Raw genomic sequence first — 286,597 nt, forward strand, 5'->3', positions numbered from 1 at the left:
ACAGTCCAAAAATTGCCCATCAGGATCATAGGGCACAACCAGCCACTCCGGTGCTGTCCAGGCCCCTTCCTGCCACTGCTGACCCTTCAAGTATGCTCTTCCCCTTCAATCAGTGAGGACGCTGCCCCACAGAAGGGACCAAAGGGCTTGCCAAAGGTCACTTTTCTGGGAAGATGCAGAGCTAGGCTGGTTTCAAACACCCGGCCTTTGACTCCGTGCTTTGTCTCAGCTCCTTCTATGACACCCCAGCCTTCTGGTACCCCAGTTCTACCAGACTGCCCTCAGCTGTCCTGTTGCTAAGGTTCCTCGGCATGACGCTGAGTCCGAGTCCTTAGCAGCCCTGTTGACCCTGGATGATGGAAACTTTTTTTTTTTTTTTGAGACGGAGTTTCACTCTTGTCCCCCAGGCTGGAGTGGAATGGTGCAATCTCAGCTCACTGCAACTTCTGCCTCCCGGGTTCAAGCAATTCTGCCTCAGCCTCCTGACTAGCTGGGATTACAGGCGCTCCATGCCACGACCGGCTAATTTTTATATTTTTAGTAGAGATGGGGTTTCACCACGTTGGCCAGGCTGGTCTCGAACTCCTGACCTCAGTGATCTGCCCGCCTCGGCCTCCCAAAGTGCTGGGATTACAGGCTTGAGCCACTGCGCCCGGCCGATGGAAACTACTAAATGCAAGCGAACACATCGGAGTGAATGAACTCCATCTCTGTGCCTGTGTGCAGGGAGGTGAACCCGAAATCAACATGGGAACTGGCGAAGGCCAGCCCAGCTCCCTTCAGGCCCAGACGGCACGACTTGGAATGCAGAGGCAGGATTAGTTCCTGTATCAGCCTGAGCCCTGGTTCTTATTTCATGTTCCCTTTTTAATCAGACAGAAGAAGGGTGGCGCGGCTGGGTGTTTACGGCGGGCCAGACACAGCTGGGAGCCCTGCACTATTCCTGGCTGCCACTTGTCTTGCTGAGTGAGGCCGGGCTTGTCACTCAACCTCACATGCCTGAGTTTCCTAATCGTCAGGCCAGAGACACGCACACTTACCCTGTCCTCCCCGGTCTGGGGCCCAGCAAAGGCGTAGCAGTTGTGCTCCGTGTTAAACATGCAAATGGAGCCCCCAGAATAATCACACTGAGCACCAGGGCTTAGCTCAGAGACCAGGGACTCTTCTCTCTAAATACGGCTCAATTCTTCTGCAACATCTAGACCACAGGGGCCTGGCTTAGTGATGTGGGATTCTCAGCATCCATGACAAATGCAGACTGAATGCTGGTCAGACAGTCACACAAATGTATTAAAATGCTTTACCTCAGCTTTATTGGGATACAGTTCAGATACCACACAACTCACCTATTTAAAGTGTACGGTTCTGGCTGGGTGTGGTGGCTCCTGCCTGTAATCCCAGCACTTTGGGAGGCCAAGGCGGGCAGATCACCTGAAGTCAGGAGTTCAAGACCAGCCTGGCCAACATAGCGAAATCCTGTCTCTACTGAAAAAAATACAAAAATTAGCAGGGCATGGTGGCACACACCTGTAATCCCAGTTACTCAGGAGGCTGAGGCAGGTGAATCACTTGAACCTGAGAGGCAGAGGTTACAGTGAGATTGCACCACTGCACTCCAGCCTGGGTGACAAAGACTCCATTAAAAAAAAAAAAAAAAAGTGTACGTTTCTGGCCAGTGCAGTGGCTCCTGCCTGTAATCCCAGCACTCTGGGAGACCGAAGTGGGAGGATCTTGGGCTCAGGAGTTTGAGACCAGCCTGGGCAACATAGTGAGACCCCATCTCTACAAAAAAACTTAAAAATTAGCCAGGCATAGGCCAGACTCAGTGGCTCATGCCTGTAATCCCAGCACTCTGGGAGGCTGAGGCAGGTGGATCACAAGGTCAGGAGTTCAAGACCAGCTTGGCCAAGATGGAGAAACCCTGTCTCTACTAAAAATACAAAAATTAGCTGAGTGTGATGGCGGGCGCCTGTAATCCCAGCTACTCGGGAGGCTGAGTCAGAGAATTGCTTGAACCCGGGAGGCAGAGGTTGCAGTGAGCCGAGATTGCGCCACTGCACTCCAGCCTGGGTGACAGAGTGAGACTCCATCTCAAAAAGCTAACAACCACAACAAAAATTAGCTGGGCGCGGTGGCACATTCTCATCATCCCAGCTACTCAGGAGAATGAGGTGGGAGGTCGAGGCTGCAGCGAGCCCTGATCGTGCCACCGCACTCCAGCTGGGCGACAGTGAGTCCCTGTCTCACAAAATAAAAGCAAATAGAAAGTGTACGGTTCTATGGTTTTAGTATATTCACAGATACGTACAATCACCTTGGCCCAGTTGGGCTCTAGAATAAAGTAACCATAGACCGGATGCGTCATCAACCACAGAAACCAATCCTTCACAGTTCTGGAGGCTGGAAGTCCAAGATGAAGGCGCCCACAGTTTCTGCGTGGTGAGGGCCACCTCCCGGTTCACAGAAGCGCCTCCTCGCTGTGCGGTCATGTGACGGAGGCCGGAAGGCAGGTCCGACAGCCTCTGGGGAAGGAGAGCCCAGAGTAGCTGAGGAACTGGGGGGCCCACACCAGCCTGCTGGGGGGCTTCAAATGTTCTTTTAGGAGTGACGAGGGAATCGACCTGCCCAGCTCTGCAGCCCTGGGGGCCACAGAGGACCGGGGCACAGCCGGCGCCTCTGCTCGGGGCTCCGGCCTCCATCTCTGGGAGCGAGCACCCATGGATGCCTCACTCCATCCAGGGTCACTGTCGCGCAGCAGCCGCTTTCCAGAAGGCAGCCGGCCATTGACGAGTGACCAGGCGGAGACGGCGAAGGCCAGAAGCTCCGCCAGAGGCCGCATGCCAGCCCCTCGCCTGTGAGGGGGGCCTGGGTCTCCGGGCTCCCCAGGACGGTGCTTCCTCTTGCAGCTGGGCCTGGAGGCGGGAGAGGGTCATGTGAGCCCCCCTGGGCGGGCGGTGCCTCTGCGGCTGTGACCTTGAGCAAGTCCCCCTCCTCTCAGGTCTCGGTTTCCTAGGACATGGAGTGGGGACGGAGGTGGTTCCTCACCTCGCAAGATTGCGGAGGCACGTGAAGCCGATGCTCCTGAGCTTCTGGACAAGTGCCCAGCCCAGAGTAAGCGCTTAGCAAATCCGAGTGATTCGGCGGCACCACTGAGCCTCAGTTTCCTCATCTGCAAGACAGGGTTACGCTTTCCTCACAGGGAGGAGGGTTCCGGGGGGTCATCAGGCAAGGCCCTCAGCACAGAACCGCCAATAGCTAACACCTATTATTGACCTTGTTGTAACAGGATGATAAAATGGTTTTCTTGACTGGGCGCCGTGGCTCATGCCTGTAATCCCACCACTTTGGGAGGCTAAGGCAGGAGGATTACTTGAGCCCAGGAGTGGAGACCAGCCTGGGCAACATAGTAAGACCCTGGTCTCTACAAAAAATAGAAAAAATTAGCCCAGCGTGATGGGGCATGCCTGTAATCCCAGCTCCTCCGGAGGCTGAGTCAGGAGGATTGCTTGAGCCCAGGAATTCAAGGCTGCAGTGAGCTGTGATTGCACCACTGCACTCCAGCCTGGGTCACACAGCGAGACCCGATCCCTGCCCCACCCCCCACCGCCCAAAAAGCTTTTATTTGCTGCCCCAATTTTAGCTGAGACTTTGAGGGGACAAAACAATACAAGGGGTGAGGTCCCCCACCCCACAGGCCATCTTGCTGGACGTGCTTTGAGGCTGTGCAGCGCCGTGGCCGGCACCTGTCCAGTGCCCACTTGGTATAAATGAGGCAGATGGATGAGGTGGGTGGAAGAAAGGCCCCTGGCCGAGCTGCTCATGTGGACCACGTGTCCCTTGGAGGGTGGGCTGCCTCCTTCCTGGTTGCAGCCTGACCGAGGTGGGCAGCCAGTGCCTAAGGTTTGATCCGTGTTAACCGCAATCACTGTCATTGGACTCATCATCAAAAGCATAGGTGCGGCCGGGTGCGGTGGCTCACGCCTATAATCCCAGCACTTTGAAAGGCCGTGGTGGGTGGATCACCTGAAGTGAGGAGTTCGAGACCAGCCTGGCCAACATGGTGAAACTCCATCTCTACTAAAAATACAAAAATTAGCCAGGGTGGTGGCAGGCTCCTGTAATCTCAGCTACTCAGGAGGCTGAAGTAGGAGAATTGCTGGAACCCGGGAGGCGGAGGTTGCAGTGAGCCGAGATTGCGCCATTGCACTCCAGCCCAGGCAAAAACAGCGAGACTCTGTCCCAAAAAAAAAGCATAGGTACATGTGGCTCCTGGAGTCAGAACTGTGGCTGGCCGCCTGCCTCCTTGGCAGGCAGTCACCTTCCCGGAGCTGCAGAACTTTTTCATCCTACAAATCTGAAACTACACACATTAAAGGACAGTTCCCCCTTCTCCTCTCTTTCCAGCCCCTGGCAGCCAGCACTCCACTCTTAAGAGTTTGCCCTTTTGGCCAGGTGTGGTGGCTCACGCCTGTAATGCCAGCACTTTGGGAGGCTGAGGCGGGCGGATCACGAGGTCAGGAGATTGAGACCATCCTGGCTAACACGGTGAAACCCCGTCTCTACTAAAAATACAAAAAAATTAGCCGGGCATGGTGGCGGGCGCCTGTAGTCCCAGCTACTCAGGAGGCTGAGGCAGGAGAATGGCGTGAACCCAGGAGGCGGAGCTTGCAGTGAGCCGAGATCGTGCCACTGCACTCCAGCCTGGGTGACAGAGCGAGACTCCATCTCAAAAAAAAAAAAAAAAAAAAGAGTTTGCCCTTTTTTTTTTTTTTTTTTTGAGAAGTAGTCTCACTCTGTCGCCCAGGCTAGAGTAGAGTGGAGTTCAGTGGCGCTTCTCAGCTCACTGCAACCTCTGCCTCCCAGGTTCAAGTGATTCTCCTGACTCAGCTTCCTGAGTAGCTGAGATTACAGGTGCCTGCCACCACACCTGGCTAATTTTTGTATTTTTAGTAGAGACAGGGTTTCACCATGTTAGCCAGGCTGGTCTCGAACTCCTGACCTCAGGTGATCCACCCTCCTCGGCCTCACAAAGTGCTGGGATAACAGGCATGAGCCACCGTGCCTAGCCTTGAATTTCTCTTAAGTCTTAAGAGTAGGAGTAGGGGAGGTGATGTTGCTCAAACTCTTTTTTTAAAAAAACAGCTTTGTTTAGGTATAATTAACATATAATATGTAAAGTGAACAATTTTTTAGTTTTTAAGAGATAGGGTCTTGCTGTGTTGTCCTGGCTGGAGTGAAGTGGTATGATCGTAGCTCACTGTAGCCTCAACTTTCCAAGCTTAAGCCATCCTCCTGCCTCAGCCTCTGGAGTAGCTGGGACTATAGGCACAAGCTACCAAACCTGCTATTTTTTTTTTTTTAAGACAAAGTCTCACTCTGTTGCCCAGGTTGCTCACTACAACCTCCGTCTCCCAGGTTTAAGCAATTCTCCTGCTTCAGCCTCCTGAGTAGCTTAGATTACAGGCACCTGCCACCACGCCTGGGTAACTTTTTGTATTTTTAGTAGAGACGGGGTTTCACCATGTTGGCCAGGCTGGCCTTGAACTCCTGACCTCATGATCCACACGCCTCGGCCTCCCAAAGCACTGGGATTACAGGCGTGAGCCACCATGCCCAGACTAATTTTTGTATTTTTTGTAGAGATGGGGTTTCGCCATGTTGGCCAGGCCGGTCTCAAACACCTAAGTTCAGGCAGTCCTCCCACTTCGGCCTCCCAAAGTGCTGGGATTATAGGTAAGAGCCACTGCACCCAGCTATTAATACTTTCTTTTATGGATTATGCTTTTGGTCTAAGAAATCTTTGTTTAATCCAAGATTACGAAGATTTTCTCCTGTGTTTTCTTCAATAGTTGTAGATTTTACATTGATGTCTATGGTCCAATTTTGAGTCAGTTTTATATGTGCAGGGCAGGAGTCAAAGTTCTCATTTTGGCACATGGAGACCTAATCATCCCGGCAGCTTTTGTTGCAAAGCCTGTCCTTTCTCGCTGTGTTACCTTCCACCTTTGTCGAAAATCAAATGACCAGATACGTGTGGATCTATCTCTGGGTGTTCTATTCTGTACAATTAACCTATGTTTCTTTAAATCTTGACACCAGGACCACATGGTCTTGAATAATGTAGCTTTCTAATATGTCTTTTAAAATAATAGTTGTATATATTTTGGAAGTACATGTACTATTTTAATAATTTATATATATAAATTATATATATTATTATTATTATTATTTTTTTTTTTGAGATGGAGTCTCCATCCATCTCCCAGGCTGGAGTGCAATGGCACGAACTCGGCTCACTGCAACCTTCGCTTCCTAGGTTCAAGTGATTCTCCTATTTCAGCCTCCTGAGTAGCTGGGACTACAGGAGTGTGCCATCATGCCTAGCTATTTTTTGTATTTTTAGCAGAGACAGGGTTTCACCATGTTGGCCAGGCTGGTCTTGAGCTCCTGACCTCAAGTGATCCTCCCCCTTCATCCTCCCAAAGGGTTGGGATTACAGGCGTGAGCCACCGCACCTGGCCAAATTTTATAATGTCTTAAAGAAAAGAAGTGTAAGTCCTCAAACCTTGTTCTTCTTTTCCAAAATTTTATGAAATATTTATAGCTCCTTTGCATCTCCATATGAATTTTAGAATCAGCTACCAAAAAAAAAAAAAAAAAAGAAGTCTGTCGGGATTTTGATTTTGATTGGGACTACATTGAATCCATAGGTCAATTTGGAGAGAAGTGGCAACTTAACAATAGTGAATGTTCTGATTCATGACTGTGTGTCCCGTTTATTTAGGTGTTCTTTAATTTCAATCAGCGATGTTTTGTAGTTTTCGGTGTACAGTCTTGCACGTCTTTTTTTTTTTTTTTTTTTTTTGAGCTGAAGTCTCGCTCTGTCCCCCGGCCTGGGGGGCAGTGGCACGATCTCGGCTCACTGCAACCTCTGCTCCGGGGTTCATGCCATTCTCCTGCCTCGGCCTCCTGAGTAGCTGGGACTACAGGCGCCCACCACCACGCCTGGCTAATTTTTTTTGTATTTTTAGTAGAGATGGGGTTTCACCGTGTTAGCCAGGATGGTCTCCATCTCCTGACCTCGTGATCCGCCCACCTCAGCCTCCCCAAGTGCTGGGATCACAGGCGTGAGCCACCGCGCCCGGCCGCACATCTTTTGTTAGATTTATACTTAGGCAAATCATATTTTTGTTGCTATTGTAAATGATATTGGAATTTTGAATTCCAATTTCTGATTACTTATTGGTAGTATTCGGAAGGACAATTGTTTTCTGTTTATTGAGCTTGTATTCTGAAGCCTTCTTAAGTCACTTACTAGTTTTAATAGCTTTTTCTGGCCGAGCTTAGTGGCTTACGCCTGAAATTCCTGTACTTTGGGAGGGAGAGGCGGACGACTCGCAATCACTTGAGGTCAGGAGTTCCAGAACAGCCTGGCCATCTCTAGTAAAAATACAAAAATTACCTGGGCATGGTGATACGCGCCTGTAATCCCAGCTACTCAGGAGGCTGAGGCCCGAGAATTGCTTGAACCCAGGAAGTGGAGGTTACAGTCAGCGGAGATCCGAGCATTGCACTCCAGCCTGGGTGACAGAGTGAGACTGTCTCGAAAATAACTTTTTCCCTAGATTTCACGGGATTTTCTAAGTAGATGATTATGTTATCTGCATGTAAAGCCTGTTTTACATCTTTCTAACCTACATGCCTTTTGTTTCTTTTCCTTGCCTAAGTGCATTGGCTAGAACCTCCTGTGCAATGTGAATAGAAGTGGTGAGAGTGGATATTCTTGTCTCATTCCCTATCTTGGGGTGAAAGCACTCTATCTTCACCATTAAGGACGATGTTAACAGTAGGTTTATCTTAGATGCCTTTTATAAGGTGGAGGAAGTTCCCTTCAATATCTAGTTTGCTGAGAGTTTTTATCAAGAATGGACATTGGGTTTTATCAAATGCTTTTCCTGTATTTACTGAGATAATCATGGTTTTTTTTTTAAATTTTTTACTCTGTTAATATGGTGAATTACATGGATTGATTTTCAAATGTTGAATCAACCTTGAATTTCTGGAACAAACCCCACTTGGTCATCAAGTGTTATCTATTTTATAAATTATTGGATTTGATTGCTAAAAGCTTATTAAGAATTTTTCTGTTTGGCATCTTGTAGGAAGAAAAAACTTCTTAATAAAATAAAATAAGAGTTTTTCCATCAGTCTTGATGGGTATTTGTAGTTTTCTTTTCTTATATGTCTTTGTTAGGTTTTAGTGTCACAGTAATGCTAGTGTCACAGAATGAATTGGGAAGTATTCTCACTGCAACCTCCGCCTCCCAGATTCAAGTGAGTCTCCTGCCTCAGCCTCCCGAGTGGCTGGGATTACAGGCGCATGCACCACCACACCCAGCTAATTTTTGTATTTTTGGTAGAGACGGGGTTTCACCATGTTGGCCAGGCTGGTCTCAAACTCCTGACCTCGTAATCTGCCTGCCTCGGCCTCCCAAAGTGCTGGGATTACAGGCGTGAGCCACTGCGCCTGGCCAGTCTGTTTTTGTTTTTGTTTTCCGAGATGGCATCTTGCTCTGGCGCCCAGGCTGGAGGGCAGTGGTGCGATTTTGGTTCACCGCAACGTCCTCCTCCCGGGTTTAAGCGATCCTCCTGCCTCAGCCTCCTGAGTAGCTGGGATTACAGGCGCCTGCTGCCACGCCTGGCTAATTTTTGTATTTTTAGTAGAGATGAGGGTTCACCATCTTGGCCAATGCTGGTCTTGAACACCTGACCTCAGGTGATCCACCTGCCTCAGCTTCCAAAAGTTCTGGGATTACAGGCATGAGCCACTGTGCCCGGCAGGCCTCACTTAGTCTTCGGGGCAGCACGGCCCACACAGTCTGCCTAAAGATGTGGCTGGGGGCCTGGAAGTGGTGGGGGGCGCAGGATAGGTTGGCGTTCATCCACTTGCAGGGGAAGGGCAGGCACTTTCACTTGTTTCTGTAGAAATTGCCAGAAACGTTGATGCCCTTGCCACCCAGGACCACCACCTCTTGGTCCAGCAGTACCTGTTTGGCTGTGATAGCCACAGGTGGCCCAGGAGATGGCCTCAGCCACTGCGCACCAGGGCCCGGCCCTCTGCTACCTTTGACAGCTGCCCGTTACCGGGTGCTTTTGTATTCCTATGCGCTTCTTGGGCTTTGTTCTGGGCTCTTACTTGGAAATAGTTTGATTTGTTTGGGTCTTGCTTTTAAGCGTTGTTAGGTGAGATCCAAGTGGCATTCTGGGTAGGACTCATATTCTCCCAGCACCGAGACAAAACGTTTCTGAGCACTGTTTCCAATGCGAAGTGATTTATGAGGCTTTCCACTTCGGCCGGCAGGAAGAGGCACTATTCTTTGCCCTAGAGTTCTGAAGAGTTTGCCTCTAATCCTTTCATGTTGTTTTCCTTCTCTAGACCCGGGATTTCCTCACATGTACCAAGCTGAGCAGTACTCAGCTGAATACTCGAGAGGACCCTCCGCAAGGGTCCAGAGTTCTCTCTGTGTGAGGCCCTCTCCTCCCCAGTCCTCTGCTTTGTAAACTCCGGGAGACTGCCGGGCTCCTCTTGGGCTCTCCTTCCATGCACTGTGATCTGGACACACTCTCCAGGCGGTAACTGGGGCAATCACATGGCTCATTCATTAGTTTCTTGAATCTTGGGGATCACTGTCCTTCCTTGTCTGATGTCTACTGTCTTGATTTTTTTTTTTTTTTTGGCAGAGTCTCACTCTGTCACCCAGGCTGGACCTTTGCGGGTCCCCGAGCCCCATTCCTGAAGTGAGTGCTGCCGGTCAGCTGTGGGATCAGGGAAGACTTCGTGGGGCACTGGGGTCCGTCTGCTGGGGCCTGGGTCTCTCCCTGAGAAGGCAGGGAAGCCACCGTGAGCACCCCAGTGACTGTGCCAGGCGCTGCCCTGAGCCCCGTGCAAGCCCTGCCCTGTGAGGCACACGGCACCTGCCCCATTTTCACGGGGGGCAGATGGGACGACTTGCTCCAGCTGGTGTCTCCGAGGAAGGTCTCCTCCCCAGGGCCTCCTGCACGCAGTCCGCACTCCTCACCACTCACCTGGCTGCCCTGCCCTAGTGCGTTCCTGGGATGAGACCCAGAGGACCCCTGGGCAGGGTGGGGGAGCCCTGGCCTTGCTGTGTGCCTCTGGTGCCATTAGCTGGCCCTGTGCCCTTGAACTGTCTGAATACCCGCTACCCCTTGTCATCTCGGGCGGGGGTCTGGCTTTTGAACAAGTCTTGGCTTCTTTCTAGGAAGTCGTGCTGGGAGTCATTTATCAACAGTTCCTGACTCTTGCTCTGTCCTGGCACTGCCCTCACAGAGCTGCCCGTTGCTGGGACGGACTAGATAAATGAATGAAACCGACTACACGAGCAATTTCAATTGCGATGGAGGCCTCAAAATAGCAGTGCAGCAGGGCAGGAGCACACAAAGGGAGCCAGTGCCTGTGAGCGGGTCAGCCCACCAGGAAGGCTCTGCGGGGGGGAGGTGGCGCTTAAATGGAGACCTGCAGGATGAGCAGGAAGGGACAGAGGATGGAGCGGTCCTGTGGCGAGGAGAATGGGCCATTTGAGAAGCAGAGAAAGTGCAGAGGGGCCTGCAGAACCGCAGGGAGAGTTAGATGCGGAAGGGGGCAGGAGGGGGGAGGAGGGCCAGACAGGAGGGCCTGCGGGCACTGTGAGGGCTGCACGGCAGCCAAGCCCCCTTCTAGGCTTCCAGATGGAAAGGCACTAGGTGAGGTCGAGAAAGCCAACATCCGATGGGCCACAAAGCAAAGCTGCTTCTGTACCCTCACGGGCCAGGATGCCAGCAAGGAGAGGTCGCCTCTAGCCAGGGCCGGGCTCGGCTCTTGTCTCATATGCTGGGGCTCCCGCCTTCCATCCACAGCCCACTCGCTCCCCCCACCCCTGCCTGTGGCCTCTGCAGCTGGCAATCTAGGCCTGAAAACAATGCAGAGAATCTCCGGCCGGCCGGGGCTGCGGTATGGATGGGCTTCTATTTATAACAATGCAGCAACTGCCACCTCAGTGGGCCTGTGGCCTGACCTCTGGTGGGACTCTGGCAAGCCTCAAAGCCAGACCCCAGAGGAGACGGCAGAGGAAGGGCAGATGACACAGCTGAAGGGTATGGAGCCAGCTGCTCCCACCCTGGCGTCCTCGTCAGGACCCGCAAACCCGTCCATGTGCGGTTCACGCCAACGTAAGCTAGACAGGCCCGGCCTCTGCCCAGCCCCCGCCGGGCTGCCGTTGTAGACAGATCGTGATCACAGATACAAACAGGCAAGAGGCAGCAGAGGGGACAGGTAACTGCGTGGTGTCAGGGTTATTTGCTGTGACTGATGTCAAGGCCGGCTTGTTTTCACAGGGTGGTCTGCTGGTCAGTAAGGGCTTCAGCAGTGTTGCTGGCACCAGCAGGCAAGATTTCTTTGGAAATGAACAGGTATCTTGGAGAAGAATCAGGAGATCCAATGGTAGCCAGCCAGGGCCTGGCAGGAGCGGGAGGGAGACACTGCCCGGGCCCCAGTGCTGGCTCCGCCCCTCATTCTCTTGTGAGCCTTGGGCAAACCGCTTCCTGGCTCAGCCTCATTTTCTCATCTGAAAGCTGTGGGTTATAGTACGTGGCTCACAGGGTGAAATGTGAAAATGTCAGTGAAGGGCTTAGCATAGTCAGTGCTGGCATGCTGTAGCCATCCAGTGAATTGTTACTATTACAAAGCAACTTTTAAAAAGGAATGTGTGTTAGAAACACAACCAGCAGGAAGTGAGCTGCGCTTCCGTAGAGCAACATCAACGAGGCAGCGGTTCCCAGCCTGAGTGCCAACGACCCCAACTCCAAGGAGAAAGGTTCCAAGCAAACGTATTTGGGAAATGGCGGACTGTTTCCTCTTGTTGATTTACAAAACATATTTGCATATTAAAGGCTCAAAAAGGTCTTTTTTATAATAAAAAGATGTTAAATTTTGTTCCATCCACTCTTCCTAAACTTATTTGGCCATAGAGCCCCCCCCCCCACCTTTTTTTTTTTTTTAATAGAATACTAACTTCCCATAGGAGACATTTTGAAAACGGCAGAAGTTTGGGGGTTGATACACCCTCCATCCAATTGCTCCTCCTCCTTTCCCCAGGAGGAAAGTAGAGAGTGATGTTGAGACAGAGCAATGGGGGTGCACACGCAGGAATCCGATTGGCTGGCAGCCCAGGCTGGGAGATCCACTATCCCTGCCTTCCAGCCAGGGTGCTCCACGGACTTCCTCAGAGGAAGTTCAGGCAAGAAGCCCCATCTCTGGCATGAAACTGGGCCAGTTTCGTTGGCTAAAAATCAAATGCCGAGAAGTACTGGACAGGTCTTCTAAGAGAAATTACAAATGGGACCAGGTGCACTGGCTCATGCCTGTAATCCCAGCACTTTGGGAGCCAAGGAGGGCAGATGGCTTGAGCCCAGGAGTTCAGGACCATCCTGGCTAACATGGTAAAACCCCGTCTCTACTAAAAATACAAAAATTAGCCAGGCGTGGTGGTGCACGCCTGTAGTCCCAGCTACTTGGGAGGCTGAGGCAGGAGAATCCCTTGAACCTGGGAGGCGGAGGTTGCGCCACTGCACTCCAGCCTGGTGACAGAGCAAGACTCCATCTTAAAAAAAAAAAAAAAAAAAAAAAAAGAATAAACAACTAAGTGGCAGTCCAGAAGCCAAGCGGGGTGAGCTGCTGCAAGGCGGGATGAGGGCAAGGAAGGTCTTTCCTCCTCTGTTACAGGGACTCACAGAGGAGGGTTCAAAGTGTTTTGAATGGCAAGGAGGTGACTTGGCCCACTTGTACTTTTAGAGTTTTTCTTTTTTGAGCAGGTGCCAGAGCGGCTTAAATTTACACTTGTGTTTCTTATCAACAATTTCAGATAAAATCCCTTAGCCTGGATTAACTGCAAAATAAACATGTTCATGGGAGCTGGGTTCTGTTTTTCAGATGCCCCCTGGGTGGGTATTTATGGCTACTGTCCTTAGATTAAAGCAGAAGGCCCATGGGGTTCATGGACCATCTGTACAAGAATCACCCGCTTTAGGAAAAACACAGATTCAAGGGCCTAGCCTAGCCCTGATGAAAAATCTCCAGCGAAAGCCTGAGTGCCGCACTAGAGCCGCACCATTCCCCAGCAGCGGGGTCCTGTGTTTGATAAGGGGCCTGAAGGCCAGGCAGGAGATGTCCCCACCCCACAGACCAGATGAGGTCAAAGTGGGAACCAACTTGGGACCATTTAACCCAGATGTCAGGCCAGAGCCTGCGGGTGAGCGTCACAGCATCGCCAAGACTGGGAAGCAGCTTTGGGCCAGGTGCACCTCATTTAGTCCGAACCGCCGCCCTGCCAGACAGGTATTCGAATTCTACTTTACAACTGAGGGGAAAAACTCTCAAGACACAGAGGCCAAGTGCCTCATTCTGGTTACGGAGCTGGTGAGGGTAAGAGTGAGGGCAGCCTGCACAGTCCACTCCCTCTCTGTAATGCCAGAGACCTGACCTAGAAGCCTCTCTGGAGGCTGCCACAGAGAACGCAAAGCTGAAAGCAGGCACCAGGACACTCACAGGTGGGCAGGGCCATGTGGAGGGGACCACCGGCTCAGCCACGTCACCATGCCACAGGACTCATACTTTTGCCCAAACAAGAGGCCGGGATTGTGGGTGTCGTGTAACTGGGGTTCTACCTGTCCCTGAGGAGCTCAATTTGGCCTCTATCCCTGTGTTGCCATCTGAAGCACCAATTACCAGTGTGATATGTGTGTCTGGAAAAGCCAAGCAAAACACGGCCTAGCTCAGTCTGCCCCCGCTTTCCTGAGTTACGCGGAGCAGAAACATAAATGAAACCTCCTGTGCCTGCCGCTGCAGCACATGCCCCAGAAGGGCTGTGTGGGCATCCCTGGGGCCCCTTCTTGTCATCCAGGCTCTTTGCCTGCCCCGATTTGGAGATGGCTCAAGCCCCGCCATCTCCTCCCTGGGCAGGTGGGAGCGACTGTGCATTCCAGCCGGATATCCTGACAGTTCAGGCGTCAGGGGATGCAGGCTGAGCTGACCCCTGCCATCTACCACTGTAATCGCCCCCAAAAAAGGAACTTGGAGGGGCTCACATGCCAGTAGTACATTCCTCCAGGGCTGCTGCCTGACAGGGAGTGGGGGTGTTATCTGCCTGAGCACAGCTGATAGTGCCTTATGGAGAGATGTCACATGCCACCTCAATGGAGGATCAATGCAGAGAATTTGAGGTCAAGGGTTTAGGCCGAACCATTTCTATTTATAAAAAGGAGTGTCCAGGGGGAAGCAAAAGGGTAGGAGAAGACTGGCTCGGCCTGGGTGCCAGTCGGCAGGATGACAGCCAAGGGCAGAATGGAGCCTGCGGCGCTTCAGGTACATCTCTCCCTTTAAAGCTAAGCCCTCCGCCACGAGCCTCTCCTGTCAGAGCTTGAGTCCCTTTGTCTCTAGACTAGCACGAGCCCACATGGGAGAAACATGCCCTGTGACTGGTTGTGAATGTCATGGGGACTGTCCCCCCACTTCACCTGTGAACACAGGGTGGAGGTGACAGGCTCTTTAATTCTCAAGGACCAAAAAGAGCACACATTAAATTTATGGAGACCCCAGCTCTTTGCGAGAGGCAGAGCCCCTAGATAACGGACTGTACAGACAGCCCCTCCCTCTCCTAACTGCACAGAGCGCAGGGTGACAGTCATCCAGAGACACAACGGACCGTACAAACAGCCCCTCCCTCTCCTAACTGCACAGAGCGCAGGGTGACAGTCATCCAGAGACACCACGGACCGTACAAACAGCCCCTCCCTCTCCTAACTGCACAGAGCGCAGGGTGACAGTCATCCAGAGACACCACGGATCTAATTCCAGCTCTTGGCTCTGCTGGCATCTGGTTGAGGGAGGGATTTCTGAAACCCAACAGTGCTATACAATGAGATTCCTCTTCTCGTGAGCTTAAGAAATCACCAAACACAAAGCCAGGTGGGCGTCCAGCCTCTATCGGAGTCCTCTGGAGCCAGAGTCCCCAGGATGGAGGCTGGGAATGTGCACCTGACAAAGAACTCTGCAGGTGACCCTGGGGCACAGGCGAGATGGGGACCTTCAGACCAGGTGGTGACACAGTGGAGACCTCACCATGGTCTACTGTCCCCACATAAGCCATCAGAACCAAGGAGGTCACACTGTCTGCAACATGATGAATTAATGTCATGTCAAACTTTTATTAAAACATTAAAAAAATACAACCTGCCAATATGTAAAACTCTAAAAAAAAAAAATCTCTTCCCAACTCCCCGCTGCTCATGACCCAAGCCAAAGCAGTCAGATTCTGGGCCTGAAAGAGAAATTCTTACATCTGTTTTCAATGCGAGACGGTCCTTGTTTGATGGCAACTATCTAGGATGTTACAGGCCTCAAAGATACTGCATTAAAGATAAAGAAGCACTCTAATAAAACTGCAGTGATGAGCTCTGGGCCGTCCTAGCAAACACTGTTGTCAAATCCAGCATCGTTCTGCTAGTGTTGTCTGGCAACAGCAGTGTCTTCACACTTCCTGGGTCTACCCAAGGGCTATCTGCACTGTGGTTAGTAGACACTGGGTAGGTGTGGCTACCAATGTCACTGCCACATACAGAATATAAAGGCTGTCTTCTCAAGTAACTGGCCCCCTCCTCTCTGGAGTAGGACACACGGCACCCAAGAGCCACATGGAGATGAGGGGACAAGGCCGGCTAAGGCGCAGCACTGTCCTGCCTCATGCTGGCTACTATTGTACTGTACTGAAAAGCGCTATGGCTGCTTCTGAAACTCAACTGCTGCTGGCATGAGTGGCTTCCTCTGCCTCCACTCAATTGCAGAGTGCGTCCTTGGATGGTCCTGATACACAATGGCAAAAAGAACATGGAGAGGAGATAACCAAGTTTCGGCCTCAAAAAGATGACCCACCAGCATGCAACCTCTTCCCTATGTGGAGGGCGCTAGGTCCAAGTGAGACCACGGCACATTCGATGCTGTTTATCAACACCCGACGCTGGTGACTTCTGATGCCATCCTTGAAGACACAGTGTTCTGGCTGATGGAGGCTCTGCTGGCTTCTCAGAGCCACAGAAACGGGGCAATCTTCTTGGCTGTGATCTGAAAAAACCCACATATGTTCTGTACGGAAACAGACAGTTTAATAGTGGCAGGGAAAACCCAACATGAAATATAAAACAAGTAATCATGCGTCTCGTGAGTTTTGGTTTCTGTTGTTTCTTTCTGGGTGTGTTTTGGTTTCTGTTGTTTCTTTCTGGGTGTGTTTTGATGGCAACGTCGGTCTGAACAGCCTGCTCCAGCATTTCTCGGGGAAGAAGGTGAGGATGCGGTTGGTCCCAGGGATCGAAAGGCCTGCTGACATGCCCTCAGCTTCGCCAGCCACCAAAACCCTGGACAGACCTGCAAGGGAGCACAGGACAGTGGTGGAGTCAGCTGCTCTGTCACAGAGCAGTCACAGGCTCTGCTGCTCTGCCTGTGTGCAAAGGTCAGGACTCAGATTTTTTATTATTATTTTTTGATACAGAGTCTCACTCTATTGCCCAGGCTGGAGTGCAGTGGCGTGATCTCAGCTCACTGCAACCTCTGCCTCTCGGGCTCAAGTGCTGCTTCTGCCTCAGCCTCCCAAGTGGCTGGGATTACAGGCATGCACCACCACGCCTGGCTAATTCTTGTGTGTGTATCTATATATGTATATATATATATTTTTAGTAGAGATGGGGTTTCACCATGTTGGCCAGGCTGGTCTCGAACTCCTGACCTCAAGTATCTGCCCACCTTGGCCTGCCAAAGTGCTGGGATTACAGGTGTGAGCCACCGTGCTTGGCCAGTATTTTTTTTTTTTCTTTTGATATAGGGTCTGGCTGTCACCCAGGCTAGACTGTAGTGGTACCATCTTGGCTCACTGCAGCCTCGACCTCCCAGGCTCAAGTGATCCTCCCGCCTCAGCTTCTGGAGTAGCTGGGACCACAGGCATAAGCCAGCATGCACGGCTAATTTTTTTAATTTTTAGTAGAGATGGGATCTCACTCTGTTGCCCAGGCTGGTCTTGACTCCTGGGCTCAAGCAATCCTCCCACCTCAGCCTCCCAAAGTGCTGGGATTATAGGCGTGAACCACCCACCTGGCTAAGACCGAATTTTAACGCCATGAAATTTTACACAGAAGCACAGAGGGTGGATCAACACATGAGACCTGGTGATGGCCCAGAGCCCAGGGGTTAGCATGCAGCTTCTGAGAAACCTCCAGGGAAGTCAGGAGCAGCATCTCCTCAGCGCTGCCCTCAGGCCTGGCTCACTGGCAGGCGTGCTCTTTTCTCTTTTAACCATGCCTCTTAAGAAGGCGAGGCCTGGCACCTCCTGCCATATTGCTACAGAGAAGAGCAAGTCCACAAAACCCAAACCCTGCTGCTGAACCCCCACACTTACAGGACAAACTCTAAAAACAGGAAAAAACGAAAAGAAAATGCACAAATCCAGCAAGATCCACACACTTCCAACCTTATTTAATGCTTTTAATTAAGGTCAGACTCAAAAAGGGGGATACTTACGAGTTATTTGATCCAAAGCTGAATCCTGAAAAGCAGAATAAGAGTGAAGTTAAAGCACGCATCCACTCGAAAGACAAAGGTGGTCCCCATGCTAAGTGCCTGCCCTCCTCTGTGCTTCTCGTGGGAAGCCCTCTGTGCCTCCACCACCTACAGGAAGGCAGGAAAGGTACACACAGAAGCCCCTTTATTCTGAGTTTGTCCTCTGGAGCTACTCAGATCCCCCAGAAGGCAGAAAAACTCCTTTACTTTTTATGAGTTATCTTCTTGGTATTTTAGGGTTCTTCCTCCCTCCCCAGCCCCAGCTGTAGGCAGAGGGTCTCTGGCTTGGCCTCTCAGCTGTACTGGACCACATAGATCCATTCATTAGGAAAACCTTTTTTTTTTTTTTTTTTTTTTGCTGTTGTTGTTTTTCCATCCATTTGCTTCCTCTTCTTTTTGAGGGCCAGAGAAGCAAGATGGCTGGATAATAGGCCTGGTTCTACTGCTAACTGCTAACACTTAGTTCCTTGGAGTTTCTGTTTCTTCACGGGTACAATTGTAATGATACCTAAATTCTGTGCCTCGTCAGTTTACTGCAAGAACAAAATGGAAGACACGTATTCTGCCATCTGAAGAAGCAGAGTGTTAAACAAATGCAAGATGTTTTGTGAAGTTTCTATGCCCTTTTTTTTTTTTTTTTGAGTCTGCTGGCTTAGATTTTTAAACCAAGGCCTAGTAAGACCATTATTATTTTGGGCTTCTCAAATCCTGAGAGGAAATCAAGACAGTAATTTCTTTGGTAAGAAATGACACAGTGTTCTAAGTCTAACTAAAACCTAAAAAAAAAAAAAAAATATGCCAGGTGCGGTGGCTCACGCCTGTAATCCCAGCACTTTGGGAGGCCGAGGTGGGTGGATCATGAGGTCAGGAGATGGAGACCATCCTGGCTAACACAGTGAAACCCCATCTCTACTAAAAACACAAAAAATTAGCCGGGCCTGGTGGCGGGCGCCTGTAGTCCCAGCTATTCAAAGGCTGAGGCAGGAGAATGGCGTGAACCCGGGAGGTAGAGTTTATAGTGAGCCGAGATTGTGCCACTGCACTCCATCCTGGGCAACAGAGCGAGACTCCGTCTCAAAAAAAAAAAATTTTTTTTCAACCACTTTCAGTACGTTATGTATTTATTTATTTTGAGACAGGGTCTCATTCTGTCACCCAGGCTGAAGTGCAGTGGTGCAATCACAGCTCACTGCAGCCTCGACCTCTTGGGCTCAAGTGATCCTCCTGCTTCAGCCTCCCGAGTAGCTGGGACCACAGGTGTGTGCCACCATGTCTGGCGAATTTTAACATTTTTTGTAGAGAATGGAGTCTTGCCATGTTGCCCAGGCTAGTCTCAAACTCCTGGGCTCAAGTGATCCTCCCGCCTTGGTCTCCCAAAGTGCTGGGATTACAGGCATGAACCACGTGCCCAGTCAGCTTTTAAAATACTAAACAGACTGGTCAGGTAAAACATACTCATTTCTTTGGGGGAGAAGGCAAGAGGGACCCATTTTGCTTGTGAGGGGAGAACTTGTGGCAGCTTACCTCCTGTGCCTGATCCAAAACCAGAGAATCCGCTACTCTGGGTCCCAAAACCAGAAGTCTGTTGGGACAGTGATCCGAAAGTGGGGGCATTCTGACTCGCGAGCGTGCCGAAGGATGTGGTGTTGCTGCTGCTCCCAAACCTGCGCTCCAGTGAGAAACAGACTAAGGTCAGTGGGGCCTCTCACCACTTGCCCATCTGCAAGCCTCAGCCCCCTGCCGTAAGTCTCAATACACACGACACACATGATCCAGGGTGACAGGCTGGGCCTAACTAGCAGCCTTTCAGAGAGAATGAGCTATTGCCCAGGGCCAACTTTTATCTCTGCTCTAGGAAGAAAAATGGCAGGACTACAGTATGAAATCCAACCTGGCCAGTGTTTTAGTTTCCATCCCCCATCGGAACACCAGGGCATTTGGGAACTATGCAGTACACAGTTCCTGCTCTACCTCCAACAATCCTTAAGCTTTATTCTATCATTTTAGCATTTCTCACTTACCGACCATTCCCCCACACCCTGCTCCCATTTATTTATCTTCAGCTCCTCTTGGGATCTTGATTCTATTTACTTTTTCCAAGTCATTTCATTCAGGATTTTGTATTTGCTTCCTGAATCAGTAATTACTACCCAAACCAATGTAAAAGTGGCCACCATTTTCCTTCCCCTGCTCGCCCCACCTGGAGACAATTCCCTGTGCCCCCTCACTCAGTTCTCCCTCCAGATATGGTCCAGCACACAAGGTGGCACTGTGTGACCTATCAGAGCCCCTTGAATTGTTTGCAGAGGAATTCAGCTGGGTTGGGGAGAGCTTCTGGGGTCTGGAGGTGACTAGGTGAGGGAAATGGATCAGTGGTTTCTGGGAGAAGGGGTAGCACCTGGGGCAAGAATCAACCCCAAAGCAAGAAAAAGTATCTAAAACTCCGCCTTCCCAGCATTCTATTCACTTTTAATGGTGAGGTCAAGGCTCTTTCCATACAAAGGTGGCCAAGGGATCTGCTCTCATTGGACTTTCTCCCAGGAGCGGCCTGCTCCCTTCCTCCTCCTGCCTTGGGCCACATCAGCAACAGCCTGCCCTTCAGGGTCAGAGACAGGCTCATGGCCAGGGACCTGGAAGAAGGTAATGGGCTCTTATGGAGATTTAATAACTGACCTGGCATTAACCTTTTTTAGGACTGACTAACCAGCCAATCGGGATTTGTGTGAGAGCCGCCCCAAGGCAGAATATGATACTTTTCTACTAGTAAAGAAAACAGCTGGTTTCAAATAAATAAATCAATTCTCAAGATACCCAGTCAACCCAAACCTTCCACCAACTCTGTGGTACTGTGTGCTAGGTCATCACTGCAGAGAACAGCATCCATTAAGACCTCTGAGAATACCAGCCTAAGTGGGTCTCTAACTGTCCTTTCAAAGCTTTCCTTAACTTTAATTCTTGGGGTTTCCTGAGGGCAAACCTAAGGCATTAGTCTCCCGTGAAACAGGAGAAGCAGCACGCCAACCCTCTCACTCCTGCTGCTGCGCTCCAGCATCTTGCACGGAGGGGAAGGGTGTGACTAAGAACATACTATAGTTTATTTTCAAGATAAAGATGCTGTCATCTTGCCAAGACTCAGATCCCAAGTATCTCAACAATTCCCCTAGACAAAATCATCTCCCCTCCCCCAAACCTTCAGCTCATGCTGAGCCCAGTACCGCGGCGAGAGGCATTTTAGAACTCCTTTCAGGCATCGACACCTCCTTTGAACAAGAGACTTGGTAGTCATCCCGTGTACATTTTTAAAATTGGGATGTTGTGGTGTGGTGAAGGTTTTTTTCCCTTGGGGTTTTGGCAACCACACTGAAATTCTGCCCTTAAAAGCGACTCCCTAAAAATGGCCTTTTCCAGTGCAGACGCACACGAGGCAATGAGAGCAGCTTCGAAATCCCTGATCATCCAGGATCTTCCCACGGGAGGACCTGTGCAACTGAATACTCACTCTGGGGGGCTGCAGGGGAGCAGGGGACACAGGGAGTTGTTTGTTCAAGGACAACGGGTCTAACACAGAATAATCCCAAGAGGAAAGAATCTGGTGAAAACCATTCATTGAGGACTTCCTAACAGAAGCTCCACACCGGGGTGCCTCTTGGCTACAAAGCAGTAGCTAAGGCAGGGCTGGTGCCTTCCTTTAGCCCCAGCAGGAGAACAGGGGCTCTGATGACCAGCATTTCTCATACCAGGGAACAGCAACACAGCTGAGGTCCACCATGAATTCAACAAAGCCTGGCTTGAAAGAAATGAGTCTTACCCTGGAGAGGAACAGGAATCCTTGAGGGAGTTGTTCACAAATTTCAAGGGAGGGGCCTTCACCTCATGGTCAAATTTCTTGTCAGAGCAAGAGTACAGGCCCCTAGTGCTTTTTGGCTGGCATGTGGGTTCCCAAGGGCCCTCCCCAGGGGGCTTACCCGAATCCTCCTGCGCTGGCAGCCGCAGTGCCCTCTCCGAACACTTTGCCTCCCGTCGAGCCCAGAGGGCTTGTAAAGGCTGGAGCTGAACCGAATGCTGGCACCCCTCCAAACCCAGGGGATCCCCCAAAAGTAGGAGGGCTGCCAAACACTGGAGCAGCACCGAAGCCACCTGAGCAAAACAGAGGCAAACAAACAGAAATAATAGGGAGAAAGAAAGGAGGAGACAGGAAGAGAAGACATTGAGCAATGAGAAACCAAATCAAAATAGGAAGAAAAAAGGGAAAAGAGGATGTTAGCAATTCAAATGCAAGAACTAGAGTAAAGGGCAACCCCCCCCCCCCCCCCCCCACCGCCCTTCTATCAAGAAAATAGTAATGAAAACAACAAAACAAAAGCCCTCAAACCAAACCACTCCCCTCCATTCCTAGCAGAGGGCTCTGGGGTCCACTCAGGAGAGCTCCTGCAGACTCTGTGAAGTCACTGTGAAGCCGTGTCAACAGACCTCCAAGAGCCCACTCGGTGCACCTTCCACCCCTCCCAGGTCCTCTGAGCTGTTTGGAGTGAAAAACCATTCTCCAAAACTCCAATCCCTACCCAGCTGACAAAAGATGACAGACTATATTACTTATCAGTACACAGGCAAGACATCTAGCTTCATAGAAACCCAAATTATAAAATCAGAGGCTCAAAACCTCCTCTCAGGGAGAATCCCTGAATTGGGTCATAGCAGAGACAGAGACATGTATGCTGGCGCCCAGCCAGGTGCTTTTTATTTATTTACAGCCTGATGGCTCCTACATCTCTCATCAGAGTCTCCCTTTCTCTCGCTCAGTGGAGGTTTGTTTTTTTTTTTAAATGCTTTTTTCCTGCAGTCTGGAATTACTTCTCAATGAAAAAACACACCAAATTTCTTCTTTGGAGGCAGGCTGCTGCATAAATCTAATAAAATAATAAGTCAACAGTGAGGACAGCCCTAAGAGTTCAGATGCCTTCTGCAAGTTGCCAACACTGCTGCCCAGTGGGCTTAGGCTGCCAGAGGGCAGCACCACACAGGTGGCCACACAGACAAGGGTCAGGTCACGCACAGGGCACCCTACTCTGATTGCTGGTGCTGCCTGTCAGGCAGGAAGACAAAACATCCTCTCCTGAGCTATTCCTGATGCGGGTTCCCAAACTTCCAAGATACTGCTGAAATCATTCTAAAGTATTAGAATAGACACTCAGTGAGTGTCTTCTTGAATGAATGGAATAGAATGGCATAAGAAATGTGCTCTAACTGGGAGCACCCTCTAAAGGGAGTACTTCTTAAGGTGAGTGTGGCCTATGAACTGCGTGCTAGCGGGAGTAATGGTGGCCTAGCGACAAGCCTTTTCTCCCCTTTCAGAAAGTCAATCTGTTGTTAGAGGGATGAAATCCAGACTTCTTATTGTTTATGTAATCACAACACAAGCTTCTGCCCTCTGAATCAGGAAAGATCAAATCCTGGGTATGAAAAGTTGTCAGCTGAATCCCTCAGTTAACTGTTATTTTGTGATTCACTCATGTGCCTATTTGCCATTAACAGTGGTAGGCTGCACAACTGAGAAGATACTTTTTTGCTAAGGCTCGTGTTTGGGTTAACATTTCGCATTTTAAAACACTGAGTGAAATTCCAAGCCATGATAATGGAGACTGTTGGGTTATAAATGTAACAGACTGGAAAAAAAAAGTGCTAAAAAACCCTTACAGTTGAATTATTTAAGACTGATCACAGATCTAGTTACACTTTCTTCCTAGACATGCAGGGCTTTATCTAGTACCTTGTATCAATATTGCTTAGACTTCTTGGTGGAAGGTGAGTGAAAAATGGGAAGTCATGATGATACAGAAAATAAACTGGACAGGGGAGGGGTGGCGGTTAAATATACAGAGAGAAAAAGCCCCCAAACAACGCACCTGGGTCACAGCCAAATTAAACAGGAAGAAAACAGTCACTCTGGCTTAAACAGGCAACTCTCTCCTGATGGCAGGAGGGGTTTGATTTTATCAGTTGCCGTATTTTCATAAATTTCTTCTCCAGAAGAAACAAAAATTTTCTAATAATCAATGATGATAAACTTTCTGATTTATTGAGGGCCCACTATATGCCAGGTGCTTCACAGCAGTTTTCTTAAATCTTCCCAATAAGCCTGGGATCCTTACGAGACAGGGGAGGAAACTGAGACTTAGAGAATATGCCACTTGTCCAAACTTCAGCCAGCTGATGGGTGCTAGAGCTGGGACTGGAACAAGGTCTGTGCGACTCAAACGCCCACCTCTCATCTTTCCCATCATTCATCCCCTGCCTGCCTCCCTCCAAATCTAACACTTTAGCGAGAGAGCAGGGTGTAGACCACTGACCATGGTGGGCAGCAAGGCCATCTTCAGTCCATCCCACCTTCCTCCTGTCCTCTCCCCGGATGACCTCCAGCAGGATAATTTTATAATGCAATTTTACTAAAGGGAGGATAGATACTTCTGGAATTTTTCAAAGACCCATCCAAATCATCAACTTAAAATCTCTCTTAAAGCAAAAAGTGCCCTGATGCCTGGGCAGGAAGGCAGTTCCTCTATTCACAGCAGCCCTTCCTTCTGCTCGGAACTTCCAGTCCCCTCTTTCAACAGAAAAAGCTCTCCCAGAACCAATACGAGTTCCGCAGCAGAGAGATGAAGTCCTGAAACATGAGGGGGAGTGGCCTTTCCCCTGCCCTCACTTTGATGTTTATGGTTACTAGTTCACTCAACTTATGTATCTGAAAGATAGTTTTTCTCTATTTGAGTCCTCAATCTAAGTATCACAGTTTCATGGGGCAAATAAGTACTATGAAAAGTTGGGGCATACATTTTCTCTAAGACTGGACAAATAAAAGGGTCAGATTTTCTTTCTGTTTTTGAGACAGAGTCTTGCTTTGTTGCCCAGGATGAAGTGCAGTGGCATAATCTTGGCTCAGTGCAATCTCTGCCTCCCAGGCTCAATTGATCCTCCCACCTCAGTCTCCTGAGGAGCTGGGACTACAGGTGTGCACCAACGTGCCTGGCTTATTTTTGCATTATTTTTTTTTGTAGAGACGGGTTTTTGCCATGTTATCCAGGTTGGTTTCAAACTCCTGGACTCAAGTATCTGTCTTCCTTGGCCTCCCAAAGTGCTGGGATTACAGGCGTGAGCCACTGTACCCAGTGTCTGAATTAGGTGTGATTTTCCTTTTTTCTTTTAGAGATGGGGTCTCACTATGTCGCCCAGGTTGGTCTTGAACTTCTGGGCTCAAGTGATCCTCCCACCTCAGCCTCCCAAACTGCTGGGATTACAGGTGGAATTTTCAAAGGTCAGATTTCCAAATCAATGGGGACATAATCTCAGGATAAAGAACCATATATAGGAAAACCATAAGAGTCAAAGAAAACATTATCAGCCTCCTAAAAACATAAAAAGTCTTGATGATCGATGAACTAAAATTCCCCAGTTGAAATGTTCACGATGCACCTTTCTAACTGGGATAAAAGCCTTGTGGCCCTTTCATTTTTAAACAATGCACTGTGTGTGTAGCAAAAAGAAAGCTGTGAAGCCCATTTCAGAATATTCTGTTTTAATTTCTAGGAAAACAGTATTAACAACTAGCAACCAAAGACTAAGCTACCTGAGTCACAGTCTGAGGTAAGGTGCACAGTGGGTTTGGAAACCACAGCACTTTAGGCTCTAAATATGAGACTCCATGTATTAATTTGGGGCAGCCTTACTCCCAAGTCAGAGCCACTGATGCATCTAGTCCTGAGGTTAGATCCTTCCTCTGGAATTAGCATATTTCAGAGCATCCCCTACATACGAGGGCCAAGTGTCCTGGCCACTTACCCAGGGGGAGTTTGCTTTAAAAAGCTGCTTGCTCAAACAGCCCACCCTGGACCCCCTGTCTTAAAAAAAACTCTTTTCACACAATTTTCCATCAACAAGGACAGGAGTGCAGACTCTCCGCAGATCTCAGAGACGGAAACAGGGTGGAGAGGCAGATGACAGAAATGAAGTACATGTTTTCAGATCTAAACATACACTGTTCATTAAAAATTTTTAGTTATAAATACATCATACATGATTATAAAAAGGCATATAGTTTATATAAATATATACTTTAATAGTAATGCTGGGATAAAAAGTAGTCCTAGTAATGTTCCTTTTCCTTGGTTACATGGGTGTATTCCAACTGTGAAAATTAATTCAGCTGTGTACTTATGTGGATTGTGGATACACATATACTTCAATTAAAAATAAAGTGATTTGGGGGCTGGGCACGGTGGCTCACGCCTGTAATCCCAGCACTTTGGGAGGCCGAGGTGGGCAGATCACGAGGTCAGGAGATTGAGACCATCCTGGCTAACACGGTGAAACCCCATCTCTACTAAAAATACAAAAAATTAGCCGGGCGTGGTGGCGGGCGCCTGTAGTCCCAGCTACTCAGGAGGCTGACGCAGGAGAATGGTGTGAACCCGGGAGGCAGAGCTTGCAGTGAGCCGAGATTGCGCCACTGCACTCCAGCCTGGGCGACAGAGCGAGACTCTGTCTCAAAAAAATAAAAATAAATAAAAATTTAAAAAAATGAAGTGATTTGCGAAAGAGGGGAAAGTAACATACACATGAGAAATTAAACAGATAATCTGCTTTGACCCTCACAAATAATGGGCACCCCAACAAATCCATGACTCAGGATGCTTTCCTGCAGATACTTCAGTTATCATTTCCTTATGTGTTCCTTTATTTTGGTTGTTCTGCAACTGTCAAATATTTACAATGTTTTCTCCCCAAGAAGAATCTGGGTTCTCTTAAGAGTTGCATTACGGCCGGGCGCAGTGGCTCACGCCTGTAATCCCAGCACTTTGGGAGGCCGAGGTGGGCGGATCACAAGGTCAAGAGATGGAGACCAGACTGCCCAACATGGTGAAACCTCATCTCTCCTAAAAATACAAGAATTAGCTGGGCATGGTGGCACATGCCTGTAATCCCAGCTACTTGGGAGGCTGAGGCAGGAGAATCGCTTGAACCAGGGAGTTGGAGGTTGCTGTGAGCTGAGATCGCACCATTGCACTCCAGCCTGGCGACAGATTGAGACTCCCTCTCACAAAAAAAAAGAAAAAAAAAAAGGTTGCATTACTTGCGTTCTATGCTTTTAAACATGTTTTGGAAGACCTGGAATCATGTTAGGAATGTAGCAGATGCTCAGTAAATATAAAAATAATGCGGAGGAAACAGTTAACTTCTTTACTCCAATCCTACTCTCTTGAGATAACCACCCTAGAGATGTCTCCTTCCAGATATCTATGCATAAACAAATACATATATAAAGATAACCATAACAAATAGACATAGGAGTACCTGTTTTGTTTGGAGAGGAAAACCCAAAGCCTTGGGATGCCACACTTCCTCCTCCAGAGCTGAAAGTGCCAGTGGGTTTCTGCTCTCCAAACGACGAGCTGGCAAATCCACCAAATGTCTTGGCCCCACTGTTTCCAAATAGGTTAGAGGTATCTGAAGAGATGAAGATGTGAGGGAGGTCAGAGGGAGACAGATGTCCTTACCTGCTTCTCAGAACAGAGAAAAAGTCTCAGTTGGGTGTTTGGAAAGATGGGAGTGACAAGCCGCCTAGAAGCCAAGGGAGCGGAGCGACAGTGACAGTGACAGGTACTTTCTCTGATTTTCACGCACCTTGCTGGGAAGTTTTTAATCATTCTGGCACCCAGGCTCAGGATTTCCTGGCATGATTTTATAGGCACAAAATAAAGGAGCAGTGAGAGGTCCCAATGAAAAGGCTCCTTTGTAGAAGCTCACTGGGTGCTCCTGCAAGTGTCAAGACTGCCCAGCAATGGAGGCCATGGGCTCTGCCCCACAGGCTGCTTTCTTCTGGAAAACAGGGCTTACTTTGATTGGTCTCTTCACACAAGACCAACTTCAAATTTTGTCAAACTAGGGAAATTAAAGTTAGAACAAATCCAACCCAGGCATAATGGCTTCTAGCACTTACCTCCTGCTTTTATAGTCAAGTTCAGCATGCTTATGGCTGCCTGAGCTGCTCAGAGAATGGCAGTGAAATGAGAAAAATCACGGTGCTCCTGTCTTTGATCCAAGGGGATATAGGGATGGTGTGAAGAATGTTAAGGAGGCTAGCAAGACTTCCAGTCAGATTTCCTCTAAGAGGTTTAATGAAGCCCTTGACCTTTTAGATACTAATCTAGGGGGTCATCCCCCTCTCAACTATGCACTGAATTCACTCCAAGAATTAAAGGAAAAAAGGAAACTACTAAAAACCAAGATGGCTGAGAATTTTTTTTCACCTGTTACAAGAAATGCAAACCTGACAGATAATAATAGATAAACAGACAAAGTCCACATACACAGAAGCTGTCACTCAGATAATATAGCACAGGATATGTCAGAGTTTTCAAACTTTTTTGGGGGGGGGGGGTGGGCGTTGGTGGGAAGGGAAGGAATAACTCACGTTTCCTACCACGTCTAGATGGGTGTTTTATTGAATATATGCCCACAAGGCAGGGAGAAGCTATCCTGAAGTGGAGTGGATGCCCAAAGACACAAGGCATAAATGGGAGGCACAGCATATGCTCTGGGTAATCACTGGGTGGGTAATGAAGGACCAGTCTCTCCCTAAGCCAGTCAGGTGTTCACAAGCAAAGTGAAAGGAGAGGACTGGAGGAGGGGGAGCACTTAACATCATTTTCAAAGTTGAGCTGTTGGAAGAGGTGGCCCCCCCATTAACCTGTCACCTCCCCAGGTCTCTCAACTCATGCTGCTACCAACCAACTCTAATAGGAGAGCCAACATGGTTAATACGTCCAGATGCAATGCTCTTAATCCACAATCCAGGAAGTGAGTGGCCTCACTTTGGGACCCAGTCACCTCAAATTTCCAGGCACCAGTAATACAATATGACTTGGCCCATCACATCATGGTCACTGCCCTATAAAACCACTGCTGACAATTTGAGAGCCTGGTTAAGGACCCACATGTCAGGTATGTCAGGCACTGGCAGCTGGGTGGTTAAGAAATCCCTTTGTATCACCCTCATAACTCAGTACCACAGGATAATGTATCCCTTGACGGAGTCCCACAAAATGGCCTTCTGAGCAGTTTGACCTTCCCCTTATTGAGCTAGCCCAAAGTTACGTCTGATTCCTTCAATGGCAGTACATTTGACAATGGAGATGAAAACAGGCTTCTCAGCCATTCCGTTTACTTGGTATTTCAAGAAGAGATTTTTGCACTTTGTTAGTGCTAGCAATGCAAAACTCAAATAGCAAACAAATTCAAGGGCAAGACTGGGGTTGAATCTCCTCTTGGAGGAACCTGGTGCAACCACATGAAATGTGAGGTGAAATGATGTTATTGGGACAGTGGTGGGAAGTCAGAGATCATTTAGAAGTCTTTGGGCTTTTTAATCTTTTTCTCTCTTTAAGAACTCTTTGACTTTAAAATCTTTATGGCATATTATAGTGGAACAAGCAGTGAAGTTTGCAGTCAGACCCGGGTGAGATTACCTAATAGCTGTGTCACCCTGAGCAAGGACTTAACTATCCTAAGTCCCAGTTTCCCCACACACAGAACAGGACAGCAATTGTGACTCTGCAGGGATGCTGGGAAGATAACATGATGCACACAGGGCACTAGTGTGGTATGTTGTAGACTCTCGGAAAAGGCTGCTGCCCTTCTCTGTTCCTTCAACCTCTTCCTTCCACATCTCAATCACACTTCAGCTAGTAAGACACTGAGCAGGTCAGCAGGAGATAATCAAATCCTTTTCATTTTTAAAAGATCCCAAGAATGACACCATTAAAGCTGTAATCACTCTCGTTTACAGTCTCTCAAGGAGCTCTGCATGTTGAGACATTTTACCATTGATTTAAACTGCTCTGAAACAAAGTAGCATAAAACAATGACTGAGTCTCTGTTTCTAATGTCAACAATGTGTTTCTTGGTTTTCTCCTAATGGTTCCAAAATAACATAGTCTCTAGTTTTTGAAAATATGTTACCATATTCTCATATTACCATAAGAGAATATCTTGGCGGACCGAACAATATTTCACTGTAGATGATTCTTCTTGACTTGTAAATAAACTATCCAGTAAAAAAAACAAGTTTGTCTTTGCATAGCCATCTGTGACTGACACTTTAGGGGTGCCAAGTACAGGTAAAACTGGCATCTGCTCTGGGCTTCCACCCTGCTGGCAAAACATGGATCCTCTTTGGTCTTTTATTTGGCAAAAACACTAGCATCATCCAACATCAGGGCCTGACCCAATCTGAATTAAATTATACTTAATATAAACTGGATAGCAATTAAATCCGATACAGAGTATCAGACCAGGCCCCATATCATCCTGCAGGTCTAAAGTCATTGAACAAGAATTCAATGCACACTCCGAAAGGGTCTCTCAGGAAGCTCTTGCCCAGGATACTTTCCAAGATATTTTCTTAAAGAACAGTTGTAGAGGGACCCTGTAAACCCACAAGATCATCATCAAACGGCTTCTTCATCTTCTGATGAGACAAATATGTCTTTCAGGACCCTAAACAGAAAGAATGTGCTGGGAATGGCCCTACACAGTGTCCTCAGGACAATACTAAAGGAGGCAACAGGTCCTTATGGGTAACAATCCACAGTGGTGGTGGATTTTAGATGTCTCCATGGGTTCCCAGGTTTTCTTTAGTAGATTCTATGGGGATGACAGAGAGAAGAAGCCCTTCTTGCAAGCTTTGAGCTTCTGGATACAGAACACGCCAACTCCAAGTACTGGTGTTCTCAGCTTGTCTTTTGCGGTCATTGTTATAGTTCTCATGACTTCTCAGGGGTAAACTGGGCAGTTTCAGGGCAAAGCAGCCCGGGGCATAAATGTCACAAGGGAACTGCTCAAATAACTCTCTATAATGGGGTCTTTTCCATGCATAAATGTTGCCCAAAAAGGCGTACCTGGGAGACGTTCTGTAAACAAGGCCAATCAGAGCTCGGGAAACGCAGCTGGACTAAATCCTGGCTACGCCACTTAGTAGCTGTGCAACTTCTGCAGTATACATCTCCTCTTGGACCTGATTTTCCTATCAGTGAAATGGGGACAGCCACATCTAAAAGCACTGTTGTAAGAAGTGGTTAGCTCACGTGCATTGAGCTTCTGGCACACAGTAGGTGATTAATAAAGGCTGGTTTCCTTCTGCTTGATGGTTTGTGTAGTGATGAAATCCAAGGGCTGCAGGATTTCCAGAGAGGGAGCGATCATGGTGGGCCTGAATGACCCTCAGGCAAAGGTGCAGTGCACACAGAAACAGCCTTGCATTCATCCTTTAAAGAAGGACAGGCTCAGAAGGTGGGTGCAGGGTGCCAAGTGAACCTGGAGGAAGTGAGGGAGGGATGCTTGTGTGGACAGCAAGCAGACAAACTGACCAAACCAGAAGGAAAGTACTGGGGAACTGAGTACAGTCAGAAAGGTACTTTGGGGCCAGCTCAAGGAGGGCCCTGAATTCCAGTTTCAAGTTTATTTCATCTTTATCCTATAGTCAGTGGGAAGTTGCCCAAGGGTTTGAGTAGGAAAACCAGCAAAATAAATGCAGTCTTAAGACTCGGGTTTGGCATGGATTTTCAGACCACAATGGAAGAGCCAGGGGGAAGGGAGAAGAAGATTGTGATGAACAGATGACCACGGGGAATGCCCCATAGCAAAATGGGGCGGGGAGTGCGGGGGTTGGTGAGGGGAGGGAGAGAAGGTAGAGATAAGAAGAGAAGCAGAGGAGGAATTGTTTGAAAGGCAGAAGGAACCAGGAGAATCAGTTCATACAGTCCAGGAAAGAAGTGGTGCTCAAAGCATCAAATGATGCAGTCAATTAAGGAGAAAGAAGCTGTCACTGATGATTCTGCAGAAAGGATCCTGAGTACTGTGGTGAGGACAATGCCTTTCCCCAGACGACTCCCAGCTCTTCCTTCTCCACTGTTCCTTCCTTTTATTCTGTACTTGGTGGCCCTAAGAGTTAAAACAATTCCTGTCCCTTTCACTATCGAATCATACACCTAGTACCCCAAAAACTATTGAAATAAAATCATATAGTTTTTAAAATAATACAGTGTTAAGTGTTTCCTCTACTCCTTCAAAATCACTTAAACTTCCCTTAGGCACACATGTAAATTGTTGGTTTATAGTTAACAGCCAACATTTAGAAGATGAAGACTAACAGGTTATCTGGTATCAAGAATAGTTATGTGTTTACTTTAAACCAGAATTAAAAGAATCAGCCAGTAATGTTTGACAGGCTGGGGAGTCCTGGTTTGTAGGGTTTTCTGATTTCCATGATATAAATACTCCACAATGGCTCATTTCAGGCTACCCCACACGATGTCACCAAACGAACAATTGGGAAGATGTGCATGGCTGGCTCTCATGTGTCCGTGCAAACCAGCTGCAGCCAGCCACTGACAGAAGGCAACTCCTTGACAGTCAAGAGCCATGGCATTAGAGATGAGTAAACGAATGTTTATAGGGATATGACACATTTAACTTTTAACAAAATTGGCCAGTAACACAACCTCACAGATGATACCTTAGCTCTGGGATAAACCCAAATTTCTAACTCCAGTGGAGCATGTTATTAAGTGTCTATTCTGTGCCAGATTCTGTGTCTGGCATGTGACATATAGTCTAGCTGAGTTCTATATCTGTGACTTTCTGGCTCTGTGACCTCAGAATTCTGGGCTTGTTTCCTCAATGGAAAATGAAGAGCCATAAAAGGACGATGTTTTCAAAGTATGTGCTATGGAGCCTCACAGTCCTGTGGTGCCAGCCAGCTGTGTGTTTTGGAGTTCCTGACCCCTGCTTCAGCATGAACCTACTTTTGTTTTCCTTATCAGGATGCTACTTAAGAGTTCATTGGCAAAAACAGTTTTTGAAAACTACTAGACTTGATTTCTAAGATCCAGGATTCTAAATCCCTCCTGGCAGACTGAAACCTAAAGAACAAAAACTTCTGATTACATAATTTCACAAGGTAAAAGGTATGTGTCTCTTGACAATAATCTTTCCTTATGTATTAGTGGAGTGGACAGTGACATCAAAATAACTAGATTTTTGTTTGTTTGGTTTTTGAGATGGGGACTTGCTGTGTTGCCCAGGCTGAACTAAAAAAATGACTAGTTTTTGATTTAGGAGTTTAGAAGGGCAAATCAGGATAGAAAGTTTTGCTAACTGCATAGGCCTTAATATTAAGGAAACATCTGTCATGACTGCAGAACACTAGCTCATGATTCATGGAGATCTCACACAGCACAACAGATGAAAGAAACTTCATGTAGGGCACATTAAATGAGAGAAGCTGAGACAAACAGGACAGGCTCCCAACTTCTAATCTCAGCTTCCGTCTGAGCAGCAGGATAAAGATCTACACAAACAGATTTCGTTCATTTCCAACCATGAATACACAGGTCAACAAATAATTTTTAAGGCCGAGCACGGTGGCTCACGCCTATAATCCCAGCACTTTGGGAGGCTGAGGTGGGCGGATCACCTGAGGTCAGGGGTTCGAGATCAGCCTGGCCAACATGGTAAAACCCCGTCTCTACTAAAAATACAAAAACTAGCCAGGCTTGGTGGCAGGTGCCTGTAATCCCAGCTACTCGGGAAGCTGAGCTGGGAGAATTGCTTGAACCTGGGAGGTTGCAGTGAGCTGAGATTGCACCACTGCACTCCAGCCTGGGTGACAGAGCAACACTCCGTCTCAAAAACAAAGAAAAAAAAAGAAAAAGAAAAAAAAAAAAAGGCTGGGCGTGGTGGTTCACGCCTGTAATCCCAGCACTTTGGGAGGCCAAGGCAGGCGGATCATGAGGTCAGGAGATCGAGACCTCCTGGCTAACACGGTGAAACCCCGTCTGTACTAAAAAAAATACAAAAAATTAGCCGGGCTTGGTGGCCGGCACCTGTAATCCCAGCTATTCAGGACGCTGAGGCAGGACAATGGCGTGAACCCGGGAAGTGGAGCTTGCAGTGAGCCAAGATCACGCCACTGCACTCCAGCCTTGGTGACAGAGCAAGACTCTGTCTCAAAAAAAAAAAAAAGAATTTTTAAAATTAGCTAAAGAAGGCTGGGCATGGTGGCTCATACCTGTAATCCCAGCACTTTGGGAGGCTGAGGCGGGCGGAGAAGTTTGAGACCAGCCTGGTCAACATGGTGAAACCCTGTCTCTACTAAAAATATAAAAATCAGCCAGGCGTGGTAGCACGTGCCTGTAATCCCAGCTACCTGGGAGGCTAAGGCAGGAGAATCATTTGAACCTGGGAGGCGGAGGTTGTAGTGAGCTGAGATCACGCCATTGCACACCAGCCTGGGCAACAAGAGTGAAACTCTGTCTCAAAAAAAAAAAAAAAAAAAAAAGCTAAAGAAAGTACTGGCAGATACAGCTTCAGATGAAAATAAAACAAAAATGTAAGAGGTGAGAAATATTAAAGGCTTCAACTTTTGGGTGACATCTCCCTACAGGAGCTGAATTTTAAGGAAAATTTGGAGAGTACTATCCAAATGAAAGTCTGCATGCTCTCCTCCCAGCATCCTCGGCTTGCTCTGCTGCTGCTCATTTATGCTTGTCTGCTTGCATTCACTTCAAGTCACTCCAATACTAAGAAACAGAGCGACTTGGGCCTTGGGAGAGAAGAGGGGAGCAGCTCAATACACAGATCCTCTCCCTGCAGCTCTGATATCTTTTCATGATTATATAGGACATCTCATTAAAAAACCAAAAATAAAAAAGCAAAACAGATCACACTGCTTTGGGGAAGATATTTTAAATGAGCCTTCTAGATTTTTTTTTCTTTTTGTATTTGTCACTGAAGCTTTGATAACACTCTAAGAATGACAATGGCATTAGGGGACCAAGGGACTGGGAAAAGTCTTCTCAACTTACTTGAGGTAGCTGTGGATCCAAAGCCCCCACTGGCCGAGCTGAATGGGTTTTTGTTGGCTGCATCCTGACTGGGTTTTCCTCCAAGGCCACTGAAGAAACCTCCCCCTCTTCCAGTGTTTCCAGACCCAAACACGCTACCACTGGAAGAGGATGATTGCTAAAAAACAAAAGGGTCAGGAAGCAAGATAGGATGAGAGGTCATCGTGAAATGGCAGGCTGCATCCGTGGGCAGGAGGTGCTCACAGCTGGCACAAATGGAAAAAGCAAGATTAGTTCTGGTACAAATGCTCTAACCACCACAAAAGAAGCTAGACTCTGGACAGGGACTTCCTACCTATGAGAAGTTCTCAAGCTATTCCATGTTCACAGTTCTCTGAAAACATGATTTATGGTAGGTGGGAACTTTTAATGTTTATCTGCTACACTGCCCGCAGTGTCTGTTTGACACAATGCCAGGGTCAGGAAAACCAACCCCACAAGAGATCCACCAAATAAAAAGTTCGAAAACATTTACAAGCTATTACGGACACCACTTATTCTGATTCCTCCAGCGTTTGGCTGAACTCATTAGCAATGGATGATAAGTGATTTTCACTGTCTTTCTCTCAATTTGTGCACTTTTATTTCATAATGACTTTCCCAGTGCTGCAGAAGTAAGCTTAAATTAGCTTCATTGTTGAAATGATGACCAAAGCTGAATTCTGTCCAAGTTTGCAAATCTCGTGCTCAGAGGATGCTGCTAGCACAGGGGCAAATGCTGACTCGAGGCTGTGTCAGGTCCCAGACACTTAACTTCTCTGGAAGCTCGTTCTTAAAGAACAACTGGGCTACATTTGAGGGGCCATTCACCTTAGTTAAGTGTCATCTCTCCGTGGCTGAGAATGCAGAATAAGATGGACTTGAGAAAGGGGCCACTGTGCATAGAAACTTGCAAGAGCAGAGTGGTGCTATCGATCCCCTCCTGTAAAATGGTGGTAATAAACTACCCACCTCAACACAGTGGTGAGTGAATTACATGAGCCAAGAAATGTAACACACTTTAGAACAGAGCCTGAAACAGACTTATATGCTCAAAAAATGGTTGCTGTTCAGTGTTTTAACCACAATGAACCAAAAATCAAGCACTCTGTATGTGCTAGGCACATTCCTAAGTATCTTCTAAGTAATCATTTAATCTCTACTCGTCAAACCTCCAGTGGGCCACTTCTGAAATGCCCCCCACCCCCTAGGGTATCCCCTCCTTTCTACTCTGGTCTGAGCCACCTAACCCCAACCTTTTGCCCAGACTATGCAACAACTTAGCTGGTCTTTTGCTCCCACTACAGGCTATGTCCACACAGCAGCTGGAGCACTACTTGCAATGGCAGTCACATCATTTCACTCCTGTCTACCAATTCTAGAAGGCCCTACATGATCTGTCCCTTTTCCACCGCTCTGACATCATCTTTTATCATCCTCCCCCTCTCTCAGGACAGTCACACATATCTTCTGTGCCTCAAATACAACAAGCTAATTTCTGTCTTAGGGCAACATACTTAATGTACTTCCTAGTCTCTTTTTTTTTCCCCTTTAAGTTTCTTAACAACAACAACAACAACAACAACAACAACAACAACAGCACCAATTCACTACACCCATTTAATGGTGAGTCACAGCTTTTAAAAACTAGGAATCCAATTCAGTCCTAACAGCATTGGCCCTGATAACTAGTAAACTGCCATGGAAAGGTAGAAAACCTAACAATGAATGCATGCATGTGGAAGGTATTCAACTACTTAGCTGATGTCCATGCATCAGGCTGAAACACAGAAAATTGCCAGTATATGAGCATTTTGCCTGAAAAAGCTCAGAAACCTCAAATGGTTCAGCTTAATTTTTAAAATGTGATTTGACAGGCTGGGTGCAGCGGCTCATGCCCATAATGCCAGCACTTTGGGAGGCCGAGGCAGGTGGATCACCTGAGGTCGGGAGCTCAAGACCAGCCTGACCAACATGGAGAAACCCTGTCTCTACTAAAAATACAAAAGTAGCTGGGCGTGGTGGTGCATTCCTATAATCCCAGCTACCTGGGAGGCTGAGGCAGGAGAATCGCTTGAACCCGGGAGGCAGAGGTTGCAGTGAGCCAGTATAGTGCCATTGAACTTCAGTCTGGGCAACAAGAGCGAAACGCCGTCAAAAAAAAAAAAAAAAAAAAAAAAAAAAGTGATTTGATAAATAATGGCTTCCCATGAAAATGAAGTAGATCACTAACATACTTTACTGAAGTCAACATGAATTGATAGTTATTGCATCCTCATAAATGTGTGAGAGAGAATTCCATTCATTTTAATTAAGATAAATAACAGGCTTTAAAACATAAAATTATGGAAAATCTAAAAACTACAAAATTATGGAAAATCTAAAAACTACAAAAAGCAGACAGAAGAGTATAATGAACCCTCCAGACACCCATCAGCCAGATTCAACAATGCTCAACTCATGGCCTGTCAGATTTTGTCTTTACCCCCAAGTACTTCTCATCCTTTATTACAGTGGAGCAAATCTCAGACATATCATTTCATCCACTAATTTTCCTGTATAAATCTATAAAAAAAACCATCACTACATGACCATTATATCCGAAAATTTTAACAATAATGCCTTAATACAGTGTAAGGAGTAAGTGTTTAAGATCCAGACTTACAATATTGCCAAAAACAATTAACTTGACTCTCCTCAAGCCTCTAGACCCAACCACCACTGCAGAGGAAGTAACAGAGGGCCGAGGATGGCTATCAGGGAACCAGCCCCCAATATTTCAACATACGTTCTATTTTCCCTAAGTGTCGGCCAGTCTGAGAAATAAAGGGAAAGAATACAAAAGAGAGAAATTTTAAAGCTGGGTGTCCAGGGGAGACATCACATGTTGGCAGGTTCCGTGATGCCCCCAGAGCCACAAAACCAGTAAGTTATTATGGATTTCAAAAGGGGAGGGTTGTATGAATAGGGTGTGGGTCACAGAGATCACATGCTTCAAGGGCAATAAAATATCACAAGGCAAATGGGGCAGAGCGAGATCACAGGACCAGGGTGAAATCAGAATTCCTGATGAAGTTTCATGTCCCACTGGGCATGCATTATCATTGATAACATCTTATCAGGAGACAGGGTTTGAGAGCAGACAATCGGTCTGACTAAAATTTACTAGGCAGGAATTTCCCAATCCTAAGAGGCCTGGGGTGCCACAGGAGACTGGGGCTTATTTCATCCCTCATCTACAACCGTATAAGACAGACACTCCTAAAGTGGCCATTTTAGAGACCTCTCCCTAGGAATGCATTCTCTTTCTCAGGGCTGTTCCTTGCTGAGAAAAAGAATTCAGTGTTATTTCTCCTATTCGGTTTTGTAAGAAGAGAAATATGACTCTGTTCTGTCCAGCCTCTCAGGCAGTCAGGCCCAATGGTTATCTCCCTTGTTCCATGAAAATCGCAGCCATCCTGTTCCTTTTGGATGCCCAGATTTCATATTGTTCAAACACACATGCTCCACAATTTGTGCAGATAATGCAATCATCACAGGGTCCTGAGGCAACATACATCCTCAGCTTATGAAGATGATGGGATTAAGAGATTAAAGTAAAGACAGGCATAGGAAATCACAAGAGTACTGATCAGGGAAGTGATAAACGTCCATGACATTTTCATGATTTATGTTCAGAGATTGTAGTAAAGACAGGCGTAAGAAATTACAAAAGTATTAATTTGGGGAACTAATAAATGTCCATGAAATCTTCACAATTTATGTTCTTCTGTCACGGCTTCAGCAGGTCCCTCCATTTGGGGTCCCTGACTTCCCGCAACAGATGGCGTTCACTTGGAAGCCGTGCAGTCAGAAACCAGATCATGGGAAACGCCACAGGACAAATGACCAGCTTTGTTCAACAACTGAATTACCAGGAAAAATTCAAAAGCGAGATATGAAAGAGGAACCTATACATAAAGAGACTTAAGAGACATAGCAAGCAATCTCAATGTGTGGCCTTTATTTGGTCCTAATTCAAGAAAACAAAATGTAAAAGAAAAAGAGACATTTATGAGACTTTTTCAGAGAGGCATTTCCTGACCATCTAACCTAAACCATCTTCCCCAATTATCACATCATGCTTTATTTCATAGTACTTAACACTATCTGAAATTATACCATTTTATTAAAGAATGACTCCCTCCATCTAATGGAGGCTCCATGAACACAGCCACCTTTGCCTGTCCTACTCACCATGAATTCCTATATGAATGATTAAATTAATTTGAACAGACCTTGGTTTCAGTACTGGTTCTACAATTTACTAGCTAAGTATTCCATCTTAACAAAATGTTGAGTCTTCTGATCCATGAATATGGGATGTATTTTCATTTATTTAGGTTGTCATTAATTTCAACAATGTTTTATAGTATTCATTGTATAAGTTTTGCACTTCTTTTGTGAATTTATCCTACCTATTCTGTCTCCTACCCTTCTAGGACTCTGATTACACATATGTTGGACTGCCTGATATTGTTGCATAGATCGCAGAAATGCTCTATCCATTTTTTTCCATCTCTCTGACCTTCATTTTAGATAATTTCTATTGATATGTCTTCGAGTTCACTGTTCTTTTGTAGTATTCACTCTGCTGTTAAGCCTATTTTGTTTTTTTATTTCACGTACTAGATTTAAACTTCAAATACAGATAACGACTTCCGTTTTTTTTTTTTTTTTGAGATGGAGTCTCACTCTGTTTCCCAGGCTGGAGTGCAGTGGTGTGATCTCGGCTCACCACAACCTCTGCCTCCTGGGTTCAAGTGGTTCTCCTGCCTCAACCTCCCGAGTAGCTGGGACTACAGGGGCGTGCCACCATGCCAGCTAATTTTAGTATTTTTAGTAGAGATGGGGTTTCACTATGTTGGCCAGGCTGGTCTTGAACTCCTGACCTCGTGATCCGCCCGCCTTGGCCTCCCAAAGTGCTGGCATTACAGGCGTGAGCCACTGCGCCCGGCCTTTCCATTTGTTTTTTTAAGCTTCCATTTCTCTGCTGAGATTCCTTATTCAACCACTGTTTCAATTATTTTCCCATAAGCCCTATGAACATGACAGTTAAAGTCTGTCTCCAGTTCCAATATCTGAATCATCTATAGGTTGGTTTTTGCTGATTTTAAAAATTTAATTGTGGGTGTCACTCTCTTTTTTGGTTGCTCTGTATGTTTGTATTATGGAAGAACAGTGGTGACTGAAGAACATTAATGCTTTTCCTAGAGAGTGAGAGCTCCCATTTCGTCTGATTAAAGTGAGAAATTATTATTCAGATTTCACTAAGGGTTGATCTGGAACAGAGTCACAGATTTAAGAAGACTGAGCTCACCTCTGGTTAGCCCAACAGTCTCCACTTAGGTTTTAGGTTATTGGTCTGTAAGTATCTGAGGTGGGAGGCAAGAGGAAGTATCACCTTTCAAACAAGAGTTCCAGAAAACAGGAGAATGTAAGACCCTGTGAGTTCTTTCTACTTTTTAGTGCTGCTTTAGTTCCTTTTTCTTTGCAAAGTTGGGGAGGATTAGCGGGGGAGAGCTGGAGGATATGTATGCTGAATAAATTATTGTTGCACTTACAAGTCTTTCAGATCCCAATCTGAGTTTTTAATTTTTATATCTGACTGAGGCCAGGTGTAGTGGCTCACGCCTGTAATCCCAGCACTTTGGGAGGCCGAGGCAGGTGGATCACCTAAGGTGAGGAGTTCGAGACCAGCCTGGCCAACATGGTGAAACTCCAACTCTACTAAAAATACAAAAATTAGCCAGGTGTGACAGTGAACACCTGTAGTCCCAGCTACTACTTGAGAGGCTGAGGTGGAAGAATTGATTGAACCTGGGAGGCGGAGGTTGCAGTGAGCTGAGACTGCGCCACTGCACTCCAGCGTGGGTGACAGAGCAAGACTCCGTCTCTAAATAAATAAATAAATTTGACTGACTGAGACAGGGTTCTCACTTTGTCACCCAGGCAGGAGTGCAGTGATAGGAACACAGCTCACTGCAGCAGCCTTGACCTCCCGAGCTCAAGTGATCCTCCCACCTCAGCCTCCTTAGTAGTTGGGACTACAGGCATGCACTGCCACGCCCAGCCAACTTGTGGGTCTTTTTTTTTTGTAGAGATGGAGTTTTGCCATGTTGCCCAGGCTAGTCTCAAACTCCTGAGCTCAAGCAATCTGCCCATCCCAGCCTCCCAAAGTGCTGGGATCACAGGTGTGTGTGCCACTGCACCCAGCCTTAGCATATGGTTTTCAAAGTTTATCTATATGTAGCATGAATGAGAATTTTATTCCTTTTTATTATTTATTTTTTTGAGATGGAGTCTCACTCTGTCGCCCAGGCTGGAGTGCAGTGGCGTGATCTCGGCTCACTGCAACCTCCGCCTCCTGGGTTCAAGCGATTCTCCTGCCTCAGCCTCCCAAGTAGCTGGGACTACCGGCGTGCTTCACCATGCCCAGCTAATTTTTGTTTTTAGTAGAGATGGTGTGTCACCATGTTGGCCAGGATGGTCTCCATCTCTTGACTCATGATATGCCTGCCTCAGCCTCCCAAAATGCTGGGATTAAAGGTGTGAGCCACCGTGCCCAGCCGAGAACTTCATTCCTTTCGTTTTTGTTTTGTTTTGTTCTGAGACAGAGTCTCGCTCTGTCGCCCAGGCTGGAGTGCAGTGGCGCGATCTCGGCTCACTGCAAGCTCTGCCTCCTGGGTTCATGCCATTCTCCTGCCTCAGCCTCCCAAGTAGCTGGGACTACAGGCACCCGCCACCACGCCCGGCTAATTTTTTGTATTTTTAATAGAGACAGGGTTTCACTGTGTTAGCCAGGATGGCCTCGATCTCCTGACCTCGTGATCCGCCCGCCTCAGCCTCCGAAAGTGCTGGGATTACAGGCGTGAGCCACTGCACCCGGCCAAGAACTTCACTCCTTTTTATGGCTGAAAAATATCCCATGGAATGTATATACCACATTTTGTTTATCCATTCATCTGCTGTTTGACACTTGGGTTGTTTCCACCTTTTGGCTACTGTGAATAATGCTGCAATGAACATTGATGTACAAGTATTTGTTCGAATCCCTTTTTTTCAATTCCTTTGGGTATTCTACCCCAGAACAGAATTGCTGGGTCATGTGGTAGAAGTACTATATTTAGCTTTTTGAGAAACCACCAAACTATAGTAGCTGCACAATTTTGCATTCCTATCAGCAATGTATGAGGGTTCTAATTTCTTTGTATCATTGCTAACACTGGTTATTTTTATTTTTTACTTTTTAAATGATAGCCATCCTAGGGGGTGTGAAGTGGTATCTTATCTAATAGGGGTTTTGATTTTCATTTCCCTCATTAGTTTAATGCTACTTGATCACCTTTTCATGTAATTACTGGTCATTTATTTTGCTTGCCCCCATCACTGCCAACAGCTCCTTCTCCAGCCAGTACATTTTCTCAGTCTTTGGCAAGGCCTCTCTACTACCTGCTCAAACCCAGACCTGGCATCTGCCCCTAGCAGCTGCTGTGCCACAGTGCTCACACCTATGATGGGCTCCACCCTCTGGAAACCAGTTCAACAAGGCTTTCTGCCACTCTTCAATGGTCCCATTATGACAGATATTTTCCAAAGATGATCACAGCAATACTTCTAGTCACATATGCTCTTCTAGAGCAAGAGGTGGCCTCTGTATCTCCTCTTGAACCTGGATGGGACTTTGTGAGTGCCTTGATGAAGAGGATGCAGCCTAAGTGATATTCTGTGACTTCTGAGGATAGGTCATAAAAGGTTATACAGCTTCAGCATGGCTCTTCCTCTTTCTTGGAATGTTCCTCCTTGGAACCTAGCCACCACGTTGTGAGGAAGCCCAGGCTACATAGGCCAAATGTAGGTGTTCAGCTAACAGCTCCAGCTAAGGTCTGAGCCAACAGCCAAGCCAACCACTGACATCAGAGTGAGCCTTCAGATGACTCCTGCCTCCAGTCTTCCCTTCTTCCAGCTGAGATCACAGATACTGTGAAGACAAGCCATCCCTACTAAGTCCATCTGAAGTTATGACCTACAGAATCCAAGACTATAATAAATAAGTAGCTGTTGCAGGCTACTAGGTTTTGAGGCAATTTGTTATACAGCAGTAAATAATTCCAATACTGCCAGAGTAAGTGTGATTTCTACATCATCTGGATTTTTCTTGGTGTTATTATGGCAGTGAAGGTTTTCTATATTCTTTTACATCCTAGCCAGAATCTGCCTAGCATCTTTAGAGTTTTCTGAGGATACTTCTGCTACCTGAAAGTTCATTCATTTCCACAATGCCTATCATGTGCCAGACACAGTCCTAAGCATTGGAGATACAGCAATCAATAAAAACAATAAGGCCCCTGCCATCATAGAAAAAACCTTGATTTCAATCTTTGGCCCTTCCAATTGCATACATAATTTCCGTGGTGGAAGAATACGGAGTGGAAGGGGAAGTAACAATATGGAGTTTATCACAGTGATGTTTTCTATTTCTTTGGCTCAACATTGTGCTTGTTAGTTATACATGGAGCTGAAATCTGCTCCTTTTCATAGCTGGATAATATTCTACTATGAGACCAGGTATGGTGTCTCATGCCTGTAATCTCATCAGCACTTTGGGAGGTCCAGGTGGGAGGATCACTTGGGCCAGGAGTTACAGACCAGCCTAGACAATATGGTGAGACCCCATCTCTACAAAAAATTGAAAAAATTAGTTGGGCGTGGTGGTGCGCCTGTGGACCTAGCTATTCTGGAGAACTGACAGGAGGGCTGCTTGAGCCCAGGAGATCAAGGCTGCAGTTACCTGTGACTGTGCCACTGCACTCCACCCTGGGTGACAGAGCGAGATCCTGTCTCAAAAAAAAGAAAAGAGGGCTGGGCACAGTGGCTCATGTCTCTAATCTCAGCACTTTGGGAGGCCGAGGCAGGCAGATTGCTTAAGCCCAGGAGTTCAAGACCAGCCTGGGCAACATGTGAAACCCCGTCTCTACAAAAAAATACAAAAAATTAGCCAGGCACAGTGTGTGCACCTGTAGTCTCAGCTACTTGGGTAGCTAAGGCAGGAGAATCACTTGAGCCTGGGAGGCAAAGGTTGCAGTGAGTGGAGATCGCATCACTGTACTCCAGCCTTGACGACAGGAGTAAAACCCTGTCTCAAAAAAAAAAAAAAAAAAAAAAAAAAGAAAAAAGAAGAAAAATTCTATGTGGAATAATGTAAATTTACCTACCCATATGAATGCTGACAAACATTTGGGCTGCTTCTAGTTGTAAGCTATTATAACAATGTTGCTATGAATACACTTGTATCCTGATACATACGTGCACGAATTTCTTTAAAGAACAAATTTAGGCTGGGCATGGTGGCTCATGCCTGTAATCCCAGCACTTTGGGAAGTCGAGGTGGGCAGATCACCTGAGGTCAGGAGTTCAAGGCCAGCCTGGCCAACATGGCGAAACCCTGTCTCTACTAAAAATACAAAAATTAGCTGGGCGTGGTGGTGGGCACCTATAATCCTAGCTACTCGGGAGGCTGAGGTTGAATCCAGCAGGCAGAGGTTGCAGTGAGCCAAGACCATGCCACCGCACTCCAGCCTGGGCAACAGAGTAAGGCTCCGTCTCAAAAACAAAACAACAACAAAAAAACAAACCTAGGCCAGCTATAGGAGCAGTACATTTTATTTCTCTGTAGTATTTGGCTGTATGAATATACTACAATTTATTTATGCATTCTTTAGCTCATAAGCATTTGGGCTGTTTCCTGTGTTTAGCTATTAAGAATATTCTGCTGTGAACATTCTTATCAATATCTTTTGGTGAACAAAGGCACTCATTTCTGTTGGTTACATATTCAGGGTAGATTTGCTGGGCCAAGAGGGATTTTGTATATTAGTTTTGATACTGCCAAATGGTTTTCCAAAGTGGTTAATATGAATTTACACTCTCACTAGCAATATATGAGTTCCCAGTTGCTCTTCTTCCTCACCAATACTTGGTACTGTCAGCCTTTTAATTTAATTTGGGTATAGCTGTCTTTCTTTTTGAACTATAGGAAAGCTTTACATATTCTGAATACAATTACACTGTTGGTTACTTAGGCTACAATTTTCCTATTTAATGGCTTGTTTTACCCTAAAATTAAGAGGGCCATAATTTTAGTGAGGTCAAATTTTCCTTCTTTCCAAACAGTATCTCTTAGAATTTCTTTTGGTTTTTGAGATGGAGTCTTGCTCTGTCGCCCAGACTGGAGTCAGGTCTGCTAGACATAAATTATTTCAGTATTTGCTTATCTGAAAAAAAGTCTTGATTTCTCTTCATTCTTTAGATATTTTTTTGCTGGATTTAGAAATGCTAGGTGGCCAGTTCTGGCTTTCATGGTCATGAAAAGTCTGAAAAGTCTGAAAAGACTGAAAAGTCTGCTGTCAGTCTGCCTATGGCACCCTAGAAGATAATCTGTCTTTTTTCTCTAGTTGCTTTTAATATTTCATCTTTGGTGTTCTTCAGTATCACTAGGACAGGTCTTAGAATCAGTTTCCTTTTATGCATTCTTGTTTGGCACTTGTTGGGCTTCTGAATCTGTGGATTACTATTATCGATTAGTTTTGGAAGGTTCTGTCTTTCTCTCTTCTCCTTCTGGGACTCTGATTAAATGTGTGTTGGATTTTCTCCTACAGGATTTTTTCTCTTTTGTATCTTTCATTTCGCTCTCTGTGATGCATTCCAGATAACTCACCTTAACCTACCTTCTAGTTAGGTCAGCAAACTACAGCTCAGGGGCCAAATCCAGCTCACTGCCTGTTTTTGTAAACAAAGCTTTACTGAACACAATCATGCGCATTCGTTTACATATTGTCTACGGCTGCTTCTGCACTACAATGGCAGCGTTAAGTGCTTCTGACAGAGGCTATCGATAGCCCTCAAAGCTGGAAACGCTGACTACCACATTCTGTTCTACAGCACCACTGCTCCTTTCAGTGGGTCTAATCTGCTCCAAATACAGCCACTGAGTTTACACCTGAGTTTAATCATTACATTTTCCTAGAAATTCTATTTGGTTCTTCTTCAAATTTGCTATGACACTTCTTAAGATTTTATATTCCTTACTGGTATTTTCAAGTTTGTCTTTGATTTCTTCTAAACTCTGTAAGCCCCAGCTGATTTACAGTTTAGGTAGTCTGTGCAAAGGTGATTTCTGACGCTTATTCTGGCTCTTGCTCATAGTTCCTGGTTTCCTTGTGTGTCTCATTGAGGGACAGAAATTACTTGTAAGAGTAATTCGAAGGCTAAGTAAAGTTCCTTTCCTTCAGGGTGGGCCTGCGCTGCCTCTGCCAGACACCTGGAGGCAGCATCACTCTGGAACCATATCAGTCTAGTCAGGGGCTGAGACCTGTCAACATGGAGTCCCAGCTGAAGGGTCTCTTTTAGACTCCCCACTTTGTGCATATCTTAGTTGGTGATTTTTGTCCCTTTACCTTTGGGGTTATTAAATAGAAAATTCACATTTTCTCAGATTAGTAAATGCTGTCAGGGCACAACTGGCTTCTGGGCTCCACTTCTCGAGGTCTCCATTTTCCTTTTGGCTTGGTAAAATACCTTGTTAGTTTATTGGTGCTTTTAAAAACAGGGTTTTTATGTTTTATCTAGCATTTTTTAGTAGTTTACAGTAGGGAACTTGGTTCCCTTGAATGACTTAGTCCTTACCAGAAACTGGAAATCAGAAGTTTCACTTCTCTCTTAAGAAAGATCACTGACTAGGACAGAGCCTATCTTCAAAGGAAAACAGAGATGATAAAGAAAATTTCTTCCTGAAGATGTATAAGAAACATATATTATGCCTACCACTTTATTAACTGCCGGACTAATACAAATTCTACCTTCAGAAAGTCACAATCCTTTCTGATAAATTAGGGTATCTTTCTTCATAAGGGCTCCTTAGGAGGTTACTATGATCTAAATGATCTAAATGCAGCTGGTGTCTGATGTAACAGTCAATTTAACCTCTCTGGGCCTTCGGTGTCCTCATCTCTTAAATGGCGATAATAATCCCACCTATCTTATGGAGGTGCTGTGATGCTTACATGAGTTAATTTGTATAAAAGACTTAAAATTGGCTGGGCACAGTGGCTCACGCCTGTAATCCCAGCACTTTGGGAGGCTGAGGTGGGCGGATCACGAGGTCAGGAGATCAAGACCATCCTGGCTAACACAGCGAAACCCCGTCTCTACTAAAAATACAAAAAATTAGCTGGGTGCGGTGGTGGGCACCTGTAGTCCCAGCTACTCGGGAGGCTGAGGCAGGAGAATGGCATGAACCTGGGAGGCAGAGCTTGCAGTAAGCCAAGATAGCACCACTGCAGTCCGGCCTGGGCAAAAGAGCGACACTCGGTCTCAAAAAAAAAAAAAAGTAAATAAATAAATATAAATAAATAAAAGACTTAAAATTATGCCTGGCACATAGATAACTGCTAGCTACATAAAATCAAACAGCTCAGTTCACCAAAAGGAGTCTCTGGGCTACATATAGCTTAGCAGAGGGGACATATATGTTGCCAAATCTTCTTCCTCTTTTTTCTTTTTAAACAACCACTTAAAAATATAAAAACTGGCCAGGCACAGTGGCTCACGCCTGTAATCCCAGCACTTTGAGAGGCCAAGGCAGGCGGATCACCCTGAGCTCAGGAGTTAAGAGACCAGAACAGCCTGGGCAACGTGGCAAAACCCCGTCTCAACCAAAAATACAAAAAGAAAAAAAAAAAATAGCTGGGTGTGGTGGCACAAGCCTATAGTCCCAGCTACTTGGGAAACTGAGGTGGGAGGATGACTTGAGCCTGGGAGGCGGAGGTTGCAGTGAGCCAAGATTGCGCCATTGTCCTCCAGCCTGGGCAACAGAGTTAGACTCTGCCTCCAGAAACAAAAACAAACAAACAAACAAACAAAAATATATATATGTGTGTGTGTGTGTGTACACACATATATGTATACATATAGACACACACACACAAACACCATTCTTAGATTAAGAAGTTAAACAACAACAAACCCCAAAAAAGCCAAACGGTGTATTTAGCCCACAGACTGAAGTTTGTCAACCCTTGGCCTAACAGGCAGGGGACTGATAGAAATCATGCAATGTGGTCAGGCGTGGAGGATCGTTTGAGGCCAGGAGTTTGAGACCAGCCTGGACAACATAGCGAGACTGTGTCTCTACAAAATAAAAAATTAGCTGAGTGTTATGGTGCATGCCTATAATCCAAACTACTGGGGAGGCTGAGGCAGGAGGATTGCTTGAGCCCAGGAGTTTATGGCTAGAGTGAGCTGTGATTGTGCCACTGTACTACAGCCTGGGCCACAAAGCAAGATCCTGTATCTAAAGAAAAAAGGAATCAGGCAATGTGCTTTCAAAATACTTTCTCAGAAGACTGTGGAAGGAGGATCAAAATTCTAGTGATCCTCTTTAATCAGAGGCTGAGACTTCTGCACCTCCAAGGCAGCTGAAGGGAGTACAGCTTAAGAACCACACATGGCTATATTTGCTGGATTTAGATATACAACATGAACTGATTACATTACAGTGAAGAAAACTGAATGGGTTTGATACATGTTGACGTGAATGAAGACAAATGCATATTTACCTGGCCAAAGACTATTCCACCAGTACTGGCTGCTTGACCAAACACAGAACCAGTATTACTAGACCCAAAACCTGTAAAATACAAAGAAAACAAAAATTCAATTTGTATTGGATGAGTCTTTTACAACATTAAAGTTTTTTTTTTTTTTTTTTTTTTTTTTGAGGCAGAGTCTCGCTCTGTCACCAGGCTGGAGTGCAATGGTGGGATCTTGGCTCACTGCAACCTCTGCCTCCCGGGTTCAAGCGATTCTCCTGCCTCAGCCTCCTGAGTAGCTGGGACTACAAGTGTGTGCCACCATGCCCAGCTAATTTTTTTTTTTTTTTGAGACGGCGTCTTGCTCTGTCGCCCAGGCTGGAGTGCAGTGGCGCGATCTCGGCTTACTGCAAGCTCCGCCTCCCAACGCCCAGCTAATTTTTGTATTTTCAGTACAGACGGGGTTTCTCCATGTTGGCCAGGATGGTCTTGATCTCTTGACCTCATGATCCACCCACCTTGGCCTCCCAAAGTGCTGGGATTACAGGTGTGGGCCACCGCACCCGGCCTCAGTTTGTTTCTTTTTAAATGACATTCAGGTGTGCTAAGATAGCCCATAATAAATCAACTTATGAATAAAATGTTTCCTCATCTAGTATGGAGAAAAGTCTGAGCAAATACTTTAAAGACCATTTTTCATTGCTAACATTTTAAAATAGTGTAAGTTCTAAAGCCCTGGGGAATGAATCCTCTCCTACCAAACCCCACGTGGATGGGGGCTTAAGAGTAGTTTATCCTCACTTTCAGTGACCAGAAATTCTTTCTAATGACTTAATATTATGAATATTTCTACTCCTCGGTTTCTTCTGAATCTCAGATACCACATTCTTTTCAGGGTAGTTTATCTTTCTTCCAGATGGCATAACATGGTTGAAGTGCTGAGCTGAACAGGGTCTGGGAAGATGAGGCAGAACTATACAACAAAAGAGCTCCAGACAAGGAGTGAGAAGGCAGGAGTTCTACTCTCGTTTCTTTTCTTTTTTTAATGGAGATGGAGTCTCGCTCTATTGCCCAGGCTGGAGTGCAGTGGCACGATCTCGGCTCACTGCAACCTCCGCCTCCCAGGTTCAAGCGATTCTCCTGCCTCAGCCTCCCAAGTAGCTGGGACTACATGCGCCTGCCACCACGCCCAGCTAATTTTGTGTTTTTAGTAGAGATGGGGTGTCTCCATGTTGGTCAGGCTGGTCTCAAACTCCTGACCTCAGGTGATCCACCTGCCTCAGCCTCCCAAAGTGTTAGGATTACAGGCGTGAGCCACCAAGCCCGGCAATGTTTGTGTTTTTAGTAGAGATGGGGTTTTACCATGTTGGCCAGGCTGGTCTCAAACTCCTGACCTCAAGTGATTCCCCTGCCTCGGCCTCCCGAAGTGCTGGGATTACAGGCGTCAGTCGCCATGCCCAGCCTCTATTCTCATTTCTGTCACTGATTGGGTAGGTGAGCTTGGACAAGACTCAATTCCTCAACTAGGGCTGAAGTAGACAGCTCAGATACCTTTCCGCACAGATACTAAATGAAAGAAGATTCCTTCCTGGGTTCTGAATTTGTTGAAATAGTATGACCATGCCTGCGCATGAGGTCTTCTCAGGTTCTGACTGCAGAGCAAATGGTGCGGTAGTGATACGGACTGTGTTACACGTTCTCCTCTAAGACTCATAGGGCCTTCTCCTTGCCCATTTTCTGGACCAAGTCAGCACATTTCCCATCATTCAGCGGCCCTCTGGCCTCTTCACAGGGCATCGGGTAGGTCTCAAAACCATATCTGTCTTTTCAACACCGTGTCCTTATAGCTGAATTTAGGAGGAGTGTAACAAACATTTGTTGAAGAAAGGAAAATGTTTCCTTTCTAATAAATTATGAACCATTTTCAAGTTATCATTGAATAATGAATTAGCAGTTACTAGTAATCTTGCCCACCATGAAATCATTGATCCTTGCTTTTCTCCTAGAGTCTATTGCTGAAGAATTACCTTTCATAAGATAACTTTCAGAAAGCAAATCTCAGGACAGATTTTCAAACTGCCTTGCTTATTGATAACTTTTAGAAGTAAAAGTAGCTGCTAAAATGGAAAATGCAATAGTGAAGAATTAGGTTTCACTGTCAAAAACAGTAAACTGTAGTTTTTACAAAAAGTCACAACACTGAAAATAGAAAAGAACCCAAATCAAATGTCAGTGACTGCCATTACAGTAAGAAAGATGGTGTCAGAGGAGACAGAAAACACTGGCAGGGCGGTGGACTATGATGACACTTGGACTCTCCTGCTGGTTCCACTGGCACTATCCTGACATTAGAGCAGTCTCCTTGAGGCTTGACAGCTTTGGGTATAATGATCTCTACAGTGCCTTCCAAATTTGAAATTTCCTATTTATTGTTCATTAAATTACTTGGCAGGACCTCAACTAAAGATGCTTGATTTTTCCCCATGAAACACACTCTGGTGGCTTGCAGAGTGGACAATTTGCTAAGAAGCAAAACTGGAGCTGCATTAAGCTGTAACAGATCCAGCCAATTAGGCCAAACAAGTTCCTGAGACCACATGTGCTCCAAGCTGTCTTCTTTAACCTACAGATTATTTTTGGGTTTTGAGTCTCCCCTTTAATCACAAAAGTAATAGGGGTCTGTTGCTAATGTTTCAAATAGCAGAGAGGGAAACAAAGTAAAAAGCTTCCACAAATTCTTACCTGAAGCTTGACAAAAGCTGAACCCAGAGGTTGCTGCTGTTGTGGTGGCAGCTGAGGTACCACCAAAGACAGAGCCTCCCTGTCCGAAGCCAGGACTCTGCCCAAAAGCAGGAGCGTTGCTTTGGCCAAACAGCCCCCCTCCTGTGTTGGGAGAAGACTGTCCAAATGAGAAGGAACTGGAGCTACTGGTACTTGAGGCGGCACCAAAGACACTTCCACTGGTGGATGTGGGAGTGGAGGAAGCAGGCTGACCGAAGGCAGGCACGGAACTGAACCCAGGCTGACTGAAGGAAAAGCCACTTGTGGCACTGCTCGCCGACTGCCCAAAGACTGAGGCCTGCCCGAAGGTTGTCTGTCCAAAGACCCCTGGGGCTGTGGTACCAAAAGCCGGGCTGCTAAACCCTGAGCTGCTGACCTGTGGTGTGGCAGCTGCCGTGCTGGCTGTGCTACCAGTCTGCTGCCCAAACAGACTTGGTGCAGTGCTGGCTGCCACTTGCCCAAACACGGGCGTGGCAGAGGGGGCAGTGGCTGTGTTGTTGGTGAGCTGGTTGAAAGCTGAGCTAGAACTGGCAGCAGGAGGCTGAGCAAAGACTGATGAGCCAGAAGTGACGGTACCAAATGCTGCTGCCTCTGCAGATGGGCCGGGAGCAACAATGGACGTGGTGCTGGAGGCTATGGGGGCACTTGATGTTTCGACGGCCACAGGGCCTGCACTTGAGATAGCAGCTGCTGTGACAGCAGTCTGCCCAGGCACAGAAAAGGAGGAAGCAGGTGGTACTGCCTCCGTCCTGGCATCAGGGACCCCGGTGGTGGCTGGGGTAGCCTCTGCAGAAAGTGCTACAAGACTAGTACTAGATGCTGCAGTGCCAGAGTTGCTGACTGCAGGCTGGGCAAGAACAGGTTCTTTTTTAACAGAGTCAGAAGTTTGCGGAGGAGCCTGGGGAAGCTGGGCTGACTGTTGCTCCTCTAGAAGTGAGGCTGCTGATGCTGAGACCTCACTGTCACCTGGCTTCTCAGGCAAAGCGGATGAAGTGGCCTCTTCTGTGCTTCTGCCAGCGGACATAGGCAGGGAGGGGGTAGTTGCTGAACTCAGGAGGCTACCAAATGACAATGTGGGGAATGATGTTGGAAGGGGAGCGGCAGCTGTAGTTGGTGGTGGGGCAGATGGGGGCACTGTGCTATTGGTCTGTTGGCTTCCAAATGAAAAACTAGTCTTGCCAGCACTTAGAGATGTCCCACCAAAACTGATGACCCCAGAGGATCCTGCACTAGTGACTGGCAGACTGCCAAAAACACCAGTTGAGGAAGTGCTGGTGGCTGCTGGTGGTGCTACTGAGGTGGTGGTTGCAGAGGAGGTCACAGGGGGCTCCGTGTGCTTCCCTAACACCGGGGGGGCAGTAAAATTAAACCCTGAGGGCACGCCTGACGTCTTGGTTGGCTGGGTACTAGTTAGGCTTGTGGATGAAGCCTTATTGGTTGGTTTTGTAGAATCATCTGCTTGGCCAACCCGCAGTCCTGAAAAACTTCCCAGAGTCTCTCCAGCCAAAGAACTTGGAAACAGAAGCTCTCCCAGCTTGGACGGTGGGGTTTCCAGCTTACTAGAGGTGGTGGAAAGAGCAGTTCCAGAAGGTGCCACAGGTCTGCTGCTAGATGCGGCAGGTTCTCCTGGGGTGGTGTTTGATGCGGATGTGATTCCTGAGGGAGGTGAGCTTTCAGGAATGGCCTCATAAGAAGGTTTGCTTCCCCCACCAGATGAGAATGCGTCCGGCTGGCTTGACTCTTTAGTGGAGGGTGTTGCCCCTAGCAAGAAAAAGAAATTAGAAAATGGGTTGGATTTAGCAAAAGATGACCCATTACATTTCCACTGATTGTGTTTCTAAGCCAAAGTTTCTCTCCTCCCTCTACAGAGTCAGGGTGCCTTGTTCTCACAGCAGCTTTCTCTAAGGAGGTGGAATGAGTGCTTCTCCACACAAACATCAGCTCTGAGTCGTCTGAGGTGAAAAGGAAAAAATATTTTTTATGACCATTAAATCACAACAAATACAAAATATCTAGAATATGTGAAATTAACATATTATCCCAAAGAGAAATAAAAAAGCCTCTTCCCTTAATTTACCCTAGCTGTGTGCTTTCCTTAATAACATCCTCAGCACAGCAATGGCCTGTGGACCTCTTGATAGACCAGGACTTGATTCAAAATGGAAGTTCTTCCTTCATTTTTATGAGCAAATAAAGTGTCAGTCCACAGAAAATCATTTTTATGTACAATTAATGGCTACTTATTAGTGCTCTACTAAGTCAGCTATTTGACAGAGGCAGTACGGTCTGGTGGTCAAGGACATGGGCTCTGGAGCTATGCACTCTGCCACTCGCTGGTTGTGTGAATCTGGAAAGGTTGCTTTACCTCTCTGAGCCTCAATTCCCCCATTTGGAAAATCTAGATCATTACAATACCTACCTTCATTGTGCTGTTACAAAGATCGCAGGAAATATGGGTAAAGCACCCATAAGGCCTGGTCAAACAACAGTGGTTAATAAATAAAAGAGTAACGAGGACGGGCGTGGTGGCTCACACCTGTAATCCCAGCACTTTGGGAGGCCAAGGCACGTGGATCACGAGGTCAGGAGTTCAAGACCAGCCTGATCAACATGGTGAAACCCTGTCTCTACTAAAAATACAAAAATTAGCTGGATGTGGTGGTGGGCGCCTGTAATCCCAGCTACTAGGGAGGCTGAGGCAGGAGAATCGCTGGAACCCAGCAGGTGGGGGTTGCAGTGAACTGCAATTGCGCCATTACACTCCAGCCTGGATGACAACAGTGAGACTCCATCTCAAAATAAATAAATAAAATAAAAGACTTAATCATAAATGGATAACTGAAAGGCACTTAACAAATAGATCTGGTTTCTTTATAGGTCTTCAAATTCTTTTAAATGTTAAAAACATGCTATTGATGGATTTTTTGGGGGGGGGGGACAGAGTTTCACTCTTGTTGCCCAGGCTGGAGTGCAATGGCACAATCTTGGCTCACTGCAACCTTGCCTCCCAGGTTCAAGCAATTCTCCTGCCTCAGCCTCCTGAGTAGCTGGGATTACAAGTATGCGCCACCACGGCTGGCTAATTTTGTATTTTTAGTAGACACGGGGTTTCTCCATGTTGGTCAGGCTGGTCTTGAACTCCTGACCTCAGGTGATCCGCCTGCCTCGGCCTCCCAAAGTGCTGGGATTATAGGCGTGAGCCACCGCGCCCAGTCTATTGATGGATTTTTAACAACATGCATGGGATGAGTGTGTTTGCTGGTATGTTATCAAGGAAAAAAACGAGTTTGGTCTTTCATTTCTACAGTCTATCTATTACCATGTCTATCTTGCCCTACAGAATCACCCTATAAATTGAAGAAATTTTAAATTACAGACAAAAAATGGAGAAATTTTAATTCACATGTTAACATTTAAATGTTAAAGCACAGCCCTGATTTTCTAGAAGCAAATCCTTTCCTTGTCCTTAATTATAAAAATAGAAATCCTTCACATCAGTTTCTTAAATTAAGCATATTTCTAATGCACATTATCAACACTGAGCTTATTGCAGATACTGTAAGTAAGACTCAGGAACAAGTCAAATACTAACATGTGGGCAAAAATAACCTGTACTTATTTAGAGAAAACACATGAGTAATGCTACTGAACACAGAGTCTGTACCTTGTGCAGCAGTGAAATTAGAAGACGGTGTTGGTGTGATTATCCCAAAATTAAAGCCAGTCCTAACAAGTGGAAAAAGAGAAATTAAAAAGGAACAAACCAAGGCACAATATTGCCCTCTTAATATTCCATTTTATCATTCATTCATACAAACCGCCCTCAGGAATTTACAATCTAGAAGATAAATGACAACAGAGTCAAAGCACCTATCTCAGAAGCAGTAAGGCCACTCTATGATCTCTAAGCAGAGAAGCAGTTTGTGTGTGAGATACGACGGGGATAGCAGTTGAGAGCCCATTGGGGGATGGCTGGGCTTTCTGTAGCAGAAGTTTGAGTGGGGACTTCTTGCAAGATGAGCAAAGCTGCAGCAGTAGAGACACATGACAAATGTGCATGTGGGAATGGTGGCCGGAGCAGATGGTCTGTTAAGTGAGGGGACAGAAGGAAGGTCTGGTAAGACAGAAGCACTTAAGACTAGGGAGAGCCTCTCAGAACCCCTCCAAGACCAACAAGCATGTCAGAGAGCCCCACACTGCTAGGGAAAACAATGGATACAATGAAATAGAAGCCCTAACTCAGTCATTTTGACAGAACTGAGTTTTACGGCCAGGAAAATCTAGTTCAAAAACTTTGTGACTCCTTTCACCATCTCCTCTCTCCTTTTGTATGTTTTCTTTACACTGTAAGTGAAGACACCATAGCTAAGGAAGAAAATCCCACGCGAGTGTGAATCAGAACAGATTATTCACTGTGATAAAAACTCAGGCCAGGCATGGTGGCTCACATCCCAGCATTTTGAGAGGCTGAGGCAGGTTAATCCTTTGAGCCCAGGAGTTTGAGACCAGCCTAGGCAACATGGTGGAACCCTGTTTCTACAAAACAAAAACAAAAACCCAAAAACCAAACAAACAAAAACAACAAAAACCCCCAAAAACCAAAACCGAAAAATTAAAAAACAAAAATCAGCCAGGTGTGGTGGCGCGCACCTGTAGTCCCAGTTATTCGGGGGGCTAAGGCAGGAGGATCACTTCAGTCCTGGAGGCGGAGGTTGTAGTGAGCCATGACTGTACCACTGCACCTTTTTTTTTTTTTGAGACAGAATCTTGCTCTGTCACACACACACACACACACACGCAAAGTTCAAATTGCAGATTTCAAACTAGCTTTAAAATATAACGAACCAAGCACATCAAATATACTAAATAATGTAATAACTTAGACACCTTTGCCCATCATATTAAAAATAAAAAAAAAAACACAACCTTTCTTAGTGAAAAAATTTTATCTAATAGTGTCAAGCCATTGATTCAATGACCCCACCTTTTCTGGGTTATTTTAAAAATGGGAAGAGGGCCAGGTGCGGTGGCTCATGCTTACAATCCCAGCACTTTGGGAGGCTAAGGCGGGTGGATCACTTGAGGCCAGGAGTTCAAGGCCAGGAGTTCAAGACCAGCCTGGGCAACATGAAAAAACCCCATCTCTACTAAAATACAAAAATTAGCTGGGTGTGGTGGTGCACACCTGTGATCCCAGCTACTTGGGAGGCTAGGGCAAGAGAATCACTTGAACCCGGGAGGTGAAGATTGCAGTGAGCTGAGATCTCACCACTGCGCTCCAACCAGGGTGACGGAGTGATACTCTGCCTGAAAATCAAAAAAAAAAAAAAAAAAAAAAAAGAAAAGAAGAATATCATTTCACAGAAGACTGATTATTAGCCATCTGTAAAGGATGCAATAATTCTTGGCATTGACCTACTCTTTAAAATTTGCTGCAAATTACCTTTGGGAAGCATAAAACATAATGATTTATAATAAAGAAAAAATATATGTATTACTTTCCCCCTCAAATAATATTCTAATACCCTCTTTTCTCCTTAGGCTGAAGGACACTCAAAAAATATATTAAAATCAGGAAAAAGAGACTGGTTAATATGCTCCTAGTTACAAAAGCATAAACTGAAGAACTTAAGAGGCTTTTCTAAGGAACTGAATGCACAATGCTTCAATGGCAAAAAATCCTTTTGACACATTTTGATCTCAGTTCCACAGAGTCTAACCCCATCACTGCAGGGAAGAGAATGCTTCAGCAGCTCACACAGGTTTCAACATGAGTGCTCAGGGCACAGAGAACAGGCACCTTAACAAAGGCTCATCTTGAGATAAGGTATAGAAGATTCTTTCATTTTTAAAAACAACTCAACTTTACAAGTACAGCCATCATTATTATTATTATTTTTTAAAGAAACGGAAACAGATTCCTCCACATCTATATAAAACCTCAAATTTCAAATGCCTATTATCTTTCATTACATTCTCTAAGTTTAGTATACTGTACTCTCGATGCAGTAAGCCTTTTTTTTTTTTTTTTTTTTTTTTTGGAGATGGGGTTTCACTCTGTTGCCCAGGCTGGAGTACAATGGTGTGATCATAGCTCACTGTAACCTCGAACTCCCGGGCTCAAGGGATCCTCCCACCTCAGCCTCCCAAGTGGATGGGACTATAGAAGTGAACCAACGCACCTGGTTAATTTTTCAATTTTTTGTAGAGATGAGGTCTCACTATGTTGCCCAGGTCAGTCTCCAACTCCTGGCCTCAAGCAATCCCTCCCACCTTGGCCTCCCAAAGCACTAGGATTATAGGCATGAGCCACCATGTTTGTCCAGCAAAGTCAATTTGAATGTCACATCTAGCCCCCAAAATGGTGTCAGAATGGAAACATCTCAGTGTGACAAACTAGATGAACTACAGAATTTAGCAGACTCATTACCCAAAGAAAATGAGGCTTAGGCTAAAAAACAAAACAGATACACAAATATGTAACAAACAAGTATTAACTTGAATTGCAAAGGGAAAATCGATTTACATGAGAACATTAAACTACTGCCACTATCATCAGATGTATTACTGCCATGGTAAGAACTCTGGGTTCATACACATTTAATAAGTAAATAAATGTATCTATAATTGTAAGATTTGGGGAAGCTAATTGCTAGTAATTTGCCATAAAACTTAAGTTCATTACTGACCCTGATGGAGAAAATGAGAAAGGCTTGCTGAACTGCCCAGAAGCAGATGGGGTCGAAGTCACAGCTGTTTCTATCTTGGCTGTCCCTGAAATTATGAAAAAACAAAAAAAACAAAAAGAATATTACAAAAAGACAGAAACACTGTTCCAGTGTATAATTCCCTGTAGCTCAGCCTGTGAGGTGCTGCTTAGCACCGCATGTGCCTTCTGTGACACATCAGTGGCCATGGGGAGTGAGCACGTTGCCTCACTTGTGTTCGAGGTCTCTGAAATTGCTCCGTGGCTCTGTCAATGTTAATTCCAGTCTAAGGTGTGCCATCTTCTCCTTTATAGAAAATATATCAAAATAATTCTAGTATAGTTTAAATGTACAGTTTTAAAAGTATACTCTTATATATTTCAATGGTATGGGAAAATGCTTATAATGTGAGGCTAAGCCCCCTCCCCACAAAAGTAAATAAAACTATATATAATGTAGCTTTATAATTATTTGAAATTAATCTATGCTGAAGGACGAAAATCCAAAAGAGAAATAGGTTCATAAGCTAAATATTTCTGAGTAGTGACTTTAAGGCTGTTTACTTCTATGTACATTTCTGCATTTTCCATAGATTTTGTTGGCATTTAACAAATAATCGTGTTCTTTTTTTAAAATTACAGATGTAAAACATGATTGCTATAATATGGAGACATGCAAGAAGGTTAAAAGTGCAATCCATCATTCTCCCCATGTTCGATTTCACTCTAACTACTTACTTATAGTTTGGGTACAATCTTCAATCTTTTCCCTACTGCTCTACTTTATTTATTTATTTATTTATTTAGAGACAGAGTCTCGCTCTGTCGCCCAGGCTGGAGTGCAGTGGCGCAATCTTGACTCACTGCAATCTCTGCCTCCCAGGTTCAAGCGATTCTCCTGCCTCAGCCTCCCAAGCAGCTGGAACTATAGGCATGCACCACCATGCCCGGCTAATTTTTGTATTTTTTTTTTAGTAGAGACAGGGTTTCATCACGTTGGCCAGGCTGGTCTCGAATTCCTGACTTCAGGTGATCCACCTGCCTTGGCCTCCCAAAGTGCTAGGATTACAGACATGAGCCACCACGCCTGGCCTTGCTCCACTTCAAAAGGGGGAAAGGGAAGAGGAAAACTATTTAAAAAGCCCAAATCAAACGAAACTAAACCAAACAACAACAAGGAAAAAAAAAAAAAAAAACAACCTTCTAAAATAAACAAACACAGAGTAGATGGCAGTACAAATATTTTTAAAACTACTGGTATACAATGTAAAATGTACAGGATGAAAAGTCACAATCTAAATCATCAGCAGAGTACTAGTTAAGTTTAACAGGGTGTAACTACACAATGAGGTTGTAGACAGCTCTTAAAATGAGTAAGGTGGATCTGTATCAGACCTGCAGAGACCAAGACATTTATTGTAAGAGGGGGCAGAGAAGGGGAAATAAGTTACAAAATCAATATATATAGGATATGCAGTATATAGGATATTTTTCTTTAAAAAACAATGAAGTAACCTCAAGAGATATACATGAAATCATGATCTCTGGAATACAGAATCTATAGGGCAGCTTTCACATTCTACATTATATATCTCTACACCATAGACTTTTTCTGGGCATGTAATAGTTTTACAATCAGAAAAACAATGAAGGTATTTCCATTACTAATAAGAGAACTATTCTCTAGAGGTTTTAGAAATGCTCTTTTTCAAAAAGAAACTTTTTGCAAACTCTTAAGCAGCACCTTTCAGAGAAGTTTTCCTACCAAAAGAAAAAAGTTCTTTTCTAAACCTTGATTACCTGGCAAGTGAAAACAGAAGTGAACACCTCGTAACGAAAGAGAGGATTTCATGATCAGCAATGAATGGTGAATCTCGGAAATTTCTTGCAAGTCACACTACTTGCCCAGACATGCATAAAGCAAAGTTCCTTAGGTTTCTTTGATTCTAACTCCAAGAGTGACAAAAACCTCTCCAATGAAGTCCTTGAAAAAAGAGTATATGATCTTTCAAAACCTTTTTGTAAAATACTCAAGTCTTTGACAGTTCTACTATAAAATTTTCCTTTTAACATAAAGCTTTAGGCCCCGGTCGAGAAGTGCTAGATACCTCCTTCTCATGTGAGGCGTACATGATACCAACTGTGGTTCCATATCACTCCGAATTCTAGAATACAACTCTGGCTTATGCAATAATGGCTTCCTTCTGCAAGGAATAGCTACTAAAGATAAATCCAGTATCCAATCAGAAAGTTTGGGATTACAGAGAAAGTCAGAATGACTGTATGATTAAGATTATGAGACGCAGGCTGCTAATGTATGAAGTTCAATTTCTAACAGAATTTGCTTGAAGGCCCACTTAAGAGCATGATTGAAACAAACGCCAGAATCAACAGTGTTGTAAAAATTCAGTATTGCAGACAGCACAAGACCCTTGCAGCAGGAAGTAATACACGCCAAATTAGGTAGGCTATAATAAAGGAGCCAACAAAAGGGAACACTGAGGAAGACCCACATTCTGCATAAAGTTGGTTTGGGCAATGACACTTGGACAAAGTGTCTGGTCAAAACACTCATGGTTACTGTGAAAACTAAATTAAGAATAATTATGCTTGAGTGAGTGTAGGAGAAGTTACGTGAAGCCATAAAATCTCTTAATATCGACTCATTATATACTCTGAGATCTTACAAATCTGTTTCACTTTCTCTACCTTATAGGCTTTTGAACTGTCACTGTGGACCAACAGAATTTTTAATTCCTTTTAGTGGAAGAAATAGCGTTTAGCATTCTGATCCATTCCTCTCAACTGTGATCATCCAGCAAGGAAGAAAAAGATAATACTATTGCTCCATTTTAGGAAAATAATTTAAAGGGAGGTTTTTCTCCTATTGCTCTATCATTTTCAAACTAACCTAAAAATTTCAGAAGTCTACATAGCCATTGAAGGGCATACTAATTTTCTAGAAATTCTTCATTAGCTGACGGCTTTCAAATATGATCTCTTGTCTATGGTCATACTACCCTGAATGCTCCCGATCTCATCAAATGTGACTCCTGTTTCCTATGGCAACTGTCTCAGTGATCCAGAACAATAACCCCTATTGTGGAGTGCTTCTTTCACTTTTCAAGAAAACAAAAATGCAAACTGACCTGAAGCTTTGTCACCAGATGATAACTGACCGGATGCTGGTGTAGGCCCAGATGGCTTAAGGGAATTTATTAGAGACCCCTATAACAGAATGCAAGCAAAATGTTTATGTTAAACCACTAACCATTCTTTGTAACAAAGAAATATGTAAAATGTAAACACAAAAATATAATTTAAAATAAGCAAGGACAAACACTTTTAGATAAATTACCAAAAAGAAAAAGGAAACAAAAAAAAGGTCTCAATTTAAGTTAACCACATGTAAGATCATATTAAAGGATGAAAATAGAAATACTCTGCAAGCTCCAAGAAGGCAGTCACACTGGCCTAGTTCATGGCTATCTTCCCAGTGCCTAGCACAGTGCTTAGCACATCAAAAGCACTTGACTATTAGGTAGATGAATTAATGAAGGAGTAAATTAATAAAATGGTTCTAGCTCTCAAAGCATGTACAATAAGGTTAAAAGCAAAACTGACTTATCCATCTCCAGTCAATGTTCCTTCACTCGCCATGACTTATGCCTTATCATGTATTTTCCATGGTGAACACAAATACCTCCAGAAGAAAGATCGAATGCTAAATGCTTAAATGCCATTTTAAGTTATGGTAAACTAAGAAACAGAGGCAAGTTTGAGAACTTAAATAGGCAAGTCCTGATATCCAGTCTCAAATTCTGATCTCTAACACAAACTACTCATCTCAGAGACAGATGTAAGAGTAGTGAGAGAAACCAGAATTTCTTAGGAAGAGTTTCAGCACTAGCCTGACTGACCTCCCAACCATCCCGTATCACTTTTTTCTGGATTGTTTAACTGTTTGCAATATCACCTATTTTTCTAAGGGACAATGTTTATCAGGCAAAAGCCTGAAGCTAGACAAGCTAGACATAACATCATTAAAAATATGCAAACTCTGACAAACAGGGATTGCAGGAGAAAACCAGATAACCTATGCCCCAGACATTGATACTCAACTGTGTAGTGAAATGAGCAATGGACCGGAGGAAGTCAGAAGCCTTGGGTCCCAGCTCTGGTTCCACCATTTACTAATCGTGAGAGTTTGCGTTGGTCACTCAAGCCTAGGCTGCCTCACCAGTGAGACATATCTAAACACCTATCCTCCCACTGTACATGGCTGTTGTATGGGTTAACTGAGATAATGTGAAAGTAAACTGCAAAGCAAAATACCTCATATAAAAATGTATGGTATTAGAATTATGACCCCAAATTACTAGGTGCAGAATGTTAAATGGCCTATGAAGACAGTATCAGGTCCTGACTGACCTACCCTGATTAACAGCCATGTCAAGACTGGCATAAATTGTGGGGAAAGGATTATGGGCCTTTATCAGACTTATGGTTCATTTAAACAAAGTCAAGACTTAAAAACAGTATGGTCTTCACTTACAAAGACAGACACGGCATGAATGTTAAAAGTAAAACTCAGGCCGGGTACAGTGGCTCACACCTGTAATCCCAGCACTTTGGGAGGCCGAGGCAGATGGATCATCTGAGGTCAGGAGCTCAAGACTAGCCTGGCCAACGTGGTGAAACCGTGTCTCTACTAAAACTACAAAAATTGACTGGGCATGGTGGTGGGTGCCTGTAATCCCAGCTACTCAGGAGGCTGAGCCACGAGAATCACTTGAACCCAGGAGGCAGAGGTTGCGGTGAGCCAAGATCGCACCACTGCACTTGAGCCTGGGCGACAGAGTGAGACTCTGTCTCAAAAAAAAAAAAAAAAAAAAAAAAAGTAAAAATCAGTAAGTTACCTGCTTGGCTTGGTTAGCGGCCACTGGGGTCAACACTGGATGAGGTGTTTTGGCTGTGGAGTAGGGCACTGAAGAACTGAAAAACACACAAAGCATACACTCAGAGAAAGGCATGACTAGGTAAAAATCACATTCATTCTCAAGCCAACCTTCTGTCCAATATACAATACCAGTTTTGGGTAGGATACAGATGCATGGGACCCCAATCCAACTGATTTGACATTTTTTTTTGAAGGATAAATTTTAAAAATGAACTTTGGGTTTTTAGCATGAAAGTCAAAGCAGTGGCCTTATAACTTATTTCCTTTCTGCAATCTTAAGAAAAAAATTAGTAACCATTCAGAACTAGATCTTTTTGCTATCCAGAGTATAAGCCCTCCTCCTCCCTGGCCCTTCCCCCTGTTGTAGACCACGAGAAATTCCTGATTCTCTTACCCAAGCAGACTCTATGGGAAGCATTCTCACTGCCACCTATGCATCCAATTCGCTGCTACTGCAAAGGTGCTATCCAAAGAGATCTTAGCTTCTCACAGCAGCTATCTCCAGGGCTCACCACGTCAGCATCCAAGGGATTCAAATGTACCACTGTTCCATTCCCAACCTGCATCTTTGCTACAGCATGAAAAGTATACCCCTATTCGCAGAAAGAGCTCTCATCATCTTTTGTTAACTCTGAAGTAGGTGAATACTGTATGTGAGGAACTGTTATTTCAATAACTAGTGTTCACATATGGGAAAACTACCTGTTAGTGTAATCACACACAAAAGTTCTTGGCTCCTAGCGGCAATTTTTTCAATTTATCTGTTGTCAGCCCAGCGCTACTCTGACTGGTATATATAGCAGTAGTAGTTGTAGGACCTGGTTATTTTTCAAAACTCCCCTAGATTTAGGGAGGATTCATATTTTCCATCAAAAATGAACTTAGAAGATAAAAGATAGGCCTGTGCCTCACAGAAGAAAATTATCAAACAGCTTAACAAACCTTACAAGCACATTGAGATTCTCTGCTGGAATAACACGGGGACCTTCCTAAACAGACTTTATTAGATTGAGAGAGAAGAAAAAGTGAACTTATGTTCAATGAAACAAATCCCGTTTCATGCTTCTACTGAAGCCAGAAGCAGCTATAAATATGCATCTCTCTGCAGAAACACATCTCTGTTCCCCTGAGATAGTTTACCAAGCAGGCAATACAGACACAGTGTTCCCCCGTCACCTCCGCTGAATCTGTACCAGAGGAAAAGAATGTGTGAGTGAGACTGCTGGGCCCTGAGCAGTACCTGGACAGACACAGCAGACTTGCTTAGAGAAGAGGTTGGAGCTCACAAGGATTACAAAGGAAAGGAAACTCTTTCATGCTTTCTCAAAGACAAACAGAAATCAGAAATAAAAATAAAAGCAGCAATTTATCCAAATTTTAGAAAATTTTTTATAGCCAGAATTCAATTGTGACATGATAGTAAATTATGCATGAATAAGACTGAGTGTAATTATTATTCTATTTATTTGTGATAATTCTATGTATCTCCTGAGTATCCTAAATCCCCAAATACACAAAATTAGGATTCACAGTACCTACACACGACGTGACACCCCTGCAAAGAAATGCTGTTCAGTGCAATCAGCCAGTAAACCAATTAACAAATCAGATCCAATAAATCTCTATCAAGATCCAAGACAGCACACAGAAAAAACAGTATACTCTCAAACAAATATGTTCAAACGTTTTTGCATGAGCATGAACCAAAACAATGGAAATCAATAGCTAGAAATGATCAAGAGATAGAAAAGCCAAATTCAGAAGTATCCATATCTTAGGTGACTTTATTCCACTTTTTAGCAATATGGAGTTGAAAAATATCAGAAATTCATCTTGATATTTGTTCTAAGAAGAAAATGGTGCTATAACAGAGCCCCAAAGAGACATCTCTTTACTGAGTGAGTCTACAAATGACACTGACATTACCAGCAACACTAAAGTTCCTGCTTCAGAAATGAGCGACAGAGGCACAGATCACTAAGAGTCTGGAAACTCGGGTTCTTGGAGAAAAATAAAACACAGAAGAGTCATTTTTTTCTGTTTTTGGCCACACATTACCAGCACTACATGCCAACACAGGCAGACAAATGCACACATGTTCCATGGATGTGTACTCTACACACAATTATAAAATTGGGTTGTGAAGCATTAAAATGTCACCTAGGCCCTTTGCTATTGATCCTTTCAACTTTAATGAACTTCAACAAGGTAAATACTCAGCCCATTGTTGTAAAAAGCCTCAACTTCTTGTAACTTATTTCAGGATTTTAAAAAGCATAAAAAACAAGAGACCTGGTTATGTTTTATTTTGGTAAATCTTAATCACTATCACATGTATCTTTTCATACATACTCATATATGAGAGAGTGGAACTTATCAAGAGTAACTGAAGAAACAAAGAAATCAACAGGGAAAAAGAATGAAAATGATAGAAGATACTGAAAACAAACACTCTATATTCAATTCCTGGGCGTTTTTGACATCTGTCGATGGAAATATAACTGCCAACTACTTTCTCCATTGGTAAATTTAATGTCTTCAAAGACACATTCTTTAAAATAGTATCCAAAAGTCTGTTAAAGCAAATTGTATTTCCTGCATGAATGTTTAGATGCTAAGTAACTTAAATAATTAAGATGGAACTGCATTAGAGCTTTGAAAAAAATCCACATTAAATATGAAAAAATAGGCCAGGCGCCGGTGTCTCAGGCCTGTAATCCCAGCACTTTGGGAGGCCGAGGTGGGTGGATCACTTGAGGTCAGGAGTTCGAGACCAGCCTGGCCAACATGGTGAAACTCCATGTCTACTAAAAATACAAAAAAATTAGCCAGGTGTGGTGGCAGGTGCCTGTAGTCCCAGCTACTTGGGAGGCTGAAGCATGAGAATCGCTTGAACCCGGGAGACAGAGGTTGCAGTGAGCCAAGATTGTGCCACTGCACTCCAGCCTGAGTGACAGAGCGAGACTCCATCTCAAAAAAAAAAAAAAAAAAAAAAAAAAGAGAGAGGCCGGGTGCAGTGTCTCACGCCTGTAGTCCCAGCATTTGGGAGGCCAAGGTGGGTGGATCATCTGAGGTCAGGAATTCGAAATCAGCCGGGCCAACATGGTTAAACCCCGTCTCTACTAAAAATACAAAAATTAGCCGGCTGTGCTGGTGCACACCTGTAATCCCAGCTACTCAGGAGGCTGAGGCAGGAGAATCGCTTGAACCTGAGAGGCGGAGGTTGGAATGAGCTGAGATTGCGCCACTGCACTCCCGCCTGGGTGACAAAGCGAGACTCCATCTCAAAAAAAAAAAAAAAAAAGAAAAAAGAAAAAGAAAAGAAAAAATACGAATAGTTTAAGAATTTTTAATGACATGGAAAATGTAAACGATTACATTTCATGATTAAGCTGAAAAGGTTACAAATTTACAAAGCAGCATGCATCCAAATTTTTCTCTAACAAGAAATATTTTCATAAAATAAGGATGAAAAAATGTGTAAATAACAATCATACATTTGTGGTGGGAATAAAGGTGATTTTAAGTTTGTTCTTTTTAACTATCTTTTTTATATCTACAACAAACATTTGTAATTAGAAAAACAAAAGGATTAAAGTTCCTTTTAAGTTTCTGGTCATTACTAGAGTTATTATTTTTAAAGTAGAGGAACATCTTTAAATCAGTGAAAGAAAAAAACTGCCAATCTAGAATTCTTTACCCTGTGAAAATATCTTTCAAAAACAAAGGTGAAATAAAGACTTCTGCAGACATACAAAAGCTAAAAGAATTCAGATATGAACCTCAAGAAACATTAAAGGAAGTCCTTTGAGCAGAAGAAAAATTATACCAGATGGCAAGCTGGGACCAGACACAGGAATGAAGAACCCTGGAAATGGTAACTATATGTATAAACATGAAAACTTTTTTCTTCTTATTTAAATGTACTTAAAAGATAGTCAGCCGGGCGCGGTGGCTCAAGCCTGTAATCCCAGCACTTTGGGAGGCCGAGGCAGGCGGATCACCTGAGGTCAGGAGTTCGAGACCAGCCTGGCCAACATGGCGAAACCTGGTCTCTACCAGAAATATAAAAATTAGCCAGGTGTGATGGTGGGCACCTGTAATCCCAGCTACTAGGGAGGCTGAGGCAGGAAAATCACTTGAACCTGGGAGGCAGAGGTTGCAGTGAGCTGAGATCGCACCACTGCACTCCAGCCTTGGCGACAGAAGAAGAATCCATCTGGGGGGTAGTGGGGAGGAAAGATAGTCAACTGTTTATAACAATGTATCATGAGGTTTACAATACAGTGGAAGTAAAATGCACAATAGCATAAAGGTGGTGAAGGGAGAAAATAGAATACTGCTGTCAGATTCTTATACTATTCTTTAGTAATATAGTATCACTTGAAGACAGTCTGTGATAAGATGAAGATGTATACTATAAACCCTAATGTAAGCACTTAAATAACACCAAGTTATAGCCAATAAGTCAACAAAAAAGTTAAAATAGAGTCATAAAGACATTTAACCCAAAAAAAGGCAGAAAAACAAAAACTGAACAATAAACAGATGGGATAAATAGAAACAAATAGCTATATAACAGATTTAAACCGAAACATGTCAATAATTACACTTAAGGTAAACGATCTAATCACCCCAATTAAAAGTCACAGATGGTCGAGATTAAAAAAAAGCAAGCTAAGGCCCACTATATACTGTCTACAACTGTGGTCCCCAACCTTTTTGGCAGCAGGGACTGGTTTTGTGAAAGACAATTTTTTCCACAGACGGACAGCGGAGGGGGATGGTTTCAGGATGAAACTGTTTCACTTCAGATCATCAGGCTATAATTTTCTATTTTATTCAGTTAGATTATCATAAGGAGCATGCAACCTAGATCCTTTGCATGTGCAATTCACAATAGGGTTCATGCTCCTATGAGAATCCAAAGCTGCCGCTGATCTGACAGGAGGTGGAGCTCAGGTGGTAATGCTCACTTGCCTGCCGCTCACCTGCTGTGTGGCCCAGTTCCTAAGAGGCCACAGACCGGTACTGGTCTGCAGCCCAGGGCTGGGGACCCCTAATCTATAAGAAATCCATTTTATTTTTTTAAATTATTTTTGTTTATTGTGGTAAAATACACTTAACAAATCTGCCATCTTAAAAGTAACCATTTTTAAGTGCACATGTAGTTCAGTGATACTAAGTACATTCACATTGCTGTGCTACAAGAAACCCATTTTAAATATAAAGACAAACTAAGTTGAAATAAAAGGATGGAAAAGATATGTTGTGGTGCTGGGACAACTGGATATCCACCTTCAAAACAATGAAGTTGGGTCTCTACTTCACACCATTTACAAAAATTAACTCCAAATGGATCAGAGACCTAGATATAAGAGCTAAAACCACACAACTCTTCAAAGAAAACATCGGTGTAAATCTTTATGACCTTGGGTTAGGCAATGGTTTCTTACATGTGACACCTAAAGCACAAGCAACAAGAGAAAAAATAGATAAACTGGACTAAATTTTTGTGTCAAAGGACACAACAAGAAAGTGAAAAACAACTCAAAGAATGGGAGAAAATATTTGCAAATCATATGCCTGATGAGAGACTTGAATACAGATTATATAAAGAAACTTAGAGCTCAAAAATAAAAAGACAACCTAATTTTAAAATGGAGCAAAGGAACTAAATAGATATTTCTCCAAAGATACAACTGGCCAATAAGCACGTGAAAAGATGCTCAATATCACCAGCCATTAGGGAAATGCAAATCAAAACCACTGATAGTGTGAGATACCATTTTATACCACTAGGATGACTATAGCCAAAAAGATAGTCAATAATGAGTGTTGGTGAGGATGTGGAGAAGCTGGAACCCCCATACATTGCTGTTGGGAATAAAAAATGGTGCAGCACCTCTGTAAACCAGTTTGAGCTATGTGATCCAGCGATTCCACTCCTACACACATACCCAAAAGAACTGGAAGTAGGGACTCAAACAGACACTGTCCACCAACAGTCTTCCCTGACCTACTCCCCCAGCATTCTTCCTCTTGTTCCCTCTACTCTCATCACCAGAGGTCCCCCCTGGCTCGCTCTTCAACTTGTAGACACGCTCCTGCTACAGGCCCTGTGCTTGGAGCTTTCTTCCGAGATATTAATGAGACCTGCTGTGTGGCCTTTCTCTCTTCATTCAAAGGCCACCTTCCCGAGGAGGCCTTCCCTGGCCACCCTATTTAAAATTATAACCCATGTTCAGACAATACTCTCTAACCTTTCCCCCACTTTAATTTTCTCCATCACACCATATCACCATCTAATATATTACATATTTTACTTATTTATTTTGATTATTGTTTGTCTCTCCAAACAATCAGTCTGTTAGTTTTTTTGGTCTATTTTGTTAACAACAAAACAGGTAGTTTATCTCCAGCACCTAAGAATACTGTGTGGCATACGACAAATGCTCATTAAGTATTTGTTGAAAGAATGAATAAATGAATGAATGCACACCAAAATAAGTGTTTGTGTAATTGGCAGTTTCCCGGCTGTCTTCTTGTTTGGTTTGTCTTATTCAACTACCCTATCTCTAGTACCCAGGGCAGTATCATGCTCACAGCAGACGCTGTGTAAGAATCTGCTGAATCAAGCGATGGAGCACTGCAAAGGAATTTGAATAGCTGTGGGTTGGCGCCAGATAAACACTCTTCCAACGAACTGAATGGATGAGGCCAATGAACATAAAGTACACCAATGGCAGAAATATGTAAGCTCATCCTATGATAAATCTTCGGTAGATACCACTGAGAAAAAGCTAACTGCAAAATTAAATACTTAAAATACACTTAGGAAACTACTGTTTAAAAGAATCTGTTCCACGAGAGCTGGCTGAAAATAATTTAAAAAATAAAACATAAAAGAATCTGAAAGCAAGTCATTTTACAATGAACATATTCATCTTTCCTGGGGAGGGGTGGCAGTAAATACCAATTTTCACTTTTCAATTTATGTTTGGAGTAGAGTTTACCTATTATTCAATAAATGATTATTGAAAGGAATGCTTCTACATTTCAGGCACCATGCTGGGCATACACATGAAATAATTATACCAGAGTCCAATTCTGTGGAGAATGGAACAGAAAGTTTCTTCAAGATTTCTTAAGTTGTCTGAGATTTTTCTTGTCAGAAAGAGTAGACTCAAAATTACTCCTTGAACAAACCCTTCATCAAAGATCAGCTCAGATGAACCATTTAGGGAAATGAAGCTTGAGAGAAGGAGAAGTGGAATCTCCAAAAGGTGCTTCTCATACATGGTTAGCACCTAATATATCTCAGAAATACCAGACAATACTTCCTGTACCATACGCTGAATTTTCCCATCTTATGTAACATTCTGCCTTTCCGTGGCTTTTCCTTGCCTTCCCTATGCTGGGAATCTGGCTACAATTCCCAAACTCTAATGCATAGTTCTTTCCCTTGAAAAGCTTGCAACAACCACAAATACCGTCTTGGTCTAAACAGCATACCAAGGCTCCGAGGTCACTACAAAATAGTAATAGAGAAGGCTTGTTTTTTGGCTGTTAGTATAGCCCTGAGATAACTAAAAATTCCTCAAACAAGCAGTGTTGATAAACAGAACATGGAAAAAAAGAGGCCAGCGGACCAGTGAGGCAGGGCCACTTGAGAGAGGGAAAACAGAACCGTGGGCAGATCTGCTCTGTGCAATGGCAGAGGGTGGGCACGCTGTGGAGAACCACAAGGTCTATGGCTGCCCTTCTTGCTGCTAGACTAATCATGGGTACCAGACACTAACTCCCTGAAATCTGATACTAGTCCTCAAGATCCCCATGTTCCAAGTGAGGAAATGTCCCTCAACTCTTCCCTTTGCCACAGGGGATGGTGGTTGGTCTAAAGGGATCACAGTCACGAAATATGCAGGGCAAAGCAGGGCACAGGCATGTTCTGTGAACCTGCCCAGGGCAGCGGGAGGGAGTCAGCACCCTGAATTCTGAACACAGATGAGGACTAAAGAAAAATGAGCTAGGCTGGGCACAGTGGCTCCTGCCTATAATCACAGCACTTTGTGAGGATGAGGTGAGAGGATCACTTGAGCCCAGAAATTTGAGACCAGCCTGGGGTGACATGGCAAAAACTCCATCTCTGCAAAAAATTAAAAAATTAGCTGGGTGTGGTGTCATGTGCCTGTAGTCCCAGCAGCTACTTGGGAGGCAGATATGGGAGCATGGCTTGGGCCCAGAAGGTTAAGGCTACAGTGTGCCATGATCGTACCGCACTCTGCACTCCAGTCTGGGCAAGAGTGAGACCTTGTCTAAAAAAAAAAAAAAAAAAAAAAACAACAACAACAACAAAACCACCACCACCACCAAAAAAACAAGTGAGCTCCACCAGCAACAATCCACCCCTCAAACATGGCATGGCAGAGAAGCTAAAGTCTCCAAACAGAGCTGCTGTCTTTTATACAAAAGCAAAAGAAATGGGAAGAACAGAAATGCCTGGAGAAGGGAAGTGAGGGAGGAGAGTGTCACCCTTGAGATTACAGTTTCCAGAATCAAGTCTGCATGAGACCCAAAGCATCAACTCTGGAACCCCTAGGGCATTTAAAAAAAAAAAAATCAACCTGCACACCTAATGTGTACCACACAGAGACTTACACATGGCAAACAGAAACTGAGCATACAGCATCAAGACAAACTTTAAAAGTTTGTGAGGCAACTGTCACTGGCCAGTTAAAAAGGACAATCTCCTGAAAATGCATTGTGTAGGCAGGCTTAGCCGCCACCCCCCTTATAACCTAAGGTGGTGCAGGAAAACCAGACTGTGACAGTGGCACTGCTGCTCCCTGCAGGCAGTCCACCGCTACTACAGAAGCAGCCAGGGGCTGAAACACACTGCAGTCAGAACATACCCCATGGCTGTAGAAGGGGTTGCAGGGTTATTCTTCAATTCCTGCACATTTACCACTTGAGGGACATTCTTCAACGTTGATTCAGTCAAAGTGTTTACAGCTAATTTAAACAGAGAAGAGAGAACACCATATTAACTCCAGCAAAGGATAAAAAGTTCTAGCCACATATAAATGAAAAACCAAGACATGAGCCCAAGCAGATTAGAGCCTTATCATGTGAAGGAAATCTACTCTAGGTAGTTCTTGCAGCATTGTGTTCAAAGGAACACCTGGCCTACTCCATTAACACAGGTGATGGAACAAGGCTTCCTGTAACTGAATCGAATGTACTAGAGTAGGGGAAAAGAATTCTCTGGCCAGCTTTTCTACAACAGAGCTGAGACACCTGCCACACTGCTGGCTTGTCCTGGAAAAGGGCAGCTTGAGCCAGAGGATTAACAGCATCTAGACTCAGGATTTCTGCCACTCATTCACTGTCTTTCTTTAACATGGGCTTATTATGTGCCAGGCTCTGTGTTAGGGGCTGCGAATACAAAATGTATCTATAGTTTCTTCTCTAAAGAAACTCATGGCCTAGTGAGACAGACAGGCATAATGAATAAAATGTGGGAAATGGAGCTTGGACAATAATGGGAGAAGAGACTAAGAGGCATATATTTGACACCTCCTCATCAGCTTTTACTTTGTCTTATAATTTTAAATTGTATCCCAAAAGACTTAATGACATTCTATAATTAGCAATTAAGGAAGCCTGAGCAAAGCTTGTGGCTCATTACTAACTGCATTACTGGCCAAGGTGAAGGTGGTTATCACAAGCAGAATGACAGACCTGTAGTTAATTCTTTTATTCCCTCTTTCAAAGAAGTGACCAGAACATCTTGCCTACGACTGCACATCTTTCATATTTCATATTCAAAGGTGCCTATACCTTAGAAATTTTTGCATCCAACATGATAATACAGATCACACCACCTTCTGCTGAGTGGAACAATCCTCAATCCTAATAGATTTTAACGTTTTACAGATCATTGACTCGATCAACTTGATTTCAGGCCTGTTCAGCACAATGGCAAGATTCTGCTTGGTCCAAGTAATATTTAAAGAGATCAAAGAATTCTATTTTTAGAAAGCTCAAAGGTACCTTAAAAGTTATCTTTGTTTTGTTCTTCAATATATATGTTAGATGTCTTAATAAAGGTTTTAATATTTGAATTTTTCTTTACAATCTTTTGATTTATCACTGTTTAATGTTAGTTCTTTTTTCCTAAATCAAACTAGTATGTCTTTTTAGTCTTTAAAAAAAACTCTAAATTGATAAGTGTTGTAAGCAGTGATACATCTAAAAAATAATTCTACTCAGCTAAAATGAAAATATTTGGCTTATATCTGTTTCTTGACCCTGGCACTACTGACATTTTGGGGCTAGATAACCCTTTGTTGTGGGGGTGTCTTATGCATTTTAAAGATTTTTTTTTTTTGCAGCATTCCTGGCCTCTACCCACTAAATGCCAGCAACTCTGCCAACTGTTTCAGGGGTGGAGGAGAGGGAAGCGGGGGCAGCCTCTAGTTGAGAACTACTAGCTTATAAAACTGATAACTAGTGATAACTGAAGTCCTTGAGACCAACTACGCAGACTGTAAAATCCTAATGTACAATGTACATTAATGTAGAAAGTAGTAGAAAGTTTGGGATAATGACAAGCCACTGACGAAATGTTAAGTGCTAACTGGCTTATTAGTGCTTCCTTCTGTAAAAGTTAAATTTTACAATGTTAAAAAAAAAGCTTTGGTCAGGAGCAGTGGCTCATGCCTATAATCCCAGCACTTTGGGAGGTAGAGGCGGGTGGATCACTTGAGCCCCGGAGTTTGAGACCAGCTTGGATAACATGGTGAAATCCCGTCTCTACAAAATTTTTTAAAATATTTGCCTGGTGTAGTGGTGCATGCCTGTAGTCCTAGCTATCCAGGAGGCTGAGGTGGGAAGGTCACCTGGGTTCGGGAGATCACGGAGGCTGCAGCGAGCCGTGATCGCACCAGTGTCCTCCAGCCTAGGCAACATAGTGAGACCCTGTCTCAAAAGAAAAAAAAAAAAGCTTCATGCAAGATATAGTTGGAGAAGAAAAAATGCTCAACTGAAAAAGAGCAGAGGGTTAGAGTCTGGGTTCTGCTACTTATTGGTGGGATAACCTTCACCTCTCTGAACTTCAGATTACTCAAACACAAAATGGTCATTCTTTTTGTTTGTTTGTGTTTGTTCTGTTTTAGAGATGAGGTCTCACTATGTTGCCAAGGGTGGTCTCAAACTCCTGGCCTCAAGTGATCCTCCCACCTCAGCCTCCCAAAGTGCTGGGATTACAGGCATGAGTCACTATGCCCAGCCAAAATAGCCATTCAAATACCTACTTCTTGGGGTAGCTGCAATCTGTAAGATACTAAGAGATGACGCTAGTGTTATTCGATGATCGAATTTCAAAGGTTATAATTTTAGGGCTCTAAGCAGACATTATTCAAAAGTAGGATTAGCAATTTTGTTTAAAAAAAAAACAAACCCCACTGATTTCCACCTTAACTAAATGTGGCAGTTCTAATCCCTCCCCTTAAAAGCAAAGATTTTCAGACCTAGTCTCTGCTTTCTTAGAACTCTCTCCACAAAGGGGAGAGGACTGTCACATCAATCTTCTCTTCTGAAGGGCACCAAAGAGAGCCCACTGTTTCTTGCCACCTGCTGTCCTGGCCTGTGACTCAGACAGCTCATAATCAGCCTCTGTACAGGTATGGGGCTACAGCTTTTACCTGGTGCCTGACTGGCCATCTGCCGCCTGAGTGCTGCTGCGGCAGCTGCCTGCGGGGCTGAGATGGGGTGGGAAGGACTAGGTGCACCATGTTTCACGGTTTTCGTGGCAAGCATTGTGCTATCGGCCCCTTGAGGAATAATTTTGCTAGCAGATGTAGCCACTAAGAGGAAAAGAAAAATTAAGTGTGAGTGGGTGAGAGAACAGGAAAATACAAAAGGTTAAATTGGTAAATTCTTTATGTTCGACTGCAGGGAAAATGCTAAAATTAGCGTTAACATAGAAAAGTACCAGTAAACTAACAGGCTGGCATCTATATCTTTCAGTTATCGCATGAAATTTGCCTACCCACCTCTACTAAGATACATCATCATTTCCTGATACTGATTGAGATATAACTTTTATACCAACATAGACCAATTCCCTGATCCCCTCTCACAAATTCTCTTCATTCTAGTACCTAACACTGGTATTTTTCTCTGCTGGAAGTCACTTTGATGCAAAGCCCTGACACTGTACTGAAAGTGTGGGGGCACAACACCTGTCAGTACAGTGAGCCAATACTGACCACAAGCATCAGAGCTGGTGAGTTCTGAGGCAGAATATGCCACAAGTCAGGCTGAAATGAGCCAGGATTTAAAAGATGAGTGTGGATGTTGCTTTATAACTGAAGCAAACAGCCCCCTTTTACTTCTGAAAAAGACCTGTTTTAAAAAACAAGCTGGCTCAGCAGAAAAACTGTTATAGCGCATAAACTTGGAGAGCCATCTCCTTCCTCACAATGGCCTAGCAACTGCTTTCAAGGGGAACACACATCTTTTCAATCAGTCTTCTAATTTCTAGAATATAAGCAGAAGTGAGTTGAGCAGCCAGGTGCAGTGGCTCATGCCTGTAATCCTGCCACTCTGGGAGGCCAAGGCAGGTGGATCACCTGAGGTCAGGAGTTTGAGACCAGCCTGGCCAACACAACATGGTGAAACCCCGTCTCCACTAAAAATACAAAAATTAGCCAGGCGTGGTGGTGCACGCCTGTAATCCCAGCTACTTGGGAGGGTGAGGCAGGAGAATCATTTGAACCCGGGAGGTGGATGTTGCAGTGAGCCTAGATCGTGCCATTACACTCCAGCCTGGGCAACAGAGTGAGACTCCACCTCAAAAAAAAAAAAAAAAAAAAAAAAAAAAAAAGTGGGCTGGAGGCAACCACCATATTGGTGTGACAGTATAAGACCCAGTTACAATTCCTTCATTAGTTAGAAACATCATAGGGAAAAACAGTTTGCTTTCCCACTGTTTACTTACCTGAAGTTCCCATCACACCAGGTGAAGAACCATGAACCAGGTGAGATTTAGCAAATGGTGCTGCATGGGGCAAGAGACTGGGCTGGATGGAAGGAGTGCGAACCACGGGGGCGTGCCGAGGGGCCTGAACCACTGCCTCCTCATCTTTACAGGACGTCCGTGCATCTTCACTCTCCAGAGACTGGGAGACAGATGACGTTGAGCTGACTTCATCCAAGTCTTCATAATATCTCTGAGACAGAAAGGCTGATCGAGACAGGCTGGCTACAAAAGCCCCAAACAAAACACAATTTAGACAACTCAAAGCAAGCCCAAAAGCTAAGTAATTTTCACTGTTGATAAAAAAAAAATACTCAACTTGTAAAATGATTTAATTATTACTTATTTTAAGTGGGAGCAGGTATTGTCAAATGTGAACAAAAATGGTTTTGGGTCTTTGCTCAGATGGGGATTTGAGAAACTGCGGTGTGTGAACGAGAACATCTTGGGGCTGTTAAAAGAATGTGAAAAAGTAAGAGACAGAATTAATGCTGGTGTCAAAGTAGAAGCCTGGAGCCCTCACTAGTATAATAATAATATACTAGAAATGTAACAGGCAAGTTTCCATGGTAGGGTGAACAATCACACCATTACTGTCACCTTCCAATGATAAGCTTCTAAGAACAGGTCCAACGCAAAATGGAATAGAAAGAATGTCCTCGGTCCTGAGTGTCTCGAACATTTCCAGATAAATCTAATGATTCTTCTGATTCAGACAATTAGGTTTAAAAAAAAAAATACAAGAGACTGGGTGCAGTGGCTCAGGCCTATAATCCCAGCACTTTGGGAGATTGAGGAAGGAGGACTGCTTGAAGCCAGGAGTTCAAGACCAGCTTAGGCAACATAGTGAGACCCTGTCTCTACAAAAAATAGGGTAACAGAGTGAAACCCTGTCTCAAAAAAAAAAAAAAAAAAAAAAAAAAAGGCTGGGTGCAGTGGCTCAAGCCTGTAATCCCAGCACTTTGGGAGGCTGAGGTGGGCAGATCACCAGCTCAGGAGTTCAAGACCAGCCTGGCAAATATGGTGAAACCCCATCTCTACTAAAAAATACAAAAATTAGCCAGTCGTGGTGGTGCACACCTGTACTCCCAGCTACTCAGGAGGCTGAGGCAGGAGAATCGCTTGAACCCGGCAGGTGGAGGTTGCAGTGAGCCCAGATTGCACCACTGCACTGCAGCCTGGGCGACAGAGTGAGACGACTCCTCAAATAACAACAAGAAAAACCCAAAAGAGAAAATAGAATTGAATTGAACTGAATCCCGGCCTTCTGTTTAGACTTCGAAGAGTAAGGCTTTATGTCATGTTAACTTTCTATCATAAATTTCAGAATGCAAGTGAATACTTCCTGTATATTGGAAAAAACAAAAACCAAACAAAATAATCTAGCCCTTTTTCTTCCCTCCCCAAGTTATTTAACACGGCTCTGCAAATATTTATTGACTTTTGTGTCCCATGTGCACATGGCTCTGCAAGATTTTATTGTCATAATGTAAGTATAACATAAACAAATGCCACTAAAAACCAATGCTATGTGCTACGGCTGTCTTAGCCAATTTGGTAGCCAGTAGCCATATGTGGCTATTTAAATTTAAAGTAATCAAAAGCAAATTAATGAAAAATCAATTCCTCGATTGCACTATCCACATTTCATGTACTCTACAGCCACATGTGGCTAGTAGCTACCCTGTTGGACAGCAAAGATACAGAACATTTCCATCATCACAGAAAATCTTCCTGTGAGACAGCAAAAGAAACTACCATCAGAGTGAACAGGCAACCTACAAAATGGGAGAAAATTTTCACAACCTACTCATCTGACAAAGGGCTAATATCCAGAATCTACAATGAACTCAAACAAATTTACAAGAAAAAAACAAACAACCCCATCAAAAAGTGGGCAAAGGACATGAACAGACACTTCTCAAAAGAAGACATTTATGCAGCCAAAAAACACATGAAAAAATGCTCACCATCACTGGCCATCAGAGAAATGCAAATCAAAACCACAATGAGATACCATCTCACGCCAGTTAGAATGGCAATCATTAAAAAGTCAGGAAACAACAGGTGCTGGAGAGGATGTGGAGAAATAGGAACACTTTTACACTGTTGGTGGGACTGTAAACTAGTTCAACCATTGTGGAAGTCAGTGTGGCGATTCCTCAGGGATCTAGAACTAGAAATACCATTTGACCCAGCCATCCCATTACTGGGTATATACCCAAAGGACTATAAATCATGCTGCTATAAAGACACATGCACACGTATGTTTATTGTGGCATTATTCACAATAGCAAAGACTTGGAACCAACCCAAATGTCCAACAATGATAGACTGGTTTAAGAAAATGTGGCACATATACATCATGGAATACTATGCAGCCATAAAAAATGATGAGTTCATGTCCTTTGTAGGGACATGGATGAAACTGGAAATCATCATTCTCAGTAAACTATTGCAAGGACAAAAAACCAAACACCGCATGTTCTCACTCATAGGTGGGAATTGAACAATGAGAACACATGGACACAGGAAGGGGAATATCACACTCTGGGGACTGTTGTGGGGTGGGGGGAGGAGGGAGGGATAGCATTAGGAGATATACCTAAGGCTAAATGAAGAGTTAATGGGTGCAGCACACCAGCATGGCACATGTATACATATGTAACTAACCTGCACATTGTGCACATGTACCCTAAAACTTAAAGTATAACAAAAAAAAAAAAAAAAAGAAAATCTTCCTGTGAGATAACAACTAGGTACTGTTTTAAGCCGCTAGGTTTGTGATAATTTGTTACGGCATCCATAGGAAACTAATACAAACCCATGTTTTCTTGGGGCCAAATTTCTCTCCATAATTTCTCTAAAATCCTATTATAGTTCCTGATAGTAACAATAAAAGATGACTCAAATAATCACATCACCTTCAAGAACTAGACAGAAAGAGACACTGGAATAACTATGTAACCTCCAAGGTCCTATGTAACATGAGGGTACTCTTAGTTCCTTCCTTCACCTTTCTGAGGCAATTTACCATCAACTGAAAGATGCAATGGGCATGCTCATTCACAGAAGCATGGGGCATGGACTGCTCACTATGCCAATGGTGCTGCCTCCACCATTAATGGGTGCTGCTCTCTGCTGTGATCAAGGATGCAGCTAACTGCCTGGCATTAGAAAGAGGGTCCCACTGAAATTTAAAGAATCTTATTCCGTTTACACTCTACGTCAGATAAGGAAAGGTAGAAAGCTACATGACTGAGGGCAGGGAGGGTGGGGTGACAAAAGGATAGAAAGTCATATGATCATCTCAGTAGATGCAGCAAACCTCACATCTCAGGATGAACTACAGAAAGTGCTCCTTTTGAGATCAAGGATAGCTACACGACACTTTTACGCTGCACTGGAGGTTCTAGCCAGTGAAGTAAGGTAAAATAATAATAATAATAACAATAATGATAATAATAATAACAAAAGGACTGGAAAGGCAGAAACGTCACCATTAGTATCCATGGAGGATTTCATTGTTTCCATAGTTACAAGGCCAAGAAACAGCTACAGACGTGTTAGAATAAATGAATTCTGCCAGGTTGTTGGCTGTAAGTAAATATACATAAATCAACGGTATTTCTCTATACTACATCCAACATAAACCATAAAATTTAAGGAAAAAAAATCTACCATTATAAGAGCAACAAATTTTTGCAATTAAATTTTTAGCAATTAATCTAACGAAAGATGTGCATGTCTCCTATGCAGAAAACATTAAGAGAAATTAAAGAACACCCAAATATACAAATTGTACCCAGTTCAGGAACTGAGAGTTCACTACTGCACAAATGTCAATTCTCAAGTTGATCTAGAGACTCAATACAATTCCAATAAAAATCTCAACTTTCCTTTGAAGGCCGAGGAAGGCAAAATTCCTCTCCCAAGACTTTCTTTTTTTAAAGACGGAGTTTCGCTCTTGTTGCCCAAGCTGGAGTGCAACGGCATGATCTCGGCTCACTGCGACCTCTGCCTCCCGGGTTCAAGCGATTCTCCTGCCTCCCTTCTTTTTTATTTTTTTATTTTTTTATTGTGGTAAAATATACATAACATAAAATGCACCACAGTCACATTTTAAAGTGTACAGTTCCATGGTATAAATACATTCCTAATGTTGTATAACCGTGACTACCATCTATCTCCAGAACGTTTTCATCTTCCCAAACTGAAACTTCATCCCCATGAAACACTAACTCCCCATTTTCCCTCCTCCAGCTTCCGGCAGCCACCATTCTAGTTCTGTCTCTATGGTTTTGACTACTCTAGGTACAGGGAGGTAGAATTTAACAAGACAATTTTAAGGTTAATATGAAAACGTAAAACACCAAGAAAGCCAAAACATTCTAGAGCAGGGGTCAGAAAACTACAACCATAGACCAGCTGTCTCTTTGCAGAAATATAAAGTTTTGCTGAAACACAGACATGCCCCTCTCATCACATGGTCTGTGGCTGCTTTCCCATTACAACAGCAGAGTTAGGTAGGTGCAATGGAAACCACAGCACCTGCAAACCTCAACTATTCTCCAGCTGGCCCCTTACAGAAAAATCTGCCAACCCCTACTCTGAATTGTAGAACTTTCTGCAATGATGAAATGTTCTTCATACGTGTTTGCCATTACAGTAGCCATTAGTCACATGTGCCTACTGAGCACTTGAAATGTGGCTACTGGGATTGCAAAACTAAATTTTAAATGTTACTTATTTTTCTTTTTAAAATTTATATATTTATCTGAGACAGGGTCTCACCACTCCTTTCCCAGGCTGGTCTCGAACTCTTGGGCTCAAGTGATCCTCCTGCCTCAGCCTCCTCAAAACAGCTGGGATTACAGGCATGCACCACCTTGCCTTGCAATTTTATTTAATTTAAATGTAAGCAGAGGCTGGGCGTGGTGGCTCACACCTGTAATCCGAGCACTTTGGGAGTCCGAGGCAGGCGGATCACAAGGTCAGGAGATCGAGACCATCCTGGCCAACACGGTGAAACCCCCATCTCTACTAAAAATACAAAAAAATTAGCTGGGCATGGTGGCATGCAGCTGTAGTCCCAGCTACTTAAGAAGCTGAGGCAGGAGAATCGCTTGAACCCAGGAGGCAGAGGTTGCAGTGAGCTGAGATCGTGCCACTGCACTCCAGCCTGGCGACAGAGCGAGATTCTGTCTCCAAAAAAAAAAAAAAAAAAAAAAAAAAAAAAAAAAAAAAAAACAATGTAAGCAGAATACCATATTGGACAGAACACCTCTAGAATCTAGCAACAGTATTGAGACTTATTTGAGCACTAATTAAGGCAGTGTGGCAGTAGTGCTTTCTAATCAGTGTATGAGACCAACAAACATACATGTATACGGATAAACGATTTATAATAAAAGTGGCCCTGCTAAGCAGGGAGGAGAGTCTTTTCAATAAATAGTGTTAGGACAAGCAGATATCCAAACACAAAAAAATGACACGTGAGCCATACCTTATATCACACACAAAAATCAATTATTGATAGGGTGAACAAAATATAGATATACAGTGGAATACTGTTCAATGACAAAATGGAATGAACTAATGATACATGGTACATATCATGGGTGAACAACAAAAACATGCTAAGTGAAAGAACCTAAACCCAAACACTATCAGACTCCATAATATATGCAATTTCTTTAAAAAGGCAGATCCAAGAAGAAAGAAAGCAGATCAGTGGTTGCTTGGGTAGAACAAGAATTGACTGCAAACAAGCTTGGGGAAACTTTTTAAGTGATGGAAATGTTCTAGAACTGAAATGTGGTGATGGGTATACAATTCTGTAAACTTAGCAAAAAGCATCCAGCTACCAGCAGGTGAGTTTTATATGTAAATTATACCTCAATAAAGTTGATCCAATTGTGAAAGACAAACTTTAATGTTTCTGGAAGATAATAAAGGTACATACCTACTTTCATTACCTACAGATAGAGGATTTCTTTAACAGAACACAAAAAGTACTAACTATAAAAGAAAAGGCTGATAAATCTCACTATTTTACAATTAAGAACTTCTGCTCACCAGGCTGGGCACAGTTGCTCACACCTGTAATCCCAGCGCTTTGGGAAGCTGAGGCAGGAAGATCACGTAAGGCCAGGAGTTCAAGATCAGCCTGAGCAATACAGCAAGACCATGTTCCTACAAAAACTAAAAAAATTATCTGGGCATGGTGGCCTGGCCTGTGCCTATAGTCCCAGCTACTCAGGAGGCTGAGGCAGGAGGATCGCTTCAGCCAGGGAGGATGGGGCTGCAGTGAGCTATGACTGCACCACTACACTCCAGCCTGGGCAACAGAGCAAGAGTCTGTTTCTAAAAACAAAAACAAAAACGAACTTCTGTTCACCAAGACATAATTAAGAGGACAAAAAGGCAAAGTGAGTATCTGCAACTCACAAAACCAACAAAGGCTGGTCTCCAGAATTGATAAAAACATTTACAAATCAATAAGACAGAGTATTCAATAATAAATGAATGAGCAAAAGATTTAATTCGGTACTCCACAAAAGAAGATATCCAAATGGTTAAAACATTTTACAAAAGAGTCCTACCAGAATAGTTAAAAGAAAAAAGACCGACAATATCAAGTTTGGCAAAGATGTGGAACAACCGTAACACTCATTTACTGATGATAAAGTACAACCACTTAGTAAAACCGCCTGGCAGAGTCCATGAAAGCTGAGCATATGGACAGACTATGAGCCAACAATGCCACTCCTAGCTATGTAACCAAATGAAAAGTACACATGTGCTCCGAGAGACACACACAGGAATATTCAGAACCTTTTCTGTAATAGCTATAAACTGAAAGCAGCACATGTCCAACAGGAAAATGAATAAACAAATACAGCATATTCATACAATAGAATCCTATACAGAGCAACTAAAATAACAGCTAGAGGCAACAACACGGATGGATCTTACAAGCCTGATGTGGAACAAGAGAAGCCCATTCAGAGACTACGTGAATGGATTTATGTGGTATGCAAAAACAGGCAAAACCAAATTATAGTGTTTTGGGAGGTATGCTTACATAGTAAAGCTCTGAAGGAAAACAAAGAAAAGGCGACTAAAGAGAATGACAACTTACGCAATGCAGAATCCTGGATTGGATCCTAGATCCAATCAACGTGTAGGGGTAAGTGGGACAGCCAGCAAAATTTGAGTATCAACTGTATATGAGATAACTGTATACGTTAAATTTCCTGAACCTGCAAACTGTATTATGGTGTGTAAGAGAGCACCTTTGTTCTTGGGAGGACACATGCTGAAATATTTAGGAATAAGGGGCGTTGTCTTCAGCTTATTCTCAGATAGTTCAGCAACAATTGTGGCAAACAGTAGTAAACATATGGGTGAGGGGTAAGTGGGTGCTTACTGTACTCGCAATTGGAAGTTCCAATTTTTTCAAAATAATAAATTAAAAATAACAAAAAATGTCAAATTAAAAAAAAAGGCAAAGGCAAAACTCTCACATAAGCCCATATAATCGTGCCTTACGGGAGGAAGGAAAACTGGGGTATGCAAGAGGGCTTCTAAAAAACGGCAATATTCTGTTTCTTGACCTGGGTAGAGGCTACAGGGATATACGTTTTTGTTTTGTGCACTTAATGTGTGTTGTTTTTCACAATTTTAAAAATTCAAAGTGTTTACATGCTGAGTTATTCTTCCCAGCATGCATACTAACATTAAATGAGTATCATGTGCAGTTATCTGCTTAATGTCTGAATTCCTCCTCTTAAATGAAAAGCTTCATGTGGGCAGAGACCATGTTTCTCTTATTTACCACTGATTGGATCAAACTAGGCAATCGTATTTATTGAATGAATGAATAAGTAAATTACATAAATCTCACTTGTAAGGACTATCTAAATATATAATCTGATGTGGGCTAAAGATTTGTGAACAAAGACGTTCTGAGAAAATTTTGGTAACAAGATTAGCAACAGGCATTATGGCCTTCTAATACAAGGAAATATTGTGCTGTCTTTATAAGGCACGTGTTCAAAGAATATTTAAACACAGAAGGCAGAGGAAAAGGTTAAGATTTTAAGTTTAAATATTTTTTCCAATTTTTAAAATTTGGTAAAATGTAACATAAAATTTACCATCTTAAGTGTTTTAAAGTACACAGTTCACTGGTATTAAGTACATTCGCATTGTTGTGTAATCATCACCACCATCCATCTCCAGAACTATTTTCCCTGTGCAAAACTGAAACTCTATACCCATTAAATAATAACTCCCCATGACCCCCCACCTCAGTCCTTCAGGCAACCCCTATTCTTGTTTCCATCTCTATGAATTTGATGTCTCTAGATACTTCATATAAGTGGAATCATACAGTATTTGTCTATTTGAGGACACTTAGCACAATGTCCTCAAGGTTCACTTATATTGTAACATGTCAAAAATTCCTTTTTAAAGACTGAATAATATTCCATTGTATAGACAGACATTTTGTTTATCCATTCATTCATTAACAGACACACTGTTTCCACCTCTTGGCTATTACCAATAATGCTGTCATGAGCATGGATACAAAAGTATCTCTTTGAAACCTTATTTTCAATTATTTGGGGTATATACCCAGAAGTGAAATTGCTGGATCATCCAGTAATCACATTTTTAATTTTTTGAGGAACCACCAAACTGTTTTCTACAGTGGCTTTACCATTTCACATTCCCACCAATAGTGCACAAAGCTTCCATTTTTGCCATATCTTCACCACCAGCATTTATTTTGTTTTTTTTTTTTTTAATAGTAAGGGCTCATGAATTTTAAATTAGAAAAAAATCAAGACACAAAACTGTTATAATCTCAATTTCATTTTAAAATAAATCAGATTTACATATGCAAAGAAAAAACTTTGGAACTAAACCAAAATAACTAAGTGAGGCCATATCTGGGTTGAGAGAGAGTAATTTTTTAACTTTTTAATTTTTTTTAGAGATTCTGTTGCTCAGGCTGGAGTGCAGTGGCATGCCCATAGCTCACTGCAGCTGCAGGCTCAAGCAACCCTCCTGCCTCAGACACCTGAAGAGCTAAGATTACAGGTGCATGCCACCGCACTCAGCTAATATTTTTTATTCTCCTTTATACTTTCCATATTTTTCCCAATGACCTACCAAGAGAATGTATTCTTTAGGTAAAAAAAATTTATTTGAAAATTAACTTGTCTCTGACTATTATTTATCTAATTTAGCTCTATGTGAGTACAGAAAAATAAATCAGTAAGATTAAATTTCTTTCAGTTATTCTGATTACCAAAAGCATTTGTTATTGGCATAAAAAAATTTTAACTGAAAACAGAATCTCAAAGAAAAATTTGGATATGGATACTAAAACAAAGCAGTTATGCCTAAAATTGTTTGTCACACATTTTTCTTTAAATTGAAGTTATTATCTAGGTAATGTAATGGGAAAAAAATTTATGGCTTCTTTAATCAAGTATTTTTAAGCAAGTATTTTTAATCAACATTGCTTAATCTTATTTTTTTCTTCTTTTTTCATAAAAGAAGCCTTTTTCGGCAAGGCACAGTGGCTCATACCTGTAATCCCAGCACTCTGGGAGGCTGAGGCAGGAGGATAACTTGAACCCAGGAGTTTGAGAACAGCCTGGGCAACATGGGGAGACTCCGTCTTTTATTTTTTTCTATTATTTATTTATTTTTTTAAAAACCTTTTTCCCAGATGCAAACTTACTCAAAACCCAACACAAATCAGAAAAGTAAACCTTCTCTGGCTAAAGCAGAGGCTAGGATCCAGCTCAGCCTATCTCAAACCCTTGTGAATCAGTGCCATAAAACTTGAGGACTGCAGAAAACAGTGTAAAAGCCAAAACGACTACTTTGCTGCTTCATCAAGTATATATAAGCTGGTTCTTATTCCACTATTCAGATTAACAACAGATTCTGGAGACATTTTCTCTATCCCCTATTAAGAACCAACACACACACACTTACACACACATACACAGCACCCTAGCTCACACGTGCACACATGCATGTGCGCGCGCGCACACACACACCCTACCGCACCCTATCACTATGTACAGGCCCAGTTACTGGTTCTCTTTACCTGGAGCAGTGGATCTCACTGGTGGGGTCTTCCTCTTGGCCAAGAAGTTTCTCAGTTGTGCCTGTTTCATGGGGGACAGTTTGGCTGCAAGAAATCCATAAACCCATAAATGATTAAGACTCAGTTTTTAAGATATCAGTACTTGGAAGAGAATAAAGGGAGTTAAAAGACTGGGAAGGATGCAATTACCTGGTACTTTGGGCAAGGATTTGGTGTGAGATTCTACGGTGGTTTTCAACAAAGCATTGCACAGGCTTTCCAGGTCACTGTCAAAACTGAAACAGAACAGTGTTAGATACAGACCAACTAGGAGCTGAAAGATCTGAGGCTGTCGGGGGTACACTATCCTCTTAAATATAAATGCAAGACATGAGAATATCCTCAATATATAAACATGCCATCTGACCAACTGACGGAATTAATCTAAAAGAAGTGAGATCACAATCATATTATATACCATCTCCACCTCAAACACAACATGATGGTGCCTCAGTAGAAAAAGTAATTAAAATTTATACATTTGGCCTAAAAGCATAAACACAAAACCATTTTGGTAAACTCAAGGCAAACTGTCAATCTGCCAGGGTCTGAAAGTCCCCCCATTCAAGCAGAATGGCAAATCTGGGCTTCAGAAACAAGTCAGTCAACTTAATCCTATCAGCTGATTTTCAATCAAACCATGACACTGTTACTATGGTGTATCACTTGCTGTGATATATTCAGCACCCATTTCATCAGTGTAATATTTTACAGACTTAATTTAACTCTCCAACAATCCCACGAAGCAGGTATTGTCATCCTCATTTTTTAGGCAAAGAAACAAAGGATCAGAGAGGGTGGGACCCTGACCAGGATTACACAGGTGAGAGACACAGAGTCACTTGCAAACCCATATCTGAACCACTCTGAGACTCCCTAAATGTTCATGCATTCATTCACCCATATTTATTGAGTGCAAGTCCTCTCCACACCTGTGAATGCTGCTCTGGGAAGGAACAGCCGAGGACAGGCTCCACAGGGAAGTCTGGTTGTAAAGGCGGAGCTGCTGAAGACTATCCACCAGGTGATTCAGCCTCTTCCTCTGTTGGTTGATGATTTCCCGGTTGTTGGCTAGGGTGTTAAACAGTGTCTCTCGCTCTGGCACAAGCAGGTGCCTGTTGACAACAATGAGAAAAGAATTAAACATGAATGGTTCAAGTAAAGGAATCTCCCAGTAAAAAAACAAACAAGACTACAATGGTAACAGTGAAAATGATAAAATGGAGAACCAGCACTGGACAAGAACCATTAAGAAATTACTAGAAAATAAAAAGGAGATGAAAGCCTAATGAAGATAAAATGGAATGTGGAGAAAACAGCTGGAAACAGGCAGGCCAGTCCTGTAGCAAAGGACAGCATACATTAGGTGAAACCTGAGAGAGGCCCTGGGAAGAAAAGGGCAGGAGTGAGGTGCGAGTCAGGAACAGGGGAAAAGCCAGTCAGCTTTCTACTTAGAATTTATCTGTTTTTCTGAATGTAAATTATATTCAATTAAAAAAAAAAGGTTCACTGGAAGTCTATGGGAGTCAGTTAATTCTTCACACTATTGTCAAGAAATAGTGGGACAGCATAAGATTTAGCATCAGGAAGGTAACCTGTTCAAAAGAACTAAAACAAGACAGAGACAACAGTAGCTGCCTCTGGGAAGTAGGTCTGACTGTAGAGGGCGACAGGTCTATTTGCTTCCGCTTTTCAGTAGAAATCTTTAAGTAGCTTTGAAATTTTTTTCTGACTGCATTAATTTGCAGAGGGGATAGGAAAAATCATACATATAAAAACAAAAGGAATAATCCCACATCAGTTATAAACCAAATTTTCTTTGCTATGGTATGTCAATACAGTCATGTGCCACATAACGACATTTTGGTCAATGATGGACTGCATATACAACGATGATCCTATAAGATTACAGTAGAGCTGAATTCCTATTGCCTAGTGATTTGTGTTATAATTGTCTATAGTAGTCAGTACAAAACCATGCTGTACAGCAGGGGTGTCTAATCTTTTGCTTCCCTGGGCCACACTGGAGGAAAAATTGTCTTGGGCCACACATAAAATATACTAATGCTGGCTGATAAGCTTAAAAAAAAAATCACAAAAAATCTCAGAATGTTTTAAGAAAGTTTACGAATTTGTGTTGGATTGCATTCAAAGCTGTCCTGGGCCACATGAAGCCTGCAGGCCGTGGGTTGGACAAGCTTGCTGTATGGTACTGTGGTCTAGGAGCAACAGGCTATACACCATAAGCGCCTAGGTGTGCAATAGGCGATGTCATCTAGGTCATAAGTACACATAGTGTAAGTACATTCTATGATGATCATATAATGACAAAATCGCCTAACAATGAACTTCTCAGAACGCATGTTAAGCAACAAGTGACTCTATGTATATTTTGCCTCAACACAAATCATGGAACGAAAAATGCTTGCTAAACAGAAACCTCTGGATTTATTTCCCTTTTTCCCATTATCTCTTTGAGTTCAGGGCTGACTGAATGACTGCCTCTGGTAACAAGGTAGTTCAACATATAATTTTTAAAAGGCATTTCAGGCCAGGCGCGGTGGCTCACGCCTGTAATCCCAGCACTTTGGGAGGGCGAGGCAGGTGGATCACGAGGTCAGGAGTTGGAGACCAGCCTAACCAACATGGTGAAACCCCATCCCTACTAAAAATACAAAAATTAGCCAGGTGTGGTGGCACGCACCTGTAATCCCAGCTACTCAAGGAGGCTGAGGCAGGAGAATTGCTTGAACCCCGGAGGCGGAGGTTGCAGTGAGCCAAGATCGCGCCACTGCACTCCAATATGGGTGACACAGCGAGACTCAGTCTCAAAAAAAAAAAAAAGAAAAGGCATTTCAATAGGGTTCAAGGTAATATTCAGGGATGGCCCTAAAACAGAGAAGTGCTATCAAAATAGAAAATTGTACAGATTTAAGAATTTGAACTCTGCAGAAAGAGAACTCAGAAAAGCATAAGTAGTAAATCCACAGAATTGTTACAAAGGAAAAAAAAGCTGGGCTTCTCTTTAAGCATCATGCACTTTCTTACAAGGCTAACTTGTTAATTACCAAAAAGAAATACAACCATTGAGCAGAGCAGAATGTACCCACTGTCAGGTTAGCCCATTGTTTCCCTTGTGGGAAAGCAAACCATATGGTTAAACATGAATCAGAACCAGGTGTGTGAGCTAGTTCTCTAATGGGGCCCCACTGCCCATGGAGACAAGTGCTCCAGTCCACAGGCCACAGAATTCTCCCCTTAGATAGTGGGGGAGGAGAGCTTCTCACTTCTATCTCCCTATACCTATCTATGCTGCAAGCTGAGGGTCCTCCAGTTGGGATTTTTAGCCTTTCTCCACATAACACAATGTAATTTATTGAATTGTGCTTACTAAATTATAAGCATATTATAGTCCTGTCCCTGATATCACACCCAGGTTGTCCCACTGAAAAGTACATCAAATAGACCATTTCTTGGTTTGTCTTCATACAGGGCTAGCTAATCATTAATCAAGTGTAGGTGTTTCAGAAATCTAACATTTCAGGCTGATTCATTTTTCAAATTTCTAATGGGCACTTCATGCTCTCATGGTGCATGACATTCTACTCCTTGTGGAAAACATGTGGCTTAAAACCAAATATCTAGGGATAAAAAACTATGCTAAAAGGTTTTCCCATTACTTTGCCATCATTTCTCTCATCTTTTTAATTATCCACACTAATTACAAATGTTTTCTAAAAAAGAAAATTTGAAATATACAGAAGAGTATTACGGAAAATTCTCCTTAATCCCGTTTTGCAGATATAACTACGAATATTTTGTTACATCTATTACTTTTGTACCTCCACATTCTTATTAGCCAATATGCTTTTGTCTTTTTACTTAATTTTTATATTACATCTAATAATTATAGCGAAATAGTTATATATTCATACATTTTGTAGAACATAGAATATGTATTCAATATATTAAATAATTTATTGGAGAACATGCTAGTCAATGGTTACAGGGTATTCTGTAGTTAAGAAAAAAAGCGACCATATTTATTTAGCCACTCCTGTACCTTTAGATAATTAGGCTGAATCCGATTTTTCACTATCATAAATTATACTACAATATAAATTATTTTACGTAAATTACTGAGTATCATTTGTTGTTTCTGTAGAAAAATATTTCAAGTAGAATGACTGTTAAAAAGAATGAACGTTTTGTAGAGATTTTCTCTTTCTTGTTTTTTTTTTTTTTTTTTTTTTGAGATGGGAATTTCGCTCTTGTTGCCCAGGCTGGAGGGCAGTGGCACGATCTCAGCTCACTGAAACCTCCGCCTCCTGGGTTCAAGCGATTCTCCTGCCTCAGCCTCCATAGTAGCTGGGATTATAGGCATGTGCCACCATGCCCGGCTAATTTTGTGTTTTTGGTAGAGACAGGGTTTCTCCATGTTGGTCAGGCTGGTCTCGAACTCCCGATCTCAGGTGATCCACTCGCCTCGGCCTCCCAAAGTGCTGGGATTACAGGCGTGAGCCACCACACCCGGCCGGGGATTTTCATATGTTCCTAAATAACCTTTTTAAAATGGCAATAGCAATATCTATTCCAACACATTGCAGATGAGAGATCTCATTCACCTTTGTTTTTTCTTTTGTTCCAGATGCTGATCCCACTCCAAGTCTAGAACATCATTCACATCTTGGACAGCAAATTTCACATACTGATGAAGGCGCCGAATTTCCTATAAGAAAAAAATTAAAAGGCAAATAACTTGTTTTTCTGATAGTTTGGGGGAAGATGTATCAAAACAGTCAAAAGAATTCTAAAATACTTCTATATTAAGAACCATAATGAACAAGGAAAACAGAATAGGTTTTAATACGATTTTTAAAACTATATAATTAAAATGAGGCCGGGTGCAGTGGCTCAGGCCTATAATCCCAACACCCTGGGAGGCCAAGGCAGGAGGACTGCTTGAAGCCAGGAGTTAAAGATCAGCCTGGGCAACATAGCAAGACTCTGTCTCTAATAATGTATACAAATAAAAAAGTTACATAAAAAAACTTTATAATTAAAATGAAAAACAAAATTGGCCAGGAGTGGTGGCTCCTCACTTTGGGAGGCTGAGGCAAGCAGATCACTTGAGGTCAGGAGTTCAAGATCAGCCTGGCCAACATGGTAAAACCCCGTCTCTACTAAAAACACAAAAATTAGCCAGGCAGGGTGGCAGGTGCCTGTAATCCCAGCTACTCAGGAGGCTGAGGCAGGGGAATCACTTGAACCCAGGAGGCAGAGGTGGCACAATGAAAAGGGAAACAGAATGGGTGTGGCTGCGTAGGCCCCCAGGGAACAAATGTTCTTGCTTAATTCTCATTTCTCAGTTCCATGGTCTGGGAATTTTCCATTCCATTCTGGTACTCAGACAGTGCATCCATTTAGATTTTGCTCTCCCACCCATAAAATTAACTGTAATGGAGACAAAACGGTGCTGAAAGTAATTCTAAACCTATCTATTCACAGCATAGAACATATAAGTCATCTTCCCATTTGAGAAATACTCATTTGTTTGCAAAAGCAAAGAACACTATCGGCACTAAAAACTGAATCTGTCATTATTTAAAATTTTAGCTATTTAACTTATTATAGGCCTGCAATAATTTTATTTAAATTTTGGGCGACTGTTAACCTTCACGGCTATGCAACTTGATTCTCAAAAATTAAAAACAGGCCAGGTGGCTGGGCTCTGTGGCTCACACCTGTAATCTCAGCACTTTGGGAAGCCGAGGTGGGCAGATCACTTGAGGTCAGGAGTTCCAGACCAGCCTGGCTAACATGGTGAAATCCCGCCTTGACTAAAAATACAAAAATTAGCTGGGCATGGTGATGCACGCCTATAATCCCAGGTACTTCGGAGGCTGAGGCACAAGAATCACTTGAACACAGGAGGCGGAGGCTGCAGTGAGCTGAGATCACGCCACTGCACTCCGGCCTGGGCAACAGAGCAAGACTCTGTCTCTGAACAAAAAAACAGGCCGGGCATGGTGGCTCATGCATGTAATCCCAGCACTCTGGGAGGCCAGGACGGGTGGATTACTCGAGGTCAGGAGCTCAAGACCAGCCTGGCCAACATGGTGAAACCCCATCTCTACTAAAAATACAAAAATTAGAGCTGGGTGCAGTGGCTCATGCCTGTAATCCCAGTACTTTGGGAGGCCAAAGCAGGTGGATCACTTGAGGCCAGGAGTTTGAAACCAGCCTGGTCAACATGGTGAAACCCCATCTCTACTAAAAATACAAGAATTACCCGGGTGTAGTGGCGCGCGCCTGTAATCCCAGCTACTCCAGAGGCTGAGGCAGGAGAATCTCTTGAACCTGGGAGGTGGAAGTCGCAGTGAGCTGAGATCATGCCACTGCACTCCAACCTGGGTGAAAGAGTGAGACCCTGTCTCCAAAACAAAACACAAAACACAAAAAACAAAAATTAGCTGGGAGTGGTGGTGCACGCCTGTAATCCCAGCTACTCAGGTGGCTGAGGCAGGAGAACTGCATGAACCCAGGAGGCGGAGGTTGCAGTGAGCTGAGATCGCACCACTGCACTCCAGCCTGGGCAACAGAGTGAGACTCTCTCTCAAAACAAACAAACAAACAAAAAAAAACGCCAGACACAGTGGCTCACACCTGTAATCTCAGCACTTTGGGAGGCCAAATCAGTAGGAGTGCTAGGGCCCAGGTGTTCAAGACCTGCTTGGGCAACACAGCAAGGCCCCATCTCTACAAAAATTTTAAAAATTAGCCAGACATGGTGGCGTGTGCCTGTAGTCCTAGCTACTTAGGAGGTTGAAGCAGAAGGATCACTTGAGCCTGAGTTCGAGGCTGCAGTGAGCTAGGATCGTGCCACCGCACCACACACTCTGGCCCAAGCAACAGAGAAAGACCGTGTCTAAAATTAAAAAAAAAAAAACAGCTAGACGTGGTAGCGTACACTTGTAGACCCAGCTACTCAGGAGGATGAGTTAGGAGGATCACCTGGGCCCAGGAATTCGAGGCTTTTGTGCACCATAATCATGCCTGTGAATAGCCTTTGCACTCCTGGGCTACATAGCAAAACTCTGTCTCCTAAAAAAAAATAAAATAAAACTGAGGCATTCAATTAAGTATGTCTACAAATGGAGATAATGTGCTATACACTAGGAAAAGCAGTTTATATCTGTAGAGAGATCTTATTATGTTTAAATGTATTTTCAAAATTATTTGTGTAGCTGGCACAATCAGACAAGAGAAAAAATAAAGCGCGTCCAAACTGATAAAGAGAAAGTCAAACTGTCGCTGTTTGCCGATGTTATGATCATGTACCTAAAAAACCCTAAAGACTCATCCAAAAAGGTCCTAGATCTGATAAATGAATTCAGTAAGCTTTCAGGATACAAAATCAATGTACACAAATCAGTAGCACTGCTATACACCAACAGCGACCAAGCTGAGAATCAAATAAACAACAACCCCTTTTATAATAGCTGCAAAAAAAAAAAAAAGAACAACAACAAAAAAAACTTAGGAAGATACCTAACCAAGGAGGCAAAAGACCTCTACAAGGAAAACTACAAAACACTGCTGAAAGAAATCATAGACTACACAAATGGAAACGACACAAACAAACAGAAATACATCCCACGCTCAGCCGGGCGCAGTGGCTCATGCTTGTAATCCCAGCACTTTGGGAGGCCTAGGCGGGTGGATCATGAGGTCAGGAGATCGAGACCATCCTGGCTAACACAGTGAAACCCCGTCTCTACTGAAAATACAAAAAATTAGCCGGGCGTGGTGGCAGGTGCCTGTAGTCCCAGCTACTCAGGAGGCTGAGGCAGGAGAACGGCGTGAACCCGGGAGGTGGAGCTTGCAGTGAGCCGAGATCGTGCCACTGTACTCCAGCCTGGGTGACAGAGCAAGACTCCGTCTCAAAAAAAAAAAAAAAGACAGAAATACATCCCATGCTCATGGATGGGTAGAATCAATATTGTGAAAATGACCATGCTGTCAAAAACAATTTACAAATTCAACGCAATTCTCATCAAAATACCATCATCATTCTTCACAGAACTAGAAAAAACAATCCTACAATTCATATAAAACTAAAAAGAGCCCACATAGTCAAAGCAAGAATAAGCAAAAAGAACAAATCTGGAGGTATCACGTTATCTGACTTCAAACTATACTACAAGCCTATAGTCACCAAAACACCATGGTACAGGGACAAAAATAGGCAGACAGACCAATGGAAAAGAACAGAGAACCCAGAAATAAAGCCAAATTATTAGAGCCAACTGATCTTCAACAAAGCAAACAAAAAACATAAAGTGGGGGAAGGACACCCTATTCAACAAATAGTGCTGGGATAATTGGCAAGCCACACGTAAAAGAATGAAACTGGATCCTCATCTCTCACCTTATACAAAAATCAACTCAAGATGGATCGAAGACTTAAATCTAAGACTTGAAACCATAAAAATTCTAGAAGATAACATCAGAAAAACTCTTACAGACATTGACTTAGGCAAGGAGTTCATGACCAAGAATCCAAAAGCGAATGCAACAAAAAGGTAAATAGATGGGACTTAATTAAGCTTCTGCACAGCAAAAGAAATAATCAGCAGAGTAAACAGACAACTCACAGAGTGGGAGAAAATTTTCACAAACTATGCATTCGACAATGGACTAATATCCAGAATCTATAAGGAACTCAAACATATCAGCAAGAACAAAACAAACAATCCCATCAAAAAGTGGGCTAAGGACATGAACAGACAATTCTTAAAAGATATACAAATGGTTGACAAACATCCAAAAAAATGCTTAACATCACTAATTATTAGGCAAATGCAAATCAAAACCACAATGCAATACCGTCTTACTTCTGCAAGAATGGCCATAATTAAAAAATCAAAAAATAATAGATGTTGGTGTGGATGTGGTGAAAAGGGAACACTTTTACACTGCTGTTGGGAATGTAAACTAGTACAACCACTATAGAAAACAATATGGAGATTTCTTAAAGAACTAAAAGTATCTACCATTTGATCCAGCAATCCTACTACTGTGTATCTACCAAGAGGAAAAGAAGTCATTACATGAAAAAGACACTTGCACACGCATGTTTACAGCAGCACAATTCGCAATTGCAAAAATATGGAACCAGCCCAAATGCCCATCAATCAACGAGTGGATAAAGAAAATGTGACACGCACGCGCGCGCGCACACACACACACTACTACTACTCAGCCATAAAAAGGAATGAAATAATGGCATTTGCAGCAACATAGATGGAGCTGGAGACCATTATTCTAAGTGAAGTAACTCAGGAATTGAAAACCAAACACCATTTGTTCTCATTTATGAGCAGGAGCTAAACTATGAGGATGCAAAGGGGTAAGAATGATACAACGGAACAGGCGCGGTGGCTCACGCCTGTAATCCTAGCCTGTAATCCTTGGGAGACCAAGACGGGCAGATCACTTGAAGTCAGGAGTTTAAGACCAGCCTGGCCAACATGGTGAAAGAGGATGCAGTGAGCCAAGATCACGCCACTGCACTCCAGCCTGGGTGACAGAGTGAGACTGTCTCTGAATGAATAAATAAATAGACAGACAGACAGACAGACAGACAGACAGACAGAATGATACAATGGACTCTGGAGACTTGGGGGGAAAGGAGAGAGGGCGGTAAGGGCTAAAATACTACACATTGGGGTACAGTGTACACTGCTTGGGTGATGGGTGCACCAAAATCTCAGAAATCATCACTAAAGAACTTATCCATGTAACCAAACACCACTTGTTCCCTAAAAACTATTGAAATTTTTAAAATAAAAAAAAAATTAATTTGTGGATAAGGGTCTATGTCCTATCTGAAAAAGAGAAAATGTAATTTTAAAAGAGCCAAGCTGATTCAAGAGAAGTAGAAGTAACCTTAGTGGCAAATGTAACTTTCAACTCAATACTTGATGACTACAGGAGGCTCTTTCCTTTGATCACTTCAGATACAACCACACCTCTGCGTTAGCTGCTGCTGTTTCTTTGGAATGCCCTCCCAATTGTGCCCACCAGCCAAAAACAATTCTTCTTTTAAAGCCTATCACAAATACTTCTTTTCTCTGGCTCGGCTGCTCCCTCACCTGTGGTCCCATAGCAACATATCCCACACTACATTTACAGGTTCGTCTTTCTCTCTGTCACTTACCCAACTGCAGGAATTGCAAACCCGAGTGAATTGTAAACCTGCATGAACTGTAAACCAGACTCTTGAGTACAAGCACAGGCTCTTGAGTCAGACTGCCCAGGTTCATGGTTTCAAGGTTTATTAGTGGTAAAACCTGGGCAGTTTCAGTTATCTTGGTTTCATCATCTGTGCATTGTCCATAGTAAACACTCAATACATGCTAACTAGTATTATCTACTTAGCACCATGAAAAAAGAAAATTATTCCCTCCTGAATAAGTGTCCCCCTAAAGCTGTATGCTTTCCTCTTAGTTTGTCAATAGAGAAAGAGGTAGAAAGGCACATAGGAACAACATGTAGCTCGGATGCAGAGCAGATGCCTGTAATTTGATGAGCAGTAGGCAGGCAGCACTCTCTTGCTGAGAGGTAATATCCACAGTGGAAAGAGGACGCATCAGGAATACCAGAGGGCTGCAGATCACAGCAAGGGCTCTGCAATCTTTCTTGAAGAAGGAATCATTTTTCTTTTTTTTTTTTAATTTTCAGTAAGTTGACCAGGTGTGGGACAGAAACACTGGGGAACAATAAAGTTTGAGGCCTCAAATTCTCTGAGGCAAGAATGATTCATCACACCTGCAAACCCCACAGATGTCATGAGGAAGACCAGAGATGCCAGTGAACGCTTCCCGCTGGAATTCCAGACAAATGTGAGATAGCAGAAGAGGACCCCCACACTAAGGCCAGTGACACAATGATTCGGTGTACACTGAAAGATGGAAAGCAAAATCCGATTAGCAAAAGCAGAGATTAAGAATAATTAAGAATGGTGGCTCACACCTGTAGCCCCAGAATTTTGGGATTACAAAGACAGGAGGGTGACTTGAGCTCAGGAGTTCGAGACCAGCCTGGATAATGTAGTGAGATCCCATCTCTACAAAAAATTTAAAAATCAGCTGGGTGTGGTGGCACACACCTGTACTCCCAACTATGTGGGAGGCTGAGGTGGGAGGATCACTTGAGCCCAGAGGTTGAGGCTGCAGTGAGCTGTGATGGTGCCGCTTCAGCCCAGGCGACAGTGCGAGACTCAGTCTCAAAAAAAAAAAAAAAAAAAAAAAAAAAATTCAAGAGAAAAGTTAAGTGTAGCATACAGAAAAGAGCTCAGGCAAATGGAGGTTTCAATTCTGGTTCCCCGTTTCCTAGCCAACATGACTTTGGACAAGCTACTTAGCCTATGAAATTTAATTTCCAGTTACCTGTATAATGGGCTACAGGGACCAGTAACTCTTACCTTGCAGAGCAGCTGGCTTTGAAGGCTAGAAATAATGCATAAGAAACACCTAGCAGATTAAATGGCACTCAAGAAATAGTTGCCACTTTAATAATTATTATTTTTATTATTTAGTTATAATTATTATTTATTTATAATTCAACTTACATGTTTCAACAGAGTATTCTCTATTAAGCTTAAGGTTTAATAAAAAATTTTGGCCAGTCACACGTGTAATTCCACCACTTTGGGAGGCCAAGGCAGGAGGACTGCTTGACCCCAGGAGTTCAAGACCAGCCGGGCTGGACAGCATAGTAACACCTTGTCTCTCCAAACAAAATATTAAAAATTAGCCAAGTGTGGTGGCACATGCCTGTGGTCCTGGCTACTCAGGAGGCTGAGGCAGGAGGATCATGTAAGCCCAGGAAGTAAGGCTGCAGTGAGCTGGGATCACACCATTGCACACTAGCCTGGGCAACAGAGTGAGAAGACCCTGTCTCAAGAAAAAAAGTACTTAAAAAAAAATCTATGTTTTAAGTGAAAAAAATTACATAATTACATGAAGTGTACTGTTTGCCACAGTTAAGGAAGTTTACGGGAAATGTGGTAAATTATAAGCAGAAAATCAACAACTTCAAAAAGAGCCATCATCCAAATCTATATGCAAAAAGAGGTAGCAATTGTTACATGAGCTTGTTTTTAAATCTTTTAAACAGATTTACATAGATCTCCTACCTGAAGCTGAGCTTCACTCTTGGGATCCAGTGGTCTTTTATAAAGCAAATGCAGATAACCAGAGTCACGATTTCTTTCATTTTGTTCTCTGGCTTCCTCAACACCAGCAAAGCCCTCAAGTAAAGTTGTTTTCAGGCTACTTATATCTCCATGAAGCGACTAGAAAAAGTACAATAATGTGTTGGTACAAAAAGTTGTTAAGTCCAAATCTTTCTGTTTGGATCAAGGAAGGTGGTGTTTCTCAAACACTCACTGAACAGAATGAACATCTGAACATATTTAACTCACGTAAAAAAAGAATTTAACTGTTTAGAAAGACACTAATGTTCTTTTTTTATATTTATTTTTCATCCCCATTAAAAAAATACATTCTAATGATTGAAAATGCAGAAAATACAAAGACAGTAGCTCTAATACTACTATGTGAAGATAATTACTGCTAACACTCTAAAGAACTTGCCTCTTTCCAAACACACTATTTAAGACCCGAACTCTGGAATCAGACAGTCTGAAGCAGAATTCTGGCACTACCACTTGCTAAGTGGGTGACTTTTGACAAATTTACCTAAGCCTCAGTTTCCTGACTTGCAAAATAGGGTAACACTATGTATGACACAGCAAAGTTGTGAGGATTCAGTGAGATAATACAAGTGATGTGTTTGGCACAGTGCCTGGCACACAGTAAGTAGTAATAATGGTTACAATAATTAACACTATTAACACCCAACATTTAATATTTTCATACTGCATGTCCTAAAATATCCTTTTTTAAAAATCGAACACTATTTGAGATAGTAAAATTTCAAATATACCTAAATTAAATTAACAATTATAATAAATTTTATGCAGTGCACAGTATGCGTCAAAGGGGTAGAAACTTACTCCATCTTATGATGAGAAAACTGAAAAATAGAGTAACAAGGTTAACTTGCCCAAAGTCACATAATTTATTAAGTGCTGAAGGTAGGATTTGAACTCAGGGATTCTAGGCAAGCTACTCAGCCACGTTAAAAAAACAACACTGGTGGTCCTTGAAAAAATAAAGTACATAACCCCATGGAGTACTAGGAGAAAAAAATTGTTAAATGCAATTCAACTCAGGAAAAGTATCCATAAACACAAACCTCTGTGGTCTCTTTAATCTCCAAAAGAAAGGTATGCAAGTCATCTGATTCTGTTCGCAGCATCTTCATCTCCTCAGAAGTGCCCACTTGGAAACAGGCTTTGGAAGTTCGGGCTTTTAACTCTTCCAACTCCTTCTGAAAGTGTGCAATCTGTAGAAGCCACAAGTGAGGAACTACTCAGTCTGAAGGACAAACAGTAATGTCACTGCTATCGTGCTTACTAACTGCTCAGACTGCTGGGATGGGCCATGCTTCAGCGCTAGAATGAACTAACTAGTCATACAGGGGTTGGCACTCTGACCCATCCAAGTCTGTCAGCTACTTTCAGAAAAACACCCTCAGGAAACAAATTTACCTCCTCCCCAATTCCAGCCATTACAGGATCTGAATCTTTCCACTGATGTCCCTGCTTTTCTGCAACAGCAGGCTGAAGTGACTTTGCCTGAAATGGAAGGCAAAAGGTTTAAAAACTGATCCTATACTACAAGTCATAGCTTCTACAAGCAATTATATCAGTGCCTATTACAGGGAGTGGCGCTCCTGTAACACAGTAATTATTTCTTCACTCATTGTAACTAATCCTTATTTATAGGGTCTCTACTTTGTGTAAGGCATGTTCTAGACAGTGCAGGTAGAGGTGAACAAGTAGATGAGGGCCCAACTCTCATGGAACTTACCTCCTACCGGGACATGCTGAATAATAAAATATAAACACATCTGATAATTTCAGTTGGAGAACAAACAGGGAAACATAAAGAGAATAAAAAAGGGCACTACTTCAGATGCGATGGCCAAGAAAGCCCTCACTGCGGGCTGCCATCTGAACGGAGGCTGCAAGCAGAAAGCAAGCTATGAGATCTTCAGGAAGCACCTGCCAGGCAGCAAGAAAGGCAAGTGCAGAGGTCTCAAGGCAGGAGAAACCTTAGCAAAGAAAAAAAGTAAATGTAGGCTCTGTGAAGTCAGGGGAGGCGTTGTAGAGGGCAGGGGTAGAGTCAGGAAGGCAGGCCGGGGTAGGTCACATAAGGTCACACCAAGGAGTTTGGGTTCTATTCTAAACGTGTTGGAAAGCTACTACTGGTGTTTTACAAGAGTTTAAATCTCCTTTATGATTTAAAAGATCCCTCTTGCTGCTATGTAGAGCAGGGATAACAGAGAGAGTAGTCGAGAGGTTAACAAGGTGAGAGGTGCAACAGCTTGACACAGGATGCTAGCAGGGGGACAGAGCTGTGGGCTTATGACATGTGACACAGCAGAGGGTGGAGCTGACAAGACCTCCCGCCAGCCTGGACTGGGGACAGGTACTGTTGAAGAGAGGGATCTAGGATGCTTCGGGGCTTGGGGCTTGTGCAAACATCTGGTTTGTTAGTGCTACTTACCCATTGGAAAAGGACTAGCCTCTAGGGGAGACAGAAATCAAGAGTTCTGCTTTAAAGATGCTATAATTTGAAATGCCCTTTAGACTATTTGATACTTACAACGATTAACACTAGAGAGGTCTTAGACTGCATCAGCATTCATTAACAGCAAACATTTATTTGACAAACACTGTATGTCATGCATCATGCCACAAGCATGAACTGTGACCTGGGCACTTACTATGTACCTAGTACAGGTGTGTGTTAGGGTAGGAGAAGGGTTGGTTAGGGGGACACAGAAAGGAAAAGACATAACGCTTATTCTCAGGGCACTCAAGTAATCACGTGGGAAACTGACATACAATTCTCTTTACATTATACCATAAAAATAAACTGAGATGATGGACTACAAATCTAAATATGAAAGATAAAATAATAAAGCTTTTAGAAAAACATCTTTTTGACCTTGAAATAGAAAATTATTTCTAAAACATGAAAAGCATTAATCATAAAAGAAAAAACTGATATACTTAATTATATTAAAATGAAGAATGTGTATTCATCAAAGAAACAAAAAAGACAATGAATAGACAATTCACAGTGAGAATATATTTGCACTGTATGTGCGTGCGTGTGTGTGTGTATTCAAGGAACTCACTCTTAAAAATCAGAAGGAAAAAGCCAGACAATCCAACAGAAAAACAGAATAAAGACATGAACAGACACAACATAAAAGAAAATATTCAAATGGCCAATAATCATCTTTTAAAAAGCTTAATTTTGCTAATCATTAGAGAAATACAAATTAAAACCACAAAACCATACAACAAAAGATGAAAAATACCAAGAGTGGCAAGTATGTGGAGCAGCCAGAAGTCTCATACACTCTTGGTGGGAATCTACTAATGAGGAATACATGCAGATTCTATGACCCAGCAATCTCACTCATAGGGATACACCCAAGAGAAACTTGCATATGTGTTCATTGAAGATGTCAACTGGAACGGTCATAGCAGTGCTACATACAATGGCTTAAACCTGGAAACTACTCAAGCGCCCATCAGAGTGGAACAAATACTTATAATATAATCACACAATAAATTCCATACAACAACATGGATAAATCTCACAAACATAATGTTGAACAAAGCAGCCAGATACAAGAATACATACTGTACAAATCCACTTGATAGGAGGTACAGGCAGGCTAACCTCATCTATGCTGTTGGAAATCAAGAAATCAGCTACTCTTTGGCAAGAGTAGTGACTAGAAGGGGACAAGTGAAAAAGAACTCTGGGGTTCTGGCCTCCGCCTCCCGGGTTCAAGTGATTCTCATGCCTCAGCCTCCTGAGGAGCTGGGACTAACAAGTACGTGCCATTATGTCCGGCTAATTTTTGCGTTTTTAGTAGAGACGGGGTTTCACCATGTCGACCAGGCTAGTCTCGAACTACTGGCCTCAGGTGATCCGCCCGCCTTGGCCTCCCAAAGTGCTGGGGGTACAGGCATGACCCACTGTGCCCAGCCAGGTTCTCGTAAAATTCTGTTTCTTGATCTGGATGCTAGTTACCAAGGTATGTTCAGTTGTTGACAATTCACTGAGCTGTACATGTATCATGTGTACTTTTTTCTATTTGTATTATACATGAATAAAAAATTAAAATAGCTAAATGGCTTTTACGAGTATACAAGTATTCAAACCTCGCACTTTGGTATTTACTATCACATAGTCCCAATTACTATGTCCAAGGTCTGAATTATAAAACATGAAAACTCATTTTATTCATAGGTATGCTTGGGGCAGTAAATTAATAAACACAAACATTGCAAGCTGAATTTAAACATACCTGGGGAGAGCCTGGCTTTGCCGCTGGAGGGGTTATCCTGGGTGATTTCTGTACCATTGAGGGCACTGGGCTTGAACTGCCCTGAGCAGATCGTCCTGCTTGAAAAAGAAGTCAGTTAAAATAGATGGCATTTATTACCTTTATTTCTCCTATCACAAATGTCCTTTCTCCAAATCTAAGAAATTAAGTTACACATTGCCCCTGGCCCACTTTCATGATTTATTTTAAAGAGTGATGACCACCAGTTGTGCTAGCCTCTGTTCTAAGATAATGAAAAAAATATATTAAAATTTTAGGAGCCAGGTATGGTGGCTCAAACCTGTAATCCTAGCCTTTTGGGAGGCTGAGGCAGGAGGATTGCTTGAGCCCAGGAGTTTGAGACCAGCCTGAGCAACATGGCAAGACTTTTGTCTCTACAAAAAAATTTAAAAATTAGCCGACGGTGGTGGTACATGCCTGTAGTCCCAGCTACTCGGGAGGCTAAGGTGGGAAGATCGCTTGAGCCCAGGAGGTAGAGGCTGCAGTGACGTGCTTGGGTGAGAGAGTGAGAGGGTCTCAAAAAACAAAACAAAACAAAACAAAACAAAACAAAACTTCCTGTTTATAGTATGACTGACTGTGAAAATATGAATATAATCACTGCAGGTACTCTCTCTTCTGTACTTTTTTCTTTTTTTTTTTTTGAGACAGAGTCTCGCTCTGTCACCAAGCTGGAGAGCAGTGGCGTGATCTCGACTCCCTGCAATCTCTGCCTCCTAGGTTCTAGTGATTCTCCCGCCTCAGCCTCCCGAGTAGCTGGGATTACAGGCATCCACCACCACACCTGGCTAATTTTTGTATTTTTAGTAGAGATGGGGTTTTGCCATGTTGGCCAGGCTGGTCTCGAACTCCTAACCTCCGGTGATCCACCTGCCTTGGCCTCCCAAAGTGCTGGGATTATAGGCGTGAGCCACCGCACCCCGCCAAACAACTCTTGTGCCTGTGCTTCTTAAAGAACTGTTATGTAACTGCTCTTCATGGAAGGCAGGCTCCATATGAAAATAAATGCCCGAGAGCAAGACATTTTTGACTCATTAAATACACTTAGCTCCATAAGAAGTGTCAGAGAGAAGCGTGGCAGCATTTAAGCAAGAGCAAATCTCCCAATTCAGAGTATGAAAATCACAGCACATTAATCATTAATGTATGATACAGGAAGCAAGAAAAAATAACCTTGTCCAACTATGTTAGCTACGACTCTTAACACTTAAAACCGTTAATCTGAGAAGGCAGGGCTGAGGTCTAAAGTTGTCTGCTTAAAATCATACCTGATGGTGAGGGCAAGACTGAGGACTTCAATGGCACGGAACTAGGTGGTGCTGAGAGAGGCGTGGGGTGGCTGAGTGGTCCAGAAGCAGCTGGCTTGGAGGCAGAAGAGAATGGCGACATCGGGGGTGCGCTCTGGGAGCTACTAACAGGAGTAGAGGTAGCTGCGGCAGTAAACCTGAAAAATGGCAGCCTGAAGGCCTCAGAAGAGCCTGCTAGAAGATTCTTTTACACTAGCATGAGCAATGTCATCAAAAGATAATTTATTATCTTTTATGTTAACTTACAAAGATAACATACTTTTTGCCTTCAGGAAACAAAAATGTTTAGCTATTTCTTATAAAAGGTGAAAGCTGCAAGGAAACATTTATCTTACCGTCTGCTTATTTAGGAATTAATTATTCAGGAGAAATATCAAAACTAAGTTTATCACAATATGAAATACCAAGTTTATCATGATATGAAATACTATTGTTTCCAGCTGAGTTTTAAACAGGAGGTGGGACACAATTATGCTTAGGAGAGTTAGTACTTTCTCTTACCAAGGAAATTACTGAGAACTCGTTTTGAGAGTGAGCACCTTCTCTGGGGAGTGAAAAAGGAAGAGGAATGCAGGGCACTGTCTTTGGGATACTTACGGCCTAAAGGAAATGTAAAGTCGGTTCCACCTAAAGAGCAAAAGTCTGTAGACAATCTAAACTCCAGCATTAGATGACTGGTCAGATAAACTGTGGTGCAGCCAACAAAATGGAACACTATGCAACCCTTAGCATGAAGTGGATGTGTGCCAATTCAATATTAACAGTAACTGTGGCGGCAGCAGCACCACCATAGCAACAACAGATAGTACAGGCAAGCAGGGAAAAAGCTGGTAGTACTTATACTCGGTGGTAATCCTGGGAACTCATGGTTATCTTGGGAGGGGTTACAAGATATAAGGGATTGCTTCCCTCAAAAAGCTTACATTCTAGTGAGAAGAAAAGAACAAGATAAAGAAGTAAATAAATAAGAAATGAGTGAGCTGCCCAACCCAGATCTGGAGGAAACTGGATACCAACCTAAGAATTAGCAGTGAGCAGCCACGGGGCTTCATAGGGACTGTTAAGCAGAAGAATCACCTAACAATTTACAGTGTCACAAGACGACTTTGTGGCTGTGTAGACAGCAGTTCAGAGAGAGTTAAGGGTAGACACAGGGAGGAAAAAAGACTACAAGGGATTCATTTCCCTTCCAGGATGCATATTCTGGATTGCTTCTTTTTTTAAAATAAGGAATATTTCCTACATTTGTAATGTAAAAAAGCAAAACAAATACCTGAATATAAATCCCATAGTCAAAAAAATAAAATGCTAGCTAAGAGACCCTTCTGGACTCTATCCACTGATGAAATGCCAGTATTTTATGTTGGTTGAATTTTTGCCATTTGCAAGTATCACTCTGGGTAAAAAAATTCTACTCAGTTAACTCAGAGTGACTCTACTTTTAGTAAATAACATCCAATATTTCTACCCAACTCACAGAAGAATCAAACTTTAGAAGTGACTTACTTTTCACTAAGGTTGACTTTGACAGCAGAGGTTGAGGGTGGGAAGGAGGGCTTCATTGCTATATTTGGAGCAGACACACTTGGCACTGGTGTGCTTTCCAGGGTAGGCTTAAAACCAGATGATCCAAAGGAGAATGAAGCAGCTGATGGAGCCACAGGAGACGCTGCAGGGGTGGGGGCTAGGGAGGCTTTAGAAGGGGGAACAAAAGAGAAGGTTGATGGGCCAGGGCCTGGGGCTGCTTTGGAGCTGTCGGAGCCACTGGAATATGAAGGGGGCTCCCCAGTGACCGTAGCAGAGGACTTCAAAGATGAAGAACCAAAGGAGAACACAGTGGGGGCTCCACCAGCAGGAAGCAAAGAAAAAGTGGCAATGGGAGCAGCAGGTGATGAAGGTGGCAGAGAGGCAGGGGCTGCAGCTGCAGAAGCATCCAGTTTCTGTGGGGCTTGAGAGGAGGTCGGGGTAGTGGGAGTACTTCCTGCAGTGACAAAAAAAGGAAGGAAAATGTTAACACTGTAACAGTGGAGGTTCACATAATAGAAAGCAAGTGAAAAAGAATCTGTGGTAGAATAAAGCCAGAAATGTTACTAGTTTAAGAAGCAAAAAGAACAGATGGGTACACAGTTCATGTTGGAGTTTTCAGGTCTCATGAGATAAATGAAACTGAAGGAAAACTAAGGAAAGACATTAGAATAATTGGACTTCATGGACTTCTCAGTGCTACTATGGCACACAAAACAGTTCAATCACTGCAACATTTCATTAACAACCAGGAAAAAGTTTTAATTCAGACCTCCACCTTATTTCACTAAAAGTAATTCCAGATAAATACACATAGAAAGTCACATAAATACAGGTATCTCAAAACAAAGGAGGCAAATTGATAGATATGTTAGGTCTCAGAATCTAACACCTTGATAAATTTAGAAGTGACCAAAAAAAAAACAATCACAAAGGGAGAAGGTTAAGATTTGTGTAAAAAATAGCTACTCAGGTATAATAACTAAATGGTAATGAACTAAAAAAAAGATCCATAGCAAATGACAAATAAGATGTTTTCTATTTTTTAAAAAGCTCATACAAATTGAGATTTTAAAATTTCAGGACTAATAAACAGGGAAACGAACTCACATAAAGAAAACACATTCAATCTCTCTAATCAAAGAAATATAAACAAGGTACATTTTTAATTTGTCCTCTAAATTATAAGAATTTAAATATGTCTAACCCCTTATGTTTGGATGGGTAAAACAAACCTGAAACTTTTTATCACTGGTAGGTAACTAGTATTTTTTTTAAGAAAACATTTTGGCATTGTATAAAAAACCATAAAAAACAGACCCAGTAATTCCTCTTCTAAGAATAAAGCTTACAAACATAATGCAAAAAATGAAAAAGATATTTAATGCAATCCAAATGGTTAAAAAGAAAAAAAAAAGTCAATGGAAGGCTGGGCACAGTGGCTCATGCCTGTAATCCCAGAGCTTTGGGAGGGCAAAGCAGGAGGACCCTTTGAGTCCAGGAGTTTGAGACCAGCCTGGGGAACAAAGTGAGACCCTGTTGCTACAAAAAAATACAAAAATCAGCCAGGTGTGATGGCTTGTGCCTGTAGTCCCAGCTACTTGGGAGGCTGAGGTGGGAGGATCGCTTGGACTTGGGAGACAGAGGCTGCAGTGAGCCAAGATCCTGCCACTACACTCCAGCCTGCACAACAGAGTGAGACCCCTGTCTAAAAAAGGAATAATTTTTTTTTCTATTTTCCAAACTTTCCATAAGGTAAAAATATTAATCTTTAAATTAAATAACCAACTAAATAAGAAAGGAATTCTTTGTGTCAATATTTTCTATTTATATTAATAGGACTTGGTTGTTCCAAATTAGCTAAGATGGCAGTTTATCTTCATGGAAGACACTTTGTCTAATGCAACGTAATACTTAGATACACGTATGAAAATACCACTTTCTGAAAACAAAAATCCAAGTAAACTGTCACATTGGTGAAAGTATAATAATGCAAGCAAACCTATTCTGTTAATACTTCTTTATACAATAGATATGGAACCAGCTACAACTAGCTTCTGTAAAGACATACATAGATGTTAAAACACTTTCATGCATATTAGGTAAACTGACATGAAAAATATATACCAGACCCTAAATAAATCAAAAGCATTTTTTCCACTGAAAACAGAACTGATTATTGGAAAACCATCATGCTACTACTACTTCTGATCAATACAGCATCCTTAGAACTGCAGTGTAGAAACAGGTGGAACCATTAATGTCTTCTGAACCCACGAAGTAGGCTTTAGCTAGACTTAGCTGATGGGACGGACTTTCTCCCCGCAGGGGCTCTCTTCTACACATCTGAACACAACTATAACCTCTGGACCAACTGTGAAGGAAGAGGGGAGTTTCTCTAGGAAAGGCTAACAGTAAAACTGGCCTCTGATTGTGCTCTAGCATTGAATGGGCTAGTAGCAAAGGCTCAGAAACAAACCTCGTCCCATCCCAGAGGCTCCTAATCTCACAGGCTGCTCTGCTTATTACAGACACACCAGGCAGCTGGGTATAGGTAGTTCATGGTACCCTTATTCATGGCTGAATAAGGCGGAAAAAAAAACAACACAAAGAGTACACACACTATGAATAATGGACTACCCTGATACAACACTCTGCAAGCCATCTGGTATATTACTTGGGGTAGTGCTGCCAGTTGTTATGGCCCAAGTATCTGAGTGGCTCTATTTGTGATATACAACTCACTGTGCACTGGGATGCAGTAAGAGAATATACCCCTAAGTTATTGCTAACCTTATCCAAACTAACTGGTCATACATTTTTGCTTCGGTAAGAAACTGGTCATAATAGAAGAAAAAAATTGTATCAGTTATATACTCACAGAATTCAAAAAGAGAAATATTAGTCAAATTCCAATATATTAAACAATGCTCTTTTTAAAAGTTTCATATTTTCTGGTCATGCACAGTGTATCATGCGTATAATCCCAGCACTTTGGGAGGCCGAGGCAGAAGAATCACATGAGCCCAGGTGTTTGAGACCAGCCTGAGCAACACAGTAAGACCCTATCTCTACAAAACATTTAAAAAATAGCTGCACATGGTGGCTCATGCTTGTAGTTCCAGCTACTTGGGAGGCTTAGGTGGGACTGCCTGAGCCTGGGAGATTAAGGCTACAGTGAGCTGTGGTCATACCACTGCACTCCAACCTAGGCAACAGAGTAAGACCCTGTCTCCACAAAAAAAAAAAAAAAAAAGTTTCTTTTCACAAGTGATACAAATGTCACTGTAAAAATTGTTTAAATACAGACTAGTATTTATATGTGTGCATTCATTTTCATGGAGGATAGGTACCAAAATGTTGACTGTGGCCATTGTTTTGCATGCTCTCATTTTCCTCCAATAAACATCTATTACTTAAGAAATGTTTCAAAAAGGAGAAAAAAAGTCAAGAAAATATAAACAAAAATCTCCATGTTCCCATCACCCAGAAATAACCACCATTTAGATTTTAAATCCATCTCCAAGTTGTTTTTCTATGTATATGTTTTTTCTCATACAAAAAGGATCACACAGAATAGTGTTTTTTTTTTTTTGTGATGTATTCCACTCACTCCTTCCCTGTCAATAAATATAACATTTATAATTGGTACATGGCATTTCACTGTAAGACTATACAATCATTTCTTTAACCAACCCCCATGATTAAGCACAATGTCTTTTGGATGCACATCACATAATATAGGGTCTTAGAAAACTGTTGGTAAACGACTGGATGCAAATCATCTGGTTGACCTTCCTTCATCTCCGAAGTAAAGTAATGGCTGCAGAATAAAGCTTGAGGGTAGGGGAAGGCAAATATGTACATGCATGTTTAAAAAAAAGATTAGTGTGTGCCTTCCTAAGACAGACCAGGCTGGTAAAGATAATCACTATGTGTCTTCACACCATGTTCATTCTTGGAAATACTCTTGTGCAAGCCCATGGTATTCCCTTACTGATAAAGCAGGCAGAGGCACATACCTGGTGACTTGGGCTGTCGCTCTCCTTCTAATGAAAGTCGCTCTGGTGTTTTGATGAGAGACTTAACCCCAGGATTTTGATTAATCATATAAAATGGACAAAGCACACCATCTGTTGAAAGTAACATGAGAACTGGAGCAGGAGGAAGAGTCTTTTCATCACCTGTTAAAAAAGAAAACAAAAGCAATAAAAAAAGCAAGTCAATTTAAGGGCCTGAGCCCAGAAGGCAAAGACTGCCCTCAGCATGAAGAGGGTTTAAGGGACTCATCTGAATAGCAGCTCAAGTTAGTTTGTTCTGATTTTATATCTGAACAGCCTTTCGTGCACCAGCTATTTAAAGAGAGCTCCTGCCACTATCAGATCGCCACCACCCTGCTGGGCCCTGCCTAGAAGCTCCATCAGTCCCGCAGTAGCTCTGACTCTCCCAAAGGTCCCTCAGTTTTTATGAGTGTCTCAGTGGCTTGTGTACCTCAGTGGAGGTAGGCTTGGCATTCCCCTGACCAAGACAAGAGTATCTAAGAAGTACTTAGGTTAGTAGGAAAATGAGACTAGACTCTTTGGAATGGACAGTAGGACACAGAAAGATGAGTCAAACCACTTTATTCTCATTCACAGCTGAATGATAAGTATGTATTTTATCAATTAAGGCTTCAAGAGAATCAGAGCAAATGAGCTTATCAGAACAAATACTCCTGCCTAACCAGGGAAGGAGCAAGCAACTTAATGGTGCCTGACGGGGACACCTCTCTAAACTTAAGTACCAGATGGCAAAGACTGTTTCTTTTGTGGCACTTTTACATTTCAATGACTACAGCATAGCCAAGCTACTGCAGGGAAGATCTATTCAAAACACATATCTAGGCCCTATTTGGAAACCATGGGCCTGAGGTCTCTATTTTCTAATCCTTGCCTTCAAACCAAGTACTGGTGTGCAGTACCAGATTCGGGTATTGCTTCTTTGGGAGGTCACCAGGGAATTGGATTGGACAAAGAAACCAAGCCATAAAATCCTGATGTTCTATATTTCAACCAGATTCTAAAGTACACCCAGACATGTGCAAATGTGCAAGCATGCACCCACACATACATACAGTGTTTGGCCTTGGTCTCATCAACAAACATCCATTCAAATCAGTTTAGTGTTGTCACAACGCAGCCTATTATCACTCTTCAGGGAGAAATGTGCTGCCAGAAGCTACAAGTGCCCAGCAGAGTAGACTCTGTCAGTAACATGTAACTGGTGTTTCAATATTAACCCTAACTAGAAAGAAGACTATTTCTGCACTAACTACCAGGCTACACTTACTGACGGTGATTTCCACTTGGTTTGTATAGTCTACGACAACTCCCATGGGCAAGGAGTCATCACTCTTGTCTGTCACAGGCAATTCAGCTCGACTAGAATCCTCCAGTAGCCAAGATTCCCAATTAATCTAAAAAAAAAAAAAAAAGAAGAAGAAGAAAAAGCCATGTTGGTCAGAGCTTTGCATTGGTTCCTCCTACCATTGTTCAAATAGGAGAGAACAGAGATGACTCACTTGGTTTAGACTTATGTGTTGACTAGGAGGCTCTGAAATCTGAGAAGATGGCCTAAAAGCCAGAAGTACCCCAGCAAATGGGAAGTTAATTTTCCAAATCAACCCCCTCTCTATCTGTTCCTGGTGTATCAAGCCTCTGCCTTGTAAACAAATAACCACTATCATGAACATTTTCTGAGGTACCTTCCATGACAACTAGGGAGATTGCTGACCATGAGGGACAAATCCAACAGCAGCACTAAGCCAGTCAATACCTGCTCCTAGACATTTTGGATTGGGGCCAGGAACTCCAGCTGATCTCTACTGCAGTCTTTCACAGAGAAGCATGTAAGGCTGGTCTGTGCTCAGATGCCCTGCGCTCACTCGTCTATAGAGACAGAGATAACCTTAGTTCTTCTTCCCAGTTCTTGGTACCAGTTCCTCAGGCTGGTCAGCTTTCCTGTCCCTAGATTCCTTGAGAAACTACTAAGTCTTTCTAGTAAACTCCCTTTTTGCTTAAGTGTGCTTGGACAGGCTCTGTTCCTTCCAACAAATGACTCTTGGTTTTTAAAATCACTAACATTTTGCCTAACTTTCAGTGTTGACCAGACTGGGAAGCATGAATCACAGGGGAATAGTGCTTAAAGACCAACAAAGAAAAACAGGCTGGATGTAGTGGTTCATGCCTGTAATCCCAGCACTTTGGGAGGCTAAGGCAGGTGGATTACCTGGGGTCATGAGTTTGAAACCAGCCTGGTCAACATGGTGAAATCCCGTCTCTACCAGAAATACAAAATTAGATGGGCGTGTTGGTGTGCAACTGTGGTCCCAGCTACTTGGGAGGCTGAGGCAGGATAATCACTTGAACCCGGAAAGCAGAGGTTGCAGTGAGCCGAGATCATACCACTGCACTCTGGCCTGGGTTATGGGGAGGGGAGGGGAGGAGAGCGGAGGGGAGGGGAGTGGAGGGAAAGGAAGGAAAAGGAAGGAGAAGGAAGGAAGGAAGAAGAAAAGAGAGAGAGAGAAAGCAAGCAAGAAAGCAAGCAGGCAGGCAGTTCAGGAGAGGGAATGAAATCACACTATGTGACTTAGCTATGGAGCAGGTAACAGACACATTCATATTAAACAAAAACAATCTCAACTTTTAAAAACAATCTACAGACAAGATAAAGATGACTTATCATCGTAGGACAGAATGCAATTTTACAAAAGAGAAGACGCAGATAACAACTGGAAGGCTACCAAGGGAAAGGGTGGGAGTGCTAAGACATTCCTCTCACAAAGTGGAAGATCAAGAGTTATCACCAGACCGGGAGCTGTGGCTCATGCCTGTAATCCCAGCACTTTGGGAGGCTGAGGCGGGCGGATCACTTGAGGTCAGGAGTTTGAGACCAGCCTGGCCAACAAGGCAAAACCCTGTCTCTACTAAAAAATACAAAAATTAGCCAGGCGTGTTGGCGCATGCCTATAGTCCCAGCTACCAGGAGGCTGAGGCATGAGAATCGCTTGAACCAGGGAGGCGGAGGTTGCAGTGAGCCAAGATGGCGCCAATGCACTGGGTGACAAAGTGAGACTTGGCCTCAAAAAAAAAAAAAAAGATACCACCAGAAATGAGGGTAAAAAACACCAATTAAAGTTACAAAGGTTCACCAAGATAAGAAATTAAAACAACGCTGTAACTCTTGAGAGGAAGGAGGGGACTGGGGGCCATGTGTGAGCTAGATCATCATTTGCCGTACAGTCAGTAAGGTCTAAAACTAATAACCAATTACTAGTTATAAAGCAGATTTTTCTTTAGGGATAAGGTGGCAGCATTATAAGAAAATGTTTACAAATTAAAAACGGTCCCCTCTAGAAAGCAAACAGGTAGGGCAGGGGTGATTCTTTTCACTTATAAGCCCTTCTCTACTATTTACTTTTCAAAAACATGAACATAAATTATTTTGATAGAAAGTAAAAATAAAATTGCATTTTTAATGTGTGAACATATGAAATACTTGTGCTAATAAGAAATTATTACTGAGGTCAATCTAAGATAGTTCTAGAGCAGCAAATCAGATGGCTGAACTCTAGCCTCATCCAAAAGCAGCCACCCCTAGACAATGAGAGCCATGGCCCTCCTAATGGGCCACCTGGCCACCCAGAGAGTGACAGATAAATGCCAATGGTTGAAGAGGCACAAAGTACCTATGTATGGGTGGAGCACAAAGTATCCATGTGGGGAGGAGAAGCACTTGCTTCTTATTTATAAGGGTGCACTAAAGATTTTTAAGTTCAAGGCAGTTTTAAAAAGAATTTCCCTTCTTTCGTTGTGCCCTCTCTATAGTCATTCTGCAAAATCTACAAGTGGATAGCGCACCACCACTACCTGGGCCCACTGTGTCCCTGCAAGAAAGACAACGTGAAAGAAGGTTCTTGTGTGCAAAGGTGCTTTGCTCTTTCTGACAGTTTTTCAAAGTCAAACAGAAAGTATTTCTGGTGAATCACAATTTAGTGTCATCTGCATGTTTTTCTTTCATAACTGAGGATGGATTATCATTAAATTGTATAGAATTAGGTTCAAGCAACAGGAAGGAAACAAAGATGACAAAGCATGACAAGGCAGAAAAAGCCTCCTACGCATCAGGCATACTCCAGTTGGAGGTTAACTGCATGGTATGTTTCCACAGACAGGGGATGGATCCTAAAAGAACAGAAGCGAAGGAAGTGCTAAGTCTGACACCTGTGTTTCTCCATGCAATAGCCAAGCCATTTGGCCAAGGCACTCTGTCACTGAAGCTTTGCTGTCACGCAGAAACTCGATAAAACAGATGTGAGATCATGTATACCTTAACCACATATAGTTAATTCCCTCCAAAATCTTTTTCAGAAAAGTACCATCAGGAGTTTGTGACCAGCCTGGCCAACATGGCGAAACCCAGTCACTACTAAAAATATAAAAATCAGCCAGGCGTGGTGGCCCGCGCCTACAGTCCCAGCTACTTGGGAGGCTGAGGCACAAAATTGCTTGAACTTGGAAGGCAGAGGTTGCAGTAAGCTGAAATTGCACCACTGCACTCCAGCCTGGACAACAGAGCGAGACTGTCTCAAAATAATAATTTAAAAAAGAAAGCACCACAAAAGTGACAAAAAAGAGATTTACCTGATCACTTTGTCGAGCAAGGATACTAACTTCTGTTGAAGCCGCAGATGCTGCCAGCACTAAATCCCTTAAAGAATAAAACCAGAGACCATTACGTTCAAATACAGCAATAGTTCTAAGCTAACCTGGGTCTGCAGGTAACACCTGTGAGGGCTGCCTCCACATGTCAAAGAGAGAGTAAGGTTTTTTTATCTGGTTGAACAAAGGTGGGAAGATTCTAGATGTAAAGCTGAACTTTTTAGTTTCTGTGAGAAAGCCCTGTAGAATCAGCTCAGTGCCTACCTACATGAAGACAAAGGAAAGACACAACAGAATCAAGTCACAGTTCACCATCAATATGCCATCCAAAGGCAGAATAATGTAGCTAGAGGGATGGAAGCTTTGCTTTGAGTAATCTCCATTCCAAAGGGCAACTCTGCTCTCAGGAAACTTTTAATATATTCCTTGAATATCAATATTTTCGTAAGTCATCACTAGGGGTTATTGAGAAAATTAGATTTTTGAAATTAGTATGTATTTAAGATAAATAATTCAAGATTGGGGAAACAGAAATAATAGAAAGACATTATCAAGAATCAGCTGAAAATATGTTCAAGGCATCTCAGCCTCCATTTTCCTCTGTAATGGAAAAGATTTCAGGCTGGGTGCGGTAGCTCACACCTGTAATCTCAGTACTTTGGGAAGCCAGTCTGAGCAACATAGCAAGATCCCATCCCTAAAAACAAAAAACAAAAAACAAAAAACTTATTTAAAAATAAGCCAGGTGTGGTGGCATGTGCTTGTAGTCCCATCTGGGAGGCTGAGGTGGAAGGATCACTTGAGCCTGGGAGTTCCAGGCTTCTGTGAGCTACAATCGTGCCACTGCACTCCAGCCTGGGTAATGGAGTGAGACCCTGCCAATCCATCAATCAATCAATCAGAAAAGATTTCAACATGGGACAAGGTGACTCAGGTGTGATCTTCCAGTGAGAGCAGGAATGCCCTGTCCAGACTCTCTGCTCACCATTCCTCAATGTAACTGAGGTAGTAATGATGCTGTCTCTCTGTGCAGCTGCCATAACAGGGCTCCATAAAGTTCACAAATATCTCTGGGTGCTTTTCTTCTTTTTTCTACAATGAACAAAGCAAGAAAAAAAATTCTCATGTGCAATTTTTCTCGGATCCCACAGCAAAAGAATCTCAAATAATAAATCATTTAAAGTTATATGAGAATATTTACTCAAAGTCCAGATATACAGACATGGTATAAAGGCAGCACTTAGTACAAGGAGTACAAACATTGGCCATCAACCGAACTGCATTTAAACTCTGTTCTGCCACTTTCTGCCCATGAGACATGCAGATTTTTCAACCTTCCTGATACTTAGTGTTCTCATGTGTATACTAGACCTACTAAGCCTACTTCAGAGGCTACTGTAAGTGTAAAATGAAATGATACATACAAAACTTCCAGCCCAGTACATGAAACATAAGTAGCAGTTAATAAATACTAGTGTTAATATTATCCCCTAGAATAGAAAAAACCTCTTATCTTAAAATAAGGCATCTAGATAAACATATTTCAAAAATTCAACCTTATTAGAAATCCAAAAGAGTTAAAAACAAGACATCTTTTTCAAGTATCAAATTGGCCTCCCTTGACACACAATCTCAAACACATACCAGTCATCATCTATCCCTAACACGGCTTTATTTTCTCCACCACTCTTATCAGTCCTTGATCTCACATTTAGTATTGACTATCCCATTAAAATGTAAGACCAGCCAGGTGTGGTGGCTCAAACCTGTAATCCTAGTGCTCTGAGAGATGAGGCGGGAGAACTGCTTAAAGCCAGGAGTTCGAGACCAGCGTGGGCAACAAAGCAAGACCCTACCTCTACGAAAAATTTAAAAACAGCTGGCTGTGTTGGTGCATGCCTGTGGTCCCAACTACTCGGGAGGCTGAGGCAGGAGGATGGCTTAAGCCCAAGAATTTGAGGCTGTAGTGAGCTGTGATCGCACCACTACATGCCAGCCTGGGCAACAGAGTGAGATTCTGTCTCTAAAAAATAAATAAAAATGAACAACAACAACAAATTTAAAACCATAAAAGCAAGCCCATCACCTTGATCACTGCTATATACTCAGCTTTAAAGCAGTGCCTAGCACACTGTTGGCATTAAGTATTTGAGAGCAAATGAAACAATTTTAAAAATCAAGATACTGTCTTGCTTTTCTAAAATTTCTTTATCGAGTTAACCAAGACTCATAGTTTATAGCTTAAGCAAAATCTTTTTTTTTTTTAACCTCATAACAGTAGAACATGCTGTGGACACTCCAATTTTAGACCCCTGGCCCATGGTGCAGCATGGAAACCTTATACCTGAAGTTGCATAATCACTGCCAGTAAGTAAAAGAACCTGAAATCAGGCCAGGTGCGGTGACGCACACCTGTAATCCCAGCACTTTGAGAGGCCTAGGTGGGCAGATCACTTGAGCTCAGGAGTTCAAGACCAGCCTGGGCAACGTGGTGAAACCCCATCTCTACCAAAAAAAAAAAAAATTAGCCAGGCATAGTGGTGTGCACCTGTAGTGGCAGCTCCTCAGAAGGCTAAGGTGGGAGGACCACTTGAGCCCAGGAGGTCCAGGCTTCAGTGAGGCGAGATCACATAACTGCACTCTAGCCTGGCCGACAGAGTGAGATCTTGTCTCAAAAAAAAAAAAAAAAACACAAACACAAAAAAACGCCTTGAAAACAAAGCCTCCAGCTTTATTAGAAGACTTCTCTAATTCTCAAACAATGACATTTCTTCCACAGGCATACCGGTAGTAGAGCCATCACCACATCTGGAGACGTTTCCAGGGTCCCATCTGCAGCAGCATACACTATGGCGAAGACGTAGGTACCGATCCACAGCACATCCAGAACTGAAAGACACATCTTAATCAGTAGCTCATAAAAATGACAGCAACCAGATACAAGAAAAAGCAGCTTATGTTTGGAATAGCCACTATGGATAAAAAAAAATCAAAGGCCCTGATTTCATTGACTAAATATAATGCACAGGTACAATGACCCAAGAAGCCCAAACTCATCCCCAAATGGTCATTTTTCTGCTGGATTATAATCAGGGCAAATTATGAAGAATTGTAGTAAAAAGTCGGGATCCATTTCATGTCATTTATCATGAAACACAGATGTCACCCAGAGGGCCATAATTTACACTGACTTAATTAGCTGTTTGAAATAGTGACATTATTCATAAAGCAAACACCAATACCTCACTGAGCAGGTACATTACATGATTTTGAATTTCTGTAATATACATAACATGTCGTTAGAGGTCAGCCCAATAAGAAAAGCAGTTGTTACCTCTGACAGGATGATCTGACTCATAAAACGGAGGACAAGGAATGACTTTTTTTTCCTGCAAAGTCTGAAAGAGATTTGGAGGGGAAAATAAAGTATCAAATGAAACAAACCCTAAACCAATCAAACTGTCAAATCTGATCTATTCCTTAGATGCCACCTGTTCCATCTCCTTGGCCGGGAGAGACTGAAGAAACAGAATAGTGCTATCTACTTCCAGGACTTCATCCTACAGAAACCCATGAACGTGGCTGGGTGTGGTGACTCATGCCTGTAATCCCAACACTTTGGGAGGCCGAGGCAGGTGGATCACCTGAGGTCAGGAGTTCGAGACTAGCCTGGCCAACATGGCGAAACCCCGTCTCTACTAAAAATACATAGCTGGGTGTGGTGGCGGGTGCCGTAATCCCAGCTACTCGGGAGGCTGAGGCAGGAGAACTGCTTGAACCCAGGAGGCATAGGTTGCGGTGAGCTGAGATCACGTCATTGCACTCCAGCCTGGGTGACAAAAGCAAAACTTGGTCTCCAAAAAAAAAGAAAAGAAAAGAAACGCATGAACGCATGAACATGTTCAGATATAGGTAATGAGAGTAGTCAATGCAACACCATTTGCAGCAGCAACGCCACTAGCACTGATGCAGACAATCATCAATAGTGGAATAAGGCTGGGCGAGGTGGCTCATGTCTGTAATCCCAGCACTTTGGAAGGCCAAGGTGGGCACATTGCTTGAGCCCAGGAATTTGAGACCAGCCTGGGCAACATGGCAAAACCCTATCTCTATAAAAAATACAAAAATTAGCTGTGCATGGTGGCAAGTGCCTGTAGTCTCAGCTACCCGGGAGGCTGAAGTGGAAGGATCACCTGAGCCCAGGAGGCTGAGGCTGCAGTGAACCATTACATTATCACACCATTGTGCCCCAGCCTGGGCAACAGAGCAAGATCATCTCTCAAAAAAAAATAAATAAATAAATAAATAAATAAAAAATTAAGGCAAACAGCAAAGCAAGAAAATTTAAAAAATTGCATTATCTTTTTACAGGTTAGTGTCCTAAAAGATTATGTACCAAATTTCAGGTAACTTTTGGTAATAACAAATAAGAAACATAACCTTAACCTTAAACCTATACCACCTACATTCACCACTCTGCTCCCCTCCTCGCCAGAGAACAGTCTTGAGGAGGAAGGCACAAGAAAGGCCTTAGCACCACCTGTGAATCCCTCCTTCGTGTCCAGGCTCAATAGACATATGGGGGTTCCTTGCAACTCAATTGATATTGAAGGATATTTGTGAACATTATTTCAAGAAATTCACAGGGAGGATGACAGAGTGCACATGCAACAAGAGTATCCATTTTCTTTGGTGCCCATAGTTAGACAAACGGACCTTTAAAGACAGACTCAGTTAAAAGACAAATACTGTGCTTTAACCCAGAGTGATTCTGCATTATCATCATAGTTTTTTCACTAACTCTTTTCCCTTAAGCTCTGTTTTTATGGAATGGACTGAAAAAGGTGGGGAACAGTGCATAGCATATGATCACATTTTACATTAAAAAAAACAACAAAAAAAATGCAGCTACCCATAGACTATTTGTATAACATCCAGAAAAGTATGGAAGGCTATCTACTCAACACAACATAGTGGGTGCCTCTGGAAGAAGGACTATGGGAAAGGGAAGAGTTCCACTCTTCATTCACTGATGGATTTGTTACAATGAGTATAAATTACTTTTTAATAGGAAAAACAAGAAAGATACTCCCAAACCACCCCCAAAAAAGTGGGCAACTTAAGAAAAATTCTGAAGTTCAAGATAAGAACTTACAGGAAGATACTGGACCACAGTTCCATTCTGTTTTCCCACTGCCAGCTGCTTTCCTTTGGGGCTCCAGCACACTGAGCAAAGACAGTATTACCAAATGAAAACAAGAAAATGGAGCAAACCAATAAGATCTATCACACACAGCTAATTATCAATTCTCATTCCTGTCAGTCCATGGAAGATTGTAGGATCATCTCTATCAGGCAAAGTGGAAAAAAGTAAAATCATTTTAACGATATAAGCCAATTGATTTACCACTGGGCTATTGAATTGAAAGCTAAAAATGCTTTTTCAATAGATTACTGCCCAGAAAGCTGCAAAATACAGAAAACTCTGTAGTCTTTACATAAGACAAGGAGAACAAAGAAGGTTTCCAAATACCAAGAAATCACTGGCCGGGCACAGTGGCTCATGCCTGTAATCCCAGCATTTTGGGAGGATGAGACGGACGGATCACTTGAGGTCAGAAGTTCGAGACCAGCCTGGCCAACATGGTGAAACCCCATCTCTACTAAAACATACAAAAATTAGCTGGGCATGGTGGCGGGCACCTGTAATCCCAGCTACTCTGGAGTCTGAGGCAAAAGAATTGCTTGAACCCAGCAGGTGGAGGTTGCAGTGAGCTGAGATCGCGCCACTGTACTCCAGCCTGGGCGACAGAGCAAGACTCTGTCTCAAAAAAAAAAAAAAACAAAAAAAAAAAAACCAGAAATCATTCTCCTGCTCCCATTTAATATTTAAAATGCTTTTCCGCCCAAAGGTACAAATGACTTTCAGAGTACCACCATTACAGATCCAGAAACAATTATTCCCAAAAAACACTTCTAAACCAGCTGTACCAAAATATTTCTCCAGAAATCCCAAGTACATTCAGGTTAAATTATGTATGCTGTTTGGCTTCAAGGACATTAACTATGGGTATAAAGAATACTCTCAGCCGGGCACAGTGCCTCACACCTGTAATCCTAGCATATGCGGGGTGGAGGAGGGCAGATCACTTGAGGTCAGGAGTTCAAGACCAGCCTGGCCAACATGGTGAAACCTTGTCTCTACAAAAAATACAAAAATTAGCTGGGCATGGTGGCGCATGTCTATAATCCCAGCTATTTGGGTGGCCGAGGCACGAGAATTGCTTGAACCCAGGAGGTGGAGGTTGCAGTGAGCTGAGATGATGCCACTGTACTCCAGCCTGGGCGACACAGTGAGACTGTCTCAAAAAAGAATACCTTCCATCCTTAACCTCCCTCGTCATGAAAAAAAAAACCAAAACACGAAAAGCTATCCACTTTCACTTCTAGAAATCAATTCTTAAGTAGATGACCATGATTGTATGCTACAGTGTGAAAGCCTTTATTACTCACCAGAGGTTACTGCTACTGTGGAAGGAAGAGTTGCACATACTTTCACTGTTTCCGTGACTTGCAGGACAGCAATACTACCATCAGCCAGACAAACTGCCACCATGGAGGGGACAGTGGGGTTCCACTTCATATCAATCACCATGCCTCCTGCATCTTTCAAAAGCTTATGATAGGCAAATGGGCGTTTTTGCTGTTTAGCCTTTTAAAACAAATATGCAAAAGTGAAATAAGTTAACAAATAGTAAATGCAGAAACATTTAATATTCAATGGAAATTACTGAATACACAAGGTATCTCAAATCAGTTTTTTTTCTCCATAACCATAAAAAAAGATTGTTTTATGCATCAATCTATTTGCTATAGACAATTTCAACACAACTTTGAAAATGGCAATCAATTATTCTAACATGCTTAGGGGGACTCTCAGAAGGGGAATGCACAATTGCAAAATAACCAATAAATAGCAGACAATAGATTAAAATCTTGGCTCTGCTTCTTAATAGTGTTGGGACCTTGGACAGTTACCTGAACTCTGAGCCTGTTTCTCTACCTATAAAATGAACATAATAGTACCTACTACATAAGGCTGTGGTAGGCTTGAACGAGGGACAAGGCATATAAAGCACTTAGTACAGAGTCTAACACACACAGTCAGTATAAACACTCGCTATTATTATCATTCTTAAACTGCTTGGAATGGAAGAACATCCAAAATGTAGGAACTTTTGACATTATCTATTCATCTATGACTTTGGGCAAGTCACCTAAGCCTCCTGATAACAACTTAGGGCAGATGGCATTATGAAAGAACTGCTTGAAGTCTCTTCTGTCTCAAAGATCTATGATTCTATAATTAGGGATTTTTTTTTAACCCATATTTTAATCTAGAGAGAGACTTCAAGGGTTAACCTATGAAGCTTCCAAGTTATAATTCAATACAAGGAAATCTGCTTAGGGTTCTCATGTTGACATCACAGTATAACAGTAGCTTACCTCATTTGAGAATGTGCGAACATCAAAAAAAGCAATAATGGAACCATATTCACTGGACATCATGCACGCAGAGAGTGTGAGGTTATCACAGCTCAAGGCCAGGTGATGGATTGGGAATTTCATAGGAACTAGCAAGCCTTGGACTTTATCAACTATGAAAACAAAAAAATACAAAGCAGAAAACAGTATGTTCTAAGCATAAAGCCACAACCTCTATCCAATTCAATGTGAAAAAATTTTTGCATCTACATAAACACACATACACCCCGATACCTAGTTATACAGATAAATCTTAACTTTCTTAAAGATATATGATGCATTAAGTATCCCAGGAATTCTTCCTCATACAATCTGGGGAAACTAACTGTGGCTGTTGCCCTTGTTGAAAATATTTTTGCAACAATGCTCTAAATAGTACACATTGCCAATAGTTTGGATCGTACTGTCGTGCCAACTGAAAACCCATGCCAATAAAACCCTTCACCCAGAGAGCCAGAGCCCAAGTTCAACTGAGCAAAAATAAAAGCATGGCATAATGGTTAAGTTCTTCCCTCTTGAGCTGAGAGGAACAACTCATGTAAGGAGAAATACAAAGGACCAAGGAGAAAACCTAGAAAGGCTTCCATTAATCTTCTTGGGAGTCAACCTTCAAACTGACAGCAGTGTTCATTTTAGTATTAGAATGACTTCTTGGGAAGGAAACACAAGAGCATGCCACCATACTCCTCTCTCTACTTTGCAACATAAACCAGGGAACTTACCTATTTTATTGGGATCATCTCCGGGTTTATTTTGAATAAGAAGATTTTTAGTAGAAAAAATCTGCAAGCCACTGGCTCCACCAGCAAAGACCAGACCATATTTGTTGGACACAGCAAGCAGACTCGAGCGTTCCTTGGGCAATTCCTCAGGGGAGTCAAAGATTCTCACCTTCTTTAGCGCTTTAAACTGAAAATCCTGTTGTGAAGAATCAAAACGAGATCAATTCAATAAATAAAGAAATTAAAACATGTTATATTCAGTAGACCCAATTTCAGTACAACAAAAATATGTATTACTGAGACCAAGGTCTGTCTCAGTTGTCTTTTTTTCTTTTTTGAGACGGAGTCTCGCTCTGTCGTCCAGGCTGGAGTGCAGTGGAGCGATCTTGGCTCACTGCAACCTCTGCCTCCCAGGTTCAAGCGATTCTCCTGCTTCAGACTCCCAAGTAGCTGGGATTACAGGCACCCGCCACCATGCCCGTCTAATTTTTGTATTTTTAGTAGAGACAGGGTTTCATTATGTTGGCCAGGCTAGTCTCGAACTCCGGACCTCAAGTGATCCATCCGCCTCAGCCTCCCAAAGTGCAAGCTCACAGGCATGAGCCACCACGCTCGGCCCTCATTTTTTTCTGATATGGAACACTTCATGAATTTGTGTGTCATCCATGTAAAGGGGCCATAATAATCTTCTCTGCATGATCCCAATTTTATATGTGCTGCCAAAGGGAGTGCGAGATTACCATCTTTTAAGTCTGTGGTTCTATTAATAAAACCTTTTTTTCTTCTACCCCAGCATATCTGAGGAATATGACACAATCCCATTAGGTGGCTCTCCACAGGTGGTGATTTTCAAAAAATAATCACTATATTATAGCTCACGCCTATAATCCCAGCACTTTGGGAGCCAGAGGAGGGCGGATCACTTTAGGTCAGGAGTTCGAGACCAGCCTGGCCAACATCGTGAAACCCAGTCTCTACCAAATGATATAAAAAATTAGTGGGGCGTGGTGGCAGGCGCCTGTAATACCAGCTACTAGGGAGGTTGAAGCAGGAGAATCGCTTGAGCCGGGGAGGTGGAGGTTGCAGGGAGCCGAGATCATGCCACTGCACTCCAGCTTGGGTGACAGAGCAAGACTCTGTCTCAAAAAAAAAAAAAAAAAAATCACTATTCTAAACATGGTATTACTACGCCCTAAATGCATTTTAGTGATTTATTGTTCACACAGATGCCTAAAATCTTCCTACAGCTTACTTCTTTTCACTATTTAAAACAGATGTAGCCCGTCTGTTGTACCCTCATTCTGTCAGAACCCATATAAGAACTATTAAACACACCATCCTGAAGTTATCCCTGGGGGACTGCCACGTTGCGATCACTGGGACCACTTGGCCCTCCCTTTAGGTTTCTGACTTTAGGCTGATATACCGAGGTCAAAATAGTCTTCCTAGTCCAATCAACTAAAGGTTCTGCAGGACGGATGACCTTCCCTGACTCTACGTTAGGCAAGCCCGTATCACCTTACAGAAGTACTGGGAGAGCAAAGGTCTTAAATGATGCTGGCTTTCAGCCCCCCGTCAAATGTGACTTTAGGGAAATTACTTTCCGAGCCTCAACTTACTCCTCTACGTTAACGACTACTTCGTAGGGCTGCCGCGATGACTACCACAGTGCCTGGCACACAGTCAACGCTCAATAAACAGTAGTTATTGCCACTATTGTGACCGCCCCAGGAAGTAGCTAGGGTAACTCAAGAGCCGTGCACGAGACCAGGATGGGACTGGGAAACTGCATTCGGTGGGGCTATCACGCCAGCAGCGCGGCAGACGCGTTGGTGAGAGCTGTGAACGCGGTAAACTGTTCAAGCAGGAGGCGGGACAGCCAGCACCGCGCTTCGCCTTTCAGCTGGGCTCCAAGGCAACGCCAGGACTAAAGTAGGGAGGGAGGCCCCGGTTAGTCTCTGACCTTCATCTCCCGCTCGGGAATCATGGCATCCATCTCGTCTCCCATCGCGCCGCCTTCAGTGTGTCGAAGCAGCCAACGCTGCCTCCCACGGCCTTGCCCACGGAACCCAGGCCGCTCAACAGCAAACTTCCTTCCCTCAGCGCCAGCGGCGCGCAGTTGACCTCGCATTTCCGGCGCGCTTTGGTGACGTCAAGCTTGGTCAGAGGAGGCCGCGGAACCCAGTGAAGCCGCGCGTTCTTCCGGCCGCCGCTCCCCATTGGCCAGCTCGGGCTGAGTAGTGGTGAGGCCGTGAGGCCTCTGCGCCTGCGCCCTGGATCGTCCTGGTGCCGCTCCCGCCTTCGAAGCCAGCGCGGGCTTACCTAGTGTTAGTCTCTCTTCTTGGGTGGCCCACGCCTAAGCGACCTATGCTTCTTGTTCTTCTGAAATCTTACAGTTCCCCTTAGATGTAGGTTGGCTATTGGTAGCTTCCGATTCAGATAAGTTTGGAACTTGACAGATGTTTTCGGGGGGCTGCTTTAGAGAGAGGCTTTGGACTATGCAAGGGGAGGAAGGGAGGTTCAGAAAAACGGGGTCGGGGGGTCGCCAGGGACGACTCTTAAAGTGTGGAAGGTGAAAGGCTGGGAGGGGAGATTAAAGGGCACCGAAGACCAGCTTTGTTTGCTCCTATCAAGGTGATCCTTTCCAGAGCAAGAGCCATATTCATCTCTAGTCGCACGAGTTTGTGCCAAGTCCTTTGCAAAAACCTTCAGATGTGGGATCTCATGTAATCTTGAAGACATCTTAGTCGTCCTAGGGGTTATTTATTTAATTGATGAGACGCGGGTGGCTCATGCCTATAATCCCAGCACTTGGGAGGCCGAGACAGGAGGATTGCTTGAGGCCAGGAGTTTGAGACCAGCCTCGGCAACATGGCGAGACCCCGTCTCTATAAAAAACAAAACAAAACCACAAAAATTAGCCAGCAGTGATGGCATGCGTATGTAGTCTCAGCTACTCGGGAGGCTGAGGTGGGAGGATTGCCTGAGCCCAGGAGGTTGAGGCTCCAGGGAGCTGTGATTGCACCACTGCACTCCAGCCTGGGTGACAGAGCCAGGCCCTGTCTCAAAAAGTAAATAAAAGGCCGGGGGCGGTGGCTCACGCCTGTAATCCCAGCACTTTGCGAGGCCGAGGCGGGCGGATCACGAGGTCAGGAGATGGAGACCATCCTGGCTAACACGGTGAAACCCCGACTCTACTAAAAATACAAAAAATTAGCCAGGCGCGGTGGCGGGCACCTGTAGTCCCAGCTACTCGGGAGGCTGAGGCAGGAGAATGGCGTGAACCCGGGAGGCGGAGGTTGCAGTGAGCAGAGACAGCGCCACTGCAGTCTGGCCTGGGCGAAAGAGCGAGACTCCGTCTCAAAAAAAAAAAAGTAAATAAAAATAGGCTGGGCGCAGTGGCTCACGCCTGTAACCACAGTACTTTGGGAGGCCGAGGTGGGTGGAACACCTGAGGTCAGGAGCTCGAGACCCGCCTGGCCAACATGGTGAAACCTCGTCTCTGCTAAAAATACAACAATTAGCCGGGTGTGGTGGCGGACGCCTGTGTTCCCAGCTATACAGGAGGCTGAGGCAGGAGAATCGCATGAACACAAAAGGTGGAGGTTGCAGTGAGCTAAGATTGTGCCACTGCACTCCAGCCTGGGTGACAGAGTGAGACTCTGTCTCAGAAAAAAAAAAAAAAAATATATATATATATATATATACACACACACACACACATACACATACATAATAATAATAATAATTGATGAGGTAAGGGAGGCACAGAGAAGTTGAGAAAATTCTCCAGTAGCCCTCAGTCAGAAAGTGGTGGTGACAGGATTAGAATTGAGATCGTCTGGATAAGGCTGACTGATGGTATTAAAGTCTGGATAAGGCTGACTGATGGTATTACAGTCCTTCATAGAATACATTTCTGTAGTGAATTATAAATGCTCTAGGACAGAGGCTCTTTTTTTTTTTCTTTTTTTTTTTTGAGATGGAGTCTCACTCTGTCACTCAGGCTGGAGTGCAGTGGCGCGATATCGGCTCACTACAAGCTCTGCCTCCCAGGTTCACAGCATTCTCCTGCCTCAGCTTCCCAAGTAGCTGGGACTACAGGCGCCCGCCACCACGCCCAGCTAATTTTTTGTATTTTTAGTAGAGACGGGGTTTCACCGTGTTAGCCAGGATGGTCTCCATCTCCTGACCTCGTGATCCGCCCACCTCAGCCTCCCAAAGTGCTGGGATTACAGGCGTGAGCCACCGCGCCCGGCCGACAGAGGTTCTTAACTTGGACCTCATGGGTTGGCTCCAGGGGGGTCGGATTGTGCCATTTACTGTTTGGCTTTCAGCACATTGCTTATCCAAGCCTACTTTTCAGTTGTGAAACAAGGATGACATAATAGAACCTGTCTCTTGCAGGGAGGTGGTTAGGATAAGTGAATTTCAGCTGTCTCAGACAAAAGGCACAGGACATGCTCATTTAATCTCTTACTATATTAGCTAGTTCGCAATTTGCTGAGCCCAGAACCAGCCCCAAAATACACCAATCAAGACGTTGGTAAGTTTGTCTGGTTTATTTGCAGTCTGTAGAGATGATATCCCAGTCCACGCGCACTCCCATGCACACACACACACATAACTTCATCCACCGGAATTTGCCCGACAAACCCTCCTCTGAGTCATAGGGACAAAGCCATACTTGGCAGTCCTCACGTTACTGGTTGCATTAGATTTGGTCTTTCAGAAAGAAGATGGTTGAAGTCCCAAGAAGCTGAGCCCTTAGCCAGAGAAGTAAGAGTCCTAGAACCAAGAGCCACAACCTGAAATAGATGCAGACTGCCCCCCACCCTCCTTCCAGGGACAACTCTTGAGACCCTCTCCTCCCAGGAGTTGAGTCCCAAGAAATGAAGGGACTGATGGGGTTTCCCAGGACACACGAGCCCCCACCCCCATTCAATGAGAAAACCCTCTCTTCTGCCATTTCCAGAAGCTGGGGCCACACCTGCTTGCTCTCCTCCCTTAAGGAGAATTCCTGCAGTCTTGTAGAACTGTGGAACTTACTGAAATAAGCCTGATTTGTTCTGTCTTCCTCTCTGAGTGAGGAACAGGGACACTGAATATGATGGGCAGTCAAGGAAAGCTTTATCTTCCTCAAAGGTCCCAGCCTGTCCCAGAGAGGAGAGGCAGTGAGGAGGGGTGAGGACATCTAATGATCTTGGGGAAAAAAAAAAACAAAAAACAGGGCAGGGTGGGGGTAGAAGTAGGATTTTCCATTTACAGGGAGGAATGTTTTGCTGGAGTTTAAACTTCAACTAGGCCTGTGTGCATTTGAAGCAGATCCTTGAGCTCAAGATCAGCCAGTCATGGCCAAATAACCTCATTCCTGAACTGGTTGAAACCAGTGGGTTAACCCAACCTGGCCATTTCCTCATGCCTTACCTGTTTTCCTTCCTCAATCTGCTATCAGAGGTGACTAAGGAGCTGCAGGGAACCCACGTTGGCTCCAACCACCAAGACTTCCCAGTCCTGTCCACTTAAGGTGTTGCAAAGGCTCTGCCAAGACTCTCACCCAGTCTTGGGCCCATCTAGGCCCCCCAGGACTGCAGGGAAGTCACCCCATACCTCCCCCTTCCTAACATTTATCTCATTGTCATTGTCTGGGTCTCACTTTCCTATTGGACTCTAAGTTCCATGAATCTGTCCATTTCATTATTGGATTCTTAACTGTTGGCCTACAGCAAGTGCTTAATAAATATGTTCAGTGAATAACTGTCTAAGTCCTGAGCAGGTAGGGTAAGAGACTTCAGAACACAGGTGGGGTTAAGGCTGAACACCCTGATCAGCCAAGATGGGGCTGACTTTGACATCTTCCTGCATGAATTACAAGAGGCAGCTTCAGAGGCCTGGTCTTTGCCCTAAGCCTGATGCTGACTTGAAGGCATGGGAGAGGGTGAATCCTGGACCAGGGTCTTCAGAGCAAGTGAAACCCTCTCCAAGTGTTGACCTTGGAGGCTGTCTCTTCCCAGCCCTTCCCTGTTCTCATAACTAACTAAGGCAGCCCACACTGGAAACGAGGTGTAGGCAGGGTCCCTGAACATCTGGGCCCCAGTCCAGGGCACCTCCCTCTGGAGATAAGCCTGACCTTGGGCAAGGCACTTAATCCCTGTGGGGCACCAGTCTCCTCACCTGTGAAATGAGAAGACTGGCCCAGCTACCCTCCAGGGTGCATTAGGGCTCTAAAATCCTGCGAGTCCATAAGAAAGGACACAGGTGACCCCAGTTCAATTCGCAAGCTCAAGGTTCTGAGAGATCTGGGGAGAGATGAGTTAGACCGTGTATACTGCACATGCCAGGACAACATGGGAGGACGTAAAGCTTATAATAGCAGGTCAATAAATATCTGGTGAATGAGTGAGTAAATGAATGAATTATGTGAGTAGGGTAGGAAGACAAATGAGAGAAGCAGAGTCAGGTTTCAAGCAGATTGGGGTCAGACAAGCAACCTTGTATTTCTCAGTCTTGGCTTACCAGTGCTGCTGACTTTGCCGTGAGCATTTTACTCCTCATTCTCCCATCCTGGTCCCCTCAGTATCCTCCCTAAAAGGTGGAACAGCACTGAGCTGACCTTTCCCCCCAAAACCCCAGGCCTCACTTCTACCTCCGAAGCCCTTTGCTGCCCCAGTAAGGGACAGTAGGGCTGCAGGCTGCCTCTCAGCTGCCTGCAAAGGTGTGGCCAGAGAGCAAGACTGGAGGGTTCCTTCTGGTACCTTCTTGAAGGGCTCACATTGCCAAGCTCCTTTCCTTCCCACCTTCACATCACTGAGGATGAGAAGAGGTGTGGAATGAGTGGGGATCAGCTGGGGCAGCGGGGCCCTGAGTGGCTGTGTCCTGGGTGACACCAGAGCACTGGAACCATGGCACTGTCCAAGGAAACCCGAAAGAAGCCCTGCAGCCTTGTCCCTACTCCATGGTCTTCTCAGAGTGGCCTGGGGTCCTCGTCAGAGCCAGGTCAGTGAGCCTGAACTTGGCTTGGAGACTTTCTGAAAGGATGGAGAGTGCTGGTTCCTCCAAGTGCGGGGAACACAGGCTGGAAGCCTCCCTGCCCTGGGCCTGCCCCCTCTAGTTTTTGGTTTGATGTCAGCCCTTCTGCACAGGGAGCGGGGAAGGAGGGAAGAAGAGAGGGAGGGGACCCAAGGCTCAGGATTCCCCGACCCAGAGCCCCTTTAAGGCAGATAATTTGTGCTTTACAAAGACATTGATGAAAACACAAACAAACCCTCAATGACCAAACAAATGAGAGAGAGAGAGATCACAGTGTGTCAAGAAGGGCAGCAAGATCGGGAGGGAGGTATGGGGTGGGAAGGCTGGGGAGTCCAGGCGGGGTCCTCAGGGCAGGCTAGCAATGTCTCTCTCTGGAGGGGGGCCAACTGGCTTGGGGCTGCTCTCGTTGGCTTTTCCTTCAAACATCATGACTCTGGTTTGGAGATGGAGAAAAGAAAAAAAGAAAGAAAAACAAGATTAGGATCCTTCCCTCATCCAGGGAAAGATCATCCCAGCCTCATGTCAGCAGGGTCCTCAACAGAATTTAAATCTGTTCTCCAGTGGAATCCTTGCAGAAGCCCAAGACAGCAGCTCCAAGGAAGGGGCTGCTAGTCCCATTTTACAGAGGAGAAAATGGAGGCGCAAAGTGGTGATATGACTCCTCAGAACCACACAGGCGGTCCAGGGCAGAGGCTGGGTGCGACTCCAGGCTTCTGACTTCTAGGCCATACCCTTCCCTTAACCACACTGCCTAGAGGAGGCTGAGCCAGGCCGGGCCATGCCTCTGCACAAAGATCTTCAAAAACCTGCCCACTGCTCTGAGAGTGGTGTCTGGGGAGTAGAGGGTAGGGGCTCAGCGTATAACCTCTAGGGCAACTGCCTAGATTCAAATGCCAGCCCTGCTACTTCCCAGCCGACTGGCTCAAGCAAGACACTTGACCTCTCTGATCCTTGGCGTTTCTCCCTGGAAGTGGGGTGCTAGAAGATCTGGCCAGACTGGACCGTGGGCTCATGGGCCAGGCACTCAGTCTCCTTGGGCCTCAACAAGCTCCTTTGTAAAATGAGACAGGTATATTTTACATTCGTACTTTTAAAAAAGTGAATCTTATTTCATAAAAGCCAAGTAAGTGTTATTTTCTGTTTTCTTTTTTTTTTTTTTCTCTTTTGAGACAGAGTTTCCTTCTTGCCCCCCAGGCTAGAGGGCAATGTCACGATCTCTGCTCACTGCAACCTCCGCCTCCTGGGCTCAAGTGATTCTCCTGCCTCAGCCTCCCGAGTAGCCAGAATTATAGGCGTGAGCCACGACACCCAGCTAATTTTTGTATTTTTAGTAGAAACGGGGTTTCACCATGTTGACCAGGCTGGTCTCGAACTCCTGACCTCAGGTGATCCACCGGCCTCAGCCTCCCGAAGTGCTGGGATTAAAGGCGTGAGCCACGGCACCTGGCAGAGTGTTATTTTCAGCTGTGACAAATGACAATGAGACTGTCCAGGGCAATGCTGTAACGCTCTTCAATGGGGCAGCACCCACAATGTGCTACCACGTAGTAGGTGTTTGCCATCAGCCACACAAGGCTGAAATCTTCATAAGTGTCATTTCACTAGCCCTCAGGACATCACAGAAGACATGATTATCACCCCTGTTTTATAGATGAAGAAACTGAGACTCACAGACCTAAGGTAACTTGCCCAGGGTCATTTTGGTAGCAAGTAACAGCATCAAGATGCAAACCCTGCCTCCCTTTGGGGCCAATTTTTGACTCTATTTTATGCTTACAAGCCTGTGGGGGTAGTGGAGGTGCTTTACAAATGGGGAAACTGCCAGGCATGGTGGCTCACGCCTGTAATCCTAGCATTTTGGGAGGCCGAGGGGGTCTGATCACTTGGAAGTCAGGAGTTTGAGACCAACCTGGCCAACATGGTGAAACCTCATTTCTACTAAAAATACAAAAATTAGTTGGGTGTGGTGGCGCACACCTGTAATCCTGGCTACTCGGGAGGCTGAGGCAGGAGAATCACTTGAGCCCAGGAGGCGGAGGTTGCAGTGAGCTGAGATCATGTCACTGCACTCCAGCCTGGGTGACAGAGCGAGATCTCAAAAAGAAAAAAAAAAAAAAAAGGAAAACTAAGGCTCGGAAAGTTTCAACAGATTTATCACCATTATCACCATCACCACCATCATCATCATCACAGTTGCCACTTACTGAGTACTGATTCTGCCTGACTCTGCTACAAGCTAACTTCCCCTGCAGGGTACATATTAATATGACCATTTGGGCCGGGTGTGGTGGCTCATGCCTATAATCCTAACATTTTGGGAGGCTGAGGAGGGCAGATTACCTGAGGTCAGGAGTTTGAGACTAGTCTGGCCAACATGGCAAAACCCCGTCTCTTCTAAAAATACAAAAATTAGCCAAGCATAGTGGCGCATGCCTGTAATCTCAGCTACTAGGGAGGCTGAGGCAGAAGAATCACTTGAACCCAGGAGGCAGAGGTTGCAGTGAGCCAAGATCACACCACTGCACTCCAGCCTGGGCAGTAGAGTAAGACTCCATCTCAAAAAAAAAAAAAAAAAAAAAAAAAAAAAACAATTGACAGATAAGGAAATCAGGATCAGGAAAAGTAAGTACCTTGTCCAGCAGGTCGCACAATGAGTTACCTACTAGGTGGGGAATGGCTGGGGTGCCCAGAGCCAGGGGCCTCTCTGCACAGAATGATTTTGCCTTTAGAGGTCCCAGGGGAGGAAGGAGGTACTCACAGCTTGAGGACAGCCGACCGTTTCCCCAGCATCATGTTCACAAAGTCTCGGTAGGATATAGTGTCACTGACCCCTCCTGTCACCTCTGAGATCATCTTCTTCATCTCCAGGTGGGTCTTGGGGACACCAAGCTTCTCCATCATCCTCTTTAAAGACATCAGGTCTGCCGGGGGAAAAGCAGATCTGTTAAGTGGATATGGGCTGCTGGGGCTTAGCAGGGAAGCTGGGAAAGCTCCACTCGGGCACCCCACGCCTAGAAGCTTGGCGTCTGCACTCCTTCTCTAGGGAGGAGGAGCCCATCACACCCTCCCTGCTCTCTTTGGAGGCCGTATAGGCTAGTGGTTAGTGACCTGGGCTTCTAGAGTCAGACGGGCTTGCATTGGCATCGAGCTCTGCTATTCCTGGCTCTGGGATCTGGGGCACACTACTTAACCTCTCTGAACCCCTGCTCCCACCAATGGTGGAACGGGTGGATGGGATCATTCAGGGATGTCTGTGCAGGAAGCACCGGCCCAGAGCACTTTCTTCACACCATGACTGTGGGCTCTGCTATTTCCTGCAGTTAGGGTGGGCTGGGTGCCCACTCTCCCGCTGCCCGGGGAGTTATGCCCAGTGTGGCAGGGTCAGGAAGTCAGGCATTGAAAGTCACTCTGCTGGGTGCCGAGTGGCAGGTGGCTTCTCCCCACGTGCCACTCCTGTCCTGCTGTCCTAGGGCTCTGCCCCGGCTGGAAGGGAGAGGACGCCAAAAATATCCCACAGAGCAGGAAAACCAACAAAAGAACAAAATTCAAGAAAAACAAGGGAGGCCCCAGAATGTCACTCCAGCCCGAGGCGGTGCTGTCTCTGACCGCCCAGCTCCCACCAAGATCTGAGGCAATTTCCTTTGGATTGTTCTTCAGTGAACAATGGGTCATCTAAGGATGGCAGGAGAGGGCTGGGGTAGGGACCATGGGCCGTGGCGCAGCCAATGCTCCTCCTGGCAAGGCAGGCGGGACTGGGGCCAGGCCCAAAGGTGCCAGGATGTCCACGCATTCAGAGAGAGCTGGGCAGCCTTCTCCAGGAAAGGGGGAAAGGGCTGCACACGCACTGCCAGACTCTGAAGTTGGCAGGACCTTTCTCGGGCAGTTCGGCAAGATGCTTCAAAAGCCTTTGACCCAGTGTCCCCTTCCTGAGATTTCCTCTACAGAAATAACCAGGGAGGTGAACAAGCACTCATGTACAAAGAGGTTCTTTACAGGATTATCAATAATAGTTAAAATTGGAAGGCATCCAAATGGTCCACACAAAGGCATCGGCTAAACAAATTAGAATCCATTCCTACAATGCAACCATTAACTATATTTCAAAAGAAAAATCAGCTGGCGCCATGGCTCATGCCTGTAATCCCAGCACTTTGGGAGGCCGAGGCAGGCGGATCACTTGAGGCCAGGAGTTTGAGTCCAGCCTGGCCAACATGGTGAAACCTCGTCTCCACTAAAAATACAAAAATTAGCCGGGCGTGGTGGTGCGTGCCTGTAATCTCAGCTACTTGGGAGGCTGAGGCAGGAGAACCGCTTGAACCTGGGAGGCTGAGGATGCAGTGAGCCAAGATTGCGCCACTGCACTCCAGCCTGGGCAACAGAATGAGACTATGTCTCAAAAAAAGAAAGAAAAATCAATAATAAATCAAAATACTCACCATTGTTTTATTTCACTTATTTTTTCTGGCCGGGCTGACCAATAGAAAGTTATTTTTTTCAAGAAGGCTCAAAAATGATATAAAACAGCTTTTGTGATTAGAATAAAGAGTGGAAGGCTAGAAACGGAAATGTTTGTAGCAGTTACTTCTGGGAGGTGGGGTTGTGGGTGATGCATTTTTGTCTTTTTGTCTTGCTGTGTTTCCCCAATTTTTTTAATGATGAAAATGTGTTTATTTGATAAGCCAAATTTTTTTTTTTTTTTTTTTTTGAGACGAAGTCTTGCTCTTGTCCCCTAGGCTGGAGTGCAATGGTGCGATCTGGGCTCACTGCAACCTCCACCTCCTGGGTTAAAGCGATTCTCCTGCCTCAGCCTCCCGAGTAGCTGGGATTACAGGCATCTGCCACCACGCCCGGCTAATTTTTGCATTTTTAGTAAAGATGGGGTTTCACCATGTTGCCCAGGCTGGTCTCGAACTCCTGATCTCATGTGATCCGCCCGCCTTGGCCTCCCAAAGTGCTGGGATTACAGGCGTGAGACACTGTGCCTGGCCAAATTTTCTTTCTAAAGAAAAAAAAATGATCAAAATATTCTAAAGGGAGAAGAAAAGAGAGAGGACAGAGGAAGAGGAGTAGAAATGCCGGTGGCAGCATCAATCTGAGATGCAGGATGAAATGGAAAAGGGGGAAACTGTTCAGAAACCAACGGCTGGGCCCTGGTTCACTGCCAGTGTTCCATGTAAGCAAGTCATTTCACCTTTCTTTTTGCTTTTTTTTGAGACAGAATCTCGCTCTGTCACCCAGGCTGGAGTGCAGTGGCACAATCTTGGCTCACTGCAACCTCCGCCTCCTGGGTTCAAGCAGTTCTCCTGCCTCAGCCTCCCGAGTAGCTGGGATTACAGGCACCCACCACCACACCCAGCTAATTTTTGTATTTTTAGTAGAGATGGGATTTCGTCATGTTGGCCAGGCTGGTCTTGAACTCCTGACCTCAGGTGATCCCCACGCCTTGGCCTCCCAAAGTGCTGGGATTACAGGCTTGAGCCATGGCGCCCGGCCCATTTCACCTTTCTGAGTCTTGCTTTCCTCATCTGTAAAATGGGGATAATTAAACCAGCCTTAACCACTTCTTTGTGGGTGAGGTCCAGGTATGGTCTCCTACCAGAACGTAAGTGCCAGTAGCTGCACAGCAGGATGCAATAAGGAGAGAATCAACGTATATAAAAGCAACTTGTCAACTGCCGAATGACATACAATGGAAAGATAGACTTCAGGGCCACTGAAATGCCAGCCAGGGGGCCCAGGGCCTGTCCACCCTGAGTGTCTCCAGCCCTGGGCAGGTGTGGCACCCTCTGTCCTGAGTCCCCGTAGCACCTGGGGTGGGAGGCTGAGGTGTGGTTGGGGAGGGAAGCAGTAGGGGATGAAAGGGTCTGGAGGAGTCTGAGGGCAGTGGTGCCAGGGCAGAAGGCAAGGGGCTGGGGCTGGCTCGGCGCAACATATTCACCAGCCTTCCGGACTGCCCCATGCCCCTCACCCGCACAGAGGGTCCCTCAAGCCCTCTACCCACTTAACACCCTCCTCCCTAAACACACTCAAGGCTTCACTCACCAATCTCGCCTTCATTGTTCAGGTCAAACTCCATGTACTTCTCTGGAAATCACAGAGCAAAAACTAGCATTAGTTTGGAAGCAGCGTCTCCCTGCGGGGACCCAGTGGCTCCCTTGTGGGCAAATGACCGTGTCCTCAGGAGTCTGAACCACCTCCCGCACCCTACCAAGGGTCTTGACCTGAGTCCCCCATCCGCTGAGCCACGGCCTCTGGGGAAAGAGCTCATCCTGCCTGGACTACTCTCCTAGAGGTGCCACGAGGGAAAGATGGCTGGGGGCCACTCTGACCCTCTTACCAGGAGGGCAGCTGCTTTCTCCCGGGTCCCCAGCAGCACAGACCAGCTGCATCTGAGTTAGTAGCAAAGTGACTAGCTCTGATTCCCTGCCCCAGGATTCTGGCTCATGGGTGTGGAAGGACAGGGTGGGGGCAGGCATGGGTGTGCTTTTTAGTGTCCCAGGCAGTTCTGATGGGCAACCGGGTGTGGGAACCACTGATTCAGGGGACCTGTGATTCTGAAACCAGGAAAAAGGCCTGCCCTAGCCCACAAAGTGGACATACAGTTTCCCGGGGTACACAGACCATCACCTCAAACCTCACACACAGACTGAGTTATACTTCCCTGATCAAGGAGTCCAGGAAAACTTCTAGCAGTGAGGGAGGATGTCGGAGCAGTGGGCTTGGTATGTTCAGATGGGAGCAGTGTGTCAAACGGACCGTGGGGCCTCTGCAGGTCACCCCTGCCCCGGCAGAGCGGGGCCCTCATGGTCCATCCTGCCCCACAAGCAGCCAGCAGAGAAAGCCGAGGCCCTCCTGCAGGCTGTGCTGCCCCTGCCCACTCCCTGCCTGCTCCAGCTCGCTGCCCCTCTGCCTGGAATGTTCTCCCAAGTATTCTCAACACCCTTCCTCATGGCTTCAGGGATCCCCACCCTTTCTTTTTCTTCTTTTTTTTAGAAGGAGTCTTGCTCCGTCTCACTTTGTCACACAAGCTGAAGTGTAGTGGCGTGATCTCAGTGGGGGATATACAGCTCACCTAGGGCAGAGTTGGGACTTGAACCCATGTTAGTCTGGCTCCAAAGCCCCTGTTCTTAACCATTATGCTTTTTTTTTTTTTTTTTTTTTTTGAGATGGAGTCTCATTCTGTCACCAAGGCTGGAGTGCAGTGGCTTGATCTCAGCTCACTGCAACCTCTGCCTCCTGGGTTCAAGCAATCCTCCTGTCTCAGCCTCCCGAGTAGCTGGCATTACAGGCACCCACCACCACATACAGCTAATTTTTGTATTTTTAATAGAGATGGGGTTTTGCCATGTTGGCCAGGCTGGTCTTGGACTCCCGACCTCAGGTGATCCACCCACCTCGGCCTCCCAAAGTGCTGGGATTACAGGTGTGAGCCACCGTGCCTGGCTTCCCCACCCTTTCAAAATTGCACCCCCTCCCCACAGCTGAGCACTCCTGTCCTCCCTCCCTCATTTCTCACTGAAGCACCTACCACAGTCTGCTCACCTTGTATTTCCCGGCTCTCTGTTTAGTCTCCCACCACCTCTCACACCGCCCCCCGAGCTAGAACACAGGCTCCCGGGTGGGAGCTGCCTTTTACGTTCACCATGGTGCCCCTGGCCTGGAATGGTCCTGGCACATGTACAGGTGCGCATTTGGAGAACAAATGAGTGAATGATGTAACTTCCTGTCTGGCCCAACATTCCAGTGAAGACAAGTAGAAAGGGTGCCAGAGCCCTGAGACCCGTGCCTCCTCCCAGAGCCACCCCTGGGAGTGGCCACGCTGGTATGCAGACAGAAGGGAATAGACTGCTCTCTTTTTCACAGCTCTCCTACAGGTGGCTGGGATGGGGTGGGGTCAGGAGTGTCTTTTACTATTTCCCTTCTCTCTTCTTCATGTAAAAAGCATCATAGCGTAACAGTTAAGAGCAGGGGCTTTGGAGCCAGACCGACATGAGTTCAAGTCCCAACTCTGCCCTAGGCGAGCTATGTGTCCCCATGCCAACAACCCCGCCCTCCAAGCCAGAGTTTCTCCATCTGCACATTAACAAGTGCGCCATCTTCCTCCAGGCCGATTGGGGTAATGTGGGGAGCTCGCCACGCCGCACGAGAAGTGCTTCACACAGGCCGACGTCCAACAAATGCCAGCTGTTATTAATATGATTAGCCCTAGATGTCCAGCCTAAGGACAACTGGAAGTGATTTGAGGAACACTTGGCCAAGTTCTTTGCCCCGGAGCCGGGAGGATGCTCACACTGCAAACACTTCGGAGGGGCCGAATGCAACCTCCAGGATATTTTCCATGACAGCCCAGGGCTCCTGCGCCTAAGTGCCTCCCCTGGCAGGGAAGGTGGGTCTGCGCTGCCCCCTATGTGCCCGGCTCCTCTCCTTTCGAGGTGCTGGCTGGGAACCAAGCGCCAGGGCCCCAAACAGAGGGACCTTTATGCTGCCCCTCTCCCCGCGCCGGCTCCCAGGCCCTGCTTTCTTTTCATCCCGTGCTGCCGGGTTTCAATGGGCAGAAACTCTGCCCCCCTGTCCCACTGCGGCGACACAAACGTCCATTCTCCGCAGGGGCTCCTGAGATGCTCTGCTGGGGAGGGGGAGAGGCAAGGCTTGCTCACAAAGAGCTGATTGTGTGCGGGGCCCGGGAGTGACGGGGCCTGGGCAGCGGCGGACGGGAACCAGCCTGAGCCCCGTGGGCAGTGAAGGGAGAGAGAGGGGCAGGGCCAGGACCGGGCTGCAGGCGAGGGGTGACGGGGCCCGCAGGAGCAGGGAGGCAGGTGGAGGGGCCTCCCCCCACCTCTCAGGGGGTCCCTGTCTCCAAGCCTTCTCCAGGAAGAAGGGCATTCTGGACAAAACAGGGCCACAGCCTAGTCCTGTGGGGCTAAGGGGTCCTGTGTGCAAGGATGAGGGGCCAGCCCACCTCCCCCAGGAATAAATGCAGGGCAGCCCGCCCCAGCTTACCTTTGAAGGCTGTGAGCTTTTCTGGAAGGTTCTCTTCATCACTGTACTTCTGGTCACAGAGAAACTCCTACAGAGGTGAGAGGACAGTGCTGAGCAAGGGATTGGGGACAGAAGTCACCCACACATGGGCCCACTGTCCGGAGGCCTTCCCTCCTATCGGGTAACCAGGTGCGACCAGACCCAGTTTGTCCCTTGTTCACCCCGGCTTCCTGTCGCCCCTTGGAGGCAGATCTGCACTGGCCGCCCTGTGGGTAGGAAGTTTGCCCAGCAGCTTGGGGAGGCCCCAGAGGGTTCACTACGGGTGACTAAGCCCTCCAGCCAGCAGCTACATTACCAATGCTGGGACCCGTGCCCCTCCCCCAAGACACCCCAGCTTCAGATCCGAGAAGCTGTGAGCTCCAAAGACAAGCCCCTGGTTCCATCATTAACTTCTTAGGAATGTGATCCTGAGCTCATTCATTCCTGCCTGAACTTTTTTTTTTTTTTTTTAAGAAGTCTTGCTCTTGTCCCCCAGGCTGGTGTGCAATGGCGCGATCTCAGCTCACTGCAACCTCCACCTCCTGGGTTCAAGCGATTCTCCTGCCTCAGCCTCCCCAGTAGCTGGGATTACAGGCGCCTGCCACCATGCCCAGCTAATTGTTGTATTTTTAGTAGAGACGGGGTTTCACCATGTTGTCCAGGCTTGTCTCGAACTCCTGACCTCAGTTGATCTCCTCCCCCCACCACCCCCCGGCTCAGACTCCCAAAGTGCTGGGATTACAGGTGTGAGCCACCGCGCCCGGCCCTCCCCACACTTTTATTGCCTTATCTACCAAATGAGAATCATGATCTGCTTCTTGAGTTTGTATAGAAATCCAGTGAGGCCAGGTGCGGCGGTTCACGCCTGTAATCCCAGCATTTTGGGAGGCCAAGGTGGGCCGATCACCTGAGGTCAGGGGCTCGAGACCAGCCTGGCCAACATAGTGAAACCCCGTCTCTATAAAAATACAAAAATTAGTTGGGCGTAAAGGTGGGCACCTGTGATCCCAGCTACTTGGGAGGCTGAGGCAGGAGAATAGCTTAAACCTGGGAGGTGGAGGTTGCAGTGAGCTGAAATCGTGCCACTGTACTCCAGCCTGGGAGACAGAGAGAGACTCCATCTTAAAAAAAAAAAAAAGAAAAAAGAAAAGAAAAAAGAAATCCGGTGAGAGTGTGAATTCGTCGTCTCTGCTCTAACGGGAAAATGACTGTACACTTACCCTCTCACCTGTTTCCTCACCTGTAAAATGGGGGTTTTAATCTCTGGCCTGCCTTCCCTTCAGATGCTTGGAGAGACTCAAATGAGTCCTTTCAGAACCAGATGGGCGGGGTGGGGAGGACTGGACACTAACAATGGCCTCCGGGGTGACGCCCTTACCTATGTGATCTCTTCACATCTCCTAGGAGTCCCAAGAGGGAGCTATTGTTATTATTATTTTGAAACAGGGTCTTGCTCTGTCATCCAGGCTGGAATGCAGTGATGCAATCTCAGCTCACTGTAACCTCCACCTCCCGAGCTCAAGTGATCCTCCCACCTCAGCCTCCTGAGTAGCTGGGACTACAGATGGGCGCCACACCACGGCTGGCTTATTTTTGTATTTTTTGTAGAGACAGAGTTTCACTATGTTGCCCAGGCTGGTCCCAAACTCCTGGACTCAAGTGATCTGCCCGCCTCGGCCTCCCAAAGTGCTGGGATTACAGGTGTGAGCCATGGCGCCCAGCCAGTAGCTACTATTATTATACCCATTTTGCAGGTGAGAAAACTGAGGCTCATAAGCCAGAGCTTCAACTCGGCTCCATCTCATTTGGAGCCTGCATCCTTAGCCCCTATACTTAAAGGTGGGCAGATTGCAGGTGTTCATCTGGCCTGGTCTCTGACCTTACAGCAAAAAGCGACCAATGAGGGAACACCTGCCAGATACAGCGCCAGGTAACTTATGTACCTTGCGGCTAATCTTTCAGCAGCCCTGGAACCTGTATTCAGATGGGGAAGCACAGGGCCTGTTCCCCTCCTACCACTCGAACTCTGCAAATAACCCCTCTTCTTTGGAGCTTCCATTCTTTTTTTTTGAGACGGAGTCTCGCTCTTGTCACCCAGGCTGGAGTCCAGTGGCGCAATGTTGGCTCACTGCAACCTCTGCCTCTCAGGTTCAAATGATTCTTGTGCCTCAGCCTCCCAAGTAGCTGGGCCTACAGGAGTGTGCCACCATGCTCGGCTAATTTTTGTATTTTTAGTAGAGACGGGATTTTACTATGTTGGCCAGGCTGGTCTTGAACTCCTGGCCTCATGTGATCCGCCCACCTCGACCTCCCAAAGTGCTGGGATTACAGGTGTGAGCCACTGAGCCCGGCCAGTGGACCTTCCATTCTTCATTACTGAGCTCACCGGACATGGACATTGCTCCTCCATTCATTCATTCATTCATTCATTCATTCACTCATTCAACATTCTGGGGGGACACAGTGCACACTGCACTGCACTAGCATCAAGGGAGCAGAGGAGACCATGGTGAATATGACAAGGTCCTTATCCTGAAATTACAGAAAGCTGGTGTTTAAAATGATGTGCAATGTCACCCACATTAATCACTTGACCTACTTCCTAATACATGATGGCCAAGTCTGTTCTTACATATCTCTTAGGACAGAGAACTCACTACCTTCCTAATCTATTGTTGCAAACTCCTAAGAGGCTTCAAGCAGAATAGAGGATGACAAGAACTAACTGACTATAAAGCAATCTGGGTTTGGATCTCAGTCTCCCTTTTTACTAGCTCTAAAATAGGTTCAATAGTACCCACTCCTTGGGCACTGGGCTCATAGTTCAGCTCTCAATGAGCAACAGATAAGATTATGAGTATGAGGCAGAATATAGCCCCTTCTATGGCTCAAATTTCTCCACATTAACTCAGCACCCCTTGACCACAGGAGAAACCTACCTGGCAACAGGGCTTCCCTCACTGGGTTGGGAGAGGGGTCTGGCTGTCCTGTAGCTTTTGGTAAAACATTGGCTGTAGCAGACACTGTGCTATCTCACTAAATCCTCACAGCCACTATTATTCCCATTTTACAAGTTAAAACATGAGGATGAGAGGGGTTAAATACCACATCTAAAGTCCATAGACAGGCCAAACGCAGTGAGTGGCTCACGTCTGTAATCCCAGCACTTTGGGAGGCCGAGGTGAGCAAATCCCTTGAGGTCAGGAGCTCAAGAACAGCCTGGCCAACATGGTGAAACCCTGTCTCTACTAAAAGTCCAAAAATTAGCTGGGCATGGGGGCGTGTGCCTGTAATCCCAGCTACTTGGGAGGCTGAGGCAGGAGAATCACTTGCACCTGGGAAGTGGAGGTTGCAGGGAGCCGAGATTGTGCCACTGCATTCCAGCCCGGGCCACAGACTCCATCTCAAAAAAAAAAAAAAAGGTTCACAGACAGCTAAGGAAGGTTGGTTTCGAATCTGGGTCTATCTGACTCCAGGACCTGTGTCCTCCTGCACCTGGGCAGAGGGCAGTCCCAGGGCCTATGGGGTCTTGCTGGCTTGGCCACAGCCTTACTCCAGGCCTCATTGCAATGCACTGGGCACGGCCCTGCCTCCACTTAGCTGACGCTAGATCCTTCTTCGGCAGCCTGGGAGGCCGCCCTTCTCCTAGTTGGCTCTGTCGAGGACTTCCTTTCCTCTTGGCTCCCTCTCATAGCTCTTCGGCACTGCTCCCTCACCCCATCCTCTGCCCAAAAGGAGGACAATTAACTTTTGTCTGTGACTGTGAGCAAACCAGGCACCTCCCAGGGTCCCAGATCCCATATCTGCCCAGTGAAGGGACATATTAGATCAGTGATTCCCAGACTTTGGGGTCACGCAGACATGAAACATTTTTAAAGGCGGGGCAGAGGGGCGCACTAATATACGAGTGCCAACTTTTTATTTTGCCAAGTAAAGACTTTTTAAACAATGGCCATTGACTGTTGCCATGAGTTCAGAAAAGAACATTTCATAAAAGTAGGAAGTTCACCATCTCTGAATGTTTAAATGGAATCCATTCAGCCTAGGTCCAACTCGCCACAGTGACCCTGCATTTCCTTCACTTTACCAAGAACTAGAGAACCTTCCTGGGGAGGCACAAGAGCACCAACATCTGGGAACCTCTGGGGAGAGATTTGGAGGGCCTGTCCCAGCCCCTGGGGTCTGGTTGACCAGAAATCCTGCCTCAGCCTGGACCGACCAGCCCTAGAGATCCAGTTTTACTTGGGCCACTCTGTAGGTGGATGGGTGCAAGTGGAAGGACATGGTCCCTGGCCTTAGAGACAAATTGCACACAGACAGACACAGACCAACCAGGCAGGGATGAAGAGCAAGGCCACCTGCACAGCATGAATGGCAGCAGTGGTTGGGAAGATTGCCCTGGGCTGCACCCTGCACTAGCTGTGCACCCTGCCTGGAGTCCACAGATCTGCGTGGTTCTCTCCCTCACCTCCTTCAAGCCTTTGCTCAATGTCACCTTGTCTTTTTTGTTTTGTTTTATTTTTGTTTTTTGGGACGGAGTCTCACTCTGTCGCCAGGCTGGAGTGCAGTGGCGCGATCTCAGCTCACTGCAACTTCCCCCTCCCGAGTTCAAGCAATTCTCCTGCCTCAGCCTCCCCAGTAGCTGGGACTACAGGTGCACACCAACACGTCCAGCTAATTTTTGTTTTAGTAGAGATGCGGTTTCACCATATTGGGCAGTTCGGTCTCAAATTCCTGACCTCAGGTGATCCGACTGCCTCGGCCTCCCAAATTCCTGGCATCACAGGCGTGAGCCACCACACCCAGCCTCAATGTCACCTTCTCAATGCGGCCGACCCTATTTATTCTTTGTTGGCACGATCACAGCTCACTGCAGCCTCGACCTGCCTGGGCTCAAACAATCCTCCCACCTCAGCCCTCCAGAGCAGCTAGAACTACGGGTGTATGCCACCACACCCGGCTAATGTTTGTATTTTTTGTAGAGATGGGGTCTCCCTCTGTTGCCCAGGCTGGTCTTAAACTCCTGGGCTCAAGTGATCTGCCTGCCTCGGCCTCCCAAAGTGCTAGGATTATAGGCGTGAGCCACCATGCCCAGCCCTGTCCACCCTGTTTTTTACTGCTGCCTGCCCACTTCAGCTGCCCCGACTTCCAATCGCCCTTAACCAGCTCCTTAGGATGGGTCACCTCCAAACATGATTTCCACTGCCACTGCTTACTGAGGTTACCACACCCTCTCTGCCTCCCCGGCTAGAATGTAGGTTCCGCATAGCAGACGCTCAACAAACACATGCAGGATGAGCGGAGGAGTTGAGACTCAGGTTAACTAACTTGCCTGAAACAGCAGAGCCAGCAAGCGGCTGTGCTGGGAACATGAGATCCTCTGTAGCTGCGGCTCCCTCCCTGCACAGTACTGAGGAGGAAGTGGGTATCAGGAGGCAGCTGGGAGGAGGCAGGGCCCCAGCCACAGGTTTAGCATCGAAGTGCCCAGCATACAGTAGACACTCAATAAACATCTGTTGAGGAGCCTGAGGAGGGAGGATCACTTGAGGCCAGAAGTTTGAAGTCAGCCTGAGCAACATAGGGAGATCCCATCTCTACAGAAAATTTAAAAATTAGCTGGGTGTGGTGGTGCGTGCCTGTAGTCCCAGCTACTTGGGAGGCTGAGGCTGGAGGATCACTTGAATCCAGGAGGTGAAGGCTGCAATGAGCTTTGATTGCACCACTGCCAGCCAGACCCTGTCTCTAAAAAAAAAAAAAAAAGCAACAACAACAACAACAAAACATCCATTGAATGAATGGACAGGCCTGCCATTCGGTCCAGTTATTTTCTCCATCCTCACCCCTGCAACGATCAGGCAGCTTTGCAAAAGTGTGCCCACGCATGACAGAGACTGGAGGGGCTTAGGGTTTGGAATCCTATTTTTCCTTAGAGCCAAAAATGACAAATGCAGCCCAGTGTGGTGGTTCACGCCTGTAATCCCAGCACTTTGAGAGGCCAAGGCAGGCGGATCACCTGAGGTCAGGAGTTCAAGACCAGCCTGGCCAACATGGTGAAATCCTGTCTCTACTAAAAACCACACGCACCTGTAATCCCAGCTATACTCGGGAGGCTGAGGCAGGAGAATTGTCTGAACCCGGAATGTGCAGGTTGCAGTGAGCTGAGATCACGCCACTGCACTCCAGCCTGGGCCACACAGTGAGACTTTGTCTCAAAAAACAAAACAAAACAAAACATGACAAATGCTTGGGCCACAAGTGACCAGGGTGGGAGAAGCAGCTGAGCTCCTCATGCGTGGGCAGCCCTCACTGGCCCTGGGATTAGGGCAGCTGTGCTGACCATGCCTGGGTAGGGAATGGGGGAGCCCGGCGGGCAGTGGCAGGAACAGGACTCCACCAGCCAGGCTGCCATGCCTGCTCCACCTCTGAGCTTTGGATTCTTGGTTCCTGCTCATGTACCACCCACAGCTCCCTCCCTGCAGGCATCCTCCCCCCGTCCCTGCCCAAGGCACAGGTACCCTGTCTTTCCAGGACCCCTGGCTGCCCTGACCCTGGGTCCATAGGCAGAGGAGACAGAGACAGAAGCCACCCCAGGTGTTTGGAAGAAAAGCAAAATAAAGAAAAAAAAAAGGGCAGACTGGAGCCAGAATGCCTGAGTTTGAATCCACTTCATGGCTGCATGAAATTTTTTTTTTTTGAGACAGAGTCTCGCTCTGTTGCCCAGGCTGGAGTGCAGTGGCACAATCACAGCCCACTGCAACCTCAACCTCCTGGGCCCAAGCAGTCCACCCATCTCAGCATCCCAAAGTGCTGGGATTACAAGTATGAGCCACCGCACCCGGCCAGCAAATACTAAATAAATGTTAGCTATTTATTATTTTTTTCTAATACTTATGCCCATACAATCAGCTTATAACCGCCATAGACCCTCACAGACTATTCAGCAGATTAGGAAGGAGGCCCCCTCCCCGTGGAGTAGGCCAGTTATGATTTCTCTCTCCTCTTTCCAGGTATCCCCATTTGACAGATGGGACAACTGAGGCCCAGAGAGGTTGCTCAACTTGCTCAGGATTGCCAAGTTTTAGCAATTCAAGGTCTATGCCTGCCCCAAACAAGAAGGTAGCCTGGCTGCAGGTTTCTGGGCAAAGAAAGTCAATACTGGGAGTTACCTTTCCTCTTCGGCAGCTGCAGGAGGTTATTCCAGAGGCCAGGGAACCACTTTATAGCCCTCCAGGGAGATGTGGGGGTAGGCGGTTTATTCTATCCCCTATCCTCCTCACACAATCTAACCCACTGTCCCCAAAGACAAGTTTTTCCAGCTGCAGAAAGTAGAAAGTGCTGGGGTGGGGGAGCAGGTGTGAGAGGTGCAGGGGGCCTCTGGGCCCTGAAAGTGGCTATTGACATGCAGAAGGGCAGGCCTGGAGGCCACAGTGGCCTGATCAGTCCCTAGCAAAGGGCCAGGAAATGCAAGCAGGCAGGAGCTGGGGGTGACACACAGGCAGCTGAGCCCACTTCTCAGTCCCCGGGGACCAGAGCATCCAAGGCTGGGGCCTGGGAGGTGGCAGAGCTGTTAAATTATCCACCCAGCCACAGAACCAGAAGGGACTCCTCACAGCGTTCAGCTTGCCCTCCTTGTTCAATAGCTGGGAAAACCGAGGTGCCAGAAGGGACAGGCCTTGCCCAAGGTCACAACAGTTGAAAACGTCACATCATCTCTCTGAGCCCAGGGTGTGTAGGACATAGGGGATAGCTTGCCAGGGTTGCCATTCCAGCTCTAGCACATACTAGCTCTGTGGCTCTGGGCAGGGCCACTTTACCTGTTTACCACTCTAGGCCTCAGTCTCTTCATCTATAAAGTGGGCTTATCTATCAAGTGGGATCATAATGATATGTAGAACCTCCTCACTGAGTTGCTGTAAGGAATTTTTTTGTTTGTTTGTTTTGTTTTGAGTCAGGGTCTTGCTCCATTCCCAAGCCTAAAGTGCAGTGGCACGATCTGCAGGATCACTGCAGCCTCAACCTCACAGACTCAAGCTATGCTCCTGCCTTAGTGCCTGGCCTGCGGTAAGGATTAAACGAGCTAATTGCACAGAAGGAGCCTGGCTCCTAGTACACTTGCTAAGTGTTCAAAATTATTATGTCTTAGGATCATCCAAACTCGAGCCACATCGAGAGGCAGGTGTGTGCGGGGGAAGGGCAGGGAAAGAACATCACCAACCGACCATTCTGTGCTCCTCCGTGATGCCCTGAAGTCCTCCTGGCAAGCGTTGGCCCACTGGCCATCCCTCAAGGGCAAGATTTGCTTTGTCCTCAGCCCCCGGCTGACCTGGCAGTGATGGGCCATCCAACCTGCCTGAATCCTCCCATCTCAGTCCCCAATAGCATCTGTTCACTGCCGCCTTTCCTGGTCACCTACAGCCTCTGATGCTCGCCAGAGTCCCCCAAGCCCATCCCAGCCTCCAGCGAGGCCCCCAAGTGCTATGCCCAGGAGGGGCTGTTTCCAAACCCATCAGAAGCTGGCAGCCCCTGCCGTGCCTGTCCTCAAAAGCCCTCCCGCCTGCCTGCTCCTCGCTGACTTAACTCCTTTCTGGGCTGGTACCTCTAGCACCTTCTGGCGAACCCTTGCTCCTGGCCCTCCAGGCTTGTCTTTCTGTATCAGCTGCAGCAGAATTTTGGGGTGGGCGGATATCACCATCTTGGAGGCCATCCAAGGGGCTGGTGGCTCAGGCCTTGGACAAGAACTCCAAGGACAGGAAGCACCATGCCGGGGCGTAGGACCTCTGACGCAGCCCACAGGCTCTTAAAGGGCCAGGGCCAGGCCACAAGTGGTGCTGGCACCTGGCGAGTAGCAGAAGCCTGTAATGTGCACCCAGAAGGACAGCGGGTTCACATTCCCCACTGCAGCCCTGGGCCTCATTCAGATGCCGCATCCTCGCCAACAGATGGGGCAGCTAAAGAAAAACTCCCAAGCAGCTACGCAATAAAGCACACCCTGCAGAAATTCCATCTCCAGCTTCCTGTGATATGGCCACACCAAGGTCATAACTGGTTGGACCTGCAGGGGACACTGAATCCTCAGAGGCTCACGTGGCCACTTATCACCATCTCCCTTATAATATATTAAGGAAGAGCAAGAGAGATGGGTGCCCAGCAATGCCAGCTGCATACATTCGCCTGGGCAGGGACAGAGTGGCACTGCCAGGTACATAGGAAAAAAGACACACCTGCACACTTGCCTGGGTCAGGTCTCAGAGGCCCCCCATTGCTGGGGGAAGGGCAGGGGATATATACACCCCTGGGCAGAGATACCCAGCCTACCCTGCCCAGCTGCCTTCCCAGTGCAGATGACATGTGGCTTCTGAAAAAAACATCAGGGGCCAGGCGCAGTGGCTCATACCTGCAATCCCAGCACTTTGGGAGGCCAAGGCGGGTGGATCACTTGAGGTCAGGAGTTCGAGACCAGCCTGGCCAACATGGTGAAACCCTGTCTCTACTAAAAATACAAAAATTAGCCGTGGTGGTGGGCACTTGTAATCCCAGCTACTCGGGAGGCTGTGGCAGGGGAATCGCTTGAACTTGGGTGGCAGAGGTTGCAGTGAGCCGAGATCATGCCACTGCACTCCAGCCTGGGTGACAGAGTGAGACTGTCTCAAAATGAAAAACAGTGAAACAAAACAAAAAACCATCAGGTACCTAAATGTGACAAGGAATGCTGAGTGCCCTTCATTCGACCCAGGAGGGCTGGACCATTGGGACAGTAGCCAGAGATCCTAATCGATATAAGCAAGAGAGGCCTGTGTCATAGCTAGGCTGCAGCCACCTGGTGACAGGGGCCAGGGTGACTGGGTTTGAATCCCAGATCTGCCACTTCCTGGCTGGGTGACCTTGCAGGTGACTTCATCTAGCTAAGCCTGTTTCCTCATCTCTAAAATGGAAGTCAAGGCCCGGCACAGTGATGTATGCCTGTAATCTCAGCACTCTGGGAGGCCAAGGTGGGCAGATTGCTTAAGCTTAGGAGTTCGAGACCAGCCTGGGCAACATGGTGAAACCTTGTCTCCACACACACAAAAAATTAGCTTGGCATGGTGGTGCACGCCTATAGTCCCAGCTACTCAGGAGGCTGAAGTGCAAGGATCACCTAAGCCCAGGAGGTCAAGACTGCAGTGAGCCGAGATCACACCACTGCACTTCAGCCTGGGCAACCCAGTGAGACCCTGTCTCAAAAAAAAAGGAGTCATGACAATCCTTATCCCATGGGGCTGTCTGCAGATTCTCACCGTGCATCTATCTGCTGGGGTGCCCTGTTGCGGGGTCAGCGAGATGATGAATGTCAATCTGTGGGCATGGAGCACAGCCACAGCTCATTACTGTGTTGAAGATCTCACCTGTTGGCCGGGTGTGGTGGTTCACACCTGTAATCCCAGCACTTTGGGAGGCCGAGGGGGGCGGATCACGAGGTCAGGGGTTTGAGACCAGCCTGACCAATATGGTGAAACCCCGTTCTACTAAAAATACAAAAATTAGCCGGGCGTGGTGGTGCACGCCTATAGTTCCAGCTACTTGGGAGGCTGAGGCAGAAGAATCGCGTAAACTTGGGGGGTGGAGGTTGCAGTGAGCCGAGATCACGCCACTGCACTCCACCCTGGGTGACAGAGCGAGACTCCATCTCAAAAAAAGAAAGAAAGAAAAAAGACCTCACTTGCTAGCCAGCTCATGTGGCAGCCCTCACTGTCCCCTGAGCGCCTCCTGCTAAGTCCCAGGGCACAGCCACCCTGAGGGGCAGCCCCCCCAGCCCCACTGCTTCTCTCTGTCCCTGTGGGAAGCTGGAGAAAATCTCTCCCATTGCCATATAAGGCCATGCCTGGCTGGCCTGGGGTCACCAACCATGCCATCAGGGCTCGGGGAATGCCAGCTATGTAGGGGGAGTAGGAGGTGCTGGCCAGTTCTGCCCACTCCAGTAGTGCTGCTATGTACACACGTGCATGCACATACAAACACACAGCGCATGGAGCTGGGGGCGGGCACGCAGCAGGAGGCCCAGCCAAGCTGAGCGATTGAGAAAATAGGCTGGGTTCAAGTCGAGGCTGTTTAAACCCAGGCAGTTTACCCAGCCTCTCTGAGTCTCGTTTTCTCAAAAATGGGAGCAACAATACTCCCTGGGTTAGAGTGAGCATTCGCAAGATAATGCCCACAGTGCACCTGGCACAGGACGGGCACATACCAAGTGTTCAGAAAACTACAGCAAAAACTAAAGTGAAACCAAAAAGAGGTGCATTTTCATGCGGCTCCCCCACCTCCCTTCCTCTACTGGGATTTCTAGGCCCATTAGAGTCTCCTATTTTTACTCTTGAATCCCTTATAATAACAATAGCTAAGGCAGGGTATGGGGGCACATGCCTGTAGTCCCAGCTACTTGAGAGGATGAGATGGAAGATTGCTTGAGCTGGGGAGGTTGCAATGAGCTGAGATTGGGCCACTGCACCCCAGCCTGGGCAACAGAGTGAGACCCTGTCTCTGTTAACAACAACAACAACAAAAAGCTAAATTTGGGCGGGGTGGGGTGGCTCACGCCTGTAATCCTAGCACTTTGGAAGGCTGAGGCGGGCAGATCACCTGAGGTCAGGAGTTCGAGACCAGCCTGACCAACACGGTGAAACCCTGTCTCTACTAAAAATACAAAAATTAGCTGGGCGTGGTGGCGAGCGCCTGTAGTCCCAGTTACTCGGGAGGCTGAGGCAGGAGAATCGCTTGAACCCGAGAGGCGGAGGTTGCAGTGAACTGAGATCACGCCACTGCACTCCAGCCTGGGTGACAGAGACTCTGTCTAAAAAAAAAAAAAAAAAAAGCTAAGGCTGAGCTACCCTGCCCCTCTGGAAGCTGGCCTACACCAAGGGAGGAGAAAGGCCCCAAAGGGAACTAGGTATTGGCCCAGAGAAGCCCCTAGATCTGCCAGCCAAGCTGGGCTGTGCCCCAGGCAGCAGCCATGGCGGTGCCCAAGCTGCCTGGCACAGAAGCAGGGCTTTGGCAGTGAATCCTGGGCTTAGCCCAGGCCCCCAGAATCCACACTCCAGTGGAGCAGTGAAGCTGCACCCCAAAGGAAGGCAGTCCGGGCTGCCAGCACAATTCTGCCTACAATCCACCTAGCTCAGGCCCTCTCCACTGCCCCCATGGCCGTGGGTGAACCAATTCAGATTCTCACACAGAGTGACTCCCCCACAGTCCGCAAAGAGCTTCCATCCACTTCCATCGGTTAACTGTTGCAGGGACTCCAGAGGGGCAGAGATCCCTGCTCCCATTTCAGGCTGGGGAAGGCGAGGTTCTGCTGGGCTAAGCAACCAGCATGAGCCAGGGCGGAGTATCTTCCACTCCCTGCACCTTGAGGCCACGAACAAAGAAACTGTCCTGATAGCTATCAGGGCCGCAGCCAGCTCTCCTGGGTGCTTTACATAGATTGTCTCACTGAAAAAATCACAACCATTATCTTTTTGGAGAAGGAGGCTCAGAGAGGTGAGTGGCTTGCCCAGAGTCACAGATCAGTGCTTGTGGGTACCTCATGACTAAACTGGTGGGGCCACCCTGCTCCACTGTGGTGAAGCAGCTCAAGCTTCCCGTGTGATCCTGGTGCCTCCTTCCTACAGGGCCCCAGATCCTGGGCCTCAGCAGCCCTACAGCGGCCAGGCTGTCGTGGTGGGTCTCAGTACAGCGTCTTGGCAGGGGAAGGACGCTGGGCTGCAAGCTCTGTCACTGGCTTCTGCGTGGCCTTGGGTCAGCTGCTTGCCCTCTCTGGGCGCTGTCCTGAGGTGGTTAGACCACAGCTCCTTCCTGCTCACTTTCCCTAGTCCCAGTGCTGCCCAGATCAGCCCCTGACAGCTGTAAGTCCCTCGTCTTTCTAAGCCAAGCTAGTCGGCTTCCCAAAACAACCCTGGAGCCGCCCCCTCCCCCCACCCACCTCCCCAAGGGCGAGGTTGGCCCCGCCCTCTTAGCTCTTCTGGCTTGTCCAACCATGGTCACCTCACCCCCATCTCCAGCTGTCTGTGGCTCAGGGTCCCGCTGGCTGTGGGTGGCTCCAGCCAGCTCAGAACCCGCCTGGCCAAGTGACCCAGGGGGCTATATGAGGTCGGGGTTCCAGCCTTCTGTCCAGAGGGCTAGAGCAGCCAAGCCCCAGGCTGGGCGGGCACACAGTGAACTGGGAAGGAGCCCAGCAGGGATCCGAGACCCCTGAGCACCCCAGCCAGATGTCCGGGCAACCTTCCAGCTGTGCTCAAGATGCCCCCAGGAAGCAGGGTGAGGGTGGCGGTGAGGAGGCCGGAGCTTACCTGGAGGGGGAACCCTGAGGTCCCCAGAGCCCTGTAGCTGGGGACTGAATGGGAGTCCTGTAGCCAGCAGACAGAAAACAGACAGGCTGCCTACATCCAAGCAGTCCAAGAAAACCAAGGGGGAATCAAGGCTGCACACTGCTGGCAAGAGGCAATACCACAACCTGGCCCCAGGCTCGGACCCGCCTCCCACAGCCTTCTCGGGCTCTGCTGACCTCACCAGCGGCCCACTTCCAGACTGTCAGCTGGGCTTAGACCCTGGGTGTCCAGGGGACCAGAGGAGCCTGCAGGGGGAATGCCAAGCCTTGTTTCAGCGGGCGTGCCTCTGCCACCAGTTAAGAAGGAAACTGGGAGACATCCACCTCAGGAAATAATGCTAGTTCTGTGAGTGCTTCCTGAATGCTGGGTGCTGGGCCATGCAGGCCACGGGCCTTCCCTCTCTGAGCCTGCACAATGCCCTGCTTGGAGATGAGAGGCCCTTTGCTGAGGACCACAGAGCTGGCACACAGTGGAGGCCAGATCTGAGCCCAGGTCTTGCAGAACTTTAAAGCCACTGGCTGTGCTGCCTTTGAGCTTTGGCCAACCCAGACAAGTCTTGATATCGTTCCTTATCTTCTAGAATCTATGCAAATTTATGGAGCTCTCACTGGATGCCTGGCAACAACAGGAAGGATTTCTTTCGAGAAATCCACCAGGACCAGCAAGAAAAGCATTGAATCCCTTAAGGCAATCTTTCCTGAAAGTTGGAGTGAAGAGGAGTGGTGTGTTTGACGGAGGCGGGAGGCTGGAGACCACGGGGAAGTGCCAGGATCTCTACGCCCATCAGAGTCTTCTATTTGTACTTTTGAATCCCTTACAACAACAATAGCTAAGGCCAGGCGTGGGGGCACATGCCTGTAGTCCCAGCTACTCGGGAGGATGAGGAGGGAGGACCGTTTGAATCCCAAAGGTGGAGGCTGCAATGACCTGAGATTGGGCCACCGAACTCCAGCCTGGGCGACAGACCAGCAAATGATCCGGAGCCTGTGTTCTGAGCTGGAGAGATCACTGGCCTGGGGCCCTTCCCGCGCCAAATCCTTGGGCTGCTCCCAAGCGGGCTTGCGGGGAGCCACGAGCCGGCTGGCATCCGAGCTCCTGACCCGGCCCCACCTCCCCAGTCCCCAGTTGCAAGAGTAACAACTTGCAACCCGAGACCGGAGGCGGGAGGCGGAGGCGGACCTACCTGGAGTCGGAGGCGACGGGGCTGGGGGCGGAGGGAGGCACCTGAGGGAAGCCCAGGGGAAGGGAAGGAAGAGGGTAGATCTGGAGGCGGGCACGGCCTCGCGGACGGAGAGGTGGCACCCGCGCAGCGCGCGGCTCGGGACTCGCGTGCTGCCCTGGGCGCGGGGCTTACCCGGTTGATCTCGGCCAGCCTCCTCTCCTGCCGGGCTTTGAGCAAGCCGAACGCCTTCCCTCCTGGAGGAGACAAAGAGGCGGCCTGGGAAGCGGGGTCCTCTCCGGGCCACGCGCCCCCGTCCCCGCCCGCTTCCCGCGCGCGGTGGACCCCGCGGTCCGCCCGGCGCGCACAGGTGGCTGCTCGGGGACGGCGGCGCCTACCTTGGAACCTGTTGCTGAGCTCGCCCGACATGGCGAGCGCGGGGCTCCCGCCGGCTCCAGGCTTCGCGGACGCGGCGAGGGACGAGGAGGAGGCACAGGCGCCTGGTCCGGGCTCCGGCTAGCTGCGTGTGGCCGCGGGACCGAGGGGCGGAGGAACGGCGCGGGCGGCCGACACACCCCTCCCTCCGCTGCCGGCCCCTCCCTCCCTCCCGCCTCGCCCCTCCCCTCCCGCCTCTCCCCTCCCCTCCCGCCTCTCCCCTCCCCTCCCGCCTCCCGCTCCGCGGGCTTCAAAGCGGCTATTATGCGGGACGCTGAGCCCGCCGGCCGACCCCTCTGCTGGAGGACGCGGAAAGTGCAAAGCGCGGGGCGGCCGCAACCCTCCTCTCTGCCCCTCCCCGGACCTCAGCAAGTCCCTGCCACAGAAATGAAATGCGAGGATCTTAGCATGAACTCCACGGGGGTGGTTGTGAGGACCAAGTGCCGTTGGGGAGTCGGCGCTCAAACATGACTGCTGCCTTTGGGGCAGTGCGGCTGCTGTGACAACAGTGGCCCGTCAAATCAATTGGAATGAATTCGTGTCTTGTTAATAAAAGCGATTTCTTGGGCACTCACAGGCACTTTGCACCGTACACCAGTCATTTCATTCTCAAAACTCCATGAAATAGGACTTGGCATTCCCATTTCCAGAAGAGAAAAGTCAGGAAGCTGGAGCTGAGGCGCAAGGCCACCAGGAGGAAAGACCAGCCCATGACTCCAGGAAGAGCGGAGCTCAGGATGCAGGATAGGGTACCTGTGGCCAGGGTGACCATGAAGTCTAGTGTCCAAATCAGGACAGCCAGAGTCAAGGGAGCACTCCTCATAATGATGCCGGGCCACAGGCATAGACAGGCGCTGTCCAGAGCAAACAGCGCTAGGAATGGCCCCACCGTGCATCTGACTCCTAGGGTAGGGACCCTGAGATCATCTTTCTTATTTATTTATTTTTTTCGAGGCAGAGTCTTGCTCTGTTGCCCACAGCTGGAGTGCAGCGGCTTGATCTCGGCTCACTGCAACCTTCGCCTCCAGGTTCAAGTGATTCTCCTGCCTCAGCCTCCCAAGTAGCCGGGACTACAGGCACACACCACCACGCCCAGTTAATGTTTGTATTTTTAGTAGAGACGGGGTTTCACTATGTTGGCAAGGCTTGTCTCGAACTCCTGACCTAAGGTGATCCACCTGCCTCGGCCTCCCAAAGTGCTGGGATTACAGGCGTGAGCCACCACACCCAGCCGAGATCATCATTTTTTCTGTGGCTGTCCCTGGGGAGTGGAGTGCCCAGCAAGGGGCTAGGCAGAATGGGATGGGGCTGAGGTCAGGGCAGCAGTCCAGGGGGCAGGCCCCTCCCAGTAAGACCAGCACCCACCTCTCCTAGCTGACGCTCCTCTGTCCACTCACCCAAGGGTTTGGATTTGGCCAAGCTGCATGACCTTAGGCGAGGCACTTGACCTGGCTGAGCTTCAGTCCCCTGATCTTCACAATGAAGTAACCCAGAACGCACTAAGCAGGGGCTTTTGTAACTTTGATGACTTGCTGGATGGTTTAAGCAGAGAGTAAAAGCTTAGCATTACCACCCTTGGTGGATGGGAGCTGACTTAGGACAGAGCCCTTATAATGCACTTCCCTCTCCAGGCTCCAACAGCCTATTGCCCTGGCCGGTTGGGCTGGTTGGCCCCAGTCAGCCATCCTACAGGGCAGGGGCCACCCCACCTTCTGCTCAGCTGCTGGACTGCATTGCTAGCCAGATGTTCAACAGCTGCCGCATTCCACCCGGCAGCGGCCCCACCTCTGGGGCCAGAGAATAGATCAGCACATGCACCAGGCATGATCAGACTGCATGAGTCACAACATGTCAGGCCCGAGTTCTCCACCCGTCGGGGATGCTGGGACTGAGCTTAGCTGGATCCCACGGCTTGAGTGGATAAAGGCTGAATGCCAAGAGCAGGCACCAGGACGACTGTGTGCTGTCGGCTGAGAAACTGGAGGGAGGCGGGAGGGGGACATCAGACCCTATCCCAGAGGTCTTGGAAGAACTCCGTCTTCTCGACATCACTTACACCAGACGCCAATCACCAAACTCACTGTGCAGCAGCAGCTCCCCCATCTTCGGCCTCTCCACCTCTGCCCAGACATCTAGGGACCAAGTCACTCCTAGCTCAGTTTAATCATGTCAATCCCCCACCGTGGCCTTGATTTTACAGTTTTCTGTGGAGGAGCACACCTCTTCTCTGAACACCATCTCCCATTAGGTTGGGGGGTGGCACCGGTCATCCATTATTGGCCTTAGATCCAGAGATCCTCATTATCCCGAACAGGGGTTGGTGGGACTTCACCTAAGCTGAGAAGCTGGAATCAGGACACAGTCACCAGCTTGTCTCTTGCAAGCACTGGACCTGATGACATGTACACCTGGGGCCATTATGGGGGATGGCGGTAGGGGTGGGTGTCCTCTCCTATCAGGCACAAGAAAAACAAAGAAAGCCACTCTGCAAAGAGAAAAGAATGGGCCGGGCGCAGTGGCTCATGCCTGAAATCCCAGAACTTTAAGAGGCCAATGCAGGTGTATCATCTGAGGTCAGGAGTTTGAGACCAGCCTGACCAACATGGTGAAACCCTGTCTCTACTAAAAATACCAAAATTAGCTGGGCATGGTGGCAAGCACCTGTAGTCCTAGCTACTTGGGAGGCTGAGGCAGGAGAATTGCTTAAACCTGGGAGGTGGAGGATGCAGTGGGCCGAGATCACGCCATTGCACTCCAGCCTGGGCGACAGAGCAAGACTCCATCTCAAAAAAATAAATAAATAAATAAAGAGAAAAGAACGAAGCAGATACAGGAGAGGAGAGCAGAGACACAGACCAAGAAGAGAGGCGGGAGGGGGAAGAGGGAAGCCAACCTATCCCGGAAGCCTCAGGCTCCCCTCCCTAGGCTATCTCCAACACCTGGCAGCCGTTTTTACTCCAGGGTTCCAAGCGACCCTCCCAACACCCCTTTTCTGCTGAAACCACCTCAGGAGGGGTTTGGGGCTTGTGGCCAAGAGCCCTGACTGAGCAGCTCCAACATCCCACCCCATTCAACCTGGGTTCCTGGAGTGATGCAAGCTGGCCGAGCCCCAACCCTGCGGGCCCCGGACTGTTGTCCACCCTCTTGCCTGGAATGCTTCCTCCTCTGCCTCCCCACCTTTCAAGGCCCAACCCACACCATCCCCCTCCTGGATGGCGCCCCTCCCTGCTCCTCACCATCCTCGGACACTTGGCTGTGAGTTCGTCTCCAGCCTGAACCAGAGGTCAGCTGAGGGCCTCTCCGCACCCCACCCCTCCAACTCACCAGCTCCTAGGCTTTATGTGGTAAGTGCCTGAGAGGACAGGGTAGGTACCTGTGATCACACAACCCCAGCAAAGCCCTCTAATGGGAGGTACTGGCCCAGCCACGAGCTCAGCTTTTGCCACCTTCCTACCAACGTCCGGTCCACATGCTGGCCACCTACGAGGTGTGTCATATGCACACCCACAGCCAGGGCCCTGGCTGCCCACCAGCCGGGGAGGGTGAGAGGCACACCACCCTGCCCAGTAAAAGGGTCCTTTATTTCCACGTTCAACGGAATTGGTCTGTGCTGCTGCCCTACCCCTGCCCCTGTCAGGGGAGCCACGGGAGGGGGCTGGGCCCGCAGAGGTGCCTGTCTTCCCAATGCCGAGGCCTTGCCATCTGCTGGAAGAGGGTCTGGGAGAGGGGAGGGATGCCAAGAGGAAATGCTGAGGAGTCCTGGGCAGAGGCCAGCATGCAGGCCTGGCCACAGGGCGATTCCCAGACAGGACAGACTGGAATGGCAGCCAGGCTTGCACACCCTTGTGGCCTCCCGCATGGCAAGTGGTGCTGCAGGGCTGGTCTGGAAAGCGTCGATTAAAGGTCAACTGGGTTGCCGGGGGCACAAAGGCGTGCTCCTGGTAGCCTGAGCACCCTGACCTAGGTACTTTTGGGCCTGGCTCTTTGGATAGATCACAGGCTGAAGTGGGTACAGGCCAGGGTGGGCCATTCCCTCAGGGCGTCTGGTGCAGTCCCAGGACCCTGAGAGGGAAGCATCCGGTGAAGGCAATGACACCCCCGCCAGGAGTGGGCCTTGCTCTAGCCAGACTAGCAGGCCTGGCCATGGCCTCAGGGTCTCTGGGCCTCAGATTCTGCTGCTGAGAACCCTCCCAGGATCTTGCATTTCTTGGCCTGTTGGTCCCCTGGCTGTGTCGAGCTGTAGGGAGTGCATGCAGCAACACAGGTCAGGGAGCTGCCGTGAAACAGAGGGCAGCCAGCTCTGGGACTAGGGGCTTCGGCTGTTGCTGACCCCCTTGATCTCTGCAGATCTGCTGAGACCTCCCTGCTATTTGGAGTGAGTGGATGTAGCACCCCAGGGCATCTCATGTAACAACTTGCCCAACATCCAGAGGGTGCCTAGCACACAGGCGGCTCTCACAACAGCTGTGGACTGTAATGTGTGTGGACCGTAAGCTGTGGACTGGATGGATTAGACTTGAACACGTGTGGGTCATACACACAGACATGCACCCTCACGTGTGTATGTTATTGACACTGGGGTGTGCCTGTTTATGCATGTGCAGGGGTGAGAGTGTGCACTGATGTCCAGGTGAACTGGGTACGCACACTCAGTCCTGCTGGCAGGGAAGAAGGCACAGACAGAATCGGCAGGGAGTGTGACTATTCACACGGAGGCGAGTTCACAGCAGCCGGCTCCGGGGAACGTCTGTATGGGCACACCCGTGGGGTAGTGTGCACACCCTGGGTCATGTAAACAGCAGGTGGGGGAGTGCGTGCCGGGGATCTGGGCAGCCCTCACTGCCAGCTGGCACAGTTCTCGGGCAGGCTGTGCAGAATGGCCTCCAGGTTCTGTTTGTCGGCGCGGATCTCGGCGAGGTCACTCTCAAAGCCCTGGATCTGCAGCTCCTGCTGCTGGGATTCCTGCTCCAGCAGACTGAGTTTCCTCTGCAAGGACCCCGGGGAGCCCAGCTGCAGCCTCAGGCGTTCTAGTGCCCACTGAGTCTCGTTCAGGGCCTGGGCTGGGGCTTGATGGGTGTCCAGCGACCCTGTGGTGGGGCACAAACAGCCTCACTGTGAGCCAGCAGCCCTGCAGGCCCCAGGGCACCTCCCAGCCCCTGAGCCTCTCCCCAACTCAGGCCTCCCAGGATTCCAATGGCCCACCAACCACCAGGGAAAGATGGGGAGCAGAAGGGCTGGGAGGTGGGTAAGGACCCATAGCATCCCAACGGGCCCATGGGCAGACTCTAGAACATCCTCCTGGGTGGCACTTGACAAATGTCATTTTTGTTGATGGTTTTACTATTATTGTTAAAAAAGAAGGCCTCAGGTGAGTCCTCTCTGAGTCTTAGTTTACTCATTTACAAAACGGTGTGGGAGAAAGGCCCCTGGGATTTTTGCCAGCTTGAACATGCTGGCTCAATTCACTGACAGCACACGTTTACAGATGCCGCCTGTGGGCCTGGATGTGGGCAATCACTGGGGTAAACCACAGGCCCACACCACCATGCCCAGCTAATTTTTGTATGTATGTATGGATGGATGGATGCATTTATTTATTTATTGAGATGGAGTCTCGCTCTGTTGTCCAGGCTGGAGTGCAGTGGTACGATCTCAGCTTACCGTGGCCTCAGGTTCAAGCGATTCTCCTGCCTCAGCCTCCCGAGTAGCTGGGATTACAGGTGCCTGCCACCACGCTCCGCTAATTTTTTGTATTTTTAGTAGAGACAGGGTTTCACCACGTTGGCCAGGCTGGTCTCAAACTCCTGACCTCAGGTGATCTGCCCGCCTCAGCCTCCCAAAGTGCTGGGATTACAGGTGTGAGCCACCACACCTTGCCTAATTTTTGTATTTTTTGTAGAGACAGGGTTTCACCATGTTGGTCAGGCTGGTCTCAAACTCCTGACCTCCAGTGATCCACCCGCCTTGGCCTCCCAAAGTGCTGGGATTGCAGGCATGAGCCACCATGCCCAGCCCCAAGTGGCTGCTTCTAACCCCACAGGATTCCACTGGGCCCCTGGGATCCCCGAGGCCCTGGATTTCCTGGGCAAGCAGCTGCAAGCACTGAGCAAGGGTGCAAGAGAAGGCAGAGGGGAGCCAAGGCCCTGCTGACCTAGGAGGACCTCAAGAGGCCCCACGGCCCACAGCAAAATCCAAACAGCCTGGTCTTCGAAGAGATTCAGAAATGGATTACAGCCCCCACTCTACCTGCCCAGGCTGCCTAGGGCTCCTGGAGAAGGGGCCAGGCGTGTGCTCTTCATTCTGCATCCCCAGGCCAAGCACAAGGCCAACACAGAGTGTGACAAGTGAATGAATGACAGTGACAATGCAGGAATGGTTGAAGAGAGTGTCTGCTCCACAACAGGGCCTTAGGCATCGATTAGTGGCTACCTGCATGCACGCTGAGTCACTTGGACCCGCAGGTGAGCCACGGCTTTCCCACCGACTGGCTGTGGGACCCTGGCCACATTATCTAAACTCTGTGCTAAGCTGGGTGTGGTGGCTCTCTCCCGTAATCCCAGCATTTTGGGAACCTGAGGTGGGAGCATCCCTTGAGGCCAGGAGTTCAACACCAGCTTGGTTAACATAACGGGACGCTGTCTCTACAAAAAACAAAAATAAATAAAAAATAAAAATAAACTCTCCTCACCTCAGTTTCCTCATCTGCAAAATGGCAAAATAATAACTGTCCTTGCGTTAAAGGGTGAGTATGAGAATTCTGTAAGATCACGTGTGTGAATAGCTTAGTGTGGGCCTGGTGTCCAGACAACGTGTAGAGCATGGCAATTCTCTCTCCTCTTATTACGAATGAAAATTGAAAATGCTTGCTGCCACATGGGTGAATCTTGATGACTTTCTGCTAAGTGAAATAAGTCAGTCAAAAGAGGACAAATAAGGCCGGGCATGGTGGCTCACGCTTGTGATCCCAGCACTTTGGGAGGCCAAGGCAGGAGGATCACTTGAGCCCAGTAGTTTGAGACCAGCCTGGGCAACATAGGGAACATATTTTTTTGTCTCCAAAAAAAAAAAAAAAAATTAGCTGGGTGTGGTGGTGCATGCCTGTGGTCCCAGCTACTTCGAAGGCTGAAGTGGAAGAATCGCTTGAGCCCAGGAGTTTGAGGCTGCAGTGAGCCATGACTGCACCACTGCACTCCAGCCTGGGTAACAGAGCAAGATCCTGTCTCCAAAAAAATTTTAAAAGTACAAATACTATATGATTCCAGTTATATGAGGTCCCCAGAGTAGTCAAATTCTTTTTTTTTTTTTTTAAAGTTATAGGGTACATGTGCACAACGTGCAGGTTTGTTACATATGTATACATGTGCCATGTTGGTATGCTGCACCCATTAACTGGTCATTTACATTAGGTATTTCTCCTAATGCTATCCCTCCCCGCTCCCCCGACCCGATGACAGGCCCCAGTGTGTGATGTTCCCCACCCTGTGTCTGAGTGTTCTCATTGTTCAATTCCCACCTATGATTCTAAGCAAGTTCTTTTTTTGAGACGGAGTCTCACTCTCACCCAGGCTGGAGTGCAGTGGTGTGATCCTGGCTCACTGCAACCTCCATCTCCCAGGTTCAAGCGATTCTCCTGCCTCAGACTCCTGTGTAGCTGAGATTACAGGCTTGTGCCACCATGCCTGGCTAATTTTTTTATATCTTTAGAAGGGACAGGGTTTCACCATGTTGGTCAGGCTGGTCTCAAACTCCTGACCTCAAATGATCCACCCACCTTAGCCTCTCAAAGTGCTGGGATTACAGGCATGAGCCACCATGCCTGGCCCAGAGTAGTCAAATTCATAGAGACAGAAAGTAGAATGATGGCTGCCAGGGGCTGGGGGAGGGAAATGGGGGGTTAGTGTTTCAGGAGGACAGAGCTTCAATTGGAGATGATGAAAGTGTTCTAGAGATGGGTAGTGGTGATGATCGCACAACAATGAATATACTTAATGCTGCTGAACTGTACACTTCAAAATGGTTAAGATGGAAAATATTATGTGTCTTTTACAATTTGAAAAAAATACATGCTGTTCTTTTCAGCCCAACTGCCCTGTCTGCTGTCTCCTGAGCCTCCCCACAACACTGGGCCTCTGCAACCTTCATGCCTTGGGAGGTGCTATTCCCTTCATCCAAAATGCCTCCTTGCTAAGGCCCATCTTGAATCTGACCTCCTTCCTATGAGCCGCTATTTACTCACTCTCAACATACACCACGCACCGTGGTAAGCGCTTTCTAAACCACCCCACTGTTACTCCCATTTTCCAGATGGGGGATCTGAGGCTCAGAGAGGTGGAGTGGCTTGCCCGAGGTCTAATGGCCAAAGAAGGGACAGAGCCAGACTTGAATCTTAGTCTGATCCCAGACCAGCACCTGATGACACACTTTCTGCCGTGACAGTCTTTCTTCTTCTCCTGAACCCTCAGCTCCTGAGGGCTGACCTGCTCACCCGCTCACCCGGTGCCTGTGGGTGTTCTTGCCAATGGTGGGTTTTCTGTGTGCCCCCTGCCCTGCCCCAAAGAATAGAGGGCCCTGGAGGCACAAACAGTTACTCAAAGTGAACTCACTTCAAGATGCCAACCCTGTCCCACATGGCAAAGGGGCCTGGGCATGGTTATAAATGCTTGTGATTGACCACAAAGATGGGGATGCGGGAAGCATGGTGATGAGGACAAGGAGGAAATCTTCCCCAGGACTGGAGCTCACAGGAAGATCCTAGAGGTGCCCCCGGGACCCAGGGGTTCAGGGCCCAGCCTTGGGGCCTCCTTACCCAGCCTGGCAAGCAGCTCTGACAAGGTCTCGATGTCCTTCTCCAGTGAGATACGTGATTCCCGGATCTGCTGCTCCATCTCGCTCAGCCCAGCACCCACCTTCCAGGGGGAGGAGGAAGAAACAGCTTGAATGGCGCCCCCACCCGGGCTGCCAGGGGCAGGAGGCGATAGGGTAGGGGCCCTGGCAAATGTACCCGCTCAGCTTCCTCCAGCTCCTGTCTGCGTGCTTCAGACGCCAGCACCTGCTGGGACGCCTGTTGGAGCGTGGCTTGCGTCTGGCTGGTGAGCCGGCTGGCACGGCGGTGCGCCTGTTTCCGCTCCCTCAGCAAGGCCTTGGCAAGCTATGGGATGGGTGGCAGTGGCAGGGAGAAGAAGTGAGTGCAGCAAGTCCTTTTGGAGGTAAATAGCTCTTATGGCAATGATGCCAAGCAGTTGTCTGTACCAGGCAGATCATTCATTCATTCATGCATGCAACAAATATGTACTGAATGCAGGCTAAGTGCTGGGCACAGTGTAGACTGCTGGATACCACCCGCTTCAGGAGGAGCAATTCTAACTATTTTACAGATGAGGAAACAGAGGCACAGAGGGGAGGAGGGGCTGGCCAAAGCCCGAGGGGCATGACAAGAGATCAAGCCCGGGGACCCCTACTGCAAACCCAGCACTTTTCCTAGGCACCATAAAGACAGTTTCCTTGGTGTGTGAGCAACAGAACCAGCAGCAGAGCTGGGGAGATATGCACTGATTAGAATTTGGCACCAATTTTTTAAAAGCCTAGTTAAAATCAGCCAGGGCTGGGTGCAGTGGCTCATGCCTATGGTCCCAGCACTTTGGGAGGCTGAGGCAGGAGGCTTGCTTGAGACCAGAGGTTCAAGAGCAGCCTGGGCAACATAGTGAGACCCCAATCTTTTTTTTCTTTTTTTTTTTCGAGGCAGAGTCTCCCTCTGTTGCCCAGGCTGGAGTGCAGTGGTGCAGTTTGGCTGACTGCAACCTCCACCTCCCAGGTTCAAGCAATTCTTGTGTCTCAGCCTCTGGAGTAGTTAGGACTACAGGTGCGAGCCACCATGCCCGGCTAATTTTTTTGTATTTTTAGTAGAGACAGGGTTTCACCATGTTGACCAGACTGGTCTCGAACTCCTGACCTCAAGTGATCTGCCTGCTTTGGCCTCCCAAAGTGCTGGGATTACAGGAGTTAGCCACCACACCTGGCCGAGACTCTCATCTCTGCAAAAAAAAAAAAAAAAAGTTAGCCAGGCACAGTGGCACACACCTGTAGTCCCAGTTACTCAGGAGGCTGAGGCAGGAAGATCACTTAAGCCCAAGGGTTTGAGGCTGCAGTGAGCTGTGATTGTGCTACTGTACTCCAGCCTGGGCGACAGAGACCCTGTCTCTACAAAAAACAAACAAACAAGCAAAAAAAAAAAACAAACCAAAAACCCTTAAGCTGGGTGCAGTGGCTCACACCTGTAATCCCAGCACTTTGGGAGGCCAAGGTAGGTGGATCATCTGAGATCAGAAGTTCGAGACCAGCCTGGCCAACATGGTGAAACCCCGCTCTACTAAAAATACAAAAATTAGCCAGGTGTGGTGGAGCACGCCTATAATCCCAGCCACTCTGGAATCTGAGGCAGGAGAGTCACTTGAACCCAGGAGGCGGAGATTGCAGTGAGCTGAGATTGTGCCACTGCACTCCAGCCTGGGCCACAGAGTAAGAATCTGTCTCAAAAAATTAAGAAAAAAATTAAAAACCAAAAGGCAGGTAAAATAAATAAACGCAAACTTCAAAATAACAAAAAAGAAAAGAAAAACCTAGAAGTTTAGGCAGGAAAGCCAGCAGACCCAGGTGTAAGTCCTGGTTAAGTTCATGAAGCTGGCTGCACCTCAGCATTCTCACCTGTACAATGGGGACAGCAATGACACCTATTTCGTGAGGAACCCGCAGACTCACCCCCGTGAAGTCTCTGAGCTAAATGCCTGGGCCCACTGAGCAGTGAGTGAGTGCGGAGTAGTCAGCACGGATGTCGGGAAGGGGCCCGCGGAAGGGCGGTCCCCCCGGGAGGGAAGGAGGCCACTGTTGTCACAGCCACCACCCTGACCTTGGCACTGTCCTTGGCCAACACCTCTGCTTCTCTGCCCTTCTTCTTGGCACTGGAGGAAAGAGGGGCCGCGTTTCCCAGCATCCTCTCCACCTGCTTGGTCTTCTTTCTCGTGTCTGCAAGGAGTCTGTCACTGACGGAGTCTGCCTTCCTCTGCAATGCCGCCTGGTCCTTGGGCCGGGGAAACTGCAGCTTCATTCCTGCAAACCCGGCTGAGGCTGGGTCAGGGGAACTGGGCTCACACCTCCGGTGCCTCCCAGGCAGCCACTGGCAGAGCTGCCTGGCTGACCACCGACCCTTGGACAACGAGTGGAGGTCTGAAGTGCATGCAACATGCGTATCACCTTCTCAGGCTTATCCAGGAGAAAACAAAAGCAAGCGAGACACAGACATACTGCTTGGGGAATTTTGAGATGAGTATTCATTCTATTAGGATGTCTATTAAAGTCAAGGAATTACATGGTGGTCAGTGCTGGGGCCAGTGGTGGGGACTAGCACAGTCCATGGCTCAGTCTGCTCAGCTCAGCATTTTCATGTACTGCCTACGTCTAAACAATGCTTTGAGGCAGTGTATAGTGATGGGTAAATCAACAAATGGATCCTTACCATGGAAAACCAAGAGTCTGATGTAACTGGAGGGATGAGGAAGGACAGAGGAGAGGAAGTACCAGAAAATCTCGATAATGACATTGCAGAAACCAAATGTTTGATTGACCACTGAGCTTTCAAGCAATCAAGACAAAAAGGGAAATGTTACAATTCTCTCTTTTTTTTTTTTTTTTTTTTGAGACAAGGTCTCGCTCTGTCGCCCAGGCTGGAGTGCAGTGGAGAGATCTCAGCTCACTGCAACCTCTGCCTCACGGGTTTAAGCAATTTTCCTGCCTCAGCCTCCTGAGTAGCTGAGATTATAAGCGCACACCACCATACACGGCTGGTATTTTTTTTTTTTCAGTAGAGATGGAGTTTCACCATGTTGGCCAGGCTGATCTCAAATTCCTGGCTTTAAGTGATCCACCCACCTTGGCTTCCCAAAGTGCTGGGATTATGGGTGTGAGCCACCACACCCAGAGGAAATGTTAGAATTCCCATAGATTTTATTATCCAATAAGAAGTAGTTTATTTCTTGGTAAACAAAGAGACTATTTCCTTTCCTTTCAGATAAAATTCTAAGGGAAATTTAGTTAGGTGTGGTGGCTCATTCCTGTAATCCCAGCTACTCTGGAGGCTGAAGCAGGAGGATCAGGCCAGGAGTTCAAAACCAGCCTAGGAAACATAGTGAGACTTCATCTCTACAAAAAGACAAAAGCTTAGCTGGGCATGGTGGCACACACCTATAGACCTAGCTACTCACGAGACTGAGGTGGAAGGATCACTTGAGGCCAGGAATTGGAGGCTACAGTGAGCTATGATTGCACCTATGATTGCACCACTGCACTCCAGCCTGGGTGACAGAGTCAGACCCCAACTCAAAAAAAAATTCTAAAGGAAGTTTATCATCAAAAGAACTGATTACAGGCCGGGCACGGTGACTTACGCCTGTAATCCTAACACTTTGGGAGGCGGAGGCAGGTAGATCACCAGAGGTCAGGAGTTCAAAACCAGCCTGTCCAACCTGGTGAAACCCTGTCTCTACTAAAAAAAAAAAAAAAAAAAAAAAATGCCGGGTGTGGTGGTGGGCACCTGTAATCGCAGCTACTCAGGAGGCTGAGGCAGGAGAATCACTTGAACCCAGAAGGCAGAGGTTGCAGTGAGCCGAGATCATGCCACTGTACTCCAGCCTAGGCAACAGAGCGAGACTCTATCTCAAAAAAAAAAAAAAAAAAAAAAAAGCACTTATTACAGTGGACAAAGTAAAAGTCAATTTTTAAAATGAATAAAGCCTTCAAATCTTTGAGGGCATAATATTATAGAATTGTTCCATCCAGAAATTAGACCTGCTTTGCTCCTTGTACACAAAATTGATGTTTCTCAGCATGTATTGTGTGGAGCCCTAATTCTCCACGGTGTTAACAAACGTTAGGGGGAAGTGTCAATTAAGTTGAAAGTGAAGCAGGTTTCTTTATTACAGGCCTTCTCAGAACCTTTAATATTCTCAAGTGTTCTCTGTAAGACCTCAAGAGGATGCTGCAGCAAGAGACAGTTCCTAAACTTATTTGAACAAAAACCCTCTCTTGGCAGAGCGTATCAATAGGCTAGGAGACCCCCGGCCACACCCCGGGGAAGACTGCTCCACAGTTCACCTTGTGAATTTTCCTTTTATCCTGAACACCAACTGAGCACAGCCAAGCTGGTGGTAAGAAAGGGTGTCTCTAAAATGGGATCAGAATGGGGAAAAGAGCCTGGGGTTAGAGGTTTGAGGTTAGCCCTCCTGTGGATTATGGGAACAGTGCAAGGAAATTTCCATCCACTACACACAAGAATGTTCTCATTCACAGAACCCGACAATGAGAAGGTAAAAGCTTGTAAGGTAGTGAGCCCCTCATTGTTGGAGATAGGCAAGCTGAGGGTGGGTGAGTCCACTGCCAGGTGTGAGATTTGCAGCAGATGACCTTAAGACCTCTTATCATTCTAATGTTCTAAGATCCTAACATTCCATCATTATAAGTCATTGAATGTACCTTTTTCTAAATATGACTCTAGATACTTAAGCACACACGGCCACGCCTTTCCGACAGGAAGTCCCCAAACGATGGGTGACTAGGACTTCAAGCCGCCAGGAAGCTGGGGAACAGGAGCACTGACCAGCCCATCCTCTGTCCCAGAGGGGCTGGGTCCACAGCTAGCGCTCCATCTCTTCCGGGCAGTGGGCAGGGTTGGGGAGGGAGGCCACAGAACAACAGCAGAAGCCTGACTTCTGGCCTCAGACCCCAAGAGACATCTGGGGTTCAGAGTGTGTTCCTGCCTTATCCAGCCCGTTGGATAAGGAGCCACAAACAAAGGGTGAGGGGGCTTCTCTCTGGAGCAAATTGGGTATCACAGAAGCCCATCACACAGGTGGATACTTGCAGAATCGTAATACTTGCTGGCTTCTATTCCCAGCTTAGCTCTGACCCAGGAATGAATAGCAATTCCTTTCCTCAGCCTACCCATCTGCAAAATGGGGGCACTAGACTGGCATCAACCCATAGCCCCTTCTAAAGAGAAACTCCATCTGCTTCCCATAGCCCCAACTCAACATTGGACCCGGACAGCCATATCTGTACCAGATAACTAACTGGAGCCCAGGCCAGAGTAGACTTGACCTGGTTGAACAGCCAATGATGTTAGAGTCTCCTCTCACTTGGTCTGGAGGGTCTCTGCATGTGGTCTGATGACCTGGGGTGTATGGGATAGCCACATGGGCAAGTCCGAGGTGAGTGATGTATGAGATGGGGCAGGATCCTGAGAGGTGGAGGGAAAGTCTGCTTGGCTTAATTAAGCCCACAAGACCAGACTCCTGTCCTCTGCAAGCCTGCCCTGGCTGAGGCGAGAGGTGAGTGGCTGTCAGGGGCGTTCGTCATCACACAGCCTAGTGGTCAGCCGGACTCACGTACCTTCCAGGTCAGCCAGCAGAGTCCTGGCTCCCATGACAGTCACTGTCGCAGCCTGGACAGATGAGGAAGCCTGGGTCAGGGCGCCTCTGGCCTCCTGGTGCAGCTGGAGAGAGATGAGGAGAGGCTGGGCAGCTGGCTCCACAGGTGCAGGGCCCAGGGGCAGCTCAGTGGGCACCAAACCCACATATATGGGTGCCCAAATCATCACCAAATCCCTGACGCTGGGTCATGCTGTCCACCAGGAGCACCTGATCTGTGTTATTATACAAAAGTTGAACTCCGAATGTCTCCCAAGAGATACCTGTCCACAAAAGCCCGGAGGAAAACTGAAACACTAGAATTAAAGGAACGAGAACACCTGAACATCTCTTCAGAACATGTTCTATTGGCCAGGCACAGGGACTCACACCTGTAATCCCAACACTTTGGAAGGCCGAGGTGGGCAGATCACTTGAGGTCAGGAGTTCGAGACCAGCCTGGCCAACATGGTGAAACCCTGTCTCTACTAAAAATTTATTTAAAATTAGCTAGGTGTGGTGGTGCATGCCTGCAATCCCAGCTACTGGGGGAGGCTGAGGTGGGAGTATGGCTTGAACCTATGGGGCAGAGGTTATAGTGAGCGGAGATCAAGCCACTGCACTCCAGCCTGGGTGGCATAAAGATTCCATCTAAAAAAGAAAGAGAAAGAAAGGAAGGAAGGAAGGAAGGGAGGGAGGGAGGGAGGGAACACTGCTCTATCTCAGCAAGTGGATGTGAAAATCGCAAATCTGTTTATGACACCACCTTGACTTATGGAAGATCAGTTTCTTCCCCACTGCCACTCAACAGGACTAGATACACTGAAAGAATTTGGGTCTGATAGATGAGTGGGTAAACAAAATGTGCTTCATCCACACACTGGAATATGACCGAGCCTTTAAAAGGGAGGAAGTATAGATCCAGGCCGCAAGGCAGGTGAACCCTGAAAAGATGATGCTAACAGGAGGAAGCCTGACACCATCGGCACGTATTACACGATTCCGTTTCTGCAAAAGAGCTGGACTAAGGAAATCTACAGAGACAGAGAACAGAGTGGAGGCTGCCCGGGCCTCGGGAGTGGAAATGAGGAGTGACTGCTGAGTGGGCATGGGGTTAGGGGTGGTGAGAATGTTCTGAAACTAGACTGAGGTGGAGGTGGCCCAACATCGTGAACATGCTAAAGCCATTGCATCTAAAATGGGTGTTTGTATGCCACGTGAATGTCACTGTAACAAGAATAAATAAATAGTAGAGTTTGAGGAGCCAACCAGTACTGCCTCAGGCCTATTCTGATTGCTCATGGGGTGGGGAGGAGGACGAAGGTATGGGTGCTGTGGTGGGGTGAGTCATCCGTACACGCGGGGGCCTGGCCCTGACTCCTGGGGAAGTCACCTCTCTTCCTGGCAACCTCACCCTGGACGAGGGCAGTGGACCAGATCAGCAGGTGCTACCCCGGGGCAAAGCCAAACTCCCCAGGTAAGCGGCAGGCACTGGGCTCAGCCCTTCAGATACATTCTCAGGCCTCACAGACAGCCCCCTTATCCTGTCTTTAAAAGGAATGGAAGCCAGGTGGGATGGCTCGCGCCTGTAATCCCAGCACTTTGGGAGGCTGAGGTGGGTGGATCATCTGAGATCAGGAGTTCAGCCTAGCCAACATGGTGAAACCCCATCTCTACTAAAAATACAAACATTAGCTGGGCGTGGTGGTGCGGGCCTGTAATCCCAACTACTCTGGAGGCTGAGGCAGGAGAATTGCATGAACCTGGGAGGCAGAGGTTGCAGTGAGCCGAGATCGCACCACGCACTCCAGCCTTGGTGACAGAGTAAGAGTCTGTCTCAAAAAAAAAAAAAAAAAAAAAAAAAGGAATGAGGCTGGGTGTGGTGGCTTACACCCATAATTCTAGCATGTTGAGAGGCCAAGGCAGGTGGATTACTTAAGGCCAGGAGTTCGAGACCAGCCTGGCCAACACAGTGAAACCCCATCTCTACTAAAAATACAAAAGAATTTAGCTAGACACAGTGGCACACACCTGTAGTCCCAGTTACTCTGGAGGCTGACCCAGGAGAATCACTTGAACCCGGGAAATGGAGGTTGCAGTGAACCGAGATTGCGTCACTGCACTCCAGCCCAAGCAATAGAGCAAGACTGTTTCAAAAACAAAATTAAAAACAAAATTATCGGTACAGCTGCCTTGGAAAGTGGCCACTTCTCTGCAGCTTTCAAATGAGCCATGAATGAACTAGAGAATGAGCTAATGAATGGAGGCATGAGAGAGAATGATCCCAGGATGGTGGGTGTGGCCCCGGGTGCTGCTGCTGCTGTCCTCTGTCAGTCTGTCCATCATCTCTTCTCGGGGTATCAGGGTCCCCTCCCCTATGTCAGGCTGTATGTGGAGTTTTGCAGGAGGCACCAGAGGGATGGACAGAGCTACTTCTTCTTTTTTCTTTTTTTTGAGATGGGGTCTCACTCTGTTGCCAGACTGGAGTGCAGTGGCGCGATCTCAGCTCACTGCAACCTCCACCTCCTGGGTTCAAGCGATTCTCCTGCCTCAGCCTCCCAAGTAGATGGGACTATAGGCACATGCCACCATGCCTGGCTAATTTTTTGTATTTTTAGTAGAGATGGGGTTTCACCATGTTAGCCAGGATGGTCTCAATCTCCTGACCTCGTGATCCACCCGTCTCGGCCTCCCAAAGTGGTGGGATTACAGGTGTGAGCCACTACACCCAGCCGGACAGAGCTACTTCTGTCTCTGCCCTTCTCCCTCCTGCAACCCTGACCCTGGCTCACCTTGAGGGTAGCCCCAACCTTTCCCAGGTCCCCTGCTTCAAAGCACAAGAGCTGACCTTTGTGAGGGGTTCTGTTTGCCGTAGCGTCGCCTGGGCAGCAGTCTGGAGGGTTCGGGCAGCCTCAGTGGCCATGTGCTGCCATGATGCAACTGTCTTCTCCAGGGCCTTTGCCTTCAGGCCCAGGTCTTCAGCCCGGGACTTCTGAGGCTGCAGGGAGACAATGCGCTCAGGCAGGGCCTGGCAAGGAAGGGCAAGCAGCGGATCCTCTACTTGGGGGAGGTGCCCTGCTGGGCTAAGGCAGCGGGTCTGCCCCTGGCTGCCAGCCAAGAACCCAAGCCCCCTGAAAACCTGGTGAGCCTAGCTGATGCCCCAGGTAGCTCGGAAGCCCAGAGGCAGGAATAGCAGGGGTCAGGCTTTGTGTGGACCCCTGGAGGCAGAGGGCCCAGGGCGAGAGGAGCCAGGCTGGGGAAGCCCTTACTTGGGGCTCAGATGACAGTCCTACCAATTTCTAGCTGCATGGCCTTGAGCAACCCAGCTAACCTCCCTGACCCACACTGCCCCACTGCAAAGTGGGAACGCTTCCCCAGCTCCACAGCCCTGAACTGAGATCTGGGGGCTGGACGGCTTCCGAATGCTGGATTTCCCAGACTTATAGGAGAACTGTGCAGGTTCTACCTATGACCTAACACCCTGAGTGGTGTTGGAAGCAGAACCTGGGCTCAAACACACTAACAGCTGTGCATTACTCTCCGCACGCAGTGGGAGGAGCAAAGATCTCAAATAAGCAGCCTTGGGCATCAATCTGGGTTAGCACTTGTCCCAAATGCATTTTTATAAGCTGAGTTTTTTTTTTTTTTTTTTTTTTTTGAGACAGAATCTCGCTCTGTCACCTAGGCTGGAGTGCAGTGGCGCAATCTCAGCTTACTGCAAGCTCCGCCTCCCAGGTTCACGCCATTCTCAGCCTCCCGAGTAGTTGGGACTACAGACGCCCGCCACCATGCCTGGCTAATTTTTTTGTATTTTTAGTAGAGACGGGGTTTCACCATGTTAGCCAGGATGGTCTCGATCTCCTGATCTCGTGATCCGCCCGCCTCAGCCTCCCAAAGTGCTGGGATTACAGGTGTGAGCCACTGCGCCCGGCCAAGCTGAGTTCTTTAATGTTCAGTTTCTGAGTTTTGGGATTTCAGGGTTACTGAATCGACACGATGGACCCGGTTCATGCAGAGGTGATGAGTATAAGGCGATGAGCACAGAGGGGCCGGCCAGCTACCTCGTGCATTGCTCCCGAATCTCTGTCCAGCTCCCATGGAAGCAGCCTCGAAATAACCTAATGGGTGAGTTCTATGTGACAGACTGAGGCTCAGGAAGGGAAAGTCCTTGGCCGAGGTCACAGAGCTGGAGTGGCAGAGCTGGGATTGCATCCCGTGTCCATCTGATGACACTGCTAATGTCACTGTAAGGAGGAAGAGGCCCCAGCCTTAACATTAACAACAGAGAATGGTTGAGCTCTGACTCTGCCGAGCCCCATAGGTAGGTTATATCATTTGACTTAGCTGCAATATAGTTAAAAATGAGCCATATCACCTGCCTCTGCCTGGGCCCCACCGGTTTCTCCAGCTGCTATAATAGTTGTTTTTTTTTTTTTTTTTTGAGATGGAGTCTTGCTCTGTCGCCCAGGCTGGAGTGCAGAGGTGCAATCTTGGCTCACTGCAGCCTCTGCCTCCCAGGTTCAAGTGATTCTTCTGCCTTAGCCTCTCCAGTAGCTGGGGTTACAGGCACGCACCACCACACCTGGCTAATTTTTGTATTTTTAGTAGAGACTAGGTTTCACTACGTTGGCCCAGGTGGTCTCAAACTCCTGACCTCAGGTGATCCACCTGCCTCGGCCTCCCAAAGTGCTGCGATTACAGGCGTGAGCCACCGTGCCCAGCCTCCAGCTTCTATAATAGATCCTCCCGACCCCACACGGAGCTCTGAGACAACTGAGCTGACCAGAGCTCCCAGGGAAGCCAGCAAGGCCAGGTACGGGGCTGTATCTGCGCCAACTTGCTGCACGGTGGCCAACACGCTTTCCGCTTCAGGCAGCACCTCTGCCACAGCCGTCCTCAGTGCTTTGTGGGCCGCCTGGACCTCCTGGTACCTGGGAGGAAACAGAGGCCATGGAGCTGGGTGCAGAACTAGCCCTCCCCATCCCTGTCTGGGCCCCAGGCTGGAGCCACTGGTTTGCAAAGGCCTCTGCCAACTTCCCAGGCAGAACAGCCCTCTGCGGGGTCGGTACAGCTGCCTCGGAAAGTGGCTGCTTCTCTGAAGCTTTCAGATGAGCCAGATGGGCTGTGAAAGGGCCACATTCTTGTATCTGCATCATTCAGCTCAGCCACACTTTGCTGAAAGGGCTCTGCTTGGTTTCCACTCAAGAATCACATGTTTGCAAATGTTTGGCTCTTCTGGGTGAATGGTGAAGAGGAAAATGCCCGGTGAAGTGGGGAGCACAGCAGCCCTGGTCCTGGTCCTGGCTCGGCCATGCCCTTTCCAGAGACCTTGGGCACGTCCTCACCACTGATGAATGGAGAGCCCTGGGCTGCAGAATCCCTGTGGGCCCTTTTGCCCTGACGGGCCTGTGGTCTATAACCAATTAGCTAGGATGGGTTTTCTGTCCTGACCAGCTGTCCACATCCTGTCCCACCCATTCCTCCCCGACAAGGGCATCGCTGGGGTGGAGACCTCTGGCTTCCCTTCCATCCCTTACTCCTCCTTAGAGAGCCATCGCTCTGCCCCTGGGGTGGGTCATGTGACCTCCCCCAGCCATGGTGACTGGCTCAGGGCTGGACACCTGATCTAAGCGGAGCCAATCCCATTCTCGTTTAGGAATGTCTCATTTAGGAATGTCAAGGGGTTCAGCAAGATGCTGGGGAGTCTCCATGAACCTTTAAACTGAGAGGGACAGAAGGGGTTACCAAAGCAGAAAAGCAGAGCCGGCTGTCTGCAGAGGCAGAGAAAGAAGCTGGTGCCTCAGAGGAGCTCAGAGGAGCTGCCCTGGGCTGGGGCGCCGGGGCCAGGGGGGTCAGGGAATGCGGCAGAAGGAGAGCAAGGGATCTGTTGCTCTGGGTTCCAGTTCTTGTCCCTTCTCTTGAAGAGGCTGAGTTGCATCCCCCCAGGCAAAAGTGGGTTACTGCGACTCACCACCGAGTGGGCCCAAGACCCTGTGGCCCCACTCCGAGGAGGATGCAGACCCAAGACACCCCAAGACACCAACGACAAAGAACGTCGGGACTCAAGGGAGCTGGCTCTGGAACCAGCAGCCTCTGGCTAGGCCCTGTTGGCTCCAGGAGGCCAACCCCAAAGTTTCTACCCACACCTGGGGAGGCCTCACCTGTCCTCCAGGTCCCGCTGGGTCTCTAGGGCCACCCTTCCCTCCAGCAGATTCCAGAGAAGCACGTAGCTGGTGTTGGAGGCGAGCAGGGCCCTCCAAGCAGTGGCTGCGATCTTGGTGGCGGTGTCTCTGTGGCTGTGTGAGGACACCCACCTGAGCATTACCAAGGGCTCGCAGGGAAGGGGCCCAGGACCAGAACTACGCCCCCTACTACACAGGCCTCCTGCTGCCCCAAACAGAGGACAGCCACAAAGACAGGTACGCCTTTTCCACCTTTCTGTGTTACACACTTCAAGGACTGACAGGAAAGGTACTCCATGCCCTGTTTCTGTTACACAGAGACATAGAGTTTGTGTCTGTTGTCCTGACATAAGGATTAATAGGACTTTTTTTTTTTTTTTTTTTTTTTGAGACAGAGTCTCACTCTATTGACCAGGCTAGAGTGCAGTGGTGTGATCTCAGCTCACTGCAACCTCCCCTCCTGGGCTCAAGTGATTCTCCTACCTCAGCCTCCCGAGTAGCTGGGATTACAAGTGTGCACCAGTTAATTTTTGTATTTTAGTAGAGACAGGGTCTCACCACATTGGCCAGGCTGGTCTTGACCTCCTGTCCTCAGGCGATCCACCCACCTCAGCCTCCCAAAGTGCTGGGATTACAGGCGTGAGCCACCGCACCCAGCCAGGGCCTTATTTTTTTCTTTTTAAGAGATGGAGTCTTACACTGTTGTCCAGGTTGGAGTGCAGTGGTGCCATCACAGCTCACTGCAACCTCACACTCCTAGGCTCAAGGGATCCTCTCGCCTCAGCCTTCCAAGTAGCTAGGACTACAGGTGTGTGCCACCATGCCCGGCTAATTTTTAAAATTATTTTTGTAGCGATGGGGTTTTCACCATCTTGCCCAAGCTGGTCTGTAACTCCTTGCCTCAAACGATCCTCATGCCTCAGCCTCCCAAAGTGCTGGGAATACAGGTGTGAGCCACTGTGCCTGGCCAATAGGACCTTTTATCACACGTGAAAGCATCTCAGTTTGGACAATAAATTGTACAGTCACCCCAATATAGACAGCATAGAAGAGAGTGGTCACGACAGCCTGGGTTTGAATCCTGGCTTTATTGCTTCCAAGCTGTGTGTCCTTAGGAAATTCCTTAACTTCTCTGAATGTTTTCTCATCTGTAAAATGAGTCTAAGGTCCCTGGAGCGTAGCTAAAGGAGAAAATTGTCACAGATCCTGTGTTTTTAGGATCTTAAGCTGCATCTTTTTTTTTTTTTTTTTGAGATGGAGTCTCATTCTATTGCCCAGGCTGGAGTGCAGTGGTGTAATCTCAGCTCACTGCAACCTCCACCTCCCAGGTTCAAGCGATTCTCCTGCCTCAGCCTCCCAAATAGCTGGAATTATAGGTGTGTGCCACCATGCCTGGCTAATTTATGTACTTTCAGTGGAGACGGGGTTTTACCAGGTTGGCCAGGCTGGTATTGAACTCCTGACCTCTAGTGATCCACCTGTCTCAGTCTCCCAAAGTGCTGGGATTACAGGCGTGAGCCACCGCACCCAGCCTTAAGCTGCTCCTTAAAGGCAGTGGATGAAACAACCCAAGTGTCTGTTCAAACAGATGACGGATAAACAACATGTGGCATTTCCATACAATGGGATATTATTCAATCGTAAGAGGAGTGAAGCACCCACCCATGCCACAATGTGGATGAGCCTTGAAAACACTGTGCTGGCCGGGCACGGTGGCTCACGCCTGTAATCCCAGCACTTTGGGAGGCTGAGACAGGTGGATCACGAGGTCAGGAGATCGAGACCATCCTGGCTAACACAGTGAAACCCCCATCTCTACTAAAAATACAAAAAAATTAGCTGGGCATGTTGGCAGGCGCCTGTAGTCCTAGCTACTTGGGAGGCTGAGGCAGGAGAATGGCATGAACCCGGGAGGCGGAGCTTGCAGTGAGCCGAGAATGCGCCACTGCACTCCAGCCTGGGGGACAGAGCGAGACTCCGTCTCAAAAAAAAAAAAAGAAAAAAAAGAAAACACTGTGCAAAGCAGCCAGTTGTAAAAGGCAACACATTGTCTGATTCCACTTCTATGAAACACCCAGAATAGGCAAATCTATAGAGACAGAAAGTAGAATAGTGGTTCCAGGGGCTGGGGAGGTAAGGAGAAACGGGGACTGATGGCAGATGGGTCCAGGGTTTTGTTTTTGGGATGATGAAAATCCTAAAACTGGTTGTGGTGATGGCTTTGCAACCCTGAGAATATAGGGAAACCACTGAATTATACAGTGAGACAAAGTCTCACTCTTTGCCCAGGCTGGAGTGCAATGGGCAAAGGCCTCTGTCTAGTGTGAACTATACCCCCAATATAATAACTTGTATATTACACAACTCTCACAAAGAGAAAGCCGGCAGATGCTCTCCGACGCCTTCAGTCCACCAAGCTTTGCCCCTAACATCTCTGGACTTATACCCACCTTGCCTGCCCCTCCCCATACTGGTGACACTGCCTCCATCAGACAGCTCTTGTAATATCTGATCCCAACTTCTGGGTGGGGGCAACTGTGGGGCTGACTCTGACCCTGGAACCCCCAGGAGAAGGGCCAGGCGTAAGCTCACCATGTCTTGGGACTCACCTCCTGGCGAGGGCACGGGCCTCTGTGGCCAGGTGGCTCCATTTGGTCGGCTGACTGGGACCTTCCTGAAGAATCTCCTGTAGAAAGAAGAGGAAAAGGAGGAAACTGACGGCCTGTCCCCAAAGGGTAAGGGCCACATCTGGTCCAATTGTGAGGCAGAACTGGATGGCACCGGTCTTTTTATAAATGCACAAAGCTGGCCACAACATCGGCATCCAGTGAGCGGAGTCCTAGGATGCAGAAACACCAATAAGGATGCTGCCCACCACTTACTGCGCATTCAGTCTCCTCGGAACATGCCTCGCCCTTTGCAAACGTCCTCTCGCTGAATCCGCGGAGGAGGCACTGTGTGATCCCCACTTTGCAGATGAAATTAAGCCTCCCAAAGTGGGGAGTCATACCCAAGGTCACCAGGTCAATGGGAGGGCTGGGGCAGGGGCCAATGCCCAGGTTTGGTGTGTTCAGGTAGGGGGTCCCCTGGGATACCAGAGACGCGAGAATGGCAGCTGCATGCAGAATCTCCTCTTCCGAGGACTCCAGCACTGCCTCCAGGTCTGCCAGCTGGGTGCAGGTCTTCTGGGATCCGGCCTGGGCACAGCGGGCACCCTTGTTCAGCCTCTGCAGCTGCTCCCGGGCGGCCTTCACAGCACCCTCGAGGCCCATCATCTGCTCCAGGAAGGCTTCCCGAGCCCCTGTGGGAAGCCCACAGCCCAGGGGTCACAAAGTGGTGGAGATGTCACACAAAAGCCCCCACCCCCAGGGGTCCCCTTCTGTGGCCTCCATTCCCCAGGCATCAGCAGCCCTGAGCACCAACAGGTAGTCCCAAAGGCAGAGTCCCCCCATTTTCCAGGTGCAGGCCGAGGCCCAGAGAAGGCAAACATGACCCGAGGTCCTACCCACAGCAAGTCAGTCATACACAGGGACCGGGAGAGACCCAGGCCTTCTGGAGCCACACAAGCAATTCTGGACCCTTCAAATCAGCTCTGATTCACAATGTGGCTCACATGTGGGCATTTTAAGACACAGTATCTGATAGCCCCTATTTCCACAGTGAGTCCTGCTAACAGGTTCTCAGCTCGCCTCTGTCTGGCTGCTAAAGGAGTGTGGCATTTACACATATAAAACTTCACAAAGTAATCCAATCCATTTCAGGGCCATTTCCAGGTCCTCCCATCCATTTCAGGGCCATTTCCAGGTCCTCCCTCCCTCCCTCCCTGCTTCCATTCATAGAAACAAGGTCTTGCTGTGTTGCCCGGACTGATCTCAAACTCCTGGGCTCAGGCAATCCTCCTGTCTTGGCTCCCAAAGTGCTGGGATTACAGGAACGAGCCACCACACCTGGCCCTCCTTCTTTTTTCTTATTTACTCATTTATTAAGATTTTCTATGTGCTGAGCACTGTGCTGGCCTATGGCAGTGAGCAAAACGGCCAAGAATCAAGACAGCAAGACCCTCCCAGTCCAGCCTCTGAAGCAGCACCTCATGACACCCCTGCGGAGGGAGTGAATAAATGAATGAGCCCAGCCCCATCCTCACTGAGCTTAGAGTCTGAGTAGGGCAGAGGCATGGTGACAAGGACTGATATTAATAAAGTTACAGGTGGGCTAGGGACATGGAAGGAGAGGCCCATGGCAACAGGGCTGTTTTGGGAGGGCCCCCAAAGCATCCAACGACACCAGACTGCAGGCGCTGGGGGCCTCCCCTTGCCTCCCACCCTCCCACTCTGCGCTCCCGCTGTACCTGGAAGCAGGTGATGGCCCTGGTAGACGTCCCCCCTTGGGGCCTCTCCCAGCAGAATGTCTAGTGGTCCCCAGGGACTGCCACAGTTGGACCCTTGCAGCCACCCCTCCGTCAAAGTCAGTCTGGCCTTCAGCTTGGCTGCCTGGAGAGGACAGGAAGAAAAGGTGTATGAGGCTGGTGGCATGGAGGTCCTGCCCAGACACTCCCCGCTGGCTTCTACCCTGCCACTCTCCCTGGGGGTTCCCTTCTCCAAATCCTCCCCTGGGCCTCAGCGCTAAGGGTATGCCACACCTCTGAGAGCCAATCCTGCCCACCCCATGGTAGCTGTCCCTTCCCCTCCCATCCTCACGGCACCTGCTGACACCGCTGACCACACTGCTGTCCTACCTCGGAAGGTGGGGAGGAAGGGATGGGGAGGGATGCCCCACGAGGATTTCTGTCTGTCCTGTTCGCTGTGTTCCCAGGACGCCACATGGAGAAAGCACACTATGGACACTGGCTGAATGTGCTATGAACATCCCCTAGCCCCGTCTTTTCATCAGACAAACAATAACTGCATTTACAGAACACTTCCTAGGAGCCAGTCTCAGCACAAATGCCTGCCACGTCCCAGCTTGATTCCCCCTGTCACCGCTCTAAGTGAAGTGGCAGGCACAGGTCCTGGGCCCTGTCCTCCATTCCCAAGTCCAAAATGTTCTGAAAAGCCACAAGGCATTCCATTCCTCACTCGAGAGCAAAACCTGACCTGAAATAAACCTGTTCTGAAAAAGGCTACTTGTGGTCTTCATTTACCCACTTCGTGGAAATAGTCGTCTGTTTTCCTGCATAAATATCACTGGGCTTGACTATGGGGGCTGCCCATTCACAGTGGGGGATTATGTGATATTCAGCACAGCATGCTATCTTTTTTTTTTTAGACAGAGTCTTGCTCTGTCACCCAGGCTGGAGTGCAGTGCAGTCATGATCTTGGCTCACTGCGACCTCCGCCTCCTGGGTTCAAGCAATTCTCCTGCCTCAGCCTCCCGAGTAGCTGGGACTACAGGCACCTGCCACCACACCCGGCTAATTTTTGTATTTTTAGTAGAGACAGGGTTTTACCATGTTGTCCAGGCTGGTCTCAAACTCCTGACCTCATGATCTGCCTGCCTCAGCCTCCCAAAGTGCTGGGATTACAGGCGTGAGCCACAGCACCCGGCCTTCAGTGTATGCCATCTTATCTTTCTACAATGCCACACATTCTGAAAGCTGGCCCCACTGGTTTCTAGAAAAGGATTGCAGGCCTGAACTATCTCTAGTCTGGAGTAGGAAAGAGACAGAGGCTTACCAAGGCTGTTGCCTGCCCAGACACATGACAATGAATGGAGTTGGGGGAGGGGAACCCCAATGGGTTAACCCTAGAGCTTGAACTCCGGACTTCTGCACCAGCCACCTTCCCACTCAGAATCACCTCCTGTTAACCCTCTTTACCAAGGGGTCATCTGTGGTCTCATCCCCATCGAACCTGAGAGAGTGAGACCCCAGCCTGGCGTGGTGGGGAAAGGCAGGTGACAAGAGTCACATTTCCCCCATCCACCTAGAGCAGGGGAAGGGCCGAGGTGAGGGTCGAGCCAGGCTGGAACAGGCCTGAAGCTGGGTGGGCACAGGGAGAAGGTAGGTGGTGGGCTTGCAAAGCCTGAGCACTGGGGGTAAGCAGGCAGTTCCTGGTGCCCGGCGTAGAGCTGGCACTTGCTGGGGATACAGAATGAATGGAAAGGTGAGTGGGTCTGGGCCGACTCACCTCCTCCTTCACCAGGGCGTAGCAGGATGGACATTCCTGGCAGTGTGTGCCGTCTGCCGTGAGGAAGAAGTTGTCGTGGCAGCGGTCACATTTGTAGCCCTCGAAGCCAGGCCTGCACACGCATGTGCCGTTCTCATGGCACTGGGCCAAGGCAGCGCCCAGTGGGGAGCACCTGCAGGCTAGAGGGGCCAGGGGCAGTGCGTGCTGGGTTCTGGGTGTTCCCAGAACGCCCTAGGCAGCATCAAAAACATTCCTGGGCCCTTCCCTGGAGATTCTGATTCAGAAGGTTGAAGGTGGCACAGAGCCTGGCTTATTCCAATGTTCCCTCGAGATCTGAGGACCAGCCAGGTTTAGGAACTGCCAATGCAGCCCAACTCTACAGGTGAGGAAACTGAGGCCCAGGGAGTGACATGATGGCCCCAGGCACACAGGCACTTAACAGCGCATCTGGGACTACATTCCTGGCCGGCATGAGGACACTGGCAGGCTGCAGAGGGCCAGAGACTTGGGCGAGGGTCACAAGCACAGCCCTGCACCCACTGCTCTGGGTCATGTGACCCTGCTGTCCCGGCCACTGCCACAGGAGCAACTCGCTCCATGCTTCCGGCTGCTCTTGGGACCCTGTCCCATGTCTGACGATCCTTTCCTGCTGCACCCATTTTCCCCATCAGTCATCTCTGCCCAGAGACCCTCGGGCCCCACCCTCAGGGCAGCCCGGGAAGGACCCAGCCTCCTTACCCCGGCAGCCCTTGATGGAGAAGCCGAAGAAACCCAGCTGGCATCTGTCACAGGCCTGGCCTGTGACACCTGGGCGGCAGGTGCACTGTCCAGTCTTGGGATGGCACTGGTCCTCCTGGGAGCCCAGTGGGTGACACTTGCAGCTGTGATCAGGGAAGGAACTGGGTCTGAGGCAAGCTCAGGGCCACTCCTGGCCCAGCCTCTGCCGGCTGCAGCTGGCTGGGGCCTCAGATCACAGCCCTCTGCTGACAAGACCCCATCTCCTCTCGGTGCATGGCACAGCTTCCCCATCTGTGCTCTGGAAAGCACAAGTTTCCCAGGATGCTCAGGGAGAAAAGAAGATAAAATAAGGCTATGGGGACAAACGTGTCTCGGGGAGACTATACCCCTCTGTTGGAAAGTCATGATGCAATCAGCATAGTAAGAGCTCTGAGAAGTCCTGCAAGGAAGAAACCTGTTTGCTCCACTTGGTGTTTCCCTGGAGTCCTCCTGTTCCCTAAGGACACTTGCCTAAGGTGCTACTGTGGCCAAAAGGCCACCCAGGGAGAGTGTCACTGAGAAGGGAATCAGAGACCAAACCGGCCACCTGCCTGCCTGGACACCCTTTAGGGCTGCTCTTGGCCTGCCTCCTGGGCTGGCAGGAGCATGAGTCCGATGCCAAGAGTCCATCCCTTTGCTCCCCTTCGGCAAAGGGCACAATGTGCCTGGCAGCGGGCCTAGGACAACACCTTCCAAACCAGGCCCCTCCCTGGGGGCTGCCCGATGCCTTCTTCCCTCCTGGAGAGGTCCCCAGGGCACCGGCAGTCTCACCCTACCTACCTCCGGCAGCCCCTCCCAGGCTGGAGGTCGAAGAAGCCAGGGTAGCAGCGGCTGCAGTCCCGTGCAGTCACATGAGGCAGGCAGGAGCATTGGCCTGTCACTGGGTCGCAGGGCATCTGCTCACTGACCGAGCCCTGTGGGTGACAGCTGCAAGCTGGGGGCAGGAGCAGGAAGGGGTGTTGGGAACAATGCAGATTGTCTGTTCCACCTTTGGGGGTCCAACAGAGGCAGAGGAGATGGGGGAGCCTCCAGAGATGATACGGCACATTCAGCCCAGATTCAGACGCCACTGCTGGAAAAAGGCTCCAGGGCCAAGCTCAAGCCTCAGCCCATTACTATATCCTTAGAGGGACAGCCCAGGACGGTCATGGTAACAGACAATCCTTCTGAGCCTGCCCTGAGCCCTGGCAGGCTGCAGAGGGCCAGAGACTTGGGCGAGGGTCACAGGCACAGCCCTGCACCCATGGCTCTGGGTCCCGTGACCCTGTTCTCCTGGCCACTGCCAGGGGAGCATCTCACTCTGGGCCAGAGTGGTGTTTCCTGCAGGGGTTCCACAAAGCGAGAGTGAGCAGGAGCCGGCAGCTGCTGCGTGGGAAAGGGCTCCAAGCACATCAGTGTGGAGCAAAGGCTGAGCTTCCCTCCTGCAGGGCTCTGGGAGCCTCCCAGGGGCTGAGTGTTAACTGAGGTGATGCGGGGAGGCATGGCCATGGAGACCCGGCGCAGGGCGATCACTGGGTCAGCCATACGTGCTGACTGCAGAGTGGGAGGTAAGCGCTAGACAATCCAGGCTTCGGATCGGAGTTTATAAGATCTCCCGGCTGAAAGAGACCTGGGAGAGGGGCAAACCCTTGTGCTTTCTGGACATGGAGACAGGAAGGGAAGTGACCTGCCTGAGGCTGGACAGCCTTGCAGAGGGGCCAGCTGGTTCTGGTGGGTTCCTCAGCCACCCTTTCTGGGTCCTGAGCCAGGGCAGAAGAGAAGGGGCCCACCATGCGCCACCCCGGGGTCTGGAGGTAGGTACTCACGCATGCATTTGTCTGCGGGTCGAGGGGCCAGGGCGCTCCCGTAGAAGCCTTCCTGACAGTGCTCACAGTGGTCACCCGTGGTGTTGTGCAGGCAGCGCAGGCAGTGGCCAGACAGGGGGTCACAGTTGCCCACGGCATTGGGGTCCACGTTCCCGCTACACTGGCACTGGTGGCAGGGCTGGGGGTGCCCAAAGAGCCCCAGCGGGTCCCCAAAAAAGCCATCATCACAGACCTCACAGCGCCGCCCTGTGTGTAGAGGGAGCACGTGTGGGGAACACAGCTGGCTGGGCCCACCAGGGATGAGGGTGGGTGTGAAGCAGAGCAAGCGTCCCTCCACCTTCCCCGGAGCAGCACGGGCTTGGGCAGGAGGACCTGGGACCGGCCCCCAGTGGCTGCCCACAGCTGTGTGGTCCTGAGCAAGCCACTGCGCCTCTAGGAGCTCAGGTTCCTCATCTCTAAAGCGGGGACAACAATGGCAGCTCCCCACAGGACTGTGGGGAGGATTCAGTGACATAATTTGTGAAAAGCGCTTAACATCCAGCCTGACATGTAGTAAGCACTCAGGAGTGGTGGCTATCATCACATATCTGTCCTCACACCCTCATCATCATCGTTACCATTATCTTCACCATCACCACTATCCCCAGCAGCACCTCAATCACCATGACCTTCTTCATCATCATCCTTATATTATTATTATTATTATTATTATTATTATTAAGATGGAGTCTCACTCTATCACCCAGGCTGGAGTGTAGTGTGGTACAATCTCGGCTCACTGCAACCTCTGCCTCCTGGGTTCAAGCAATTCTCCTGCCTCAGCCTCCCTAGTAGATGGGATTACAGGCACCCGCCACCATGCTTGGCTAATTTTTGTATTTTTAGTAGAGACGGGGTTTCACCATGTTGGCCCAGCTAGTCTCAAACTTCTGGACTTAAGTGATCTGCCCGCCTTGGCCTCCCAAAGTGCTGGAATTACAGGCGTGAGCCAACACAACCGGCTATTTTTATTTTTTTGAGTTGCAGTCTCGTCCTGTCACCCAGGCTGGAGTGCAGGGGCGCAATTTCGGCTCACTGCAACCTCTGCCTCTGGGGTTCAAGAGATTCTCCTGCCTCAGCTTCCCAAGTAGCTGGGACTACAGGTGTGTGCCACCATGCCTGGCTAATTTATTTGTATTATTATTAGAGATGGGGTTTCGCCACGTTGGCCCTGCTGGTCTCGAACTCCTGACCTCAGGCCTCGAAAAGTTCTGGGATTACAGGCATGTGCCACTGTGCCTGACCTTCATCATCATCTTGACCATCATCTTCATCATCATCTTGACCACTAACCTCATCCTGCTCATCATCACCTTCCTCCATCATCATCATCTTGACCATTATTCTCATCATCATCACCTTCATCACCATTGTCATCTTGACCATTATCTTCATCAACATCACCTTCTTGACCGTTATCCTCATCATCACCCGTGATCACGTGTGGTGGTGTGTAGCCAGTGCAGGCAGTGGCCAGACACGGGTCACAGTTGCCTACAGCATTGAGGTCCACATTCCCGCTGCACTGGCACAACTGTCATCGTCACCTTATCTTTATCATCACCTCATTGTCATCATTTTGATCATTATCCTCATTTTCTTCATCACTATTGTCTTGATCACTCTCTTCTTCCTCACCCTCTTCATTGTCACCATCCAATGTCAGTCACCTGCTTCTCCTCGTCCTTTTCCTCATCCCCCTCTTAGCTGGGTGCATTTTCCTTTGCAATCCCTGGCCCCTTTACCTTTTCTGTTTCTCATGTTTTCTGAACTTCCTCTAGACTGTGCATTGCAGACTCCTGTCCTGCTTTCTGGGTTTGACCTGGGCTTTCTGGCTCATCTGCCAGCCTCCAGGTTACCTGTGAGCTGCAGAAGACATGCTGTGCGAGGGGGCTTTTGGAGGGTGGTTCTAGAGGTCTACTCTGGACATAGACAGAGCATAAAAGAACATACTTGTTCCAAGTGCTTCACATGGTGTCAGCCACTCTTTGTAAACATGCCCATCTCTCTGCCTATATCTACATGAAACCAGTGTCAGGCCCAAATAATAGCCATGGTCCCCTGGAGGTGACAAGAATGCTGCCTTGCTTACATGATTTTTTCTTTTCTTTTTTTTTTTTAGATGGAGTCTTGTTCTGTTGCCCAGGCTGGAGTGCCATGGCACCATCTCGGCTCACCGCAACCCCCACCTACTGGGTTCAAGTGATTCTCCTGTTTCAGCCTCGCGAGTATCTGGGATTACAGGTGTGCACCACCACACCCAGCTAATTTTTGTATTTTCACTAGAGACGGGTTCTTGTCATGTTGGCCATGCTGGTCTGGAACTCCTGACCTCAGGTGATCCGCCTGCCTTGGCTCAGCCTCCCAAAGTGCTGGGATTACAGGTGTAAGCCACCACGCCCGGCTGCTCACATGTTTTTTTCATGTTCCTCTTGACATTTTTACACTGCTCCAACATTACAATGAGTATGTACATTTCTTTTTTTTTTTTTTTTTTGGAGACGGAGTCTCGCTCTTTCACCCAGGCTGGAGTGCAGTGGCCCGATCTCGGCTCACTGCAGGCTCCGCCCCCCGGGGTTCACGCCATTCTCCTGCCTCAGCCTCCCGCGTAGCTGGGACTACAGGCGCCCGCCACCTCGCCCGGCTAATTTTTTGTATTTTTACTAGAGACGGGGTTTCACCGTGTTAGCCAGGATGGTCTCGATCTCCTGACCTTGTGATCTGCCCGCCTCAGCCTCCCAAAGTGCTGGGATTACAGGCGTGAGCCACTGTGCCCGGCCATGTACATTTATTTCTATTTTCATTTATTTTTATTTTTTATGAAGTTACTAAGTCAGTCAAGAGTATGTACTAATTTTATAATTAAAAAATAGCTGCTGCCATTGTGAAGAATAGTTGTGAGCTCCTTGTGTCCTCAAAAGTCATCGGTCTGTTGAAATGAAGTTAATGGTACTGGCTGGGCATGGTGGTTCATGCCTATAATCACAGCACTTTGGGAGGCTGAGGTGAGTGGATCACTTGAGGCCAGGAGTTTGAAACCAGCCTGGTCAACATGGCAAAATCCCATCTCTACTAAAAATACAAACATTAGCCGGGCATGGTGGTGCATGCCTGTAATCCCAGCTACTCGGGAGGCTGAGGCAGGAGAATCGCTTGAACCTGGGAGGTGGAGGTTGCAGTGAGCTGAGATCATGCCACCGCACTCCAGCCTGGGGGACAGAGTGAGACTCTGTTTCCAAAGGAAAAAAAGTTAATAGTGCTAAGGGCAACCCTGAAAAGGAAAAGGCGGAACGGAACGGAAAGGAAAAGACAAACTGGAACAGAATTCAAGGTCGAGGCTAGCACCTGCCTTGTGGATTCTAAAATAGAAATAAAATTAGACAGGAAAGGGGGAGATTGAAACTGATGATGATGAGTGAGCCCCATGGTTAAGTGGCCATTCACCTGGAACCAGGTGAGGACAGCTCATAGGGCAGGAGGCAGCTCTGGAAGTCCTGGGAAGGGCTGCAAGGGGCCAGGATGGCAGGCAGGAGTCTTCCCAGGACAAGTGAGCATCAGGACTTGACCTCGGTCAATCCTGACTCAGATGTCCAGGAGAGCTCTCAGTGTGCTAGGCCCTCCCGGGGCCCAGAGGACACTGGTGTGGATAAGAAGGGCACTGGCAGAAGGTCCCAGGTCTAAAGTCCACTCCAGGTGTCCCTCCCTCCCAAGGGTGGTTCCCTCTGCACACAGCACTGCCTGCTCCCCTGAAATCCTCCCTCAAGTATGTCTCAGCCTGGGTCCACCTGAGCTTCTCTAACTGTCCACTCTCACTGGGTTGGCCTCGTGCATGTCTGCAGGCCAGGGGAGCCACAGTCGGGAGCTAGAAAATGTAAGGAAGATAATGAGAATGGAGGGACAGCATGGCGGCCAGTGGGGTGCAGGGTCCCGCGGTGCAATCTCCATCCCTCGGTTCTTGAGCTCCCGGCTCTGGAGCCATCTGCCCTGCCCTGTTGGCTGTTGGCTGCCAGAGAGCTGCTTTCAGAACAGTCCCAGTGAAAGCACATGGCATTTGACAAATTGATTTAATGCAGCCACACGTACCAAAAGCAAAATCAGATGTCTAGGAATCTTAAAAACATTACACTGCATGAAACAAGCCAGATCCAAAAGAACAAATACTGTATGGTTCCATTTAAATGGAATACTGGGAGCAGTCAAATTCATAGAGACAGAGAGGAGAACAGCTGTTATCAGGGGCTGGAGGGAGGAAGGGCTATTCAACAATCCTCTTTTTTTTTTTTTAATTTTTTTGAGATGGAGTCTTGCTCTGTCACCCAGGCTGGAGTGCAGTGGCACGCTCTTGGCTCACTGCAAACTCCGCCTCCTGGGTTCAAGCAATTCTCCTATCTCAGCCTCCCGAGTAGCTGGGATTACAGGTGCCTGCCACCGCTCCTGGCTAATTTTTGTATTTTTAGTAGAGACGAGGTTTTGCCACGTTGGCCAGGCTAGTCTCAGACTCCAGACCGCAGGTGATCCGCCCGCCTCAGCCTCGCAAAGTGCTGAGATTACAGGCATGAGCCACTGCGCCTGGCCTCAACAACACATTTGATGGGTACGGTTTCTGTCTGGGATGATGATAAAGTTCTAGAGACGGATGAGTGACAGCTGCACAGCATTGCAAATTGTACTTCCTGACACTGAGTTACGCACTTAGAAATGGTTAAAATGGCAAATTTTACGTTATATATATTTTACCATAATAAAAATTACTATTGTAACATGTCAAAAGTCATTGAATTATACTTTATTTTATTTTTTGAGACAGAGTTTCACTCTTGTTGCCCCGGCTGGAGTGCAGTGGCGCGATCTCGGCTCACTGCAACCTCCGCCTCCTGGGTTCATGCGATTCTCCTGCCTCAGCCTCCCGAGTAACTGGGACTACAGGCGCCCGCCACCACGCCTGGCTAATTTTTCGTATTTTTAGTAGAGACGGGTTTCACCGTGTTAGCCAGGATGGTCTCAAACTCCTGACCTTGTGATCCACCCGCTTCAGCCTCCCAAAGTGCTGGGATTACAGGCATGAGTCACCATGCCTGGCCTGTACTTTATTTAAACAAAATTTTTTTTGGATATAGGGTCTGGCTCTGTCACCCAGGCTGGAGTGCAGTGGTGAAATCTCGGCACACTGCAGCCTCCGCCTCCCGGGCTCAAACCATCCTCCCACCTCAGCCTCCAGAGTATCTGGGACCACAGGTGCATGCCACCACACCCAGCTAATTTTTCTGTTTTTTTAGAGATGGGAGTCTCACTATGTTGCCCAGGCTGGTCTTGAACTCCTGGACGGAAGTGATGTGCCCACCTTGGCTTCCCAAAGTGCTGAGATTACAGGCATGAGCCACCACACCCAGCCGAATTGTACGCTTTAAATGGGTGAACTGTCAGGTATATGAATAGTATCTCAATAAAGCTGCTTTTTAAAAAAAATCAGAGTCGAGGATGTCTGAGTCCAGAGCAGGAAAGAATACAAGGAGCCTGGGAACAAGGGTGGGCGTAGGTGGTTCTGCTTTGCACATTACCTACCTGATGACATTTTTTAAAGGCTAGAAGTTTAATCGAGGTTTTCCACCTTAGCTGTGTAACAGAATCACCCAGGGAACTTGTTCAGCTATCACTAACCCAGGCTCTAAGGGGCCAGGGACCAGATATGGGTATTTTCAAATGGCCCAAATTCTCAATGGCCCAAATTCTGCTGGCAATGTGCGGCAGCCTGGGGCTCTGGCTATGGGGCTAAGGGATTCCGTGTCCTCAGAGGTCATGCCTGCTGCCCGTAAGCTGGGCTCTCCCTCACCTGCCACACCCTAAACCCAGGGCCCTAACCCTGGAGCCCAGGGCAGAGTCACAGTGCCGGGGCTTGGCCCTCTGCGGGGCAGGGCTCCAGGGCAGGAGTCACTTACCTCTCTGGCCCGGGGGGCAGTGGGTGCACACCACCTCCCCGCTCTCTGGGATGGTCGTACAGGCCGACTGGCCAGGGCAGGGACAGGGCTGGCAGTCGTCGGCTTGGCCCGCGAAAGGGTTGCCATAGAAACCTGGCAAACAGCGTTCACAGGATGGGCCCTCGGTATGGTGGCTGCAGACACAGATCCCTGAGGGGCAAGACAAGCACCCGTTTACCACTGTCTGAACCCAGAATGCCCAGAGATGGTGGGCATCCTGGTGGGAGAGGTTAGGGAGCACATCCCGGGCAGAAGCGGGGTAGGGACCTTTCCCAGGTAGAGGCAGCAAGGCCTGGGGATTGAGGGTCCAGGCCTGGAGCTGGACCACCTGGTTCATGTCCACCGCTTACTGCCTGTGCAAAGCTGGGCAAGTTGTCTGATGCCCCCACACCTCAGTCTCCTCATCTGCAAAATGGGAACAACCACAGCACTGACTTCAAAGGGTTCTCGTCAGGGTCCAACAAGACCATGCATTCAAAGTACCTTGCACACTCTCTGGCACACATACTCATCGCTGCTGTTATTATTATTATTATTATTATTATTATTATTATTATTATTAGTTGAGACAGAGTCTCACTCTGTCACCCAGGCTGGAGTGCAGTGGTGCAATTTGGCTCACTGCAACCTCCACTTCCCAGGTTCAAGTGATATTACTGCCTCAGCCTCCCAAGTAGCTTGGGTTACAGGCGTGCGTCACCACACCTGTCTAATTTTTGTATTTTTAGTAGAAATGGGGTTTCACCATGTTGGCCAGGCTGGTCTCAAACTCCTGACCTCAAGCGATTTGCCCGCCTCAGCCTTCCAAAGTTCTGGGATTACAGGTGTGAGCCACCGTGCCCGGTCAGCACTGTTATTATTTTGTATTCCGAAACCTCTCTCTGAACCAACGGGTGACATGGCTACCATTCGCTACACTGTTGTTTTCTTGATGCCAAGGGACCAAAAGGAAGAGCAACGTTTCCTAAGGGAGACACAGACCCAGAATTCTGGCCTTCACATGACTTTGCAAAGAGGCTCCCCTTTATGGGGTTTGGGATACACAAGGGATACCTAGTCTCAGGGGAGGGAACCCCTGTTCCTGCCCTCTGGCTCCTGATGACGGTGGATTCTGCAAACCCTTCTTCCCCAGGCCGACCACACCTGGCATCTGCTCAGAGCCTGGGGTGCTTGGGAAGGGAGGCCCGCTGCCAGGGACTGAGTGAGAAGCCTGGCTGAGAAGGGGTTAACCAAGACCACCACTTCCAGGAGGTCCCAAGGCAGCACCCCAGCAGCCAAGGCACAGGTGACCTGGGAGGAAGAGTGAGAACCAGGTCGCTCATGCATAGCAGGGCTGGCATCCAGGGGGAACTGTCCCAGCCTAGGCCCAGCACCCATAGGCTCATTCCTCCTCTCAGCCTAGGCAGCGGGGCTATACTGCCCGTTTCACAGATGAGGACTTGCCCAAGCTGAGCGGGAAGTTGTGGCAGGGCCAGAGGCTCTGTGGGGATGACAAACTGATCCCAGTCATGGGAGGACCCTGCTTCCTCCACAGGGGCTGCAGGAAGCACTGCAGCAGGGAGGGATTATGTGGCCTTGTCTGGGCTCGATTATCGATGCCTGCCATGGACACAAGAAGACAGAGTGCCCTGTGTGTGGCGTGTGGCGTGTGGTTGTGCTTGCCCTCCCTGGCTAGGTCAGCTGACGTCTTTTTTTTTTTTTTTTTTTTTTGAGACGGAGTCCGCTCTGTCGCCCAGGCTGGAGTGCAGTGGCGCGATCTCGGCTCACTGCAACCTCCGCCTCCTGGGTTCAAACAATTCACCTGCCTCAGCCTCCCTAGTAGATGGGATTACAGGCACCCGCCACCATGCCTGCCTAATTTTTTGTATTTTTAGTAGAGATGGGGTTTCACCGTGTTAGCCAGGATGGTCTCGATCTCCTGACTGCATGATCTGCCCACCTCGGCCTCCCAAAGTGCTGGGATTACAGGCGTGAGCCACCGTGCCCGGCCTTTTTTTATTTTTTTGAGATGGAGTCTTACTCTGTCGCCCAGGCCAGAGTGCAGCGGCGCGATCCCGGCTCACTACAACCTCCATCTCCCAGGTTGAAGCAATTCTCATGCCTCAGCCTCCCAGGTAGCTGGGATTACAGGCACCTAACCACACCTGGCTAATTTTTGTATTTTTAGTAGAGACGGGGTTTCACCATGTTGGCCAGGCTTGGTCTTGAACCCCCAACCTCAGGTGATCCACCTGCCTTGGCCTCCCAAAGTGCTGGGATTACAGGCATGAGCCCAAGTCTGGCCTTTTCTTTTTTTTTTTTTTTTTCCTCTGGAGTCTTGCTCTTGTCACCCAGGCTGGAGTGCAATGGCGTGATTTCGGCTCTCTGCAACCTCTGCCTCCTGGGTTCAAGTGATTCTCCTGCCTCAGCCTCCCAAGCAGCTGGGATTACAGGTGCCTGCCACCACACCCAGCTAATTTTTGTAGTTTTAGTAGAGACAGGGTTTCACCATGTTGGCCAGGCTGGTCTCAAACTCCTGACCTCAGGTGATCCACCCACCTCAGCCTCCCAAAGTGCTGGGATTACAGGTGTGAGCCACCACACCTGGCTACCGTCTTTTCAGGAAGAAAAATGCCCAGCAGCCTTCTTCTCAGACAGCCCCCACCTGCTCTGGGGAGGCAGTAGGCGTCTAGGCATGAAGCCGTCAGTGTGGGAGTGGAGAGAGGCCTGAGTCCAGCCTTCTCAGGCACCTCCTGGCCATGTGACCTTGAGCAAGGCCAGGTCTGCTCCTATAGAAGTGAGGATCAGTGGGCCAGGTGTGGTGGCTCACGCCTGTAATCCCAGCACTTTGGGAGGCTGAAGCAGGAGGATCACTTGAAGTCAGAAGTTTGAGACCAGCCTCAACATGGCAAAACGCCATCTCTACTGAAAATATAAAAATTAGCTGAGCATGGTGACAGGCGTCTGTAATCCCAGCTACACAGGAGGCTGAGGTGGGAGGATCTCTTGAACCCAGCAGGAGGCTGCAGTGAGCCGAGACTGCACCACTGCACTCCAGCATAGGCAACAGAGCGAGACTCTGTCATCCCCCACAAAAAATAAAATAAAATATAAAACATAAAATAAAAAGAAGTGGGAATGAGTAGCCAGAAGTGACCAGGTCCCAGGAGTCCAGGCTGGAGGGAGGCACGGCTCTGCCACCTGCTGGCCATGCTTCTGCACTGCAGCGTGGGGCCCTCACCTGTGAGATGGGACAGGAAGGGTCCCGGCCCCGCAGGGATGTCTGCAGGAGTCAATGATGTAGTGTAGAGAAGGTGACTAGCACATGCAGGAACCTGGTGACACTATTTTATTATTTCCCAAGTGTCCTGAAAAGTAGAGACTTTCATTATCTGCGCTTCCCTAAGGCATTCCCAGTTAGCTATGGCTGAGCTCTTATGCAACCCAGGCCTGTTTTCAGAGCCTGAGCGTCTCCTGACCACCATATGGCTTTGTGTAGAAACAGAAGCAGTGTATATACTGTCATTATCCCCACCTTACAGAAGAGGAAGCAGGCTCAGGGAGGGAAGTGACTTTCCCATGGCCACTAAGAGGTGAGGGTGGCAGGTCTGTGGTTCTGGGTTGGTGCCTATGAGCTGCTGTCACCTGTGTGACCTTCATGAGAACCCTCCTGCTGTCACCTGCCATGCTGGTACCTCTGCCCTTCCTCACAGCACCCTCTGCATGTAAAGACCCCTGAGGTCTTTCCCTGGTCCTTCCTGGGAAAAGGGCCAGCCCAGGGAGAAGGTGGCGTGGACAGACGGCCCGCAGAGCAGCTGGCTTATGGTTATCACCTGATACATACAAAGTCCTTGGCACAGAGCCTGAGGCTTCAACAAATTCCAGTAGTAACTTTTATTAAACTATGAGGTGCCCAGGCACTGAGCAGCACGGGAAAGCTCAGTGCCCGCACTGCCCCACAGCTTGGCCAACACCTCAATGCCTGTGCCAGGCTGGCCCTGTTCAGGTCAGTACTCATCCTGCTGTTTTGGGTATAACCCAGGTGCCTTCGGATGGGGTGCCGGGAGACTCACCTGTGTTGGGGTCACAGGTGCCATGCTGGTTACAGGTGCAGGGGACACAGCTGGCATAGGGACCCCCCTGTGGCATCTCCCTCTTGTATCCCGGAGCACAGGATTCACAGAACTGGCCCGTGTAGCCACTGGGACATGAACAAGTCTCCACCCAGGAGGCTGGCGGGGAAAGCCCTGGCCGGGCGGATGTGAGCCGGACCTCAGTCAGGAACACTGGACCTGCAGAGCGAGAAGGGAGAGAGGAAGAGAGGAGGCACAAGCTCCCTGCACATGCTTCCCCCCAAAACCTTCCTGTTCACATATGGACCAGGCCCACGTATATAAAGGCAGACTAGCAATCAATGATTTTTTTTTTTTTTGAGACAGATTCTCATTCTGTCACTCAGGCTAGAGTGCAGTGGTGCAATCATAGCTCTGCAGCCTCGACTCCCAGGCTCCAGTGATCCCACCATGTCACCCTCCCAAGTAGCTGCGACTACAGGCAAGACACCAAGCCCAGCTAATTTTTAAAATTTTTGTAGAGATGGGGTTTCTCCATGTTGCCCAGGCTGGTCTTGAACTCCTGGCCTCAAGTAATCCTCCTGCCTTGGCCTCCCAAAGTGCTGGGATTGCATGTGTGAGCCACTGCGCTGGTGGATTTTTGTTCTTTTTTTTCAAATTGTCAATTCAAGGGTAAGGGAGATGATTCGGCAATTTTCAAGAAGAAATAGATATGGCTGAGAATTTTATGGAAAGATATCCATCCACAGGTTATTAAAGATATATAGATTTAAACAACGATGATACCATTCACACCTCTTAGACTGGTAACATTTTATAGATGAATTTTAGTGGAGGATGGCGTGTAGGAAACTCACCTGGGCTGCTCATAACTGAATGCTACATTTAGGCAAAGTTTAAGGTCTATTTCTAAGGTTTTAAGATTTTTCTTGTTGTTTTGTTTGTTTTTAAGAGAGACAGAATCTTGCTCTGTCACTCAGGCTGGAGTGCAGTGGTACAACCATAGCTCACTACAGCCTTGAACTCCTGGCCTCAAATGATCCTCCTGCCTCAGCCTCCCAAGTAGCTGAGACCAAAGGAGTGTGGCACCACACCCAGCTAATTTTTTAATTTTTTGTAGAAAAACGGTTTCGCCCTGTTGTCCAGGCTGGTTTTGAACTCTTGGCCTCAAGGACTCCTATCTCAGCCTCCCAAAGCGCTGGAATTACAGGCTTGAGCCACCACGCCCAGCCTAAAGTTCTAAGTGTTATAGGAGATTTTGAGACTAATGAATGTAACAGGATTTTGATGTAAAAGAAGCTAATTGACACAGAAATGTCAGTGACATTTCTTACCTGCAAGGAAAGTGAACATCTTGTATTTAGATAAACTATAATGTGTACATTTTAAAAATAAAGAAATCTGATATTTGAAAAAAAAAATGCGCCGGGCGCGGTGGCTCAAGCCTGTAATCCCAGGACTTTGGGAGGCTGAGGCGGGCGAATCACAAGGTCAGGAGATCGAGACCATCCTGGCTAACACAGGGAAACCCTGTCTCTACTAAAAAATACAAAAAATTAGCCGGGCGTGGTGGCGGGCGCCTGTAGTCCTAGCTAACTCGGGAGGCTGAGGCAGGAGGATGACATGAACCCGGGAGGCGGAGCTTGCAGTGAGCAGAGATCGCGCCACGGCACTCCAGCCTGGGCGACAGAGGAAGACTCCGTCTCAAAAAAAAAAAAAAAAGAAAAAAAAAAAAGAGTGTGGATGTATGAATACTAATCAGAAGGTTTTGCTTCCAGTAACAGAGGAGCAGGGGATCCTGGCAGATCAACCTTCCCACAGAAAACAACTATAAACTCTGGGCAAAATATGAAAACGACCATCTGTAGACACAGAACAGGGAGACTGGAGGCGGCCGACACTCCTCATCAGAGCAGCCTTTCTGAAGGAAAATTCGGCAGTGTGGATCAAAATGGAAAATGCTCCCTCTTTGACCTAACATCTCCATTTCCAGCACTCTGTCCTAAAGCGACACTTATACTGGAATACCAAGACCTTTCTATGAGGCTGGTCCCTATTCCCTGTGACACGGTTGTAATGGGGAAAACTGGAGGCCACTTAAGCGCCTGTCAATAGGGGGATGGCTAAAACCTCACAGAGCACCCATACCACAGAATCTGACACACCAGACACAGAAAACCAGGCTTTCTACGCGTAATGACAAGGAACAACCTCCACGACGCACTGTTAGCTGACAAAAAGCAAGTCCCAGAATATCGTACTGTGTGATTACCTTTCTTTCTTTTCTTTTCCCTCCCTCGCTCCCTCCCTCCCTTCTTCTTTCTCTCTCTCTCACTCTGTCTCTCTCTTTCTCCCCCTCCCTTCCTCTCTCTCTTTCTTTTTCTTTCTTTTTTTGAGACAAGGTCTGGCTCTGCTACCCAGGCTGGAGTGCAGTGGCATGATCTTGGCTAACTGCAACCTCTGCCTCCCAGGTTCAAGCAATTCTCCCTCCCGAGTAGCTGGGATTACAGGCACGTGCCACCATACCCGGCTAATTTTTGTATTTTTAGTAGAGACGGGGTTTCACCATGTTGCCCAGGCTGGTCTCAAACTCCTGAGCTCAAGCGATCCGCCCGCCTCAGCCTCCCAAAGAGCTGGGATTACAGGCGTGAGCCACCACGCCCGGCTGTGTAATCACATTTCTATGTTTTAAAAAAAATACAGATGTTAAGTACATACACACAGAAAGGTTTAGAGAGAGGCCTCCCAAAACATTACCCATGGAAAGAGGAAGTTTGGGGATTGCGGGTGCCGGGGAGGGTCGCTATGTCCTCTGCTTCTCCAGGGCATCCCAGCACCCTTGGACTCAAAAGAGGCCCAGGGGTAGACTGACCCTCTGAGCCAGAGGTCCTCAAAAAGAGCAAAATCTCCCTCCCCTGGAAGCAAATCTGAGGACATGTTGGTTGTCATGTGGATGAAGAGGCCTAAAGTTCCCAGAAATTGACATTCCCAGAAACTCCCCACATGACTTTCAAATGTCCTGCGTGGTGCTGGAAGGGTAGAAAAACCCCTTTGTAAACATCTGAGCCTAGAGCTCAGCTTCATTTTACACACAGACACTAGGGTTTTTGTTTTTTGTTTTGTTTTTTTTTTTAGAGACAAGGTCTCGCTCTGTCACCCAGGCTGGAGTGCAGTGGCACAATCACTACAGTCTCAACCTCCTGGGCTCAAGCGATCCTCCAGTCTTAGACTCCTGAGTAGCTGGAATTACAGGTACAGACCACCCCACCAGGCTGAGTTTTTGTTGTTGTTGTTGTTGTTGTTGTTTTGAGATGGAGTCTGGCTCTGTCGCCCAGTCTGGAGTGCAGTGGCGCAATCTTGGCTCACTACAACCTCCGCCTCCTGGGTTCAAGCGATTCTCCTGCCTCAGCATCCCAAGTAGCTGGGATTACAGGTGCGTGCCACCATGCCCAGCTAATTTTTGTATTTTTAGTAGAGATGGGGTTTCACCATCTTGGCCAGGCTGGTCTCGAACTCCTGACTTCATGATCCACTCGCCATGGCCTCCCAAAGTGCTGGGATTACAGGCGTGAGCTTCTGCGCCCGACCTATATTGATTTTTAAAATAGCGTGTGGGTAGAGGTTCTAATGAGGAACAGATCAGAGGCTAAGGCTGTCAATCACTGTGACCAGGGTGGGAGGTGGTGACAGACCCCCATCAATGATGTGTGATGGCTTGGCCCCCTCTTTGGGAAGACCAGACCCTCCTAGGGTGGCTTAGGTACACTACCGCCAGTGACCAGCAGGGGAGTCACTCTCCCAGGGGACTCCTGGACTGCCGGCTGTGGGCTGTGTCCAGCAGGGATAGGGGGCTTGGTGGATCCAGCGAAGGTGGAGTGAGCACACCCAGCGGGTCTGGGTGGCTTGCTGGCCGCACAACTGCCTCTGAGGCCCATCCTTCAGGCCTCTCTCCTGTCCATTCCCTGCATCTGACCTCAGCCACCATCCCCATTGCCTTCACAGGTTATATGGCCTCTGGCAACTGTCCTGACTTTTGACTAAGGTTCCTTCTTGGCAAAACAGGACAATAACCACCCGGCCGCAAGGCCCTGACAAGACTGTGACCACCGAAGCCCAGCCCAGTTCTGAGACCTGGCAAGTGCTCGGGTCTTGGGCATGTGGTTGTCTTTACTGACCGGCAGGGCTGGGGCCGGGACTGACGTGGAGGCGGAGGCTGGTCAGGTTGGCGAGGAGCCGCTGGAAGTGGAAGGGGGGCAGTGGAGGGGCCACGTCCTCGGAGGTCTCCTGCAGGCTGGTGAGAGAAGCGGTCAAAGTGAGATCCCGACATAGGGTGGGGGGTACCACGCCTGGGGATGGGGGGTAGCCCCCCAGACTACAGGGGCATCTGAAATGTGCCCGGACCTCAGAGACCACCCCTCTCACCTCCCCATCTCTCAGGACAGAAGGGGATACTTACTGGAACCTGAGCTCTACCTCCCTGGGATGCCCGGCATCCTGGGGGCCAGACAGGCTAGAGTGCCTCAGGGACAGGGCCAAGCCTGCCCCTTCCAGCCTCAGCTGCACAGGGAGTGGGGAGTCCCCGGGGGGCACCCGGAAGGTCAGTATAAGGGGCTGCCCATAGCTGAACCGCTGGTCTCCCAGGAACTTCTCTGAAGACAAGAGAAGAAGGCTTTGACAGTCTTCATATGGTTAGCTTGATTTTAAATGTCTATGTTGATTTTATCGGCAACTAAACATTCAAACAAGATAAAAGTGCAGTGGGTAGAAAATCAAAAGCTCCCTGCACAGCAGACCCTGCAGGGGGCCCGCCCACACCTCTGCAGTCCATCCCTGGCTTCACAAGCGTGTGACCTGTGCAGTCACACACGCCCCCACACTTGGCTTAATGCTCTGCTGTGACCATCTTCACATTCTTAATAATTTTATCTTTGAACTAGGGTTTTAGAAGTGATGTCCGATGGAACACGGAGTCCGAGGGTGAACGGAGGGGATACACACACGTGTGACCAGAGAGGCTGCCGTCTGCTCGTGTGTAGCATTCACGATGCCCATGAGCACGGAATTCCTAGGGAACACCCAGCAGCAGGAGTTTAGCGGGACCTCCAGGTGACAGCAAGGTGAGTGAGCTGGCTGAGTGAGCAGAGGTGCTCTGGGCCCCGGGCCATGCTTTCCCTTCCAATCAGAACTTGCCCTGAACTCGGAAAGAAGGCACTAGTGTTCTGAGACATGAACCACCAAGCGCTGTGCGGTACCTTCTGACTCATGTCATTTCACTGTATCAGCCAATCATTTCTTCAGAAGTTCGTGACCCAGGAGGAAAGGACACAGGCCACCCTCCCTCCTCCTTTCCCAGTGGTCTTTCCCTTACCCGTGAGAAAGCCACAGAGGTGTGCCATGTTGATGGAACATGTGTGTGTCAAGGAGTGAAATAAAAGTGGCTGGGCTTGTTGTGTGCAGTATTTCCACTGTCCTCGTAAGAACAAAATACGCAGCCTGGCATTGTGGCTCACGTCTGTAATCCCAGCACTTTTGGAGGCTGAGGTGGGTGGATCACAAGGTCAGGAGTTCAAGACCAGCCTGGCCAAGATGGTGAAACCCCATCTCTACTAAAAATACAAAAAATTAGCCGGGCATGGTGGTGGGTGCCTGTAATCCCAGCTACTCAGGAGGCTGAGGCAGGGAATTGCTTGAACCCAGAAGGCAGAGGTTGCAGTGAGCCAAGACCATGCCAATGCACTCCAGCCTTGGCAACAGAGCAAGACTCCGCCTCAAAAAAAAAAAAAAAGTAAAATTCATGCTAATAACTTTATATGTTTCATGCTAATAACTTAAAATTTTCCTTTACCTAGAATGGCATCAAATAGCAAACCAAAAAACACCATGACAAATAAAGGGCAAAACTGCAGGGGAAAAAAAGTGTTTATATTTTAGTGCCTTTAATAGTACTTCCCCGTATTTGGGAACTAGGGGGGGGATTTTAATTCTGCAGTGCATCCCTCAAATTCTGTAGCGCGCCCCGCCACAGCTTTGGTGGACAGCTCCCGAAACACTGAAAGTCCCTGTGTCCCTCTGCCCCAGAGCGTTTCCTGGCTGGGGGAATTTCTTACCTGTGCAGAAGCGGCCTGAAGCGGGGAGCCCCGGGAGCTGGTGGCCACATGCCCCGGCTGCACCCCGATTCGGCCTCCAGAATCAATCACCAGCACGAGCGCAATGCTCCCCTCCCATCCTTTGCTACTCACGTTCTACACGTGAGATGGTTTCACACACTGTTCCACAACCGGCCGCATCACAGTCCACCAACAGGCTACCCAGCCCCTCCTGGGACTGCCCCAAGCTTGCACCATTAAATACTCTTTTTTTTTTCCTTTTTTTTGAGATGGAGTCTCACTCTGTCGCCCAGGCTGGAGTGTAGTGGTGCAACCCTGGCTCACTGCAACCTCCATCTCCCAGGTTCAAGCAATTATCCTGTCTCAGCCTCCTGAGTAGCTGGGATGACAGACATGCACCACCACGTCTGGCTAACTTTTTTGTACTTTTAGTAGAGACGAGGGTTCACCATATTGGTCAGGCTGGTCTTGAACTCCTGACCTCAGAAGATCCCCCCACCTCAGCCTCCCAAAGTGCTGGGATTACAGGTGTGAGCCATTGCGCCCGGCCTAAATACTTATCTTCCCTCAGCTCCTGCTCTTTGCCCCACTGAGTGCTCGTAGGCAGAATACAGAAGGTGGACATGCTGGCCAGAGGGTCGATGTGTTCATTCCCTCTGATGCTGTCACCAGCCAGCCCAGACGCTTGTTTCTGTGTCCCCACCGTAAGCAACAGGCAGAAGCCTGGCTCCCCTGCCACGCCCTCACCTCCAGCCGCTCAGGGTGCCCCGGGAGCGGGCCGGCCTGAGAGCACCATGAGGACAGGCCGTCCATCCATCTCACCCCTGCAGCGTGCCCAACACCCAGCAAGCACTTCTTTCAGGAATAAGCCCCTTTTCTTACATATGCCAGCAGAGTGGCCATGGAACAGAGTGAGTTTTTTGCTCATGGGCCTCTGAGCTTGGAGCGCCTGCCCCATGAGGGGCCTGACGCCTTTGACTTACTGGCTGCAGGGCACACGGCTCCTCAGCCACCTGTGACATCATCTCCCCGGCCTCTCTGGCAGAGGGAGGGAGGGAAAGGGCAGAGCTGGTCGGGGGTGCTGGCAGGTCCTGAGTCAGCCACAGTGGGGCTAAAGATGGGCTCTAGGCTCTGGGTTCTGGGGCTGAGACAGTCGCCAGGAGACCACAGTTCCCCTCACTGTGGGGTGGAGAGGTCAGAATGATCGAGAACCTCCTTCCTTTTGCAAGAATGCCATGGCCCTGGGCTTAGGGTGCGGTGGCCTGGTGGGTGAGGGGCTGATGGGAAACACAGATTCTCTGGGCCATGACAGTGGCTATGGCCCTGTGGCACTGAAGAAGCCCTCCATGACAAAGCTATGACCAGAAAAACGGGGGTTTCATCAGATACGGTGGTCTGATGGCAGAATAACAGCCTCCCCAAGGCATCCACATTCTAATCCCTGGAATCCATAAATATGGTATGTTCTGTGGCAGGGGACATTAAGGTTGTTAATCAGCTGACCTGAGGTAGGAAGAGCCTCTTGGGTTATCCAGCTGGGCCCCATCAATCATTAGAGATTAATGGCAAATACACAAGAGGGAGGCAGGGGAGTTGGTGCCAGTGATGGGGCGTGAGAAAAACTCAGCTGCTTTGAAGATGGAGGAAGAGGCCATGAGCCCAGGAATGCAGGCGGCTTCTAGAGGCTGGGAAAGGCAAGGAAGGGACTTTCCCATGGGCCTCCAGAAGGAACTCAGCCCTGCTGACACCTTGATGTTAGCTCCGAGAGACCTATTTCTGACTTCTCCAGAACTCTAAGAGAATAAACTGGCATTGTTTTCAGCCTCTAATATGCGGCAAGTTGTTTAGCAGCAGGAGGAACCGACACAGGGCGGTCAGCCCCCACCTGGTGCTGGAGGTACCTGGTGCTGTGAGCTCCTCCTCGTCTTCTGGGCTCAGGAGGACCCCATTTGGGCTCCATTGTGGGGGGTGCTCAGAGCCCCCCACACTTCTGGCCCACCAGCCTTCGGCTCCTAGACAGCAAACACAGACACCCCCCGATCAGTGTGAGGCCCCGGAGGGTGGTCTCCAGGTGCCAGCCCCAGGTGGGGGCCCTGGGGTAGGAGGGAGCCCCAGGAGAAGCTAGAAAGCTCAGGGACCCGGATCTGCTTGGGGCATGGTCAGACCTGGAAGCCTGCCCTGCCCTTTCAGTGGGGTTTTGAGCTCAACATGAAGACAGCCTGAAGACCCCCACATGGGGGCCCTGGGACATCAGGGCCATCTCTAATAGTACCAGACTTGACCTCATCTTCAGGTTCTCAGAGAACTTTCTCACCTGTGACCTCATGAACCCTGTCCTTCCAGTGACCCATGTCATTAACAGCACCTCAGGCAAGGAGGCCACCTGGTTAGGAAGGGGCCCAGCCAGGACGGGAGCCCAGGCCTTCTGGTCCCCAGTGCCAGTTCAGTGCCTCCTCCCTCTGGCCACAGCAGTTAACACGGAGCACAGCCCAGCACACAGCGAGTGACCTTAAGGAGGTGCCTCTCCAGGGGGTAGTGGGCAATGAGGCAGAGGCCAAATACCTGGGGCAGCCAAGGGGTAAGAAGGAAGGAACGGAGTGGGGAAAGAGGTCAGAGAAAGGAAGATGTCAACATGAAGAGAAGTTTGCAGACAGGCATTTAGAAGGAACTAGAAGGCCAGGCACAGTGGCTCATGCCTGTAATCCCAGCACTCTGAGAGGCCGAGGTGGGTGGATCATCTGAGGTCAGAAGTTCGAGACCAGCCTGGCCAACATGGCGAAACCCCATCTCTGCTAAAAATACAAAAATTAGCCAGGCATGGTAGCAGCTGCCTATAATCTGAGTTACTCAGGAGGCTGAGGCAGGAGAATCGCCTGAACCCGAGAGGTGGAGGTTGCAGCGAGCTGAGATTGTGCCACTGCACTCCAGCCTGGGTGACAGAGCAAGACTCCGACTCAAAAAAAAAAAAAAAAAAAAAAAAAAATCAGCTGGGTGTGGTGGCTCACACCTATAATCCTAGCGCTCTGGGAGGCCGAGGCAGATGGATCATGAGGTCAAGAGATCAAGACCATCCTGGCCAACATGGCAAAACCCCGTCTCTGCTAAAAAAATAAAATAAAAATAAATAAAAATAATAAAAATTTAAAAACTACTCGTTTTCTTTTTTTTTGAGACAGACTCTCACCCTGTCACTCAGGCTGGAGTGCAGTGGCGCGATCTCGGCTCACTGCAACCTCTGCCTCCCAGGTTCAAGCGATTCTCCTGCCTCAGCCTCCCGAGTAGCTGGGATTACAGGAGCTGGCCACCACGCCTGGCTAATTTTTGTATTTTTAGCAGAGACGGGGTTTCGTCATGTTGGCCAGGCTGGTCTCGAACTCTTGACCTCAGGTGATCCACTCCCCCCACCCCCAGCCCGGCCTCCCAGAGTGCTGGGATTACAGGCGTGAGCCACTGCGCCCAGCCACAGTTTCCATTTCTAAGACAGCAAATATCCATATAAACCACCCACATAAACAAAAGCACTTTGGGGTTCTCAATAATTTTCAAGAGCATAAAGGGATCCAGAGGCCGGGTGCGGTGGCTCACACCTGTAATCCCAGCACTCTGGGAGGCTGAGGAGGGTGGATCAGTTGAGGTCAGGAGTTCAAGACCAGCCTGACCAACATGGTGAAACCCCCGACCTGTACTAAAAATACAAAAATAAGCTGGGCGTGGTGGTGGGTGCCTGCAGTCCCAGCTACACAGGAGGCTGAGGCAGGAAAATCACTTGAACCTGGGAGGCGGAGGTTGCAGAGAGCTGAGATCGCGCCATTGCACTCCAGCCTGGGCAACACAGTGAGACTCCGTCTTAAAAAAAAAAAAAAAGAGGAATTCAGAGACCAAAAAGTTTTGAGAACTCCTGCACAAGGGCAACTGTGAGACAAAATGAGATGACACCCCTGAAGGGCCGGCCACACCCAGTGCCTGGCCCAATGTGAGAACAGATCATGACACTGTTCTTAGGGTCTAGAAAATGAGTCCTGCCCAACGCTGACACCCTAGACCCCCAGACCCAGGACCCAGACACGCGGTCCCGGTCCGCGCATCTCTCGGTCCTGCTTTCTGCACGGCTTCCAGCAGAGGGCGCGCGGCCCTCATGTCTGGGGCGCCCCAGCGTCGGCCCTGAGGTTCTGTTTCAGCTGATGCCTCGCTCCTTCCTGGGCACAGGCGGAAGGTGCGCGGCGCTCCGTGGGACATGGCTGGGGCCCACGCAGCCTCTGGTTTAATGCAGAGCTCCGAGCTCTGCTGCTTTCCTCTTTAAATATGCGGCTGTGCCACCTGGAGTCAGGGACCATGGTATAGGCCACCACAGTGGTTAAGGGCAAAACAGAGCTGGGCGCGGACACTCATAATCCCAGCACTTTGGGAAGCCGAGGTGGGCGGGATTGCCTGAGCTCAGGAGTTCTAGACCAGCCTGGGCAACATGGTAAGACCCCGTCTGTACAAAAAAAAAAAAATACAAAAATTAGCTCGGCATGGTGGTGCACGCCTGTAGTCCCAGCATTTTGGGAGGTGGAGGTGGGCAGACCACTTGAGCCCAGGAGATTGAGACCAGCCTGGGTCTAAAGACATGGCAAAACCCTGTCTTTAGAAAAATATATAAAAATTAGCCGGGCATGGTGGTGCACACCTGTGATCCCAGCTACTCAGGAGGCTGAGGTGGGAGGATCACGTGAGCCCAGGGAGGTGGTGGCTGCAGTGAGCTGTGCTGTGCAATCTTGCACCACTGCACTTCAGCCTTGGTGACAGAGCAAGACCCTGTGTCCAAAAAAAAAAAAAAAAAAAAGGAGCAAAACTCAGGAGCTGACAAACCCAGTGCTCACAACTGTTATGTGGCCCCAGGCAAGTGGCCTACCTTTTGTAGGTCTCAGTTACTTCATCATTGAAAGGGGAATGAGAATCCTTGCATGTTAGGTGCTCAGCACAGTGCCTGGCAAACAGCAGGTGCTCAATAAGTGGAGGCCAGGAGACTGAGCCTGAATCCCCAGTGTTTAGATACACCAAGGGAGGCCAGTCTCAACGGGGTGAGTGGGAAATTCCCCTACAGGATCCAAAAAGCGTCACGTACCCGGCCCCCAACCCCACCACGGGTATAAAGAGAAGAGTCAGGGACTGGGGAGGGAGCTGGGGGTTGCAGGTGGGCACTGGGAAGCCATCATCTCACCCCCGACCCCACCTAGGCTGTGCAGGCCTGTGGCTCCTCTCCACAATGGGAGATCCACTAATGCAAGATCTCCCCAGGGCAGGATCACCTGCCTAGGCTGGGAGCAGACCCTTGGGAGGCGTTTGCAGGGAGCATCTCTTACCCTGGTGGAAATCGGTGAGGATGTGATGCACCTGGAACTGGGCAGTGGCCGCGCACACCTTGGAGTGGCCATAGCAGAAACAGCTGCTGCAGCCAGCTGGATTGTGGGGCTGCAGGTTAAAGGTCCCCGGGCGACATCTGAAATGGAGGCAGGACACACGAGGGCCACGTGAATCAGCCAGGAAGGGGCGGGGCCAGGGTATCCCAGCTGGACCAATGAGAGTCTAGAATCACTGCAGAAACTTAAAAACAATTTTTTTTCAGAATTCTAGAAGAGTAGTAAGAACATTACAGATTGTTCCCATACCTGCTTCAGACAGCCTCCCCTGATGCTGACATCTGACATTACCACAGTACATTTGTCAAAACTAAGTTAACTAAACTCCAGACTTTATTAGGTTTTGTTTTTTGTTGTTGTTGTTGTTGTTTTTTGAGACAGAGTCTTGTTCTGTGGCCCAGGCTGGAGTGCAATGGTGCAATCTTGGCTCACTGCAGCCTCCGCCTCCCGGGTTCAAGTGATTCTCCTGCCTCAGCCTCCCGGGTAGCTGGGATTACAGGCGCCTGCCACCACACCCGGCTAATTTTTGTATTTTTAGTAGAAACGGGGTTTCACCATGTTGGCAGGTTGACCTCGAACTCCTGACCTCAGGGGATCCGCCCGCCTCAGCCTCCCAAAGTACTGGGATTTCAGGCTTGAGCCACCGCGCCCAGCGACTTTAATAGGATTTCTCCACTTTTTCCTCTAATGTCTGGTTTCTGCTGCAGGATCCCATCCAGGACACGGTGTTGCATTTAGTGGTATCCTTGTTCTCCTCCAACCTATCACCGCTTCTCGGTCTTTCCTTGTCTGCCACTATCTTGACACTTTTTGAAAAGCACTAATCAGGTATTTTTAGAATGCCTGATGTTTCTCATGATTAGACCAGAGTTATAGGCTTGGGAAAGAAATACACAGAGGTGAAGTACCCTTCTCGTCATATCACATGGGGGCACAGGAAACCCACATGACATCCAAGCGATGCTGACTTTCATCACCTGTGCTGTCTGCCAGTCTCTCCACTGTGCAATCACCACGGTCCAGTCATTAGAAGCAAGTCACTGAATAGGCTCACGCACTTTAATTTTTTTTTTTTGAGACGAAGTCTCACTCTGTTGCCCAAGCTGGAGTGCAGTGGCACGATTTCAGCTCACTGTAACCTCTGTCTCCTGGGTTCAAGCAATTGTCCTGTCTCAGCCTCCCAAGTAGCTGGGACTACAGGCGTGCGCCACCATGCCCGGCTAATTTTTGTATTTTTAGTAGAGACAGGGTTTCACTATGTTGGCCAGGCTGGTCTTGAACTCCTGACCTCGTGATCCACCCACCTCGGCCTCCCAAAGTGCTGGGATTACAGGCATGAGCCACCGCGCCTGGCCGGCTCACGCACTTTGGGAGACTGAGGTGGGTGGATCACCTGAGGTCAGTTCAAGATCAGCCTGACCAACATGGTGAAACCCCATCTCTACTAAAAATACAAAAATTAGCCAGGCGTGGTGGTGGGTGCCTATAATCCTAGCTACTTAGGAGGCTGAGGCAGGAGAATCGCTTGAACCCGGGAGACAGAGGTTGCAGTGAGCCGAGATCATACCACTTCACTCCAGCCTGAGCAAAAGAGCGAAACTCCGTCTCAAAAAAAAAAAAAAAAAAAAAGCAGCAAGTCACTAAATGCAGCCCAGTCTCAAAAAGAGGGGGATTAAGCTCGACCTCCTAGAGGAAGAGTATCAAAGAACCCACGGACAGATGTTAAAGCCACCCCAGTAATTAATAGATATTTTGAGGTTATGCAAATATCCTCTCTTTCCTTAAAGTTCTGCCCACCAATGTCAGCATTCATCAGCAGCTCTTGCCTGTAGCAATTACCACTGTGAGGTCTGAACAGTGGTTTTCCAGTTCCTTCATTTCTACATTCATTACTTGGAATTCTTCTGCAAGGAAGGTTTGTCTCTTCATCCCCATCTATTTATGTATTCAATCATCTATTTACATCTGTATGGATTTGTGGATTTGACTTTATTCTCTGGGTTATAATCCAATACTATCGTTTATTTTGTTGCTCAAATTGTTTCAGCCCTGAGAGCTCTTTCACGTCGGCTCCTGTGTCCTTTTGACATGGGCCCACGTTCTGGTTTGGGCTGTTTTGTTTGTGTCTGTCTCTGTTTTTCAGCATTTCCTTGCTTCCTGGCACTGTAAGACGCCTTGGGCTTATCTTGTCTTTTTCCAGCCCCAGCCCCAGAATCTGCCACTTCTCCAAGCAGCTCTGGTGAATGTCAGACACAAAGCCAGGAAGAAGAGATAGTGTGTACCCAAGGAGCTAAACCCATGTTTGTCTGCTGGCCGCACTGCTGGAGCTTGGAGGCCTCTTGAACACTTGAAAGAGGAAGTTTATGTACTTCCTGGCCTTGGGAGAGCCCCTTTGACTTGCAGAGCTTCAGATGCCCCATTTGTACCATGATCAGACTGCAAAGATGGAAAACAGGCTCAAAATCCAGCTCAGTGGGTAGGGGCTTCCTGAAGCAGGGTGTTAAGAAGGATCCTGAGGTTATAGTAGGGCTCATGGCCAAGACTGCTGTGCCCCATTAGTGATGTCTGTTGTGGGTGTGAAAGGGGAGGGTTGTGATAGTGTTGCCTTAGTGATGTCTGCCATGGGTATGCCATCAGTGATGTCTGCCATGGTGTGAAAGGGGAGAGTTGATGGTGCTCCATTAGTGATGTCTGCTGTGGGTATGAAAGGGGAGGGTTGTGATAATGCTCCCTTAGTGATGTCCGCCATGGGTACGCCATTAGTGATGTCTGTTGTGGGTGTGAAAGGGGTGTGTTGACAGTGCTCCATGAATGATGTCTGCTATGGGTGTGAAAAAGAAGGGTTGTAGTAGTGCTTCATTAGTGATGTCTGCCATGGCTATGAAAGGGAAAGGTTGATAGGGCTCCATTAGTGATGTCTGCCATGGCTATGAAAGGGAAAGTTTGATAGGGCACCATTAGTGATGTCTGCCATGGCTGTGAAAGGCAAGGGTTGATAGTGCTCCATTAGTGATGCCTGCTGTGGGTATGAAAGGGGGAGGTTGTGATAGTTCTCCCTTAGTGATGTTTGCCATGGTTATACCATTAGTGATGTCTGCCGTGGGTGTGAAAGGGGTGCATTGACAATGCTCCATGAGTGATGTTGGCCGTGAGTATGAAAAGGGAGGGTTGTGATAGTGCTCCATTAGTGATATCTGCTGTGGGTAAGAAAGGGGAAGACTGTGATAGTGCTCCCTTAGTGATGTGTGCCATGGGTATACCATTAGTGATGTCTGCTGTGGGTGTGAAAGGGGTGTATTGACAGTGCTGCATGAGTAATGTCTATTGAGTGTGAAAAGGGAGGGCTGTGATAGGTCTGCCGTGGGTGTGAAAGGGTTATGATAGTGCTCCATTAGTGGTGTCTGTCATGGGTGTGAAAGGGGAGGGTTGATAATACTCCATGAGTGATGTCTGCTGTGGGTGTGAAAAGGGAGGGTTGTGATAGTGCTCCATTAGCTATGTCTGCAGTGAGTGTGAAAGGGGAGGCCTGTGATAGTGCTCCATTAGTGATGTCTGCCACAGCAGGTGGTAGTACGAGCACCATCTATTTACTATCCCTGGATTAGATGGTCTCTCCTATCATTCCAGTTCTTTCTTTTCAGGATTCTAAGCTAAGACATGTATTTTCTCAGCTTATGAATGATCAGTGGTGTTGAATCAAAGCATAAACAGTGCCGTAAAGCTTTTGAGTAACTTCCTGTATGACAGATACATGGTGCCCCAGGAAGGGCACAGGGTGACAAGGTCACCCAAGTCCATGAAGACTGTGCCCCTTGCTCCTCCCCGCACTCCACAGCTTTGGTGCCTCATCAGTGAGCCCCCAGGTCACTTCCAGCAAGCTTACTGCTGGATTAGCTCACAAACCTGTCACATAGGTTGCCTTCCACATTCTCTTTGCAGGGGCAGCGCCCACTGCGGGGGTCACAGGTGTCCAGGCTGCCAGCGGGATTGCAAGTGCAGGGTCTGCCAAAGAGACAGGACAAGAGGAAAATGTGCAATGAGCAAATTCAGAATGGCAACAGCCCATCCTAGGAAGGGAGCTTTCCCTGCTGCCAACATCAGGAGTGAGGCTGACGCAGGTAACTGACCTGGCTTTACTGTTCCCGTCTTGCCAAGGAAGTGACCCATCCATCACTGGTACAGTGGTCCATCTTCCCACCCACCACACATCAATCCAGGATCCTTCCATCTGTCATCCACGCACTCACTCATCATCCATGAATCTTTCTTTTTTTTTTTCTTTTTTTTGGGACAGAGTCACACTTTGCCACCCAGGCTGGAGTGCAGTGTCATGATCTTGGCTCACTGCAACCTCTGCCTCCTGGGTTCACGTGATTCTCCTGTCTCAGCCTCCTGAGTAGCTAGGACTACAGGCATGCATCACCATGTCCAGCTAATTTTTGTATTTTTAGTAGAGACAGGGTTTCACCATGTTGGCTAGACTGGTCTTTAACTCGTAACCTCAGGTGATCCACCTGCCTTGGCCTCCCAAAGTGCCAGGATTACATGCATGAGCCACCGTGCTCGGCCTCCATGAATCTTTCTGTCTATCCCCTCACTCCTCCATCCACTTATTCATCCTTCCTTCTTTCTGTCCAGCAGCCACCTATCCACCCATTCATTCACCCATCCATCCACTCATCTAATAAGACATGGTTCCTCCCTGGTGAATCCCAGTCTGGTGTAGACAGACAGATCACGCAGACCCTGTACCGCGATACGTATTGTGGGAGATGTACAAGAGGCTGTGCCCGCACTGTGGGGCCTCTGACTCAGCCTGGGTGTGCAGGCGAGGGGCAGGTGGGAGGGAAGGTGTCCCGAGAGTGGGGCTGCTCAGCTGAGACCTGAAGAATGAGCAGGAGGCTGTGAGTCACAGGCTGGGGAGAGGGGGCAGGGGTGGGAGGTGTGGCACCTGCAAAGGTCCAGAGGACAGAGGGACCCCAGGGAAGCAGCCAGGCCCTATCTCATGGTCAGTTTTATGCCCAGAACCACCAAATATTTTACAAGGAATCAGAGCTCTCCTAGATATCCTCAATGTGTTTCTGCTGCCTTTCAAATATACAAAGATGCCCGTTATCAACCAAAGCAAGTTCACTTAAAAGTGCTTCTGGGCAGGGCGCGGTGACTCACGTCTGTAATCAGCACTTTGGGAAGCCGAGGAGGGTGGATTACGTGAGCCCAGGAGCTTGAGACCAGCCTGCGCAACATGGCAAAACCCCATCTCTACCAAAAAATACAAAAATTAGCCGGGTGTGGTGGTGCACATTTGTAATCTCAGCTACTCAGGAGGCTGAGATAGGAGGATCACTTGAGTCTGGGAGGCGGAGGTTGTAGTGAGTAGAGATCGCGCCACTGCACTTCAGCCTGGGTGACAGAGCAGGACTCCATCTTAAAAAAAAAAATAGAGATAGTGGGCATGGTGGTGCATGCTTGTAATCTCAGCTACTCAGAAGGCTGAGGCAGAGAATTGCTGGAACCAGGGAGGTGGAGGTTGCAGTGAGCCAAGATGGTACCACTGCATTCCAGCCTGGTTGACAAAACAAGAATCTGTCTCAAAAAAAAAAGCTTCTAAATTTATCATAGGGTTTTGTTTTGTTTTGTTTTTGTTTTTTGGCCATTGTATACTTTCTCAGTCAAGTGATGGCAAATGTGTTGGGGTAAGGTCCAGACCCCAGGAGCCCCTGCCCCTCTCTCCCCTCAGCTGTCCCACTGGGTACCAAACTCAGTGCACCCAGATGACACTCAGCCTCTCCCACCCCGCTCCCCACACTGCGTGCCCTGCCATCCAGAGGCCCAGAGAACCCCGAAGGTCAGCCTCCACCTCTTCTTCCTCTTCCACCCCCTGGTCACCATGTCCTATTAGCTCCTCCTTGCACTGGGCTCTGGAATCTGCCCTGCTCTCCCTCTCCACAGTCAAACCCGCATGCAGGCTGCCCAGGCGTTCCTGCTGTAGCCTCCACGCAGCCTCCCCCTCACCCGCTCCTGCTTCTCACTGATCCACGGCTCCTCCGGAGGCCCCCCGTGCCCCCCACCCCACCTCAAACACCTGTCCTTCCCCTCTCCCTGCACTTATGCAGCACCTCCCACAGGAAGCCTGCCCTCCACCCGCAAGATCCGCTGAGCTTCCACAGGGCTCAGCCTGGTCTCATTATGGTCTGTTTTTGTCTCTTGGCCTCTCCAGGAGCTGAGTGTCTCTAGTCTTCACCAGGCTTAGGGCGAGGTAGCTGCAGACAGGAAGGGATGGGGAGGGGAGGGACTGCTGACAGCCTGTCCCTCCTGCTTCTTGTCATTCAGTGCAATGTGTCCATACTGGGCCGCCCCTCGCCCTCACCTGCAGCCTCCCTCACTGAGCGAGTGGAACCCGGGCAGACAGCGGTCACACTTCCAGCCAGTCACAGTGGGCTTGCAGGCGCAGGTGCCTGTGTCATCGCACTGGAGGTGTAGGGAGCCTGGGAGAGGAAGGGCACAGGGCAATTGAGGCCAGGAAGGGGAGAGGGTCGGAGGCTGGGGATGTGGAGCCCACTCACCTGCCGAGTGGCAGTCACAGGGCTGGCATGGCATCCGCGGGTCCCAGTGATAGAAATTCTCCTGACAGCGCTCACAGTGCGGCCCAGCTGTGTGGTCACGGCAGTGGTGACAGCGCCCGCCGTGGCCTGTGCTGCGGAAGAGCTCCCGATCAAACGTGCATTCCTCAGAGCGGCCACTGCAGTTGCAGGCTATGGGCAGGAGCGGGGAAAGGTGTGTGAGTCCCCTGTGATGTGGTAGGAGGTGGCATCTGTGCCAGTCAGCCTCCCTGTGCTAAATAGGCAGGCAGTGCAAAGACAAGGGCAAGAGCATGGTCCAGAATGGAGTTGAGGCCCAGCTTGATCAAGGCTAGACATTGATCAATTGATTTTCCAAAATAGGACACTCTTAAGAGCAAAGGGGACACTGTTAGTAAATACACCAAAACAACAGGCAGAAAGAAGACCCTCCCAGGCAACCAGGATATACACCCAGATAGATGGGCACTGATCAGAGGCTGGCTGCCTTCTGGAGTGGCAGCTTGGCTCTCTCCAAAATCTCCTGGAGGTCCTCCAAGCCATAATAGTGTGACTCTCACTATTGTGTGAGGTCACTCAGGGGTACAGAAAGCACAAGTCACCCTTCATTTCCCCCATTAAATCATTTTTAAAAGTCTGTGTGCAAGACTGGCTCTGTCTTCGCTCCGAGTGAGCTCAGGGGTGGATCCATGAAAGGTGTGGACCCATTTACACCTGCCGCCCTCGTGCTGCCCACAGCCCAGACGGCAAGCAAGCAAACCCCCTGCAGGTGCAGGGCTGAGACAGGAGAGGCTGGGGGCTTTGGGAGCCGAAAGAAGGGGCCCCTGTAGCTGTGCTGGGGTGGTGGGGCAGGGCTGAGACAGGAGAGGCTGGGGGCTTTGGGAGCCGAAAGAAGGGGCCCCTGTAGCTGTGCTGGGGTGGTGGGACAAGGCTTCCGAGAGGAAGTCATGGCCGTGCTGAATCTGAAGGCTGAGCAGTGAGGAATAGGCCAGGCAGAGGAAGAGGGGGCAGGAAGGGCGTCACAGACAGGAGGCGAAAGCCCAGGGGATACCCCACATGCAGAGATAGACGCGTGGCCTGGTGCGGGTGTGCCATGAGGCTGGCTGCAGATGGCATGTCGTGTGATGGCAGGGAAGGAGGGACATTGTGCAGTGGGGGGCCTGCAGTGCAGGGGCAGTTGTGAAGTCAGAGGCTAGCAGAGCTTGCTCCAGGGAGGCTGGGCTGCCGTGGTCAGTGGACGTTAGCTGGGAGCAAAGGGGGAGTCGTGGGAAGGTTTAAGCAGGGGATAGATGTTACTAAATTTGTCCTTTAGAAAGTCTTGGCCCAGTGCCATGGCTCACGCCTGTGATCCCAGCACTTTGGAAGGTAAGGTAGGAGGACTGCTTGAGCCTAGGAGTGTAAAGACCAGCCTGGGCAACAGTGAGAGCCGAGCTCTATAAAACATTGCTTGGCATGGTGATATGTGCCTGTAGTCTCAGCTACTCTGGAGGCTGAGGTAGGAGGAACACGCACCCAGGAATTCGAGGCTGCAGTGAGCTATGATTGGGCCACTGCACTCCAGCCTGGGTGACAGAGTGAGGCCTTGTTTCAAGAAAAGAGCCTTAGCTGCAGGCAGGGGAGGGCTGGGAACAGGGAGAGCAGGGAAGAGGAAGCTTCGGGTGTGCAGGGAGAGGAGGCAGGGCCGGGCCCAAGGCATCGGCTGCATGGACAGAAGTTAGACAGACTGGAGCGATGTGGATGAGGCGGAATTCAGGGCTCGGGGCTGTCTAAGCTGCGGGTGAGGGTGGGGATGAAGGGTCAAGCCTGAAACCCTGGCTCCCAGGCTGCTGACTGAGAGACAGACGTGACCATGGGGCTGAGGATATGGTAGAAGCAGTCTGGCCTCTGTGTCCCCACCATGGAGACAGCAGCAGGCTGGGACAGTGGAAGCCAGCCAGCACAGCTTCCTTGGCCCCAGGACTCTCTGGTGGAGGCAGGCCAGCGAGGGCAGCTCCTGCAGACAGTGCCCCACCCTCAGAACAAGCCGCCCCCGGCCCAGCCCCAGTTCTGGTCGCCAGTGGCCCAGGCCCAAGAGGACAGCGGGGCCCAGAGGCCAAGCTGCCCGCCCAGCGAGCCTGTGAGTGAAGATGTGTCTCCTGCCAGCAGCACCAGCACCAGCTGGAATCTGGCCCCCAGCAACGGCGGCTGTGCATGGAGAGCCTGGAGGAAACCAGGCTGTCTGGGGACAGGGTGGGGCTTGCAGCCAGTGCCCCAGCCAGAAGGGAAGTCAGTGGGTCCCTGCTCTTGGCCTGTGTCCCTGGAGAAGACATGATGGCATCATCCTCTCTCCAGCGCTTCTCTGAGGTTAGGTGGTCAAAGCCACATCACATGGGGGCTGGGACACCAAAGGGCTGCCTGGGGGCCCGTGGGAGAGGCTGGGTGGGCCATCAGCACCCCCTTGCTTGTGGGGTAGCCTGGTTCCGATTAGCAGCTGGGGTGGGAGTGGTTAACACAAAGAAGCAAGTCAGGGACCTTCCGGCCCTCCCACCACAGGCGCCTCTGCATGGGTGGAGTTGGTCCAGGGAAGCTACTTAGCGGAGGAGAGACTGAGGCTTAAATGCACCCCCTCCCCAGGTTCCCCTTCTGCTCCTCCTTATCTCTGCAGCAGCACAGAGACCCCGAGCTGCCCCCGGGGCGTACCCAGGAGCAGCCCCCACCACGACGTTTTGGGGAGTTCCTTTCCCCGCCTGCAACACCAGCCTCGGGTCCCTGATGCCCTGTGACACTCAGACACTCACGCAGACACTCGTGGGCAGCCTCGGCGGTGCCCCGGGCCCACGGGCGGTCCTGGAAGAAGGGCAGGCAGCGCTCACAGTCTGTGCCGGTGGTGTTGTGCTGGCACCGGCAGGCCAACTGGCCCGCCACGTCGGGGCCGCACTCGCTGGCATGCCCGTTGCACTTGCACCTGGGAAAAGACACAGAGGAGGAAGGGGACCCGCAGGTGCCGGCAGGGCAGACAAGGAGTTAGTCACCAGGTAGCCCCTGTTTGCAGGTGTGAGCCAGACTCCACCCTCAATCTTGGCCCTCACTGAACACCCACTATGTGCCCTGGGGGCAGCAGTAACAGAGAACTGACTGTACTGGTGAGCTCTGGAACAAACCCATTCCATCTTCACCAGCCTGTTACCACCCCCATAGAATGGATGGGTGAACTGAGGCACAGAGAAGCTGCCCAAAGCCACCAGCTAGCAAGTGCCTGGCACAGAAAGCTTCTGCCTGGGAGGAGCCCCACCTGGGGGCTGAGAGGGACCCAGGAAGAAGTCACCTTAGTCTCCCAAGTGGCGAGTGGGCCGGCAGTCACACCAGTCTCTACTAAAAATACAAAATTAGCCAGGTGTGGCAGCGCATGCCTATAATCCCAGCTACTCAGGAGGCTGAAGCAGGAGAATTGCTTGGACCCAAGAGGCAGAGGTTGCAGTGAGCCGAGATCATGCCATTGCACTCCAGCCTGGGCAACGAGAGCGAAACTCTGTCTCAAAAATAAATAAATAAATAAATAAATAAATAAATAAATAAATAAATAATCATCTCAGGTGTTTACAGCAGTACAAGAATGGACAAATACGGGGTCTTTGAGAGCAGCCCCAGCCTGTGGCCCCATTCCACACACAGGATCAAGAGACAGGTGGAATCAGGCAGGAACAGGGGTGCCCTGGGAGCCCGCGGCATGCTCGGCAGAGCCTGACCCTGTGAGTGATTGTCCCTGTCCCGACCACTGTCCCTGTCCCGAGCTGCTCAGAGGCCATGGCTTCTGCCCCTGGCCAAGGCAGTAGCTTCTCCCTAGAGCCTCACCAGAGGTGGGAGGGACATTAGCGTCCCCATTCCACACATGAGGCATCAGGCTCAGGCCTTGGAACTGACAGATGCTAAGTGGCTGATCTGGAGCTGAAGCCCGTCCTCATCGACTCCACGTGGACCCTGAGCTCCTGGACACTCCTCTGTGGCCACTCAGTGGCTCCCTTAAGCCACGTTCCACGCTCTGCCCTCAGCGGGTGTTGACGAATCACCAACCGCTGTTGCGGCTCCAGGTGCTTTAGCTGATATGCGGACACACTGTGTGGTACGGCACGTAGCACAGCTTCCACGCAAGGCCCAGTTTAGGCAGGCAGCACCCCAGGGTTTCTTGGGGTGAGGCAGGCGCCAGGCAATCCTGGGGACAGTGGTCACCAGGGAAGTCACAAGGGACTGCCCCTGCCTTGGAGGGGGTGCTGTAAACACCAGCCCTGTGAAGCCCTCTGACCCAGGAAAGGACAGTGAGACCCCACGGGCTCCACTGTGAACACAGGCTGTTGGGGCCACCTGTCCCCTGCCATGAGCAGCCTGCCCCAGCCAGCTGTGGTCTGAGGGTGGTCTGGCTCTGGCAGCTGGAACCCAGATGTCCTCTGGCCCGAAGCCCCCTGACAGGAGGCACTGGAGCTCATGGCCGCCTTCCCCGGGGAGCTCCTCCCACCGACTCACATAAGGGGGCAGGTTGGAGCAGGGGGATCCTCATGGCCACAGGGGCTCTCAATGATGAGCCTCGGCCTTCTCTGGAGCTCACACACCCAAAGCAGGCATTTGAGCCTCATGCCGCCCCCTTCTCCATCTCTCTAATGCCACCCAAGCGCCTCTGAACTGTGGAGGCCCAGAGTCCGGTGTCATCCCCGCTCCCCACTCCCACGGCCCATGGTTCACACACAGAGCTGCGTTTCCATCCTCAGTCGCGTTCAGATCCATGCGCCCCACACCCCAGCCCTCTGGGCCAAGTTGCCGCCTCCCGCCTCGATTCCTGACATTCGACTTCCTCTCTCCTCCTATCTGCCCCACTTGGCTGTCAGGGGTTTGGGGGTGTTTTAAAAATCTGACTCTGTTACTACCCTGACCAAATCCTTCCACAGCTTCCTCTTGACTGCTGGGTGAGGCTAAACCCGCCCAGGCCCTGACACTCTGCCAACCTCTCCACGCCCACCCGCCTGCCCTCCACCCAGCCACGTTGGCCGTCCCCTAGTCCTCAACCCCAGCCTTCCCACTCTTGGGTCCCGTCTGCAGCACCAGCTCCTGTCCTCCCCGACCCCAGGCACACGCTCTCCCTTTCCTCCCCTTCCTTGTCATCCTGGCGCGGGCTGATGTGTTCACTGGGGAGCAATCTGATCAATGTCTGCCATCCCCAGGTGACTGGGGCAGGAACGCACCTGTTTTCCTCTCTCCTTTCAAAGAAACCTGAGAAACACTGACGTGGAAGCTGTTCGTGCCTCCCTCGTCCCACAGCCCTCCCTGGGCACCCACTGCCAGGTGGCCATGTGCGAGACAGGCCTTGGGACTTGAGGTGAGAGATGGGCCTCTACCTCCTGGGCAGCCCCTGCTTCCTGGAGGGGACAGATGTTGGAGGAGAAACAAACTGCCCACAGCACTGATGGGTGCTAATGGCGTGTAGGACCAGGACCAGGGGCCAGAGAGAAGCGCCTTTCTCTAGGCCAGTAACATCCCTATACTAGAAAGGGGAAGGGGGCCGTGGCTCATGCCTGTAATCCCAGCACTTTGGGAGGCCAAGGCGGGCAGATCACCTGAGGCTGGGAGTTCGAGACCAGCCTGACCAACATGGAGAAACCCCATCTCTACTAAAAATACAAAATTAGCCGGGCGTGGTGGTGCATGCCTGTAATCCCAGCTACTTGGGAGGCTGAGACAGGAGAATCGCTTGAACCTGGGAGGCAGAGGTTGCAGTGAGCCGAGATTGCACCACTGCACTCCAGCCTGGGCAACAAGAGCGAAACTCCTTCAGAGAGAGAGAGAGCGAGAGAGAGTGAGAGAGAGTGAGTGAGAGCGAGAGAGCAAGAGAGAGTGAGAGTGAGAGAGAGAGAGAGAGAAAGCGAGTGAGAAAGAGAGCAAGCGAAAGAGAGAGCAAGAGAGAGAGAGCGAGAGAGAGCAAGAGAGAGAGAGTGAGAGCGAGAGAAAGAGAGCGAGAGCGAAGGGAGGATGGGAGGAAGGGAGGGAGGGAGGAAGGAAGGAAGGAAGGAACCTCCAGCCTGAGGGGACAATGGGAACCAAGACCCAGTGTCTGGCACATGGCAAATCAGCTGATGCAGGGGACCCGGCAGGAGGTGGGCTGGGTGTGGACCCCCAGGGCCTCGAATGGCAGGTACTCCCTCCCTCTCCCCTGGGGCACACCTGGCTTCTGTGCCCCCCCACCCCCCACCCCACAGCAGCCACCTTCCGCTCTCGGGTTTGGGTCCTGGAGCCCTGCCACCCTGCCTCCCTCCTCCCTCCTACCTGCCGCCCACAGAGAAGTCGGACACGGCATAATAGTAGGACTGGAGCACCTTGGGGTCCTTGAAGATGTCGTCCCCAAACGTGTTGAGCCGGTCTAGAGAGATGAGGAGTTCGGTGCTGGTGACCCACTCCTGGGGCAGAGGGGAGAGGGCGCCATCAGCAGGTTCCTGAGTATTTAGTATTTACCCCCATCGCTCTGCTGGCAGATCCAGCTGGCTGCCCCGGGAGCTCCTGGGACACAGGAACAGGCCGAGCTCAGGCCAATTCTGAGAACACTGCAGAAATAAGGAGGCTGTGCTTTGGGGGTCACCCCAACCTGGGTGCTAGGCCACTGATTAGTGCAACTTCATTCAGTGTCTTAGAGCCTCCATTTTCCCATCTGTGAATTGGAACAAAAATAGCACCTCCCCTACAAACATGTCTGGGGGAGGGTAGCAAGTGTCAGTGCTGGCTGTGAGGTCAGGCCCATGGTCAGGAAGCAGCTGAGGTTTGGGGGGGCAGGGGTCAAAGCAGCCCACTGAAGACCCGGTTGTGCAGGTCACCTGGCTTTTCCCAGCAGCTCCTGCACCTCATTCCAGGGATACAGCTGGGGGATGGTGTGCCCCCGCAACCTTCTCCCCTGCTCAGTGGGGCCTGGCGTGCAGCAGGCCCCGGGTTTCTTGGTTCCTCACATGCTGAGGGTCAGGCTCCTGTGGACAGGTCACCTGCCTCAGGTGACATCTCTTCCACGAGAGCAGGGACTTGTGGCCCCTTGTTCTCACTGTTTCCCCGGCCCTGGGCTCTGCCTGGCCCTAGCAGGCACTCGATAAATACCTGCTGATCCCTGAATGAGCAGCTTCCCCATGGAAGAGCGTGGAGGGGAAGTCGGGGAAAACCCACGTGAAGACTGACATTTTCATCTGCCTGCTGTGAGCAGCAGCAGCTCCAGCTGAATATTAATCAGCGTTTTGATTCCGCCCAGGAGCCCCTGCTTTAGCAATCAGGCCCATCAGTACAGAAAATGAGCTCCTGGCAGGCCGTCTTTTTGCCCCAGCGTGACTCAGGCCGACGGCCCTCCTGCTCCCCGAGAGCTCGGCAACCGGAGCTACTGCCGGGGACCCAGGGCCTCTGCCAGAGGATGCCTTGGCCAGGGAGAGGGGTCCAGCACCCGAACACTAAAGTGGGAGCCTCTGCACCAAGCTAAGCTTGTGCTTGAGTTTGCAGGTCCGGATCACCCCAGGATGCACTTCCCAAAGCTCAGCGTGCATTCAGGGATCTGGTTAAAGTGCAGCTTCTGATTCAGGGGTCAGCGGTGGAGCTGGGGAGCTTGCGTTTCTAACAAGTGCCCAGGTACTGATGCTGCTGGGCCGGCTACTGGACAAGGAGCTGAGCCCTGGGGTGGGGAAGTTCCGCAGTCCAGAGCTGAACGCGCTGTGGCGATTCCTTCTCCAGAAAAAAGTGCCACCTGGAGAACTCAAACCAACTGGATACCAGAGCTAGGAGGTGCGGCGGCTACTGATGCATATTGTGTGGTTAGGGCTCGGGCCTCACGGTAACCCTGAAGTAGGTATTGTTATTAACCCCATTTAGAGATGAGGAGACTGAAGCTCAAAGAGGGTAACCCTTCTGTTCCAAGTTGCACAGCCAGTGCATGGCAGAGCTGGGATTCTGGTCTATCTGATCCCAGGGTCCCAGCTTTAACCACGAGGCTGGTCTGCCTTCCTGTGTCTATCCCAAAGCCCTTATCATGCCAGTGGGGCCCAGAGACAGCAATGACCTGCCCAAAGTCTCCCACCTCTGCTTCCTGGCCTGTGACCTGATCCATCAGTCTGCAAGGACAATGACCATAAAGGAATGGGGTCAAAATCTCTGAGACATAGGATGGATGCTGGGAGAGAGCAGCCTTAGCCTCAATTGCAGGGGGACTGTCTTGATGCCTTAAAAGTCATTTTAGGGCCTGGTGTGATGGCTCACACTTGTAATGCCAGCACTTTGGGAGGCCGAGGCGGGCAGATCCCTTGAGACCAGGAGTTCAAGACCAGCCTGGACAACATGGCAAAACCCCGTCTCTACTAAAAATACAAAAATTAGCCAGTGTGGTGGCACACACCTGCAATCCCAGCTACTTGGGAGGCTGAGGCAAGAGAATTGCTTGAACCTGGGAGGCAGAGGTTGCAGTGAGCCAAGATCATGCCACTGCACTCCAGCCTGGGCAACAGAGCGAAACTGTCTCAAAAAAAAAAAAAGTCATTTTAGAGCAAGCCCCACTGAACCCAGGCACTGGAACTCCAGCTTAAGCTATGAGTGGGTGCTGGAGTTGATTTTAGATGGATCCCAGGACTCAGGCCATGGCATTAAGGAGAAGCAGGAGGTGGACAGCTTGGGCTCTATGTCCAAGGGGTGCTCAGGCGGCCCCTCAACTCTGGCGGTCTTACTCTGCAACAGCCAGGTCGACCTTCTCCTCCAAAGTCCTAGGCCCTTCCATGGGGGTCAGAGGGACGCAAGACCCAGCGGCCACATCCTTCCTTCCAAGCTCTGTGTCCTCTGAGAAAGCACCTGCCCCCTAAATGTGTCTAGAGGGAGCATGAGGAGAAAAGAGCAAGGTAGACTTGCCTCTCTTTGTCCTGCTCTGCTCTTGGTTTCTGTCCAGAAGCAGCAGGGGAGATATTTCTCAAAAGGTCATCTCTCCATCAGGGACAGTGTCCAGAACACAAGCGGCAACAAGACAGAAAACCTCCAACAGCCAAGGGTGTCCCCAGGGTGGTGGCTGCACAGTCGCAGGTGGGAGCGGGGGCCGGCCCTCCCTGCCTGTCTTCATCTGACCTCGGGTGACGTTTTCTAATCTACAGAGCTTTGGAGCCCCGTGGAGAAGAAATTGTAATTTTTAAACAAAATCATGGTGACATGTACATTTTTAGTGGGACAAGCAGGGCCTGGACGTCTAGAGATGTGGTACTGTGTGATAAAGGATTCGGCTTGCCCAAAGAGGGGCCTGGCCCTTTGCCCTGGATCCAGGGGAGTGACCTCCATATCCTTGGATGTCCCTCCTGATAAGAGGGTCTTCCCTTGGGCCACACTAGGTAGTCTATGCGGATGATGTGATTTGTGGTGGGGGCCTCGGGCCACACAGAATCGGCTTCACCTCTGGAGGGGCTGGAGACAGGTCAGCCACACAGGTGGTCAGCCGTGTCTACACTGCCAGCCTCCAGTAAAAACCCTGGACTTCAGGCCAGGTGTGGTGGCTCACACATTTAAGCCTAGCACTTTGGGAGGCTGAGGTGGGAGGATCGCTTGAGCCCAGGAGTAAGAGACCAGCTTGGGCAGCATAGTGAGACGAGGTCTCTATTTAAGAAAAAAAAAAATTATTAAAAAACTCTGGCCTTCAAAGTTGGCAGTACTCTACGCACACTGTCACATGTGGCTCTGGGGAAATATGTGCTGTGCGTGTGACTCCACTGCATTGGGAGAACAGCTGGAAGCTCAGAGCCTGGTTGGTCCCTTCTGTGACCTGGCCGTGCGCCTCTCCGCTGGCTGATGTGAGCCGGTAGCCTTTCATTGTAAAAAATTGCAGCTCTGAGCCTCACAGCTTTTCTGAGTTCCGTGAGTCCTTATAGCGAACCACTAAACCCAAGGGTGGTCCTGGGGACCCCGACACGGCCAGCTCCGTGTGTTCTCATGCTGCACATCGCTGACAGAATGCAACTTCTTTTTGGGTCTCAGTGTCCCCTCTGGAAACAGGATTCTAACCCTGGTTCCCTCGTTATCCCAGATGGGCAAAGGAGACGCTCTGAAAGTCTGGAGGGCAGGTTCCCTGGGTTTGGACACGTCTTGGGTCTGAACCCGGGGAAAGGGACTAGAGCAGCTGTACTCCAACCTTTTCGGCACCAGGAAGAGGTTTCGTGGAAGACGATTTTTCCACGAACAGGGTGAGCGGTGGTTTGGGATGAAACTGTTCCACCTCAGACCATCAGGCACTAGACTCTCATGAGGACACGCAACCCAGTTGCTCCTGGGAGAATCTGATGCCGCAGCTGATCTGACAGGAGGCTGATCTGACAGGAGGCTGATCTGACAGGAGGCGGAGCTCAGGCAGGAAAGCTCACCTGCCCACGCTCATCTCCTGCTGTGTGACTTGGTTCCTAACAGGCCACGGACCAGTACCGGTCTGCAGCCGGGGGTTGGGGACCTGTGGACTGGAGAGCCACCCAACACACTTGTGTGGAGATGGACAGCTATGGACACACAGCAACGTGGACACAGATAGGTGCCGATCCCGGCAGGTCTGCACATCTGGGTGGACCTACTGGGCTGAACTGGAGGGCCCTGAATGGACCGACATGGCGACAGGCCAGCCGTCCTCTCTACCATGAGGACAAGGACGGGGAGCTGTCATGCGCACGTATCTCCCGAGTGTGGGTGGGCACGCTCTACGTGCCAAGCACCACACTGGTCACAGTGTGTGTGTTCCCGCTACCCCACAGCAGTCTCTCCAACGTGGCAGCCACTGGCCACATGTGGCTAAGTTAATAAAATAATTATTATTTTATTAAATTTATTAATATTTAATAATAAAATATTAATAATAAAATATGAAATCCAGTTCCTCAACTGCGCTGGCCACATCTCATGGGACAGTGCAGCTAGAGGCGCTTTCCGTCATCACAGAAAGTGCTGCTGGTTGGCACGGACTTACAGCGTGGGACCCAGGGCTCTATGACTCCAAAGCCCATGTTCCTGTTGTATTTTGCCATTGTCATAGGAGCCCTTGGAGACACATGGGCAGGCCCTGTTATTAATTCACAGGAGGAGGAAGCGAGGCCCCTCGGTGGAGAGTTCTGGAAAGAACACCAGCCAAGAGTCTGGACACTCATGTGCTGGCCTGGGCCCTTCCACGCCTCATTTGTGCCCCTGGAAAATGCTGTCTCCCTCCAGGCCTCCGCTTCCACACCCATATAAGGAAGGGGCCAGGTGGGTTGACAGCCCTCACAGGCTCCTGGGAGCCACAGGGCTCTGCCCCAGGAGGCCAGGGAAGGGACAGCTCTGGTCCACTGAGCAGCCCGTCTTCCTTCTGGTTCATTAGCAGCATCCACAGAAGACTTGGGTGCAACGAGGCTTCTGTGGCAGAAAGCTTGAAAACCATGGGGTTTGGGGCCAAGGGCAGTGGCTCATGCCTGTAATCCCAGCACTTTGGGAGGCCGAGGCAGGTGGATTGCTTAATGTCAGGAGTTCAAGACCAGCCTGGCCAACATGGCGAAACCCCCGTCTCTACTAAAAATACAAAAAAGAATCAGCCAGGCGTCGTGGCGGGCACCTGTAATCTCAGTTACTTGGGAGGCTGAGGCAGAATAGCTTGAACCAAGGAGGCGGAGATTTCAGCGAACCGAAATCGCGTCACTGCACTCCAGCCTGGGCGACAGAGCAAGACTCAGTCTCCAAAAATAAAAGAAGAAAAAGAAAACCATGGGGTTTTGCAGGTCCCCCACCCTGTGTCCTGGCACATCAGACCCTCCTACTGCCGTGACCCAGTCCCAACCCCATCCCGACCTCCAAAGCCCCGCTCCTCCCTGACCTGCAGCCCAGGGCTCTCCTCAAAGTTGTAGGCGCTGGGCCGGCCCTCCAGGGTGGAGAAGGCCACGTTGCCGCCACTCAGCGGGGAGATGTCGCTGAACTCAGAGGTGCAGAAGGCCACGCGCTCGTCCTCGCCGGGGCGCAGGTACTGGCCCTCGGGCCGGCCGTAGGTCTTCTGGCAGGAGGCGCTGTAGAACTGGTAGGGCTCCCACGGGCCGTCGGCGCGGCTGCGCTTGTAGATGGCGAAGCTCTCAGGGCGACTGGTGTGGAACTTCAGCCTCACATACGTGATCTCGTAAGCCTTCCCTGCAGCCAGGAAAACGGGGCCCATTTTATGGAAGGGGAAGGAGGTATGGAATCCTGGTCTAGGGAGGACAGATGGCTGCATTGCAGGCACTAGCGTGGATGGATCGTTGGAAGCTGTCTGGAGCTCTGGACAGGGGAAGCCACCCTCCATTCATGATGCCTGCTGGGGCACTGGAAAGGACAATGCCCACATGCTTCCCAAGTATTTGCCGTCCCTCTTCTGCGTCAACTCGCCACCCTGCACAGGAATCTCCGTTGCAACACCCCTGAGAGGCAGCCGTCTCTGTTTGCTCAAATATCTCCAGCAATGGGATGTTGCCACATTCTAAGAAAGCCTGCTCTACCGTTAGACAGTTATTTCTTTTACTACACCCCAACAAAGCTGATCCTTGCACTGTGCCTTCGGCCTCATTCCCTTGCAATGACTACATATCTCCTAATCCTAACAAAATCCTCCCTGGACCCCTTATTGCTCCAAGTTTCTATCTTCCAAATTTCCCAAGACAGGTTTAAATCCACTGCCCCACAGCCTCATCTCCCAACTCAACCTTCAACCTACTGCAATTCAGCTTCTCTGGGCCACTCCACAGAAGACACTGTATTTGCAAAGTTACCTCACCCACAGCCCCCGGTGGCCACAGCCAGGGGCCTCTGATCATGCCTCACTTCCTGGGCCTCTGATCATGCTCACCTCCTCGAAAGTCCCCTCTCCTGGGGCCTCCACCTGCTCTCCTCTCCTTTGCCTGCCTTGGCCCCCTCCTGAGCCCCTCTGCTTGCTCCCTGAACCCCCAGCTTCCAGTGGCCTCTCCCTTCCCTGGGCTTTAGCCCCACTCCCCCACATGCCCCCGACACCCAGCTGGAGGATCTGCAGGCTTTAGGCACCTGCCTGCCCTGCGCTCCACCCTGGAAGCATCCTCAACAGCAGACCTGGCTCCATCACAATGACTCAGCTACCCTGGGAGGCTGGGGTAGGGAGGATGGCTGTGGTAGAGGGAAGGGGGTTCCCAATTCCTCCTCTTCCCTCATGGGATGTCAACAGGCAATGCCTAAGAAGAGAAAAACCCTGACATGGCAGTGCAGGCACAGGGCTAGGAGATAAGGATGCATCAGGGAACAGAAATGGCCCAGAGAGCGCCGGGCAGAGAGGGAGGCTGGGGTGCGGGCGCGGGAGAACTGCCGCCTTCCACAGTTCGAGCTGGGAAGTATCTGGCTTCTACACTGAGAGCGCGTATGATTTCAATAATAAGAAGGAAGTACAGCCTGAATTTAAAAAGGCAATTTCCCCACTGCCTGAAATGCCACCATCTCTCCCCATCCTCCTACGTTTAGGACTCCATCCAGGTACCCCCTCCTCACAGAAGCCCAACTCAACCTTAAGCCCTAATGCACACCCCTGACATCCCCCCAGGACAGGAGAGGGGGCCTCCTGCAATGTGACTCCATAGCTAGCCTCCTGCAGAGTTACCTGCTCAGCGGTGGCTCCCCACGCTGGACAGAGCTCCTCACCGTCGGCACCGGGCGTCTCTTTGGTAACTTCTGCCACCCCAGTGCCTAGCAAGGTGCCTGACACCTGGCAGGCATTCACTGAGTGTTGGTGCAGGAACGAATGAATGAAGAGAAGAACGGCCCACGCAGGGAGTCCCTCCTGCATCTCTACCGTTGGCAGTAGCCTCTCACTACCCAGAGCAGCACAGAAGATGCCCAGTCCCCTCCCCATGGCCGGCTTTCTATTCTCTGATCCTTCCATCCCTGGTCCCAGAGACCCCCAAGAGGCTGCCCACTGCCACCACCATCTTCCTTAGGTGCCGAGGACAAGCCACCCTAGTCGTCTGCTGAAACATCTTGGCTCTAGGTAAGAGCTAAAAGGCTGGGTGCAGTGGCTCATGCCTGTAATCCTAGCACTTTGGGAGGCCGAAGCGGGTGGATCACCTGAGGTCAGGAGTTCGAGACCAGCCTGACCAACATGGTGAATCCCTGTCTCTACTAAAAATAAAAAAATTAGCCAGGTGTGGTGGTGGGCGCCTGTAATCCCAGCTACTCGGGAGGCTGAGGCAGGAGAATTGCTTGAACCCAAGAGGTGGAGTTTGCAGTGAGCTGAGATGGTGCCATTGCACTCCAGCCTGGGTGACAGAGCAAGACTGTCTAAAAAAAAAAAAAAAAAAAAAAAGCTAAAACTTCTTTCTTAGAAGAAAACAGAGGAGTAAATAATATTTGGGACTTTGCACTAGAAGAGCCTTCTTAGAAATGATACGAAAAGCACAGGTAACAAAAGAAAAAATACATAAACTGGACTTAATCAAAACCAAAACTTCTGTCCTTCAAGGAACACCACTGAGAAAATGAAAAGGCAACCCACAGAGTGGGAGAAAATAGTTGCAAATCATATATCTGATAAGGGACTTATCCAGAATATATAAAGAATTCTTACAACTCAAAAAGACAACACAATTAAAAACTGACAAAGGAGGAGTAGATTGCTTGAGCGCAGGAGTTCACAACTAGCCAGGGCAACATGATGAAACCCCATCTCTACAAAAAATATAAAAAATGAGCCGAGCATGGTGGCCCGTGCCTCCAAGCTGCTTGGGAGGCTGAGGTGGGAGGATCCCTTGAGCCTAGGAATTAGAGGCTGCGGTGAGCCATGATCACGCCACTGCACTCCAACCTGGGCAACCGAGTGAGGCTCTATCTCAAAAAAGAAAAAACAAAAATGGCAAAGGTTTTGAATAGACATTTCTGCAAAATGGATATATGAATGGCCAAGAAACACAAGAAAAAATGCTCCACATCATTGGCCAGCAGGGAAATGCAAGTCAAAACCAGAATGAGATTTCCTTCACACCCTCAAGGCTGGGTAGCATGAACAGAGGTAATAACAAATGTTGGTGAGGAAGTTGGGGGATTGGAACCCTCATATACTGCTGACGGGAATGTAAAATGGGGCGGCCACTTTGGAAAACAGCCTAGCAGTTCCTCAAAATGTTACACACAGGGTTATCACAGGACCTAGCAATTCCAGTCCTCAGCATATACCCAAGAGAAATGAAAACATATACATCCACACAAAACGTACATATGGATGTTCACAGCAGCTTTCTTTGTAACAGCCAAAGAGTGGGAACAACTCCAATGCCCAGCAACTGATGAATGAATCAATAAAACGTGGCATATATCATATGATGGAATATGATTGGGCTACAAGAAGAAATGAAGTGCTGACACACGCAACCACAAGAATGAACCACGAGAACGTTAAGTGGCAGAAGCTAATCACCAAAGACCACATCTTATGGGATTCCATGTAAATGTCCAGAATAGGCAAATCCACAGAGATAGGAAGGACACAGGTGGTTGTCACAGGATAGGGGTTCAGGATGGGGATTGGGGGAAAACAGAAAGTGACTGCTAATAGGTACAGGGTAATAAAGGTGTTCCAAGCTGGGCTTAGTGGCTCACACCTGTCATCCCAGCACTTTGGGAGGCTGAGGCTGGAGGATCGCTTGAGCCCAGGAGTTGAGACCAGCCTGGGTAACATAGCAAGATCCTCTCTCTACAAAAAATAAATAAATAAATAAGAACAAATTAAAAAATTAGCTGGGCGTGGTGGCTTGCCTATCCCAGCTACCCGAGAGGCTGAGGTGGGAGGATGGCTTGAGCTTAGGAGGTAGAGGCCACAGTGAGCTGTGATCGTGCCACTGCACTCCAGCCTGTGCAACAGAGTGAGACCCTGTCTCAAAATAAATAAATAAATAAATATATTCTAAAATTGATTGTGGTGATGGCTGCACAACTGTGTGTATATACTAAAAACCACTGGATTGTATAGTTTAAATGGGTGAATTATACGGTATGTGAATTGTATCTCCTAAAGCTGTTATATATACTATGTATGTTATTGTGGTGTTATGATAGCTATCAGTTTTCGGGCTGGCCGTGGTGGCTCACACCTGTAATCCTAGCACTTTGGGAGGCCAAGGTGGGAGGATCACTTGAGCCCAGGGGTTTGAGACCAGCCTGGGCAACATAGTGAGACCATGTCTCTCTATTTAAAAAATACATATATATGTGTGTGTGTGTGTGTGTGTTTTCATCCACAGCTCCTGGCTTATGACTCCCATAGCCCTCCTTACAGTCTTTCATTAGAATTTTGGGTGTGTTGGGCCTCAGGGGCAGGCCTCTGCCTTCTCCTGCCCTCCTTTCACTCTAAAGTTCCCCCACCTTTCTGACTGTGGGTCTTAAGACCCTCCAAGAGAGGGTCCCACCCTACACCCAAGGGAAGCAATGCTGATGCATGAAGCGTCCATGAAAACCTGAGGACAGGGTTCAGGGAGCTTCTGGATGGCCGAACACGGGGAGGTTCCTGGAGGGTGGCACCCAGGGAGGGCATGGAAGCTCCCGCCCCTTCACCATTCCTCACCCTGCTCATCTCTTCATCTGTGTCCTTTGCAATATTCTTTATAATAAACCGGTCAGTGTGTTACCCTGAGTTCTGTGAGCTGCTCCAGTGAATTGATTGAACCCAAAGAAGGGGTCATGGGAACTTGAAGCTAATCTGTCAGAAGTTGGTGAGGCCTAGACTTGTGACTGGTGTGTGTGGCAGAAGACAGCCTTGGGGACTGAGCCCTCAACCTGTGGGACCGGATGCTGTCTCTGACTAGATCGTGTTGGAACTGAATTAGAGGACACCCAGCTGGTACCGCTGCTTGTTGTGTGGGGGAAAAACCCACGCATTTGGTCACAGAAGTCTTCTGTGTTGATGATGGCTGTGGTCTGAGAGCAGAGGAAAAACACAGTTTGAGGAGTTTTTCCCTACACAGTTATATATATGTATAACTGGACCTCATGTCCATTAGGATGGCTATTATCAAAAAAACAGAAGATAACAAGTGCTGGCAAGGATATGGAGAAACTGGAACCCTCATGCACTGTGGGTGGGAATGTGAAATGGTGCATCGCTATGGGAAACTGGTGGTTCCCGAAAAAACTAAAAACAATGCATCTATTGGTCTGGAATGCCCTGCCACCTCTCTTTGCAAACATGTAGTCATGTCTCAGTCATGTTTTGGCTCAGACTGTACCTCAGAATCCTTCTTAACACAAAGCCCTAGGCAACACTGAATCCAAGGAAAACTGTTTGGTCTCCCCAGGTTAGAGGAGAACTTGGCAATCTTTTTGTTTTTTTAGACTTGGCAATCTTGATTCATATTTGGGGCTTAGACTTAGTGCCAAGATGGGAGGGCTGTGATGGAGCCTATCCCTGGTTCAGCCAGGGTCTTGTGGTATCTGGCATTATGGCCATGGGGAGTCCCCAGCTCCTTATAGGGAGTCACCACACCCAGAAGTGCCAAGAGCTCGGCTGGGAAAGGAAGAACAGGAACAGTGGGTGGCCAGATGGGGCTCAGGGACCCTGCTGGGTGTGACTCCCCTGTAGGCTGGGAGCAGCTCACCCACCTGGTTCTGATGCTGGAGGTGGGCAGGGCAGCCTCACCCATGCATTCCCAGCCCAGCTTTCCACCCTAGCCCCTCCCGCCCCACTCCCTAGGCCACTACTGCCCAGATGGCTCCAATTATAGGGCTTTGTTTTGTTTCCATTTTCCCAAAATAAGCCTCTTCGTACTGAGCTCATTCTGCTTGGTCACTGCCGGATGTGGGCCGGCGTGATTTTATGACTGTCCCGGTGTCATTCTTGATGGGCTTTATGTTCCAGCTGGCTGGAGGGGACACAGCTTGGCGCTCCTGCTGTTTGGCTTGGGCGGTGCAGGGCCCGGCCGGGGGAGGCTCTGCTGTGCCCAGCTGCTGGCTCAGCCAGCAGGTGAAGACTGGGAGGGGGGCGGGTGGGACCTCCATGTCTCCATGGGCACCAGCACCCCCTTCACCCCCTTCCTAGGCAGCCCGTTCTCTCTGGGGCTCCATGGACTCCTGAGTAGGAGGGCACCCCGGTTTTGAGCAGTGACTTTGGCCATGACACTGAGGAAGTCCTTCTGCTCCCTGAGCCTGACTCCTCACTAGTAAATGAAGCGTTTGGGGATCTCAGCCATACAGTGTGGGTAAAGTACTTGGCAAAGCATCTGGCACATAGCAGGTGCTCACTAAATGCTGGCTAGTGTGAAACAGAGACTCATCCAGGGATCATGATTTCCAGGCACACTTGGGACAATGTGATCCATACTGTCAGGACTGCCTGCTGTCTCCACTCTCTCACTGGATTATAAACTCCTTGAAGGTACAAATCCTGCCTCGAGTCTACTCATTCATCCGGCAAGCATTTATTGGGCACCTCTTGTGTACTAGGTGCCATGCACAGCTATAAGGATTCATGGCACCTGCCCCAAGGGGAGGTTACAGGTAGGGAGAGAGAGGCAGGTCTTGTTTTTTTTTGTTTGTTTGTTTTGAGACAAAGTCTCACTCTGTTGCCTAGGCTGGAGTGCAGTGACATGATCTTGGCTCACTTCAACCTCCGTCCCCTGGATTCAAGCCATTCTCCTGCCTCAGCCTCCTGAGTAGCAGGGATTACAAGCATGCACCACCAAGCCTGGCTAATTTTTGTATTTCTGTAGAGACGGGATTTCACCATGTAGGCCAGGCTAGTCTCAAACTCCTGACCTCAAGTGATTTGCCTGCCTCGGCCTCCCAAAGTGCTGGGATTAGAGGCGTGAGCCACCGTGCCCAGCCGAGACAGGCAGGTCTTTATAGAACAGGACAAAGTAGCCCAGGGAGGCTGTGGGAGCATCAACAAGGCACTCAAACCTATGGTTCCAAGGATGAGCAGCCGTTAGCCAGGGAAGGTGAGGAGAAGGTGCATTCCACACCAGGCAGGATGTTGGCAAAGCTGTGGCCACCTTGTGGTGAAGCCTGTAGTTCAGGCTGGCAGGAGCATGGAGAGGGAGGAGGTGGTGAGAAGTAAGTTTGGGGCATGTGGTCCAGTAAGCTGGTGGGATGAGCAGGGGTGCATGGGAGCTAGACAGGCGAGGAGAGCAGAGGGAACAGAATTCTAGACAGAGAGAACAGCATATTGGGCGGCCTGGAGGTGAGGGAAGCCAAGTACTCCCAAGCAGTGTCACCACCAGCTAACAGTCAAGGATGACATCTTGGCTTGGCTTTCCTGATAGGAACACAGCTGTCTCAATCACCCAGAAGCCTCATTAGCCCCTGGAGCTTGTGAGGGTCTGGGCTAGGGCTGCAGATTTTAATTCTCGTCGCTGTTTAAAAGATCTTGGGGGCCGGGCGCGGTGGCTCACACCTGTAATTCCAGCACTTTGGGAGGCCGAGGCAGGTGGATCACCTGAGCTCAGGAGTTCGAGACCACCCTGGGCAACATGGTGAAACCTCGTTTCTACTAAAATACAAAAAATTAGCCGGGCATGGTGGCATGCACCTGTAATCCCAGCTACACGGGAGGCTGAGGCATGAGAATCGCTTGAACGTAGGAGGCAGAGGTTGCAGTGAGCCGAGATCATGCCACTTCACTCCAGCTTGGGCTACAGAGTGAGACTCCAACTCAAGAAAAAAAAAAAAAAAAAGATCTTGGGGCCACTCCTTTCCCAACCTTTCTGTTGCCTTTGGAAGAAACTTTTTCATCACAAAGGAGGGATTAAGCTGCTTTCTTTTATTTATGTATTTATTTATTTTTTGAGATGGAGTCTTGCTCTGTCGCCCAGGCTGGAGTGCAGTGGTGCGATCTCGGTTCACTGCAGCCTCTGCCTCTCGGGTTCCAGTGGTTCTCCTGCCTCAGACTCCTGGGTAGCTGGGATTACAGGCACACGTCACCACGCCCGGCTAATTTTTGTATTTTTAGTAGAGACGGGGTTTTGCCATGTTGGCCAGGCTGGTCTCGAACTCTTGACCGAAGGTGATCCGCCCGCCTCGGCCTCCCAAAGTGCTGGGATTACAGGTGTGAACTACTGCACCTGGCCTTTTTTTTTTTTTTTTTTTTTGAGACAGTCTTGCTGTCATCCAGGCTGCAGTGCAATGGCCCGATCTCGGCTCACTGCAACCTCTGCCTCCGGTTCAAGCGATTCTCCTGCCTCAGCCTCCCAAGTAGCTGGGATTACAGGCGCCCAACACAACGCTTGGTTAATTTTTTTTTTTTTTTTTTTCAATAGAGAAGGGGTTTCACCATGTTGGCTAGGCTGGTCTCGAACTCCTGACCTCAAGTGATCCGCTGGCCTCGGCCTCCCAAAGTGCTGGGATTACAGGCGTAAGCCACTGCACCCGGCCTCTAATTAACTCTTGTAACAAAAAGTCCCTGCCGTGTCTCTGTGATATTGCTGCGTCTTCTCTCACCTCCTGGTTTGGCAAGGACAGAAAAGCCGGGATGTTTCCTATCGCGTGAGGCCGCTCGTTTGCATGAACTCCCAGTGACTGCCTTTTTCCCATCACACTTCTAGCTGCCAACTACCTTTCAAGTGGCTCCAAGCTCCCCTCCCGAGAGGTGTCTGGCTGCTAGATGTTTACCAAGGAGTCTGCGCCGGTGACCCGCAGCAGCCCGCACACAGCATCCTTTAGCGAATACACATCTGGGCCAGCCCCCCACCTCGTTCCAAGGCCCGAAGCCTCTGCTCCAAACAGGCGCAGACACCAGGCCGCCCCCAGATCCGGACCCTGTTTGCTCCGCACGCTTTCTTTTAAGGGGTTGGGAGTTACGGTGCCAAGCTGTGCTGCACCAGAACTTTGAAAAACATCTTAAAACAGAACATAGCAAGGCGGGTGCTTTAAAAAAAAAAAATCGTAGAAATGTGTTTTCTCCAGTTTTTAAATTAGAACAAGCTTCATGAGAGAATATTGGGAAAATGTAGAAACACGGAAAATGGAAGAAAAGTCACTGCAAGTCCTGAGGACAAACACGCTTACCAGTTTGATGTCTTTCTTTTTTGCCTACTCTTTAGGGATTTTAAAATATAAATCTGATGATTCCACATATACCAACTTGTGTCTTTTTCTTCATTCAACATTTTGACTTAAGCGCTCCCTGTGTATTACAAACCCTTTGTCAGCTGTTGCACTGAATGGCTCCAATCACCATGTGAATTTATGTCCTACAATTTACTTAACTATTCCCTTATGGTTCCAATTTTTCCCTACTATAAAGAACGCCTCGATGAATGTTTTCATGCATTAGGACCCTTCCCTTATTTGAATTCCCAGAAGTAGGATTCCTTTGCCAAAGGCCAGGAATATTCTTGTGGGTCTTCAACCATGTCGCCAAGCTGCCTTCCCACAGGGCTGACATGTACTTTTCCCCAAACCTTCTTTTATTGTGGTGAAATATGTATAACATGACATTTACCATCTTACCCATTTGCACAGCTCACATTGTTGTGCAACCTTCACCACCATCCATCTCCAGAACTCTTTCATCTTCCCAAACTGAAACTCTGTCCCCATGAAACAGTCACTCTCCATTGCTCCTCCCCCAGCCCCTGGCAACCGGCATTCTACCTTCTGTCTCTGTGGACTTGACTATCCCAGGGTGCCTCTCATATCAGCGGAACCCTACAGTATTTGTTCTTTTTTGGCTGGCTTCTTTCCCTTAGCATAATGTCCTCAGGGTTCGTCTATACTGTGGCTGTGTGAGAATCTCCTTTTTCAGGGCTGAGTAATATTCTACTGGATGGATGGACCACATTTGCTCTTGCTCATCATTCACCCCTCGGTGGACACTTAGGCTGCCTTGCCTTTGGCTATTGTGGAAATGCTGTTATGGGTCAGGTGCCGTGGCTCACGTCTGTATTCCCAGCACTTTGGGAGACAGAGGCGGGCAGATCACCTGAGGTCAGGAGTTCGAGACCAGTCTGGCCAACATGGTGAAACCCCGTAACTACAAAAAAATACAAAAAATTAGCTGGGTGTGGTGGCAGGAACTTGTAATCTCAGCTACTTGGGAGGCTGAAGCAGGAGAATCGCTTGAACCTGGGAGGTGGAGGTTGCAGTGAGCTGAGATCGCACCATTGCACTCCAGCCTGGGTGGTGGAGCGAGTCTCCATCTCAAAAAAATAAAAAAGAAAAGAAAATGCTGCTATGCACACAGGGGCCCTTGCATAGCCTTTGCACACGGGGGCCCTTGCATGACATTCAGAGTGGTTGGTGTCAAGGCAGCTGCTCAGATTACCCAGTCGAGGGCTCAGGTGGAGACCGAGTCAGGGCGAGGGGTGCAGGTGGAGTCCTGGATGTCGACTATGATTCAAATAAGCAAAGTCAGGGCATGAGCTGGGGAAGGGCATGGCTGCTGGGAGGGCTTGCCCGGGGACAAGGGGCCACAGGGAAGGGAGGTAGACCAAGCAGCTGAAGCCTGGGCAAGGGAGAGCAGGGCAGGGCAGGGCTGGGCTGGGAGGATAGCGGCACTGCTGTGAACACCGTGGCTTAGGAGTACGGGAGGCACCTGCAAGGCTGGGGGCCCTTCATCCATGAATTCCACACTCCCTTGCTCTCAGCGAGGAAACACAGTGCAATCTTGCAACCCTGGGGTTCACAGCCCAGCCCCACCAATTCCTGGCTCTGTGGCCTTGGGCAAAATACCTGAACTCCCTCGGGTTCACTGGGCAAGTGACTGTGCAATGTAGTGCCTTGGTTTCCCCATTTGCAAAATAGGCATAACAATAACAGGGCTAAATGAGCAAATGCCTTGGAAGCACTTGGAACAGTCCCAGGCACGAAGCATTTGTTCAACTACATTTTTCTTTTTTCTGAGACAGGGTCTCGCTCTGTTGCCCAGGCTGGAGTGCAGTGGTGTGATCACTGCAGCCTCGAACTCCCAGGCTCCAGCAATCCTCCCACCTCAGCCTTCCAAGTAGCTGGGACTACAGGCACTTGCCCCCGTGCCCGGCTAATTTTTTCATTTCTATTTTTATTTTTGTAAAGACAGGGTCTCACTTTGTTGTCCAGGCTGACCCTGAACTTCTGGTTCAAGTGATCTTCCCGTCTCTGCCTCCCAAAGTGCTGGGGTTACAGGTGTGAGCCTCACCCAGCCTCGATGAAATTTGAGCTGCTCTTCCATTCATTCGCCTGACCAACCTTTACCCAGCACCCTGTGCAGTGGGCAAATGCAGGCTGGGCACTGGGGCACAGGTGTGAAAACAGGCATTCCCTCTGGCAGCTCAGAGATAGGGATGGACGTAAACAGACCAAGCCCTCACGCGGTGTAATCCAGACTCTGGTGGAAGGAGGATTAGGGGCTGCAAGGATGCGTGGGCAGGCCCTCTGCCCAACCTTAGAGGGGTGAGGGGTTTTCCAGAGGAGGCACCTCTAAGCTGAGTGGGGCAGACAGACATCCCCAGGGCTCAGCACAGGGATCGGCAGACATGCAATGGTTTTGTGGATGAACAAGACGTGAGTTAGGCTGAAGGTGGGAGGAGAAGTGCGCTGGGCCGAAGCCACAGCACATGTAAGGCGCTGGAGGAGAGACAGTGCCTCGGCCCAGCCAAGGCCTTGCTGAAGGGCAGTGTGGGAAGTGGACAGGGATGATGCAGAGGCCATGGGAGGCTGGCTACACCCATCCTGGGCTTTGCCACTTCCTAGCCCTGCATCTCCTGGATTAGTCCTGGGAGGCCCAGAGAGAAAGAGGTGGCCAAGGCCAGCTGGGCCCAGGGGCCTGGAGGGCAGTTCTGTGGGTGGATGGAGGCTAACCAGCCGCTGCCTTGACCCCCTGCCCTGCTCAGGGCCCAGCGTTCCAGCCAGAACCCCCAGGGAGCAGGAGGGAGGACTTGGCCCCCAGCACTGGCCCAGGCCAAGGCAATCGCAGCCACCCACTCGACAGGAAGACAGAACGGAGCCAAGGCTCAGGAGACCCAGCTGGCTCCAGGACCCCTCAGGGGCCACAGGGTCCCCCTAATGTCTAGCACCCTGGGACCCGGCTCCTCGCTGTGGCTGGCCAGACCCCAGCGTCTTCTCGGTGTCTGCACTCAGGCCATCCAGGCCCGGCGGGTCGAAGAACATCCTTCCCTCTTTGGTCAGCTCCTACCATCCTTCAGGTCTCAGCGAGACCCTTCCTGACCCTAGAGATGAGGCTCGTGCGCCCCAGTGCATGTTCTGAGCATACATCCTCGTTCTCAGCACTGCTCAGTAGAGGCTGCCTTCTGGTGGGCCCTGAGCCCCTCAGGACAGGGGCCGCACATGGCCCTGTTCACAGCTGCATCCTGTGGCCAGTGAGCCAAGGCTGGGTGACCACCAAGCAAACGGCTAAATGAAAGCAAGAAGAAATCAACTCCATGCAGGGGCATCCGGGACCTGCGGGGTAGGGAGGGGAGAACTCATCTGCTTGGGGACTCAGGTCTTTCTGTGGTTCCAGGAGATTCTCAGCGATCCAAGTGCAAGCCGGGAGGAGACTCCCCCAGCCCACCGAAAGCCACAGCCCATACTGTTCCTCCCAGGACCGAGGCTTCAAGTGTGTGGACCAGCCTAGCCTGGACCCTCTTCATTCCCAAGTGCAGCAGTTAGGGGGAGGGTCCCGGGGGCCACCATTTATTGAGTTGTGCGACCCTAAGCAACTGATCTCACCCTCAGTGCCTCAGTTTTCCTGTCTGTAAAAGAACAAAGCATGCCGGTTTGGGATGCCACCTGGGCGAGTCCTTGGCACACGTTGAGAGCCCCGGAATGGTCTGTACCCCCGTCACTGTCCACTCCCCCAACACCCCACTGACTCCCAGGCCCCAGCCCCGTGGCCTCCCTGGGCCTTGGTGGCGGGCTGGGGCTGCCAGAGCCCACTGCTGCCTTTCATCCCAGACAGGAAGGCTCAGCTCAGAGATGACGGGAGGATCCGGAACAGATGTCCAGGAGCCACGGGGGGCTGGGAATGCGGCGACCTCCATCTCCTTCCCTGCCCCTCGCCCCATTCCCTCTAGGAGACCCCGGGCCAGAGCTGGCCGCCCACTCTCCCTTCCCATGAGCCTTCAAGGAGAGGGAGCAGTGGGGGAACAGAGCCAGCAGAGGTGGCCTAAGGACCAGGAGGACAGGTCATCAGACGGCCTCCACAGGGGACACCGACAATCCCAGGCCTCTCCTTCCCCCGCTATTATGCAAGCCATGGCTTAGCCTGGAGCAAATCTAAGTCATAGGAAACCAAAAAGAGGCCAAATCTGGGGCTGCGCTGGGCCCTCGGCGCCCCTTGTGCGTAAACAGAGACCAGCATCAGGATGTCTTTGAGGAGGCAGGGTGGCCGAGACGAGCATTTCTCAATCCCCGCAGGGGAGCCTCAGCCCTGAGCTGTCTCAGCAGCCACGCTGGTCACACACAGGGACTGCCATGGCTCCGACCCGGGCTCATGAACCCGAACAGCTGCTCAGGAAGTGGCGACTCTTATCTGTACGGTACAGGTGAGGAAACTGAGGCTGAGAGAGGGGACTCCACTTGCCCAGTGAGTGGCTCTGCTGGGCCTAAGTCCAAAGCCCCCTTTCGTGATTTCTACCCTATTCTGCCTCCCAGAGCAGGCAAAAGAGAATGCTGAGCTGGCCCCAGAGCACAGGACAGAGGTGGTGACCCTGTCACTCACACTTGTGGACTCTCTCCTATATGCCTGGTTTTCGGCGACAAAACAGGAAGAATGCTCACCGGGATAAGACACAGCAGGGAGTGCGTGCGTGCGTGCGTGCGTGCGTGTGTGTTTGCTCTCTACATTCACAGTGTGGAGGCTCTCAGGTTCCTTGCTTTTAGAAGGATCAGAACCATTCTGCTTCTAAGGTTCTAGGCAGAGTTCCACGAGGGTGCACAGCTCAGCACAGGGCCTGGCACACAGTAGATGCTCAGTAAACAGGAACTACCTCAAATCCAAAAACTTGGCCATTTCTCCCAACTTCCTCCCACCTTGTTTGTGCCTGGGCTGAGCTCTTTCCTTGGCCCCTGGGTTCCCAGGACACATGTGATACCCTTTGCCATGGAGCACTGTGTCTCCCCCACAACTCCCCACCCTGTCCCAGATTCCTTCCCCTGTGGCCTTGGGGTCCTGCCAGCTCCATCCAGACAGCTCCCCCAGCCTCCCCCCTCCCCACTGGCTTCCTGTCCCCTCCCCCTCGTCCCATTCAGAAGCCCCACCTAGTGATCCAGATAGGCTGAGAGAAGGTGACGTGGCCCCAGAAGAAGGGAGTTTCTGAGGTGGTAGCCAGTACCTGTGTGCTCTGCAGAGGGGGCTCACGGTCCTCCCCGCACCCCACTCCAATGTCACTTCCCAGCCCTCCCCAGGACACTGTCACCAGGCTGAGGTGGAGCTGACTCAGTTGATGGGTGGCGGAACTCACATCAAAGAGTTTATGCTCTGACCTCTGATGTCCATGCTCAGATGCTCACTTAACAGCTCTGTGCCTTTGGGCAAAATAACCTCTCCGAGCCTCAATTTTCTCAGCTGAAACATGGGATACAGTCCCATCATCCCTAATCCAAACTCCTAGGCTCCAGATGTGTTTGGGAATTGAAAATTTTTCAGCTTTTAGAAAGACGATGCAGGCCTTATACCATATATTGTGCTAATACCCCCAGTGGGGTCTGGGGCTGCCGGCTGTACTCAAATGAGATTTCAGTAGCAAAGCGAATGAATATTCATTCTCACTAGGATAAACATAGCTTATAAATAGCCTCAGGTCAGGTTTAGCAGCCAAAATGAGTTATAAAAATAATTTGAGTTTTCAAAGCTTTGGGAGGCTGACCTCGAAGATAAGGGAGTCTAACCAGTGATACCAGCCCCTCCTGAAAGGGCAGTGGAGGCTGCAACAGGAAAGACACTTGGCGCTTACCCGGCCACAGAGGACATGGGAATCAGGCTGAACACGGAGGGAGGAGAGAGCATTCCAGCTCCCTGCAGTGGGGGCAGGGGCTGAGAACCGGGGCTGGGTCCAGACTCCAGATTCTGATTCCTGGAGATCTAAGGGCTCCTGCACCTCAGCAAGTCATGAGCAGGGCGGAGAGGCCACGCCACCGGGCACAGCTGCCCAGCAGCACGAAGAAACTTAGTCCTCCTCCCCAGAGGGTTAAACTTTGCCTGTGCAGTGATGAACGTCACAGCTTCTATCTTCCAGAACCCACCCGAGGACTGCAGGCAGCTTCAGGGGTCCACTGAATACCTGAAGTTGACCAGAAGACCCAAGATCAGGAGCCCCTGCCCTAGAGGGTGACCAATTCAGTCCTTGGTGTGTCACCTCCCCAACAGTTCCAGTCTAGGATGGAAAGCCATTACAGGGGATTATAATTGCAACCTAGAACCAAAGCTCAGCAAGGGACTCCCTGCCTCTCCCACCCCACGGGGCACCCCTCAGTCTATCCTTCTGGCTATCTAGGGGTACAGGTCCTGTTTTTTTTCTTCTTCTTTTTTTTCATTCTTTCTTTTTATTAAGAGATAGGGTCTCTCTCTGTAGCCCAGGCTGTAGTACAGTGGCACTATCATAGTTCACTGCAGCCTCAACCTCTCAGCCTTAAGTGATCCTCCTGCCTCAGCCTCCTGAGTAGCTGGGACCATAGATGTGCACCACCACGCCCAGCTTTTTTTTTTTTTTTTTGAGACGGAGTTAGCTCTGTTGCCCAGGCTGGAGAACTGTGGTGCGATCTCGGCTCACGGCAACCTCTGCCTCCCGGGTTCAAGCGATTCTCCTGCCCCAGCCTCCTGAGTAGCTGGAACTACAGGCACCTACCACCACGCCCGGCCAATTTTTCTATTTTTAGTAGAGACGGGTTTTCACCATGTTGGCCAGGCTGGTCTCGTACTCCTGACCTCAGGTGATCCGCCCGCCTCGGCCTCCCAAAGTGCTGGGATTACAGACGTCAGCCACCGCGCCCGGCCTATTTTTCTTTATTTTTTGTAAAGATGGGATCTCACTACGTTGCCCAGGCTGATCTTGAACTCCTGGGCTCAAGCGACCCTCCCAGCTCGGCCTCCCAAAGTGCTGGGATTTCAGGAGTGAGCCACCGCACCCAGCCTAATTCCTATTTCTGAGCCCCCCATCCAACACCATATCTGGGTCCTGCAGCCCAACCTGGGCGCACAGCAGCTCAGGCCTCAGCCTCAGACCCCCAGTGGAGTGGGGACACGGGGTGCGGTGGCGGTGCCCCCAGCCCGCGCTTACCTAGGCGGAGGGTGATGTTGACCGAGGTGGGGTACTGCACGCCGAAGGCCATGGACGGGCTCTGCCACCAGGTGCTCTCGTCCTGGCTGTGGAAGTCGGTGAGGTAGGAGGCGTTGTGGTGGCGCTGGGGGTCGGCGGCGTCGCAGCGCTGGCACTGAGCCCCCGCGCCCGCGGCGCCCACGTGGGGACAGAAGTCCTCGGGCGGGCTGCCGCACGTGTGCGAGGCCTGGGCGAGCCGCCCAAACGCCGCGTTCTCGAACACCGGCAGGCAGCGCTGCGGGCGCCCTGCGCCGTCATAGCACGCGCCCATGCCCGCGCCGGCCGCCCGCGGTGCCAGCAGCGCCAGCCCCAGCAGAAGCGCAGCCGCCGCCATGGTCAAGGGCACCGACGCCGCGCGCTCTGCCGGCCCCGCTCGGCTCGGGTGGGCGCGGACCGCGCGCTGGCCGCCAGGACCCGCCTTCCCCGGCGGGGCGGGGAGGCTGGAGGGAGGGGCGGGGAGGCTGGAGGGAGGGGCGGGCGGCGGCGGCCCCACCCCACTAAAAATACCAGGGACCGCGCCGTCCCCGGGCGCCCACTCCCACCTGCTGGACGTTCCCGGCAGTGCGCGGCTCGGGAGTCCGCCCCAGAGGCGACCCGGGCCTCTTTGAGCCTCAGTTTCCTCGTCTGTGGAGTGGGGTCGGTAAAGATGCAGGCTCATTCTCGCCATTGGGAGGCTTCAATGGCTGCTCATTAAACAGAAACTGTTCAGCAGTGCCTTGGAGTCCTGAGATAAAAGGGGACACGAGGATCTAACTCTACCTGATCGCTACCGTTTGCACAGCTCCTCCTAGCAATAAAGTGTGCCCTGGACAGGGTTGTGAGATGGCTCCGCACAGCTCCTGTCGCCCTTAACCCTGAAAAGCACTCCGGCTGCCGGCTGCACTCTGTCCCCACAGCAAAGAGATTCTAACCTGACATTTGTGACAAGGGTACCTGGTCTTATCACAAATGTCACCTCAGAGAGGGCTTCCTTGTCTTCTGCCCCAACCCCCGTAAATGCCCCCTTTACTTCCCATTTATTAACATTAGCAAATCGAGGGAGAGAAGTCATTCGATAAAATTTAGCAGCCAGGTCGTGCGCAGTGGCTCACGCCTGTAATCCTAGCACTTTGGGAGGTGGAGGCGGGAGGATAACTTGAGGCCAGGAGTTCGAGACCAACCTGGGCAAAATAGTGAGACCCTATCTCTACAAAAAAAATACAAAAATTAGCCCGGCGTCATGGCACAAGCCTGTAGTCCCAGCTACCTGGGAGGCTGAGGTGGAAGGATCCCTTGAGCCCGGGAGGTTAGGCTGCAGTGGGCTGTGATCATGCCATTGCACTCCAGCCTGGCCAACAGAGTCAGACCCTATCTCGAAAAAAAAAAAAAAAAGGCAGCCATTCCCAGACGAACTCTAAGGAAAATAGAAATAAATTTCCTGGCCTGGCGCGGTGGCTCACGCCTATAATCCCAGTATTTTGGGAAGTTGAGGAAGGCAGATCACCTGAGGTCAGGAGTTCGAGACCAGCCTGGCCAACATAGTGAAACCCCGTCTCTACTAAAAACACAAAAATTAGCTGGGTGTGGCGGTGCGTGCCTGTAATCCCAGCTACTCAGGAGGCTGAGGCAGGAGAATTGTTTGAACCCGGGGGGCAGAAGTTGCAGTGAGCCGAGATCATGCCATTGCACTCCAGCCTGGGCAACAAGAGAGAAACTCCATCAAAAAAAAAAAAAAAAAAAAAAGAAAAGAAAAGAAAGAAAGAAAATTTTTGGAAGCAAGATGAACTGTAGTGGGCTGATTCACTACCAGTTATTTACACATGATTAAAACAATACGGTTCTGGAAAGGACTACAGAATAGACCCATGGAATAAGTTAGAGATTTCGGAACTATATCTAAGTAGAGTTAGGATATGATATCACCACTGGTACCTAAGGTTATTTTGGAAGTTCTAGCTAATACAATAAGACAAAAAACCTAAAAGATAAAAATATTTATATCTTCTACTTACCTGAACATACATCTAGAAAATCTAAAAGATTCTACTAAGACTATTAAAATTAATAAGAGCTCCGTAAGATGGCTGACTACAGGATAGAGTACGAAAACCAATGCCAGCAATAGGCATTTTCTGGCTGGGTGCGGTGGCTCACGCCTGTAATCCCAGCACTTTGGGAGGCTGAGGCAGGCAGATCACCTGAGGTCATGAGTTCGAGACCAGCCTGGGCAATATGGTGAAACCCCGTCTCTACTAAAAATACAAAAATTAGCCAGGCATTGTGGCACACCTGTAATCCCAGCTACTTGGAAGGCTGAGGCACAAGAATCGCTTGAATCCAGGAAGCAGAGGTTGCAGTGAGCCGAGGTCACGCAAATGCACTCCAGCCTATGCAATAGAGCAAGACCCTGTTTTTAAAAAAACAAAACAAAACAAACAAAAAACTGATGCCAGCAATAATGTAGGAAATGGTAGAACACCTAATAATAAATCTGGTATGAAATGTGCAAGATATAAATGAACCAAATTATAAAATGCTACTGAGAGACAGAAAACCTGAAGAGACCAGCATCTATATTCACGGATTTCCAACTGTTTAAATATACAAATTCTCCCCAAGTTAAAATATCAATTTAATGTAATTCCAAATTGTTTTTTTGATGGTGTTATGGAAGCTTCTTTGTTAAAGTTTTCTCTTATGGTCAAGAACATGATTGCAGCAGACTCTTGATGGTCCACGCAGCTACCCTGAGCTGGGCTGTGCACCCATCCAAAGCAAATTCATCTATCAGGCACAGGAAACATGGCAGCCCACAGGAATTCTAGGAACCCACAAAAACTGTTCTAATATCTTTAAACTCAGAAGAAAAAAAAGAACCTTTAGGCTGAAGAACATGTTTTAACGTATGATATTAATATACCCATCTTTAGATCAATGCAATGGTTAAATATAATTTTTAAAAATGTTAGTGCCAGGCACGGTGGCTCATACCTGTAATCCCAGCACATTGGGAGGCTAAGGCGGGTAGATCGCTGGAGCTCAGGAGTTTGAGGCCAGGCTGGGCAACATGGTGAGACCTCGTCTCTACTAAGAATACAAAAAATTACCCGGGAGTGGTGGCACACACCTGTGGTCCCAGCTGCTTGGGAGGCTGAGGTGGGAGAATTGCTTGAGCCCAGGGGGCGAAGGTTGCAGTGAGCCAAGATCACGCCACTGCACTCCAGCCTGGGTGACAGAGGGAGGCCCTGTCTCAAAAAAAAAAAAAAAAAAAAAAAAAAAAATATATATATATATATATATATATAATTGTGGTAAAATACATATAACATATTTATAAAATTTACGATCTTAACCACTTTTAAGTTACAATTAAATAATATTAAGCACATTCACATTGTTGTGCAACCATCACCACCATCCGTCTCCAGACCTTTTTTTTTTTTTTTTTTTGAGGTGGAGCCTTGCTCTGTCACCTATGCTAGAGTGCAGTGGCGCCATCTTGGCTCACTGCAACCTCTGCCTCCCAGGTTCAGGCAATTCTCCTGCCTCAGCCTCCCTAGTAGCTGGGATTACAGGCACCTGCCACCATGCCCAGCTAATTTTTTTATTTTAGAGACTGGGTTTCACTATGTTGGCCAGGCTGGTCTCGAACTCCTGACCTCAAGTGATCCTCCTGCCTCAGCCTCCCAAAGTGCTGAGATTACAGACGTGGGCCACTGCACACGGCCTCCAGAACTTTTTATCTTGCAAAACTGAAACTCTGTCCCCTTAAACAATAACTCTATAAACTTCTCCCCTCGGTAAAATAGAATTTTTAATATTTTTTAATAAATAAAGGAGCCCGCTAAGGCAAAACTGCCCAGGGTCCAGGAAAGTCATAAAGTGTCCATGATAATGTTAGAAATGCTTGTTCCTCGGTGCCATAAAGAAATACCACTTGAACATAAATTTAATTTCTTCAGCAAGGCTATTTTTACTTTGTGCAGAAAGGGTACACTCGCCAGCAGTTTTGCCACTAGAGTACACTGAACAAAGGAGACAGGGTCATTTATAACCTGACACGTCTACTTTACTGCTGTGTCCAGTTTCCATTGGCTGGAACGGGACTTCACATTCTGTATTTGTCCTGATTGGCTAGCAACTTAGAACTTTTTAAAAGAGGCAAAGGTGGAGGAGAACAAAGGAAGGAGGAAGAAATTTGTGGAGTGCTGAGAAAGGTAAAAACACCTTCAAACAAGGAAGAGGAACAGGCTATGACCTAATGCCTGCTTGGACCAGTATAAGCATGCCAGGGTGAATATTTAGGCTAAATTGTGGGAGCTAAGAACATAAAGTACATTGATTTCTTTATTACGGATAGCAGATATTTAAGAATGTTAGCACAGGTCTTTGAATAAATTTTGCTTCTGAGAGAAGTTACCATTTAGTCTTAATTAGATGGGGAGAGAGTCTCTTTGAAGAGGAACCTCTACTTTACTTTTTACAGTAACACCCGGCTGGTATCACTACAGCTAGGTGAAGCATTGGTAGTTCGCAGCATGCAGTAACAGTACAAGCAATAAGACTTTCACCTACAGTGAACTTGACCAAGGTACAGGTGGAAGGAGACGATGGTTCATCCAATCTCTGGTGCTTGAGAGTAGGGAATAGTGATTATAGAGACTGTGGGATTGGGTGGCCCTTGCTGAATGTCACTGATACCTTGAAGAGGGAAAATGACCAGGTCAGGGTGATCTTGGACCAATCCAAAACAAATTTAGAAAGCCAGAGGCCCTTGTTGGCAACAGTTAGAAAAAAAAAAAAAAAGACCTGGCAGGGCATGGTGGCTCACGCCTGTAATCCCAGCACTTTGGGAGGCCCAGTCTGGTGGATCACTTGAGATCAGGAGTTTGAGACCGGCTTGGCCAACATATGAATCCCTGTCTCTACTAAAAATGTAATAATTAGCCGGGCCTGGCGCTTGCACCTATAGTTTCAGCTACTCCAGAGGCTGAGGCACGAGAATCACTTGAACCCGGGAGGCAGAAGCTGCCGTGAGCCAAGATGGCGCCACTGTACTCCCGCCTGGGTGACACAGTGAGACTCCATCTCAAAAACCAACCATCGAACAAACAAACAAACCACACGGGGCAGACCAAGCTGAAAACTAGGCTCAGGATCTGATTGTAAGTTGCACTGGACTCCAGAGGAGATTGATTTCCCATCCCTGGAAAGCATCCTGAATCACAATCAGGGTCCAGATAGGGAAGAAGTGGGACCTTGAGACTTAGGGTGGGTATCTGGACAGATTCACTGAGAACCTTGAATCTCTAGATTCCTTTAACACTCTGGGTCTGAAGAAGGGATCCACTCTGCTTTTCTAGAAGATAGTGCCCACCACCCCACCACTGCTTGAAGAGTTTGCAGGAGCCTCAAATGAGGCAGGTGTCTATAAGGCCATCCTCGCCCTTCTCCTATAAGATGGTCCTTGCCCACCTCCCCTCTTGGCCAGAGGTCCAGCAACTAGGGAAAAGTCCAGCATGGCCTGACTGGGGAAGTCCTGGGCCTGCTAAGGATGCAGCAGGATTATTCCCCAAAGAAGTTTGCAGGGATTGGCTAATAGTGCTAACTTTATATATATATAGTCATACGCTACATAATGACATTTTGTTCAGTGATGGACCACCTAAGATTACAATGGAGCTGAAAAATTCCTATTGTCCAGTGATGTCATAGCCATCATAACATCGTAGCACGAATACCTTATATTTTTAAATAAATTTAATGTAGCTTAATTGTACAATGTTCATAAAGTCTACAGTAGTGTACAGTAACATCCTAGGCCTTCACATTCACTCACCACTCGCTCACTGACTCCCCAGAGCAACTTCCAGTCCTGCAAGCTCCATTTATGGTAAGTGCCCTATATGGGTATACCATTTTTAATCTTTTATAGCATATACATATTTTTTTGAGATAGAGTCTCGCTCTGTTGCCCAGGCTGGAGTGCAGTGGCATGATCTTGGCTCACTGCAGCCTCTGCCTCCCAGGTTCAAGTGATTCTCCCACCTTAGCCTCCTGAGTAGCTGGGACTAAAGGCGCCATCACATCCAGCTAAATTGTGTATTTTTGGTAGAGATGGGGTTTCCTTTTTTTTGAGACAGAGTCTTGCTCTGTCGCCCAGGCTGGAGTGCAGTGGCATGATCTCGGCTCACTGCAAGCTCCACCTCCCGGGTTCATGCCATTCTCCTGCCTCAGCCTCCCGAGTAGCTGGGACTACAGGCGCCCGTCACCACGCCCAGCTAATTTTTTGTATTTTTTTTTTTTTAGTAGACGGGGTTTCATCGTGTTACCTAGGATGATCTCGATCTCCTGACCTTGTGATCTGCCCGACTCGGCCTCCCAAAGTGCTGGGATTACAGGCGTGAGCCACTGCGCCCGGCCGAGACGGGGTTTCACTGTGTTGGCCAGGCTGGTCTCAAACTCCTGACCTCAAGTGATCCACTCACTTGGGCCTCTCAAAGCGCTGGGATTACAGGTGTGAGCTACCACGCCCAGCCCACATATTTTTACTGTAGCTTTTCTATATTTAGAGGCACAAATACTTATCATTGTGCTAAAATTGCCTGCAGTATTCAGCACAGTGCCATTCTGTAGAGGTTTGTAGCCTAGGAGCAATAGACTACACCATATAGCCTAGGTATGCAGTAGGCTGTACCATCTAGGTTTGTGTATGTTCTCTGATGTTCACACAATGACAGAATCACTTGCTGACACATTTCTTAGAATATATCCCCGTCATCAAATGATGTGTGGCTGTGTTTACATATATATATAGAGAGAGAAAAAGAGAATATATACGTGTGTGTGTGTATATATATATGTATATATATATATGTATATATGGGGAGAGAAGAATTAATTAATAACTTAAAATAAATTGAGGGAGGGCCAGGCGTTGTGGCTCACACCTGTAATCCCAGCACTTTGGGAGGCCGAAGCAGGTGGATCACTTGAGGTTGGGAGTTTGAGACCAGCCTGGCCAACATGGTGAAACCCTGTCTCTACTAAAAATACAAAAATTAGCTGGGCGTGGTGGCACATGCCTGTAATCCCAGCTACTAGGGAGGCTGAGGCAGGAGAATCATTTGAAGCCAGGAGGTGGAGGTTGTAGTGAGCCTGTATCGTGGCACTGCACTCCAGCCTGGGTGACAGAGCAAGACTCTCTGTCTCAAAAAAATAAATAAATAAGTAAAAATAAATAAAGAAATTGAGAGAGAGATTTATTTTAAGGAATTGGCTTACATGATTATGGAAGTCAACAAGTCCCAAATCTGCAGGATAGGCCAGCAGGCTGGAGACCCAGGAAAGAGCTGAAGCTCCTATACCGCCTGCTGGCAGAATTCCCTTTTCCTCAGGAAGCTCAGTCTTTTTCCTACTAAGTCTTCAACTGATTACAGGAGGCCCACCAACTTTATGCTTTCGCTTCCCTCAAAGTGTTCTGATTTAGACATTAATCTGATCTAACAAACACCTCCACAGAAACATCTTGAATCATCTTTGGCCAAATATCTGGGCGGCGTGGCCTATCAGGGGAACAGGTAAAATGAATCATCGCACCCTCCAAAGTAAAAGTCACGCTGTCTCTATCAGCGAGATGCACAATGCTTGATGGGCCTCTTCAGGTCCTAGAAGCAGCATATTCTGCATGTAGGAACACTTCTCGGACCCACTTCTCAGGGAACAGATGAGGCTACTCGCTTTGTATGTGCCCAGAGTAGGAAAGGGCTGGGCAGCAGCTCCAGGCTATTCATGAACAGCCCTGCCTCTTAGGCATGTGTGCCAGCGGGCCCCGTGGTGCTGGTGGAATCCGTGCTGGGAAAGAACCATAATTATCGTGAGCCCCGGGGTTCTGGAGCAAGGCATGCCAGCCCCGCAGAGGGTTCTATGCCACTCAAAAGGCAGATCCTGGTCTACAAGACCGGGCTTTTGTAGAGGCTGAGTGATGATCAAAAGAAATCAACAGACCACATGGCGGGTACTGCCATCAAGAGCTGGGTGTAGTCAGACCCACGAAGTCAAGGATGCAGGCCCAACAGCCAGCCTTCATGAAATGGAAACGGTAGGTCCAGGGTCAGGGACGGGTCGTCCATAGTGTGAGGGAGTTCATGAACCAGTGGCACAGCCCCCATGTTGCCCCCCAGCTCTGATGCTTCCTCCTTGGCTCATACCTATAGCCTGGGAGGAAGGTGTTCCCTATGACCAGCTGGTGGAGGAAGAAAAAATCCCAGCCTGGCTCCCAGGTATGTCAGCTCAGTGTGCAGTTATGGGACCAGAATGGACTGCCACTGCCCTTCCAGCCAAATCTGGGGTGGCCCTGGGGATAGTGGTCCCAATGGGCAGTGTTTGTACACCTGAGAACGATGCACAGAAACTCGTGGACAGTGGCAAGTGGCTTAGCAACCCATGTAGCAAGATTGGTGTCAGGGACATGCAGATGGACCATGTAGCAAGATTGGTGGCAGGGGCATGCAGATGGACCATGTAGCAAGATTGGTGGCAGGGGCATGCAGATGGACCATGTAGCAAGATTGGTGGCAGGGGCATGCAGATGGACCATGTAGCAAGATTGGTGGCAGGGGCATGCAGATGGACCATGTAGCAAGATTGGTGGCAGGGACATGCAGATGGACCATGTAGCAAGATTGGTGTCAGGGACATGCAGATGGACCATGTAGCAAGATTGGTGGCAGGGACATGCAGATGGACCATGTAGCAAGATTGGTGTCAGGGACATGCAGATGGACCATGTAGCAAGATTGGTGGCAGGGGCATGCAGATGGACCATGTAGCAAGATTGGTGGCAGGGGCATGCAGATGGACCATGTAGCAAGATTGGTGTCAGGGACATGCAGATGGACCATGTAGCAAGATTGGTGGCAGGGGCATGCAGATGGACCATGTAGCAAGATTGGTGGCAGGGGCATGCAGATGGACCATGCAGCAAGATTGGTGGCAGGGGCATGCAGATGGACCATGTAGCAAGATTGGTGTCAGGGACATGCAGATGGACCATGTAGCAAGATTGGTGGCAGGGGCATGCAGATGGACCATGTAGCAAGATTGGTGTCAGGGACATGCAGATGGACCATGTAGCAAGATTGGTGGCAGGGGCATGCAGATGGACCATGTAGCAAGATTGGTGGCAGGGGCATGCAGATGGACCATGTAGCAAGATTGGTGGCAGGGGCATGCAGATGGACCATGTAGCAAGATTGGTGTCAGGGACATGCAGATGGACCATGTAGCAAGATTGGTGGCAGGGACATGCAGATGGACCATGTAGCAAGATTGGTGGCAGGGACATGCAGATGGACCGTGTAGCAAGATTGGTGGCAGGGGCATGCAGATGGACCGTGTAGCAAGATTGGTGGCAGGGGCATGCAGATGGACCATGTAGCAAGATTGGTGGCAGGGACATGCAGATGGACCATGTAGCAAGATTGGTGGCAGGGACATGCAGATGGACCATGTAGCAAGATTGGTGTCAGGGACATGCAGATGGACCATGTAGCAAGATTGGTGGCAGGGACATGCAGATGGACCGTGTAGCAAGATTGGTGGCAGGGACATGCAGATGGACCGTGTAGCAAGATTGGTGGCAGGGACATGCAGATGGACCGTGTAGCAAGATTGGTGGCAGGGGCATGCAGATGGACCATGTAGCAAGATTGGTGGCAGGGGCATGCAGATGGACCATGTAGCAAGATTGGTGGCAGGGACATGCAGATGGACCGTGTAGCAAGATTGGTGTCAGGGACATGCAGATGGACCGTGTAGCAAGATTGGTGGCAGGGACATGCAGATGGACCATGTAGCAAGATTGGTGGCAGGGGCATGCAGATGGACCATGTAGCAAGATTGGTGGCAGGGACATGCAGATGGACCATGTAGCAAGATTGGTGGCAGGGGCATGCAGATGGACCATGTAGCAAGATTGGTGGCAGGGGCATGCAGATGGACCATGTAGCAAGATTGGTGGCAGGGGCATGCAGATGGACCATGTAGCAAGATTGGTGGCAGGGGCATGCAGATGGACCATGTAGCAAGATTGGTGTCAGGGACATGCAGATGGACCATGTAGCAAGATTGGTGGCAGGGGCATGCAGATGGACCATGCAGCAAGATTGGTGGCAGGGGCATGCAGATGGACCATGTAGCAAGATTGGTGGCAGGGGCATGCAGATGGACCATGTAGCAAGATTGGTGGCAGGGACATGCAGATGGACCATGTAGCAAGATTGGTGGCAGGGACATGCAGATGGACCGTGTAGCAAGATTGGTGTCAGGGACATGCAGATGGACCGTGTAGCAAGATTGGTGTCAGGGACATGCAGATGGACCGTGTAGCAAGATTGGTGGCAGGGACATGCAGATGGACCGTGTAGCAAGATTGGTGTCAGGGACATGCAGATGGACCGTGTAGCAAGATTGGTGTCAGGGACATGCAGATGGACCGTGTAGCAAGATTGGTGGCAGGGACATGCAGATGGACCGTGTAGCAAGATTGGTGGCAGGGACATGCAGATGGACCTGTGGGATGGGGCCAGCTTTGTTCTGGACCCTCCAGAGCTCAGGACCATGATGTAGGGGGAGGTGATGGGGACAAGAAGGCCAGCATCCTTCCTCCCAGGCTCCATGGCAAAGCAGACCCTGCCTCCGCCACCCTAATTCTCAATCAAGGACTCTGCCTGGATTAATTAATTGGTCATCTTCTCAATTCAATCTGTGTGACACAGAAGCCATTGGCCACATGGTGTTCAGGAACAGACCTGTGTTCAGATTCTATCTCCACCTCCTGTGTGGCTGTGGAGGGTCGTGAAGCCTTGGTCTCCCCTCCTTCTTGGATGCCTCCCTGATATGCCAAGCTTGCCACCCTAAGAGCTACTCTTCCCGGCTGCCTTTGCCGCTAGGGCCCTGTATGTAGAATAGGTCCTGCCAGGCCGGGTGCGGTGGCTCATGCCTGTAATCCCAGCACTTTGGGAGGTTGAGGCGGGCAGATCACCTGAGGTCAGGAGTTCAAGACCAGCCTGACCAACATGGACAAACCCTGTCTCTACTAAAAATACAAAATTAGCCAGGCGTGGTGGCACGTGCCTGTAATCCCAGCTACTCAGGAGGCTGAGGCAGGAGAATCACATGAACCCGGGGGCCAGATGTTGCGGTAAGCCGAGCTGAGATCGCGCCATTGCACTCCAGCTTGGGCAACAACAGTGAAACTCTATCTAAATAATAATAATAATAATAATAATAATAATAATAGGTCCTGCCAGCCGGGTATTTTCACTTGAGATTTAGAAGATGGAAGTGGGCAGAGGCCATCTTCTGCCCTTCTGGTGGATTTTTCTGGTGCGAGTGAGGTCACAGAGAAGGGAGGTTTTCAGCCTGACCTGCTTCCCATTCTCCAGTCCTGCGTGTGCTGAGAGGTCTCTGTGTGGTGGCGGTAGCAGGAGCAGTGCTTCCTGACTCTTATTTCCAGCCCCTGGATTGCAGGCACAGCCGTGAGTTTTCAGAGCCAACAGCGGTGGCAGCCTCAGAGGTGGTGGCAGCTTCCCTGGTGGGTCAGTTCTGCAGTGTCCCAGGTGTCAGCCCCTCCAGTCCTCCCAACCATTTCCTGAGCACTTAGTGACCTGTGTTCAATCCTTCCTGTTGGAAACACACAAGCACATGGCAAGTGCTTGGCTCAGAGCTCAGCATGGAGTGAGTGCTCCATAAATTGTTATTGCTATAATTCCCACAAGATCCTGCTCTCTATGAGCCCATGGTCTGGTTAGAGAGGAAAAGCGTTCATTAAAAAATAGTCTGATTGGCCAGAAGTTGTGGCTTATGCCTGTAATCTCAACACTTTGGGAAGCCGAGGCTGGTGGATTGCTTGAGCCCAGGAGTTCAAGACCAGCCTGGGCAACACAGTGGAATCCTATCTCTACAAAAAATACAAAAATTAGCCAGGCATGGTGGTGCACACCTGTAGTCCTAGCTACTGAGGAGGCTGAGGTGGGAGGATCACTTGAGCCTGGAAGGTAGAGGCTCCAGTGAGCTGTGATCGTGCCACTGCACTCCAGCCTGGGCAACAGAGTGAGATTCTGTCTCAAAAAAAAAAAGAAGAAGAAGAAGAAGAAGAAGAAAAAGAAAAGAAAAGAAAGAAGGAAGGAAGGAAGGAAAGAAAGACAGAAAGAGAGAAAGAAAGAAAGAAGAAAAGAAGAAGGAGGAGAAGGAGAGGGAGGGAGGGAGAAAGAAAGGAAAGAAAAAGAAAGAAAGGAAAGGAAGGAAGGAAAAGAACGAAAGAAAGAAAGAAAGTCTTTTTTCTAACTAAAGAAAAGAAGGGAACAGCCAGATGACATTCCAAGGCTCGTTTGAACCTGTTTTATAAGACTGAGTTGTGGTCATTTGTCCCTCAGCAAACGTACTGTTACCCACTGTTGAACCCCTCCTGTCTTGGGCTCACAGTCAGTGAGGCAGAGGCGTGATATGCATAGATCTGGACGCTGCAACGAGACACATGCAATAAGACAGTGCCTGGAACGGGTGCAAGGAGGGTGGGGTGGCTCGTTCTGCCTGGAATTGGAGGATGCTTCCCAGAAGAAGCAGCATTTAGGCTGAGCTGTAAAGGATGAGGAGAGGAAAGGGCATCCCGGGCAGGAGCACGCGCAAAGACCCAGAGGCGTGCACAAGCAGGGGAGGTCGGCATGTGTTTGCAGTGTTGGGTAGGGAGTTGGTCCTGTGGGGTGAGGCTGGAGCAGGGCACAGAGGCCAGAGGATGTGGGCCTCTCGGCAGTGGCAGTTTGTCCTGCGAGGGTCTGCAGGGGCTGGAGGTTGTGAGCCCCTGGGGGACAAGGACCACGTGTGTCCCGGCCTGGTGTCCCCGTGGCCTGCACTGAGCGGTGTTCAGGAGCGTTTCTGGAATGAATGAGACCCCCGCGGCCGGCAAAGACTGATTCTTTAGGGGCTGGGCTAGAGATGAGGGCTCCTTCAAGAGGCATCAACTGGGTGCTCACCGACCTCGCCCAGCCCTAGCAGCAGCCCTTGAAGGGACCGTCCTGCCTGGGCTGGTGACCTCATTTGCTGAGGTCTCCCAGCAACCTCGTGCCTTCTGCATTCCCAGCTTCTCCTCCCAGCTCTCACCGTCCAGCTGCTCAAGTTCACCCGGGACCAACCACCAGGTGGCGATGTTGGCCACAATACGGGGGCGGGCCCCTCTCTGGCCCCTGGTGGCCTAGGACACCCCGGGCCATTGCTGCACAGGGCAGGGGAGCTGACCATCGCCGTGGAGGGGGGCGCGGAGCTCCATCGGACAAAGCTCCTTCCCGAGGCTGCTTTCTGGGTGAATGGCACGAGCACGTCTCGGGCCCCGAGAGCAAGAGGCTCTGCCGTCTGACCCCCGCTAGCCCTTCCCCAGCCGCTCGGGGCCCCAGCGCTGAGTGTGGAGCAGCCAGGTTTATGGGGAGCCCAAAGGGGGAAGGAGGGGCTCAGAGTGGGGGTGACTCCCAGGAACACACAGCGGGAGTGGGCAGACCCAGGGCCAGAGCCAGGTCTCCCTCCATCCCACTGCTGAGGACAAACTCCCCGGGCCCCCATCCTGAGACCCCTCAGCCTGCATGGGGCGGCCGGTGGGCACTGGCCTCTCAGACTGACCGCTGTGTTCAGACAGCGTGAGTAGAAGGGATGGCACTGTGGGTGGGGTGGCTAAACATCCCCTGCTTCCCTGTGGCCTGGGATCCTATAAGATGGGCCTATAAAGATGGTTGGATCCAGAGCACAGGCTGTACAAATGGGGAAACTGAGGCCCAGGGAAGAGAAGCAGTTTGTTGGGGACACATTCAAGGCAGGATGTGACCGGGTCTCTCCTATCCCTGTGGTCAGCTCCTCCTAGGATAGGGTTCGTGGAGGGTCTACAGAATTCAGGAAGCAAAGTATACTCCCCGGGCATCGGGGTGTCTGTGCACCCACAAAAAAGTCTCAGAATAACCCCCCAAATCTGGGCAACAAGGGGACAATAAACACCTGCACTGCCGGAAAGGGCTGGGAAGGAGCCAGGAGAACTGAGGAAGCCAGTCTTTGGGTGAGGGCTGCCAGCTCTCCATCAGGGGAAGATTCTGAGTGGCACCTTCTGGTAGGGCCCCACACCCTGGCAAGACATCTGACCCCTGAAGCCAGGGGCCCCCTCTTTACGCACATGACCAGAAACCCACAGAAGCCACAGGCTGCATGGCCTCAGTTTCCCTGCAGCCTGGAGCTTTGGGGCCCCTCTCCAGATCCCCAACCTCCAACCCCTCTCCCTGACACCTGGTGGCAGCCCCTGCATCCCTCCCCCAAGTGGAGCCCTGCTGCCACCTAAGTACCTCCCACCATGTCATATGAGGTCCCCTGCTGGTACTAGTTCCTAGGGTCCGTAAGTGGCACCTGTGTCACACTGGCCTTGACCCACTGGTGGGTGTGCCTGGACAAGCGGCTTTGGTCCTGTGCCCTACCCCAGGAGCACCTGTGTCTGGGATTGCTCGGGGAGCAGGGACCCCTGAATATTTCCTTCAGGGGTTCAGGGAGCTGTCCTTAGCACCGGCAGAGAGAGCTGATTCGGGAAGGAGAGGAGTGGCATTGGAGAGGGTCTCCGGAGGGGAAGTGGGAAGGGTACAACTGAAGAAGCAACTGCAAGTGCCAAATGGGGAGGTGGGAGGCGAGTGAGAGGAGCAAGGCGGACGAGGGGGCCTGGAAGGGGGACAGAAATGAAGCTGGCAGGGCTTGGTGAGGGTGTGCCCATTGTCCTAGCCATAGCAGGGAGCCAAGCAAGGCTCTTGAGCAGCAGATGGCCCAGGCCTGTTTCCTTTTGGAAGATGGGAGTGGAGTCCAGGCGAGCAGCCTGATGATGGTGTGGTAGGAGGAGCTGATGTGTGTGCACGTGTGTGTGTGTTCCATGTGTCTGATATGTGTGTATGTGTGTCCAATATGTGTGCGTGTCCTGTGTGTGTGTGTTTGTCTCTGATGTGTGTGTGTGTGTCCAGGGTGTGTGTGTCTCTGATGTGTGTGTGGGTCCGATGTGTATGTGTCCCATGTGTCTGATATGTGAGTGTGTGTGTGTCCAATATGTGTGTGTGTCCAATGTGTGTGTGTCTCTGATGTGTGTGTGTGTCCTGTGTGTGTGTGTCCGATGTGTGTGTGGGTCCGATGTGTGTGTATGTGTCCCATGTGTCTGATATGTGAGTGTGTGTATGTGTGTCCAATGTGTGTGTGTGTCCACTGTGTGTGTGTATGTGTCCGATAAGGAATGTGCCTGCGTTGGGGACCTAGGGGGCTCCTGCAGAGGCCTGGCCTTGTGCTTGGGCTACCAGCAAAGGTAGCAGGCTCCCTCCCAGAAGCCCACCTACTAAGGGTTAAAACCTTCCGGGAGAAGAAAGAAGGGAGAAAAACCCTGTTGTTCTGATTTGCTTAATGAACGTTAATTAAGAAGACAGAAGAGAGCTGATTCCTTCAGGACAGAGATGAAAGGCCTGTTAATTAAATCTGGGGAGATCGGCCAGGGCCCTGCTGATCTCTCCTGACAGCTCTGCAGCCTCGTTGGAGCCCAGCGTTGGGGGCACAGCGCAGAGGGGAAAGGCAGCTCCCCCTGCCCCCACCCTGCAGCTTTGGAGCCCAGACTCACTGTGGTATCTTGGGTGGGGCTCTGCCCTTCTAGGGCGGCTCAGTTCCCCATGTGGACAGCAAGAGCATTGGTCTAGGTGGTTCCCAGGATGCCCGGTCTGGCTCAGAGGCTCTGTTAAGCCTGTGCTCTCTGTCCGCATGCCTGGGTCTCGGTCTTCCCTTCTGTTTGGTGGGGAGACATCACTTGCTCTGCAGGCAGGCTTCAAGGGCAGGAAGTGAAAACTGAGAGGTCTGCCAAGGGCTTGTGGACAACTATGGAAGAAAGAAGTTAGCAACTGGCGACATCAGCCCCCAAGATCCCACTGCTAGGCCCACGCCCATCTATCTGTATTGCAGTATCCCCCTGGGCACTGCCCTGCCCCTCTGAGCAAGGACAAGGTCACCCCCTGAGAGGCCTCCTGGGAGTCAGACCTGGGCTGAGTGCACCACCTCCACAAGTAGTTACGGTTATCCTCCCCATATTGCAGACAGGGAAACTGAGGCCCAGCCAGAGACAGCTCCTTGCCCAGGACCACTCTGCTCGTCAGCAACAGAGAGCCGTGTACACACCCCAGTGGGCCCGGCCCCAGAGCCTGTGCGCCTTTCCACTTTGCTCTCCATTCATTCATTCATCCATCCATTCATTCATTCTATTACTTTAGGGGACATTTGTTCTGTGCCCTCCCTGGGCTGGTTGCTGAGGTACAGGGGATAGACTGTCTGGGACCTCATGGTGCTCCCCAGAGAATCAGGAAGACAGACAGTGACCCAGGAAGCAATCTGATGAATTAGTTAGTGACTGATCACGGTAAGAGCCGCAAAGGAAATAGACACAGGGCTGGGATGAGCTCCATGAGGGGGTGAGCAATCAGGGAGGCTTCTCAGAGGAGGTGACAGCTCAGTGGAGACCTGCAAGATGAGATGGGAGGCAGGATGGAGAGGGAGCTGATGGGAGCTGACAGGGGGCCCCTCAGCTGTCACCCTCACGGAGCATCTCCTCCTACAGAGTTAACAGATTTAGACAGGCCAAGGGACATGACTGGCCTCAGGGCATGTCACTACTCAGTCTAGCAACTGTCTCAACCTCCCTGCTGTGTTCAGCCTGAGGTGGGTCTGGGCCTGGATGAGTCAGCCCTGGGCAGCCCTTCAAGTTCAGGGGGTTCAGAAGAATAAAGGATGTCCCCTTCTCGGTGGTGCAGGCGCCACAGGCTGGGCTACAAAGGAGATAAACGTGGTTATCTATCCATTCATTCATTCATTCCTTTATCCACTGGACAGATGTTTACTCAGCCCACACTCTGGGCCCTGGGCTGGACACAGGGGACAGAGTGATGAATAATGATGAAACTGTCCCTGCACTTTAGGGATCCAAGAAGCTGTTAATAACAACACAAGGCTGTAAGCACCAGGCAGTGAAAGTGGAGAGCTGATGCCTAACACAGTCTGGAGAGATCAGGGAGGGCTTCCTGGAGGAGGTGGAGTCTCAGCTGAGACCTGGAGGAGAATGGAGTATCCAGGAAAAGGGGTTGGGGAAGAGCATCCCAGGCAGACAGCAGCATGTGAAAGGCTCAGAAGCGGAGGATGGGGGTGGGAGGATGGGCATTTGAGGAGTGGGGAGGGTGGAAAAGGGGAGCCAAGAAGGGCCCAGGACATCCTGCTGGAGAGCCTGGACTTCACCGGGGGGCCATGGGGAGCTGTGGGAAGATTTTTCTCTTGGGATGTGCAGGGAGATTGGCCCGCTGGGGGTGGCGTGGAAGCAGAAATGGTTTGGCAGCTGCTGCAGGGACTCGAGGAGAATGAGGTGGTAGCCTAAACAGGAGCAGGGAGGAGCTGGGGTCTGCAGGACCCGGGAAGCAAACTGTGGCCCCTGGGCATGGTGTATCTGTGCCAGAAGGCACTGGGGACAGAAAATCACCCAGTTGGGCTGGCGGGGTGGTGAGCAAAGCTGAGGCTGGCTCTGGGTCTCTGGCTGGGCCCTGGGTGGGCGTGCTGTGCTGAGACAGGGTCGCCGGTCCAGGAGCAGGCCTGGGGGAGATGGGGAAGCCGTTGTCAGTGCTGAAGTTGTGTGCCCAGAGGAACCCAGGAGGCCAGACTTCTCCTGGCTCGGCCCCTCCCACGCTGTGTGTCCTTGGGCAGGTCCCTTCCCCTCTCTGGGCCTCAGGGTTCCCATCTGTATGATAAAGGGAAGCAAAGGATGTCCTCTGAGGCCTGCCTAGAGTGGCTTCCCTTTCCCAAGGCTCTCCCAGGGGTCCAGGCTGTCCCCCCACCAGTGGGAGGCTGCAGCCCCATCCTCTGGCCCCTGCTGGCCCTCACTGCCACTTCCTCTGGGGACCCAGGGTCCCCAGCAGCTTCCGTTGGGCCTGGCACTTCCCTATAAAATGCTGGCAGCCACGTCCACACTGATACAGCACCCCCTGCCCAGTGCCCAGATATGGCCCCCACAGCTCACAGTGCCACGTGTCACCCACAGATGGGCCCGGCCAGGGATCCAGGAACCCATCCCACGGGTGGATTAAACACCTCAGGCCCCTACAGTGGGCTTTGTTGTACCTCTGACCCCACCACAGACGAGGAGCCCTTTGAGGGCAGGCAGGGAGTGGGTCTGACTCCTCCCCTGGGCAGGTGGCAGGGTAGATGCTCACAAAAGGCAGAGGGGATGAATGAAAGCTGACAAATGAATGGGAAGTGGATGGAAGAATGGACAGAAAAGGAATGAATGAGTGAGAGTGAATGAATGATGGTGAATCAATGAAGTGGGAGTCAGGGATGAATGAGTCCTGCTTCAAATGAGAGCCTTTCCTCCCTGGGTTCTCCAGCGGCCTCTGCCCCAGCTGTGCGGGCCTCACTGTCCCTACAGGAGGCACTACTTGATTGCCCCCTACCCAGTTCTGGTTTCAGTGACCACACCTGCCATCCTGTCCCCTTGCCCACTGGGCTGGCTGCAGCCACACGGGTCTCCTTCCCGATCACACAGAGCACGTTTCCACCTCGGGGCCTTTGCACTTGCTGCTCCTTGTGCCTGGAACGCTCTTCCCACACTTTCTTCTGCATCCCTTTATGGAGAGGCCGTCCCAGACCCTCCTGCTGACCTTCCCCAGCACTCCCCTGCCACTCTGCGGGTTTTCCCCACTAGCCCTCACCGCACCTGCTGGGCATGTTTTTGCTTGTCTGTTTGTGGCCCGTCTGCCCCCTCAGGCCATGAGCTTGGCCTCGCTTGCTGCTGTGCGGCTGCAGGAGGAAGACACTGGTCTTCGCCAGCAGTTCTCACTGCAGGGAGGCTGTCCTTAAACAATAATTTCGTTTCTGAGCTCTTTCTGCTGAGGACAAGGAAACAGCAATTATAAGTCACCAGAACCCAATTATAACCCAAGTATAAGTCAGCAGAACCCATCCAGGGACGGGAGGCACACGCACAGCTCCGGCTGCCCTAGGGCCTGGCCATCTGAGCGCCACGTGCACTGAGCCTCACCTGAGCAGGACCCCAGTCCGCACCAGGGGCCTGGCACGACCCTGCAGGGCCCCCATTCCCCTCGGGTAAAGGGGATCTCTTGAGCTGAAGCTCCTAAGACTCCAGAACTCACGGGCCTCTTCTAGACCCTCAGGCATCCCTGGCTCCCCCATCCCAGGACTTTGCACCCGCGGGTCCTGAAATGCCCTTCTGCCTCTTCTCGCCAGGGTGGGGTGGCGGCTGACTCCTGCTCCTCCTCTAGGCCTGGGGTGATGCCACTTCCTCAGGGAAGCAGTCCCTGGTGCTCCAACCCTGTGACACCTCCCCTGCTTCCAACTTTGTGGCATTTCTCACACTTGTCATTAAGTGAGTATTTCATGTCCCTCTTTCCCACTTGACTGTCAGCTCCTGGGGACAAGAATCCTAGGGCTTCCTGCTGTGTCCTTGACATACACCCAGGAAGGGTGTGCACTAGGTGCTCAATAAATAGTGCAGAATGAAAGAACAAGTGAATGGGTGAGTGTGTGAAAGGAGGGAGGGAGGGCAGAAAGCAGGCAGAAGGCTGGGAGAAAGGAACTGGCCAGCGAAGCTCGGGGAGGAGGGTGGCTGTTCTCCCAGGACTGATGGCTTTTAAGCGGGGGAGTGAAGGCCAAGGGCAGGGAAGGAGCCAGCAGGCCGGTGACAGGGAAGTGATCTGCGAGTGCCTCGCCCTTCACGTGGCTTTATTTTGAAAACGTGAACTTTACAAATGTCAGGGAAAGGCGGGATTCTCCACCTGGGACCGCCAGGAGCCGATTAGCATTCCCGGCGATGCGCAAATGGGGCCCTGCATAGGCCGCGGGAAATTTATGCCGCCTGCTGGGGCTGATGCGAAGGCCAGGCGAGGGGGCTCAGAAAATAAAACTGTAAAGCTGCCAAGTCTATGCCTGCCCAGGAGGCACGGCCTGGTGGAGGCCCCTGGGGGACAGAGGTGGATTCAGTGTAACCCCCAACCCTCCGCGGGACAGGGTAAAAATGGGGGCCACTCAGAGTAGGTGGGGTTAGGGGGCACCCCCTGCTGTGTCAGAATCAGAGAGGTGACCCCTCCTGCTCACCCCCATTGGGCCAGGCTCCGTCCCCACCACCTGCCATACAAACCATCCAGATTCATCCTCAAGATGATCTTATGAGGGAGGGGCATTGCCCCCAGGCTGCAGATGAGAACACTGAGGCTCAGGGAAGCAGAGGGCTTTGCCTGAGATCGCTGATCCTGAGAGGGTCAGGCAGGATTGAAACCCAGTTCTCCGACTCTCTTAGCAGCCTCCTGGCCCTGTCCTTCCCCACTTCTCCCAGCTTCCAGGACAAACCCCATTTAGGACAGTCCACAGCCTCAGTGTCCGGCTAGGACTCCCCCTGCTTGGGGAGCTCTGTGAGGACTGCAGAGCTTTCACGTGCACGTCGCTCCCTCTGCTCGGAGCACCCTCCCCGCTGCAGCCCCTTGTCTTCCCCTTCAGGTCTCCGCGGAGATCAGTCTTCTCCATAGTTTATTGTCAGTCCCCACCCCCGTCTCTGCAATGGGGATATTCTTTGCAAATTGATTTTCATGCACACACGTGTCTCAAGGATGTGCTGGGGGCTGTCGGGTTTCCACTGGGATCTGTGAGGGGAGGACGTGGGAAGGGTATCTGCGTGTTGGTGTGTGTTTGTGTGTGTGTACATGTGTGCATGTTGGTGGCGTGTGTGTGCGTGTGTTGTGGGTGCGTATGTGTGTGTGCACGTGGTGTGTGTCTGTGGGATGTATCTGTGTGTGTGGCAGGACCCATGGGGCCCTGAGGGGGACAGGCCTGGCGCAGGAGCCCTCAGCACAGCCAAAGGAGGAAGGCGGCTGGGACTGGTGGCGGAGCGAGGCCTGTGGTGGTCACTGGAGCTATGCAGGAGCGGAGCTGTGAGCTTGTTGTAGATAAGTCCCAGCCTGGCCCAGGGTGCTCTGGGATCGGGGAGACACAGGATGGGAGCACCTGGAAGTGGGGGGCTCCAGGCTAGTGGCAGGTCCAAGACCACGGGGAGGGACTCAGCAGGAAGTGGAGGGCTCCAGACTAGCGGCTGGCCCAAGAGCACGGGGAGGGACTCGGCAGCCCACTTGAATCTCGGAGCCCAGGGGTCCACCCGAGATGGGGACCGAGGAGAGGCTGTGGCCTCTCCAGCTAAGTCCTCCCACAGGCTGGGGTCCAGTCCCCAGCAGGGGACAGTCCTGGGGATCAATGATGACCCCAGGCTCAGCCACTGAGCCTCTCTGTGACTCCGAGGGCAGGGCCCCGCGAAGGGCTGGGCCGCTGTCGGCCGGTTCGCGCATCCCCCGCACCTGGCACGGCTAGCGCGGTCCCCGTCCGACTCTGTGCAGTGGGTGCCTGGCCTGTGCCCACGCATGCAGGGCCTCCCGCCATCCTCCAGGCAGCCCTGGGACAGAGGCTGCTCTCCTGTGCTCAGATGAAGAAGCGAGGCGCAGGGATGGGGGACTTACCGAGGGTCCCAGGGCTCAGAGATGCTGCTGCTTGGTTTTTGAAGATGTGGTTTGACTCCAAGACGGAACTTCTGGCATGGCCGTTGGGCATGGAAGCAGGAAGGCGCCTGTGAGAGAGCCCGGCAGCCTCACCCTGTGGGGCGTGGGGTTCCCATGGGAGAGGGGGGCAGGGGGAAGTCCTCAGTTCTCTCAGCCCACAGAAGGGCTGGGACATGCCCTCCTGGGCCCTGGGCAGAATCCTCCAGGATTCCTGCAATCGAGTGGCAGAGCGGCATGGGCTTGGGTCCTGAGTACGGACACCACGGCCCAGTGGCACGCAGAGGGCAGGCAGGGCAGCCCGCCAACGGAGGCCCCTAAATAACAGGGAGTGACCGGCACGTCTGCTGCTCATCCCAGCCGGGGGACAGGCTCCGGCTTCATAACATGTGATCGATGGGCCTAATATGGGACTGGAGACGGCGGGCTGGCAGCCCCGGCCTGGCCCGCCAGCTGCCATTTGCCCACATATTTATTTATTTATGCATTCTCCTCCATGGCAAAAGCCCAAAAACAATAAAAGAAATTGAATTGCATATCAGATGGGACATCAGAGGGAGATACGGCCATAAATTGCACTGTATTTATTCCATAAATATCAGCACCTCCCGAATCACCAGTGCCCGTTATGAAGTTATAATCAGGAATCTGGTCCTGTGATGCTCGCCGCCAGCCCCTCCCCCGCTAGACAAACAAGCCAGGTCCCTGAAGTCAATAACCACTTCCCCAGGCCACCTGTCCCCATGAAGGGACATCTGCCCATCCCAGTTGCCCCACCCAAAGTGAGGGACCACAGGAAGGGCAGGAGGTGGCTGGCATTCCAGGTGGCCCAGGCCTGGATGTAGCGAGCCCAGAGGGAGCACAGTTTCTCCAGGCCCTCTGTCTCCCTCCTGCCCCCCAACCATACTACAACCTGGTTGGAGCCACCATCCTCTCTCCATTGCCACTTTGTGTGTGTGTGTGTTGGGGGAGGGGGTGTGTGTGTAATTTACATTCAGTGAAATGCATGCATTACAATTATGTAGCTCAATGAATTTTTACATGTGTATGCACACATGAGACCACAGATCAAGGCAAAGAACATTTGTCACTCCCAGAAGTTCCCTCATCCTTCTGCCCACTGCCATCGAGATCACCTCTGTCTTCCATCACCAGAGCACAGTCAACAACTTCTAGAACTTCAGACCAATGGAATCCTATAATAGGGACTCTATTGTGTCTATTTTCTTATTTGTTCACCATTAAAGTAGGTGAGATCCATCCGCTTCATTACAAGTGTCAGGATTTGGTTCTTTTTCACTGCTGTGTAGTATTCCATTCTGTGAACTGACCATAGTTTGTGCATCCACCCTCCTGTGGGTAGACATTTGGGTTGTTTCTAATTTGGGGCTATTATGAACAAAGCTGCTATGAATGTTTTGGAGTGAGTCTTTTTGTGAATATAAGCACTCATTTCCCTCGGGTATGGGCCCAGCAGTGGGATTGTTGGGTCACAGGGGAGATGTATGTTTAACTTCATGAGAAACTGCCATGTTCTTCTTCAATGTGGCCAGGATGTTTTATAGCCCACAGCAACGTGGGAGCATTCCAGTTGCTCTGTGTGGACATCAATGCTTGGTGTTGTCTGTCTTTAATTTTTCTCCACTTTGGCAGCTGTGTACTGAGGTCTCTTTGTGGTTTTAATTTGCGTTTCCACCTCCATAACTGCACTGGCTGCCCCGTAGAATCCCTGTGATGGCCTCTGCCCCCTGAAATCCATCCTGCCCCAGCAACCAGAGAGACCCTCTTGCCCTCCCTTCTGCTTGAGACCCTCCAAAGCTCTCCCCCTCCTTCTGTGCTCCCCTATACTCGCCTCCACGCCGTCCCTCCGCTTCCTGCCTCCGCTCCCCTCCCCTGGGCTCTGCTCCATGTTGCCTTCTCACTGCCCACCTCCTTCCCTGCCTCTTTTTTCTGCCCAGCACTTTTCACCCCACTTCTCATTGTCTGTCTCCCACTCCCCCTCTCTGATGTCAGCTCCCCGAGGGCAGGGATCTTTGCTGTGTTCACGGTTACATCCTGGGGGCCTAGACCCATGCCTGGCACAGAACGCAGGCTCGATCAATATTGATCAATATTGGCTGAATGATGGAAGTAAGTCTTTGGTAGGTAACACAGCATTTTGACAAGAGCTGCTTTTTAAAAATGGAAATGAAATGCACATAACATAACATTACCCATTTGAAAGTGAACAATTTGGTGGCATTTTGTTCTTTCACACGGTTGTGCAACTGCCACCCCATCCTTCCAAATGACAGAGCCATTCGGCCGTGGCCTCCTCAGCCTCCGAACTGACCTTAATACTCTCCCTCGCCTATCATTTTAAACAACTAAATGTCTCGGAGCTTCTTTCCAACTCCCTCCCCATCCGGAGTCTTGCCATATCCATGAGCTTCTCTCCTGCGGTGTTTTAAGGACAGTTAAAACGTCCCATCTTGAGGTTGGCTATGGGGCCAGGCTGGCTGACGAGGAGCTTCCACCAACGCTGGGTGCCCAAACCTCCTCCCCAAGTGGCCATTCCTGGGTCTGATCGGGAGAATGAGGGCAGTGTCTGACTGAACTCTTCCCCTCTGTTGAGGACTCTGCCTAGGTCCACGGGTCCCCTGGAGGTGGGACCCTCCTGGGTGACTCTGGGCACTGCCATCCAACCCCACATGCCCCGCCTGGCTGCTTCGCTCACACCCCCCAGTCTCCCACTTCCACGCACAAGAATCTTTCCTTTCCTTTGGCTACAAACTGGGGGAGGGGAGGACGACCCAATTTCTTTGGCAACAAATAAAGAGCTGCCATGATTAAGATGGCGGGGAAGTTTAAAGGAGGAAAAATACCTTGGGTAATGCCATCTCCTGCGTCTTTATATTCTGAAACGGATCGTTCTGGACGCGGGCAGAAGGCCTGATTTAATATCCTCATGGAAAATACTGCACCTGATCCAATTACCACGGGAATTTTGATACAGTCAGCAGTCAAGATGAAAGATTCAGAGGCGCTCACCACAGGAGTAAACACAGAGACCAAATTACCCGGACTCCTCTGGGAGGAGTTAAGCGGTTCAGGTCGCCGGGAGGGCACCTCAGGCCAGGCTGGCGGGGGTTCCACAGAGGCCAGTATGCCACAGCCCCTGCGGCGACATTTCTCGGTCCAACAGCACAGCCCACCGTGCCTCATCCTGGGCCGGGGAAAGGCCCTCGGGTCTGGGCCCTGGTGTGGCAGGCAAGGGCTCTATGCGGAGAGACATCCACACACCACACCCATGGCCCAGCTTGCCCCGAGGGGCCTCCTCTTTCCCAGTCCCTCCCCACCCCATCGCGGCCAACCCCTATCCATGCTGTCTTCTAAACAACTCTCCACGGGCACACCTTGCTGGTCTCTGTGCCACCAGGTCAGTCCTGGCTCCAGCTGCTCGTCTGGATGCCCGTGGCAGCCCACTCCCCTGCCTCATCCTGCTGCCCTCCTGGGACAGGTGGCTTACAAACATGCGGCTAACCTTATTCCTTTCATGCTCAAAACCCTGCCATCACCTCCAGCTGTTCTTAGGAGAAGGTCCAAAGTTAGGATGGAGCCGGGCGCGGTGGCGTCACACCTGTAATCCAGCACTTTGGGAGGCTGAGGCAGGAGCCCAGGAGTTTGAGACCAGCCTGGGCAACCTAGTGGGATCCTGTCTCTACAAAATATTTTTTTAAATAGCTGGGTGGGGTGGCACATGGCTATAAGTCCCAGCTACTCAGAAGGCTGAGGCAGGGGGATCACACCACAGCACTCTAGCCTGGGGGACAGAGCAAGACCCCATCTCAAAATAAATAAATAAATAAATAAATAAATAAATAAATAAATAAATAAATGTCAGGATACACCTTCAAAGTGTCCCACCTGGCTCCTGCCCTCTCTGCAGCCTGTCCCACCCCACCTCTTTCCCCAGCACCCGCCGGGCACCCCGCCAGTGCCCTCCTGCCTTGGCTTTCACGGAGGCTGTTCCTCAGTGAGCAGGCCCTTGGCCCCTCCTCACCAGGTGTACTCGCACCTGGCCACAGCTGAGATCTGTCAGGTCTCAGTGTCAACACCACCTCCTCGGGTGTGCCCCTCCTGTCCCCAGACCAGGCCAGGTCTTCTTGCTCACACTCTGAGCTCCTGCCCTTGGCCTGCAAAACACCGGCATGACTATAATTCAAAACCATTCAGTACTAGCTGTTGAAAGGCCATGGCCGGGCCAGGCAAGGTGCCTCATGCTTATAATCCCAACACTTTGGGAGGCCGAGACAGGCAGATTGTTTGAGCTCAGGAATTCAAGACCAGCCTGGGCAACATGGCAAAACCCTGTCTCTACAAAAAATACAAAAAAAATTAGCCAGGCATGGTGGTGCATGCCTGTAGTTCCAGCTACTCAAGAGACTGAGGCGGGAGGATCCATTGAGCTCGGGAGGTCAAGGTTGCAGTGAGCCATAATCCCAACACTGCACTCCAGCCTGGGCGACAGAGTGAGACCCTGTCTCAACAATAACAAAGTCCATCCCCCATTGGATTTGAGCTGCACAGATGTTGGAAGGGCCAGAAGCTGCCCGATCTCTGTCCCATGTGACTGTGTGGCCTTGGGTGAGGTTCCAGATTCCCTGAGCCTCAGTTAACTGATCTGCAGAACGGGACAACAATGTCTAATTCACAGGGGTGGTGGGAGGACGGAGCAAGATCCTGAAGGACAGGAGCCTGAGGAAGAGCTTAGGCTCTGCAGCCAGACTCTCTGGGGCCAAGTCTTTGGGGCCGCCCCTCATCAGCTTGCCTCTCAGTTTTCTCATTGGTGAAATGGGTTGTTACAGCAATTATATGAGTTAATATCTATGAAGCTTCATCACTGGTCCTAGCAAATGATGAACCCTGTAGCACTGTTAGCTCCTGTTACCTTCATTGGTGCCTTGAATATCTCCTCCTGGATATTGCCAGGGCTCAGTGAATCCTTCCTCTCTTGAATGGGAGGGTTAACTAACCGCCTCTGAGCAGCCCCTTTATTAGAGACCCAAGCGTGTCCTGTTGAAACCAGACGTTAGCCCACGAACCGTAAACCTGTGGCTGTGACAGCAGCCGAGCCTATCACCTTGAACGCTCACCTCTTGGGAAGGGATATGGCAGGTGTGGAACACAGGGGGAACAAGGTTTGAATGGGGACAGGGATGCATCTTTGTCAGTGGCTTGCTGTTCTCTGGGGTGGCTCTAGTGCACAGAAAAGATTACTCAGACAATGGCTTTGATTTTAAACATTAACATTTGTTTCATGAATATTACGCATTCAAAAATGTTCTTCTTTCTTAAGCTTTTAAGTTCACTTTACACATGTTACTTATTCTATTTAAAATCCAGCACATCAGAACAATCCCTTCTAAGGACCATTTCCTTACTGTTTGGTCCCATTTACAAAACCAGTTCATGGAGCTCCTTGAAACATTTTGAACTGCATAAATAAACTTAATCGATTCAGTTTCCTTTCTAAGTACTTCCACGGCCCAACTGAGAAACCAGCCTCGCTACAGACTGAAGCGCATCTTTTGTGCGTCTAACACATTGAATTACAGATGTGGTGAATTCCAGCACTGTTTCCAAACTTTCTCAGAGCGCAGCTTCAAGTCTCAAGTCTAGGCCACATGCTCAGTTTCACATTTTAAGTCAGAATCGTGAGGCTGACCTTGTCCTTTAATCGGCAAAAGTCTTCCTAACTTTACAAATGCTGAAACAACGCAGTGTGAGTGGAGGGTGGTTTCAGCATTTGTAAAGTTAGGAGGACTGTTTTTTTTTTTTTTTATGAGACAGAGTCTCGCTCTGTCACCCAGGCTAGAGTGCAGTGGTGCGATCTCGGCTCTCTGCAACCTCTGCCTCCAGGATTGAAGCGATTCTCCTGCCTCAGCCTCCCCAATAGCTGGGATTACAGGTGTGTGCCACCACGCCCAGCTAATTTTCGTATTTTTAGTAGAGACGAGGTTTCACCGTGTTGGCCAGGCTGGTCTCGAACTCCCGGCCTCAAGTGATCCGCCTGCCTCGGCCTCCCAAAGTGCTGGGATTACAGGCGTGAGCCACCGCGTCCGGCCTGTAAAGTTAGGAAAACTTTTGAGACAAAAATACTATTATTATTGTTTTGATTCTCTTAAACACATCTATACTTAATTCTAAACATTTTGGGGCTGAAAGATGCTTGCTACTGTGGAAGGGACTTTGCCACACCTGGTGATTTGGGGGCCGCCTTCTCAGCTGGCAGAATGTCTTCGGCCAGTGTGGCCTGACTGGGTTGCCTACATTCCTGCCCACTGCCTCATGGGACATGGAGCACCATGGGGCTACTGGCCAGCCGGATGCATCCTCAGCCCCTCATTCTCTGTCTGCTCACGCCAGTCTGAAGCCCCCCACCCAGGGCCTTCCAAATTTGATTGGATTCAGCTAATCGGTTTACTGACTCATTCTGCTGTGATCTCTTTTCATATTCCTCCTCTCCATCAGGGCAGACTCCATAGAGGACACCTAATGACTGGTGATTGGATTCTCTGTCTCTCCTGGGGCTTTTGTGACAGTTCTGAGGTCATCCGAAGGACAGGGGGTGGGAAAACACGACTACTGCCCAGAAAGAGGCTCAGAGCAGAGGGTGGCCCTGGGAAGCAGGAGCTGCTGCGAGGGCCGAGGGGCCACAGGGATGCCCCAGTCTTCCTGCTTTTGCCAACCGCAGGATCTTCATCCAGCTGCTGCAGAAACCAAGCGATGTCTCCAAGAAGGCCGGCTATGCGGAAGAGCCTGGGCTTCAGGATCACACAGGCCTGGTGGAGGAGGCAGCCGCCTGGCCTTACCTACCCAGCAATGTTAGCAAGGTGCTCCTCCCTCTAGTGTCACCCATGAAACGAACAAACCATGGACAGGGCCTTCACGTGCCCTCCTGGGCAGCGCAGGTGTGAGCACTAAGCGGGGCCTGGTGCTCAGGGAGCTCCTCGTAAATGTCAGTCCCCTTCTCTGCAGTGGCGTCCTCCTGAGCTCCGCCCAAAGGAGGCTGGGGCCAGGGCAGGCAGTTCATGTACTGAGTGTTTCCTAGGTGCCAGCCTCCAGGCTGTCCACACACTCTTTTTTTTTTTTTTTTTCTTTTTTGAGACGAAGTCTCGCTCTTGTCGCCCAGGCTGGAGTGCAATGGCGCGAGCTGGGCTCACCGCAACCTCTGCCTCCCGGGTTCAGACGATTCTCCTGCCTCACCCTCATGAGTAGCTGGGATTACAGGCACCCGCCACCACACCCAGCTAATTTTTTGTATTTTTAGTAGAGATGGTGTTTCACCGTGTTGGCCAGGCTGGTCTCAAGCTCCTGACCTCGGGTGATCCACCCACCTTGGCCTCCCAAAGTGCTGGGATTACAGGCATGAGCCACCATGCCTGGCCCCACACACTCTCTTATTTCACCAATGCAACAGCCCCACGAGACAGTAATCAGCATCCATTCAGTACCAGGGCTCCGAGAGATCCAGTAACCTGCCCAAAGTCACACAGCTTAAGAACAGTGGAGCTGGGCTTTGTACCCAGCCAGTCTCACTCCTCGGCCTCCTGGTCTTGGTCCCTGTGCTGTCCTTCCCCAGGGCCCTGGTCGCCCACAATGGGCTTGGCCAGACCAGGCAGCAGGAGGAGGCAGCGTGACAAGAGCTTTTTCCACAGTGGAGACGATTCCATTCCGTCTCCTCGTCACTCCCTCCTCAATTATCTCACCACCTGGAACCTGAGAGCATGCAATCCACTTCGAAGGCAGAGTCTCACAGATGAAAGCCATGGCCTGCAACCCAGGCTGACAGCCCCGTGGCGGGGGCACCTGCCTGAGCCTCGCTGGCCCTGAGTGGAGGGCGGGGGCCGCAGGGAGGTGGAGAAGCCGCATGGCGAGTGGGCAGAGGCCGTTGTCTTGGTAACTCAGGCTGAGCTGACGCTGGCCCTCCTGGGATTTTTCCCTGTGATGAAAGGTGCGGCGAGGAGAGGGCAGGAGAGGAGCAGGGAACTTACCCAGCACCCTCCTTCCATGGAGGGGGGTTGCTGACTTAATAAGGACCAAAGGCAGCTCTGAGGATTCTTTTCTGCAGGAAACCTCAATCCCAGGTTTGAGACGTGGCTGAGTGAGGTAGGGGGTGCTGGGGAAGCCAGGCCCCTGGGGTGCAGCAGGGGAAGGGGTCTCCCCGACACCTGTACCCCATGGGGAAAGTCCTCAGGTTACAAACCCCATCCCAGGCCAGGGACAGCTCTTGCAAGGACCCAGTGGATCTGTGGCCCTGAGGGGAAGCGGGAGAGGCTCCTGCGAGGTGGGCCTGATGGTTCGGTGGTTAGAGCTCAGCCGGGGGAGGCCATGAGTCTCCTCTGCTTCCCAGGTGGTCACTTCCTTTTCCTCATCAGTAATGGGAAGATAATTGCAACCTCCTGGATTGGTTAAATGATGTGTTGCTGCAAAGCCCTTAGCTCTAGCGGATGCCCCCATCCAAATGGATGGTGTTGCCATTACCATGCCTGGGGTGGGGAGGTCTAGCCCCAGCTTAACCAAGACCTTCATCCAAAGAACTGTGGGCAGTGGTCGGGAGGGCAGAGCAGCTTCCTCTTTTTTTTCTCTTTCCTTTTCTTTTTTTAAGTGGCTTGCAGAATTGCAAAATCATCTCCCTCGGACTCAAAAGGATACAGAGGAGAAGCTTGCCCTGCCCGCTCTCAGGCAAGAGCACGTCCGCCATTGATCCATTATTCATTCAAGTTGCTTCTCTTTTAAGGATGTGGCCCGAGAGGTGGGTGGCCCAGGATGGGCAGGAGGGTCCAGGTTGCCTCTGCTCAACATTCTTTGCTCTGCCAGCCTATCAGCTCTGCCTTCTCTGTGAAGAGACCCCCATCTGCACGCCCACCCCCCCCCGTAATAGACATGACTTTGCAGTCAAACATCCACGTGCTCTAACCCAGGCCCCCGCGTACCTAGGCCGCATCTTGAGGAAGTGACGACGTGAGAGGCCAAACCTGGTCTCGTAACTGACTGTCCCCCAAAGCACCAACCCTGCTTGACCGTCGAGGGGGCTGTGCTGTACGCTGAGAGCTAAGGATGAGAACGTCTCTGATGAGGAGCAGGTGGATGGGCCCAGGAGGGGCTACATATGTTTTCTAAAGCTGCTTCCTCCGTACCACTGTGCAGGGCTCCCAGGACACCCCCCACTGCCCAGGGGCAATGCTTCATTCCTCAGCAGCACCATGACAAGGTTCCTGTGTGTTGCATATGAATCAGAAGAGATTCGTTTCTTAGGCAGTTGATATGTGCACGGCCCTATGCTGAGGCCCTTTGTGCCAACTGCATGCTGGAGGGAATGTTACATCCATTTCACAGATGAGATAAGTGAGGCACACAGGGGCGAAGTCCCTTGCTATTTAGAGGGGTATTTCCAGGAGGAGACCCTAGTCTAGGATTTCAGGGCAAGCGATTTCATGAAAGAAGAGCTCGAAGGAGAAGCTGGTAAGGAGTGAGGGGGCAGGAAAGGGAAGAGGGAGACAGCAACGGGGTGGGTTTAAGAGAGGGCTGAGCTCAGCCTGCTCCCACGAGGTGCACTGGAGCATAGAGTGTACCCTCAGCTTTGCCTCATCCCAAGGCCAGGAGCTGGGCTTTTGCACCTGGCACCAGTCAATGGCTGCAAAGCAAAGCCTTGAGATGCTGGCAGAACGGAGGCAGTGCTCACAGAGGGGACTCAAGGGGGACCTGGCAGGGACACCAAAGATCCTCCTCGTACTTGACTTGCAAGTCACACACCTCGCAAGTGGCAGAGCCAGGGTTCAAACCTAGCTCTGACCACTTGGGACGTTTCCCACTGCCCCAGCCTGCCCCGCCAGGGCCAGCTCTCTGTCCTCACTCAGAGCCTGCCCTTCCTCTCCAATCCCTGCTGTCTGCTTGGAAGCGAAGAGCCATGTTCTAGGCGCTGAAATGACACCAGCATAGATCGTCTGCTTTTATTATACCATGTATCGTATCATGCTCTAATCCACAGCCTCGCCATGGAAAATATAGACAGCGCGTCTCATGTATTATTTATGCAGTGGGACTCTGGGCTGGAGTAACATGGGGGCAGCCTTAGATATATACACGCTTGGCTCTGCAAACTCGGAGAAGTCCCTGTGCACAGAGGAACAATTAGACATTCCTGAATTAGGGCCCTTCTCTTTTGGTGACACAACAAACAAACGCTAAACAAAAAGTGAGTTGATTTAAAGAAAACGATTCTGGCTGGGCACAGTGGCTCAAACCTGTAATCCCAGCAATTTGGGAGGCTGAAGTGGGTAGATCACTTGAGGTCAGGAGTTCAAGACCAGCCTGGCCAACATGGTGAAACCTCAACTCTACTAAAAATACAAAAATTGGCCGGGCATGGTGGCACACGTCTGTAATCCCAGCTCCTCAGGAGGCTGAGGAATGAGGATCACTTGAACCCGGGAAGCGGAGGTTGCAGTGAGTGGAGAACATGCCATTGTACTCCAGCCTGGGTGATGGAGTGAGACTCGGTCTCAAAAAATAAAACAAAACAAGACAAAACAAAATAAAATAAGATAATAAAATAAAACAAAACCATTCTGTGACTGATTCTTTTTTTTTTTTTTTTTTGAGACGGAGTCTCGCTTTGTCACCCAGATCGGAGTGCAGTGGCATGATCTCAGCTCACTGCAAGCTCCGCCTGCCAGGTACACACCATTCTCCTGCCTCAGCCTCCCGAGTAGCTGGGACTACAGGCAACCGCCACCACGCCCGGCTAATTTTTTGTATTTTTAGTAGAGACAGGGTTTCACTGTGTTAGCCAGGATGGTCTCAATCTCCTGACCTTGTAATCCGCCCGCCTTGGCCTCCAAGTGCTGGGATTACAGGCGTGAGCCACCGCGCCCAGCCTCTGTGACTGATTCTTATTGGCCCATGGGTCTGGCAGGTGATGGAGGTTTGGGGAACACGGACTCAGATCACACTCCCCTTTGGGGAGATGTCCAGCAAGGGGAGGCGGGTCCAGCGATGCGTTCCTGGGATCATCCTTTCTGCCCTGTACCGAGCATCAACTCTGCACAGTCATCTCTTCCTGCAGCACCTCACTGACCGCACTCTGCACAGCACCCTGTGAAGTGGACGTCACTGAACCCATGTCCGGTGGCTCTCACTGCCTGGTCCCCTTGGAGTGAGGCATGGCCCTATGGTTCCCTCCAGCCAAGGAATCCAGACAGGGAGGGATGTGGCCTGCGTTCAGGTGTGGGAACCAATTAGCTGGGTGCGGTGGCTCATGCCTGTAATCCCAGCACTTTGGGAGGCCGAGGCAGGTGGATCACGAGGTCAGGAGATCGAGACCCTCCTGGCTAACACAGTGAAACCCCATCTCTACCAAAAATACAAAAAATTAGCTGGGCGTGGTGGCACCTGCCTGTAGTCCCAGCTACTCGGGAGGCTGAGGCAGGAGAATTGCTTTAACTCGGGAGGCGGAGGTTGCAGTGAGCTGAGATGGTACCGCTGCACTCCAGCCTGGGCTACAGAGTGAGACTCTGTCTCAAAAAAAAAAAAAAAAAAAAAGTGTGGGGACCTCTGGCTCTCCCTCCACGTGTTCTGGCTCCTGTCAGCCTGGTTTCCAGAGCCCGTGGGGGATGGGTGTACCGTGTGAGAGAAGAACAAACTTGCGCTTTCCAGGCCGTGAGATTCGGGGGTTGTTACCCAGCCTCTCGTGCTGATCGAGCATTTAACAGATAAGCACACAGTCAGGGCCAGACGCACAAAGTGACCTTTCTGAGGTCATGCTGCTTGGAAATGGGGCAGCTGGGACACAGGGCCAGTCTCTTCACCCAGCTCAGGCTGCCAGAGTTGGACCCAGCCCCTACACCACCTCCTGGCACCAGCTTCCTTCCATCCCTGGGGCCAGCTGACTTTTTCAAAAGGCCAATCTGTCAACACGTCCCCTCAAGCGACACCTAGGCCTCTCCCAGAGCCCTCTGCTCTCCCCCGTGCGCTCAGCCTCACACCTCCGGGCCTTGGGGTGGCTGCCCTGGTCTTTCCGAGGACTCCTCCTCCCTCCACTACTCCCTGCAAATCCACTGTCCATCCAGGAGCCGGGCCATCTTTCCCAAATGTGCTCGGCTCACACCGTCTCCTGTCCAACGCCTGTTGCTGGCTCCGAAGCGCCCCTGGTGAAAGAGCCCTGGCGTGGCTCGCCAGGTCCGCCTGGTTTGGCCGCTGCGGGCCTCTCCACCTCACTCGCAGCACTGTTCATTTTGGGCCAGATGCTCCAGCCACACTGGCTCTTTCAGTCCCTCAGACACCATGCTTATCCTGTTGCAGGCCTCGCAAGGCTGTTCCTGCTGCCCGGAACACTCTTCCCTGCAATTTTAGCCCGGCTCATTCACACCTCAGCTTCAGGCTCATCTCAGACACCTAAGAGGCTACTGCCGCGGGGGTCCAGCCACAAACTCTGTGTGTGTGTGTGTGCACGCGCGTGCATGTATGTGCGCATGCATGCATGCCTGTGTGTGTGTGTGAACCCCGCCTCCCCTCACACCTGCCCCAGATGCTGCAGCCCCTGACCAGCCCCAGCCCTCGTGTGTTAAGCTTGCTGTTATTTCCTTGTTCAAGGCTCATCTCTCCCACTAGGACAGCAGCCTCATGCCGGGGGATTTGCCTTATTATTTTGTATCCCAGGGGCCTCGCCCAGCACCTGGCCCAAAGGAGGTCTTCAGTGGATACAGTCAGCCCTTCATATCCATGGGTTCTGCATCTGTGGATTCAACCAACCTCGGATTGAAAATATTTTTAAAAAAGGTTTGTACCTGTACTGAATATGTAGAGACTTTTTTTCTTGTCATTATTCCCCTAAACAATACAATGTAACAACTATTTACATAGCACTTACATTGCATTAGGTATTATAAGTAATCTACAGATGATTTAAAGTACACGGGAGGATGTGTGTAGGTTATGTGCAAATGCTATGCCATTTTGTAGAAGAGCCTAGGGTATCCGTGGATTTTGGTATCCACAGGGGTCCTGGAACCAATCCCACATCAATATCCAGGGACAACTGTATTCACAGAATGAATGAGTGAGTGAGTAAATGAAGGCTTTACATTACTTGATACCATGAGTGGCCATGAGTCAGGGAAAATGTATTTGAATTTCTCTGTCCAGGACACAGACCCAGCCACCCCTCAGGGAACTGCACCCAGGTGATGACCTCTCATGGATAAGCCACTGCCCTTCAGAGGGCGGCACCGTGTGTGAATTCACTGTCCGTCCTGCTCACAGGCCTGGCTGCACCTGAGATCCCTGTGCTTAGGGTCTGTGCTCTCTGAGGTTCATACACAGAGTCACTCATTCCTAAGAGTCAGGCCTCAAGCTCTGGAGCGTGGACCCCACACTGGTGCAGTGTCACCCGTCAGAAAGACTGTGAGCTTTGGAGCCAGAGAGACCCCGTTCCAGTCCCTCCTGCTAGCTGTGTGACCTTGGAGAGTCACTGAACATCTTGGTGGAAGCCTCTGTTTTCTCCTCTGCAGAATGGGCATAAAATGATGCCCACCTCCAAGAGCTGCCATGAGGATTCAGAGTCCATGTCCAGAGTCTTCAGCTGTTACGGTCATGACCTTGGCCTCCCAGCCCTGCCTTGTGGACCTGCACACCCAGGCAGGGACTGCTGACCCTGAGATTCAAGGTGTTAAAACATGAGTTGGAGGGCACATGTTCTCAGGATCTCCTGAGGGCTGTGTCACGGGCCATTGGTCACTGTAAAATTAAATTAGGCCAGGTGCCGTGGCTTACGCCTGTAATCCCAGCATTTAGAGAGGCCAAGGTGGGCAGATCACCTGAGGTCAGGAGTTCGAGACCAGCCTGGCCAACATGGCGCAACCCCGTCTCTACTAAAAATAGAAATTTAGCAGGGCATGGTGGCACGTGCCTATAGTCCCAGCTACCCAAGAGGCTGAGGCAGGAGAATCACTTGAACCTGGGAGGCGGAGGTTGCAGTGAGCCGAGATCGTGTCACAGCACTCCAGCCTAGGCAACAGAGTGAGACCCCATCTCAAATAATTAATTAATTAATTAATTAAAAACGAGTTAGCTTTTTTAAAAAAAACTTATTTTAGATTCAAGGGTACATGTGCAGGTTTGTTATATGGATAAACTGCATGTCACGGGGGTCTGGTGTACTGACAGTTTGATCACCCCAGTAATAAGCATAGTACCCAGTAGGTATTTTTTAATCCTTTCCCTCCTCCCAATCCCCACCCTTGAGTAGGCCCCAGTGTGTGTTGTTCCCCTCCTTATGTCCATGTATTCTTGTTGTTTAGCTCCCACTTACAAGTGAGAATACACGGTATTTGGTTTTCTGTCCCTGCACTTAGTTTGCTTAGGATAATGGCCACCAGCTCAATCCATGTTGCTGCAAAGGACATGATCTTGTTCTTTTTCATGGCTGCATAGTATTCCGTGGTGTATATGTACCACATTTTCTTTATCCGGTCCACTATTGATGGGCATCGTGGTTAATTCTATGTCTTTGCTAGTGTGAATAGTGATGTAATGAACATGTACATGCATGTATCTTTATGGTAGAATGATTTATATTCCTTTGGGCATATACCCAATAATGGGATTGCTGGGTCGAACCGTAATTCTGTTTTAGGTTCTTTGAGGTCTTCCTACACCGCTTTCCATAATAGCTGAACTAATTTACGCCCCCTCCAGCAGTGGGCAAGTGTTCTGAAATACAGGTTAGCTCTCAGTGGAGACTTTCTCTCACACAGTCAGAAGGACCTGAGGAGCATTGATGATGGAGACTTTCACATCTGCAAAAACCACTCACCTGTATGCACTCTCAGGGTGGACGTACCTGCTGCAGGTGTGACGTCATTAAAGGTTGTCCCCACCGCAGATGGTGACCTCACCTAGGGAAAAGTCCCAGGCGTCCTACCAGGCTGTCTGGAGCTGGGCGGGGGCGCTGAACAGTGGTAACTGGGGGGAGATAAATTGATGGGCCATTTGGTGACCATTCTGTCTTCTCCCTGAGCTCAGGGAGGGGCTTGGTGTTTCCAGACCCCTGTTGCTTGTTTTTCTTTATTTCTTTTTTTTTTTTTTTGAGCAGAGCTCACCTGAGGTGGACAGAGTCTCGCTCTGTTGCCCAGGCTGGAGTGCAGTGGCACAATCTTGACTCACTGCAACCTCTGCATCCCGGGTTCAAGCAATTCTCCTGCCTCAGCTCCCGAGTAGCTGGGATTACAGGCACCCACCACCAAGCCCAGCTAATTTTTTGTATTTTTAGTAGAGACAGGGTTTCACCGTGTTGGCCAGACTGGTCTCGAACTCCTGACCTCAAGTGATCCACTCACCTCAGCCTCCCAAAGTGTTGGGATTACAGGTGTGAGCCACTGCACCCAGCCTGGTGCTCATTTTTCTATTGAACTCCTTGCCGTGTTTCCAAGGCTGTGATCCTCTTGCCGTCATTAGCTATGGATGAGCAGAAGTCCCTGAGGTTGGAGAGGAATGAGAGGGATCGGGAAGGTGTGGGGAGCAGCCAGAATTGCAGGGTCCATGGCCTGGGTGGGGATCGCACCTGGGTAGGCGTCGCATCGGCCTCATTCCCACGGCCCCCGGGGAGTTCTGTGTGCCTCCCGCCTGGCAGAGGCTCCTAGAGACACTGGGAGTCAGGTCTGTCCTCTGTGGCCCCACTTACTGCCTCCTCCGGGGACAGAGCTGCGCAGGGATGACCATGAGATCAACTGTGAGGCTGCAGGTGACTGCACGGCTCAGAAGAGAATTGCAGCTCCCTCGGCGGATCCCCCAGAACCCCCTATGATGAGCTTTGGGAACATTTTCACCTCTTCATCAACGGGTACCCACTCGGGGCCAGCCGGAGGCAGGGGGAGGGGAACACTACCAGGCAGCATGCAGACGCAACTCCAGCCACCACCGCCCACAGGGGCAGACCAGCAAGCGGACCGTTTCGTGCCATGAGCTGTGATGGGAGGTACAGGCTGTGCACGGAGAGGCACCCATGACAGCTGGGGCAGGAGGCCGGCGGTCAGAGAAGACTGGCCCTGAGGATGAACCGGGGTGAGCTGCGATACAAGGCAGAGGTGGGTGTTCCAGGCAGAGGGAACAGCTTGCGCAAAGTCCGGGACGAAAGACAGAGGCAGGGCGTTTGTGTTCAGTGAGCTGAAGAAGACCAGGGTGGCTGGTACCCAGGGGGACGGGGGAGTGTGGCACCGGCTGGAGGGGTGGGCACCGGCAGCCCCTAGGATGGAGTCTGGGCTTTGTCTTACAGCTAGAGGCGGACGTGGATCAGGGAAGGGAAGCATTCTGCTCTGGCCCTCCTGTCCCACCCGGGAGGTGGCAGGGTCCACACCCAGCCCTGCTCAGCCCACCACCTGTCCTTGGCTCTAGAAGGTGGAGCCAGAGACTTTGAGTTGCTCAGGGGCCACCCAAACAGACAATGATGGCGACCGTTACGCCCCAGCCTCCGAGATCTGCTGGAGGGTCATTTAAACAGCAGGAGGGTATTTGTGAGTCTGGGGCCAGGCTGCGGGAGGCAGGGAGCAGAGCTCACCTGCAGGTGGACGGCTGCGCCTGCAGAGAAAGGTCACCCTGTGTTCGCCTCCAGGGACCTGGTGCTCGACTGCCTTAGTTTACCCTCTGGGTGCCCACAGAACCAGGTTAATCCCTTCCACACAGCACAGGCACAAGGGAGTTTAGGCCTGGGCAAACAGCACACAGGGCCCTGGCTGCTGGGGGTGGGCTCAGTGACCCTCGGTGACTGTTCCCTCACACCATCTCCTCCTACTGCAAAGGCAGGACCCACTTACTGCTGGTCGCTGTCCCAGAGGCCGGCAGAGACCTCAGAGAAGGCAGGGCTGGCATCTCACGAATGGGAAGTGGGCATAACTGGGCAGCCTCCTCTGGTTGGGCCCTCAGTGGGCTGTGTGGCTGGGGCAGCCTGAGGTACCAGCCAAGGCCCCAGCCCATCTGCTGAGATTTCAAAGGCAAATGTTCTGAGAAAGAATGGGGCTTAATAAGCTCGGAGATCGATTCCACTGAAGGGAAGGAGAGAGGGAGAGATCAGAGAGACCTGGAGCAATACAGAGATAACAGCAGAGACAGACAGAGGGACAGAGACACAGAGACAGAGGGACAGAGACACAGAGACAGAGGGACAGAGACAGAGCACAGAGACAGAGGGAGCAGAGAGACACAGAGACAGAGGGACAGAGACACAGAGACAGGGCACAGAGACAGAGGGGGCAGAGAGACACAGAGACACAGCACAGAGACAGAGGGGACAGAGAGATACAGAGACACAGCACAGAGACAGAGGGGACAGAGACACAGAGACAGAGGGGTCAGAGAGACACAGAGACAGTGGGAGCAGAAAGACACAGAGACAGAGGGACAGAGACACAGAGACACAGCACAGAGACAGAGGGGACAGAGACACAGAGTCACAGCACAGAGACAGAGGGGACAGAGACACAGAGTCACAGCACAGAGACAGAGGGGACAGAGACACAGAGTCACAGCACAGAGACAGAGGGCGCAGAGAGACACAGGCAGACACACAGAGAAAGAGGGAAGGAGAGAAACAGAAGCAGACACAGAGACAGATAAATACAGAGCTTCACAACAGAGACACACAGAGAGACACAGACCACAGAGACAGAGACACATGGAGAGACACAGACCACAGAGAGAGACACATAAAGAGACACAGACCACAGAGACAGAGACACACGGACAGATACAGACCACAGAGACAGGGAGACATGGAGAGATACAGACCACAGAGACAGAGAGACACAGACCACAGACCATAGAGAGAGAGACACACAGACAGACACACACAGACCACAAAGACAGAGACACATGGAGAGATACAGACCACAGAGACATACGGAGAGACACAGAGACACACACACCATGGAGACAAAGAGAATCAGAACCCTGCCCTACACAGAAACACAGACACACACACAGACAGAGACACAGGGAGACACACACCACAGGGAGAAAGAGAGGCCGGGCCCTGCCTCCCGACTACAGAAACAGAGACATGCAGAGACACACACTGAGACAGAGAGAGGTGGAGACACTGGGGCCTCCCAGACAATGAGAAAGTCAGTGAACCAGGGGAGGAGGGGAAGTCTCTGCTTGTGAACCAGTGGGGCGGGGGCAGAGGGGCCTGGGAGGGCCCGAGGGTCTGAGCCTCCTCAGGAAGTTGGAGAAGCTGCTGTGGGGCCGGCCCCTCCCCTAGCTCACTGGGGTCTCGGCTTGGTCCTCTTGCCCCTTAGGAGCATGAGGGGCACACAGGCTGCAGCTGTCCTTTCCGGAAACTTCCCGTACACCAGGTCCATCCTGTGACCCATTGACCATCAGTGAGTTAAGCTCCGAGAATTCCCACTTCCAGATGAGAAAACAGGCTGGGCTCATATAATGGCCCCTCACAGAGATGGGGTTTGGGTGCAGGCCTTTTCAGCTTTTTCAGCTTTGAACACTCATTTCTATCACCCAAGTCTATGCCTCTTAAAGTCAAAAGCAGGCAGGTGCTTTCTTAAGAATGGAAAATGCCCATCACTAGTGGCAGAAAGGCTTTCCCTCCCTCCCTCCTCCCTTCTTCCCTTCTCCATTCCTTCCTCTCTCCTCCCTCCCTTCCTCCCTCCCCCCTCCTCCCTCCTGCCTCCTCCCTCCCTTCCTCCTTTCTTCCTCCCTCCCTCCTTCCCTCCTTCCTTTCTTCCTCTTTCCTGCCCTTCCTCCCTTCCTTCCTTCCTCTCTCTCTCTTTGCCCTTCCTTTTGGAACATGTGTCTCCACCTCTCTCTGTCTCAGTGTGTGTCTCTGCATGTCTCTGTTTCTGCAGTCAGGAGGCAGGGCCCGGGCTCTCTTTCTCCCTGTGGTGTGTGTCTCCCCGTGTGTCTTTGTCTCTGTGTGTGTCTCTGTTTCTGTGTAGGGCAGAACTCTGATTCTCTTTGTCTCCAGTATAGAGTCTGGCTATAGTAGATTATTAATAAAAAATTTTTAGCTAAGCGCAATGGTTCATGCCTGTAATCCCAGCATGAGGGAATTATGCTTTGGGAGGCCAAAGCAGGTGGATCAGTTGAGGCCAGGAGTTCAAGACAAGCCTGGGCAACATGGAGAAACCCTATCTCTACAAAAATAGAAAAATTAGCTGAGCGTGGTAGTGCATGCCTGTAGTCCCAGTTACTCAGCAGGTTGAGGTTGGAGAATTGTTTGAGCCTGGGAGGCTGAGGCTACAGTGAGCCACTGCACTCCAGCCTGGGTAACAGAGCAAGAGCCTGTCTCAAAAAAATAAAAAAGAAAAGGAAACAAAATGAACACCATGTTAAAATGTAGGTGTCTCTTGTTCCCTCCACAGTTCTTCACAGGCCTGTCCTGAGTTCTCGCACCCACAGATTGCCAGGTCTCACTCCTCCTTCTCCAAGCTCAAAAACCACGCACAGCCTCTGCGATGCATGAGCTTCCTGAGCTGAGGCGCCTCAACTCGAGTGGCCAGGGCTGGGCCCGGAGCCTCGAGGTGCCCCACCCCACCCCGCCATGCCCAGGCAGATCGGACCCTGTCTGGACGGTAACCTGGCTGGTCGTTCTTCCCACCACCACCAGGCAGCAGTTACTAGGTGCTCACTGTGGCCAGGCACGCACGAGATCCCTTTCCAGCCTCGCCTCCCCACCAGGAGGAAGAGCCTTTTTTTTGAGACAGAGTCTTGCTCTGTTGCCCAGCCTGGAGTGCAGATGCTCCTGCCTCAGCCTCCCGAGTAGCTGAGACTATAGGCACGCACCACCACACCCAGCTAATTTTTGTATTTTTAGTAGAGACGGGGTTTCACCATGTTGGCCAGGCTGGTCTTGAACTCCTAACCTCAAGTGGTTTGCCCGCCTCAGCCTCCCAAAGTGCTGGGATTACAGGCCTGAGCCACCCCGCCTGGCCCATTTTAATCATGTTAAAGTACACAGTTCAGCAGCATTTAGACCATTCACCATGCTGTGCTGTGTGAACTTTTTCATCACCCCAAACACAAACCAATTAAGCAGTCACGCTTCATCCCTCCTTTCCCTCCAGCCCCTGGAAACTATTAATCTGTTTTCCATCTATGGATTTGCCTATTCCTGACATTTTATAGAAATGGGACCATACATATGTGGCCTTTTGTGTCTGGCTTCTTTTTTTTTTTTTTTTTTTTTTTTTTTGAGATGGAGTTTTACTCTTGTGGCCCAGTCTGGAGTGCAGCGGTGCGATCTCAGCTCACCGCAACCTCCACCTCCCAGGTTCAAGCGATTCTCCTGCCTCAGCCTCCAGAGTAGCTGGAATTACAGGCACCTGCCACCACCATTAGCCACCATGCCTGGCTAATTTTTTGTATTTTTAGTAGAGATGGGGTTTCATTATGTTGGCCAGGCTGGTCTCAAACTTCTGACCTCTTTTTTTTTGTTTTGTTTTGAGATGGAGTCTCGCTCTGTCCCCCAGGCTGGAGTGCAGTGGCGCGATCTCGGCTCACCGCAAGCTCCACCTCGCACGTTCACGCCATTCTCCTGCCTCAGCCTCCTGAGTAGCTGGGACTACAGGCACCCGCCACCACACCCGGCTAATTTTTTGTATTTTTAGTAGAGACGGGGTTTCACCGTGTTAGCCAGGATGGTTTCGATCTCCTGACCTCGTGATTTGCCTGCCTCGGCCTCCCAAAGTGCTGGGATTACAGGCGTGAGCCACCGCGCCCAGCCGAGCTCCTGACCTCTTGATCCGCCTGCCTCGGCCTCCCAAAGTGCCAGGATTACAGGCGTGAGCCACCGTGCCTGGCCTGTGTCTGGCTTCTTTCATTGAACATGATTTTGAGGTTCTTCCATGTTGTAGTAGGTGCCAATACTTCACTCCTTTTTATTGCTGAATAATATTCTATTACATGGATAGACCCACATGTTCTTTATTCGTTCATCCACTGATGGACATCTGAGCTGTTCCCATGTTTTGGTGATTGAGAACAATGCAGCTATTATCATTCGTATACAGGCATAGCTTGGATATATTACAGGTTTCATTCCAGACCACTACAATGAAGCAAATATCACAATAAAGGGAGTTACACAATATTTTTGGTTTCTCAGTGCATATAAAAGTTAAGCTTGGCCGGGCGCAGTGGCTCACACCTGTAATTCCAGCACTCTGGGAGGCTGAGATGGGTGGATCACGAGGTCAGGAGTTGGAGATAAGCCTGGCCAACATGGTGAAACCCTGTCTCTACTAAAAATACAAAAATTAGCTGGGCGTGGTGGTGCACACCTGTAATCCCAGCTACTCAGGAAGCTGAGGCAGGAGAATCACTTGAACCCAGGAGGCGGAGGTTGCAGTGAGCCGAGATTGCACCACCACACTCCAGTCTGTGTGACAGAGCAAGACTCTCTCTAAAAACAAAAAAAAGTCAAGCTTACATGACACTGTAATCTACTAAGTATGCAATAGCATTATGTCTAAAAAATGTACATACCCTAATTAAAAATATTTTATTGCTAAAAAGTGCTAATGATCATCTGAACTTTCACCAAGTCGCCATCGGTTTTCCGGTGGAAAGTCTGGCCCTGATGTTGGTGACTGCTGGCTGATCAGGGTGGTGGTTACTGAAGGTTGGGGTAGCTGTGGCAATGTCTTAAAATCAGACAACAGTGAAGTTTGCCGCATCGATTGAGGCTTCCTTTCACAAAAGACTTCTCTGTAGCATATGATGCTGTTTGATAGCATTTTATCCACAGTAGAACGTCTTTCAAAATTGGAGTCGATCCTTTTCCCGCTGCTGCTCTATCAACTAAATTTATGAAATATTCTAAATCCTTTGTTGTCATTTCAACGATGTTCACAGCATCTTCATCAGGCCTAGATTCCATCTCAAAAAACAACTGTCTTTGCTCATCCATAAAAAGCAACTCCTCACATTCAAGTTTGATCATGAGATTGAAGCAATTCAGCCCTATCTTCAGGCTCCACATCTAATTCTAGTTCTCTTGCTATTTCCGCTACATGTGCAGTGACTTCCTCCACTGAAATCTTTGGGTTTTTTATTTTGTTTTGTGTTTGAGATGGAGTTTCGCTCTTGTTGCCCAGGTTGGAGTGCAATGGCACCGTCTCGGCTCACCACAACCCCCACCTCCCGGGTTCAAGCAATTCTCCTGCTTCAGCCTCCCGAGTAGTTGGGATTACAGGCATGCGCCACCACACCCGGCTAATTTTGTATTTTTAGTAGAGACGGGGTTTTTACATGTTAGTCAGGCTGGTCTCGAACTCCCGCCCTCAGGTGATCTGCTCGACTCAGCCTCCCAAAGTGCTGGGATTACAGGTGTGAGCCACCGCGCCCAGAGGAGGTTTGTTGTTTGGTTGGTTTTTGGGTTTTTCTTTGTTTTTGTTGTTGTTGTTTGTTTTTTGTTTTTTTGAGATAGTCTCACTCTGTTGCTCAGGCTGGAGTGCAGTGGCGCCATCTTGGCTCACTGCAACCTCTGCCTCCGAAGGTTCAAGCAATTCTCGTGCCTCAGCCTCCCAAGTAGATGGGATTACAGGCGTGTGCTGCCACCCCTGGCTAATTTTTTGTATTTTGAGTAGAGATGGGGTTTTACCATGTTGGCCAGGCTGGTCTTGAACTCCTGGCCTCAAGTGATGTACCTGCCTCAGCCTCCGAAAGTGCTGGGATTACAGGTGTGAGCCACCGCACCCGGCTGCTCCACTGAAGTCTTGAACTTCTCAAAGTCTTCCATGAGAGTTGGAATCAACTTCTTACAAACTCCTGTGAATGTTGATATTTTGGTGTCCTCCCATGAATCACGAATGTTCTTAATGGTGTCTATAGTGGTGAATCTTCCCAGGTTTTCAATTTACTCTGACAGATCCATCAGAGGAATCACTGTCTGTGGCAGCTGTAGCCTTATGAAATATATTCTTAAATAAGCTGACTTGAAAGTAGAAATTACCCGTTGATCCACGGGCTGCAGAATGGATGCTGGGTTCGCAGGCATGAAAACAACATCAACCTCCTTGTACATCTCCATCAGAGCTCTTGGGTGACCAGGTGCGTGGTCAATGAGCAGTAAGATTTTAAAAAGGAATCTTTTTTCTGAGTGTTGGATCTCAAGAGTGGGCTTAGAATATTCAGTAAGCTATGCTATAAACAGATTTGCTATCATTCAGGCTTTGTTTTCTTTTTTAAAATTATTTTTTTATTATTATTATTTTTGAGACAAAGTCTCGCTCTGTCACCAGGCTGGAGTGCAGTGGCCCGATCTCGGCTCACTACAAGCTCCCCCTCCCGGGTTCACGCCATTCTCCTGCCTCAGCCTCCCGAGTAGCTGGGACTACAGGCACCCGCCACCACGCCCGGCTAATTTTTTTTTTGTATTTTTAGTAGAGACGGAGTTTCACCGTGTTAGCCAGGATGGTCTCTATCTCCTCCTGACCTTGTGATCCGCCTGCCTCGGCCTCCCAAAGTGCTGGGATTACTGGCGTGAGCCACTGTGCCCGGCCTTTGTTTTCTATTTATAGAGCACAGACCGAGTTGACTTGGCATAAGTCTTAAGGGCCCCAGGATTTTTGCAATGGTCAATGACCATTGGCTTCAACTTAGAGTCACCAGCTACATTATCCCCTAACAAGGGTCAGCCTGTCCTTTGAAGCTTTGCCAGGCATTGACTTCCCTCTAGCTATGAAAGTCCTAGATGACATCTTCCAGCAGAGGGCTGTTTCACTTACATGGAAAACCTAGCGTTTAGTGCAGCCACCTTCATCAATGATCTTAGCTAGATCTTCTAAACAACTTGCTGCAGCTTCTCCTTGCATCTTTGTATTATGGAGAGGGCTTTTTTCCTTAAACCTCATCACCCAACCTCTGCTAGCTTCCAACGTTTCTTCTGCAGCTTCTTCACCTGTCTCGGCCTTCACAGAATTGAAGAGAGTTAGGGTCTTGCTTTAGATTAGGTTTTGGCTTAAGATGTTATGGTTGATTTGATCTGCTCTCCAGACCACTAAAACTTTCTCCGTATCAGCAATAAGGCTGTTTCACTTTTCTTTTCATTTGTGTGTTCCCTGGAGTAGCACTTTCAATTTCCTTCAAGAATTTTTCCTTTGCATTCACAGCTTGGCTGTTTAGCACAAGAGGCTTTGCTTCGGGCCTGTCTTGACTTTTGACACGCCTTCCTCATTAAGCTTAATCAAGCCTAGCTTTTGTTTTAAAGGGAGAGACCTGGGACCCTTCCTTTCACTTGAACTTTTTTTTTTTTTTTTTTTTGAGATAGAGTTTTGCTCTTGTTGCCCAGGCTGGAGGGCAATGGCAAGATCTCAGCTCACCGCAACCTCCACCTCCCTGGTTCAAGAGATTCTCCTGCCTCAGCCTCCCAAGTAGCTGGGATTACGGGGATGCACCACCACACCCGGCTAATTTTGTATTTTTAGTAGAGATGGGGTTTCTCCATGTTGGTCAGGCTGGTCTTGAACTCCCGACCTCAGGTGATCCGCCCGCCTCGGCCTCCCAAAGTGCTGGGATTACGGGCGTGAGCCACTGCACCTGGCCGTCATTTGAACTCTTAGAGGCCATTATAGGGTTGTTAATTAGCCTACTTTCAATATTATTGTATCTTAGGGAATAGGGAGGCCCAAGGAGAGAGAGAAAGATCAGGAGGGCTGGTCGGTAGAGCAGTACCAACACAAACAGCATTTATCATTTAAATATGCTGACATATATGGGTGCAGTTAGTGGCGCCACTAAACAATTGTTTACTGTAATTGTTACTACTGATGTTACAGTAGTAACATCAAAGACCACTGATCACAGGTCGCCATAGCAGATATAATAAGAATGAAAAAGTTTGATGGGCCAGGTGACACCTGTAACCCCAGCACTTTGGAAGGCTGAGGCAGGAAGATCACTCAAGGTCAGGAGTTCAAGACCAGCCTGGGAAACATAGTGGGACCCCACCCCAATCTCTACAAAAATAAAGATTAAAAAATGAACAGGTCATGGTGGTGCATACCTGTCTTCCTAGCTACTCAAAGGGTTGAGAAGGGAGGATCCCACGAGCCCAGGAACTCAAGGCTACAGTGAGCTATGACTGCGTGACCGCACTCCATCATTGGTAACAAAATAAGATGGTCTCTAATAAAATAAAATAAAATAAAAAATAAGTAAAAACTTTAAAAAGGTTGAAATGTTGCAAGAATTACCAAAACGCGACATAGAGACATGAAGTGAGCACACACTGTTGGAAAAATGGCACCGATAGACGTGCTTGACACAGAGTTGCCACAAACCTTCAACTTGTAAAAATCACACAATAAAATGAGATGTGTGTGTACTGGACCATGTGTGAATGTCAGGTTTCATTCTCTTGGGCATATACTTGGGAGTGGAATTGCTGGGTCAAATGGTAACTCTGAAAGAGTTATGGAGTCTTGCTCCATTGCCCAGGCTGGAGTGCAGTGACGCGATCTTGGCTCACTGCAACCTCCACCTCCTAGGCTCGAGCGATTCTCCTGCCTCAGCCTCCTGAGTAGCTGGGATTACAGGCGCTCGCCACCATGCCCAGCTATTTTTTGTATTTTTAGTAGAGACGGGGCTTCATCATGTTGGTCAGGCTGGTCTATGAACTCCTGACGTCAGGTGATCCGCCTGCTTCGACTTCCCAAAGTGCTGGGATTACAGGTGTGAGCCACCGTGCCCGGCCTACCCCCATCTGTGCACTTCCTTGTAAAATCCGGTTTTAGCAAAGAACCCTGCTAAGTCAGTGTGGTCAGAACCCCTAAACTGGATATCCGATCAGGCTCCTCATCCTCCACCATCCCCCAGGTGATCTGATCCCCTGGCCCATCAGCAAGAATCCTGCTGGGCTGGTTTAGGCAGAATCCTCCTTTCCCCTAATGTTTCCTCTTGGGGATTTTTCACTCGCTGACCCCCCGCCCCCTCGCCCCACACCCTGCTCCTCGGCTATTAATCTCCACTTGTCCA

General features: G+C 49.0%; 3 protein-coding genes, 1 long non-coding RNA gene and 1 other non-coding gene across 13 annotated transcripts; 1 reads left to right on the plus strand and 4 right to left on the minus strand.

Annotated features, from left to right (window-relative positions):
- Positions 1–15,234: 15,234 nt before the first annotated feature.
- Positions 15,235–125,117, minus strand: NUP214 (nucleoporin 214). 8 transcript variants are annotated; one of them, XM_008975944.5, is made up of 36 exons: positions 124,211–125,113; positions 122,248–122,443; positions 121,487–121,638; positions 120,494–120,692; positions 119,136–119,206; positions 117,315–117,378; positions 116,766–116,869; positions 114,966–115,072; positions 113,963–114,029; positions 110,610–110,736; positions 109,304–109,465; positions 105,264–105,738; positions 103,719–103,858; positions 102,412–102,509; positions 99,566–99,652; positions 99,211–99,360; positions 98,087–98,245; positions 90,510–90,613; positions 86,817–86,999; positions 86,035–86,120; positions 85,846–85,929; positions 75,672–75,935; positions 74,374–74,535; positions 71,581–71,680; positions 62,625–62,700; positions 60,855–60,933; positions 57,689–57,773; positions 54,664–54,725; positions 50,961–52,760; positions 48,246–48,316; positions 34,573–34,729; positions 27,002–27,154; positions 21,622–21,793; positions 19,181–19,320; positions 17,618–17,642; positions 15,235–16,471 (listed from the first exon to the last, which is right to left on the minus strand). In XM_008975944.5, the coding sequence occupies exons 1-36, from the start codon at positions 124,376–124,378 to the stop codon at positions 16,438–16,440; spliced, it is 6,363 nt and encodes a 2,120-aa protein (XP_008974192.2). In that variant the 5' UTR covers positions 124,379–125,113; the 3' UTR covers positions 15,235–16,437. The 8 variants fall into 8 exon arrangements, with proteins under 8 accessions (XP_008974192.2, XP_003822432.3, XP_054973545.1 ...); XM_003822384.6 differs by having other exon boundaries at positions 103,719–103,861; XM_055117570.2 differs by having other exon boundaries at positions 102,412–102,506; positions 124,211–125,112.
- On the minus strand, positions 122,876–122,977 carry LOC112440874 (U6 spliceosomal RNA). The gene has a single exon (XR_003028869.1). It is a non-coding gene; the product is annotated as a U6 spliceosomal RNA (small nuclear RNA).
- Positions 125,118–126,794: 1,677 nt separating the features above from the next.
- On the minus strand, positions 126,795–153,408 carry AIF1L (allograft inflammatory factor 1 like). The gene is made up of 6 exons (XM_034929306.2): positions 153,204–153,408; positions 153,001–153,062; positions 138,277–138,343; positions 135,319–135,360; positions 132,035–132,197; positions 126,795–129,709 (listed from the first exon to the last, which is right to left on the minus strand). The coding sequence occupies exons 1-6, from the start codon at positions 153,232–153,234 to the stop codon at positions 129,622–129,624; spliced, it is 453 nt and encodes a 150-aa protein (XP_034785197.1). The 5' UTR covers positions 153,235–153,408; the 3' UTR covers positions 126,795–129,621.
- Positions 153,409–155,384: 1,976 nt separating this feature from the next.
- LAMC3 (laminin subunit gamma 3) lies at positions 155,385–239,342 on the minus strand. 2 transcript variants are annotated; one of them, XM_003822380.5, is made up of 28 exons: positions 238,920–239,341; positions 222,575–222,879; positions 217,027–217,157; positions 213,516–213,682; positions 210,724–210,912; positions 210,528–210,645; positions 208,061–208,159; positions 204,101–204,237; positions 200,657–200,767; positions 197,105–197,297; positions 196,824–196,939; positions 192,649–192,867; positions 188,558–188,746; positions 182,583–182,828; positions 181,558–181,711; positions 180,739–180,881; positions 180,001–180,179; positions 178,224–178,365; positions 176,971–177,176; positions 176,485–176,561; positions 173,855–173,989; positions 172,477–172,624; positions 170,542–170,691; positions 167,677–167,779; positions 164,144–164,343; positions 162,242–162,388; positions 162,047–162,146; positions 155,385–158,327 (listed from the first exon to the last, which is right to left on the minus strand). In XM_003822380.5, exons 1-28 carry the CDS (start codon positions 239,290–239,292, stop codon positions 158,077–158,079), a joined length of 4,728 nt encoding a protein of 1,575 aa, XP_003822428.3. In that variant the 5' UTR covers positions 239,293–239,341; the 3' UTR covers positions 155,385–158,076. The 2 variants fall into 2 exon arrangements, with proteins under 2 accessions (XP_003822428.3, XP_063450207.1); XM_063594137.1 differs by having other exon boundaries at positions 156,810–158,327; positions 164,144–164,361; positions 238,920–239,342.
- On the plus strand, positions 192,862–210,512 carry LOC129398728 (uncharacterized). Its single transcript, XR_008626642.2, has 3 exons — positions 192,862–195,900; positions 197,586–197,765; positions 208,097–210,512. It is a non-coding gene; the product is annotated as an uncharacterized LOC129398728 (long non-coding RNA).
- Positions 239,343–286,597: the final 47,255 nt, after the last annotated feature.

The sequence above is a fragment of the Pan paniscus genome, chromosome 11 (genome assembly GCF_029289425.2).
Source record: "Pan paniscus chromosome 11, NHGRI_mPanPan1-v2.0_pri, whole genome shotgun sequence".
NCBI lineage: Eukaryota > Metazoa > Chordata > Mammalia > Primates > Hominidae > Pan > Pan paniscus.

Excerpts from the sequence above, each read along its gene's own strand:
- LAMC3 (XM_063594137.1), bottom strand. The coding sequence starts at position 239,292 with ATGGCGGCGGCTGCGCTTCTGCTGGGGCTGGCGCTGCTGGCACCGCGG. Across the intron at positions 200,768-204,100 it reads CCTCACCGATTTCCACCAGG|GAGCCGAAGGCTGGTGGGCC; the intron begins GTAAGAGATGCT and ends TTTGCTGTCTAG. Across the intron at positions 158,328-162,046 it reads AGAGCTGCTTGCCAGGCTGG|GGTCGCTGGACACCCATCAA; the intron begins GTAAGGAGGCCC and ends GCCCCACCACAG.
- AIF1L (XM_034929306.2), bottom strand. The coding sequence starts at position 153,234 with ATGTCGGGCGAGCTCAGCAACAGGTTCCAAG. Across the intron at positions 135,361-138,276 it reads AAAGCTCACAGCCTTCAAAG|AGAAGTACATGGAGTTTGAC; the intron begins GTAAGCTGGGGC and ends TGTGATTTCCAG. Across the intron at positions 132,198-135,318 it reads GAACAATGAAGGCGAGATTG|ACCTGATGTCTTTAAAGAGG; the intron begins GTGAGTGAAGCC and ends TTCCCCCGGCAG.
- NUP214 (XM_008975942.5), bottom strand. The coding sequence starts at position 124,378 with ATGCGAGGTCAACTGCGCGCCGCTGGCGCTGAGGGAAGGAAGTTTGCT. Across the intron at positions 90,614-98,086 it reads AGAGTGAAGCTCAGCTTCAG|GAAATTCGGCGCCTTCATCA; the intron begins GTAGGAGATCTA and ends TTTTTCTTATAG. Across the intron at positions 34,730-48,245 it reads GTGGAATAGTCTTTGGCCAG|CAATCATCCTCTTCCAGTGG; the intron begins GTAAATATGCAT and ends TTTGTTTTTTAG.